At 48.1% G+C, this 288,358-nt stretch overlaps 1 protein-coding gene across 3 annotated transcripts; it reads left to right on the plus strand.

Annotated features, from left to right (window-relative positions):
• Positions 1–14,434: 14,434 nt before the first annotated feature.
• LOC138564392 (zinc finger protein interacting with ribonucleoprotein K-like) lies at positions 14,435–210,168 on the plus strand. 3 transcript variants are annotated; one of them, XM_069642907.1, is made up of 8 exons: positions 14,435–14,630; positions 43,429–43,555; positions 45,011–45,121; positions 48,275–48,367; positions 54,825–54,938; positions 101,672–101,737; positions 143,935–144,000; positions 208,187–210,168. In XM_069642907.1, exons 1-8 carry the CDS (start codon positions 14,607–14,609, stop codon positions 208,828–208,830), a joined length of 1,245 nt encoding a protein of 414 aa, XP_069499008.1. In that variant the 5' UTR covers positions 14,435–14,606; the 3' UTR covers positions 208,831–210,168. The 3 variants fall into 3 exon arrangements, with proteins under 3 accessions (XP_069499008.1, XP_069499009.1, XP_069499007.1); XM_069642908.1 differs by having other exon boundaries at positions 14,464–14,630; positions 208,190–208,980; XM_069642906.1 differs by lacking the exons at positions 101,672–101,737; positions 143,935–144,000; positions 208,187–210,168 and adding an exon at positions 90,081–92,679 and having other exon boundaries at positions 14,464–14,630.
• The last annotated feature ends 78,190 nt before the right edge of the window (positions 210,169–288,358 follow it).

The following is a 288,358-nucleotide window of genomic DNA, read 5'->3' on the forward strand; positions in this document are numbered from 1 at the left end:
CATACATATAGAGAACAGTGTTAGTGGTTGAGGGTTAGTCAGGTGATATACTTGGGCTGTCCCTTCAATTTGATAGATGAAAATTGTTACATGAAGACCTCAGAGGATTGGTCAATGTTAATGGCGTCAGTGATAAGAGCCCCATGTTCTGATTGGTCCGCTCGCGAGCCTCCCAGTCTGGGACTATCGCTGTTCCCAGCTCGCGGTGCACCTGTCATTTGCAACAATGTTTTACTATGGGTAGGTGTAAACAATGTGAGGATTTATTCATATGATGGGAGGTCGACTACTCCCACTGCTGCAGATGTCCAATGAGTCTTTTAATTGTATCTGCCTGTGTCTTGAAACGTGGGATTCAGGCGTCTCCTTCCTCCTGGGCTTGGCATCTTGTCAGGTTTGGCTTTGTCACGTGAGGTGGGACCGTGTTTGAGGCAAAATTCAGCACAATTAATATTGTTTTTCCCACTGTGTGCCTGGTTTATCTTGCAGGTGCGACCTTGGCGTCGGCTTGCAGCGTGCGAGATTGCAACATCGTGCCCTTGGCTGTGTGCTTTCGCCGGGCTCATTCTGCAGGGTCAGCAACCGAGCTCTTGCTCATTCAATGTTCATGGAAGCTTTTGCTTGCGGCCTACTTGGGCCTGGTGCATAGGTGGAACCGTTTGATGCAGAGCGCTTTAGGTTACGGTATCATATTGCTCTATCCTCAGTATCGTGTCTCCGTTATATTCTTCATTATGGTACATGGTTCTTAGAAGAAGCGTGAGCAAGCCTTTTTAGATAAGTTCATTATGCGTCTTGCGTTTCTGCATTTTGAGAGCCTATGTGGAAAAATAATAAAGATGCACGTCCATGGGTATGTCTGTCGCCTACGTCATAGCACTGAGTATGTTCTTTGTGTGGATTTGTGTGGAAGTGTCCGGTGTGCATGTTTGCACAGGTGTGCTGACCGTTGGCTAGGTCGTCATGGCATCTCTAACGACGTGTAGGTTTAGTCGAGTTGATCCATGCCGCAGGTGTCGGCATGGGCAGGGCGGGCTGCTGGGCAGGTAGGTGGGCACATCCGTATGTTCCTGTACCAGGGTATTTGGTCGTCTAGTAGATAGGCAAACTCCTCTCGTGGCGGGTGTCTAGGCCGTGATCCTCTAGGCCAAGCGCGAGAGGGGAAGGGCGGGAGCCTGTTCTTCCATTCTCCCACTTCAACCCGCCTTTGTGACACTAATGGTTGAGAGCTATGCGATCAGGCTGCACATCGATGAGTCTGTGAGGACGACAGCCCTAAAACATAGGAGAATACCATTTCATCTAAGGGCACAAGTAGAGAAGGAACTTCAATCATTGATTGACATGGACATCATAGAAAGGGTAGAAGGCCCGACGCCATGGGTGTTCCCGATTGTAGTGGCGCCAAAGCCCAAGCCGCCCAGAGCAGTCTGCATCTGCGTCGACATGCGGCTACCAAACGCCGCCATCAAAAGGGAAAGACATCTCAAGCCCACATTGGATGACATTGTGGGTGAGTTGCAAGGGGCCAAAGTGTTTTCCAAGTTAGATTTAAGATCGGGATATCATCAGCTGGAACTTCACCCAGAATCCCGTTACATTACCACTTTCACCACCCACAAAGGATTATATCACTTCAAAAGACTGAGCTTTGGAGTCTTGTCAGCTGCAGAGGTGTTTCAAAATGTAATTCGTGGAGCCCTGGTGGGACTAAAAGGGGTAATCAAAATGAGCGATGATATCCTGGTTTTCATGCCCTCGGAGGCCGAACATTAGAAACGATTGGAACGCGCACTGGACAGACTAAAAGGTCTAGGTCTGACGCTTCACAGAAAGAAGTGGGAGTTCTTCAAAGACCGCATAGAGTTCTTCGGTTTTGTCTTTCACGCCGGAGGCATCTCTCTGGATCCTGAGAAGGTGCGAGACATTCGCGAAGCAGCCCCCCAGAGTCACCATCCGAGATTAGAAGCTTTTTGGGCACGGTGAACTACTGCGCGAAGGTTCATTCGTAATCTGGTGTCGCTATCAGAGCCCCTGCAGGCGCTGACGAAGAACGACGTAGTATGGACATGGACTGCCAAGGAACAAAAGGCATTTACAGACATTAAGAATGTGCTGTCTGGCCAAGAAACAATGGCCTATTTCAGCCCAGACAGAGTCGGAAATTGTTGTGGACACCAGCCCAGTGGGACTGGGCGCTGTACTGATGCAAGCAGACACACAAGGACATATGCGCCCTATAGCATACGCAAGCAAAGCTCTCACAGATCCATGGGTAGAAGCGAACATCCCTGGGGAACTGTACACGCAGACTTTGGGTCCACAGGAAGGGGGATGTACTTCCTGACCGTAATAGACCAGTGGTCTAGTTACCCAGAGGTTGAACTGGTAGAATCAACATTGTGTGATCACACAATTTTGGCTCTAGAGAAGATCTTTGCCACTCATGGTTTCCCGATAGAACTGTCCTCGGACAATGGCCCTCTGTTTCAGGGACAGTAGTTTGCCAACTACCTTGAAGAAAGAGGCATCAAACAGAGGAGAGTCACCCCGCTCTGGCCGAGAGCGAATGGAGAGGATTGAAAGGTTCATGCAAACTCTCAATAAAACCTTTAGGATTTTGATGAATGCGGGAGGAGAGCTACACCGGAGTCTTTTCGGGAATATCAGACGACCCCACACCAATTCACAGGGGTCCCACCGGCAGAAGCATTGTTCAACTGCTGCCCGAGAGGATTAATACCAGAGGTGGAAGGAAGAGCACCAGGGGTAATTGATGACGAACGAGTCAGACAGGAGCGACAGGCCAGGAATGAGAAGGAAAGTGAGCAGAGGAATCTCCAGGTAAAGCAGATTGGAGTAGGAGACACTGGCCCTCATTACAACTCAGGCGTTAAGGGTTAACGCCGCCGTTAACCCTTAACGCCTGATTCTGATTTTAACGTCTGCTTTTAGCAGCCGTTAAAATCCATGGCGCTAATCCGCCATGATGCTAATTACGCCACCGTAATTTACGGTGGCGTAATTAGCGCCTTCCCCACTCCCATTATGCCCTATGGGGCAAAAATGGGAATGGGGAAGGGAAAATGGGAAATGGGGATTTACCGCCCCACTCACCTTGGAATGGGGCGGTAAATCCGCCATCCACCATGGTGTAAACATAGTTTACACCATGGTGGTAAAGTTGGTGTACTTAGCACCAAGGTTGTAATGACCTCCACTGTGCTGGTGAGGAATAGACGCCCGGAAGGGAAACTGTCCCTCACGTACGAACCGCAACCTCTCGGGTTGACCCATATCAATGGGTCCATGGTAACTGCGGCCAACGAGCGAGGAAATGTAACGAGAAATGTGTCCTATTTCAAGAAAATAGACATCAACCAGCTGTAGGGGACTCCCAGGATGAAAGAAGAGACGGACCCTGAGGTCAGGTCCTGCCCCACAAGAAGAGCCTGTGCCGTCCCCAGACGGCAGTCGAAGGTACCCGAGCAGAGAAGGGCACCAACACCCCTCGAGGTTCTGAGACTACTTCATGTACCCTGTGTCCTAACAGGCTGAGGACAATTTGTTTCTCCAAACTGCATTGATAGCAGGGCCTCTGTGCCCAAATTGCATTGTGCGATCTCCAGGCTGCATTGATGGGCCTCTCTCCCACTATACAGGTGTCTCAAACTTAGCAGGGCCTCTGTGCCCAAATTGCATTGTCTGTTCTCCAAACTGCATTGATAGCAGGGCCTCTGTGCCCAAATTGCATTGTGCGATCTCCAGGCTGCATTGATGGGCCTCTCTCCCACTATACTGGTGTCTCAAACTTAGCAGGGCCTCTGTGCCCAAATTGCATTGTCTGTTCTCCAAACTGCATTGATAGCAGGGCCTCTGTGCCCAAATTGCATTGTGTGATCTCCAAACTGCATTGATAGGCCTCTCTCCCACTATACAGGTGTCTCAAACTTAGTAGGACCTATGTGCCCAAATTCCATTGTGTGATCTCAAAACTGCATTGATAGGCATCTCTCCCACTATACAGTTGTCTCAAACTTAGCAGGGCCTTTGTGACCAAATTGCATTGTCTGATCTCCAAACTGCATTGATAGGCCTCTCTCCCACTATACAGGTGTCTCAAACTTAGCAGGGCCTCTGTGCCCAAATTGCACTGGTGATCTCCAAACAACATCGATAGGACTCTATCCCACTATACAGGTGTCTCAAACTTAGCAGGGCCTCTGTGCCCAAATTGCACTGTCTGATCTACAAACCACATTGGTAGGCCTCTCTCCCACTGTACAGGTGTCTCAAATTGATAAGCCTCTCTCCCACTATACAGGTATCTCAAATTTAGTTCACTCTCAAATCTAGCTCACTTGCAAATTTAGCTAACTCTCAAGTGAGACAGAAGCCACCAATGAATTACGGTGGTGGGTCACTCTGACTAGGGCCTCTTGCATCACAAGGCGAAAGTCCAAGCAGCGTCCGTCCAAGCCACCCTCCAACCAGCAGATACCCTTCCCAACCCACAAAGCCTGCTCACCACAGTAAACCACGCTCAGGGAGACGGACAGTAAAGAGAGCGACCAATAACACAAAACTTAATAACCCTTACCACCCCCCTTCCCCTCCTAGGACAGCAACTGAATGAGTCGCCAACTTCAGCCGGAATACCACCTACAGACGGAGCCCAAACTAGTAGCTGACACCCCCTCACCCACCATTACACCACAAGACAACCAGACCAAAGCAGGACCAACTACACATCCCCAAACAAAGACTAAGCAACTCTCAATCTTACAATGCCGCGCAAATGACCCATTCCAAGGAAAAGACGAAGGGCCTCATTACGACCCTGGCAGAACGGGTTAAACGGCGCCGTAAAAGGCTGCGGCGCCGTTCAACCCGTTCCGCCACATTACAAGGTCCCCTCGCGGGACACATTAAGCACGCCTGGGAAAACCAGGCATGCATACCGGGTCCCGCGAGGGGAAGAGGGAGCAAACAACGGGCCATCTCGTAATGGCCCGTTGTTTACTCCCTCTCCTATTCCCATTCAGCTCTATGGGGGCTGAAATGGGAATGGGGATGAACCGTGTCCGTGTCCTCGAGTGAGGAATTACGGGGCCATCTGAACTCGGAATGGTGCGGTAAGTCCTCATTCCGAGGACACAGACACGGATGCGGATTTGCCACCAATAGCGGCACGGCTACCGGCATACCTCGTAATGAGGCCCGAAGAGATGAAAGAAGGTTGTAGGTCAATTGGTCGAATCTAAATGGTCGACAGGACAAATGGTCGACACCAAAAGGTAGACAGGTCAAATGATAGAATTTTTTTGTGTTGTTTTTTCACATTTTTTTTTTGGGGGGTTCCCCCCAGCTCCCTTTTTTTTGCTAAAAACCCCTTTTTTCCCTAAACGAAAACCTAAAAAAATGTATATAACTAATAATAAAATTCGATCGTTTGTCCTGTCGACCAAATTGTGTCGACCATTTGTCTGTTGACCATTTGACTAGACACCATGAAAGAACAAACACTCCAGAACAGCAACTTAGATCAACAACCATAGACTGGACCCCCACAGACAGGAACACAAACCGAAGCAACTCTCAGAGAATAGAAAAATCCCTCTACCTAACTCCATACCTCGCATACAACTGGCCACCACGGCAATCCAACCCAACATTAGAAGCAGCAACATCAAACAACCTAACACAAGCAAGTAGAAGCAAACAACAAACAGACGACCGACGCAATAACCCCCTACATCACCAAAGCAAGAGGAACTTCCAATCAACAACCACAACTCCTGGAAGACGAACCCGATGAAAACGCAAAAAACCCAAGACAAAACCTAGAAGAACTCTTCGAAGACGCTGACACCCCGAATCCCGCAGCCCAACAAGTGACCGACCAGGAAGGAAACCTCAACACCGAGCAGAAGACGACCTGTTCATCACAGAAACATGGCTGGACGACAACTACAATATCACACTCCAAAGCTGCCTTCCGACCGACTTCAAATGCCTACAAATAAACAGAAAAAACAAAAAAAAGGAGGAGGCATTGCTATAGCATTCAAAGAACACCTGAAAATAAAAACTGACGAACTACTCAACATCCTCAACTGCGAAACCATGGTAATACACCTAACAGCGAGCCCAATAACCAACATCACATTCATCCTGGTATCCAGACCGCCGACATAAAATGCAACATTCGTCGATAACCTCATAGAAGCCATCACCAACTTAGCCATCAACCACGAACATCTAATCATCCTGGGGGACTTCAACATCTGGTTTGAAGACAGGCCTGCCAACTCCCAAAACTCACTAATTGAACAACTCAGCACCATGAAACTACGACAACTAGTCAAAGGAGCAACGCACTCGGCAGGACACACCCTAGATGCAATTTTCGCCAAAGAAAAACTCATCACCACGGCACCTCCAATACAAATACTGTGGAGCGACCATCTCATCATCCCATTCGTGATCACTCTGCCTACCCAAGCCTACATCCAACATCTGAAACTCACAACCACCACCAAAAGAAACTGGAAACACGTCAAAGAAAGAAACCTTTTTGAACAATTAGAATTAAAGAAACCCTCAACTACAGAACTGGAGCTAGCTGACCTAGACGGGAAAGCAGAGATACTGCTGAAATGGATCGCAGATACAATAGACAAGATCGCCCCAGAAAAACCGTTCACCCCATCAAAAAAAAGAGCAATGGCAAAATGGTTCACCCCACTATTAAATGCCATGAAAAAGGAAAACAAAAAGATGGAACTGGAATGGAGGAAAGAATACAACCCAGGGAAAAAAACACTGTACCAGAAACAAATCCGTGCATACAAGAAGGAAATTCAAAAGGCAAAGAGAAGACATTACGATGACAGAATCAACAATGCCACCAACACATAAAAAGAAATGTTTAGCATCATTGAAGAAATGAGAAACCCACCAGGCTGCGATAACACCCCAACCCCCTCAGAAAAACTATGCAACGACCTGGCAGACCACTTCATAAAAAAAATCAATGACATCCGACAAACCATACAAAGCGACCAACCAACCACTACATACAACCCAACGAACCTAACGCGGAACCGCAGCACAAACTCCAAAGCTTTCCTGAAACATCAGCAGAGGCATTCGCAATGCTGGTAAAACGAAGCAAGAAAGCGGGATCACCCATGGACCTCTGCCCCCTAGACATCTACAAATCAATCCTCGCGCAAGGATCGCCAGCAGAACACTACAGAAACCTTCTAAATCTATCACTATCAACAGGGACTGTACCGGAGATCTTCAAATCAGCATACATCAAGCCACTCTTGAAAAAACACAAGTGGTGACGTAGATGACCTTTCCAACTACAGGCCGATCTCTAACATCCCCTACCCAGCAAAACTTCTAGAAACCTATGTATATAAACTAACCCAAGAACACGTAGAAAAACACCACCTGCTGGACCAAGATCAAATCGGGTTCAGACCAGCGAAAGGAACGGAAACAGCACTACTATCCATCTCGGACAACCTAAAAACTAACGCAGACTCAAACACTACCTCAGCCCTTATTATGCTCAACCTCTCCGCAGCCTTTGACACAGTTAGCCACGACACCCTGACCGAAAGACTAGAAGACATAGGCATAACAGACACAGCACTACGCTGGACCAAATCATTTCTAGCAGACAGAACAGAAACTGTACAGATCAAACCTTTTAAATCCATTCCACGAGTTAACGACAGTGGAGTGCCACAAGGATCCTCACTATCTCCACTATATTTCAACATCTACCAGACTCCGGTCATCAGAATCTTAAAAAAATACATTACATGTTACAACTACGCAGATGACACTGTCATGAGCACTGTTTCCAAGGAGTCAGGACAAGCCCAACATCCCCGGAAGCAGGCTCACAACCCCCGCCCCTGGTCCCAACCGACCCCTATCGGGGCCCTCTGGACCATGTCCTGGCGCCGTTGGCGCCAGGCTCATAAGAATCACCAGTCCCGGCGCCAGAGGTGCCGGGCTCATATTTTGGATAAAGGTGCTTGGGTGGACTTACCTGTAGCAGACCATGCTGCATACTCACCTTCACAAGTCCTGGCAAAATGAAGCCCCAGCCTTCTGCTGGGTGGGACTATTTTTCCGAATCTGGAACTACTTTCTTACCTGGGTGGGGCTGGCATCACTCCTTGACTCTGGAACACAGGAACTCTTTTTCTCTTGGGCGAGGCTGAGGAGGAAGACACCTAATCACCTCAACACTATTTAAACCACACCCGATTGGAAGAATGTGCTTCGCGTTATTCTGCATCTGCAGCAGGACGCTCACCGAGTCAGCTCCAGTCTTCTAGTGATATCTTCTGCTCCAGCCTGTGAAAACAAGTCAGATCTTCACTTACCATCCAGGGATCCAGTCTCCGGCTGCACCTGCCAGCAAAGGAACATCAGGTTAGCAAAAGGCAACGCTTTAGCAGCCGCGCTTACTTACCTGAAACCACGGCATTTTCAGTATCCCGCGGCCTTTACCTGCAAGACAAAGAACTCCGGTCAACGTTTTAGCAGCCGTGCTTACTTACCTGAACCCACGGCATCTTCCGAATCCCGCGGCCTCTACCTGCAAGACAAAGAACTCCGGTTAGTGCAAAAAAGGGGGAAATTGGACGCAATTATATTTTCACTTACCGGAGCTGTGCGCTCCTCGCCATCTCCTCTTCTGCTGCATCTCCGCACCTGCAAATCAAGAAAAAGACATTAAGAGGTGCGAATAAACCTGTCAGCAAGCGGTGTGCAGTCATAATGTCGACATCAATAATGTCAACAGTCAAAATGTCGACAAATTAATGTCGAAAACCAATAATGTCGACATACAAAAATGTCGACATTTTACATTAATGTCGACATTTTTTCGAAATGTTGTATAAATAAATAAATATATATTTATTGTTGTGTTGTATGTGTTGAGTATGAGGGGTGGGGGGTGGCAGGGGGTATTGGGTGAGAGGGGTTGGGGGGGACATCCCCATAGTAAATGATATTCTTTTTATTTATTTGTTTATTTATTTATTGAATAATAAATAAATAAATAAATATATAATTACTATGTGTTGGGAATGAGGGTGAGAGGGTGGTTGGGGGGGGGGTGGGGGGCTGTCAGGGGGGTGTTGGGTGAGGGGGGTTGGGGGGGGACCCCCCCATAGTAAATTAGACTCTTTTTGGTTTTTTATTTATTGAAAAAATAAATAAATAAATAGATAAAAAATTAGATTGTCTTGAGTATGAGGGGTGAGAGGGTGGTTAGGGGGTGTGGTGGGGTGGCAGGGGGGTGTTGGGTGAGGGGGCGTTGGGGGGGGACCCCCCCATAGTAAATGATACTTTTTGTTGGTTATTTATTTATTGAAAAAATAAATAAATAAATATATAAATAATTAGAATGTGTTGCATATGAGGGGTGGGAGGGTGGTGGTGTGGGGTGTGGGGGGGTTGCAGGAGGGTGTTGGGTGAGGTGTTGATAGTGTTAAGGGTTTATAGTCATATTGTCGAAAAAAAAATGTCGACATTTTTTTTTCGACATTATGACTTTTTACATTAAAAGTATAGAATGTCGACATTATTATTTTCGACATTATTTTTTCGACATTTTTGTCTGTCGACATTTTTTTATCGACATTATGACTATAAACCTCAGCAAGCATATTACTTACGTGCTCCTCCACGTGCTCGGACCTTCATACTTACGTGCATCCGTATGCTCAGCATATAGCATTTCGGCACCTAAGAAACAAAGACAAAGGGCCTCATTACGACCGTGGCGGTCCGGAAATAGCGGTGGCGGTAAACCCGCCGCCACCGTTGTTTCCGGACCGCCTGATCACGACCCCTGCAGGCGGGAGGTGATGTTCCCGCCAGGTCTGAGCTGGCGGGTTTAACACCGCCCGCCTGCAGGCGGACGAGGAAACACCGGCAGCATTACAAGATGCTGCCGGTGTTTCCATGATCCCGATTCCCATTGAGTCCCATAGGACTCAATGGGAATGGGGATTTACACCATTCCGCCTCCGTGATTCCCGGAAAGCCGGGGTTGTGATGCCCCGGTAATTCCGGGAATCACGGAGGCGGAATGGTAATACGAGTCCGGCGTTAACCAGGCGGTTTTACCGCCTCGGTTAACGCCGGACTCGTAATGAGGCCCAAAGACTTCATTAAAAGGTGCTCTCGAACTTTACAAACCGACCAGCATCCGCTCGTGCAGAAAACGACGGCATTGCTTCTTCAGCAGCTTTAAACCCTCTGAGGCTACAAGAGACTTAAAGCAATCCCAGTGAAGTAACTGGAACCCAGCGCCCCTGCATCAGTCGCAGGATGGAGAGCCCAGCATTTACATATCTAAGGTGAGAGCTCATTCAGACTTTGGGCGGCCTCAGGGAAGAAACGAATAAGGAGGAGAAGCCCAACCAACAACCAGCCATTAATCCCTTGTTCTTCCGCCTGCAGACACCTTACTCTACAAGTCAGACATTCCATAAGAGGAGGTCCGGTCCAGAGAACCATCCGAGTCCTGCGCTTCTCAATTGAAGACACGGTAACTGTCCAGCCAGGATCTGCGCCTCCGTGGGAACCAGGTGAGCGTTACAGACACTCAGATCATCCACAAAATCAAAGACACTGATGCCGACCTTTCAACCCTAATCGACTGTCTAAAAGAAGTCTTCACTGGATGGATGCCAACAACCTGAAATCAACCCAGGAAAGACAGAAATCATGATTGTATCCAAAGACAAAGAGAACGAAACTACCATCCCATGGCCTACGGAAATGGGAAACGCACCAACACCATCAAAGGTAGTAAAAAATCTGGGAGTCCTAATGGACAACACCCTAAACCTGGAACCACAAATAAATGCAACAGTGAAGAAATGCTTTTTCCTCCTCCACATGGCAAGAAGAATTCTACCTTTCCTCTCCTTCACGCACAAAACACTCACTATCGTCGCCCTAATCATGTCACAAATCGACTATGCAAACAGCCTCTACCTCGGAATACCAGAATACCTCATGAAGAAACGGCAAAGGATCCAAAATGCAGCAGCAAGACTACTCCTCAAACTATCCAGAAGAGACCACATCACTCCAGCCCTAAAAACACTACACTGGCTCCCAGTAAAACATTGCATCACCTTCAAAACAATGTGCATAACGCACAGGGCAATCAGCGGACAAGGAGCAGAATTCCTACAAAAGAAAATAACAAACCAATGAGACCCCTCTGATCAAGCAACGAAATCCACCTGGAACTCAAACCATACCTCAAGAAAAAACTTGGAGGCACCTCCTTCTACCACTTAGCCGCAAAAACCTGCAACAACATCCCAAAAGAAATAGGAAACACTGAAGATCACCTAAAATTCAGGAAATCACTAAAAACCTGGCTCTTCAACACCACAGACTAAGGCCCTCATTACGACCCTGGCGTTGGACCATGGTGCTATTAGCACCATGGTCCATGCCTGTAACTTACCGACTCCGTCATGGCGGAATGGGGAATTACCGCCCCATTCCGAGGTTGGCGGGGCGGTAATTCCCCATGCCGCCATGGCCCTTCCCCATTCCCATTTTTGCCCCATAGGGCTCAATGGGAAAGGGGAAATCAGTAAGTACGGTGCCGCAAATTGCGGCACCGTACTTAGCACCAAGGTCCCTTTGCGAGTTGGTTTTTAACGCCTGCAAAAAGCAGGCATTTAAATCGCCAACCCGCAAAGGGACCTCGTAATCAGGCGTTATGGGGTTAACAGCGCCGCCACCTTTTACGGCGCCGTTAACCCCTTAACGCCAGGGTTGTAATGAGGGCCTAAATCTGGAAACCAAAACCGGAAAAAGGATGACTAAACCGGAAAGGACACGGACATCCCCGACCCGAGAGGGTATCTCCCACGGCACCTGGACGGGTGACACCGGATAGACTGGAACACAGGCGGCACGCACGGAGACTGAGTCAACTACCCCAGACAATCTCACCAACACTTTCGCCCGCTCCTTAGTTACCGCCAGGTACCACAGTGGTGTGGAATTGTCGAGATATTGGCAATCACCCCACTACCAGATAGGTTGACATTGGCAGGTGCACTGGCCATAGGAGTATGAAGGGAGGTTAAGGGGAGCTATGAGAGAGCATGTTAGAGGTGGGGGCCAGAGGAGTAAGGAACCTTGTATGCCAGTCGGACCCAGATCAGGACAGAGCCGCATCAGGGGAGACTAGGCGAGCCGAGCACCTCAATTCAGGAGAGAAAAGCAAACTAACCAACCCTACTAACAATTTCCCTTTCTCCATACACCTCTCAAACTCCAAACCAAACACGACCAAAACCTACAGCACAACAAACCACACAAACTTCACTACACTGCAACAACAAAACAAAAACACACATAGGGCCTCATTACACGGTAGGCGGTAAGGGTTTACCGGTACCGGTAAATCCTTACCGCCTTACTACGAGGTCCCTTTGCGGGTTGGAGAATTTAACGCCTGCTTTTTGCAGGCGTTAAAAACCAACCCGCAAAGGGACCAGGGAGCTAATTAAGGTACCGCAATTTGCGGTGCCGTAATTAGCACCTTCCTCATTCTCGTTATGCCCTATGGGGCAAAAATTGGAATGGGGAAGGGCAATGGGGGAAGGGAGAATTACCACCCCACCAACCTTGGAATAGGTCGGTAATTCCCCTTTCCACCAAGGCGGTGCCAGTATTTTACCGGCATGGACCAAGGTGCTAATAGCACCTTGGTCCACCGCCGTCCGTGTAATGAGGCCCATAGTCTTGGACAACAGTCCACAATGACTACCGGCTGCAAACACCCCAAGCCCAGCCAACGGACCCACCGAGCTAAGGCTGCCAACAGCACATCACTGCTCTCTTGCACTTTTCCTGCTTCCTCCCACTACCTCAACCTCCCCTCCTCTTTCAGAGCCGCCAGAGCGCCAGGGGACCACTCCGGTGGTGACAGTGCGCGGTACAAATGTCCTTTAACATTAACATTAACTCATGGTGGGTTGTTGCAACAGTTATATTTAATTGTTTTCTTGTTTAAAGAAAAGAAGGGATGTTGCATAGTACGCATATTGGACCTCATTACGACCCTGGCGCTAAGGGATTACCGCTACCGGTAAGGGTACCCGTACCGGTAATCCCTTAGCGCCTGATTACAAGGTCCCTTTGCGGGTTGGAGACTTTAACGCCTGCTTTTTGCGGCACCGTACTTAGCGCCTTCCCCATTTCCATTGAGCCCTATGGGGCAAAAATGGGAATGGGGAAGGGCCATGGCGGCATGGGGAATTACCGCCCCGGCAACCTCGGAATGGGGCGGTAATTCCCTATTCCGCCATGGCAGAGTCGGTAAGTTACCGGCATGGACCATGGTGCTATTAGCACCATGGTCCAACGCCAGGGTCTTAATGAGGGCCATTGTCTGCGCCCCTCTGGTCCTCCCACCCACCTCGGGGCGCTAGCACGGATCTATGGGCCTCATTACACGGTAGGCGGTAAGGGTTTACCGGTACCGGTATTTTACCGGTACTGGCAAATCCTTACCGCCTTACTACGAGGTCCCTTTGCGGGTTGGGGGATTTAACGCTTGCTTTTTGCAGGCGTTAAAAACCAACCCGCAAAGGGACCCAGGGAGCTAATTACGGTACCACAATTTGCGGTGCCGTAATTTGCACCTTCCCCATTCCCATAGAGCCCTATGGGGCAAAAATGTGAATGGGGAAGGGCAATGGGGGAAGGGGGAATTACCGCCCCACCAACCTTGGAATAGGGCGTTAATTCCCCTTTCCACCAAGGCAGTGCCGGTATTTTACCGGCATGGACCAAGGTAGCACCTTGGTCCACCGCCATCCGTGTAATGAGGCTCTAATCTGCTTCCAGAGGAGCTCATACTCAGGCCCTCAGGGTCCTAACGCGCGTGCGCACCTGGACAGTGTTTCGTGTCTGCGCATGCGACTCTTTCGCGCCTCCCGAGCACATGTGACGGCCCTTATCTTTTCTCTGCGCATGTTTCGTGCGAACTCACCCTGTCCGCATGCGCAGCGAGTAGTAACAAGTATACGGTGTCTGGTCTGTACGCATGCTCAGTAGCAGATGACCCCACCTTGGTATAGTTATCTTTTTCGGCGCATGCTCAGTACTGGCTCAGCACTGTCTGCATGCGCAGCGGGCATTAGTCGGCAAATCGTGTTTGTTCTGTGCGCATGCTCAGTAGCAGTTGACCCCACCTTGGTACCCGTATCTTTTTCGGCGCATGCTCAGTACTGGCTCAGAACTGTCTGCATGCGCAGCGAGTTTTAGTCGGCATATCATGTCTGTTCTGTGCGCATGCTCAGTAGCAGTTAACCCCGCCACAGCACACGTGTCTCTTTGGCGCATGCTCAGTGCCCCCTCGCCGTCGCTTCTTCCGGGTTCCAGGTCAGGGCCCTCCCCTCTTTGTCTGCGAGCTGTTTCTTCTTGGTCCCGCACGGGAGTGAAGCCGGTGAGAGGACTCCCTACCTCGGGGGTTGCAGCTCAGACACCCGCCTGCACATAGCACCGGAAACAGGGAGGCCATGCCCCGCCAGCGGCCCGGAGAGGTGAGCAGCGCCGTGTGCGTGAATGCGGGGTCTCCGGGCCCTGGGGCCACAGGCTGTGCCCCTTCCCATGAGCTGGGCGCTCCCAGGGGCCACTGGCTGTGTCCCAGGAGCTGGGCGCTCCCAGGGGCCACAGGCTGTGCCCCTTCACATGAGCTGGGCGCTCCCAGGGGCCACAGGCTGTGCCCCTTCCTATGAGCTGGGCGCTCCCAGGGACCACAGGCTGTGTCACATGAGCTGGGCGCTCCCAGAAGTCCTGGGGCCACAGGCTGTGCCCCTTCCCATGAGGTTCCTAGGGGCCACAGGCTGTGTCCCATGAGCTGGGCGCTCCCAGGGACCACAGGCTGTGCCCCTTCCCATGAGCTGGGCGCTGTCAGGGACCACAGGCTGTGCCCCTTCCCATGAGCTGGGCACTCCCAGGGACCACAGGCTGTGCCCCTTCCCATGAGCTGGGCACTCCCAGGGACCACAGGCTGTGCCCCTTCCCATGAGCTGGGCACTCCCAGGGACCACAGGCTGTGCCCCTTCCCATGAGCGCTCCCAGGGACCACAGGCTGTGCCCCTTCCCGTGAGCTGGGCACTCCCAGGGACCACAGGCTGTGCCCCTTCCCATGAGCTGGGCGCTCCCAGGGACCACAGGCTGCGCCCCTTCCCATGAGCTGGGCACTCCCAGGGACCACAGGCTGTGCCCCTTCCCATGAGCTGGGCGGTCCCAGGGACCACAGGCTATGTCCCCTGAGCTGGGCGCTCCCAGTGCCACAGGCTGTGCCCTTTCCCATGAGCGCTCCCAGGGACCACAGGCTGTGCCCCTTCCCGTGAGCTGGGCACTCCCAGGGACCACAGGCTGTGCCCCTTCCTATGAGCTGGGCGCTCCCAGGGACCACAGGCTGTGCCCCTTCCCATGATCTGGGCGCTCCCAGGGACCACAGGCTGCGCCCCTTCCCATGAGCTGGGCACTCCCAGGGACCACAGGCTGTGCCCCTTCCCATGAGCTGGGCGCTCCCAGGGACCACAGGCTATGTCCCCTGAGCTGGGCGCTCCCAGGGACCACAGGCTGTGCCCCTTCCTATGAGCTGGGCGCTCCCAGGGACCACAGGCTGTGTCACATGAGCTGGGCGCTCCCAGAAGTCCTGGGGCCACAGGCTGTGCCCCTTCCCATGAGGTTCCTAGGGGCCACAGGCTGTGTCCCATGAGCTGGGCGCTCCCAGGGACCACAGGCTGTGCCCCTTCCCACAAGCTGGGCGCTGTCAGGGACCACAGGCTGTGCCCCTTCCCATGAGCTGGGCGCTCCCAGGGACCACAGGCTGTGCCCCTTCCCATGAGCTGGGCACTCCCAGGGACCACAGGCTGTGCCCCTTCCCATGAGCGCTCCCAGGGACCACAGGCTGTGCCCCTTCCCGTGAGCTGGGCACTCCCAGGGACCACAGGCTGTGCCCCTTCCCATGAGCTGGGCGCTCCCAGGGACCACAGGCTGCGCCCCTTCCCATGAGCTGGACACTCCCAGGGACCACAGGCTGTGCCCCTTCCCATGAGCTGGGCGCTCCCAGGGACCACAGGCTATGTCCCCTGAGCTGGGCGCTCCCAGTGCCACAGGCTGTGCCCTTTCCCATGAGCGCTCCCAGGGACCACAGGCTGTGCCCCTTCCCGTGAGCTGGGCACTCCCAGGGACCACAGGCTGTGCCCCTTCCTATGAGCTGGGCGCTCCCAGGGACCACAGGCTGTGCCCCTTCCCATGAGCTGGGCGCTCCCAGGGACCACAGGCTGCGCCCCTTCCCATGAGCTGGGCACTCTCAGGGACCACAGGCTGTGCCCCATCCCATGAGCTGGGCGCTCCTAGGGACCACAGGCTATGTCCCCTGAGCTGGGCGCTCCCAGTGCCACAGGCTGTGTCCCTTCCCATGTGCTCGGCGCTCCCATGGGCCACAGGCTGTGCCCCTTCCCATGTGCTCGGCGCTCCCATGGGCCACAGGCTGTGCCCCTTCCCAGGAGCTGGGCGCTCCCATGGGCCACAGGCTGTGCCCCTTCCCAGGAGCTGGGCGCTCCCATGGGCTACAGGCTGTGCCCCTTCCCAGGAGCTGGGCGCTCCCATGGGCCACAAGCTGTGCCCATTCCCAAGAGCTGGGCTCTCCCAGAGGCCGAAGGACATCCATTGTCTCCATTAGGAGCACCCTGCAGGAAATGGACTCGGGTCATCCTAGAGCATCACCCGACCCTCCTCATCCCCACCTGTCCCTCTCACCTGCATGAACAGGTTACATGGGAAGGTTCTTTGCATCACACGCATCCAGAGAGGAAGATGGACGTCTTCCTTGCTGATCAGGCGTGCAACTAAACGAACAGTTTGGAGGAGGCTAACCCTTCACATGTTGGAAGAGGGGCTACCTGCAGAGAACGTGGGGGGAGGGGCACACTTGTGTGAGGGCAACTAACTTCTTTACACATTCTGAGGCCTTTCTAGTGCAGCCACAGTGTTACAAGCAATGCTTCAGGTCTGAAACTACACACTTAAGAACTGGGGTGAGAATGAGCGGGCTCCTGTCCCCCTCAAATCCTTCCAATCACATCCCTGATATGCAGGTACTACCCCCCCACCCTCCCATCACGATTTAAATTGCCTAAAAGTGTACGCATACCAATGTAGGTGCTAACCATGAAATGCTTTACAGTTATTGCTGGGCCTTTGTAAACTGTTCAGCCGCAGGCACCATTTATTATACCTGTCCGCCAAACTATTGCCCGATCTCTATCACTCCTTTCCTGGGCAAACTACTGGGAAAGATGGCCATCTCCCAGCGTACTCTCCACACTGAATATGTTGGTTGTCTCAATGTCCACCAGTCTGGCTTCAGAGCAGCCAGAGGCACAAAACTGCTCTCCTGGAAACCGTGAACATCTTCTCTCTAATCGTGACTCCAGCCTTCCTTCTGCCCTCATCCTCCTTGACCTTTCCTCTGCTTTTGATTCAGTCAATCACACCATCCTGATCAATTGACTCAGTGAGAACCTGGCCTTCACTGATCAGGCCCTGAAGTGGTTGATCTCCTTCCCCCTGGACAGACCTTCTCTGGTCCAACTTGGGTTCTTTCATCCACCACCTCTCTCTCCACATACGGTGTTCCCCAGGGCTCTGTCCTTTCACCCTTTCAAGAGGAGGCTCTTCAATATCTCCTTGGCCCCTTGACCCAACTAACCTCTATCTCCTCTAACTTGCACTACTATGTGGATAACACTCAGCTCTCTTTCAGGCTCTTTCTGGCTACCCTCAGCATCTTCTCCTCTCTCACTCGTGTGTGACTGACTGTCTATCCACGATTCAGCATTTGTGCGCCTCCAACGATCTCTGCCTTAATGCCAGTAAGATGGAGATCCTTCTCATTGGGACTCCTTCTCCCACTTTTCCTCTCACTCTGGCCACCCTCTTTGCTTCCTGTGAGACAAAAAACCTTGGTGTCATCTTCAACTCCACTCTCTCCTTCTCTCCTCACTTCACAGACCTTGCCAAGAAGGCCCACCTCGAGCTGCACCTCAGAGGTATTCTTCCTTTTCTCACTTTCCCCAGAAGCTCATTGTGTTTCTAGAGCCCTGGTTCTCTCTAGGCTGGACTACTGCAACTGCCTGCATCTCAATCTGCCTTCCTCCATTCTCCGCCCTATACAACTAATCCAGAACAGGACGGCAAGACTTATCCTTGGCCTCAAGCCCAGGGACCGTATCACTCCAGCCCTGACATCTCTCCACTGGCTCCCGGTGGCTGCGAGGATCAAGTTCAAGACCCTCTGCGTCGTCCACAAGGCTATCTGGGGCCTTAACCCGCACTACATCCAACTCTCTCTTCCAGAATACCTTCCTTCTTGAGCACATAGCTCAGCCACCTCCAACCCTCTGAGGGTCAGACGCTTCTCTAGGCAGAGATTGGGAGGTAGATCTCTCTCCTCTGCAGGTGCCTCCCTCTGGTATGGTTTCCCTGCCCCTCTCAAACTTTAGCCGGACCATATGATGTTCCGGAAACAGATTTTCTCCTCTGCTTTCTTTCTCTCTTTCCCTCCCCTGTTGACCTACCTGTCTGCTGTGCCGACTGGTTACTTGGCTCTCACCGGGTACCAGGCTTCTCCATGGTCAGTCCCCCCTGCACTGCCTCCAGGCCTACTGCGCACTTAGGGGATTTTCTGTAACGCCTACAGTCCCCTTCCTCATTGCATTTACCCGGAGCCGCGCTGCCCTGGCTGTACTGAATCGGTACATTATGCCCCGATTGCAATTTCCCCATCCCACTCCCTCGCACTCCCCCCTCTCACTTCCCCTTGCACTGAATGACACAAGGCCTAGTAAGATCATTTGTCTTGTCCTCCCTCTGTCTTCCCTCTCCTATCTTGTCGCGCCTCAAAGCACTTGTGTACAGGTGCGTTATAAATTACATATCATATTGTAGGTCAGCCAGGTCAAGTCAACATAACCCTACATTTCGGGGGAGGAGAGACTAAACCCGCAGGGGGACTCCACTGCTCCTAAGTAAGCGTAATGTATTGCCGGTGTAGAGTGCAGCTATAGTTGCCCTTTCCAAAATCTCATAGACCTAACTGTTTACACATAAACCCATACCAGGACGTTTCCGGAGGACATATCTCAAGTACCTTACTAGAAAGGCACAACTACAGGGACACCTCCATGGCCACACTGGGTGCCCATCCACCGACCTCTCAGCACTAACACTCCCAACATCTACCCTGACACACTGTATAGACATACCAACTATTCCGCTCTCAAACTGTAGTTCAGTAACCCCCATCCCTCCCACATACGCATATGCATAATAACACCCCCCCCCCACACACCAACATCCAACAATAGAATGCTACGCCCAGGGCCAGCCCTAGGATTTGTGGGGCCAAGTGCGGCAAAATAAGTGTGGGCCCCTTAATTTGCATATGGTGACATCACAGGAAGATAAAGTTACTTACCTCTACCTGCTTACTTACTGGGATTTAAGCAATTCAGTGAGTACATAAATGACCCTGGCACTATTATGTACTAGCTGTTCTTAACTGCTCATTTAAGATTTCATCTACTCTCTAGGCTCCCTGTTCTGTCATAATCTGCAGCCATTATTATAAATGTTTTTTTATAACACACCTAATACTGACACGGTTTCAAAGGGCAAGGTTTCTAAGCGCGGACCCGCGGTTCGAGGCTGTGTTGCTGTGCTGCGTCGTCTTGCTTCCAAGAGGAGTGCGTTGACACTGAGCTATACTACCCGTCTTAACCCCCGACTTCCATTTCTTTTGGAATTTGGCACAGTATGAAGCAGCAAGGAAGGGCAGCTAGAGTGCACAAATCATCGCCCTGTACTATAAGGTGTCATCTGCAAACAAAGCCATTTAGTAGGTCTTACCCTGGACGCTCTGGTCTATCCTCACACAATAGGCCCACAGTTCCATCACTAGTTCCTATAGCAAGGGGGACAAAGGACAGCCTTTTCTAGTACCTCTACACAAGGGGATGGATTGCGATACCTTTGTATTAACCTGCACTTTCACAGAGGGCACCAAATAAGGCGTCAGTGTCAACCCATCGACACCTGGCCCATACCTACTTTCCTCTAGCTAACCTGATCAGAGGCCTTCTTGGCATTAGGGAGTGTACCTCTGGGTAGGCAAGAAGGTCCATCATTTTCCTGAGATTGTCTGCCCCTTTCCTATTCCTCACAAAACCAGATGGACCAACTTCGGGAGCACCATCTTCAACCTGGACTCCGGGATCTGTGTTAACATTTTGGCATGTATTTGCAGGAGGGATATTGGCCTATAGGCCGAGCAGTGGATCAGGTCCTTTCTCTCCTTCGGGATAACCATTGCCAGGGCACTGAGGAAGGAGGCAGGTCATTCTTCATCTAATTTAATACTAATGAATACCTTGACCAGTGTAGGAGCTAGGAGGTCCAAAAACATTTTATATAAAATGGAAGTGAAACCATCTTCACCCAGAGCCTTAGCAGACTTGATATGCAGAACTGCCCTCTTAACCTCACCCAGGGTGATCTCAGCCTCCAGGGCCTCCCTATCTTCAGACGACAAAAACTAAACGCCGGGTCTGTGGCTCAGTGGACTATGCATCCACAACAGGGACCTGTGTTTGACCTCATGGTCACAGATTTGAATCACTCAGCCCTTCATTCTTCCGAGGTCGATAAAATCAGTACCATTAAGTTGGGTAACAATAAACATCTGTTATTAGCGACAAGATGCCCCTTCGGGGGTGAACGTGCGCTTTACAAATACACCTGTTATGTTAAAGATGGAAGAAGGATAGCCCTCAAATAACTCTCGACTTCAGGTTCCGACACTGCTTCTTCACTACCATACAGGGCCTCGTAAAATTATTCTGCAAATCTCTGGAGAATCCTCTCAGGTTCTCGTAAAACAGTTCTCACCCCATCTCTTATCTGCTCCACTGGTCTCGTGTCTCTAGCAGCTCGCAGCCTGTGGGCCAAAATAGTCCCCTCTCTATCACCCTTCTCATAATATCTCTTCTTTGTAAATGCCGTCATCCTATGGACCTCTCCCAAAAGTAAGGAATGCAATTCCTGCCTTTTTTCCCTGATTGACTGATAGACTGCAGGGTTGCTTCCACTGCTCTGGGGCCTCTTTGAGGCCGGTCCGACCCCTTTCCTTTTTCTTCCTAGCCCCTCCTCCTCTGGAGATGGCCATCGCTGCCTCCCAAACATGTTGCTGTCCCCTATATCATTTGTCTAAACAAAAAAGTCATTTCCCCATCCACAAATTCCTGAAACTCTGGGCCTCATTACGAGGTTGGCGGTAACCCATTTCTGCTGCCTGATATCCTGGTGCCACCGCCTGATATCCCGGTGCCACCGGGATATAGCGTGTTTGGAATCCAGCTCAATGTACGCTGCGTAGTGTTGAACCACTGGAGCCCAGGGACGATGAGGAGCTGCACGCGGCTGTTCAGAAAAGTGTCTCCGGCAAACAGGAGGAATGACTATGGATCTGAAGATGAAGGAAAGATCCGTGCAGACAGGCAGGAGTCTGATATACTGGCTAACAGCTTACTGACATAAAACTTAAGGCAAACAAAGTCCATGTCAACAGGCAGAGATACGGTACACAGGCTGGCAATATCAAGGACAAAAACGAATAGCAGGCAGAATTCCGTGTAAACAGCCTAGAGTCTCGGTACACAAAAAGGCAGTAATAAAGAAGGCGTAACTTCAGGGAAATGGTACGCAACTTCAAACAGAAGTGACGTGCTTAAACGCCTGTCTGCATTTATTAAAGAGCAGCGGAAACTAATGCAGCCCGGAAGGGGGGGTAGAGCAGCGTGATTGGTGGAGTGAGTTAGTCCCGAACCGAGAGCCGCATGGGAAATGTAGTCCCTAGCACCTTGTTCTGTACTGCAGCTTCCACCGGGCATAGAACGGTGCAGTAAAGCGTCATATGCAGGGCAACAGGTCTGTGTCTGTTCCTCCAAGGCGGGTTCTGCGTGTCCCGTTGGGTGGAAGAACCCTGTGACACAGGACAAGAGCTGCAATGCGTAACAGTATGTCCCACTTGCAGTTTTCAAGTTCTTTCCATTTTGTCTCCAAATTTACCTACAAAACCTCTGTTGACAACTGGTTGTTTTCCAGGGCCACCCATATACAGGGAGCCTATTATATGTAGGATACTGTAACTCTGCCACCGGAGGGATATACTATAACACACATAGGTGACCTAGGTTTATACAAATATTTAGTGACTTGATCAAATTTAAAATGTACGCCATCGCTAGGTGAAAACTACTGCCCCCAGGAAGAGGTGTTGCGCCACCTACTTGGTCTGCAGATTTGCTTACCACACCTCCAACAGACGCAGCAGAACTGCCCAGGCCAATTGCCTCTCCATACCTCGCTTTAAGTTACAAAGAGCAGGTGGGGGCAGCTTCCCAGCCTTGGCTGCAAAACTTTGGAACTCACTTCCAAACCCTCTCAGAACCTAACCTTCCTTCCCTGCATTCAAGAGCAAGGCCAAAGCATGGCTGTCTGCCCAAGACCTGTCCCGGCACTAACATGCCCTCCAGCCACTACCTGCGTTCTCAGACGTTCTATGTAAAGTTGCTTATGTATATACGTTGTATTTTACTGTCTATTTAATTTACTTGTACATAATTTATGCTTGATGATGGGCCTTGTTTATCACCGCCTTTTTGCTCATTGGACCATAGAATTTCACATGACTGTAATATATGATTCTTCTTTACTGTACATTACCCTGTATGCTATGCTTTCAATATGTCGTGTAACCTAAGTGAGGCGCACGGATGCCCCAGGGCCAGGTGAGCTATATAAATAAATAAATACAAATAAATACCTAACAGGGATGGTATAGGAGGAACTAGTCCCTCCACTAAACTACCACGAATAACTCACAAAGAAGCAACGTCACTGTTTATGCTTCAAGTGAAAAAGTGCTTACCAAGCAGTTATGAAGTCAGAAGGAAATCACTTATAAGTTCCACATTCACTAAAAATCCCAAATCAGTGTCGCCGAATGAATCCCATCAGCATTTGCGGAACGTATTTTGATCTTTAATCCACCCCACCACAATGTGCCTGAAATGTGATTTCAACCAAGTCCCACTTGTTAATACCTACGAAAAAAGTGACAGGTCTGAACTCGAAAATAGCATATCTTCTCTCCTATTATGGTGCTAAGCTGGGTATCAGTTCCCCACCGCCACAGGCACAATTAAGCTCCCCACCCTCATCATCACACTTCTGCCAACAGATCTCTCCTCCACCTGCAATGGAGAGTTGTGGCTGCCCAAGCTGCATTCTGGATTCGTTGTCGTTTTTCGTGAGGTGGCCCGGCATTCCGAGATAGATGATGTCTGCGTAGTCTATTCTTGACATGATTAGCGAGATGACTGTTCTATGTTGGAAGGTGAGGAAGGGTAATATCCATTAACGCAAGGTCCTAGTGAGGCAGTTGGTCAATTGATGATGATTAGAGGAATTACACACCCCAACTAAGTTTAGGCTAACAAGGATAAGAATAAAACACCCACTAGTTGGGATTGGCTAGAAGGGAACAAAGGAGGTTAAGATTGGCCTGATGGGTGGGCCGTCCCTTTAGAACCAGCTGTTCAAGACGGCAGGGACACACACAGACCAGAGACAGCCCGAGTCCATGTTCCTGACGAAGGTGCACGGCTGGAGTAGCAGCGGATTCACAAGCTGGACTTCCTCTGTAAGAGAAAGCATGCAGCTAATTCAATGGACCGGTCATGACAGTAGTTTTGTCTATGGCCTAGAACTGGGACTTTGTCAATTTTTTTTCTAATTTAAAATATTCATGCATTCCTTAAATCATTTGCATGCAACACTATACTGTAAGGCTAAATGGCTTTAATAAGAACAAGCAAATAGCTTTTAGATGTTTTCACCACGAGGCAGTTCAGGGCTGAAATATGTCACTTTTACCCATTTTGTCAACATATTTTTATTTTTCATGGTTATGTCATGATGTATTTGTCAGGTAGTCTATCAGCCAATCCTTTGCTGGTGATGCACAGCGTTTTGGCAAAGAGCATAACATCAGCCTGCTCTGCCTCTTGTGTTTCTTTGACCAGGATAAGTAGATTCATAAAAGCACAAATGATGGAAGAGAGGAATTTTTTGCGGGGGGGGGGGTAAACAATTCTTTGCCATGACCTTAGATTACATTTAGGGTGTTATAATGTAACTGCTCATATAGGAGCCATGGATGTTTCACAGAGGGTTCTGGTAAATATTTCCATGCATTGGTTTTTACAGGGGTGGGATTTATAGTCTCCCTTGTCCCCTGGCTTGCCGATATTAATGCTCCTAGATCAGTGCGACAGGAGAATAAATCTACACAAATGCTTAATAAGAGAGTGAGAGTCTCCTTATAATGAGTTACATTTTATTAGCATACATGACTATATAAATATAAATACTTGTTGATTTAGTGATGAGAATGTGTAGGGAAGTTATTGATGACATCAAATGTTTATCATATACACACAGATAATATGCATCAGTTCCTAGATACTATAGAGGCTGCCCCACCTCAATATTGCTGTCCAATAGTAAGCTTGTCAGGTGGTCAGGGGTAATGATACTAAGGGCAGAGATCTCAAGCCCACCTCCCCAGAGTCATGCTTCAGGTACAGCACTAATCTCTGGTGCATCGCCTTTGGGGTGGCATGCGGGTATGATGAAAATCATGACAGGGAGTTGATTGTTACTCTCAGGATTATTGCTTTATTCACAATATTGATGGATGTGATAATATTAATAGTGACCTGTGTGTGTGGATCGCTGCAGCATGTGCTTGGAGATGGCCAGTAGGAGGTACTGTGAGACCCACTGGTCCCCGGAGATCTGTCATCCAGGTGGCCAGGACACAGCCATCGCTTTTGGATCCAGTTCCTGTGGGTAGACCAGTGCGGGAGGATCACCTGGGTGAGGGGTTTTTGGGGAGTGGGAGTGTGACGCCGGATGGTGAGATACGGTATCCCCTTCCCTGTAACGCCTTTACCCCATCCTACCAGGTAGGACATTTAGGAACTCTTACCCCCCCCCCCCCCTTTACAACACAAACACTTTCACACGGACAGCCCGCTATGGGAGAAAACAGACTAACACCCGAGCCGTATACCTGACGTGTCCCAATACAATGGTCGGGCAATTACTAAAGCTAAAGCTTTTATCTGGCTAAGGCACAATGAGAAACCAAAAGGAATCAAACATACACAACCAAAAACAATGGGCCTCGTTACGAGGTTGGAGGTAGCCATGGCGCTATTGGCTCCATGGCTGCCTCCAAAACCCTTCCGACTCTGGCCTGGTGAATGTGAATGGAGTAATTACTGGTCCATTCCGAAGTCGGAGGGACCGGTAATTCCCCATTCACCAGGGCCATTCCCATTTTAGCCCCCATAGGGCTCAATGGGAAGGGGGAAGGCGGCAATAACGGTACCGCAAATTGTGGTACCGGTATTGACCCCAGTGTCCCTTTGCGGGTCCCGTCCTCAATGCCTGCAAAAACCAGGCATTAAGGAAGGACCCGCAAAGGGAACTCGTAGTAGGGTGGTAAGGGATTACCGGCACTGATGCCCTTACCGGTGCCGGTAACCCCTTACCGCCCACCTCGTAATGAGGCACAATGTGCCCTATTGCAATTGTAGTCAAGTTCAGACTCAAAATATATCATATACTTTTATGATAAATTCAATTATTATTGTCAAATACAATTTATTTTAAAATACATATGCACTTTAGCACATTATTACATGCAGCCCGTTGATAAGCATACATACCTTATACATACCTAATACATACCTAATACATACCTTATATGTGGGAACTATGTACCTCTCTGTTTGAGCAGTACGCACTGTTTGGGTAGAGTAGATTAAAACATTCACCCTGACATATTGCCATTGTATCATGGATGTATCTGGCCACTAAAAAACATGTTGGGCATAATATAATGTTCGAACCACCCAAGAAATACTGGTGTATGCATTGAGTGCACGACCAGGGTGAGTGGATATGTTAAGTAGACCATTTGCTATGTTTATGTTAATTGCCTATACTGGAAGTGGTCAGTAGAGGATGAGCTGCGGCCTCCTCTGCACTATTGGGTTCAGCCGACCACGAGTGACTGGACGGCTAGTATGTTGATATTAATTTTATGGTTTGATGTCACATTACTAGAAACTGACAGTTATTGATATCTCTTAAGGGCGAGACGTAAGGTTATGAGAAGCGATGGGAAACCCATAATTAGTGCAGAGAAGGTTCTGCGGCACCTCTCCATTTCACTACCAATACGGATTTGGTTGTTATCCACTTAGATTACAACCAAATGGCAAAATGCACCGCACTAAGCAAAATCCACTAAGTACTGCCCGTACATGAAACTAGGCAAAGATGGCTGATGTGATACACATCACATGTTGCCAGTAAAGCAACTTAGTCCTCTTTCTACCTCTAACCTCTTTTCTGTTTTAAATGATTGTGTCAGAGTAGGCACTTTGTTGTGAACAAGCGGCAAGTCAGCCGCAAAGCGTGTAAATGCCTGGGCAAAATTACTTGCCACATTTTGGGAGGACCGTAATTTGATGTTTTTTTGTGTGCCATGATTTTTCCCCGACTTTTGATGTAATAAAGGAAGAAATGGTCACATGAAGTACTGTGAATCTGGATTGGTGATTTTATCCTGTGGAGCGTGCTGTTAACTTTTTGTTCGAACGAAGGAGTCAACAGCAACATATATATATATATATATATATATATATATATTTATATATATATATATATATATCCCAGCTCAACATCTAATCATCACAGGTTAATATAAAACAACAAATATATTCTTCACACAGGAGAACTATAATTGCTCCCACACCCTCTTTTCTTTCCTTCCTCTGCAAAGCTCATCTCATATATACCACACACATACCATACTTTCAAACACAATAAGAAAAACTAAACAAAACCACCGAACATCTTTCTAATAAAGCTTGGAAAGAGTAGGACACAGCAAAGTTGTCTGCAATTCATAAAGTTCATAAATTGGTTAGAACCATAATTCAACTAGTTCCTAATCCTAATAACTAGTGTTTTTGATTGTAATATTCCAGTGTCCTCTTTCATCGTTGACTCGAGTTTCGGCTATGAAAAAAGACGGTCCTGGATGTTTAACTCAGGACCATCCTCATCAGGACGAAGTGGTTAAGGAAGGAAGGCAAGGACGGATATGAGCTGTGGGGAACACAAACAATGTATTTGTCCAGTTATCCTGCCACTGTTATTAATATTCAAAGCAACCTGTGAGTGATGGGGGCGACCCCCTGATTATGGGGTCTGTGGTCTAATGACTGAATCAAGAGACAGACAGTAGCCAACGCAGTTCCCCGTAGTGGTGCACCCATGTTAGAGGTGTTCCAAAGGGGGGCCTTATAGAGCTAGTAAAAAGCCCATGAAGAATATAAGCCAGTGAAAAGCACATGAAGAATATAAACCAGTGAAAAGCACATGAAGAATGTAAGCCAGTGAAAAGCCCATGAAGAATGTAATCCAGTGAAAAGCCCATGAAGAATGTAAGCCAGTGAAAAGCCCATGAAGAATGTAAGCCAGTGAAAAGCCCATGAAGAATATAAGCCAGTGAAAAGCCCATGAAGAATATAAGCCAGTGAAAAGCCCATGAAGAATATAAGCCAGTGAAAAGGCCATGAAGAATGTAAACCAGTGAAAAGCCCATGAAGAATGTAAGCCAGTGAAAAGCCCATGAAGAATGTAAGCCAGTGAAAAGCCCATGAAGAATGTAAGCCAGTGAAAAGCCCATGAAGAATGTAAGCCAGTGAAAAGCCCATGAAGAATGTAAGCCAGTGAAAAGCCCATGAAGAATATAAGCCAGTGAAAAGGCCATGAAGAATATAAGCCAGTGAAAAGGCCATGAAGAATGTAAGCCAGTTAAAAGCCCATGAAGAATGTAAGCCAGTGAAAAGCCCATGAAGAATGTAAGCCAGTGAAAAGGCCATGAAGAATATAAGCCAGTGAAAAGGCCATGAAGAATATTAGCCAGTGAAAAGCCCATGAAGAATATAAGCCAGTGAAAAGCCCATGAAGAATATAAGCCAGTGAAAAGCCCATGACGAATATAAGCCAGTGAAAAGCCCATGAAGAATGTAGGCCAGTGAAAAGCCCATGAAGAATGTAGGCCAGTGAAAGTCCCATGAAGAATGTAAGCCAGTGAAAAGCCCATGAAGAATATAAGCCAGTGAAAAGTCCATGAAGAATATAAGCCAGTGAATGCCATGAATTGCCAATATGTGACTAAGTCACCAATTTACAATGGAATGGAAATTACTCCTGTGGTTCACCGTGAAGGCCGACCGGTGGGGTCTACCCAAAAGTTGGAAGGTGTATTTAGATGTAGTACTAAAGGTGGCTCGAATTCTGCGTGATATGGAAAGACAAATGTCGAATACCCATGCAATGCCGGAGTCTACACACGCTAATCAACACAGTTGTAGAGAACCTGAAGACTCTGGGATGGCATGCAAGCACCTGATTTGTGGCAAGGTAGATGAATTACCTCTGCCCCGAGGTACTACTGTAATGGGGCGGTGCAGCGAAGGCTGTCAGAAAGCTACGTCAACTGTAAGAGTGAGAAGGAATCGAAACAACCGCTCAACCATAGAACCAATAGAAAAAGCCATGCAGTTCCTTATTCATTGGTGAAACAGCAAAAAGAAGGAAAAGGAGCGTCTGCACTCACTTCAAAACTGCTTGTGTGTAGTCTGCTAGAGATTGGTAAATACTGCTGGAATCAACCTTTGGGTGCTCCGTGGTACATTGGCAGTGCGCTCAGAGTGAGCAGTCCTGCTGCTGAATGTAAAAATAATCTCGTGTCAGTTTCTGTGCTTCTGTGCGTATAGATAAACAGATTTTAAATGGGATTACTGACCATCACACACACACCCGACTTCCATTAAACATCCCCACACGGATAAGAGGCATAGCACACTGAGGCAATGCACACGAGGAAACAGCAGTTCTGAGACAGCAGCTGAACGAGAGAAGAAAGATGGCAAAACAGAAGGGGATCGCAAGGAGGGAAGTTCCTGTGACCTTTTCGACAAGGAACAGTTACTTTCCAGAAACCGCAAATAGAAAGCGTAAGACCAGGAAACCAGGCTGAAGAATCCTGCATTGTGTGTCGGAGATACCCGGGCCCCTCCTGCATCAATAGTCAAGGTGGGGAGAAACACGAGACGCCATGGTACCGACCTTGGCTCCAAGAACAAAGCAGCTTCAGTGAAATCAACACAGCTAGTGAGTTGGGGAGACCGATACAAGACCGGTCTGTGTTGAAGCAAAGGTTGCAAGCAGTCACGTTGTATAGCGAGCACTGGAACGAACATTGTTAAAACGCGGGTGACAAAAGATGCAAGTATAGTTGAACTGTTGATCAGTGATTGAATTCTTAAAGCAAGATACAATACCTTTGAGAGAGTGGTACAGCACCGCGTGGGTGCTCAATCAAAGGTCTCTGTAAGGTATCCATCTGAGAAGTGGTGAAAGTGAGAAATAGGTTATATCAAGAAGAGAGTGTGTAATTGTGAATCAAAGTGTGAAAGTCTGTAATCTGAGTAACTGCAAAGTAATGAAGATACACAAGTCACGAAGCAAGAATATCAAACGTTTATTTCACAATTAAGCAGTACCCAGGTTCATCTAGAACTGTACATAATCATGGACAAATTGAGCCCACATATGAGGGGCGGCCAGCCTTAAGTAGACTTATTTTCAGCCCCGGCTGCACAACAAAAATACTTAGCAATGGCCCATGTAATGCAGACATTTGCCATGACAACGTGCAGTGCATTCCGCAATGTCCGCCTTCAGAAGGCCATAGAGGAGCAGTTTGTTTGTTCTCTGCACAAGGTAAAATTCCTCGCGCTTCATTATCTATGTTTTGATATTGTCTAAAAGGTCACTCTGTATCTCAGTCCGGAAGTAGAGGCTTTCAGAATAATACATTGCACGAATTGTGCTTCACTTAATCTCTAATAGAAGAATTAGCCTTGCAAAGTGAGGAGCCAGGAACACTCATAACAACCCTTTATCTGTGTTCATGTCTGTGTTCAAGGCTTGAAGCTAAACTGGTAAATTCCATTAGCTACGCATATATTACAGAATGCATTCACTGGCCTTTCGGGCTATGCTGTGAACAGTATTTGGCAGACCATATGAAAACCTAAAAAGAGAGCAAACTGACAGAGATGGTGTCTGGGGATCATAGTTCAATGTGTGCAGCTAGGTTAATTCTAATGACACAAGATGAAATGCATTTTCACAAACCCTACTTTTATCCTAGCTAACATATTGAAGTCACTCATTATCATGATCACATGTATCAATAGCCATGAATTCTCTAATCGCTACATCTTGCATGAGCAAGGCATCTGATTTGTTAATGGAGGAGTAAGGTACATGTTTCCATCCAAGCTCCCAGAACGAGAGACCTTAAGATGGTGATATACAGGGGCAACGTGGAAGTCTTTCTATTTGTCTTGAACAATGGACAGTGACATTCAAAGTTACGGTGGATACGGGGCTGGGGGGCGGAGGGGGGGAGGACTGTTGTTGGGGCTTGCATTAGGCAACTCCCTGTTGGAGCACTGCCTATTTGATACTGCAAAAAGTTAAAAATAAAGTGTTTAAAAAAAAAAAAAGGTACATGTTTCCATTTACTCTCTGCTGTAGAGCAGCAGTTACCTAATAAAGAACCTAAAGTAGGTCACTGTATACAGAAGCAGAAAAACAAGATCACCCCAATAAAAATAGCAAGGGCAGAAAATATCTTCCAAGCCCACGTTTTAATGCTCCAATTACCTTCATTGACATGAATTTCAGTACTTAACGTATTCAGTCTTTTGATAGCCTGAAACACAGTAGGGGCGGAGTCGGGTATGGAAATGCAACATGCTGACCCGACCAATTTGCATACACCTCCACGCTCAGCTAAAAGGACATCTAAGGCCGTTCTATTCTAAAGAGCAACTAACCTAATGGCTCTTTGTTCCAGAGTCATATTACAGAATATGTCAGTGGTTTCATTGATAGTTGTTTCTAATATTCTGGCCAATTTTTCTAATATCACAAGAGTTAATTATCTGTCCCCAAAATGGAATCGTAGATTTTGCTACATCCCCTACTATCTGGAGAGGTGTGTCATCATCAATTCCCCCTCCTAGTGCGATGTTTCAATATGTCTGCAGTGGAAGTTATGCAAACCCCAGGCAACAGTATTCCCAAGTAATATGTTCCTTGCCAATCTTTGGGTAACCATGAGTACGCTTGTTTCCTACAGACAAAGTAAATGGACCCTCCAATGTATAAGGGCCTTGTCTCATTCACCAACATTGCAGTGAGCATACATTTGTCATAGGTACCCATATAAGGAGAACCTTTTTTCTTTAGACAGAAGGTTACTGTGTCAGGACCATGATTGATAGTGTAGGATAGTGGAGTAGCTTCCCCATTACCTACTGGTGACATTTTAAACCATATCATGGATTGGTAGGGTCGAGATCTCTTATCTGTATGTTTGGTAGAGGCAACATTGGTTGTGCTTTTATTAGCAAAGACAGAGCATCCTAGAGGCAGCAATACTTGTCGATCAAATTCATTGATGTTGGTCCCATCAAAGTTACCAGTGGTACTATCATTCCATTTACTAAAGAATGGCGCTCTAAAAGTAGGATAACAAGCTGTTGACAATGGGAGTGAATAGATGCACCAACCTAAACCTTTCTTACTGTGTTGTGGTAGGTGAGAACATACCTAGCAATTTGTTCTGTTTAGGATTGCATGTGTATCATTCATGATACGTTTGAGGGTGTTATTTAGATACCCTCCTCAGTGTTCATGATCAAGAGGACGAAAGGTTTGGGATTGCACATAAAGAGGAGACAAGGTAGTGGAGCTGTCCGTAGGCAATAATCACAGAGGAGAACACAAACGGCAAGACATGGGAAGAGATGAGAGCAGCATCTGTTAACGAGGGAGAGCCCCGGACAAACAAAGGTGAAACCGAAATCAAGGACCCTGAATGGAGTAAGACAGAGGAGAATAGCCATAGACAAATAGAAGCTGTAACATACGCGACAAAAGAAGGATTGGCTAACACAGTGCTGGTCGAACAGTAGGCAGGAAGAGCCCAGAAGTCTTGAGCCCAACACAGCAGTGAGAATCGGATTAATACACCAATAAAGCAGTGGAAGAATGGGGAGGAATGTCCCAGATGGCATTCGGGAACTAGCTATCCAGGTGGATATAGCAAAGTATCCTGGAGTTGAAGGTGATACACTAAGAAGATAGACAAAGTAACCTCTAACAGGATCAAGCTATCCGTTTGATGGTTGGACCTCAGTGAATGGCAAATGGAACCTCATTTATAGTGGATCCATAGAAAGAACTCTAAAAAAGAAGGCAAACAAAATTGCACATCTGAATGAAATGTGGTAGAAAGAAGTTTTTACCCCTGAAGAATTTCCTTGTTAGTGGTATGAAAGAGTGTAAGGAATGAAACATGTCGGGTATGGTTTGAATGCAGTATGAAAGTAAGCATGGGTGATAGCGATACAGAGTAAAGTTGTTTTGGGACTGGGAGGCACCTCTCTATGACAGAGGGGAGCAAACAACAGATCCTTATGATATTTTTATCTTGAAAAAATTGTCAAAAAATGCATTACTACAAATCTTTGGATGTGCATAATGTCATTGAAAAGTATTGACATATAGGTTTGTTTGTCAACCAATTCTATTGATTTCTCTCACAATTGAACAAAAAGGAAAAAAGAAGAGTGTTGAAAAGTGTTTTACATGATGTGTTTTAAGAAAAATAAATAAATTGCTATTTTTGATAAAAAGCTGGTGTGATATATGACAATATAATGATCATAAAACATATAACAGAGGAATAACCAAGTAGGGATAGTGGGGAAGCAAGTGACCCTTTAAACATGATGTATTGTTTGAATCAAAGTCTATTGGAGGGCTGTTTATAACTGGTCGGTAAAAAAGTACCTCCAGTCTCTCTGAGTTATAGTGTGACATTCTAAACCATATCATGGATTGGTAGGGTCGAGATCTCTTATCTGTATGTCTGGTAGAGGCAACATTGGTTGTGCTTTTATTAGCAAAGACAGAACATCCTAGAGGCAGCAATACTTGTCGATCAAATTCATTGATGTTGGTCCCATCAAAGTTACCAGTGGTACTATCATTCCATTTACTAAAGAATGGAGCTCTAAAAGTAGGATAACAAGCTGTTGACAATGGGAGTGAATAGATGCACCAATCTAAACCTTTCTCACCGTGTTGTGGTAAGTGAGAACATACCTAGCAATTTTTTCTGCTTAGGATTGCATGTGTATCATTCATGATACGTATGAGGGTGTTGTTTAGATACCCTCCTCGGTGTTCATTATCAAGAGGACAAAAGGTTTGGGAGTGCACATAAAGAGGAGACAAGGTAGTGGAGCTGTCGTAGGCAATAATATGCTAAGGGGGTGAGAGCTTTCTAAGAACCATAGCACAGGTATCGGTACGAGTATTATATATGCTACAATAATGATGATGATTATGTATTTGTCTCTAGTGGACCATAGACCTATAGATTTGTACTTTCCAGTGACAATATTTTCCATATCCTCATTTATACGTTCCCCAAACAGAGGCATAGTTTTCAGTGCCAGTTAAGAAGCCTCACTGAAATAGGCGCTCTATAAGTTAATCCGTGGGTGGCACCTGACCACGTGGCCAATCTTGCTTGTAGTTTGATAAATGTTTCAGTCTTCTCTTCTCAGCCCTCCTGGTGCTCCGAAAACAAAACGTTCCTGCATCTTTGGGGTGGAATAGAGGGAACAATCGTTGGTTTCTTGTGGGTGCAGTATTCTTACCACACTTTCCTAACTATAAAATGTCATCCTCTAGCTAATTCCGTGGGCGAAGGTTGTACCTGGTCACTCCAGGCACAGAGTGATCCGCGAATAAAGGATCAGTATCCTAAGAAAGTGATGAACGTGTTGGACGATCAGATTGCTTGGTCTCAGGATCAGGACAAGTATTAGTACATGTGCTGTCACTGAAAGGCACACCTTTGGTTTCCAGATCCTTGGCCTCCTCCTTCTCCCATTTGTCATAGGGCAAAGGCACTCGTTTCAAGTGTGCTGCATGGATCCAGTGTTTTTTTCCCTTCAACTCGAACAGCCCTCTGAGTAGCCAGTAGCACCAGATGGGGACCTTTCCAGCGAGCAGCAAAGCAGGATTTCTGTTCAAAGTCCTTAATAAGGACGAAGTCCCCAGGTCGGATGCAGTGACCAGGTCCCTCATATTTCACGGGTAATGCTGCACAAACCTGTTGGTGAATCTAACACAGGTTTTGAGTCAATTGATCTCAATAATCAGATAGTAGTGGATATTTAATGTCCGATGCATTCCATACATTAGCAGGTCTCCCCATAACAATCTCATAGGGGGAACGTCCTGTTTTTGCTTGTGCTATGGTTCTCAGGGGCAATTGAGATAGGGGTAGAGCATCGGGCCGTTTCAGTTTGTTGTGTGCACATACCCTCCCTAGCTTGTTCCTAAGGGTGCATTTATGGCATTCAATCAACCCGGCACTCTGAGGATGCCTGGCGTAATGAAATCGTTTATCAGTAGCGCCTCGCATACCTGTAGCATGACTGCCACTATAAAGTGAGGTCCATTTTTGGACCAGATTACTCGGAGTAATCCAAATCTAGGGAAATACTCTTTCAGCATGACTTTTGTAGTGGATATGGCAGTATTGTCCTTCAGAGGGAAAGCCTCAACCCATTTACTAAATGTGCACTTTAGTAAATCACTACTAAAAATACTTGTAAATTTGGCATCACTCCATCTATATGAAGTCAACATTAATCACTTCAAATGGCATGGAAGGAGGTCCAAAACTACCCTTAGGTGCTGGTGTTCCCTTTCCAATGTTGTGTTGTAGACAAATCATACAGTTCTGAATTAGTAGTTCTGCAATTTTGGGAATATTGTAATTACTGGGTCTAGATGTTTACAAATGACTTTGGCATGGATGTGAGCTGGCCCATGTGCCATCGTAACTACAGCTGTTACATAAGCGTTGGGCAGCATCCATCTCTGTTTTTCGTGATCAACCCAACAACCCTCATAATCCTACCCTGCTGGACCAGAACCCCATCGTTCAATTTCTTCTGCTGTGGCTTCGGCCTGAATTTCCTTCATGCTACTAATCCCTTCTTCCATCATCCCAGTCTCAGTAACCCATCTAGCAGAGTCTAACGCATACATTCTGGACTGTGTGTCTGTGGCACTTTGTTTGGCTATCTTGTCTGCAAATGCATTCCCTCTTCCAATCTCGTCAGTCACTCTCTGGTGTGCTGTGCATTTCATTATGGTTAGTTGTTTAGGCAGAGCCAGTGCTGATAACAATTGCACCATCAAAGCAAGTTTTCGTACCATGAGAAGTTAACAATCCCCTCTGCCCATAGCCTCCCAAAGTTGTGAGCTACTCCAAAGGCGTACGGACTGTCAGTATAAATATTTACTCCAATCCCCTGGGATATCTCACAAGCTCTAGTCAAAGCTACTATTTCTGCAGCTTGAGCAGAGTTGTGAGGAATCCCCTACTTTCAATAACTGTGTCTAAGGTGGTAATTGCATAAGCAGCGGTAGAAGTGCCATCTGGCAGTTTGAAACCATCACAAAATAGTTCCCCATCCAGGGATGGCAAGGGTGTGTCACTTAAATCAATTCTGCCTTTAGTGTCTTGTTCAGTAACATAAAGAGAATCGTGGGTCGTGTTTATGTCATTAGTACTGTCCTCGTTTAGAGGAGGTAAAAGTTCGGCCGGATTTAAAGAACAGCAACTCTTAATTTTGATGTGGGGTGCAAATAAAATGAGCTCAAATCTCGTGAGCCGGGCAGATGTGAGATGCTGTCTTTGCATTCTATTCAGTAGTATATCTACTGAGTGAGGCACCATCACGGTTAAGGAATGACCCAAAACCATACCTTCACATTGGGCCTCATTACGACTCAGGCGGTAAGGGGTTTACGGCGGCGTAAACAGCGCCAACCCTTACCGCCTGAGTACGAGGTCCCTTAGCGCCATGGAGATTTTAACACCTGCTTTTAGCAGGTGTTAAAATCCATGGCGCTAAGGGACCATGGAGTTAATTACGCCACCGTAATTTACGGTGGCGTAATTAACGCCTTCCCCACTCCCATTATGCCCTATGGGGCAAAATGGGAATGGGGAAGGGTAAATGGGAAAATGGGGATTTACCGCCCCGCCAAGGTTGGAATGGGGCGGTAAATCCGCCAACCACCATGGCGTAAACGTAGTTTACGCCATGGTGGTAAAGTCACGGCCCAGGCGGTAACTTACCGTCTGGGTCGTAATGAGGCCCATTGTTTTACTGAGGCGACGGCAGCCGCAGCTTTGAGACATTTCGGCGAAGCATATGCAACGGGGTCTAACGTGGAGGAAAAATAGCTGCATTGCCAATTCCTTCCTCCATGTTCCTGTGATAAAACAGCCAAAGCGCATCTGTCACTCTCATGCACAAACATTCCTTGTTATACTTTGGTGTGCCCAATATTGGTGCAGAGCATAGAGCTGTTTTGAGAAGCTCAAAAGCGTCCTGACAATCTGTATCCCAAGGTAGACGTAACGGTACGTCTTTCCTTGTCAATGTCAACAAAGGTTTAATCAAAAGTGAAAAATATGGAATCCATTTCCTGCAATCGGAAGCCATTCTGATAAATGCCCTAACTTCCTTCTGGGTATTTGGTTTCGCCGTATCGGAGATGCTTTCTATTCTTTCAGGTGGAATGCGCCTACCCTCCTTCGTCAGGAGATGGCCTAAATAGGTGACTTCCTGTTGACAATATTGGAATTTCTTTAAAGAAGCCTTATGACCATCATCAGATAAATATTCAGTAACAAAATAGTACTTCCTGAATCTGCAGCAACAAGTAAGTCATCTATGTATTGCACAAGTGTGCAAGTGGAAGGTAATTCCAGCATGTCTAGTTGTTCCTTGATGGCTCTAGTGTAAATACTAGTACTCTCAGTGTACCCTTGCAGTATTCTGGTGAAAGAGAAAGATCGACCCCTGAGAGAAAAAGCAAACAAATATCTGCCATCTGAATGAATGGAGATGCTAAATTCAATTTTCAGATCAAGTACTGCAAAATGCATAGCCGTTGCTGGAATCGTAGTGAGAATGCTAGTGATGTCAGGAACAATGGGAAACTGAGGTGCTACTACCTCGTTAATCGCGCGCAGATCAATAACAAGCAGTAGGGTAAAGCATTGTTACCTTTCTTATAAACAGGCAAAACAGGGCTATTGCATGTGCTACCAGAGATCTCCTCAATCACACCTTGATGCATTAAATCGGAGACAATACTTTTAAAGGCCTGTTCGGCATAAACTGAAACTTTATACTGTGGAATACAAGGCATTGTAATACCAGTTTTTAAAACAATACGCACAGGTTCAAAGTCCAGAATTCCTACATCGTTATCATTTATTGCCCATAAATGTGTCGGTACTTGGTGCAACTCACTGGGTAAAGGTAAAGCCATGAACTGTGAGGTGGAATTCTGCTGGGGGGAAATGGTCAAGTACACTCCATCTGGAGAGCAGTAAATCACTGCGTGCAATATTTTTCAACAAATTCAATCCCTGCAGATTTTCACCGCAGTTGGTTGTCAATAAGAATGGACACAAGTCAGTGAAAGATCCCAAAGAAATTGGCACTGGTTTAGAGACCGGACTTACTACTGGAGTACCAGAGAACCCTACTGATACATTTTGTTGCCCTGACAGGGGAATATCTGGAACCTTTGCGTGGTCAATAGAGCATTTCTGCGCTCCTGTGTCCACCAACAATGTGTGCGCCCTATCCCCAACTTTCATATCTACGTAGGGTCCCTTCTTGTCTATGGGGATAGGAATAGGTTACAGACCCTGCTTCGAGCTGTCCTAGTGGGACAAAATGTCATTGGATGTGAAATCTTCAGTAAAATATGTGTGTGTAGCATTGTCAAACACATCTGTGCTTCTAGTATTTTGCTGCCCATCTTGGTTCCCTGTATTGCCATCTCCTTGTTGGTTCTGGGGAAACAGATTTCTATTTGGCCCTTGCATGCCATTGCTACGTGCTCTTGACCTTCTACCTGGCATTCCATTCTCTCTCTGCTGGAGGATCGGACATTGTGCCCTCCAGTTTACAATATGCACATTTATTTATATTTATTGTCCCTGTTTGCGGGCTAAACTGTCCTCTCTGAGTATTACCTCCACGTGGTCCTCTTGCAATTTGTTGCAAGAGCACCCTTGTTTTTAAGTCAACCTTTTTCTTTTCAGTCTTTTCCTTCTCAGTGTTCATTCTGTTCACATAATACTGAGCCATATGCAGGATTTCAGATTGCGAGTTAGTCTGCCATGCACTTTCAGAGGCTGTGATTTGTGACTGAATGTCGGGCAATAACCAACGTACAAATTTGTCAACAAATAATCTTTTTCCTGGTTCAGAACTCAAATCCTGGCCACTGAAATCTGAAAATACTTGCTCAAACCTGTTAAAATACTCTGTAGCCCCCTCTATTTTCCCTTGCACGCGTGCAGTTAATTTATCCCAAATTATTCTTTCCTCAGGCACAAGAGTCTTAAGTTTGGCTACAATGTGATTTGGTAACATTAATACGTTCTTTGGGTTTCACGCCAGCTTTTCTTGACCTATCAGAAAGTTCTAATGCAGCCCATGTATCTCCCATAACAGTTGCATCGTCTACGGACCTAATCTGTTTCCATCAATCTGCCGGCAAGATAACAGGAAATGACTAGTCTATGGGCCTCATTACGAGTCCGGCGGTAGTCGTGCCAGAAAAACCGGCAGGCTGCCGCCAGAACGGTTATTCCATTCTGCCTCTGTGATTGCCGGAATCACCGGGGCATTTCAACCCCCGTGACCCAGTAATTCTGGAGGCGGAATTCTGTTAAGCCCCATTCAGATTGGAGTCCTAAAGGACTCCATGGGGATGGGGACCATGAAAACACCGGTTCCGTCTATGACAGAGCTGGTGTTTCCATATCTGCCTGCAGGCGGGTGCTGTTACTCCCACCAAGTCAGATCTGGCGGGAGTGACACCTCTTGCCTGCAGGACTCTGAATCAGCCGGTCCGGAAACAACAGTGGCGTCGGATTGACCGCCACCGTTGTTTCTGGACCGGCTGACTTGTAATGAGGCCCTATGTCTCCTAAAGTGAACACTGACAGGTTCAAAACAGACTCTATTTCTTTATAGAACCGTGTGGGATTCTTTCTAATGTCAGGGATAGACTGTTTAGGGGTGTTAACTTCCTGCTGCGAGAATGGAACATGATCAAACTGTGAAATGTAGTGTGCAGGAATAGTTGTGGCAGCTGCTCCGTCGATGGCAGGTATTTCTACTTTAGGCACACGAGTGGGAGGAGCCTCCCTCATGGGTAGCTGTGCAGTGGGAAACTCTGACCGTTTATTAAGGAGCAAAGCTAGGTCGAGAGACAATAAAGTAAGCGGAGTGTCATTAGAAACAATGTGTTTGTATATTATCATAATATCTGCAGGACAGCATACATTTTTATTGAGACATTAGTCTTGTAAATATTCAACCATAACTTCTAATACCTTTCTTTGCATGGAGGGAGAATATTGACTAAAGGTGTCATGAATATCGATAGCTGAGATAGAGGCATCTGTGATCCATCTAAGTGTGTCTCTTGTACAAATACGCATCTCTTCACTCGCAGTTTTTAGTGCAGTTAAAAATCTTTTCTGGACATAGGATGTTTGTGGCACCTCTCTATCTAATTTTAATTGGTCTAGTTCTCATTTAAAGGTAAATAATTTCCACAAATGCTCATGTAATATCAAAGGTGTGTCTCTAGTGCATGACATAAAATTCAAATCCTGCAGCTCCCTTGGAGCAGCGGTATCAGTAAGATCACCCCAAATCTGAGCCAAATATTGCCCCATTAGCTCTATCAATACCTTTATGTTCAGGGATACCTCCATGAGCTGGCAGGGAACCTAAAGCGGCGGTTTTGTTGCCTTCCTGTATATATAATTCTGCCCATTGCTGTAATGCCTTTCTTCATCCAGGGGGTACTGTACTACGAGTCACTGTTCACAGGGGGTAGTGGGCAACTGTCAGAGTGTGTGACGTCGGATGCTAGTAATGGTGGCTGTGCTGGCATGGCAGGTGGCGAAACATAGGGAGGAGGTGCGGTAGGAGATAGTCTCCTTTCATTCAACAATTTCTTTATTAATTCATCAGATGCATGCAATTATTTTGATGGGTATATTTTCTGTACCTCCTAATTCGAACTTTCTATCCATTTCCCTTAATGCCTGTCCTTGTTTCTGTTGATCATGTGCTAATGCCTTCGCAGCCTGGGTAATATGTTTCCGTGCACATTTTTCCCTACTTTTGAGATGTTGGGTTGCTTCCTTATGCCAGTCCCTAACGGCATCAAAAGCCAGAGGTCTTTGTTTCTTACTCAATAGTACTGATTCAAGGTACTGAATTCTAGACAATTCATAATTCCCTAGCAACGGCCGCTGAAGTTCCGCTTCATGTCTGGTCTGGTGATGCCAAATATCATTAAACACTATAGCTCCTAGTCCAAACTTCACGTACATATCATACGCAGGTGCACCTTCCGGTGGCGCCGGGTGGCTATGCACTGTCATTCTGCAACAACAAAGCGTGGCCCAACAAGTCAACAGTTTAGTGAAACCAGGCATAATTCAAAAATACTGACTTTTACCTGGCAAATATATTACTTAATATGCTCTGTTAATCAAATATCTAGACAGTTTCAGTTTGAAAAAACTCACCTGATCAAACAAATCAATCCCCCCATCAAATCGAATTTGTGCCTGGTGTTCTCCCAAAATACGCAACACAGTCTCTGGTCTGGTCAGGGAATCTCGCTGTAACAACCTCTGGGCGTAGCGGGGCAAACAAGGATCACTAGTAGCAATCTGCGAGGATAGCTTCTCTTACTTGTACGGTCCCCCAATACTCTGGTCCCAGTCCGCCCGCTCTGTCCTCTCAAAGCGATGGGTTATTACCAGGAAATTGCCCAACGTTGGGCACCATTTCTTAGTCTGTAATCTGAGTAACTGCAAAGGAATGAAGACACACCAGTCACAAAGCAAGAATATCGCAACGTTTATTTCACGCTTAAGCACGGGACCCAGGTTCATCTAGAACTGTACATAATCATAGAGAAATTTAGCCCACATATGAGGGACGGCCAGCCTTAAGTAGACTTATTTTCTGCCCCGGCTGCACAACAAAAATACATAGCTATGACCCGTGCAATGCAGACATTTGCCATGACAAGGCGCAGTGCATTCCGCAACGTCATCCTTCAGACAATTTACGGTCTCAGGGCAGAGTTGAGGAATTTGTTCTGTCCTCTGCACAAGGTAACGTTCCTTGTGCTTCATTATTTTTGTTTTGATATTGTCTGAAAGGTCATTCTGCATCTCAGTCCGGGAGTAGAGGCTTTCAGAAATAAATATGGCATCTATTGTGCTGCACTTAATCTCTAATGGAAGAATTAGCCTTGCAGAATGAGGAGCCAGGAACACTCATAACAACCCTTTATCTGTGTTCATGTCTGTGTGTTCAAGGCTTGAAGCTAAACTGGTAAATTCCATTAGCTACGCATATTTTACAGAATGCATTCCCTGGCCTTTCGGGCTGTGCTGTGAGCAGCATTTCGCAGACCATATGAAAACCTAAAAAGGGAACAAACTGACAGAGATGGAGTCTGAGGATCATAGTTCAATGTGTGCAGCTAGGCTAATTCTAATGACACGGAATGACATTTTCACAAGTGTTCCTGTGACGGATGTAGCAAAATCCCGTGCACAGTAGAAAGTTTTCGATTTTTGAAGTAAAAAAAACTTGGAAAAGTAGATAAAGTTGGTCTGAGCCCGGCGGAGGGAGATGAATTGAAAGCTTTGTGTTAAAGTGGGCCTGAGCACGGCAGAGGATTACCGGGGGTGAACCGAAAATCACCCGAGTTGTACATGTGAAATCCTAAGCAGAAAGGAACTTTAATGTTTGTCATCTTGCATCAGGCCCTCTGAAATAAGAGACTTTGGGCCTCATTACACGGATGGCGGTGGACCAAGGTGCTATTAGCACCCCGGTAAAATACCGGCACCGCCTTGGTGGAAAGGGGAATTACCGCCCTATTCCAAGGTTGGTGGGGCGGTAATTCCCCCTTCCCCCATTGCCCTTCCCCATTCCCATCTTTGCCCCATAGGGCTCTATGGGAATGGGGAAGGCGCTAATTACGGTACCGCAAATTGCGGTACCGTAATTAGCTCCCTGGTCCCTTTGTGGGTTGGTTTTTAACGCCTGCAAAAAGCAGGCGTTAAATTCCCCAACCCGCAAAGGGACCTCGTAGTAAGGCGGTAGGGTTTACTGGTACCGGTAAAATACTGGTACCGGTAAACCCTTACCGCCTACCGTGTAATGAGGCCCTTTGAATGGCAAAGAGACTTTAACAGAGAAGGTCCTGATAATGAGGTTTTGAACTGCATCCTTGTGCTAGAGAAGCCAGAGACAGTGCTAAACTCAAGTGTGCCGACTTGTCCAGTGCTGAAAACGTGGGAAAGGGAAGCCAACGGTTTGAATATCCTGACATATCATTTGTTGAACATCTTTCTTTTGCATAACACTGTTTCCCACACTATTTGTATTTAGAATTAAGGATTGGCAATAGGTTTATTAGTATAGGCCCTTTTATTTTAACAGACTCGACTAGGTTATAATTATTATTTGATGGTCGTAGCTTGCTCCCATCTTTAGCTTTAGGATTAGATGGGCGTTTTTCAAACCCAATTGAAGTTCAATAAACACCCTTGAACTGTGATCACTTGTGTCTGTTTTTACTGTTGGATACCATGCCTTCCTTACAGAACACTTACTGGTATCCTGGTGTTTATGGCCGTTCAGGCCTTGTTGTTAGGGGATAACATTAGTTGTTGATGTGATGTGTATATCACCTCAACAATTACTGCTATAAATGTTGTTAAAGATGTGCTTTATATGAAGCCTAATAAGAAATGTCTAAATCTACAGAACCTCATTCTTGTTTGACTCAATATTCCAGGTCCCCATCACGTTCCAGGACGTCGCTGCCTGCTTCTCTAAAGAAGAGTGGAAGCTTTTGCATGAATGGCAGGAAGAACTGTACAGTAATGTGATGAAAGAAATCCAGCAGACTTTGCTCTCACTGGGTAACTTTGCTCTGACCTTTTTCCCAAGGTTGCGTGATGTTTACAATGCTCTCTCCCGTCACAGTTCTGGGCTTCTGGTTTCATTCTATGTTTTACAATGAACAATGGTTTAGAGCGACCTCACTGCTTTTTACTGATATGCCGTTCCTTTTGTAGACAATGGGCCTCATTACGACCCATGCGGAGGACCTTGGTGCTATTAGCACCATTGTCCATGCCGGAGTCCGCCATGGCGGAATGGGGAATTACCACCCCATAACGAGGTTGGTGGGGCGGTAATTCCCCATGCCGCCATGGCCCTTCCCCATTCCCATTTTTGCCCCATAGGGCTCAATGGGAATGGGGAAGGCGCTAATAACGGTACCGCAAATTGCAGTACCGTTATTAGCACCAAAGTCCCTTTGCGGGTCCTTACTTTAACAGCTGGAAAAACCAGCCGTTAAGGTCGGCTCCCGCAAAGGCACCTCATAATCAGGCATTAAGGGTTTAACGGCGCCGACCCCTTTTACGGCGCTGTTAAGCCCTTAACGCCAGGTTCGTAATGAGGCCCCATGCATTGGTTGAAATACAGTACAGTCAACAGGGTAGGAACCCAAAAACAAAAAGAAATGGCTTCAAAAAGTAGTGTATGCAGTGGCAGCCACTTGGCATATAATTCATAACTGTATTGGTTTATGAGATCTTTTCATCAAAGGATCCAACTCAGCAGGAAATGAGATGTGCTTGATGCAGTGGAAAGGTCTAGTTAATGACCATCAATGGCTTCGTTGGCAGCGGATTACAGCATCCTGGAGAAGAAGTCCATAGAAATGTACCTATATACCGAGGATAAAGGAAAAGGCATCCTGGTTGGGCATTGTTGGATACATAAAATGAGTTTCTCTCTATAATGGACGACTTGTTATTTATTTTTGTATATTTATTATAATTGTGTATATTGCCTATATGTTGCAAATACATGCCTTCTGTAGCTTAATCAAGTGGCTGCAAGAGGCAGAGGGGAAATGGAGCACATGGAATTTGACTCGGTCGACATTCGTTTCTGTCGGATTCTTGCAAGGGCAGACTGAGCTCTGAAATGGTAGGATGGTGTCATGGTCTCTGTTCCATGAACAGATGAAACATTCCCCATAGAATAGAACGATCCTAAGTAGATTGGAAGAGCCAGATGCAAGGCCCAGGAAAAGTGAGGGAAGTCCACATGATGTCCTCACATGACCTTAAAATAGATAGGGTACTTTCTCAGCCCAGGGAACAGAACAGGGAATCGTGCCAGTCTCGGAAGCTACTGAAAGAGCATGGCAAAAAATGTGTTTGCCACATGCGGAAATGAGTGGCAGATTTCCTTCCAAGCTGTGGGAAGAGCTGGAAATCCTATTTGTGCAGAATAGTTTGGTAGTCGCTGGGACACTGTAGGGGTACATCACTCACGCCTTCTTTCTGCTTTTCAAACAGGGCCCGTGATTGCAACCTCTGTCTTTTCTCTAAAGGCCAAAGGAAGGGACAGTGTGGACTCTGTGGATGAACAGGACTTGGAGAGAAGACACAGCAATGGTCGTTCTGCAAGTGAGTGTGAGAGGGGAGTGTTGCATCAGTACCCTAACGGAAACGGGACTGCTTATCTTCGCCACAGAGACAAAGATCTGCGTTAGGTTTGCCTCACAGATGTGCACATACACATGTATAGACATGCACAAGGGCAGTAATGAACATGAGCACTGACTTTCAACACGTGCACGAGAACCTTTCTTTAGAACGCATCTACGTGGAGGCTGCAGTTGGGTTTATATCCCTCCTTCCCGATGATCCAAAGATGTCAGTTCCCCAACCCACTCCAGTTGGTGCATAACATGGTTCACACCCATCTCTGCTTCCAGTAGCTGTTGCTGGGGGGTGCATATTCCAGTCTGATAGCCCACCTTTGCGCTGTGGAGCCTTGAGGACTATTCACTGATCTCCTATCTTTCCAGTTTAAAGATTGGTGCCCGTGTTTGCATTTTCTTTAACCACCTCCTCTCGTATCACATAATGTTTGGTGTGCGATTGTGAAATATAAAATCATTGATGACTTTTTGGGACCTGGTGATGGTTTTATCCAAAGAAAAGTATTAATTTGCCAACAGAAAGGCGTTATTACATCACACTTTTGTGAACAAATCTAAGTCAGGTCCCACATGGATTTGAGGTACAATTTCAAATGGTTTGCTTGGAAAACATGGCAGTGTGCCCCAGGGATGTGTTACCTCATGTGCTTGACCAAAAAGCTTTCTGCCCTAGGTCCTTACACCTCTCACAAATGTACAAGTTGTGATTCGGACCATTCAATGCTTTTCTATTTGCTGCCCTCACAAGCTTGTACTCAGTGTAACGTGTTTACATCTATAGAATTCCGATATGCAGCTCTGAGATCTGTTAATTCTGCACAGGGAACACAAAACGTACATTTTGTGCTTGGCATTTGGCATTTACATTGTATCTTTGTGACTGGGAAACTTGTATGTTGGCTGTATAATGTTTCTGATGGACTGTTTAATGGCTTCAAAGCAAAGACCCTGGCTCCAATAATGGACGTTTTGTAAGAACTCTGTAGAGGGAGTGGCGTGTCTTGGATATGATTGAGAAGGAGGCGTGAGCTCGGAGCTCCTTTCACGCTATCCTACTTGGAACGTTTGCACCAGGCAACCACACCTCCAGGGTCCTGGAGATCAGTGATGTTAGTGATTCTGAGATGCAACATTTTCTTTGTGTATTAACTTTGCACAGGTGTCAGGATTGTAACAAATGCATGGAACCAAAGTAAATGTGCTTCCCGAATTTCCTCCCAACGGCTGAAAATGTTTGGAGAACCACTTTTGGGAGACCAGAGGGTATGTTGAGTGTGAGTGTTCCCCAAGAGCAAGGTATCTGCACTCCTTTGCTCTTGTGCCCCCAATGTGACCCCCATTAATAAAAGCAAACTGATGACCACACGCTGAACTGCGAAGTAAAAAAATGCAGCCATTTTGGGTGGTGACAGGAAGCCTCTGGAATGGTTTTACACCCCAAGGACGTAAAGTGATACAACAAGAATACAAAACATCTGACATAAATAGCACAGAACTGCTACCATCAAGGTGATCGACAATTCCCTTAAAATCCTCAATGATGACCATCCTTGCATCCTGGGTATCCTGGACTTCTTCGCAGCATTTGACACAGTAGACCACCAGACACTCCCAGACAATGTACATTGTCGCATGGGGATCAACGGCGTCGTCCTCGGCTGCTTCAAATATGACATTGCTAATTGGGTAGGATCTGTGTGATTTTACCGAACCCAAAGGTTCGACTCCCAAACAGTTGTTTTTTAAAAACAATCTGCAAATATATATATATATGTGGGGGGAGACACCCACAGCCCCCTCACCTTACCCCTATACATTTTTTATACACTTTACCCCCCCCCTACCTATATATATGCAGAAAATTGGGGTTGAGACTTTTACCAATTGGGAATAGTTTGTACAAATGGATTCCTCCAATTCATCAACACTACCCTACTGTGGAGTACCTCAAGGATCCACCCTGTACACCTCGCCCCCACGTGATCTTCAATCGTTGCATGGAACCACTCAGAAACCTCCTTGCTCCACACAACATCCTGCAATACGCAGATGACACGCAGATCTACCTCAAGATATCCTCCATCAAAGACATCCACAGGCTCGATGCCTGCGACACGTTGATCCAGTCCTGCTTACCTTAAGCTCAACCACTCCTAGACTGAATTCCTACTGCTGACGAACACCCCGACCTCTAGACCTGACTCTCTGCTATAAACGTCTATGGCTTTGCATCCCAGATGGCCGCCTGCCCCAGGTCCCTTGGGTTTGGCATCGGCAGGCACCTCGCCTTCATATGGCACATTGCAAGGAAGACACAAACGGCTTGGTCCCAACTTTCTCTTCTGCAGAAAATCAAGCCCTTTATCCCAGAAAACAACTTCAGATCCGCTGTGCAAGTCTTGATCCTCTTCCACCTGGATGGTGGTAACGTGTTTTTTGATGGCCCCCCTGGGATGTGTCCTAAATGCAGCAGCACAACTCAGCACATTTGACCACATCCATCTTCAAATCCTGTTGCTTCATCTATAAGGCTGTCACTCTGAAGTCCCCAGGCTACTTGGGAGTATAGCTCAGGGGCAACGCGCTCGCCTAGGAAGCAAGACAACGCAGGGCAACACAGGTTCAATCCCCGGGTCCACGCTTAGAAACCTCTGGGTATTAAGTGTGTTATAAATAACCAATTACTTCACTGAGAAACTCTGCATCTCCAGATGCCTACGATCCACCAGTAGTAAGGACATGTGGTTACTTCAGCTCGCAGGAAGGAAAGAACCCGAAGACCGCCCGTCTCGGTATACGCCACCAGAGTCTCGATTCTCTTCCACATCAACAGGAGACGCACCCCTTCATTTCAGCTTTTCAGGAAGGAGCTCCAGACACTCCTCTTCAGGGAATGGCTCCTCCCTAAAGCCTAGGTCCACCCACCCTCCACTAACCACCTAACCTGAAACTGGGCGATTTGCCCAATTGCCTGCCTTCCCCTCTCACTTTGTTAGGTCCCTGCACTGTTGTATCTCAAATACCATCCTAAAAATAAGAAGAAACTTAATATCAACATTGCTTGTGTCCTTGCCATGCAGACTGCAGTAACATTCCGATTATTCTCTTACTACAGGACATGAGCGGACAGCCAGAATTAAAGAAGAAGACCACTCCTGGGACGTGGCTTATCAGGACCCCAAGCAGGAAAACCCTTATTGTTGCACAGGTGAGCGCAATGTGGCCATTTGCTTAGAATTGCAGGAATAAGATGCCTGATTGGCCCAGAATCTCTGTCCTCCGCCTGTTCCTGAGAAAATATCTATAATCTCGGAACACCTCCAGCATTCTTAGACTCTGGCCTTCTCTAAACCCTGGCCATCCAATTAACCCAATTTCACCCCTTGAGCTCTGCACAACGGGAACTGTCTCTAATCTAGGAGTCTGCAACCCTTGGCTCTCCCTTTGTTTTAGGCTACAACTCTCTTCAGTCTTAGCCAGCATAGTCTATGGCGAGGGATCATGGGAGTTGTAGTTCAAAACTGGCGATTTTTGAGTTGCAGACCCCTGTTCTAATCTCTGGTAGTTTTCAGCAGCCTGATTATCTGTTTCTAGACTGGGATAAGACCCTGCTTTGTAGTCGTCCATGTAACTTCTTGTAAAAGTGGTGTCTTGTTTCTCTGGTCACCTGGTTAACTCTGTCTATCTGCTAACCCAGCATTCACTGCCCCTAATTGCTGAACCTTCCTGCATCTACTTAACCACACCTATCGTTCGGCCGGAATTGTACGATCAGACCGAAAAAAAGGTCTGACTGTACAAAAAGTCCTTCAATGCATGCTACCACCAAAGGTTTGGACACCAAAAGTTTGAACCTTTGGTGGTAGCCTGCGTTGAAGGTAAGTTAAAAAAAAAAGACTGCAGGGATGTCCCCCCTCAACACCCCACTCACTATACTGTGTGGTATAGTGAGCGGGGTGTTGCGGGGGGCACCCCCGCAGTACACCCGAGGGGAAAAAAAAAAATGTAAAAACAAAACGGGGGATGCAGTGGTAGCCCCCGCTCACCCCGCTCACTATACTTTAAAGTATAGTGAGCGGGTTTGCGGGGGAAAACCCTGCAGCGCTGGTTCCCGATCACGGAAGTGAAAGGGAACTGGCGCCGCAGGGAGACAGCCTGAAGAAAAGGTAAGTAGGGTATGTTTATGTTGGGGGTGTGGATGTGTTGTGGGATGTGGGTGGGGGGGTGTTGTGGGTGGGGGTGTGTTGTGGGTGGGGGTAATGTAGTGATTTGCAATGTTTGTTTGCATGGGAAATGTACGCACCTTTGGTGGTGCGTACATTTCCCATGCAAACTTTTCCATCACAGACTTTTCTGTGACTGAAGGATCACGCAGATCCGTTTAGCCCAGCTCTTGCTGTCTCTAACCTCATTATGCCTTGTATATTCTTAAATCCATCTAAACTCTAGCCCGGCACTCGCTGTCTCCAATCTGTAATAGTCTCCTGCCTCGACTTAACCCCATAGATGCCTGGCTCTCGCTGTCGCTAGTCTTTGGATTATCTCCTCCATGAATCCACGCCACCTTACCCAGAACCCTGCTCTCACTGTCCATATTCTCTAAACCCACTCTCCTTGCATCTGCCATGTGTGTCAGAGCAGAGTTGGTGATGCCACTCACGCTAAACAATGAAGCAATTCATTCTGTTGCGGACCAGGTTGACCCTTCAGTAAAGCTCTTTTAAGAATAATTGATACACAGAGGGCCACATTACACGGTAGGCGGTGAGCCATGGTGCTATTAGCGCCATGGCTCATGCCGGTAAAATACCGGCACCGCCTTGGCGGAAAGGGGATTTACCGCCCCATTCCAAGGTTGGAGGGGCGGTAAATCCCCCTTCCGCCATTTCCCTTCCCCATTCCCATTTCTGCCCCATAGGGCTCTATGGGAATGGGGAAGGCGCTAATTACGGCACCGCAATTCTGCGGTGCCGTAATTAGCTCTGAGGTCCCTTAGCGGGTTGGATTTTAACGCCTGCTATAAAATGATTTAGGTGATGTCTGGAGAAAGATGGGGTGGAGGGTGGAAGTCCAGGAGCAGACGGTAGCATTGGCCAAGTTCAAATGGATTGAGATCTTGCAGTAAGACAAACTCCCAGTGCGTCCTCCAAGGGCATAATTACAGTAAATGTTCTTGTATAGCACTTTTCTGCCATTCTAATGGTCTGATTGATTGTGGCTCTGCAAAAAGGGGGGAGGGAGGTTGTTAGTGTGATAGCAGGAGATGCAGGTGCAAACCCTCTGGTGTTGAGGAATCCGGAGTGCGGCGCTGGTTATGGGGATTGGTCATGGAGCACCGGTCTGTACTTATTCAGAGGGGAGAACCCAATATATGATTAATAACAGCACTCTGAGTCTGGGATAGCTGCTGAGGCGGGATGGCAGCCCAATATCTGTTCAATGACAGCACTCTGGGTCTGGGATAGCTGCTGAGGCGGGATGGCAGCCCAATATCTGTTCAATGACAGCACTCTGGGTCTGGGATAGCTGCTGAGGCGGGATGGCAGCCCAATATCTGTTCAATGACAGCACTCTGGGTCTGGGATAGCTGCTGAGGCGGGATGGCAGCCCAATATTTGATTAATAACAGCCCTCTGGGTCTAGGATAGCTGCTGAGGCGGGATGGCAGCCCAATATTTGATTAATAACAGCCCTCTAGGTCTAGGATAGCTGCTGAGGCGGGATGGCAGCCCAATATTTGATTAATAACAGCCCTCTAGGTCTAGGATAGCTGCTGAGGCGGGATGGCAGCCCAATATTTGATTAATAACAGCCCTCTAGGTCTGGGATAGCTGCTGAGGCGGGATGGCAGCCCAATATCTGTTCAATGACAGCACTCTGGGTCTGGGATAGCTGCTGAGGCGGGATGGCAGCCCAATATCTGTTCAATGACAGCACTCTGGGTCTGGGATAGCTGCTGAGGCGGGATGGCAGCCCAATATTTGATTAATAACAGCCCTCTGGGTCTAGGATAGCTGCTGAGGCGGGATGGCAGCCCAATATTTGATTAATAACAGCCCTCTAGGTCTAGGATAGCTGCTGAGGCGGGATGGCAGCCCAATATTTGATTAATAACAGCCCTCTAGGTCTAGGATAGCTGCTGAGGCGGAATGGCAGCCCAATATTTGATTAATAACAGCCCTCTAGGTCTGGGATAGCTGCTGAGGCGGGATATGGCAGCCCGATATCTGTTCAATGACAGCACTCTGGGTCTGGGATAGCTGCTGAGGCGGGATGGCAGCCCAATATCTGTTCAATGACAGCACTCTGGGTCTGGGATAGCTGCTGAGGCGGGATGGCAGCCCAATATTTGATTAATAACAGCCCTCTGGGTCTAGGATAGCTGCTGAGGCGGGATGGCAGCCCAATATTTGATTAATAACAGCCCTCTGGGTCTAGGATAGCTGCTGAGGCGGGATGGCAGCCCAATATTTGATTAATAACAGCCCTCTAGGTCTAGGATAGCTGCTGAGGCGGGATGGCAGCCCAATATTTGATTAATAACAGCCCTCTAGGTCTAGGATAGCTGCTGAGGCGGGATGGCAGCCCAATATTTGATTAATGACGGCCCTCTGGGTCTGGGATAGCTGCTGAGGCGGGATGGCAGCCCAATATCTGGATCTGGGATCGCTGCTGATGTAGATGGCAGTTGTGACGAATTGAGGGAATTGTCCTTTCTCCCCAAGGGGGAGCTGTGCCTGTGAGGCTAGGAGGATAGCCTGCTCCGCAATACCCTCCCTAGGGGTAGAAGCAAGTCGGACCTCACCGGGAGAGACTCCCCCTTTGGTGACAAGGACTCAGGAACTCCTTAGAGAAAGCCACCTTATCACTTACATGAGGTGTTCCGCCACCATAGAGACTCCTAACAACTGGGACGAAGAAACGCTGGATAGATGCAAGAATCTTACAGACAAGAAGCGGTGTCCAGTCATTTGGTCGAATTAAAACTGGTCGAATGACATTTGGTCGAAAACCAAATGGTCTATTTTTTTTTTTTAATTATATATTTATTTTTCGGGTTTTCGTTTTTTTAAAAAAAAGGGTTTTTTAGAAAAAAAAGGGGGTTGGGGGGGGGACCCCCCAAAAAAAGGAGTGAAAATAATAATAAAAAAAAAAATTCGACCATTTGGTTTTCGACCAAATTGGTTCGACCATTTGTCTGGTCGACCAATTTTTTTCGACCAAATGTCTGGTAACCACAAGAAGCATGTCCCATTAAATCTTAATGTCCATACACTGGTATTAGTAGTTTAAATAATGGACGTCCGACATCCAGAGCTGTCGGGGGCAGCACAAGCCGACAAGCCTACGAGTTTGAAATTCGCTTGAAATGGGAGCACGAGAGACCAAGAGAGACGGACCAAAGAGAGAGGCTGGAATGCCAGATCCCAGGTGCCAGCTGAGCACAAGAAACCCTGAGACGGGGGGGGGAGGGGGAGGGGGAGGGGGAGGGGGAGGGGGAGAGGAGAGGAGAGGAGAGGAGAGGAGAGAGAGAGAGAGAGACACACACTTGGATGCTAAAGCCAGGGTGCAAACAGAGCAAGAGAAAGCAGGGGGGCATGAGCCCAACATAGGTGGTGTTTGAGACCATGGGAAACCGGTGATGGACTGTTGGTCCCCACAACGTTACCAATACCGCCGAGCATCAACAGACACAGGGTGTCCGATGCCTTGTCAACGAACAAGGATATCACCAACAGGAGACGAAACCAAAGATGCTGAACCACAGGCCACAACGAACAGAGACGCGAGAAGAGGTCACATAGCAACACAGCTCTTCCACAAAATAGAAGGGAATGGGGATAACGAATGCAACAGGTTGCCAAGAAATTAGCAGTATGTTATGCAAATAACTTGTCTCAGTAGAAATCCTGGCATTAAAGTCCCCTTTAAGGAAATTACTTTAAACTATGGGGAGAAAAGAGGAAATAATAATATAAGAGAAAAGAACAACACCCAGAGAAGCCAACTGTGGATAACCATCCCCTGGGAAACGGGGGGAGATCTAAACTAAGATATACAAGAAGAGGGAACCAATGGGAATCATTCTGGTGAACCTGAATTCGGAGAAATCGGACACGTGAAGTTCAAGAAGAGGTCAATATACCAAAGTAATACACACTTTAAGTGGCCAAGAGAAAAGGTCTGTTCTAAGATAAGAATGGGAGCTTTCTCGTAGCTCCATCAAAGTTGATGTAGTAATTGATGGGCATGAGGTAGCTTTGTGTGTGGGAGATATTTTGGAGACGAGGGGGCCAACAAGGGGGAGGAAGAATATGTTGGATCAATCGGAGTCCTAGATCATTAATTGGGCACCATACAGGGGACCTGGTTAGGATGGTCTGCAGTAGTATTGGTCCGATTCCATTTAGTTTCCATGGAGATCAAACAGAATGATTCTACTCTTGAACAATCCTTTCCAGATGAGTTGCATGTGGGTTTGTGGTATGCTCGGATAACCTGATAGGTCGGTTCCATGAAGGTTGTGGAGGGCCTGAAGTGTATGAGGTCAGTTTTGGGGAAATGAATGAGACTCCACTGAACTGTATGGAGTTTGTGATGGGTAGAGCCAGTTTACAGTTGGTCACCTAGATAAAAGCCTTTTTCTCTCCAAAGGTCTAACCCGACCCACCCTTTAAATTTGGAGTTAGGGGTGGATGGCATTGCATATGATGCTAAACTACGCCCCTTGTTATATTTGTATAAAGTGTGTACAGCGTCGTTCCTTGTCCTTGGTCAGGACGGTGCAAGGGCACTTCCATGGTTCAGTTACGTAACTGATCTCAGTGCAAAACTGGGCCGTCCCTCTGTTTCTGCTATGCTTCATCAGGAACCTTTGATTACGAAAGAGTACATCAAGCAGAAGTACAGGGATTGGTACTATAAATTAAGGTTCTCGGAGATAGACTGAGTGTATAAAGGCGGTGTATCTCGAGCTTACAAATATTTGACTCTCATTGAAGATAAGGAGGCACAAACTTTGTTTTTGAAAGCAAGATTGGGGATTCTGCCACTTGGAGTGGCAGAGGTGATGGGTCTGTGTGTAAAATGTGTGGGAATGGGGCTGAGTATATTAAGCACTTTCTCTGTCCTCTGTTTAGAGTTTAGGCTTAAATCACTAGTCCCTCTTTATGGGAAGTATGGTTTAAACAGGTGTGCAGGAGCCCTAAATTGCTTTTTATGCAACCAAAACAAAGCAGAGCTTTGGGTCCAATTACAATATTTCAAAAGGGCCTGGCACTTGAGAGTGAAATATTGACTATTAAGCTTGTTGCTGACTGGTGTTAGCCATACTGTTTTAACTTCATTTGTCAATGTTATTTATCATCAACAATTGGGAATGCTTAAGATTTGGGTCTGATAGTTTTGTCTGATTTCTATGATCTATCGGGGTTTAAGGCTGTTCTAGGTCATTTGTGTTCTTCCTCTTCTAAGTATGTAATGTTTGTCTTTTATTGTGTTGCTTCTATAGCTATGTGCCGAAATAAAGGTTTTTACTAGTAGTACATTATAAAAGACCATTTCAGTGACTTGGTTGGCAGAACACTCTTTATATGGAAATCATCCAGCCACGTGTTTCCCAGCTGTTCCCATATTTCGACTGTGATGCATGTTTTTCTTCGTAGAGGACCTGCCAGATCCCACAGAGGTGATCTCCTTCAGTATTGAAGAGGAGGAAGCGGCCTGCTCTGTGAACCTTCAGCGCACTGAGAGGAAAGCAAGAACCAAGGCCCCTTCAGGTGAGGGGCTGTGCCACCTGATGACGCATTAGCCCTCTGTAATCCATGGCTAGATCATCATTTCTTAATCTTGTATGCTCGTTCATTTGGTTACCCTCCTGTATATTTGTGCTGCCTTTGGATATTTCTCATGGGCACCTCTGATTGCAACGTGGCGGGTTACGTGTCCATTAGTAGCGCCTATCAGTGTCCTGCACACTGCATTGGTCACTGAGGTTTATAAAGTCCTACACGTAGTGCAGCACAAGTATTCTCTGACACGCTTTGGAGTAAGAAGGCTTCACGCCCCATGGGATTTGGGTAAGTTTAAGGTCCATGGGGCCAAGACATACATTCCTTCAAACTCAGCCACTAGGACGGGTGCCAGCTGATGAGCTTTTCTATGCGGGCACTTGAACAAGAGGTCAAAAGGCCAAAGCTATGGGGCATTTTCTCGCGCCCCAGTTCCTATCAGGCTGTTGTATTGATGGTATTTCTACGTTAATGCCTCACATTTTAGTTGACTGTCTACATGTGTTGACTGGGTATGCGGAGTAAAATTTCAAATCCAATACTACAATGCCTTTCACATTAGTCCTCCTTTACATACATAGAGAGTTCATATTTCTGCATTACAAACAAGTCCCATTGAATTGCAGACACTCTGGGCCTCATCACGAGTTGGGCGGTAACGCCGGCGCTATTACCGCTGGTGCTATTAGCCCTACCGACAAACACCCAGCGCTATTAGCGCCGGATCACGGTTTTGGCGGAACAGTTAGTGCCCATTCCCCATTGGGCCCATTCAGGAATTCCTCATTCCACCATTGGCCCTATGGGGAAAATTTGCGCTATTACCACCGGCGGATTTCCCGCCAGCGGTAACAGCCCCGAAAATTGGCAAATTTGCTGCAGATTTCGGCCCAGGTGAGAGCTGGGTGGAAATCCGCCAAGGCCATGATCTGGTGGACCCTTAAATGCGGTGGTAATAGGGCTACCGCCGCATTTAAGGGTTACCGCCAAACTCATGATGAGGCCCTGTGTTTTCCCGCTGCAAGACTCCTCGCACTGCCCACTCCTGGGCCCTGGGACTGTTTTAGAAGAGCAGAGTATCCAGTCAAGGTCTGACACACCCCTCTAAAGGTGTATATGACTTTGATAATATGACTATAAGAATGTGTGTATTTATGTGTATGCACTTTTTTTTCTAAAGCCTAATTTGGAGAGACTGGAAAAGGAACAGAGCTTTTATAATTGTTCTTTTTTAATACGCTTAATACCACGGACCAGTTTCTAAGCGCGAGCCCGGGATGCAAACCTGTGTTCTATGCGTATTCTTGCTTTGCCCCTGAACTATCCTCCCAGCCTTTGGTGAGATGGGCTCTGTGGCTGGCGATAGGAGGTACTCTGGCTGATGCTCCGGTGTTTAAGGGACTAGCAGAGGGACTGTTTACTCAGTAATGTCTTCAGCAGTTCACTGAACTGTAGGAGCATGTGCGCCATGCAGTGGCTGGTGTAATGTTGATCCACAGTGGCAGCACGTAACTGCCATTGCACAGACCTCAAGAGATGGCAGTCTTGTCAGCTACCTAAGCTGTCGCCCAAGTCAACACTGCCTTGAAGGTAATGCAGATCTTTTTAAGATGATGCAGCTGGTATTGGCAGCAAAGGCAGCCCGCTGAGAATCTGGGTGGAATGATCAAAATATTTTAATGCCAGTGATTAGTGAAGCTGTGGCACATTCTACCATTTTGAATGGTGCAAGTGGCACGAAGATGTTATGCAGTGAATCTTGAGGCATTTGTTCCCCATCCATCTAGGTGTGTCACGATTCCTGCCCCCGGCATATCAGGCTGGAGCCAGGTCACGGCCACCTAGTCGGCCCCTAAGGGCCTCTCGATCCCCCCAGACACCTACTTGGACTCAGACTTGGCGCCTTTGGCAGCAAGCGCTCACACAGTCCTGAGATCCACTTAGTATTGGACTTGCAATGTATTATGGGGCAATGGATGCCCCCATGTAATTCATTTCTTTGAACTGGATGAGCGGTCTAGTCTTTCGGGTATGGCTCAGCCCACGGATACCTGGGATACCGACAGACTATTTAAACCACACCCGGCCTGAGAAACATGCTTTGCGTTTCTCTGCACCTGCAGCGTGACACTCACCATGCTCGGATCTCCTGAAGAGACCCACTTCTTTCTTCAGCGCCAGTGCACCTGCAAGAATAAGAACTTCGTTGTCAATACTCACCTTGAAGAGCATCCAACTTCTGTCCAGCTCTTCCCAGTCTTGCGGATTCCTACGGCAGATTCATCTCCATCTCGGCACGCCGTGCCTTACCAAAGGGGAGAAGAATAGAAGAAAAGACGTTAGTAAGCATTCTGTAATACTTAGCTCTCTCGAATTTGCAAATAGAGTATAATCCTTACCTGAACTCCCGTCGATCGGACAACCTCTGCTCCGGAGAATCCCGCCGATCTGAAAAATGGGAAAAGGCACATCAGGTTAGCGCAAAACATTTAAGAGGCGCCGCACATCGCGCTTTCTCACCACAGCTCATCTCCTCAGCTCGCTTCCATGCTGGGTTACTGCGGCACCTAAAAGGACACGGAAAAGACGAACATTGGTTAGTGCTAAGGAAGCCAATAAGTATCACGCTCCGCATTCCTACTTACTTCAGCAGCGCATCCCCATCCTCAAGACCTTCATCACCTAAGGAAAGAAAGACACAGTATTAAAGGGACTAGAGCCATCAGAGCTTTTGGAAGACTCATTCCAATTACTGGTCGGGCTGAAGCCTCAGCAAGCCCCGTCCGCCGGGCCCGTGCCAGTGAAGCAACTAGGCACCATCCAGCCCGCATCACCCAACATACCCCTGCATCGCAGGCAGGACGGAGAGCGCCCCACATCAAAAAACAAGGTGAGGAGAGGTCCGGGGGAAGGTTGGGACCCAGGGAAGAAAAGGGGGGCCAGACAAGCAAGACCAATAAGGAATTGACCTCTGATAATACTGTGTTTCAGGCCCAGTGCTTGGTTGAGCAAGTCCAGGGAAGGGTTCGAAGTGGTCGGAAGGCTGGACCGGCTGAGTGGCGTCCCCGTGGATATCAGGTGAGCGTTACAGAACGCAAAGCCTCACACCAAAAATCCACCTGGGTGTCATGGAAATGTCAGAAACCGACCAGTTAGCCCAAATGTTTAGTTTAGTTTATTCATTTGTATTGCGCGCCGGACCCGAGGGTAAGAGGGCGCAAGAGCGCACAAGATTATTCTCAGCTTAGTTACAGTGCTGTACAGTGGTTACAGTGAGTACATTGGTTAGAACATTTACAATAGAGGCAGAGATATACAATTTAGATATATACATATCTACAAGGTTGGCAGTGGATGGTAGGTTAGGCAGTCAATTAGCAGTCATTGGGCCTCATTACACGGATGGCGGTGAACCATGGCGCTATTATCGCCATGGTTCATGCCGGTAAAATACCGGCACCGCCTTGGCGGAAAGGGGAATTACCGCCCCATTCCAAGGTTGGCGGGCGGTAATTCCCCCTTCCACCATTGCCCTTCCCTATTCCCATTTTTGCCCCATAGGGCTCAATGGGAATGGGGAAGGCGCTAATTACGGTACCGCAAATTGCGGTACCGTAATTAGCTCCCTGGATCCCTTTGCGGGTTGGTTTTTAACGCCTGCAAAAAGCAGGCGTTAAATCCCCCAACCCGCAAAGGGACCTCGTAGTAAGGCGGTAAGGATTTACCGGTACCGGTATTTTACCGGTACCAGTAAATCCTTACCGCCATCCGTGTAATGAGGCCCATTACGTTTTATCCACTGGATGTAGTTATGTCTACAGTGGGTGTAGGATTGAGGAGTCCTTAGGGAGGGCGGTAGGGAGTTCCAATGGTGGGCTGCTTTCACCTGAAAGCTGTTGCCGCCCGTTTTGGTTCGTTTGAACCTGGGAACTGTGAGCAGATTAGCATTTGAGGTCCTGGTAGGTCTGTTAGGGGTATATCTGTTTATTCTATCGACTAGGTATTATTGAGGCATTTATGGGTTAAGGAGGCTACCTTTAACTTGATTTTGTCTGAGCTGGTAAGCCAGTTATAATCTCTCCTGATATTGGAGATGTGTTCTCTCTTAGGGATGCTGAGCGCTGCTCTGAGAGCATTATTTAGCAGTGACTGGATTTTGTTGGTAACCTGTTTGTTGGCTCCCACGTAAAGGGCGTTGCAGTAGTCTAATTTTGATAATACAATGGCTCTGGCTAGAGTGATGCAGCTATGTGAGGATAGGTAGGGTTTGGCTGCTCTTATAAGCTTACATGTGTATCCTGTGGATGATGCCATGGAGCTGACCTGTTTGTGGAAGGAGAGGGAGGAGTCAATGTATATTCCCAATGTTTTCACTTCTTTGGCTACCTTGATCGGGTTCCCGTCAATGATGAAACTGGTGTATTTGTGATCCAGTTTGGTGACGTTGGGGGTGGAACTGAGGATGATGAGTTCGGTCTTGTCATCATTCAGGCATAGACTATGAGCCACCATCCATGCCTGGATGATGAGGTACACCCTGTTCACCGAAGCCAAATCATGGTTGTAATCTCCTGTCAACGGGATGAGGATCTGGGTATCATCGGCATAGTTGGTGTAGGTGATACCCAGGCTGTCAAGATCGGCAAACAGGGGCTTTGTGAACACGTTGTACAGTGTGGGGGGGGGAGACACCAGATCCCTGAGGGACACCGCAGGTGATTGGGATGGGGTCGGCAGCAGCTGAGGTGGAGAAGACGGCCATAGATCTGTTACTTAGGAATGACTCAATCCAACCGATGGCCTCTTGGGAGAAGTGGGCAGCTGAGTCCAAGTGGTTGCATAGAATTTTGTGATCTACTAGATCAAATGCTGCCGAGAGGAGCAGTAGAGCAGTCTTCCCATTATCTCTCAGGGTGTCAATTTGCGCCTTTAGATCGATAAGGGCCGTTTCTGTCCCGTGTTGGGGTCTAAAGCCTGATTGCCGAATACCCAAGAGATGGTTTTGTTCAAGGTATTTCTGTATTTGTTGATATGCTGTCTTGTCTAATATTTTGAGCAGGAAAGGCACAGTGGTAATAGGCCTGTAGTTGGTGGGTATTGAAGGGTCAAGAGAGGGTTTTTTGAGAAGAGGGAGGACCCATGACTCTTTCAGGTTGCTGGGGATGGTGCCTGAGGAAAAGGAGGCGTTAATGAGTTTGGTAATGAATGGTGAGAGGTCTCTTGCCGCATCTTTAATGATTTGTGAAGGGCAGGGATCACCCTTGCAGTTTGATGGTTTGAGGCTGAGAATGATTTTTTCCACTTCTAGGGTGGAGACTTTGGAAAAGCTGAAGCGGGTAGGTGGGTTGGGCATAGGGTGTTGGTGTGTGGGCAACTGGGCAGCATTCGAGGAGTTCGTCAATTTAGTTATGGATTCCTTCTTTTTGTTAATTTTGATTTGGAGGCCTGCTACTTTGTTAGACAAGGCATTTTGGACACTGGTGCACCATTGTTTGTCTTTTATGCATGCATCTGGGATTAAAACAGGTTTTTCCAATTCTTTAATGATAGTGAATAATTCTTTGGTACTTGAATTAACTTGTGCTATTCTCTAGTTGTAGGATTCTTGTTTGGCGGCTATAATTTCTTTTTTGTAAGTGGATGTTGTTTTATTGAGGATTAGCTTGTTGTTGGGAATGTTGGGACAGTTACGCTCTGAAGTACACACAGCCCGGCAGGAGACCAACACCCTCAGGAGGGAGTTGATTGTTGCTAAGGAACGAACAGATGACCTAACCCGACAACTTCTCCAGTCGCAAGCGGGGCATGCACCATTGCCGGGAAACGTGCCTACAATGCCAGTACCATCAGCCAGCGCTGTTCAGATAACCCTTCCTGGGGCAGATCCCTTGGCGCCACCGGAGCGATTCACTGGGGATTCTAAGAAATATGCCACTTTTATGAACCAGTGCCGTCTGCACTTCCTTTGCAGGCCCGGGGCCTTACCAAATGCCCCATCACGGGTCGCATTTGTGCTATCTTATTTGAGCCGAAGTGCTGCAGACTGGTCAGTACCATTTGTGACTCAAGACGATCCTGTTACGCGATTTCAGGGATTTTCAACAGGAAATGGAAAAACTTTTCCCCCGTCGTACTCATGGACAGGCTCTAGACGACGAACTTCTATCCCTTCGTCAAGGGAACCAAGACCTATTGACATCCATCGCCACATTCAATAGACTTGTGGTTGAAGCTGAATGGCCTGCAGAGAAGAGAACCACGTTATTTCATAGGGGTCTTCAGGGAGAGCTAAAGGATGTCCCCGCAAAAGTAGTGAACCCCCCCTCCGACTGTGCAGAATTTATTAACCTGGTGGTTCAGCTAGATCAAAGATTGCAAGATCGAAGAGCAGATCGGATCAGACCCGACTTGCGCCCTATTTATGTGCGTTAAAGGGGCAATGTTTCTCGATCAACAGAAGGCTCAGGGGAACCAATGCAGATTGGAGGCGTCAGGTCACCCTTGACTAAGGCGGAAAGAGATAGGAGGAGGCAACAGCAATTATGTTTGTACTGTGGAAAATCGGGTCACTTTCTAAAAGAGTGCCCAGCGAAGCCACCGAGAAGGATAGTAGGAGCTACGGACAAGGAAGACCCCACCAAAGAGTCGGAAAACTGCCCAGCCCGGCAAGTGTAGGGGTCCACTTGTCGAGCAAAGAAAGTGAACTACAGATCTCCCATTTTGCACTACCTGTGATCGTGATCGATCACCAACAACCATCGCGGATGCACGCAGCAAGAGCGTACATAGACAGTGGAGCTGTTGGGAATTACATAGACCAAGATCTCACAGCAAAGATGGGACTTCCTTTATGTCCAAAGTTAACCAAAGACACTGTAACCACAGTCGATGGCACAGAAATAGCCTCCGGTCCAGTATCCCAATGCACTGCAACATTAACCCTTCTGTGCCAGGATGGGCATCAAGAATCTATCGCTTTCGACCTCATCAAGGCACCTCAGTTTCGACTGATCTTAGGGATGCCCTGGTTGGTATCTCATAATCCTCGAATAGATTGGCGAGCAAAGGAGCTGGCCTTCTCCGAGACCTGTGCTCAAACGTGTTATCGTCAAGAGAAACAATCAATCGATGCCAGCACCTCTACGCTGGGAACAGTGGCGGCCGGGACCCTACCAAGAGAGTACCAGGATTTTCAAGACGTGTTTCAGAAGGAACAAGCTAATACCCTACCTCCACACAGACCATATGATTGCCAGAATGACCGGATACCCGGCGCCCAGATCCCTTGTGGACGAATCTACGCACTCACAAAACCAGAAAACCAGCACCTGAAGTCCTATCTCGACCAATACCTGGCAAATGGGTTCATCCGTCCCTCGAAGTCCCCGGCGGCCAGTCCTCTGTTCTTCGTACCGAAAAAGGAAGGGGACCTAAGAACGTGCATCGACTATCGTGCATTGAACCAGATTACCGTCAAAAAAGTTACCCCCTGCCATTGATTCCTGAACTGCTTGACCAAGTCAAAGATGCCCAAATCTACACAAAACTAGATCTAAGAGGAGCATATCACCTTGCCCGAGTTAAAAAGGGCGACGAATGGAAAACCGTCTTTCGTACCGTATGGCCTGTTACGAATATCAAGTAATGCCCTTTGGCCTTTGCAACACGCCAGCTGCATTTCAATATTTCATGAACAATGTTTTAAGGGAATTAATTGATGTCTGTGCTTTAGTATACATTGACGACATCCTAGTGTACTCCGCATCAAAACAAGACCACGTCAAACACGTTCGATCCGTACTGGCAAAACTGCGCCAGCATCAGCTCTATGCCAAGCTTGAAAAGTGTTCATTCCATGTTTCCGAGGTGGAGTTCCTTGGTTTCATTCTTAGTCCAAAGGGTATCCGTATAGATGTACACAAGGTAGATGCGATCCTAAACTGGCCATCACCAAACTCGTTCAAGGGAGTATAGAGCATGTTAGGTTTCGCAAACTTCTACCGCCGGTTCATCCCGGAATTCTCACAGATAGTACATCCCATCACATCCTTACTAAAAAAGAGCAATAAAAAATGTCAATGGACAGAGGAAGCAGAAAGAGCTTTCCAGGGACTTAAGGCTCGATTCACTTCGGCCCCAATTCTATGCCATCCTCGCCAAGAACTCCCATACGTGGTGGAAACGGACGCATCAAACATGGCAATGGGAGCCGTCCTCTCGCAAAAGGATCCTGAAACGGGTCAGTTATACCCGGTTGCCTTCTGGTCACGTAAATTTACACCTCCCAAGCTCAATTACGCCATCACAGATAAAGAGCTCCTAGCCATCAAGTCTGCCTTTAAGGCCTGGCACCATTACCTTCTGGGTGCAAGACACACCATCACTGTCATAACAGATCACCAAAATCTCCAGTATCTAAAAACTGCTAAAGCGCAATCTTCACAACAGTTACGTTGGGCCCTATTCTTCACGGAATATGACTACGTGATTACATTTCGACCTGGAGTCAAAAACGGGAAGGCCGATGCCCTTTCCCGGATGGGTATTGAAGAACAGGACTACAAACCACAGGACCCGATACCTATTATCCCATGTGATAAACTCCTGGGAATTACAGCAACCATCACTCAGAAAGAACTGCACAAAAAAATCCAAAACTTGATGAGTCCTAAGCAATCACAAGAGTGGTGCACACAAGGGGAACATTACACGATAAGGGACCTGTTGCCCTACTTCAGAAACTGCTTGTTCTTACCAAATCAGGAACTACGAGAACAAGTCATGTCCAGCTATCATGATTCCTTAATCGAAGGCAACCCGGGGATCGCAAAACTTTAGCCAAAGTAAAACGGAATTATTGGTGGCCCATGTGGCGTAAAGACATTGTTCCATTTATCCGATCTTGTGGAGTATGCGCTCAAAACAAATCATCCAAACAGAAGCCGGCAGGACTCTTGCAACCGTTGGATATCCCACCAGCACCCTGGCACACGTTATCCCTCGACTTTATTACTGACCTACCATCCAGTCAGGGATTCAACACCATTCTAGTAGTTGTGGACCTGTTTTCAAAAATGGCACACTTCATCCCTCTAAAGGGGCTCCCAAACGCTTCCATTCTAGTAAAAGTATTTCTGGAATGCATCGGACGGCTCCATGGTTTCCCCTCGGTACTGGTTTTGGATTGTGGTACTCAGTTTGTGTCCAATTTCTAGAGGAAGTGCTGCTCTTTGGCTCACATTGACATCCGACTATCCACCAGTCACCATCCCCAAACGGATGGTCAAACTGAGCGAACGAATCAGACGCTCGAACAGTATCTATGCTGTATGCTCCATCAAGCTGAGGAGAGCTGGTCAGATATATTATGGATTGCTGAATATGCCTATAACAACTCCCTACACGCCAGTACTGGGCAAACACCCTTCTATACCATCTATGGTCGACACCCACGCACTTCCGAGTTGGACACCCCTACGACCTTAGAAATGCCAGCAATTAAAACCTTACATACAACCATTTCACAAACCTTCAAAAGGGCAGCAGAACACCTACTCCGAGCTAAGGATCGTCAGAAGAAATTTTCAGACCAGCACCGAATCAAAGCCCCTAACTACCAAGTGGTAGACAGTCTGGCTGGCATCCAAGCATGCACCCATTAAAGGGACCTGAACCTTCCGTCCAAGATACCTAGGCCCATACACTATCACCTCTGTGATAAATCCAGGAGCTGTCATACTAGCCTTACCAGCTAACATGCTAATTCATCCTGTGTTCCACGTGTCTCTCTTAAAGCCTGTTCAACCTGGGACCCGTGTGACACCAGCACCGAAGCCAATAGAGATCACAGGAGAGCCAGAATTCGAGGTCAAGGACATCCTGGATTCGAAGTATGTCAGATCCAAACTATACTATCTATTGGACTGGAAAGGGTACGGTCCCCAGGACAGAACATGGGAACCCTGTGAATACATCCACGCACCTCATCTGCTTAGGAGGTTCCACCAAAACCACCCAAACAAGCCGGGACCTGAGGGGAAAGTCACCTTGAGAGGGGCCTTGGGTGGGGGGGGTAGTGCTGTCACGATTCCTGCCCCCATCCCCCCGGCATATCAGGCTGGAGCCAGGTCACGGCCACCTAGTCGGCCCCTAAGGGCCTCTCCATCCCCCCAGACACCTACTTGGACTCAGACTTGGCGCCTTTGGCACCAAGCTCACACACAGTCCTGAGATCCACTTAGTATTGGACTTGCAATGTATTATGGGGCAATGGATGCCCCCATGTAATTCAGTTCCTTGAACTGGATGAGCGGTCTAGACTTTCGGGTGTGGCTCAGCCCATGGATACCTGGGATACCTACAGACTATTTAAACCACACCTGGCCTGAGAAACATGCTTTGCGTTTCTCTGCACCTGCAGCGTGACACTCACCGTGCTTGGATCTCCTGAAGAGGCCCACTTCTTTCTTCAGCGCCAGCGCACCTGCAAGAATAAAAACTTTGTTGCCAATACTCACCTCGAAGAGCATCCAACTTCTGTCCAGCTCTTCCCAGTCTTGCGGATTCCTACGGCAGATTCATCTCCATCTCGGCACGCCGCGCCTTACCAAAGGGGAGAAGAATAGAAGAAAAGACGTTAGTAAGTATTCTGCAATACGTAGCTCTCTCGAATTTGCAAATAGAGTTTAATCCTTACCTGAACTCCCGTCGATCGGACAACTTCTGCTCCGGAGGATCCCGCCGATCTGAAAAAGGGGAAAAGACACATCAGGTTAGCGCAAAACATTTAAGAGGCGCCGCAAATCGCGCTTTCTCACCACAGCTCATCTCCGCAGCTCACTTCCATGCTGGGTTACTGCAGCACCTAAAAGGACACAGAAAAAACGAACATTGGTTAGTGCTAAGGAAGCCAATAAGCATCACACTCCGCATTCCTACTTACTTCAGCAGCGCATCCCCATCCTCAAGACCTTCATCACCTAAGGAAAGAAAGACACAGTATTAAAGGGACTAGAGCCATCAGAACTTTTGCAAGACTCATTCCAATTACTGGTCGGGCTGAAGACGCAGCAAGCCCCGCCCACCGGGCCCGTGCCTGTGAAGCAACTAGGCACCCTCCAGCCCGCATCACCCAATGCACCCCTGCATCGAAGGCAGGACGGAGAGCACCCCACATCAAAAAACAAGGTGAGGAGACGTCCGGAGGAAGGTTGGGTACCAGGGAAGAAAAGTGGGGGCCAGACAAGCAAGACCAATAGGGAATTGACCTCTGATAATACTGTGTTCCAGGCCCAGTGTTTGGTTGAACAAGTCCAGGGAAGGGTTTGAAGTGGTCGGAAGTCTGGACCGGCTGAGTGGCGTCCCTGTGGATATTAGGTGAGCGTTACTGGTGTGACGGTACTGGGAATTAGGTAGTGGTCCTAAAGTCCAGGGTGGTGGGAATAGTTTTATTTTGCTCAAGAGGGATGGTCCATAGCAAACCAGGTTGGTCTTTTTCGTGATCAGGTTGCAGTTGATGTTAAACACCATTGATGTGGTGTTCAGTAATAGTTTTGTCTTGCACAGATATATATACTTTTTAGATGTAGCCCAGTTTAGGGCATGATTGAGCGAAATCTCAAGCCGTGTAGCTTTTAGGGTGAACACATGGTGAAATGCATTGAAATATATTCAGGCGATGTGCATACAGTAACAATTCCTTGTTCAGTTTGAATGTCTGGGCTGTGCGGCAGACTCATCGATTGTTTTGAAACACACAGGCAAATTATAGTAAATATACTTCTGGACAGCACTCCACCAGTCTCGGAAGTGTCCCGATTGCCCCGCTTGTTTTGATAAATAAGACTGAATGTTCCCGTAAACAATAACGATCCATTTGGCCTCATTACACGGTAGGCAGAGGACTAAGGTGCTATTAGCACCTTGGTCCATGCCGGTAAAATACCGGCACCGCCTTGGAGGAAAGGGGAATTACCGCCCTATTCCAAGGTTGGCGGGGCGGTAATTCCCCCTTCCCCCTTCCCCCATTGCCCTTCCCCATTCCCATTTTTGCCCATAGGGCTCTATGGGAATGGGGAAGGCGCCAATTACGGTGCCGCAAATTGCGGTACCATAATTAGCACCCTGGTCCCTTTGCGGGTTGGTTTTTAACACCTGCTAAACAGCAGGCGTTAAAGTACCAACCCGCAAAGGGACCTCGTAGTAAGGCGGTAAGGGTTTACCGGTACCGGTGCCCTTACCAGTACAGGTAAACCCTTACCACACTACGTATAATGATGCCCAATATTTTAAGACTATGATGCTTCAGAGCAAGGCCAGATATGAGGGAACGGGGAGAATGTTGACTAAAGTTTTAGGCAAGTCGCCATTGACCTTGCTTTAGGGATAAACCAGCATCTTGCTATGAGCTGCACTTGCTAAGCTGATGAGTCAGCATCTCGCGACGGAACTCTAATACTATAAAAAGACTAGCTTCTTGGAGTGCTCTCAGAAAGAGATGAGCTGTTCGCAGAGCAGATGAGGGAGATGAGGATGGTAGGACCACCCAGAAGCAGACTGGATCCACTGTCCCAATGCAGAAGGGAGGGGAGAATGTTCCTCCTTTTTCCTAGCTGGATTAAGAGACCATGGTGATTTTGATAGATGGTATTTCCAATTGGATTTGATGTTTTTGATAATTTAGGATTGTGCGGTCCACCAAGTATCGAGCATATACAGCTCTCATCACCCTACCCTGTGAGGACCGTAGTGAGTACGAAGGCCTGTTTTACCCATTCTTGATCTCGCATTGGGAAAGGAGTGAGGTTTTGGAAGGGCAGTTCATTTTATGAGGTTGTCTATTGAGAAGGAGGTAGTTGCTATTGAAGTGGATTTCATGCTTCTTCTTGAATAAGACATAGAGGCAATGACACTGATAGCTGCATATTCATTAATAGCATTTTGCATATTACGTGTGTTGTGTAGTTACTATAGTAACAGCAATGTTTCGTTAATATTTATTTCTCATAACACAACGTATTACACTTTACCGGAGAGTGTAAGATCATTCCTTGAGAGTTCATTTTTGAGAATCAAGCCAGAAGCAATAGAATGCATATATTGAAGTGTGGGGGCATCTATTAAAAGGACAAAAAAAGGCCAAAGGGGTACCTGTGTTAGCTGTAGGCAGCGTATGCCCTGGCATTAGTGTTTTACCATGAAAGAAGGGCAAAAACACTTAGTAGACATACAGAGCAACACACTCGGCATTCAAACAGGATCAGAGAAGAAGTGAATGGTATTCCTACTGGGTGTGCCGCTCTCTTGAAGTGGAGACAGAATCAGGGAGACAGGACAGACTGATTCTCTAACCATCCCTGCCTGATGGACATCCCACAATTTTGTGTATTAAACATTTGTGTTTTGGAATATAAGGTCTCACAGAATATTGGCTAATAAAATAGTTTTTTGCTGTAAATAGCCCTGTGGGCCTTGCTTAACCTTTTATGTACAATTGATGAATACAAGTCTGAGGCATGTGAGCATAAAGTGACTCATGTGTAATGAGTTTTGAAAACACTATTTTCTGTTCCACTTGAGAATATTAAGAACCCATTTATTCTGGGGGCGCTGTTGCGCACTGTAAAGATGGCTGCCTAATCTGTGAGCTCCCGCACCGTCTCAAAATCCTGTACATATTAATCCTCTTTGGAGCCGCCACAAGACGCAAGAATCGGGGTGCAGATGCTTGGAAGACCTGTCCCTGGTTCCTGAAAATCCTGGAGTGCTGCGACGTGAGACGCCGGAGTTCGGGGAACTGGGAGCTCCGCCGGCCCCTGATACGGGCGCGATTCGCTTAAGGGCTCCGTGAGGAAATAACTAGAGGCCGCGGCTGTGGTCCAACGCTGGGCCAGGAGAGGGTGGGGCCTGTGGATGTGACCTGCGCCCTGTGGCCGTATACAGAGCTCCGTGAGGCCCCCGGCTGTAAGGAAGAACGGCGGCTACACCATAACGGCAGTGCTGGGTCGGAGCCTCAGAGACTCTACAAGCCCGGCGACACTCCGTCTGGAAGCGACGGAACAACGATCCTGCTGCAGGCACCGAGACCGGGCGGTTTGGTGGACGCAGCCCACTGCTCGCCTGAGGGAGGAGGACTGCGAGTGCAGCCGCGGGTAAGGAGACCCGGCGGTTCACCGCTCGTCAATACGCATCGCCCGAACTGCTGCGGGATAACGCTGCTGTGATCCTAGAGGGGGGTGCGGCCCTCGTCCGCCCTGTGACACCAGAGCTTCGGTCCTGCCGACGCCCTTGACTTCCAGGGCTGTTGAGGAGGCGATACACGCTGGGACGGACATCCACAACCACACAAGATACCACTGACATTCCTGTGGCCCGGAATATTAAACTTATGTGCACACTCCAGCGAAGATTGTGTTGGTGCTGTGGCAACATATAAAACTTGGCCTTCGACCCGCACCCGACCTCGCACGTCAGGAGAAAGAGGTACATGCTGTGGATAGTGGGAAAGAAAGGGGTTGTTGCCCCCACTAAATCAGGTTGCTGCCCACTAACTGGACTGCATATGGGGTGCTGGCTGTACCGGACTGCCCTGAGGTACACACCCGACCCTGATCCTCTATTGACTAATCAGGAGGTGTTCACTGTTTAGGACACAGCATTTAAGACAAGGGTAAGGCGGACTGCAACAACCCCCTCCCGGCGATTTAGCTTACCCGAGCGCTGGAAATCCTGAGACGCTCCCCAGATCCATACTATTGATCGTTTACGTAGTGCTTTGTGGTTGGGCACAGTCCACCAGAGTTGATACACCAGGAGACGGGGGACACAGTGGAACGTTGTACTAAACTCAGAAGAGGCAAACACGGGCTACAGCCAGGGGAAAGATATCACAGCACAGCATACTGCGGCTGGAGACATGGGCGAACCCCAAAAAGTAGGCAGGACCCCCAGCAACAAGAAGAAAGGCCCTATGGATGTATACACTGCCAGTCAAACACAGTCTACCACTGCAGATATGTCCATCAACAGCAATGAAACCCTGAACCCATAGAATGGTGATAAAGAGGATAGATTAACAACAATCGTCCAAGATGGCTTCCGGGCAGTCAACACGAAGTTGGATGACATAGTCTCCACCATTGGCTCCCTAAGGGCCAGGGTTGACAAAGAGAGTGTGCATGTAACCGAAGCAGAACAGAGAATAAGCACCAACGAAGATGCAATCTCACACCATAGTCATTATATCACTCAACTCAAGGAGGCGATGTCGAAAATGCAAAATAAATGTGAAGTCCTCGAATCCAGATCGAGATGCAACAACATCTGAGTGGTGGACATAGAGGAAACATTCGTAAAGCGCCAAATGGAAAAACAACTTGAACTGCTCCTTAAAACAAATTTCGGCCAGGAAGCATTTTCTGAGCATTTCTTGATTGAGAGGGCACATCGCACGCTGGCCCCGGTTCCCAAACCAGGGGCACCGCCACGTACAATAATTGCAAGGCTTCTTAATTATAGAGACAGAGACTTAATTCTGCGTATGGCTAGAGAGGCTGGAACACTACACCATGAAGGAAACTGGATACACATATACCCTGACTTTTTGGCCGGGGTTCAAGCTAGTAGAAGATCCTACAAACCGGTCAGAAGACTCCTAAGAGAATGACAAATACCATACGCTCTAATGTTCCCCGCCAAGATGAGGATTCAGCATGCAGGTAGGGCACACTTTTTCGAGTCCCCAGCTGGGGCCACGCAATACATATAAGCTTCTATACCCCTCCCACCCAGGGGAGGTAGACCGGCTCAAAACAACAGACCCAGACCAGAAGATTAAGGTACATTCTTTGAGTCGAAACGCTGTCTACATTGCTACACCTTCGTGGCCATAGTCCTAGCTGTTCCTTGATCATGGCGGCTTAACTCCATAAGGTTGACGGTGTTGTGGAATCGATTGGGCGGTCATGTGATGCAACAAGGCTACCCCTGGAATGATCCAAGAGTTTGTTCGGGTACATCGTCGAGTTGGGGTTGATGATGATGATGATGATGATGATGATGATGAGGGTGGGTGGGCAAGGGGAGGTAGGGGGAGTTGGTTGATCTTTGTTGGAAGAAATCTCGCCGATGTGAGAAGTTCTGGTCACCTGGAGAAGAGTGACCCAGGGTACAGTTTTTCCATGGTTGACAGTTTGGTTTATGTTCAAAAAGTGGCTTCACTGGGAATGGCGCTGGCCGACTGGCACATACGATGCAATTCCCATGGTCATGGATTCGGAATGATTTGTTGTTTCATGATACTGGTGATGGGATGAGAATAAAACTTCTTACTTGGAATGTAAGGGGACTGAATAACCAGGTGAAAGTCAAGAACATTTCTAACTATGTTACCAGACATGGCCCATCGATACTAATGCTGCAAGAGACACACACAATGGGAAGCAGTAACCTGCACATAATGCCCAAATGGGGATTCCAGCCATTCTACACAGACTATTCTACGCAGGCCAGAGGGGTGATTTACTCTTCTTCATCCAAGCTTGGGGTTCGGATTGGAGGGCCATAAGGCAGACCAACAGGGAAGATATGTGGTCGTGAGGGGCAGACTCGCTGGACAACAAATGCTTCTGGTTAATACATATGGGCCCAATATAGACGACCCTTCGTTCTATATGAATATATATCAGTTGATCACTGCCTATGATTTCTCTAATGTGATATGGGGTTGGGACTTCAACGTGGCGCTTGAATCTGTATTGGATAGGTCCTCCAAGATTATCAGAGCCCCTAGTAAAACTGCCTCCACCCTGGGTAGCATTCTTGCGCAGTTGTCAATGGTAGACGCCTGGCGTGTGATGCACCCAGGAGACAGGAAATATACGTATTACTCCTCGGTTCATGACTCGGAGTCCAGGATTGATTACTGGTTTGTCGCATCAGCCGTGTCCTCTGCGCTGCAGAATTGTGAGATTTTGCCCTGTACGTTCTCTGACCACTCCCCAGTGATGATGGAGTTGAGGATGCAGGACAACCTGCATCCTAAGGTTGAAGATGGAGAATGCAGAGTGGAATGTTGGGTGACCCTTGGGTGGTGGAAACACTACATGTCGAGAATTCTTCACTAACAATGTGGGAACGGTACATGAATACTCCACTGTGTGGGAATCATTTAAAGTTTGGGTCAGGGGGATACTGCTGTCCAAGTCGGTTGGCATGTTGAAGAGCGTTCACGCTGAACTGACGGACATTGAAAGTAAACTGGAGGTATTAGAGGAAAAATACTCTCGAACACGGAATAAGGAACTACTAGTGGATATACATACATCTACAAGAATTCGATAAATTGGCTGCTAGAGAAGTTCGTTACATGGCAACCCCCTTTTGAGCATGTAGGTATGGAGAAGGTAACAAGGCCGGCAGGACACTCTCTAATCTTCTGAAATGTGATTAAAAAATCACACCACATAACTAGTATACAAACAACACAAGGGGAGGTGCTAGTAAGGGAGGAGGAGATAAACAAGGAATTTGTTAACTTTTATACCAAGCTATACTCGAACCAAGATAAAAAAATCACATTTAGACATTAGAAATTATCTTGCAGCCCTTAACCTTCCCCAACTGTCAGAGGCTGATCGCCTAGCGCTGGATCAGCCGATATCGGCAGAAGAGGTCACAGAAGCTATTAAAACATTATCTTCGGGTAAGGCACCAGGGTCTGATGGGATAGGGGCAGAATTCTACAAAGAGTTCTGTGAAGAACTGGTCCCGATACTCCTCAAGGTGTGGGAGGAATCCCTTGAATGTAATATGCTACCTCCAACTATGAGGGAGGCGGTGATCACAGTGCTTCCCAAGCCGAGACGACCGCCACAAGATGTGTCTTCTTACAGGCCCCTATCACTCGTAAACACGGATGCTAAAATATTCGCAAAAGTGATGGCCAATAGACTTTTACCGGCGGTCCCCGGGCTGGTCCACCCCGATCAAAATGGATTTATTCCCACCAGGTCCACAGCACTGAATCTCTGCAGGCTCTTCGGGCTAATGGCGCAGATTGACCCCAAGAGACGCGCAGCCGCCATATCCTTAGATGCTGAGAAAGCTTTTGATTTGGTTTCCTGGGGTCCTAGAGGCATTTGGGATGGGGCCGGGCTTTATTAGATATGTTAAGCTACTATATACTGAGCTGGGGGCTCGAGTTCTGACCAATGGGTCCATCTCTGAACTCTTCTTATTGGGTAGAGGCACCAGGCAGGGCTGTCCGTTTTCGCCCCTGTTGTTTGAATTAACTATAGAGCCTATGGCGGCTACGGTGAGACTGAGGCACGCTGATAAAGGCATAAACATAAAGGGTCCGTCCAATTGATCCCTCTATATGCCGATGACACCTTACTATATATTCGGGAGCCTAAGACAAATATAGCTCCCATTATGGCGGAAATACAAGATTCTGCTGCCTACTCGGGGTACACGGTTAACGGAGCCAATGGTCGGATCAACATATCAGGTATCTGGGGATCCTGGTGTCTAGGGATAGGAACACACTATGGCCCTCATTACAAGTCAGGCGGTGGACCATGGTGCTATTAGCACCATGGTCCATGCCGGATTCCGCCATGGTGGATTGCGGAATCGCCGCCCCATTCCAAGGTGAGTGGGGCGGTAATTCCCCATTCACCATTTGCCCTTCCCCATTCCCATTTTTGCCCCATAGGGCATAATGGGGATGGGGAAGGCGCTAATTACGGCACCGTAAATTACGGTGCCGTAATTAGCACCAAGGTCGCTTAGCGCCTTGGACTTTAACGCCTGCAAAAAGCAGGCGTTAAAGTGTGAATCAGGCGTTAAGGGTTAACGGCGCCGACGGCGCCGTTAAACCCTTAATGCCTGACTTGTAATGAGGGCCTATGCCTTGATAATCATGAGGCTACGCTGCAGACCGTCACCACGAAGCTTCAGTTATGGGGGCGCTTGCCGATACCTCTACACGGCAGAGTAGCGGTCCTTAAAATGATAATCCTGCCCAAGCTGCTCTATCTGTTTGTCAATATTCCCATATGGCCGGGTAGAACCTTCTTCGCCAAGCTCCGTTCCATGGTAGTGACGTTCCTTTGGAATGGGAAACCTGCTAGGATTAGTTGGGAAAAGATGACTGAGGCATATTCCACGGGCGGTATAGCGGCCCCTGACTTTGAGCTATATTACCATGTGGCTCAAGCACAATATGCAAAGCATTGGTATGATACCGCGCAGGAGAAAACCCACGCACTAATAGAGGAATATACCACACATCCCACGAATATTCAATCAGTTATATTTGATACACAATACAAGGACACGTGCAAATATAACCCAGTCAGCTGTACGGTTAAAGCATGGGAAGCCATATATGAAAGATTGCAGATAGACACACCATATAATCCAGAGATACCTCTTTGGACCTACCCAGGCATACCCCCCACGCATGATAGCGCAATACAAGAATCCTGGGACCCCAATATGGAAATGAAGATTGGAGATATGTTCATAAACGGCAAATTTGCGACCCCGGGAGAAATATTAAGAGCATTTGGAGGTGGGCCATTCAGAACACTTCAATATTACTGCATGCGGTCTGCATTTTTAAAAAAATGGCCGCTATTTCCTGACGAACCCCAGCCACACCCATGTATACAGATGGTGACCACTGCGGGAGGCCTGGGAATATCTGGACTCTATGCGGAGGTACAAGCCCAAACCCCCACCGTAAAACAGGTGAAAGAAAAATAGGAAAGGGACTTACAGATACCCATTGAGGACGAGAAATGGCATAGATACTGTTCATTGACTAAGAAGGTCTCCCTAAATGCTGGCCTGCGGTTAATCCAATTCAAGATACTGAACAGGCTACACTACACCCCTATTAAAATAGCGAAATTTACCCCCAATGCGTCGGATGCATGCCCCAAATGCAATATGCCACAGGCAGGAGACTTTCATATGTATTGGGAGTGTCGGGTGGTGCTGAACTTTTGGGAAAAAGTTGCTGAAATGCTTGAAGAAATCACTCGGATCCCCCCAGACCTGAAGCCCCAAAAATATTTATTTGGGGACATAGGCAAATGCTCCGAGAAAATCAGACGATTGTTCAATGTTGCATGCGCAATTGCTAAAAAGTGTATCCTGTAGAAGTGGAAAAATACGAGTCCACCAGATATGACTCAATTTCTTCGTGAACTGACGTATGTAAATGAATCAGAAGAACAATATGTAATGACCCGACCCACAGCCTGCAGACCTAAAGACATATGGGGCCCTTTCAGAACCTATTCATGTAACCAGTCCTCTGATGGTGACGAATCTATGTAATGCTATGTAACTGTCATGACCATGATGCCTATAACTTGTTTTGGAAATGTGTGGTGTAGGCGGTGGAGTGCTATGTATCCTATGTTGCCACTAATAAAGAGTTAAAAAAAAAAAGAACCCATTTATTCTTATGCTATCACTTTTAGGGTGAGTCTACCGTCAGGCAGGGATAGTTGGACAATTATTCGGTCCTGCCTCCTTGATTCTGTTCCTACTTGAGGATAGCGGCACAACCAGTAGGAATACTATTCACTTCTGAGATCCTGTTTGAATGCTGAGTGTGTTGCATCGTTCTTCGGTAGGAAGTACTCTTTATTGACATATTGTATATGGTGCATGTTATAATATGAACAGGGTTGGGCAGTGGGCCATCAATAAAATATGGCATTAGTAAATCTGCCCAGTGTGTACGAGTAAGGGTAGCCGCCCACTGCAGGGGGTTGTTGCCTACTCTCTTCTGATGCAGTGACAGATATATGCTTTTCTCTACTGGGGGTGGGGGATCCTAGGACACTCCCCTGGGGGTGGAGGAAAGTATCTGCGAGGTAGAGGGGATAGTTCACGTGATCACCTCTACCTCCACGTAATCACGTGAAGTTGCCATCCCTGGGTGGGCCCCACAGCTCAAACAATCATACACCCTAAACTATTCTCCCTACGTAGCTATTGAAGAGGAGCAAAGGGGGTTACTACAGGCCTGGTGACACAAGGAATAAACATAAAACACACTATCCTGAGTTAGCTTTGCAGCAAGTAGACCACCAGAACAGGTGTCAAGGGGGGTTGACATATCCCACTACCATGGCTAGACATGGCCCCTTTGCTAGGAAACGGTTAACTTTAGAACACATCCTTATGTTCCACCCACATAGGGAGTCCAATGACCCCTATACTGAACACTATGAACTCCCGAGGAGAAGCTTTGACACTGTCTGGGCTCAAGCTGTAGAGTACAGAGTTCTGGGAGCTGCTCCAGCAGCACCCATATCAGTAATAGCAGTGGAGGAAGGAACACCTCCATTCCAGACCCCCAGACCCTCAAAGCCTTATTGGGCACCTGCCCCACAAGGCAGGAGGGCATCCCTCGATGGTATTCCAGTAGATCGAGCCAGCTCGCGGCAGCTTACCCTCAGGTCATTCCTCAACAGAGGCAGAGGGTGTTAGCATTCATAATGCCAACAGGTTGTAATCCACCTATGGAACACTGGGATAGTTGGGCGTCAGTGTGTAGTTGGTTATACCTGCCTTTTAATAGGGACGCATTCAATTACAACATTACCCTCCATTCTGGGTGAAATATTGAACTCCCAGAGAGCGGACGCAGTGATGAGTCTAGGGCTGGCAATAGCTGGGGCCAACTGTCCCAAGGTAGAGTGAGTACTCTTATAAATGCCACATCAGATCATACTCGTACCCCTCATTAAGGAGGAATCAGTGAGACGAGAAGCCTTCAAGCGCCTTGCAATGTTGCCCAGTGAACAGGTAAAAGAAACTCCAGTTTGGTCAAATTGTGACAGCTACTTACAGGTCCCTAGGTATAGATGCCCCCGGGGGGTGACCAAAAAGAATGAAGTGAGAGTAAGCACACTAAAAGGAACCCGCCTACTGGCACTACTGATACTAGACTGGACCTGGCAGAGGCAGAAAGGGAAGGACATGTGATTCCAGTATGTCCCCTGTCAAAGTGGAAAGGGAGAAGTATCAGTAGAGAGAGACAGGACAGGCCCCAGGCAGGAAGCTGGTTGAGGGAGAAGATCTTACAAGGGCAGACGTGGTGTGAAAAGGACCTATCGGTTGGGATACAGCTTAAGCCACCACAAAGATACACAGATGAAGACTATCCTTCTTCCCCTTTACAGAATAAGGAGAAAGGAAGCAAACTGCAGCTTTAAGAGTGGACAATGGCAAAAGCTCTGAACTAGACTCGCAGGGTAATACCAGTGACTAAACGACCACATGATTGGTTAGTATAGTTGGATTCTGGCAGACCAGTCTCCATATTTAAAGAAAGAGACAAGAAGCTGTTACATCACATTCCTACTGATCAAAAAGTAGAAGTTATTTCTCCCACTGGAGAAGTGGTTGTGGACAATGAGGTGTACATGGTTACAATACAACTTGAAGGGGAACATTCATAGGAAATAGAAGCACTATTGTGGTCCAAATTGCACATAACACAAGATGGCCTTTTAGCAGAGCACGACTGGTCCAGGCTATATGTTAGGCAAAGCTCTAGGGGAGGGAATAGGAGATTAAACCAGCTTTTTCAGAAGTTGAACATGTTGTGAACACTTATGCAGCCTCATAGACTACCGTAGGTGCAGCACAATTACTCAAGAATCATGTAGGACATGGCATAGATTGCACCCCACATAGAAGGCCTGTGTTTGCAACACCAAAGCCTCGACAATACCACGTGTGACGGTAATAGTGGATCAGTCACTAGACCAAGGGGTCCTGATACAACAGGCAAGACCACACAACACAACGCAGCACTACTTCCAGTGTCCAAACCAGTTGGTACATACCAACTTGTAATAGATGTTGGGGTTCTAAATGCCAATACACGCACAGAGGCTCTGCAGACCATGCATAGTTTAGGCCTTCTGAGGAACATAAGTGTTGGGGAGAATTCTCAAAATGTGCTAATTCCTCTCTACCTTAGAGACCCCCAGCTCTTTTGCTGAACTTTGGAACTCTGTACTTTTTTAATCTGTTTTCTTTGTTTAATTCTTTTGGTGATGGAGTTTTAGACAACTCCATAGGCATCCTCTTTTTATGTGTGTCACACAGCACCCTCCGTGCAGTGGCACAGGGAAGCCTTTTAGGCTGTCCCAAGGTTTAAATACCTTATCTGGGATAAACTAATGTTTCCCAGAGAATGTAAAGTTACATTGACTAGTCTTTTTAAATTCCTAGACCCAGCACACACTATCTTACAATAGAGTGCTGGAAGGGTTACCTAGTATCCCCTATGTATAGAAACTCATGTAGCAGTCAAATGCTACCCTTTCCTATCGAAATGGCTGTTGGCAGTGGTTTTACAACAAACTACCATGATTTTTCCAGACCGCGAACACCGGTAGCTAAAAATCACAGGGGCCATGTTTTTCAAGATGGCGTATGAGCCCCCTTTGTTTAAACAGGTCCCGGTCTTCTTTTTCTGCCATTCTGTTTTGATAAAGGTCCTTCTAGTGTTTGACTCTGCGCGCAAAGTTAGGTTTGGTCCCTTTGTTCCTACGCCTTTGGCGGGCTTCAGGACTGAAGACCGCCTCTGGCGCCCGAGTATCTGGGGTGGGCAGGAAGTGAGGGAGGTGCCCGAAACGCCCTGTGCTTAGTCTCCTAGGAGACCCAAATGCACTGTGGCGTGATTGGCTGGGTGACTGTCTGGCAAGGACTGCCACCATGCCTGGTGAGTGGCAGCTAGGCTGGAATGAATGGGAGAAAACTGTTTAAAAGGCGAGTCTCTTGGACTGGAAAGGAGAGTCGGCCACTGGAATGAAAGAACCGAAGACGAGCTGGAAGAGGACGGCTGCTGCAACTCCTGGACCGTTGGTTTGCCCAATGGAGCCCTGCTGCAGGTCCGAATCGCCAAGTTCACCTCGACAGAGAAGCCCTCCAAGGACGACTTCTTTCAGTTGGTCGGACCAATCAACTCGTAAGCCACCTGGATACCATTCTCGGAGCTGGTTAGGATTAACCAGGGGGAAGGACACCAGCTTGTGTGCCTGAAGAACAGCAACCGGAATCGAAGATTTGCCAATTTGCCAGCTTTGCGACCAGTCACCATGCAGTCGTCCTCCCTCTTGTCCCCACGCCTGAGGCTCAGGAACAGCGAGATCTGCAGGAACTGCCAGGAATGGAAGTCTTCAGCTGCATCTTTTTCTTCAATATAATGGACTGTTACAGTCCGACCGAGAGAACTTACCTCTCACTGCGAAAGTGCGTACAACTTTGGCAACTTGCAGGCCTGGCTTGTGACCCGACAAACAAACCTTTCTTCCTTGAACTACTTCTAAGAACTGGGGCAAAGACTTTTCCGTTTTAAATATCAGAACGGTTTTTACTTATACGAGATACTAGCCCATTGACTTTGGCCTACCTATTGCATTGAATCAACTCCTCTGGTGAACTCAAACTATTTGCACTGCTTTAGAGTAACTGTAATATTCGTTTTATTAACTTATGTCTTTTTGCTCTTGCTTCCATGCTATTTTGCTCATACTTCAAGGGACCTCAACTGCTTAGTAATCAGTACTGTAGTATAATTCTTGTGTGATATTGGTTGCCTCATTTAGTGAATGCTTTATAAATGATTGGTGAATACATTAATAAGTGTTTTACCAAGCCTTGAGTATAAGTGTCTATCTGAATACTTGTCATTGTAGACCTTTGTGTAACAACCTTACAAGCTCACATTCCCTCTTGAGATATGCCTGGCTGCTCAGCTCGCTACCAAAAACTGTGTGGTACAGACTTATTCCAAAGGTTGGTTTTGCTTACACGTGTAGTCCTAGTTGTGTGTAGTGGTCCCTGAGGGTACTGCATACAAACCTTGCCTAACAATAAGACTGTGTTGGATTTGGGAAATTGATTTTCTTGCAGAACTGTTGGATCCAGATCGCTATAAGTTCACAGCTATAACATTCAGAGGGAAACGGGTTTGCCTCACGAGACTCCCACAGGGGTGCACAAATAGTCCAGGGATTTTCTCAAGTAGAACTCAATCCCTCTTAGAAGGCATTCAGACGTGCTGGACATATGTCGATGACATACACTGTACAGACGATGACTTGAATGAACACCTAGAGAAGGTGGCTTTGACCATAAGGAGACTAGCAGCAAAAGGCTACATATTCAATGTCAAGAAGTGGAAGTTGGCCCATAGAGAAATCATTTTTCAAGGATTTTCATTATCTTCTGAGGGGAGGGGATTTGCACCTCCAGTCCTAGTGAAATGTGCACACTTGCAGAGCCCACGTTCACTTAAGCAGTGTAGGGGAGGAATGGCCACGAGGCCCTCCTCACCTACAGCTCCCTCCCCAGGTGAGGACCATGGCTCGGTGGGAGCACCCTCATGCCACCCGGGCCCAGGTGGAGGGGGGTTCACCCGCCGACGACATTGCCCACACGCACCCTGTCTTTGCATTTACCGAAACTTGAGTTAGGCCTAGACGCCATCGTGCACAGCAAACATGGTGTGAGTTCAGCACACTGTAACGAGGCCCCCACCTTTGGAGGGCCTTTCATGCATCTCTGCCGCCTCAGCAGCCCTGGCAGATCCGCTGCGAGCGCGTTCCCATGAGAAAGTCGGAGATGAGCTAAACCCGAGATGCCAACACGGCAACATTATATTAGTAACAATGTGATATTGCACCCCGTATGACCCGGACCGCAAGGCCGGGGCAACGGGGAAAAAAGCTGAAGCATCACTATCTGAAGAAGGTAGAAAATAGTTCAAGTATTGGTATTAATGAACTACCTCTGTTTAAAATGTGAACGAACCATAAAAGTGTAACGTTATATGATATCCCTCCAGGTCTGGACTAATGCTGCTATAACCACGGAGAAAGATGTTGACCAAACGTGTAACCTCTATTTGTAAAAGTGTTTTTCAATAGTATGTAGAAACTTGAACTCATATATGTTTTGAATCACCCAAAGCGGCGAGCATCAATCTCTGTAGGCCATAACCTAGATATCCCTCGTATAACGTCTAATGTACATACAATACGCACACAATGTAGTGAACATAATGTTAGGTAATGAAAAGGTACTGGAACCGACTGTATTAAAGAAATGTGTAACGAAAATGAAATATATATATATATATATGTGTGTCTGAATAACGTTAAAATAAGGCAGAACAGTATAAAACTTCTGCATTCACTGATCAGCAACGCACGAGGAAAATACCTTTGTGAGTATATGCAAGGTCATTCCCTCTCCCACCCCACCAAGCCTGCCAGATAAAAAAGCTAAGACTTGTGCTGCGCTCCCTCACCTCCCCCAACCAAGCTGGCGTTACTTCAGAGAAGTCAGAGGCCCCGGCGCCGCAACCAAGGCCACAGCCCGCCACCTGTGTTATTTACAGCACGGTAATAAACCCACGGATGAACCCACTGATCTACCAGCACCCTCTCATAAATCCCCACGAACCCCCCCTAAGAATCCTGACCCCGTGTAAGGACGACCCCCATCATTGGGACAAGACACAGAGACCCATCTATATAATAACTTCTAACGCAGCAGACAGACATGTATCACTCGGCCCAGGTCCCAGAGCCCCGTCCCGTGACCTAAAATACCGGTCAATAAGACACAGGTAAATCTCACCCCAACCAACAACCACCAGACCTCTCACGAGGTGCATTCCTCATGTGTTGTGTTTATTTTATAAGATAAGCTAGTGAAGCGATTTATTAATGAACGTAAATGTCATTTTCTGAATAACTGTAGTGTGCATGGCCTAGGGCAAATGAGACAGGAAAGGTATTCGTTATTGTCACAGGCTGCCCCAGCACATCAACACCGCATGGATGACCTCAAGCCGGCCTGCCAGGCCCAACCCAACCCACGAGGCTGACCAGTGACGTCGTCCCGCCAAGACCAACCCCGCGCCAGCAACACCTATAGTTAGTCGACACCACCCAATCCCAATTGACTTGTGCCCCCTATAGTGTTTAGGTGTTGATGACGTTTTTTGTATTAGAAATACGCCTGTCTTTGCTATTGTCAGGCAGAGCGCTCTCGTAGGTTGCAGAGTTCTTTGCATGCCTTATCCTTGGATAAACTCCCACTTACGCTCACCCGCACTCTGTCTTGGTCTTATTCCCACTACGGGAGAGTCCCTTATTGTCTCTCATTGCGGGGAGGATCGTGCTGAATTGGGGGCGCTTCCTTTCAGTGGTGACCCCGATAGCGTGATATCTCCAAACTATTTTTCCTAACTCCTTCTTAAACGACCCCCTTGTGGCACGAGAATCTCCGGTCGAGAAGGGATACGCACGGTGAGCCGTCTCCGGGAGGCCGCCCGCCAACGGCGACCGGCACAATAAGAAGTGCGCACTCAATGAGAAAGGGTACGGGATCCCGATTGGAAAAAAATCCCCTTTGAGTGCCGCTCGCCGGAGCCAGGGGCTGACCGTTGAGTTACCGGTGACGCCGCCTGGACGGACCCAGTTTCGGAGAGTATCGGTTCAAGACGGGCACGTGAGTACCGAGTGCGAGTGATCGTCAAGGGGAAAAGAAAGGGAATTGGGAATAACAGAACGGGGACAGGTAGAGGAGAAGAATATCGGGGGTCTACTACAGACGGGTCTTGAAATTTTCTTTATTCTTTCTTTTGCATATGGCCATTAGGAGTAAGAAATAAGTGACGTGGTAGAAGTGACGGAAACCTAGCTCCGAGAGGGGGTGGAAGGCGGCGCCGCATAGTGCTATCTAGACTAGTACTGGGAATATATGAAGAAGTGAGAAATAAGTTATTGGTGTCTAGCAAAAGGAGACACCGGGAATATTTTTTAGTGATTGTGCTCTCTCTCTCTATTTCTTCTTTTTCCATTTCCACGGGATAGGGGGCGAAAATGAGAAGGGTATAAAGAAGTTAGAACATCTTAAAAAGCGGGGACTCAGTAGTGGCACGTACAGACGTGAACACAGTAACCTTAGCAGGAAAACAGGGACAGCTGGTTAGGGAGGAAAGGGAGGAGAAAGACAAAGAGTGTGAGTGGAAAGCATTGTGAAGGGTGCGCGCACCGTACGAGTGTGAGAGACGAACGGGTGGCCGCGAGGTGGTGTCAGAGAGTGTGGCCATAACCAGTACTTGATCAATTACAAGTGAGATCACATAAGAGTGCCTGGGAATGGGAAGGAGATGAGATATGGTGAGTGAGAAGAGATTTGTGCAGTGAATAACGGTGGGTGATAATTTTAAGAGGTCCGCTCTTGTCTGTGCCATAAAGGAATACATACGCATATTTACAGCTAATAAAAGGTAACAAAAGCGAACGAGGTAGCGCTAGCGATTTAAAGGATGGGGGCTGAAACTCCCTTGTCACACATTTGCAAGAGCTTGCCGGGATATGCTGAACGCATAAATAAATATCATGATCAATGGTTAACAGAATTGAAAGGGGAGGGGTTGCCCCAGATTTGGCCAGAAGGAGGGTCTTTTGACAAAAGCGTTCTTGATATGGTATGTACATGTATTCGCCTTAAGTATAAGGGAAAAAAATGGCAGAACAGGAAGGAGATATTAGATCTTTGGAGATTGTTTGAGGAAGTACCCCCACCCAAAGCTCCAGCTCCAAATATTGATTTACCCTCCACCACAGACAATCCACTAATGATCCCGCGAGAGGAAAAGGAACAGTTAAGTACAGAACAGCCTGCGGAAGTGGTTATGTTGTACCCAATATTACCTAAACCAGCCCCTGCAGCAGGATATAGCGACCCGATTTATGTGCCTCCCCCTTCAACCAGCACGCCACAAAGACCAACTGCACCCCCACCATACGAAAACACCAGAGAGCGCACCCAGGGAGGCACACAGAGAGTGGACATAGAGAAGTTAACGAGTGACTTAGAGTCGAGGCTTACAGTGGCACGAGATGAGCTCTCAAGAATAAAAGACATATGTGAACGCACAGCGTGCGCCCCCACACAATCTGGACGCACGTCTAGAGCGTCGAGCGAAAGTAGACAAATTGAGGAAGGATGGAAAAAGGGGGAAATACTGTTCAGAATTGAGGAAGAACCGACCAGGATAATAGAAGTAGGGACAGCAGAAGGAAGCATTGGTGATGTCTCGAGAGAGAGAGGGATCAGAGAGGATTTGTTATGTGATGTCAGAGGAGGGGGGGATGAGAGTGATAGATTGAGCATGGCAGTAGGAGGAGAAGGCGAGGAGCTAGATGGGGCATGTTCACTGGGGACTATAGAGGATGAATGGATAGGACGACTAAGAAATAGGGTGGGGAAGATGGCGTCATTAGAGTCAGCAGTGACTAAGGAAAAGGAAGCTGCAACGGCAAAAGGGAAATTACAACTACCATTACTCCACAGGGGAGGTGGGAGGCCGAACTATATACCGTGGGCTCAGATGGACAAGGCTAACTTAATGAAATTACTACCACAGCTGTCAGGAGGGGCAAGCAAGTGGATATATGCATTTGAAAAACATACCGCGGGTATACCGCTGGCAGTAGGCGATGTGAAAAGCCTACTAGTGTCCGCAGTAGGGGATCAGGCAGACAGAGTGTGGGCTAAAGCGGGTTTTCCAGCTGTAACTTTGGAGTGTGATCGCCATGATGGGGCTTCTTTTAACACCGTGCGAGCAAGGGTGTGGGACGCACTGCGGGAAACCTTCCCAGATACCCCTGATCTGCAGTCAGTAATGCAATGTACCATGAATGATGGGGAGGACGCTATGGATTACATTCTCCGGGTGCAGGAGATGTGGAGAGCGGAAACGGGTACGCCCTGGCACCAATCCACGTCTCTATTTTACTTCATCATTAAAAGAGGGCTCCCAAAGGAAGTGCAAAAGGCACTAGATAAAATAGCAGGTGTTGAGGCAAAAGGCTGGCCGGAGATCCAAAGCATAATAGTACACCATTGTAAACGGATCAAAGAAAGAGAGAGGGAAGTAGCACAGAAAAGGTTGGCGGACGAGGCGAAGTTGGTGCAATCAAAATTGGTGAAGGTCGCAGCAGCGGTAGCGGGACTCCCACTCATACGGGAGGGAGAGGAAGGAGAGGAGGGGCAAATAGCAATACAAGGAAGAATAGCAGCGAATTGGGCTGGACAAGGGCAACGACAGTGGACAGAGCAGGAGCAGAACGGAGGTCCAACGTGGCAAGAGTGGGCCCCAAGAGGAGGAAGAGGTGGGTACAGGGGGCGAAGAGGAGGACAAGGGTATGGAGGAATGGGAGGAAATGGGTGGCAGGGTCCCAGAGGTCCACAGGGGAGCTGTTGGAATTGTGGGAGATGGGGGCATTACTCAAGGGAATGTAGGAGCAGACAAAACAACGGTTTCCAAGAGATAGAACAGTACGGACACCCCCATCCAGGAAGCCCCTACGGCCTCCCCATGGGACAATACCAGCAACCAGACAATGTAGTACAAAGGAGTAACGCACAACTACACGGACATCAATACCGAACACAAACCAGCCCACAGAATAATGACAATGTGCACTACACGCCTGGTAATACTTTCGCCACAGGAGCTAATGGGGCACCAGCCCCCGCACCTTACAGTGGAGTGTCAGTAGTTTCGGGGAATATTTTCGATCAAGGGGGGGCAATGAGACACCCCGCATAGGACAGCCCACAGAGAGCACTTGCGTGTCCAGTACTGTCTACGACCCACAATGCATCAGAGGAACCATTGATAGGAGCGCAGATAGGAGACAAGCAATTCATATTCATGGTGGATTCGGGAGCGGAGAAATCATGCATTAGAGAGGGCCGGTTCCCGTTATCTAATAGAACGTTAGAGACGCAGGGGTTCTCTGGGGCTGTAATTGAAGTTCCTTACACAGAGGTATTGGATGTGACAGTGGGGGGTAAAACAGTGAAAGCACCCTTACTGTACTATGAAAACTCTCCCATCAACTTACTGGGGAGAGATCTCTTGAGCAAACTAAACATGACCATATCATTCACAGGGAGCGGCATCGTATGTTCAACGCCAGGCATATGCCCCCTCCGTATATTAGCAGTAATACACGGCCACACAATAATAAAAGAGATCAGAGGGGTACCAAGAAATGAGGAGATGTTTGTTGAAGGCATGAGAACATTGGCTCTCATAGTACCAGAACTAAAAAGGGTGGAGTGGAGAATACCAGCAGAATTCCTTTTTCGTCCCATAGCAAGCCCTGACACTGCTCTTGGGGAAGTACTATCATTGGATTTGCATGCAATACATGTATCAGCAAACAGAATATGCGTGATTGGTATTGACATGGAAGGGTGTGAGAGGCGGACAGTATTGTGTACAAATGCAAATATCCCCCTGAGAGAGCTCTCGGACGAGGAGCTATTTTCTGACACTGAGGGAGATGGTGAAGTAGTGATGGAACTGGCAATGCCCTGCGACATCGTAGTTACAGCCAGACAAACTAAAGTTGAACTAATGGCGGTAGTAGGAGCACCGCATACATTTTTTGATGAAGACATGAGTTCAGTACCCGCTAACTTATGGACTAATGGCCCCCACGATGTAGGGTTGCTACATGAAGTTCAGCCTGTGGTGATAAAAGTAAAACAAGGAGCAATACTACCCCGGGTGAAACAATATCCACTGTCGCGAGAAGCAGAAGAAGGGATCAGAGAGACAATAGAAGCACTGCTAGCACAGGGTATAATAGTGCCCTCAAACTCCCCATGCAACACATGCATTTACCCAATCAAAAAAGCGAAGGGGGGTTCATGGAGGATGATACAAGATTTACGCCCATTGAACGATGTGGTAATGAAGGAGTTCCCTTTAGTCCCGAACCCGGCGACAATACTGTGCAACATTCCAAAAATAGCATCACACTTCACAGTAATTGACTTAAAAAATGCATTCTTTTCGATTCCCTTGGCAGAAGAGAGCAGGTACTTGACAGCATTTACATTGGGAGGAAGGAGGTTCGAACACTGCAGACTACCACAAGGATATTGCGAGAGCCCAAGCATATTTAACAGGGTACTACATGAAGATCTGGGGAATTTGTCTGTAGAAAGCACAGTGATTCAGTACGTTGATGATTTATTGGTTTGTGCACAGGCTGAGGAAGAATGCAGACAGGACTCGATAACACTCTTGACATTATTGGCAAATAAGGGATACAAGGTGGACAAGGGGAAGTTACAATACTGTCTGACGGAGGTCCTATACTTGGGTCAGTTGATATCAAAGGATGGCAAGCGAATTATACCAGACAGGGCACAGGCGATTAGAACAATTGGGGAGCCCAAAACAGTAAAAGAGATGCAGAAATTTCTGGGTATGTGTAACTATTGCCGAGCATGGATATTGGACTATGCGGCGTACACAAGGCCCCTGCTACAGGCACTGAAAGAAGCACAACAAGAACACAAACACATAGAATGGACAGAGGTGATGAACACAGCATTTAACTCACTAAAAGAGCTGATATCAAGCGCTCCAGTACTAGCAAACCCAGATTATGGGCGCGAATTCTTCTTATTTTCACACTGCAAAGGAACATTGATGACAGCAGTACTGACACAGAAAACATCCTTAGGGCACAAACCACTAGCTTACTACAGCGGCACCCTAGACGCAGTAATGCAAGGTCATTTCGCCTGCGAGCAATCCCTAGCTGCAGCCGCGTTCGCAATTGAAAAAAGTGCCACGATAGTAATGGGCTGCCCGGTGACACTGTTCGTGGAACACTCACTTTTTGCAATATTAGAGCGAACAAAGAGCACATTGACAACACAACGCGCCACAGCATATGAGATAATACTGTCCAGCGCTAACATCCATATAGTAAGATGTAAAACAGTGAACCCAGCCACATTCATCACAGAGGCATGCACCATAGAGGACATGCAAAACCACAACTGCGCCACGTACACAGGTGACGAAAGTAAGGATCAAGTGATTTTTGAAAATGCCCTGACCGAGGGTGAGGTGTATTTTGTGGACGGGTCAGCATCAATCGACATGGAGACAGGAGAAAAGCATGTGGGTATGGCAGTGGTACGATTAGAGGAAGATGAATATGAGATACTAGTACAACACCGCCTCCCATCGCACTATTCAGCGCAAGCAGCAGAACTAATAGCGCTAATAGAAGCATTGCATGCCGCCAAGGGGTGCGCAGTGACCATATATACAGACTCAGCATACATGACAACAACAGTTCACGGCGGGTTGGCCCGGTGGGGGCGGAGAGGGTTTCGGCGAGCAGACGGAACGCCAGTCCAGCATGCAGAATTATTGAAAGAACTGATTGAGGCCCTGCAAGACCCCACGGCAGTGGCCATCGTAAAATGTCAAGCTCATACCGCAAATACAGATTTTATATCTTTGGGGAACGCGGCAGCAGACGCCGCTGCCAAAGCAGCTTCATATCTACAAAAAGGTGAAATAGGAGAGTACATGTTGCACCACACAGCAAGCCAAGAAGTCCCCACAGGATACAACATGATGTCCACACAGGAGATAATAGAGCTGCAAGAGGGAGCTAGTGCAGAGGAAAAATTGCTGTGGACTAAGAGAGGATGCAGCAAATCACCGACTGATTTATTGTGGCGACAAGAGAGTTCAGGAAAAGTGGTAATGCCAATCACGCTGTTAGAAATAGCATTTCAACAACTACACTTTCCTGCACACAACACAAAGAAACACATAATGGCAGAGATACAAGAAGATTGGTTTACACCTTGCCTCCAGGAACACGTCACAAGGTTAGCTCTAGAATGCACGACATGTCAAATTTACAACTCAGGTATGACATTGCGTACACTAAGGGGTACGATACCAAAACCAAGTGGCCCATTCAGAGAGCTCCACATTGATTATGTAGACATGGGAGAAAGGTGTAACGGGGCTCGATACATGATTGTGGTTGTATGTCCATTTTCGAGGTGGGTGGAGGCAGGCCCTTGTGCCCGCCCTGACGCGAAGGGCGCCGCGAAGTTCCTAGTGCGGGAAGTGTTTCCGCGCTGGGGAATTTGCGACGTTATTCGCTCAGATAACGGGACGCATTTTGTTAATGAACTCTTTAAAGAAGTGACTACATTATTGGGAATAAAGCACAAATTATGTTCGATTTATCATCCTCAAAGTAATGGCGTCGTAGAAAAGATAAACGGCCTGTTAAAAAGCAGATTATCAAAACTTTGTTTTTCCCTTAAAAAGACTTGGATGTACTGCCTGCCTTTGGCCTTGTTCGAGCTACGAAACCAGCCAAGTAAGGATCACCATTTGTCCCCGCACGAGATCGTCACGGGAAGAAGAATGCACACAGCGCATTCGCCTCTCCGTGAGCGTTCTGATGCACACAGAAGCGCAGCTATATTGGGGGAGGAGTTCACAGAATACCTGCGAAAATTGACACGGGCAGCGCGCGTAATTTCAAAGCAACTAGCCCCCCCCTCGACAAGAGAGGAGGGGAACGCGACTGAACCAAACGGTTTGCCTGAAAAACCACTACAGCTAATGCCTGGTGACCTTATATATGTTAGAAGTTTTGTGCGGAGGTGGAACGCACCACGCTTCCATGGCCCCTATGAGGTAGTGTTTTGCACGCCTACAGCAGTAAAGGTTAAGGGCCTGCGATATTGGGTGCATTTGACAGATGTACGTAAAGCTTACAGCGCTGCGGAGAGTGAGGTGCAGGATGAGGCACAGGCAACAGCGGACGATGAAGTTGTGCGGAATGAATGATTGGAATTTTGTGTGCTTCATGAGATGAACAGTGAACACAATTAGCGCGCAACAAATGTCCTGGACTAAAACATGTACACATGTATATGTAAATTTTCTTTTTACAATTTTTGAAAGTTTTGCGTGGGGTTCTTTTTTCCCTTCCTGTACTCTTTAAGATGTTTTTTATTATTGTTGTTTTTAAAAATGTCATGTTTTTTATTATTTATATATATATATAGTAAGGTACGAATAATATTGACTGAAAGCTACCTTGTCTGTCAACAAACCCCCTTCCTCACCCAACCCTATATTTTATCACCGAAACGTTACAATGTGGAAATGTTTACATGTTTGTATTTAATGAACTTTTGTGTCTCAAACAGGATTTATCATGGCATCGAATGGGCAGCCTGCAACTAATAGATATGTTAGATTTAGAGAAATGTTAGTGGCTAGATTAACATATTCATTTGAATGTGGTTTATCAATGTGTGCTATCGTGTTCTTCATCTCAATGTTTTGTCTGGTGTTACACTGGATTATAGCGTTCATCTCTACCGAGATGAACGAGGGGGGAGGGGGGAACAACACCACCCTTGCTCCTGGAACGAAAACAATTCCGACTGTAGGTATCAAAGAAGGTGATTTCTTGGTCTGGGATGGATCACACTTTGTGTGGGGATACTATACTACACCACCCACTGCTGTCCTCTCACAATGGAGAACCAAAAATGTAGATAATGACACAATGTCCCAACCTGGAACATACAACAACCACACGATCCCTCCCGCCCCAATTTCAAACAACGATCTCTTGTTTATTAATGAGGATGGAAAAGTGATTATGATGACAGAACACAAGTCCCTATATGAAGAATTAGAAAAGGGGGGTGGGAGGGAGGACGGGGGGCCTGGTTCTTCACCTCCTATAACGAGAAGGTACAGAAGAAGGGAGAAAAGTAGGCGGAGAAGAGAGACTGGTGGAAAAGGGTATGATGAGTATTATGGGCTAGGGTTAGACAAAATGGAAGACCCACGACACCCTCACCAAGCAAATAAATGGTATGCAGATATGAGCACAACAGCTAAACAAACAACCAATGAGAGTTGTTATGTCTGCTCACTTATCCCCCATGCATCAGGCACACCTAAAGTATTGTTGCCACGAGAATTGCCCATTGTGGATGCCCAATGTCTCCTTCATCTCACGCTGTGTAGAATAAAGAACACTTTCCAAGCACACGATGTCTCTTTCAGAATGGTACAGAACAACAAAACGTGCTATTCGCAAGCGTCTGGAGTGATCTGCCTTAAAGAACCTTTCTTTGCAATACAAGGGACACTGTTTTCCGAAAGCAAATGGAAAGACGAAGAAGTGCTGTGCAAGGCAGAAGCACTGAAGGGTGTTCAACCGGAAAAGTTGCGGTGGATGGAAAGAACGTGCTTGCCAATATGGAAAGAACACATCCCTAAATTAACATGGGTAACAGCGATGGAAAAACCCTTTAAGCTACAAAGTGAAATACAAAACAAACTATGTTTCAAGGGAGAAGGAAAAATGGCAATAGGAACGAACAAGAACTGTAATAAAACTCTCACCATCCCAGATATGAAAAAAGGAACAGCAGCACTAATGGACACCTACTGGGTATGCGGGAACAAGGCGTACCTGCACCTTCCCCAATCATGGAGTGGTAGCTGCTCAATGGCCACTTTGCATTCAACACTAATGGTGATTCCCGAAAGCCATATTGACAGAAGTAACACGATGAACGAAGGCTTGAACCAGAATGCAGCGTCTCCAACTACACAAGCGCACCTTTATGTCCTGTCCTCCGGAGGGAAAGGAGAAGAGCTCTCAAGGAACAAGCGAGCCTCGAACTACATATCACAAGCATCATCTGATTTATTGGCACAGATCCCAGACAAGTATCGCCTGTTCAGCTCCGTGGAAACATTCTTTGCTTCACTAGTATCAAGTGTCCAAGCAAGAGCAAATGCAAAATGGCTCCAGATCACACGGTGGGAACTGATCCAGTTGGCCAATGACACTGAAGAAGGGTTTAACATAATAAAGGTGGAACTACGAGCTCTGCGATTAATGACCATGCAAAACAGGTATGTCCTAGACCTGTTAACAGCAATCGATGGAGGTGTTTGCCGAAAAATAGGAAGTGCATGCTGCACGTTCGTACCTTCCGAAGACGCAGAAAATGGGTCCCTGTCCCACGTTATTGAAGCAGTACATAACCTGGGCGAGAAGATGAAAATGGAAGGTGGAGCTGAGGATAGCTCGTGGTTCGACAATATCTTCTCTTGGGTTCCCTCATGGCTTGGAGTGACAATGAAGTTCCTGATACCAATAGTGGTGATCATCCTTGTGATGTTCTGCCTGTGCCAGGTGGGCCTCCGATGTTGTGCTAATGCAGTCCCTAACGGTGCAATGATGATGGTGACAATGGGCAACTCCGGTGGTACAATTAAAGCAACACAAGAAGTACATGTGCAGACAGGAACAGACAACACCCCCAGGTACCAGTTAGTGCCTATGTGCCGTGACAAGTACATAGTAGATAAGCTATGGCACACCACGATTAAAGAACCACGAGACGTAGAACTGGAATGGTATGAGGAGGTCTGGGTAGATCTGGAAGAGACCGGCGACTGTATATATTTGACATGTACACCAGACGAGTATGCTAGGAGAGGTGAGAGCTTAAGGGGGGTGTGCAGAGCATGGATGCCTATAAAAGGAACCCCTGCATGGGATGGTGCAGTGTTAGAAGAACAAGAATGTAGAAGATTAGAAGAGCTAAAGAAATTCGTTACTTTAAGTAACGAAAGGGGGGAAATGTAGGGGAGGAATGGCCACGAGGCCCTCCTCACCTACAGCTCCCTCCCCAGGTGAGGACCATGGCTCGGTGGGAGCACCCTCATGCCACCCGGGCCCAGGTGGAGGGGGGTTCACCCGCCGACGACATTGCCCACACGCACCCTGTCTTTGCATTTACCGAAACTTGAGTTAGGCCTAGACGCCATCGTGCACAGCAAACATGGTGTGAGTTCAGCACACTGTAACGAGGCCCCCACCTTTGGAGGGCCTTTCATGCATCTCTGCCGCCTCAGCAGCCCTGGCAGATCCGCTGCGAGCGCGTTCCCATGAGAAAGTCGGAGATGAGCTAAACCCGAGATGCCAACACGGCAACATTATATTAGTAACAATGTGATATTGCACCCCGTATGACCCGGACCGCAAGGCCGGGGCAACGGGGAAAAAAGCTGAAGCATCACTATCTGAAGAAGGTAGAAAATAGTTCAAGTATTGGTATTAATGAACTACCTCTGTTTAAAATGTGAACGAACCATAAAAGTGTAACGTTATATGATATCCCTCCAGGTCTGGACTAATGCTGCTATAACCACGGAGAAAGATGTTGACCAAACGTGTAACCTCTATTTGTAAAAGTGTTTTTCAATAGTATGTAGAAACTTGAACTCATATATGTTTTGAATCACCCAAAGCGGCGAGCATCAATCTCTGTAGGCCATAACCTAGATATCCCTCGTATAACGTCTAATGTACATACAATACGCACACAATGTAGTGAACATAATGTTAGGTAATGAAAAGGTACTGGAACCGACTGTATTAAAGAAATGTGTAACGAAAATGAAATATATATATATATATATGTGTGTCTGAATAACGTTAAAATAAGGCAGAACAGTATAAAACTTCTGCATTCACTGATCAGCAACGCACGAGGAAAATACCTTTGTGAGTATATGCAAGGTCATTCCCTCTCCCACCCCACCAAGCCTGCCAGATAAAAAAGCTAAGACTTGTGCTGCGCTCCCTCACCTCCCCCAACCAAGCTGGCGTTACTTCAGAGAAGTCAGAGGCCCCGGCGCCGCAACCAAGGCCACAGCCCGCCACCTGTGTTATTTACAGCACGGTAATAAACCCACGGATGAACCCACTGATCTACCAGCACCCTCTCATAAATCCCCACGAACCCCCCCTAAGAATCCTGACCCCGTGTAAGGACGACCCCCATCATTGGGACAAGACACAGAGACCCATCTATATAATAACTTCTAACGCAGCAGACAGACATGTATCACTCGGCCCAGGTCCCAGAGCCCCGTCCCGTGACCTAAAATACCGGTCAATAAGACACAGGTAAATCTCACCCCAACCAACAACCACCAGACCTCTCACGAGGTGCATTCCTCATGTGTTGTGTTTATTTTATAAGATAAGCTAGTGAAGCGATTTATTAATGAACGTAAATGTCATTTTCTGAATAACTGTAGTGTGCATGGCCTAGGGCAAATGAGACAGGAAAGGTATTCGTTATTGTCACAGGCTGCCCCAGCACATCAACACCGCATGGATGACCTCAAGCCGGCCTGCCAGGCCCAACCCAACCCACGAGGCTGACCAGTGACGTCGTCCCGCCAAGACCAACCCCGCGCCAGCAACACCTATAGTTAGTCGACACCACCCAATCCCAATTGACTTGTGCCCCCTATAGTGTTTAGGTGTTGATGACGTTTTTTGTATTAGAAATACGCCTGTCTTTGCTATTGTCAGGCAGAGCGCTCTCGTAGGTTGCAGAGTTCTTTGCATGCCTTATCCTTGGATAAACTCCCACTTACGCTCACCCGCACTCTGTCTTGGTCTTATTCCCACTACGGGAGAGTCCCTTATTGTCTCTCATTGCGGGGAGGATCGTGCTGAATTGGGGGCGCTTCCTTTCAGCAGTTACAGGCCATACTTGGCCTTTTGAATTGTGGATATTCATACGTCGCAGACTATGCAGAATTAGTGAAACCACTATATGACCTGTTGAAGCCCAACTTCCCTCCATCCATCAGGCTGGAAAGGGGAACACATGTATTTTGTAGCACATATACCAGCAGATGACTGAAAGTAGTCCTCTTCAGGACAGAAATACAGGTACGGACTTAAAAGTGATATTGTTTCTTGGTGGAAATGCTTTTGCATATGTAGTATGTAACCAAGGAGAGGCAAACCCCATAGCACACCATTCACATATCTCTAGAATTCCAGAGCAGAGGTTTGCCCCAGAAGAGAAGATTCTGGCTGCAGTTCAGATAATAGTGCAGAAGGAACACGCATGAACTGGGAACAAATCCATGCACATAAACACGCCATTAGTGTAAATAGAAGCCGATGCATGCTCCAGTATTGTAAATGCGATGGCACTGCAATCCAGATGGGCCTCATAGCAGATCCCACCAGATATAAAATATCTTTACAAACCAGAACTATTTAAGCAATAATAACATGTTCTGCAGGCTTTCCCCGGCTGGCCATGGCCCAGAGCTCAAGTTCCAGGGCTCAGGTCTTAACACTGGGTTAGTGAAGCCCGCAGAACACGTTATTGCGATTAACACCCCGAAGCAAACCCTTGAGGTGCTAATAGCAATTGGAAAGAAAAAAAAAACGGTTGTGCTGCTTCGTTCACAGCAGTGCCAGGGAGAATCAGGATTGGGGGCACCGCTCTGAGCTGCTCTTCCATTTCCATGGCTTCAACAGGAAGCCAAGCGGACAGTGCGGCCCTGGAGGAGGAGCCCTTTTCAGGTAAGGAGAGGGAGTGTGGGGGTGTTCCGGAGCTGGATTTGGGGGCAGGATGCAGGAGAGAAAGGAAAACCGCAGCAAGGGGTGGGGGGTGGGCGCGTAGAGCACTCTGGTTGCTCCAAACCTGGGCTTCCATCGGTAGATTCAGCTTGGGTTTGGAGCAACCCGACTGTCTGCCGCACCCGCCAAGGGTGCTAATGCAAAGGTATGATCTGCAATGGTCTTTAAAACCAGAAGCAGATGCAGCAGCACCAGACATTCCACTTGGCATGTTTGTAAATGTAATGTACTGTGATGGAAGTGCTGTTCCAGCAGTTGGAACACACTCCAAATATTCTGCTGCCTGTGCCGTGGTAAAAGGGTGTTTCAACCATAAAAATGAGTTAGAACACCAGGGTACCCAAACAAAACATTTAGGGGATACATCAGCTCAGGTCGGTGAGTTACAAGGCCTCCTCCTTGCACTGGGGCAGGTCAGCCCACATACGTCCACCTTAATTGTGTCTGATTCAGAGTATGTAGTAAAAGGTTATCATGTTGTCCTCCACTGGTGGCAGCCACCTCGTTCAGAGATTCTAAAGGCAAACCAATATTGTCAAAGCAACTTTGGCAACATGCATGGGACCTAAAAAAGGCTAGACCTCTCATCTGGGTTATGCATACAAAAGCACACAGAAAAGTATTCTGTGCACGGTGCAGGCAATGCGCTTGCCAAGCAGTCTGTAAAACAGCAGACTGTACAAATGGTAGTGACAGCATTAACACACCCTGCTACATATAGTGAGGAGGACATAAAAGCATGTTTGGGTGCTAATAGTTGTAACCCACAAGGTTTCCCCACTATTTATACCTACACTGTAAAAGAGAACACCATGCTGGTCACTAACCCTAGGTCAAAGGGAAGCCCTGTTGATGGGGTACTACCAAATCAGCAGGATAGATTGAAACTAACCTTTGTAGCACATGCAAGCATATCCATCATCGACTTTGGGGTGTCTGTTACTACACAGCTCTTACGAGACAGGTATTGGGTGCCAGGGCTGAGGGTTATGGAGAATTCTCATAAATGTGCCAATTCCTCCCACCTTGTATCTGTAAAAACAGTTCTGGTAGTTAAACAGAAAAGTCTTTGCCACGGTCCTCAGAAGAAAGATTTATATGTCGGGTCACAAGCTGACTAGGCCTGCAACTTGCCAAAGTTTCACGCACTTTCGCAGTGAGAGGTAAGTTCTCTCAGTCGGGTTTTCACAGTACCTTATATTGAAGAAAAAGATGCAGCTGAAGACTTCTGTTCCTGGCAGTTCCTGCAGATCTCACTGTTCCTGAGCCTCAGTCGTGGGGACAAGAGGGAGGACGTCGGGGGACTCCTGCACTGCACGGGTACTGGTCACAAAGCTGGCAAACGGGCAAATCTTCGATTCCGGTAACTGGTGTCCTTCTCCCTGGCTATTCGATTTCCTGCAGCACTCTGTGGAAAATACAACCAGCTCCGAGAATGGTATCCAGGTGGCTTACCAGTTGATTGTTCCAACCAACTCAAAGGGATAAGTCGTTCTTGAAGGGCTTCTCTGTAAAGATGAACTTGGCGATTTGGACCTGCATCAGGGCAAACCAATGGTCCAGGAGTTGCAGCAGCCGTCCTCTTCAAGCTCAACTTCGGTTCTTTCGTTCCAGTGGTCGACTCTGCCTGCCAAACCAAGAGACTTGCCTTTTATTCAGTTCTCTCCCATTCATTCAAGCCTAGCTGTCACTCACCCAGCAGGGTGGCTGTCCTTGCCAGACAGTCAGCTAGCCAATCACCACAGAGTGCATTTGGATCTCCTAGGCGACTAAGCACAGGGAGTTTCGGGCAACTCCCTCATGTCCTGCCCACCCCAGACACTTGGGTGCCGGAGGCGGTCTTCACTCCTGAAGCCGGCCACAGGCAAATGAACAAAGGAACCAAACCTGGTTTGGCGTGCAGAGCAAAACTCTAGAAGGACCTTTCCAGAAAGAAACGGCGAAAAAAGACCACCGGGACCTGTTTTTACAGACTGGGCTCAGACGCCATCTTGAAAAACATAGCTCCCGTGATTTAAGGCTACCGGTGTTCGTGGTCTGGAAAAATCATGGTAGTTCGTTGTAAAACCACTGCCACCAGCCATTTCGAGTGGAAAGGGTAGCATTTGGCTGCTACATGAGTATCTAGACATAGGGGATACTAAGTAACCCCTCCAGCACTCTATAGGAAGATAGTGTGTGCTGGGTCTAGGAAATTAAAAAGACTAGTAAAGTCAATTTAACTTTACATTCTCTGGGAAACAGGAGTTTATCCCAGAGAAGGTATTTAAACCTTTGGAAAGCCTGAAAGGCTTCCCTGTGTCACTGCACTGAGGGGGCTGTGTGACACACATGAAAAGATGATGCCTATGGAGTTGTCTAAAACGCCATAACCAAAGTAAACACAAGAGTAAAACACATTTAAAAACCTATGAGAGAGTGGGAAAAAGGTTCACACTCTCTCCAGGTAAAAAATCAAGTCCTCAAAATCCAGCAAAGTTGCTGGGGGTCTCTAAGGTGAAGGGAATTAGCACATTTTTGAGAATTCTCCCTAACAGGGGTCCAACAAAGAGCCTTTCGCCCCTCCTCTGCCTAAGCCTGCTTCCGGCTCTCATCCGCTCTCACAAAATCGCCTGCTACAATTACGCAGGCGCCACCCAGATCATTTGTAAAAAATCCTAAAACTCCAGCCTCCCCTCTTTCCGACCTTGCCTCTTGCCTCTGAGTTATCGACCTATGGATGACGACCAACCACCTTATCCTCAGGAATTAGGCAGGAGATGTGAGTTGACATGGCAGCGTGAACCGACCAGTCCAACTCGAAGAGGGCGAGACATTCCATATATGGGCAGGAGAATATGATTGGGTCAAGTGTGCTGTGCTTGATGTGGGCGGGGTCTGAGACCTGATGTTTAATGTCCAGTCTGTCAGTGGAGTCCACACAGGACATTTTATGGTCATTGCTCCCCTCGTGGTGGTGCCTGGGGAACAGTAGAAGCGTTTGGTGACGTGCACCCTGGACGGGAGATCAATTGTTTCCTGTATAGTGCAGGTCCATGCCGCCTTTGTTTGTTTGTTTGTTTGTTTGTTTGTTTGTTTAGTAATGCACACCAAACCCGTGGGTAGCAGGGTGCATCAAGAAAGAATACTTTAAGCTTGGTTACAACATGGAGTAGGTATAATAAAGGACATAATTACAATAATAAGTAAGGCGAGGGTAAGGGTATGGGTACAGGTACAGGTGCTGGTATAACAGAGAACCGTATACTGACATTGGTTTCCTGAGTATGGATGAGGTAGGTAGGTAGGCCGGAGGACGTTATCTGTCAATAGATCTCAGCCAGATTAGTGACTTGCTTCTAAAGCTGGTGTAGGATTGGTTGTTCTGAGGTTCAAGGGGAGGGCATTCCAGTATTGAGCAGCTTTGACTGGAAAACTACTTCCACCAGCTTTAGTAAGCTTGAACCTTGGTATCTCTAGACAGTGGGAGTTCATAGCTCTAGACGGTCGCGTGGATGTTTTTCTATTTATTCTATTCACTTGTGAATGACTTCAGGGCAATCAGTGGCTCTACCTACGCTGTCTGCATGGTGGAGGCTGTAGCCATTGCTGGATAAAGTCAAGTACATGGAAGGATGTGGGGCTGAACCAGCTGAAATGGCACCTGAGATGAGTGTGGGGGTGACCTCTGAAATTTCACAAGCATGTAGAGCCATCAAGTGAGCATTTACAAGTATCATGTTGCATGTCTGGGCGTGAGGACATTCAGTGGCTACTGGTTGTAATTGTAATTGGTTATTTATAACACGGTTAATACCCTGAGGTTTCTAAGCGCGGACCCAGGGATCGAACCTGTGTTGCGCCGCATCTCGTCTTGCTTCCTAATGGGATCTCTATGAGGTTATGAGGCCCTTGGGCATGCTAAGCTTGGCATTGGCTGGACAGTCTGTGGCAGGGCCCTGGGCATGCTAAGCCTGGCAGTGGTGGAGAGTCTGTAGCAGGGCCCTGGGCATGCTAAGCCTGGCAGTGGCTGGACAGTCTGTGGCAGGGCCCTGGGCATGCTAAGCCTGGCAGTGGCTGGGGAGTCTGTGGCAGGGCCTTGGGCATGCTAAGCCTGGCAGTGGCTGGGGAGTCTGTGGCAGGGCCTTGGGCATGCTATGCCAGGCAGGGGCTGGAGAGTCTGTGGCAAGGCCTTGGGCATGCTAAACCTGGCAGTGGCTGGACAGTCTGTGGCAGGGCCTTAGGCATGCTAAGCCTGGCAGTGGCTGGACAGTCTGTGGCAGGGCCCTGGGCATGCTATGCCTGGCAGTGGCTGGGCAGTCTGTGGCAGGGCCTTAGGCATGCTAAGCCTGGCAGTGGCTGGACAGTCTGTGGCAGGGCTCTGGGCATGCTAAGCCTGGCAGTGGCTGGACAGTCTGTGGCAGGGCCTTAGGCATGCTAAGCCTGGCAGTGGCTGGACAGTCTGTGGCAGGGCTCTGGGCATGCTAAGCCTGGCAGTGGCTGGACAGTCTGTGGCAGGGCCTTAGGCATGCTAAGCCTGGCAGTGGCTGGACAGTCTGTGGCAAAGCCTTGGGCATGCTAAGCCTGGCAGTGGCTGGACAGTCTGTGGCAGGGCCCTGGGCATGCTAAGCCTGGCAGTGGCTGGGGAGTCTGTGGCAGGGCCTTGGGCATGCTAAGCCTGGCAGTGGCTGGGGAGTCTGTGGCAGGGCCTTGGGCATGCTATGCCAGGCAGGGGCTGGAGAGTCTGTGGCAAGGCCTTGGGCATGCTAAACCTGGCAGTGGCTGGACAGTCTGTGGCAGGGCCTTAGGCATGCTAAGCCTGGCAGTGGCTGGACAGTCTGTGGCAGGGCCCTGGGCATGCTATGCCTGGCAGTGGCTGGGGAGTCTGTGGCAGGGCCTTAGGCATGCTAAGCCTGGCAGTGGCTGGACAGTCTGTGGCAGGGCCTTAGGCATGCTAAGCCTGGCAGTGGCTGGACAGTCTGTGGCAGGGCCTTAGGCATGCTAAGCCTGGCAGTGGCTGGACAGTCTGTGGCAGGGCTCTGGGCATGCTAAGCCTGGCAGTGGCTGGACAGTCTGTGGCAGGGCTCTGGGCATGCTAAGCCTGGCAGTGGCTGGACAGTCTGTGGCAGGGCCTTAGGCATGCTAAGCCTGGCAGTGGCTGGGGAGTCTGTGGCAGGGCCTTGGGCATGCTATGCCAGGCAGGGGCTGGAGAGTCTGTGGCAAGGCCTTGGGCATGCTAAGCCTGGCAGTGGCTGGACAGTCTGTGGCAAAGCCTTGGGCATGCTAAGCCTGGCAGTGGCTGGACAGTCTGTGGCAGGGCCCTGGGCATGCTAAGCCTGGCAGTGGCTGGACAGTCTGTGGCAGGGCCTTAGGCATGCTAAGCCTGGCAGTGGCTGGAGTCTGTGGCAGGGCCTTGCTCATGCTAAGCCTGGCAGTGGCTGGACAATCTGTGGCAGGGCCTTAGGCATGCAAAGCCTGGCAGTGGCTGGACAGTCTCTGGCAGGGCCTTAGGTATGCTAAGCCTGGCAGTGGCTGGACAGTCTGTGGCAAAGCCCTGGGCATGCTAAACCTGGCAGTGGCTGGACAGTCTGTGGCAGGGGCTTGGGCATGCTAAGCCTGGCAGTGGCTGGACAGTCTGTGGCAGGGGCTTGGGCATGCTAAGCCTGGCAGTGGCTGGAGTCTGTGGCAGGGCCTTGCTCATGCTAAGCATGGCAGTGGCTGGAGAGTCTGTGGCAGGACCTTGCTCATGCAAAGCCTGGCAGTGGCTGGACAGTCTGTGGCAGGGCCTTGCTCATGCTAAGCCTGGCAGTGGCTGGACAGTCTGTGGCAGTGGTGGGTTTAGTCCTGCGATTCCTAGTCCGTCACCATTGACTACACTGCTTAGGGCTGATGTGGGAGTCAAAACATTTGAGGGATGCAGGTTGCCCATCACTAGTTTCTTTCTGCTGGATGTGGGGTCCTTCCATACCACCAAGGCCTCCACCCTGCCGCCTTCCACTGCCAAGCTAGGGGCCTTTTCACTGGGTGCATCTGATATCTGATGAGAATGACTTGAGTGAACCGCAGCCAGTTATTAAATGGCATTACAGACAAAAGGCAACACGCAATGCGTCCAAACTTTAATTTCTTGTCTGAATTGCTCGTGGGTTTGGAATTATAAAACATAAACAGAACATGAGGTGATTCATCTGAAACGGCTTCATGCAGAGTCCGCTAGTTTGCCGGCAGATGCTGCTGAACCTTTCAATTAAGCTCCTATTTCTGCACATTTTCCGAAGGTTCTTTTCTGTCCCAATAGAATCATTCTTGATGTGTTCCTTCTTCCAGGACGTTCTGTTACCGAGCAACCAAGACATCAACAGGAGGAAAAGGAGGATATGGCAGAAGACTCAGGTTAGTAGCTGCCAGAAATGATTGGAAGGCTTGATTGGCAAGCGATCCAACTTTCATCTAGTAAGACACTTGCTCTCATATGATAGTTGCCCCAATCGGCAGCTTGCGTTCTTAATTGTATTACGCTTGACAGATTTCCTGTGCATACCTCTGCTAGACCTTCTGTGATGGCCATGGAAGAAGCACCGGCAGTTTAAAGCATTTTGCCCACCTCCCTTGTCCCTCAAAGACATGTGCCACGTTGGGTTTATAATCACCTTCCAGCTGCCCACCCATTCAATGCACCAGCTCCAACACTATGCTGCGTCAGGGCTCTCCTTGCCCCACCTGCTAAATGGGCAGCCACTGACAATATAACAAGGACACCATGGGCCTCATTACGACCCTGGTGGAATGGGTTTAACGGCGCCAGTACATATGCCGGTGCCGTTAATCCCATTCCGCCCTATTACGAGGTCCCCTTGCGGGACCCGCTCTGGACGTCTGGTCAGACCAGTCATTAACGGGCCCGTTGTTAGCATGCTCCCCATTCCCATTGAGTCCTATGGGGGCTCAAATGGGGATGGTCCGGTTCCGAGTTCCCTGAATGGGGAAATACCGGGCCCTCCAAAGTCGGAATGGCCCGGTATTTCCCCATTCAGGGACCACGGACCCGGACCCGAGTTTGGAGGCAGCCATGCCCTTTCTAAGGGCATGACTGCCTCCAAACTCGTAATGAGGCCCCATGTGCCTATTTCAAGTGTCTACAGCGGCTCCAATGTTGTCCCCACTAGTTTCGCCGATAGTTATATTGTCGTGTTCCTCATGGAATCCAGCACCATTCTAAAAACAAAACAGAGCAACTGCTTAAAACTTAACAAATCCCCACACAAAAGCACCTCACCCACCTAGAAGTGTATCTGATTGAATGTATCTGTTGCCACACAGGTTGAGATCTGCACAGGAATAAATCGCTGCCATCTCCAAATGTTCAACATTCATAATGAATCTGAAATGCAGAACAAGGAACTAAGGGAACCGTTAGTTTCCCATAAAAATAGTTTTGCTAATTTAAAACATTATGCTGGGGCACCACAGCTCTCGCCGCTCTCCATTTTTACCTGAAATGAGTTCCACGCTTTCCAACAAAGTGCAATTTTCGCAATTCCTTCAAAAAGTTCCCAATAATAACGTATACGGTTCTTCTTTCTGCAAAACATACATAAGCACCAGGTGGGCGACCCCATTCAGGAATAAGCAACCGTCCATACTCGCAACAAACTGTAATAAAAATAAATATGCACACCATGGACTCGGCCACGGGCAAAGTAAGAAATGGTATCACATGCGGCTGCTTCCTGCTTAAACCAAAAGCACACCCATGCGTAATATCCATCTCCTTCCTGCAAACCACATATCAGCACCACGTTAAAAAGCTCTGTTCTAAATAGTGCAGCATTCATAAGCACATTCTGCTTGTCGAAGGCAAGATATGCCTGAGCTTATCCATAGCCAAAAAAAACACACGTTCCGTTCCCAAACCCAAGTAAAAGTACTAGACGTGCAATCACTCCACGTTCAAACCATATTGCCTGCAAGTTGCAAGCCGATGTTTATTAGCTCAGATAAACGCAGACTGAAGCTGGGTATCCAACCGATGTGCCAGCAACCATAGAAAACGGACTGTGATCCCAATTGCTAACTCATATCATACAAACTCGATTCTACTTACAATAGGAAGAGTAACCTAATTTGAATGCTTATCACAAAAAAGCAGGCGCAATTATCCATTGAATTAGCGGTGAAATGAACTATATTCTCATACTCCCAGTGTCAGTACAATGCTGACAAATCTCAACTACTAAGATGGCCGCCATATTACAATAGCCAACCTTGTACCTTTACCTTTGCTCACATACACAGATAAGGGGTATACACATCAATGGAACGAAAAATACTCCTAAGCGTTACCAAAACCTATAACCCAGTTACATCAATGCAGACCAGTCCAACTGCTCATTTAATCCTCCACCATGTGTCTGCAATAAATATATCCAATTCTGCTTGAACCTTGAAAACGTAGTGCCTCTTTCGGGGACACAACTGCCAATGGCTTTATCATTTGCAAATCATTTAAAATCATCCACACAATGGTTCATGTGACAAATGTGGAATGCCATTGGAGCCGTTGTTACTTTATTCTGTATTCTTAACTTGTGCTCATTAATGCACAAATGTACTCGGCGCTTCGTTTTACCCACATAGTATTTGGTACAATTGCAAATGATGACCTAAATCACATGGGTTGATCTGCAATTAGTAAAATGGTTGAGTGTCCCGGTACGGTCATCGCTCAGAGGAGGAAAGTTATAGCGCACAGTCACATGCAAGACAATTACCGCATTTAAACTGACCTTTGATGGAAGACAACCCAAGTAAGCCCTGTGTGTCAGTCTCAGTATTGCTTTTCTTATTAACCGCATGTACCAAATGGAGTTTTTTCGAGATCACGGTCACTTACGTATTGGATGTGCCAATTCCTATTTATCAAATGTTGTATGCAGTTTCTCAGGTGACAGAAGGTAGTGGCCCATACTAGACTAGTGTTCAGTCTTTTCTTTAGGCTCCAAAAGAGAGTACCTGTTGATAAAGCATGCCCGCTTAATGGAATGTTTCAGTAGCTTTTAACGTAAACCCGAGCCTCAAGACGAGATCTCCTAATATTGGCTTAAATATTGTGAGAAACCTGGGGGCATTCTCACATTTACTCCCCTTGAGTCCTGTTCTCAGGTGGCCAGGGAAAGCCCATTGCTTTTGGATCCTGACCCTGGGGGTGTAGAAGCGAGGGAGGATTATCTGGGTGCGGTGAACTTGGAGTTTGGGGAGAGGACTTCCCCAAGGGAGACACGGTACTCTCCCTTCTCATTCCATAATGAACCAGTAATCCCAGAAGCATTTATGGGATATTGTTACCCCTTTTTCTCTGGTCAGGGTAACATCAGGTGGTATTATAAATCCAGCAGCCACAGGAGGAGGGTAAAAGAGAAGAGGCTTACTAAGGAGACATGGTATCCCCCTTTTCCTTATGAAGACCAACCCAGTGCTCCCCCGGCCATTATGGACTATTGTAACGCATCTACTCTCCATTTCCATCATTCAACCCACTATGGTACTGAGACGAGGAAGAGGCAACTAAGAGTAGTGAACACTAGTAAGTTGTTTCGCGCCTTGAAACACTTGTGTATAGGCACATTACAAATGCCATATCATATAATTTCACCACTCTAGTACTGGGATGAGGAAGAGGCGACTAGGAGTAGTGAACACTAGCAAGTCATTTCACCACTCTAGTACTGAGATGAGGAAGAGGCGACTAGGAGTAGTGAACCCTAGCAAGTCATTTCACCACTCTAGTACTGAGACGAGGAAGAGGCGACTAGGAGTAGTGAACACTAGCAAGTCATTTCACCACTCTAGTACTGAGACGAGGAAGAGGCGACTAGGAGTAGTGAACACTAGCAAGTCATTTCACCACTCTAGTACAGAGATGAGGAAGAGGCGACTAGGAGTAGGGAACACTAGTAAGTCATTTCACCACTCTAGTACTGAGACGAGGAAGAGGCCTGCAGAGTATTGCAAAGGTCAGAAATGTCCCAACTGCTTTACTAATTACCACCAGGCAATTCCAATTTGAGATTTACACCTGCAACCTGTCAAGTGGTTGCAGGTATATATGAATGGTGGCCACCAACAGCAAAGAGACGAGAAGAGAATCCTGAATGAGTGGAGGTAGTCGTGGTGGGTCCTGCAGGAAAGCCAGGATGCCAGCAGACGACCCCAGGGAACTCTAAAGTCCAGGGCCAGGATGGCCGCGAGAAGTATACAAGAGGGGGAGCCTCGATGGTCCAAGCTACGCAGCAGGAGCTCTAGACACAGCAGCAAGAATGCAAAATACCCGCCAGCATCCAAGAAGAGGAAGCAGAGCTGGTGGTGGCTGGAGTTGCACAGCAGAAGCAGCAGAGAAAAGCCAAACGCCCGACATCCGCGAGAGGCATTGGAGCTGCTGGCGGGTTACCAAGCGAGATCGAAGTGCAAGTGGCACTCGCTGTTGCAGAAATACATGCAGGCGGAGCTGAGACATGAAGCTCAGCTGCCTGGAGGAGACACCAAGTACCGGTGAGTGAGAAGGGAGAATCACTCGAGCCGGGGCGTTCCTGGGGGCTGTGGTAAACGAAGTGAATGCCAAGTGAACAGAAAAGCATGTACATAATGAACTAAGCCGAAGCCATGGGTTGGGAGGAAATTAAGGACAATAAAATGTGTAAGCCGCAACTTAAAAGATGACCTATATTGAATACTGAGTCAAATGAAAGCTTTTAGCAGAGCCATGATCTAATGACGAGAATATGTGGACGTCAGACACTGCCTATTGTGAATGCAAAGGAAGAGTCCTATGAAATACAGAACCAGTAGGTATAGAGAAGTGGGAAAGAACCTGAAAGCAAATTGGTGGGGAAACAAAGCCACTGTGAAGTCAATTATAGACATAAGTGCAGCGTGGCAATGCCAAAGACTGGCAACAGAGAGGTGACACATTGTGGCAAAACCAAAAGGTGACCAAGGAGACACCAAGTGAATATGAACCTTCACACAGGTACAGATACGGAGGAACCTGTGTGGGCTAAAGAGCCTAGGGTTTCTGGTTGCGCAACCTATAGTGGGCGGACCCTATGGTCTGACAGCTGCGCCTAGACCAGGGAGCCCTAATTGTGAAAGCTAAAGAAGTTGCTGAAGCAAAGTAAGTCATTAAGAAACCGAAGAAGAATAAAGTTGATCTGGACCTGTTGTGAATAAGAACCGGCAGACTTTCTTGAACTTGGGGACAGCAACCCCAACATTTTGGGAAGGGAACCCTGAGGTTGTATGGAACTTTCTTGAACTTGGGGAAGGAGAGCTGAAAAGTAAGCCAAGAGCTGGAAGAAGCTCAGGACTTTGTTTGAACACTATTACTTTTATTGCCGACACCCCTACACATTGTTTAGCTTTAGTTGTGAGGGCAAGGAGAGGCTTTGGACACAGACCTTTAAGTTGAACTCCTTGAGTCAGACTTTCCTTGGTTTCTTTAGGTAGGGAAATCCTACCTTAGTTTAGGGCAAGTTAGACCGTCATCCACCCTGACATTTAAGTTTAATAAAACACTTGTGTTTGAACTTTGAATCCGTTGTCTGTTTCTTGCTTCATGATTCCTTCACAGTATAGAATTCATTCAATGAGGTACAGTTCTGCGAATACCTAGACACTGGCTGAATGGAATGTTACTCTTAAGGCTGGTTGGATGTAGTGCTGCTATAATGTAAAATTGTGTCCTGGTCTGTTAACATTCTAAAAAGAGTTGCCACCAAACGATCGCCAATAACCTGTATTAATAATTCCAAAAACCAATTTCCTTCTGACTCTGTAACCGTGGATTCTACCCATTCAGCCATTCAGTAAAGGACAAGAGGATCATGGAATCACTTTGCCTTATTAGGAAGATACCATCGACAGATCTGTGGTAAGTTCTAATATACCTCTTAAAGGGGTTCCCAGCTGATAAAACATTAGTCTACAAAATGTTGTACATACAGCTTAGCCAATGCCGGAGCACAAGGTGCACCCATAGAGGTACCATGGATTTCTTTTAAAAATATGGCCCATCGTACAAAAAGATTTTCTTCCAAGGCCAAAGTAGCTACAGATGCAATATATTCTGTCTTCCTGCAGATGGAATTATGCATTTTTACCTGGTGAAGAGTATGTAGTACATATCCACACAGGCAGCAGCACGTGGGAAGAAGATGAGGTCACCATTTCCTGGGCCAGCAAGACCATGGCAGCTATCACCATGGGTCAGGCCTTTTATAAGAGAGTTACTGGAATAATGGACCTCCCGAGCAGAAGCGAATAATTCAGGACTTGCACATTTTCGATGCTGCTGCAAAGGACGCAAACGCACTGGACTTATAAATAGGCTGTTCTCAGGTGAGAGCACCCTCTGCCCATGCGTGATGCTAAACAGAGAGGAAAGTGAGTAACAAGCAGCATGAATCACACAGCATATGTCTCAGCAGTGCTCCAGATAAGAATTTGAAGTCGGAGTATTTTACAGTTGTGAGTAAAAAGATTTTGTAGGGAGTAAAAAAGTAAGTCCCATTCCCAGTTGGAACACTTATTTATTAAGCAAGTGAAAATGCTTCAACTATAAAACAGAAATGTTTTGTGTTCATGCACATGCAAGTATGCATGTATACCTCTTCTGAGCATGTAGTAACAGTAGTACAGTTTCTTCTTGTGTCCCTACGTGTACTTCTGGTCCCAACATAGCCGTGGAGCAGTGTGGGTGGAAGCAGCCGGATAGACTCCCCATGTGTCGATTTTCTACTTGTATTTGGAGTATTTTTACTCCCCATTTCTATTTGGGGAGAATATTTGCCTATTTTTAGGGAGTACAAATGGCTGACACACCCCAATGGCTGATACACCCCTTTTCTGTAGGGCTGCGTCTCCGTAATGTGAATGCATGGATAATGTGGAACTTCAGTGAAGTGCACGTGCAGGAAATGTGTATATGGGCGTCTCATGCTACTTACTAGAAATACAAGGTATAAAATAAGCAGTGTCACATAGCAACGTGCTATGCAAATCTGCAGGTCTACTAATTAAATTGAGACTTGTGTAGCAGAGCTGTCTACTTACCCTGTTTAATGAAAGCACAGCTCACCCTGCGAGCCTCTCATGCTGCACCCCGTTTTCTCTGTCACTGCAAGTTGTGGCGGGCTGGGTGAATGAGTTGGACAAAGGGATGACATTTTCACTATAATCTTAATTTAAATAAGAATGAAAAAGGCCCATCTTTCCCTATCCATAAAGGGTTTTCCATACCTAACTAAAGAATAACTCATCTTCAGGGTGGTAGTTAAACTCAAAGTGATCATCCTCTGTCCAAAGTAGCCTACTCTAGCCCTACCACGGGTAAAAAACATTAACATAAAGAGTTCCCGGAGAATAACTCCCTTCTGCCAGTCCAATGGAATCAGCCGTATGGGCGTATTTCCATTAGTCTCTGATAATAGTTCAAGTTCTGCACTGGTAGAGAATACCAGGAGAATGACTCCCAGTTAGGCAAAGTGTGTATGCAGTACCCTCTGGGAACACTACAAACAACTATGACTACAGGTATAGGCACCCCAACCTTTGGTATAAGCTTGTACTACACAGTTTTGGTAGCGTGTTGAGCAGCTAGGCTTATCTCAAGAGGGGAAATGTGAGCTGTAGTGGAGTTACACAAAGATTCACAGTTACAGGTATTCAAATAATCTTACACTCAAGGTTTCTTGCATAAACAATTAATAATTTATTTATCAGTCAGTTATAAAGCCTTCTTCAGAAAGGAGCAATCAAACAGTAACACACAAATACACTTCAATGCTGTACACTGAGTTTCTGGATCAGACAAGGCCCTTTTGGGATGGCCCACAGACCCAACCTACACCCACAGGTTACTCCAGTAACAAGGGTGTTGGGGACATTAATATCTTACTGTTGGCATTCAGAATACTCTTTAACAAGTAAGTAAAAGGCAAAGATTATTAGAACACAAGAATTTACAAATATTCATAAGCAGGGCAAATACTTTCAGATGGCACTTAGAAGAGTCATTCAATTCAATAGGCTAAGCCAAAGTCAGTTGGCCAAAGTCTTTGTATAGGATGCAGCACTTCAGGTAAGTAAGTGGAACAGTCTTTGCACAAGTTCTTAGGAGTCTTTGGTAAAAAGAAGAATCAAATGTCGGGCCTCAAGCTGATTAGACTTGAGTTGCAGAAGTTACAAGCACTGCCACAGTAAGAGGTACGTTCTCTTAGGCTAGTTTTACAGTAACTTAGTAAAGAAGAAAAAGATGCAGCTGACGACTTCTGTTCCTGGCAGTTCCTGCAGATCTCGCTGTTCCTGGGCCACAGTCGTGGGGACAAGACGGAGGACGTCGGGGGACTCTTGCACTGTACTGGCACGGTCAAAGCTGGCAAACGGCAATCTTTATTTTCAGTGGCTGTTTGCGTTTCAGCTCCTTACGGTACAACAAATAGCAATAAGCGCGGTTCCTGGCTGTCAAGGTGGACTTTCCTCACATCTGAGGTTCCGCACTCGACTGAGGGGGGTCTGGCTTGGTCAGTCCTGCTTCATGGGAGTCTGGATGATCTTCCAAAAGCTTTAGGCCAGCTTACAAGCAACGCACACAATCTGGTGTCCCTCTCCCTGGCTCTACGGTTTCCTGCAGCAACTCAGAGGAAATTCAACCACTCACAGGTGGGTGTCCAGGTGGCTTACTTGGGAGTTGATTGGTCTCACCAACTCAAAGGGAGAAGTCGTCCTTGCAGGGCTTCTCTGTCGATGCGAACTTGGCAATTCGGACCTGCAGCAGGGCTTCACCAGGCAAACCAGCGGTCCGGGAGTTCAAGCAGCCGTCCTCTTCAAGCTCTTCTTCGGTTCCTTCGTCCAGTGGTCGACTCTGCCTTCCAAACCAAAAGACATGCCTTTTATTCAGTTCTCTCCCATTCATTCCAGCCTAGCTGCCACTCACCCAGCCGGGTGGCTGTCCATGCCGGCCAGCCACCCGGCCAATCACCTTTGGGTGCATTCCTGTAACCAAGTGGATTAAGCACAGGGAGTTTCGGCACCTCCCTCACTTCCTGCCCCTGCCAGACATACTGGAGCCAGAGGCAGGCTTCACTCATGAATCCCACCAAAGACAAAACAAACAAAGGGACCAAACCTGGTATGGCGTGCAGAGTAAATCTCAAGAAGGACCTTTCCAACAAGAAATGGCAAAAAAAGACCAGGCCAATTTTGACAAAATGGCCTTACCATGGCTGCGAACGCAGCCCGCAGTAAAAACACACAATGGTAGTCCTAAGTAAACCACTGCCACCAGCCATTAATCGCAGAATGGGTAACATAAAAATGTTACATGAGAAGCTAGACAAAGGGGATACTAGGTAACCCCTCAAGCATCCTATTGTAAGATAGTGTGTGCTGGGTCTAGAAAGTTATAATTGTAAGTCAAGTCAATTTCACTTTACATTCTCTGGGAAACAGTAGATTATCCCAGAGAAGTTATTTAAACCTTTGGGAAATCTGAAATACTTCCCTGTGCCACTGCACTGAAGGTGCTGTGTTTCATAATGTAAAAGATGATGACTATGGAGACAAAGTGCTGGGGGTCTCTAAGGCAACGAGGAATTAGCAAATTTCTGAGAATTCCCCCTAACAATAACCTTCTCCAGAAGGGCAGCCTTTTTGCCACCTTTCTTTCCTCTCTGCACCAACAACCAAATAGGGATCAAAAGATAATACACTTTCCTTCTATCTTGGCTTTGGCAATGTAGGTTTCTATCACCTGATGATCTGCGTTTCATAGCACATAAGCAGTAAGTCTTACAAGCATGAAGCCTCCCAATCTTGCCCTCTTGCCTGGAGCACTGCTTGTTATGTTGGTATTGCTGGTTGTTAATACCCTACTGGCTTGGTATTGCTTGTTAGGACAGTTTTTCTAAAGTCCAGCTAAGGGCTTCATAAAACCATACATCTGAGACAGTACATAAGCTCCACTCTTAGTAAAAGCCTGTGCCACCTGAGAATGTTTGTAGCATGGACAGAGCATCCAGGCTTATCTTAGGAGGGAAAGTGGGCTGTAGCTTGGTACAAAGAAATTATAGCATATATATGGTCCAAAGAAACACTATGGGCCTCATCACGAGTTGGGCAGTATCCCGACTGGGATACCGCCCAACCGTATTTGCATTACCACCGCTATTAGTCCCGAAATAAGGGTTGGGCGGTAATGGATATTCCCCATTCCCCAAATAGGGAATTTTCGGCACAATTACCGCCGGCGGTATTAAATCAGCATTCTTCAGGCACATTTTCCCCCTAGCTTAGAGCTGGGGTAAATGCTGCCAACTCATGTTTGGGCGGACCATTAAATGTTGCGGAAATAGCATTACCGCCGCTTTTAAGGGCTTCCCCCCAACTGGTGATGAGGTACAATGTATTGTCAAAATAAATTGTTTATTTAAATACAAGTAGGCCAAGATGAATCTTGGGTAAATAAATACTATCACATTGCATATAAACACAACTTGTGGTCTACCCACTTGTCATCCAGGTGGCCAGGACACTGCCATTGCTTTTGGATCCAGTTCTTGGGGGTGGACCAGTGCGTGAGGATACCTGGGTGAGGGTCCTCGACGAGTGGGATACCGGATGGTGAGATGCGGTATCCCTCTCTTCCCTGTAACCCCTTTACGCCATCTTACCTTATGGGATATTTAGAAACTCAATCCCTCCAACCCCCTCCCTTTTTCTGTACAAACACTTTCTCATGAACAGCCCACTCTGGGAGAAAACCGACTCACACTTGAGCCGTGTACATGACCTGCCCCAACACTAGGGTCAGGCGAGGTCAGGCAATTATTAACAATCGCTCACACCTGACTTCCATTACACTTCCCCACACGGAGAAAAGGCGGAGCACGAAAGCAAACTCTGAGTGAGGAAAAACACATAAAAGTACAGCAGTTTCGAGTAGGCAGTTGAACAAGGGGAGAGAGGTTTGTAAGAGGGGCAACACCTCATTGACAGGAAGCTGTTACTCTCAAGAAATCTTGAAGGCAGAAAACCTAAGACTAGGAAACAAGAATTCTGCATTGGTGTCAGAGATATTGAGGGTCCTCCTGTGTAACTGATCAAGGCGGGGACGAGTAGCAGACGCCATGGTATCGTCCTTGGCTCCAAGAACAAAGAAGCGACAGAGAAAAACACAACTGGTGAGTTGGGGAGACCGGTCTGATTTGAAGTCAAGGGGACATTGTAAAGTGAGCGCTGGAAAGAATTGTTAAACGCATGTGATGAAAGACGCGAGTGAAGCTAAATTGTTGGTTAACATTTGAACATTAGAAGAAAAGATACAATATTGTTGACCGAGTGGTCCGGCACTGTGAATGTTCTCAATCGAAGGTCTCTGTACGGTATCCTGACGAAAGGAAACAAAAGCAGAAAAGCAATGTGAAGTGTAAATTGTGTGAAGTGAATCTAAGTGGTTGTGCGACAGTTTAAGCAAAACCCATCGCACAATCGAAAGTCTTCGATTCTGATATTTAAAGGGGATCTGAGCCCGGACGAGGGGATCCATGGTCTGATCCCGAACAAGGGAGACCAAATTGTGAACATTGTATAAAAAGGGGTCTGAGCCCGGACGAGGGGGACCTGTGGCCTGAGCCGAAAGGAGGGAGACCAGTCTTGAACTTGTGAAAGTGAAACCTTGACAAAGGAAAGGAACTTTTGTATTTTGTTTGCTGCATCAGGCCCACTGCATTGAGAGGCTGTCATTGTGAGAGACTTTGGCATAAGGCCCTGATGCCTATTTGTTGAATTGTTACCTCGTGGCCAAGAAGCTAGAGGGTTGGCGAAGCCCGCACGTGCCGCCTTGTCCTGTGCTGAAAACATGGGCAAGGGAAGCCAACTGCTCAACTATCCCGAGATATTATTTCTTGAACACTTTTCCTTTTTTGTATACACCATTGTCCTGCACAATTTGTATTTAGAAGTAAGGATTGGCAATAGGTTTATTAGTATAGGCCCTTTTATTTTGACAGAGACTCCACTAGTGCGGCGTTATTATTATTTGCTGGTCGTAGCTTGCTCCCATCTTTAGATTTAGGTTTAGATTAGGCATTTATCTCACCCATTCAACTTCAGTAAACACCCTTGAACTGTGATCCCTTGTGTCTGTCTTCACTGTTTGATACTGTAACGCTCACCTGATTCCCGTAGAGGCGCCGGTCTTGACTGGGCGTATACCGTATCTGCAAAGGTGATGTGTAACACACGGCTGGCTCTTTGGGCTGGACCTCTGTGCACTGTATGTCTGACTCGAAGGGTAAGATGTCTGCAGATAGAAAATATGGGATTAAGGAACTGGGTTGTTGAATGTCTCTCTCTTCTTCCCTTTCTCTTCTCCTGTAGAACCCCAAAGGTTAACGCTCTCACCTTAGGTAAGTGAACGCCGTGCTCTCCATCTGCCTCGGGCAGGGTGCTGTAACCAGTTTCTTCACTGGATAAGGGGAGCAGGCCTCTTGACTTCAGAGGACTGCTGTCCGTCGTTTACTGCACGAACGGTAAGTTTCGAGTAATTCTAATGTCTTTAAAGTCTTTAGTAATGATGTTTCTTGTTTTGCAGGGTTCCGGCGATGGCGGATGACGGGCTGAAGTGAGTTGAAGATGGAGCCCGTGTGATGAATAGAAGCGCCTGGAAGCACGTAAGTAAGCGCTTGTTGCCTGCTTCACGATGCGCTCTAACTGTCTTTTTTATTTTGCAGGTACAAGTTCGGAGCGGCTGCAGGGTGCCGGAATACCCACTGGGTTAGATGTGGAAAGGAGTAATGGCACGTGAGTATTAAAGTTCCCCAATGTCTTTAAACGCACCTTGTTTTGTCTTTCAGATGCGGGATGCAGCGCCGAAGGCCTCCGGAGCGTGCGAAGAGTTGGTAAGCTTTTGTCTTTCAGATGCCGGAATGCAGTGTGAAGACCTCCGGAGCGCACGAAGAGTAGGTAAGCCTTTGTCTTTCAGATGCCGGAATGCAGCGCGAGGCGTTGGTGACAGCCGATGGACCAGGTAAGTGAAGAGCTGTCACTGAAGACCGTAATGCTAACCTGTTCTTTCTTGTCTTTATAGGTGTTGCTGAAGACTGGATTCAGGATGGTAAGCCTTTTTCCTTAGGCCCAGGATCAGATGCAGAAGACACGATGAGCGTTCTGCTGCAGAGGATGCAGAATAACGCAAAGCAAGATTCATCCATCGGGTGTGGTTTAAATAGCCTCCTGTAGTGCTTAGGTGTCTCCTTCCACAGCCACGCCTAGGTAAGAAAAGGGTTCCTGCTTTCCAGAAGAGTTCCAGTGATCTGAATCTAGGGAGTGGCTCCTGCCCCACCCAACAGGAAAAGTAGTTCCAAACAGAAGAGGATCAGAGGCTCAACTGGCAGGCAAGTAAGCAGCATGGTCTGCTGCAGGTAAGTCCACCCAAGCATTATGAGCCCGGCGCTTCCAGCGCTGGGACTGGGCATATTTATGAGCCTGGTGCCACTGGCGCCAGGACTGGGTCCAAAAGGTCCCAATTGGGACTGGTTGGCACTCGGAACCTGGGTTATGGATCTGCTTCCAAGGGAGTTGGGAAAACCCTGACCTTTTGGAAGCAGAGATCATGACAGTACCCCCCGCCCCCTCAAGGCCCCTCCCAAACCGGGCTTCTCCGGGGGTTTTGGCTTGTCAGGAAATGTTCAGTGAAATCTTTTGATTAGGCGAGGAGCGTGGACATATTCAGCAGGTTCCCAGGATCTCTCTTGGGGGCCGTAGCCTTTCCAGTCAATTAGGTAAAATAGTTTAGATTTGGAGATCTTGGAGTCCAGAATGCTTTTGATTTCAAACTCGAGTTCTCCATCAACTAGGATAGGTTTTGGAGATTTAGTTAGTCGGGTTTGAGGTTGCACGGGTTTTAATAGAGAGACGTGGAAGACCGGATGTATCTTCATGTGCGGGGGCAAGTCCAACTTGCCCGCTACTGGGTTTACTATGGTAGTGATGGAATAGGGACCAAGGTATCTTGGGTTGAATGTGCGTGGCCCTTTTAGAGGTAGATATTTGGTGGATAACCAGACTTGATCCCCTACTTGATATTGAGGGGCTTCCTTCCGATGTTGATCTGCTCCTTTCTTGTATTGTTCTTTAGCCCTTTGAAGGTGAGAAACAGCTTCCTTAAAGGCTTGGGTGATTGTAGAATGCAGGTAGTCTACTGCTGGTGTTTCAAGATCTTGGAGGGGATCCAACTCCGAGGTTCGAGGGTGACTGCCGTACAAAAGAAAAAACGGGGTTTTCCCAGTTCCCGAATGGACAGAGTTATTGTAGGCATATTTGGCTATCCAAAGGATGTCTTTCCAAGTTTTTTCAGTTTGTTGCAGCATGCAGCGTAAATACTGTTCCAGAGTTTGATTGGTCCTCTCGGTTTGTCCGTCGGTCTGAGGGTGGTGATTGGTCGATAGTCTCACATCAATTTGAGCCGACCGACAGCAACTTCGCCAAAAATGAGAAATAAATTGACTACCTCGATCCGAAATTAGAACCGAAGGAAAACCGTGCAGTCGGACGATGTTTTCGAGAAATTCTCGGGCCAGAGTTGCTGCTGTTGGCAAGCCTTTGAGTGGAATGAAATGCGCCATCTTGGAGAATAAGTCCACGATTACTAGAATCGTATTGTATCCAGAGCATGGAGGTAGATCGGTGATGAAGTCCATAGAAAGCGTATGCCAAGGGCGAGGTGGAATGTCAATAGGGCGTAAGAGGCCTGCTGGTCTTTCCTTTTGACTCTTGTTTTGGGCGCATACTCCACAGGACATTATAAAGTCTCTGATATCTTTTTTCCAAGACGGCCACCAGAAGTAGCGCTTGATCTTTTCTGAGGTCTTGGCCATACCGGGATGTCCTTCCATTAAAGAATCGTGATAACAAGAGATTACTTTTTTCTGTAAATCTGTGCTGGGTAGGTATAATCGTTCTTGGAAATACAATAAGTTGTCCTTTACTGCAAAGTCCTTTCCCTGCAGATGCCAATTCTGTATGTCTGCTGGAGTTACAAGTTGCCTGGCTTTATCCTTAACTTCCTCTATGGATTCTGTGGCGATTACAACCAGAATTCTTTGTTCGGGAATGATTGGCACAGGTTTAGGGTTGATCAAGTGTTCTTCCACTCCCATCCGAGAAAGGGCATCAGCTTTACCGTTCTTTGTACCAGGTTGATAGGTAATTATGAAGTCAAACTCGGCAAAGAATAATGCCCAACGGAGTTGTCTAGAGGATTGGGCTTTTGCGGTTTTCAAATATTGCAGGTTTCGGTGATCCGTAATCACAGTACCGGTGTGTCGGGCCCCCAGCAGATAATGCCGCCAAGCCTTAAAGGCAGACTTGATAGCCAGAAGTTCCTTGTCAGTAATCGTGTAATTGATTTCAGGAGGCGAGAATTTGCGGGACCAAAATGCCACGGGATGCAACTGATTGGTTACCGGGTCCTTTTGTGATAGAACTGCCCCCATGGCAAGGCTTGAAGCATCAGTTTCCACGATGTAGGGGAGTTCGGGGCGAGGGTGTTTTAAGATTGGTGCAGAGATAAATTTAGTCTTCAAATCCTGGAAAGCTTGTTCCGCCTCGGTAGACCATTCAAAACGTTTGTTTTTCTTTAACAAGGCAGTGATGGGCTGGACTATTCGAGAGAATTCGGGGATAAACCTGCGGTAAAAGTTAGCGAAGCCTAACATGCTTTGCACACCTTTTACGGAGGATGGTGATGGCCATTTGAGAACTGCATCGACCTTCTTTGAATCCATACGCACTCCGCCAGGTGATAATATGAATCCCAAGAATTCAACTTCAGTCACGTTGAAAACACATTTTTCCAACTTAGCGAAAAGTTTGTGTTGACGCAATCTTTCGAGGACCATTTTCACGTGTTTCCGATGTTCAGATTCCGATGAAGAATAAACGAGGATGTCGTCAATGTAAACAACAACACACACATCTATGAGCTCTCTGAGGACATCGTTCATAAAATATTGAAAGGCGGCCGGGGCATTGCAAAGTCCGAAGGGCATGACCTGATATTCAAATAGCCCATACTTGGTGCGGAAGGCCGTCTTCCATTCATCGCCCTCTTTTACTCGTACCAAGTGGTAAGCTCCTCTAAGTTCCAGCTTTGTATATATGCATGCTTTTCTGACTTGGTCCAGGAGTTCAGGGATCAAAGGTAACGGATATCTATTCTTAACGGTGATCTGGTTCAGGGAGCGATAATCTATACAAGTTCTAAGGTCTCCTTCCTTTTTTGGAACGAAGAACAAAGCTGAAGAAGCAGGGGACTTGGAAGGACGAATAAACCCATTTGCCAGGTATTGATCCAGGTATTGTCGAAGGTGAAGGTTCTCAGGCTCGGTGAGGGCATAAATTCTACTACAAGGAGGAGTAGATCCAGGTATCAGGTCTATCTGGCAGTCATAAGATCTATGAGGAGGTAGAGAGTTAGCCTGATCCTTCCGGAAAACATCTTGGTATTCTAGGTATTCGGGAGGTAACTGGGGAGTCTCTGAAGAAATTGCTGCCAGTGCAACACCAGGTTGAGGGTGACAAGTAGAGACACATTCTGGAAACTGGACCGTTCTTGCTCGCCAATCGATCAGAGGATTGTGTTTCTCTACCCAAGGTATTCCTAGAATAATCTGAAACTGAGGGGCCTTGATCACATCGAACACGATCTTCTCATGGTGTCCATCTGAACTTACTAGCGTCACCTCTTGAGTGGTATGCGTTACTGGCCCGGAGGCTATCTCCGTACCATCCACCGTAGTAATGACGTCCTTTACAGCCTTGGGACAAAGAGTTAGATTCATCCTCAAAACCATTTCATGATCCACATAATTGCCGATGGCACCGCTGTCGACGTAAGCTTCAATTGCATGTAATCGATCCGGATTATCAGGGCTAATGAGGACCATAGGTATCACGAAATGCGAGGTCACAGAACTGGTTTTCACGCTCGGCAAGAGGACCTCTATTCTTGTCGGGCGAGGTCGTTTCCCTGCTCAGAGTTTGTAACTTTGGTAACTGCAGCTCCTACTGCCTTCTTGGCAGGTTTCACCGGACAGTCTCGAAGAAAGTGCCCTGAGTTTCCGCAATATAGGCATAATTGCAACTGTTTCCTCCTTTCCCGCTCCCTTTGTGTTAGAGGACCTTTCAGACCCCCTATTTGCATGGGTTCCCCGGAGTCTACTCCTTTGGAAGGAGTTGGCGGTTTGGAAAATACTCGAGCATCAAACTTGGAACGATCGGCCTTCCTGTTCTGCAGTCTGTGATCTATTTGAACGACTAAGTCTATATAGTCCGAACAATCTTGTGGGGGATTCACTACTTGGGCTAACACATCTTTGAGCTCTCCACGTAGACCTCTATAAAACAGCGTAATCCTTTTGTCCTCAGGCCATTGAGTTTCCACTATCAGTCTGTTGAAAGACGCAATATAAGCCAAAAGGTCTTGATTACCTTGTCGCAACGAAAGAAGCTCATTGTCCAAGGCCTGCCCCTGTGAATGTCTTGCGAACAGTTTTTCCATTCTGAGCTGAAAAGCTTGAAAATCATGGAGGACCGGATCATCTTGATTTACTAGAGGGATCGACCAGTCTGCCGCATTGCCACTAAGGTACGAAAGCACGAAAGCTACTTTAGCTTGATCAGTTGGAAAGGCTGCTGGCCGGCATAAGAAATGCAACCGGCACTGATTGATAAATACTGCAAACCTCTTTGGGTCACCAGAAAATCGTTCGGGCGGAGCCAGAGGTACATTCCCAGGTAGGTTGATCTGCACTGGATTCATAGAGGATGTAGAAGGAAGATTTCCCCCAGATGCGGGTAACGGGGTCTGTCCGGCTTGTGACTGTAGCAATTGTCTAGCGAGATCATCTGTTCGCTCCTTGGAAATAATCAGTTCCCTTCTTAGAGCGTTCGTTTCCTGACGGGCTGCATGCACTTCTGCCCTTAGTTCCCCAAGTAACTGGGCTAGCTGGTCGGTATCCGAGGTTTCCATAGCGCCTGGACGGGAGTTTTGTGGTAGGCTTTGCGTTCTGTAACGCTCACCTGATTCCCGTAGAGGCGCCGGTCTTGACTGGGCGTATACCGTATCTTCAAAGGTGATGTGTAACACACGGCTGGCTCTTTGGGCTGGACCTCTGTGCACTGTATGTCTGACTCGAAGGGGAAGATGTCTGCAGATAGAAAATATGGGATTAAGGAACTGGGTTATTGAATGTCTCTCTCTTCTTCCCTTTCTCTTCTCCTGTAGAACCCCAAAGGTTAACGCTCTCACCTTAGGTAAGTGAACGCCGTGCTCTCCATCTGCCTCGAGGCAGGGTGCTGTAACCAGTTTCTTCACTGGATAAGGGGAGCAGGCCTCTTGACTTCAGAGGACTGCTGTCCGTCGTTTACTGCACGAACGGTAAGTTTCGAGTAATTCTAATGTCTTTGAAGTCTTTAGTAATGATGTTTCTTGTTTTGCAGGGTTCCGGCGATGGCGGATGACGGGCTGAAGTGAGTTGAAGATGGAGCCCGTGTGATGAATAGAAGCGCCTGGAAGCACGTAAGTAAGCGCTTGTTGCCTGCTTCACGATGCGCTCTAACTGTCTTTTTATTTTGCAGGTACACGTTCGGAGCGGCGGCAGGGTGCCGGAATACCCACTGGGTTTGATGTGGAAAGGAGTAATGGCACGTGAGTATTAAAGTTCCCCAATGTCTTTAAACGCACCTTGTTTTGTCTTTCAGATGTGGGATGCAGCGCCGAAGGCCTCCGGAGCGTGCGAAGAGTTGGTAAGCTTTTGTCTTTCAGATGCCGGAATGCAGTGTGAAGACCTCCGGAGCGCACGAAGAGTAGGTAAGCCTTTGTCTTTCAGATGCCGGAATGCAGCACGAGGCGTTGGTGGCAGCCGATGGACCAGGTAAGTGAAGAGCTGTCACTGAAGACCGTAATGCTAACCTGTTCTTTCTTGTCTTTATAGGTGTTGCTGAAGACTGGATTCAGGATGGTAAGCCTTTTTACTTAGGCCCAGGATCAGATGCAGAAGACACGATGAGCGTTCTGCTGCTGAGGATGCAGAATAACGCAAAGCAAGATTCATCCATCGGGTGTGGTTTAAATAGCCTCCTGTAGTGCTTAGGTGTCTCCTTCCACAGCCACGCCTAGGTAAGAAAAGAGTTCCTGCTTTCCAGAAGAGTTCCAGTGTTCTGAATCTAGGGAGTGGCTCCTGCCCCACCCAACAGGAAAAGTAGTTCCAAACAGAAGAGGATCAGAGGCTCAACTGGCAGGCAAGTAAGCAGCATGGTCTGCTGCAGGTAAGTCCACCCAAGCATTATGAGCCCGGCGCTTCCAGCGCTGGGACTGGGCATATTTATGAGCCTGGTGCCACTGGCGCCAGGACTGGGTCCAAAAGGTCCCAATTGGGACTGGTTGGCACTCGGAACCTGGGTTATGGATCTGCTTCCAAGGGAGTTGGGAAAACCCTGACCTTTTGGAAGCAGAGATCATGACAGATACCATGCCTTCCTTACAGTGTGAAGGTAAGCTCAATGCGTAGATTCAAAGATTTGGTTAGAAAATCTATATTGAAGAGCGTGTTCATATGATTAAGTGCAAAGTTTATTATTCATAAATAAAAAGGCTCAGGGTTCAAAAATGTGCATGTGGGAGGTTGCAAAGGGTAGCAGGGGAGACAAATGCAAACCTCGAGTCCGCTCGGACAGGAATGTTAACAAAGGCCAATGCCAGGAAACAACTGACCAGGTAAATCCTCTGAATCTAGTTGTTAATTTATCCAATCATAGTCTGACCAATGATCAAATTAGGGTTCTCAACAAAGGACTCTCCTTTGCTCCTTCTAATCGCACAGACTATGTTCAATTTCAAATGGACCTTTTTAAATTCACTAGGAAATTGAAATTAAAAAAATGTTTTGCTACTCTGGTGAAAATGCATGTTTCCAAACCACCAATGCCTGCTCTTAGTCAACATACCATGTGAGATTTTGGTCATATTGAGACACTGTTCTCTTACAACAGATGGGGAGCAAGTAATGTCAGGACTTAATGTCCAAACTAGACATTTAGCCATTTAGACATTACTTAACTTAAACTCAAATCTAAATTTACACCCATTTTCGGTACCGACAGTATCATTGACACTTTTCACATGGCAATGATCAAAGATGTTCACAGTTTGTTGGATAGACCATCCAAAACATTACACCATAGTAACTTGGATGTGCATGAATTACAAGCTCCAAAACAATTAGAGGAAGATCCTACCATCACGATTAAGGAAGCCGACAAAGGCGGAAATATTGTCATACTTAATACAGATGATTACATCCAAATGGGATTGAAACACTTAGAAACACTAGATTGCTATATCAAACTTAGCAGCAATCCGACAAAACAAATTGTGTTGGATTTACAATCTCTTATTGAACAATGGCATTCTTCTGGATTTCTAACTGATAATGAAAAACAATTTTTAACTATCACTGACCCTACAATGCCCACTCTGTATTTTTTGCCAAAAATACATAAACATTTCAATGAACTGCCGCAAGTCAGGCCCATAATGAGTGTAATCCGATGGGTCACTGAAGCTATTTCACAATATCTGGATGAGGTGTAATCAAAATGAGCACCTATCTCGGGGACAGCACACAAGTTCTACAATATCTGCAAACTATAGTATGGCAACCTACCTTTTGTTTGGCTACTCTAGATGTCACAGCTCTTTATTCTAATATCAACCATGACCTAGCCATTCAAGCAATTGACTACATCTTTCGAAATACATCAGTGTCTTACCATTGCCATATCCAAATGGTCAAATCATTTCTTAAATTTGCATTTACTAATAATGTATGCCATTTCAATAATGGTTACTATTTACAGTCCAATGGTGTTGCCGTGGGCGCTAAGTTTGCACCATCTTTGGCAAACCTTTTTATGTCACATTTTGAGGAAACTCATATTTTGAACAAGCCTGAATATCATAATCAACTGGTGTCTTGGAAAAGATATATAGACGACATTCTAATCATCTGGCAAGGTACTAGTATCTCATTTGATGCATGTGTAACCTATACTAATAACAACAACTTTGGAATCACTTTGTCTGGTCACTCTAGTCCTACTATGATCACATTTCTTGACATGGACATTTTTGTTGAAAACAATGTTCTTCAAACTAGAACTTTCCGCAAACCTACAGCTGCTAATGCCATATTGCATGCCAAAAGTTGGCATCAAAAAGTCATCATACTCAATATACCAAGTGGTGAATTTTATAGAGCAAGGAGAAATTATTCTAAAGACACAGATTTCAGAGCGGAATGTACACAGCTTACTAACTGCTTCAGACAACGAGGCTATCCAGCTTCCACACTGTTCAAAGCATCTGGTAAATACCTATCTACAAACCAAGCTGACTTACTGGGCCCCAAACCTACTGTTGATATTCAAAACCGGCCCATTTCTATAATTACACATTTCTCAAGAGATTCCTCAACCTTGTTCAAATTGGCTTCCTGTCACACTCACCTGACTCCCACGGAGGCGCTGTCCTGGTTCGCGCTGCTGTGACCTCTTCTAAGGTGATGCGCAGGGTTCGGAGGACGGACTGGACCGGGCCCCCAAATCTGGCTTGTCTGGCTCGCAGAAGTATCCTTCTGTAGGCGAAAATAGGGGATTAACTGTCTGCGGGGTAATGCAATCAGTCTCCCACTTTCCCCTCTCACCCTCCTCGAAACCCTTCTGTGATTCCCCGTAGCGTCTCACTTTAGGGTCTGGAAGGACGAGCTCTCCATCCTGCTTCTGATGCAGGGGCGCGTTGGTATCCAGTTACTTCACTGGATTTCCGGATTGGTGAGAACCAAACTTGCTTGGCTTCCAGGTAAGTTTTTTGATAAGAGGTTCCCCTTGTGTCCATGCATTAATGTACTAATGCTAGTGTCTTTTTCCCCATAGGGGCCGGGGTACGGAATGCCGGGGAACAGGCACCGACCCGAGATGAGAGGTGAAATCCTTGTAGAAATCAGGTAAGTCTTTAATGAGCGTTTTTTGGTAATGTCTTTTCATTCACTCATTAATGCTGATGTCTCTTTTTCCCCTTAGGGGCCGGGGTCCGGAAATGCCAGGATACGGCGCAGACCCGAAATGAAGAGGGAATGAATCAACAGGTAAGTCTTAACATGGAGATTTAGCTTTCCTTATTCCCTTCTCTCTCTCACCTTTTGTTCTGGTCTTTTTCTCCCTAGGCGCTGGGGCGTGACTGCGAATCCGGATGATCGCTGCTGAACATGGAGGCACCCAGTAAAGGTGAGTGGAATGCGGCGCTGCAGCGATCGACGCGATGAGCTTTTAAATAAAGTCTTCCTTTTCAGGATTGTCGGCGAGATGTCTCCGGGATGCGGTTTTAGCAGGTAAGGACTTTTCCTTCTTCTGTTCTCTTCTTCTCTTCCTTTGCAGGTGATCCAGGATGCTGGCAGGCGTGGCAGAAGTCAGGATGCAGGAGCAGACACGGTGAGCGTCCAGCTGCTAGATGCAGAACAACGCGAAGCACGTGTGGCTGTTCGGGTGGGGTTTAAATAGCCTTGGAAGAAGTTCCAGGTATGTATCCTTCCTCCAATCAGGTATGTATCCTTCCCCGACCTCGCCCGGATGGTAAATTAGTCCCACAGGTAAAGTAGTTCCTTTCAGGCCTCAAGGAGGCCGGGATCCTGCATCATGGTCTGCATCAGGTAAGTGCACCCAAGCACCTCCATAATGAGCCTGGCGCCTATGGCGCCAGGACTGATGTCTTTTATGAGCCTGGCGCCATAGGCGCAAGGACACTGCCCAAAGGGCCCCTATATGGGGTTGCTGGGTCCTTCCTTGGGGACTGGATGTCCGCTTTCGGGGACGCAGGGCTTGAACCGGCTCCCCGGGAGCGGGCATCATGACACTTCCAAGCATTGGCATCTCTTGCATTTGGATCCAGATTTAACACCTTACATTTCCGAGAGGGCTAATTTTATTTTCACCAAATCCAATACTCTTCGCAAGAGACTCAGTCCTTCGATTTTTGATCCCTCTAATGCTGTGAGTCATTCAACATGGTTGCAACAACCAATGGGCTTTTTCAAATGTGGCAACTGTAACCAGTGCCAACACGCTTATCCCAACTGTCAAAATTTTGTTGATCACAATGGGACCAAAATTGCAATTAAAGATTTCATTAACTGCAAAACACAATTTGTGGTTTATGCAATCATTTGTGTTTGTAATAAACTATACATAGGAAGCACGATCAGGCAGCTGAGAATCCGCATTAGAGAGCATCTCTCGAGCCTTAACAAACCTGGTGTTAATTTGCCATTGGCTTTTCATTGGCAAACACAACACCAACTGGTAAAAAGATCGGACATAAGATCTATAGGTTTGGCAAGAGCCTCAACAAATAAACGTGGTGGCAATCTATGCATTAAACTGAGGCAGCTAGAATCTAAGCTCATCTGCCATTTTAGATGCACCACCATTGGTCTCAATTCGGACCATGAAATGCATGTTTTTTTGTAAGCAACTTAATTATTCTAATGATTCATTGTATCAACAATTTTTTGATTGTCCATGCTTTGTCATTGAATATGGCTGACTAATTATAGTACCTTACATTTCTCTTACCTTGTTAAGCTTCAACTAATTGCTATTTCTTGTACCTGTTGCCATCATCTGTTTACAAGCAACAGTTTTGTTCAAATTTGTATATCAGCTTTCTGTGTACAGTATGGTAATTAATAGTACCTTATATTTCTTTTACCTTGCCAAGCTTCAACCAATTGCTATTCCTTGTACTTGTTGCCATCATCGGTTTACATGCAACAGTTCTTTTCAAATGTGTATACTAGCTTTCTGTATATAATATGGTAATTACATCGGGTCATTTATGTACGACACTGTTACTTCACTCAATTAATTGCTATTCTATTTATTTGTCGCCAACATTTGCTAACATACAACAGTTGTTTTCAAATATGTAAATTAGCTCTCTGTGTACAATATGGTACGACCTTGTTACCACCTACTTTTTTACATTTGCATGTATTAAATTTGACTTATGTAATTCATGTGGATTGTAGCCGATGTTCGCCTCCAATCTTACCTTATCTTTGCCTAATGGCATTGTGCCTGTGGACTTTGTTATTATATATCTGAATTGAGTATTAAAGGATAGTTCCGGGACTTTTTTTTTATTGTTCCTACGGTTCGGCCATGTGTTTTTAAGCATAAATCGGTAGATCGTAGAAAACTTTCCTATGGACCTTACCCGACTTTTCGTCCATTAACGCACTCGAAATCAGCCGCCATTTTGTGATAATCCTATCATTTCCCCTCATCGACCTGGCTCACCTGCGTTTGCGGCACTAAATCAAATCCCCCGCCCCTGAGCCTGACATCAGCAGACGCGTACCGCCCATTTCCCAACGCCAAAGCACGTTTCGTGTCAACAATCGCTGCGCCTCAGCTAATGAAGTGTCGCCATGGAAATGGCAGGACGCCTCTTTCCTCAATAAGTATAAACACACCGTTTCACAACACACAGCAGCAGATTTTCGATTCCATTACTCTCTCTGTTACTTTGAGTATTCTGTGACTCGTTTCTGTGCTCTGGTCAGCTACCTTCGCCGCTTCTAGGCCTTGTGAACACCTGTACCATCTCTGTAAATTATTTTACTTTCTTTACCACACAATGGCTACAATAATGCCGTATATGTACGAGCCCGAGTACACCGAGGAGGAACTACTGGAAAGGCAAGCACGCGAAAACGATGGGGATTCGGACAGCAGTTGGGAGGACCAGTCAACGGATGAAGAGCCTGGACCATGTCGCATGGACGGCGTCTCCACCTGGTGCACGTGCAATCGGTGCGAGCTAATGCCAACTGAGGAGGAGAACTGCTGCTGCCGTGAAAATTCCGGGTGCTTGGCCTACATTTCGGAAGGCGAGCCAAGTCCGCAATGCATCACCTAGCTGCCAGAGTTCAGGGAAGCCTGCCTCTCACGGACCGTGTTGAGGATGATGATGGTGCTTATGCACGAACTTCGCGGCACTGTTCGTTTGCGTAATCCGAGTAACAAGTAAGTATACTCTGGTTGTGATGTCAGTGATGCCACTACTATTTCATGGTCGTCTCCCACATATAAAATTACATCTACATATCTTTCGAACGCATGTAAATTGGTTCCATATTGTGCATTTTCTAGATAGAATTTTTTTCAAAGCAGAATGACATTTTTTACCTGAATCGACATTGATAAGAAAGTTTTGTCATTTTAATACAGTTTGCATCTTTCTTTTTCACAGGTGGTACAGGCTGGTGGCTTATCGTTGCTTAACTTGGTGGCTTCACGGGAGGCTCGGACACCGCGTTCGGAGAGTAATACCTGCCTGTGCGGTACTTGCCATTAGACAACATTTCCCCAGCGACAGTGGACAATACCGCAGATTTTCCCTGGATGTGCTGCAACCGGAACTTTACAATGTGTAATGTTTATTATTTATGTTCAATTGAAATTAAGATCTAAAATAAAACCCAACATATATTTTAACAATGGTTGTTTTGATTTTTTAAATGAATCTAGTGTGTCTCCATTGAATAGTCTTCCTGTGCCTTGTCTTGTCACACCACATGTCTCCGGCCAGCATCCTCCCTCACGCTGGCCGCCCACCTTCAATCCACATAACCGTTGAACCCATATGCAGCAGACATACATATGTTATTTTGCGGGTTGGCATCAAGCCTCCCGGCCTTGCCTCCTCCCCCAAAAATACTTACCACACCACTTTGTTCAAGCGTTGGCAATAAAAGGAAGGCCGTTGGATTTTATTGATACAAAACATGGTTATAGGTAAATAATCAATATGGTTGATCATAATAAATCATCCTTTTGGGCACCGGGTACAGAGATGACCCCCTCTGGCCCGTGCCGCCTTGCCACCACAGGCCAGCCTGCTGCTGACTAACTGCCTAGGCAGCCAGGGTCTCCAGGGTGAACTGCACCCATATATTCTCCTGGGAGGGTGAGGTATTTATAAACTCACCCCCCTGCCTTCCATGTACTAGATCCTGCAGCCTGCCTCTTACATGCAGTTAGATGGCCTCTCCTTGGTGAGGCCCTGCGGCAAACGAGTCTTGTCTGCACGACCACCGCCCCAATCCACCCCCCGCCCTATCAAAGGCAGTTCGCACCGGGGTACTTGCGCTGGCAAGTGGAGCTGTCAGGGAGCGATAAAGGCCAAGAGGTGCCAAAGACCATGTACACTTCAAAGTGGTCTATAGAGCATGGGTTGTTGTTCCCATGTCTACCTCCAGACCCCGTGTCTCCTGCCAAGCATCCCCCCTCACGCTGGACGCCCCCCTGCAAACCGCATAATGCCACGACATATTCACGTCATTCATTCACAAACACACCCCTGTTTCGAATTCTTTATAACCCACTTCATATTTCTAATGAGAACTTCTTTGCGCTTTGCTAGTCAACCCGTGAAGGTGCTGGTTATCTGCTCTTCGTCTCTGTGAACTTCCGTGACCACTTCGAGCAAACTCGTCAGTTTGCAACCTGTGAACTGCTCCCTGTTCTACGACAAGAAACTACATGTACCATAATCATTTTGCGTCCAATTTTTTAATTTATATCTATTTGCTAGTAGTCATCAAATTGCATCCATGTTTTCTTTTCGTTCAAGACAGTACATGCAAGGAACTAGTCACATGTTCTGAGTTTAGTCAAATTATTTTTCTATTTTTTTAAAGTTATTCAAATACTTATCCGCATGTGAATAACGTGTATAGTTCCAAGAACCAAAACGAACCTTGCATTGAACCTTTTATGTGTCATTTAATTTTTTAACACATTGGTATTCATAGAGAATTGTTGATCTTTACTTTTCAGATCTTTCCACAATGCCTGCCTGTTCCATTGGCGGTTGCCCTTCGAAGACCCATAAAAAATCTGAAGGTACTATAATGCATGTTTTCCCTAAGACAATAGATCAGATAAGAGAATGTGTCCGATATTGCGGATATCCACCGTCTGAGCTTGAAAGTAGAGTCCTAGAAGTCTTTGCGGACAAGAGGGGTGATCGATACCGCATCTGCAGCAGGCACTTTAGCTCAGACATGTACTCCACATCATTGCTAATAAAGAAGAACACACCGCGAGCGAAGCGAAAATTGCTCTCAACCGCTATTCCCACTCTATTCATCCACATCCCTCCACTGGTGAGTCAAGTTTACGGATTTAGCTCTCGGCCTTGCGGTAGTGTGTAGCATTAGCTAACAATAATTTCCCCATTTATGTATCCACTCAATATGAAGGCGGAAGATTCTCCATCCGTGTCGTTATTGCAGTCATCAGCCACTTCAAGCGCCTATCGGGTAATCTTACTTAGCTATTCTGCCACTGACTTGTTTTAGGCATGTAAATCAATAGTTTTAATTTATCGTGTAATTATTTTACCTAATGGTACACCCTAGTACTCGTCCTCTAGTCTTTCTTTTCAGTTATAATTATTGTTATCCAAAATAATGCAAGTACTGTCTTTCAGGGAGATGCTGAGGAGTCCAACGCATTGACGACAACCGTTGATGTCACTCAGATGCTCGAGGTACGTTTCCGGACAGTTCCATCGATGGAGATCATCAGATCTTGCATTCTTGTAGCGTGATTGTTACACACAATGTTTCTTTCGTTTTTAGCCATTGATATGTCCTTCTGTCGTTGCCCTCCTATGTGTCTTCTTTTTTCAATATTGTGTTCATTACTAATGAAAGTCCTATGTTTCAGGGATTCGATGGAGCATTAGTCCAAGAAGAAGGGGGAGCATGCAGTTACGGGTCGGCGCAATGTTCTACAAGAACATCACCCCTAGTAGTTGATGCAGATCTCTGGGTGGTGACACTTCCAACGATCGAGCAAATCGAATCATATTTAGATATCCATTACTTATTTTAGACAACTGATCATTTGTGCAGGTCTATTTAGATGAGCCGTTGACGCCTGCACAAAGTTTATGTTCTTTTTAACAAAATAGAAAACCATACTAATGCAATTACTGTGTTTCAGGGAGCTGCTGAAGCGTCATCTTCAATAATATCATCAATGGAAGTCTATGCGGAGCCCGAGGTATGGATCTTGACAGTTCCATCTAACTAGATCAACAATGCGTGAATAATTGTCGTTTGAATGTTCTACACAATGCGTTCATTCGTGTTTTGCTATTGAGATGTACGTGGGTATTGGTCCCCAAGTACATTTTGTGTTTTCAATATTATTATACATACTAATGAAAGTTCTATGTTTCAGGGAGTCGATGGAGCGTCAGTGCGTGATGGATGTGCTTATCATGAAAATATAGTCGTTGCAGCGCAAGAGGAAGTGGAGACATGCACACACGAGTCGGAGCAACAGCGTCCTGATGTTGAAGTTCGAGGCAAGAAAGTTTCAAAGAAAAGAAAGCAAAAGAAGGTTAGTGTCCTGGTCACTATATTATGTTGTTTTTCACTGTTAATAGTTCAATACTGTAAGTTGTGTTTAAACTGAACATCCCTTTTCCAATCTGTCCTCTGGTTGCGAGTGGGTGTACGAACTAGATCTACACAGACAGTGAAGCGAAGAGATGTTGCTTGTCAAACCTTTTCGCAGGGACTTGAGACTGGAGATGCATCGTGCCAATGGCAAGAATATGAAGTGATTGACAACGGAGCTATACCACCACCAGCCATTGATAGTGAATGTCCTCCTGGTAGTTCGGATGCAGTCGGAGATCAATTCACAGAATCCACACCCGCAAAAACTAAGACCGCGAGAAAGTTGAAGAAATTGTTTTATTCACCCATCGCCGGAGAAGGAACAGATGTTGCAATGGAAGAGAATGAAGTGGACGACAATGAAACACCATCAATATCACTGAACATAGTGGAAGACGATATCAGAGATTCTACCTTTCATGTGAGTGACATGTCCTCAACGTTACAGGCCGAACCAGCTGGGATGCAGAGTGACAGTATAAGGAAAGAGGCCAAATTCATTGTATTCGATAGTTGTTTGATTGATATTATTATTAGGATGAAATGTGGGCATTCGGTTGGTGGGGAAGTATGTGGGGAGCCATTGATTAATGTGACTCGTGCAATTCGAGGCACTAACCTTAAAATACATGCCACCTGTACACAATATCATCCGTTCTCATGGTCTGCACAACCCATGCTGGGGCAACTGCCAGCTGGCAATCTACTTTGTGCAGCGGCCGCACTTTTTAGTGGTTCAAGTTTTAAAAAGTTATAGTATTTCTTTCAGTTTGTGGGAATCCATTTCATTGCGAAAACTCAGTTCTACAAATACCAAATCGATTATCTATTTCCAGCCATTAGCGAAGCTTGGAGAATGGAAAAAATGTCTATTGATAGTACATTCGCGGGCAAACGGTTCAGGCTAGCCGGTGATGGACAGTGCGACAGCCCAGGATTTTCAGCCAAGTACTGCACTTACCATTTTCAGGACATGGAAAGTAAGAAAATTGTGAGTTCGGTGGTCGTGCAGGTGTCACAAAGTACATCCTCAGTGGCCATGGAGAAAGTTGGCTTTGTAGCATCATTGCAAGAACTACAATCGCGGGGAATGGTGATCGACCTGATAGCCACGGACAGACACGTTTCAATTGCCAAGACAATGAGAGAAGAGTACAAAAATATAAATCACCAATTTGACGTATGGCATCTTGCAAAAACAATCAATAAAAAAATGTCGGCTGCAGGTAAAAAAAAAGATATGCAAGGTATTTCACAGTGGTCCAAGTCAATCAGCAACCATCTTTGGTGGAGCTCAAAAACATGTGGAGGGTCGTTGGAAATTCTACTGGAAAAATGGCGGTCAGTAATGCTACACTGTAGCAACGTTCACCGCTGGACCACAAACCAACATTTCCACAATTGTGAACATGGACATTTGTCCACAGAGGAGGCACGGAAGAAGAAGTGGTTGATTCCTTCATCACCCACTCACAAAGCCATTGAAAAGATTGTATTTGATAAAACTATAACAAGAGATTTGAGGGGACTCACGGAATTCTGCCACACAGGAGATTTGGAGGTGTTCCACAATATGTGCCTAAAGTACAGGCCAAAACGATTGCATTTTGGCATGGAGGGCATGATAAATCGGACTCTTCTAGCGGTCTTGGCACATAACCATAATGTTGGCCGTCAACAAAGTAGGACGACCGGAACTTTAGGGACGCTTCGCTACAATAAGGCCTTCACATAAAGAAGTAAACAATGGGTTATCAAACCAGTGTTTGAGGATATGCAATATGACTTTATTGAGAGACTTATTGTTGACGTCCTAGATAGGCACATAAATGGAGTTGTGAACGAACCTGTGCAGGGGACAACTGCATTGCCACCCAACATTGCCTCTGTTCCATGTCCACCTAAAGAAGAGCTCATTGAGAAATACACATCACGGTTTAAATGATTGTAATTTGATTGTCTGTTCTCTCGAGTCTCCTCATGTTGCAGGCCCATTGAATATGTGTATCTATGTAATGTGTAAATAAAAGTGATTGCTCAGTGTACATGCAATGTGTCTCTCCACCGTTGCCCCTCCCTTCACCGTGCAGTTGTGCGAACCACCCGGGTGTCACCTGTGACTTTGCTCTGGAGTCTCCTCATGTCGCAGGCCCATTGAAGATGTGTAGCTATGTATTGTGTAAATAAAAGTGATTGCTCAGTGTACATGCAATGTGTCTATCCAACCTTGTTCATTTGCGCATTAAATTAAACCAAACAGTAATATAAATAATTTTTCAAAAAATATAGAATGTCTCCGTATTTATGGTTCTCTGGGGCTGCAAATGCACGCCGACAAAATGCAAAGATGGAGTGTAAATTTCAAGTCCTGTGAGATGGCCTTACACTGAATGTAGCTAACTAGGAATGTGTGCTCGTTCAAAGTGAAGGTCAGCTGCTTTGATTTTTTTGCTCAGGTGCCGGAATGGCCCACGACTCAGTATAAGGTTCTATTGTTATTTGACCTTGACAGGCCGGGACCATCCCGAAAGACTTCTTTTTGGGGGTGTGGTGCAATAACGTAAACGATAATGAATATAATTTCAGAAACGAAAGCCATTTAATGTTCGTTCATTAGAAGAAATAACGTCGGCATAGAAGGATTGGTATTTCGGGGCTGCCCTACGCACAGACACAATGGAAAAGGCAAATATAATGTAAGTAACTCTTTAGATGAGTTTATACCGCAATTTAATTACTATACAGTTGCTTTAAAGACGGGTTAAGTTGTACTTGTTCGTTCTATGTGGCATATTGTTTTGTACCGCGCACTATCTTGAGGAGAACCATCTCCTTTTACGGAAGCACCTCAAAACCTTCCTCTTTGCTTCTGCTTTCTCTCTCCCTCTCCCCTGCTACAACTGGTCCACTGTGTGCGACCTCGGTCCTGGGCCCTTCCACTCTCCACCTGCACTGCCTCCCTGTCAACCACTGCACTGGGGGACTGTCTCAGTATCCTACAGCCCCCCCTTCCCAGCACTTGTTCTGCACTTACCTTGCACTCGCCACCAGCTGACCCTATGTATTTATTATTTTATGCTACTTACCTTGTACTCCACTTCCCCCCTCCCCTTCCCCTTGCACTTTTACCTTCCCCCTACCCCTGCACTTGCGCAATCTGAATGACACCTGGCCTAGTAGGATCGTTGTCTGTCTTCTCCTTGTTCCCCCCCCCCCCTCCCTGCCTCGCCTTGAAACACTTGTGTATAGGCGCGTTGCAAATGCCATATTATATCATATCAGTGACGAAGTGGTCCACTGGCGCTCAGGCGGCTCAGAAAAAGGTGGAGGAGAGGGGGTGGGTTACTGGAAATGACGTATAATACCCAGTTGCACTGTCCTAGCTATGAAATAATTTCCCAACCTAATATATAAAATTAATAATTTTAATAAAGATCTGATGGTGAGACTAATTTCATTTTTTATGTTTTTAAAACAGGTACATCCTTCATTATTGTATGTGTCACGAGTACCAGACACCGGCGGATGGCTTTTACAACCGCCAGTTGCTTCTCCGCGTGAACAACGTTACCACCCTGACCATTTTATGGGACGATCGCCAAGTACAAGTATGCCCTTACGCGGTACTAATGGCTAGATGCAACATATATACCGTTGTGGTGGCCTAGTGCCTCGTTGTTGGAACAGCCATGCGATTATCAGTGCGACCCAAGAGCTTATTTTATCGTAAACCAACACCCTGTGTACTGCACACGAACATCACTTGCCTCAAGACGAACTATTTTGGATCGAGATAAAAGAAAAATGCAAATCGCTGAATATTCTCTAAACATTTGATGTCAAATAAATGTACTTTACCAAATTTACAATCTTGCGGTTTGATTTAAAAGTACAGTTTCATATTCCGAATTGTGGCGCGCTGTGTTGTGAGCTGATCTGTGTTGGTTTCCGGGTTCTGTGTGGAGTCGCGTAGAAGACGCCTGGGCGCGTTTGCCTACGCAGCACAGTCACGTCACGGATAGAGGCGGGGAATATGAATGTTTTGATAAAGTCTGTTTCAGGGGTGGGGGATATGATTTAGTGCCGCAAACGCAGGTCAGCCAGGTCGATGGGGGGAAATGATAGGATTATCACAAAATGGCGGCTGATTTCGAGTGCGTTAATGGACGAAAAGTCGGGTAAGGTCCATAGGAAAGTTTTCTACGATCTACCGATTTATGCTTAAAAACACATGGCCGAACCGTAGGGACAATAAAAAAAAAAAGTCCCGGAACTTGCCTTTAACCCTCTCTGCCACTCCCATTCCGGTCTTTGAGATGTTATCTCATACATTAGATCAGGCTTCTCAATGTGCTGTGGGAATTTGCCCTTCAAGTAACACATACGCTATATAGCCTCTGTAATTTCTTTAGCCATTTCAGCTATAAGGTTTGGACGTGCGTGCAATTTACCAGCTACTTGCGACCACGTTGTTTGTTTAGTTTACACACGGGACGTACTGAATGACACGTGTGACGTCATCCGTTGCTGCGTGCGCATGTGACGTCACCCGCAAAAAGTGCAGGTGACGTCACGCGCATGACAAAACAGCGTTGTATAATGCGGCCATTCACTTCTTGGGCTCTAGCATCACGCACCGCACACGGACTGAGCGCACCATACTATTTGTATATGGGGATTGTGCCCCTTTATACATGAGGGCACCTTGCTTTACAGGTACATTTCCTTTTACCATTTTGTATCATATATTGCAAACAATATGCTCATCTATATACCAAGCAGGCCACAGCCTTTATACTTGCTATAAACTTCCTTTTCTTTAGAAACCAACTTTGACTTAATCTAGCACGACTTCTACCGGATGGCAAGTCTGTTTATTGTTACTACTTACTAATCACACAATTAGACAACAACAGTATTGCTATACTCGGGGCTTTCTTCGGGCCTCATTATGACCCAGGCGCTAAGTGTTTAACGGCACCGTAAAAGGCTGCAGAGCCGTTAAACACTTAGTGCCTAATTACGAGGTCCCTTTGCGGGACCCGACCTTAACGGCTGGTTTTACCAGCCGTTAAAGTAGGGACCTGCAAAGGGACCTTGGTTTGCGGTACCGTAATTAGCGCCTTCCTCATTCCCATTGAGGCCTATGGGGCAAAAATGAGAATGGGGAAGGGCCATGGCGGCATGGGGAATTACCGCCCCACCAACTTCGGAATGGGGTGGTAATTCCCCATTCCGCCATGGCGGGCGCCGGAGTCCTAATGAGGCCCGAAGCCACCCCGATTCACCATCCACCTATTAATTCTTCAAACTATTTCTTTTTTGCCTGGACACGCGGTATGTTGCAACTTCCCACATGCACATTTTTGAACCCTGAGCCTTTTATTTCCTTAGCCATGATGATCAATCAGATCTCACTAACTGTGTTTATTTTTAAGTTTTTTTTTTTGCTCGGGCCACTTTTGCTTTCCCTCTCTTGCTACAGTCAACCACTGATGGTATGATATTTCTTTTGCTCTTTTATTTTGGATGTTATGCCATTTGCTTATTTTTTGTGTATGCATTACCTCACTACTATGTTATGGTATCATTTCTTCAATTGTACAGCCTTGATAACGACCGGATAGGCCGAAACACGTGTCGGCAGTTCTATGAATAATAAACTTTGCACTTAATCATATGAACACGCTCTTCAATATAGACTTTCTAACCAAATCTTTGGATCTGCGCATTGAGCTTACCTTCATTTTGTAGTTTTTCAATTTATCTGTCCTGGTGCTGTCTAGAGGGCACTAGTGGAAGGGTGCCAACGCAGCAGACCCGCACGCGACCAGCAATTTGTGGTATCAATCAGCGCACTACCTACTTACAAACCCAAGACTCTCTTACTGCTTCCTTACAGTAGGTAAAACCCAAGGCAGACTTATTCTAGACCGGCTATAAAGCAAGTCAGAGGAAGCAAAACGCAGTTGGTGAACTTAACACTTATTCTCTGAAAGAACTAACCCAGTGAAGCCAACACTATTACTTTTGAGAGCAGAGGAGGATCCAATTCACAGGTGAGTAAAGTAACCCTATATACTTTAGGAATGGCATGACACATTCTAAGGGAAGTAAGAACCTTGTAACTGCTCACATTTCATAGGGACAGTTAGCAAACCAACTCCTACACTAGTAAAGACTTTAAACATTTGATATAGTTCAAGGCAAAGGCCTGACCATGTAAGTCCTTCCCTAATCCTAAAGCATGTGTCTTCTCAGTGGTAGAAGAGGGACCCTAGTGGTCTAGATGCCAGCTTCAGAGTTGTAGCAAAGGTTCAGGAACATCAGAGAAGACACCCTAGAGGGATTCCAGTATTGGCCTGGGCGAACTGGATGAGGGAACTCTCAATCACACAAATTACCCCAAAGCTTCACAAGGATCACACAAGGCTTAAGGTAAGTAATACTCAAGCCCACACAGTTCCTCCGCAGAGAAGAAGAGTTGGCTTCTGGGTGTCTTCAGGATCTGCAGCCCAAAACCCGGTCCTTGAATTCCTTGTCGTGGTGAGTGACTGAAGATGGGACACTGGAAGGGAATTTGCAGCAGGGATCAACTGGGAAGACTCCAGGCAAGGGTTTCAAGGCTGGTTGCAGCTCTGTGGTTGTGGCGCCCTTTTAGGAGCCAAGAGAAGACTGAGGGCCTCATTACACGGATGGCGGTAAGGATTTACCGGTACCGGTAAAATACCGGTACCAGTAAATCCTTACCGTCTTACTATGAGGTCCCTTTGCGGGTTGGGGGATTTAACGCCTGCTTTTTGAAGGCGTTAAAAACCAACCCGCAAAGGGACCCAGGGAGCTAATTACGGCACCGCAATTTGCGGTACCGTAATTAGCGCCTTCCCCATTCCCATTGAGCCCTATGGGCCAAAAATGGGAATGGGGAAGGGCAATGGTGGAAGGGGGAATTACCGCCCCGCCAACCTTGGAATGCGGCGCTAATTCCCCTTTCCGCCAAAGCGGTGCCGGAATTTTACCGGCATGAACCATGGCGCTAATAGCGCCATGGTTCTCTGCCATCCGTGTAATGAGGCCCTGAATATCGCTGATCGGATTCTCACCAGTTATCGGGTCCAGCACGCTGGTGAGGGGACTTCAAGGATACAAATCAAGTCTCTGGAGGTCCAGCAGGATGCCACCAAAGTTTCAGCTAGATTCGGAATTCGGAAAACCGTGCACTTTGCAATGGTTTGAGGTTGCAGGGTATTGGGGTATTTTAGCCCAGCAAGGTCGCAGCACGCCATGGAATGACTCAAAATGCAGGTCTGCGTGAGGCTAGTTGATCTCACCAGCCTCTGGGTAGGAGTCGTCTCGTTCAGGGCCCCCAGGTCGATTGGAAGGAAGGGTTAAAGCAGGCTCTGGTACACACAGCAGGCCCTCTGGTCGCTGGACAGCACTACAATCATCTTTTCTTAATCTTCCACATCGGTTTCAGATCAGTTGTCAACTTGTCGGCAGCTTCCAGGTTTGGAGTATTTAACAGAAACTACAGCACAACATCTGTGATCTCCCCCTATATTTTACACAAAGAGGTAGCCTGGCTTTCCAATCCGGACAGCCAGTCCCCCGCTGGGGCTTGGTTCCTTTCAGGCAGGGTGAAAGACAGAGGGCAGTGGAGTTTTGAACTCCTCTGTCGCTTCCTTCCTTCTCAGAAACTCTGGAGCCTGGGTAGGGAATCCATAGGATTCCCACCGAAGACAAAACTTCCACTGAGGTCGTTCCCATCTAGAATGGCAGGGGAAGACCCCAGAAACTGCATGCACACTATAAAATGTCGAAAAAGGAAGGAGCACCCCATAGTAGAAACATTTGAGGCCCTTCTGTGCATTACCGAGGCTGAATGAACAGCCTGCGAGTAATAGTGGCTAAAAGTAGTTACACTGCCACAATCTATTCATGTAAACTTGCAATTGTAACAAAATGTTACCAGGTAAGTAAGAAAGGGGATACATTGGACCTCATTAGGACTCCGGCTCTAAACCATGGTGCTATTAGCACCATGGTCCATGCCGGAGTCCGCCATGGCGGAATGGGGAATTACCACCCCATTCCGAGGTTGGTGGGGCGGTAATTTCCCATGCCGCAATGGCTCTCCCCATTCCCATTTTTGCCCCATAGGGCTCAATGGGAATGGGGAAGGCGCTAATTACGGTACCGCAAATTGCGCTACCGAAATTAGCACCAAGGTCTCTTTGCGGATCGCTACTTTAACAGCTGGTAAAACCAGCCGTTAAGGTCGGGTCCCGCGAAGGGACCTCGTAATTAGGCGCTAGGTGTTTAACGCGCCGTTAAACACTTAGCGCCCGGGTCATAATGAGGCCGACTGTATCCTCCAGCACGCCGCATAAGACGGGGTGTGCTGGCTCACTTATACAAAATGCAAAGCGGAGGATAATCCCTCTTTACTGCTTGGGAACTGTAGTTCACCCAAGTACATGAAAGAGAAATTAACTGGGGAGCCCAAAGGGAAAACTCAGTCTAAGCACTAAAGTTGTTGGAAACTACAACCTCAACCATACACCAAGGAGAGATCTAAAACGGTCACCCATAAAAGGGGTAAAAGACTAGGTGAGAGGGGGAAAAGATTCCCACTCACCTAAGGACAGGGTAAAATAGTTACCAAGTCCAAGCAAAAAGTCCTGTGGTTAACACATGTCAGAAAGATTTATCATAAATATGAATCTTTTGCTTGTAAGCTTTTAGACCTTCTACAGCTTTCCCATGGAGTTTTTGACTTTCCACACTCTCATACGCTTTTTTGCACAGTCCCTTTCTTTCAATGGGTCTAACCTTTGCTGGTTTTGTATAGTTTGGTATACAAAATTACAGTTACTGCTGCCTTCACTCATACGCAAATGAATCTGTCTGCTATGTACAGGCTAATGAGCGCTCCATGGTCACTTGCAAGCTGTGAACTCGCTGGGTTAGTAGCTCGATTACGCTCTGCTGGGTGTTCCCAGGTCTACAGTGCGTGTGGCTCCTCGCAGTCGGACAGGCGGCCTCTTCTGGTCCTTCTCCGCTCCCACCGCCGAGGAATGGAGCTTCTTTATTTTTATTTATTGAGCATTTGTTAGGCACCTAGACAACAGAATGGTGTTTCCAGGCGCCACAAGACAAATGTGGAGTGGGAAGAAGGGGAGTAAACAAGTGCCAAAACAGTAAATATACAATTGTGGTCCTACTAGGCCTTGTACTATTCGGACGTGCAAGTGCGGTGAAGAGAAGTGTAGGAAATAGGGAAAGGGTTGGGGGGGGGAGCAAGTTATGTACAGACGCTGGTGGGAGCCTTGGAGGGAAGTTCCAAGGGGAGCCAAAGGAGGAGGCCACTGGCTAAATGATAGGGCGGAGGAATCCCAATGGCGGGGTTGCACATCCGCAAGCAGGAGGCCCGCAGGGGCAGTCTTGAGGGCGTGTGGGAGATGCTGGTGTCAACTGGTTAGAGGGCCTGGTAACCTGTGAGATTCATGAAGGACCAGGCCTCCAAACTCAGAAGCATTCTTCTGCTCCGGAGAGGGCCGGGTGCAACCCAGCCACCTGGAACCGCTGGAGAGGGCACACTTCCCTCGCTACTGCCTTTTTCTGCTGCCCGAACTCTGCATGTTAGGGAGAATTCTCAGAACTCAGAAATGTGCTAATTCCTCCCTTTCTTAGAGACCCCCAGCACCTTTGCTGGATTTTAGGACTTTACATTTTTAACCTGGAGAGAGTGAGACCCCATTTTCCCTCTCTCTCATGTATTTTTATGTGATTTCTGAGCTTTGTGTTTCTTTTGGTTGTGGAGTCTGACAGACTCCATAGGCATCATCTTTACATTGTGTCACATAGCACCTTCAGTGCAGTGGCACAGGGACGTCTCTTGGATTTCCCAAAGGTTTAAATACCTTCTCTGGGATAAACTACTGTTTCCAAGAGCAGTGAAGTGAAATTGACTTTACTTACATGGGTAACTTTCTAGACCCAGTACACACGATCTTACAATAGGATGCTGGAGGGGTTACTTAGTATTGCCTTTGTCTAGTTTCTCATGTAATAATTTTATGTTGACCTTTCTACAATTAATGGCTGGTGGCAGTGGTTTACTTTTAACTATCATTGGAAGTTTTTACCACAGGCTGCGTTTGCCCTTTTTGTCAAAATGGCAGTGGTCGTCTTTTTTTTTTTTCATTTTTCATTTCTTGCTGAAAAGGTCCTTCTTGAGATTACCTCTGTGCGCCAAACCAGGTTTCGTCCCTTTGTTTGTTTTGTGTTTGGCGGGATTCACGAATGAAGCCCACCTCTGGCTCCAGTATGTCTGGCAGGGGCAGGAAGTGAGGGAGGTGCCCGAAACTCCCTATTCTTAATCCCCCCTTGTTACAGGAATGCACCCAAAGGTGACTGGCCAACTGGCTGCCCCGCAAGAACCGCCACCCTGCTGTGTGATTGACATTTAGGCTGGAATGAATGGGAGAAACCTGCAGAAAAGATGAGGCTTTTTTGGCTTGGAAGGCAGAGTCGACCACTGGACAAAGGTATCGGAAGAAGAACTTGGAAGAGACGTCTGCTGCAACTCCTGGACCGTTGGTTTGCCCGGTGAGCCCCTGCTGCTGTGCTGAAGCTCCGAATTCACCTCGACTAGAGAAGCCCTGCAAGGACGACTTCTCCCCTTGAGTTGGTGAGAGCAATCAACTCCAAAGTGAACTCGTCTGGACATCCTCTCGAAGCTGGCTGTACTTCCAATGCTGTTGCAGGAACCGAAGTGCGAGGGAGAGGAATACCAGATAGGAGTGCATCACTTTTAAGTTGGACCTGAGCTGCTGGAAGATCCTCCAGACTCCCAGTAAGCAGGACTGACCAAGCCTGAGCCACCGCAACAGAGTGTTGGACCGCAGATGCGAGGAAAGTCCAAAGTGGTATCCGAGAGTCTGCGGTGGTGCTATTTGCTGAGACGCAAGGAGCTGAAACACGAAGTGCCGCTGAATAGAAGTTTGTCCTTTTCTGTCGCTGACCGTCCTGTTGTGTTGCAGGAGTTCCAGAAGTCCTCCCTCTTGTCCCCACGACTGAGGCCCAGGAACAACAGGATCTGCAGAGCCTCACAGGAACAGAAGTCAGCTGGACTCATTTCTTCTGAGCAAAGGTACTGTACAGTCTAAGAGAACTTACCTCTTATGTAACCTCACTTGATCTCAGTTGAGTCTTGTCTTGGTTGCTTCTGTAGAGTTGCTACAGCTTCTTTACCTCACAAGCCTAACCAGCTTCTGGCTCTACATTGAGTCTACTTTTTCTACAAAGACTTCTAAAACATTGTGCAAGACATTTATTAACCTACAAGAAGTGCTTCAGCTCGCCTAGGCCGTTACCCAACTTACTTTGGCCTGGCCTGGCCTGGCTCCCTGAATGACTCTTCTCTCCTCTGAGTGTGTTTTTATCTTCCTTCCAGGAAAGGGTTCATTTGCTCTGCTTTGGGGGTTCACCTGCTTCTGAATATTTGTGAGATCTCTTGTTTTATTCTAAGAACCGGTTTCTTTGGCATGCTCCTACGTGTTGCTCTGAATGTACCACAGCGTCCTAGTGTCATTGAGCCCTCAATGAAGATCAATTTCTGAAAACTAATTTATGCCTTGAAATACTGTCCGCCTTTAGCAGTGTGTGCCATTTTGACAGTGAATAAATCACATTTTTTAAAATCTATTTAACAAAAGGGGAGAGAGAGAGAGAGAGAGAGAGAGAGAGATATGTGGTGGGGAATTGAGTGAGTATGCTTGAGGTGAGAGGGGGCAGTGAGGGGGAGCAAGAAGGAAAGGTGAAACACTCTGAATACATGTTATTTCAGATTTTTGATGGCTGCACAAAAGCGACCTAAATCAATCGTCTGTTTTTATGTGCAGCCTTCAAAAAGCGGACATTTCACATTGAACCCTTTTGACAGGATAAAATATAATTAGTCTGCCCTCAGAAAAGGCTCATCTCAAATTAGTGTGTGCACAAGCTTGTAGAGTAGGTACGGGCTGGCCATCCCTATAAGTGAGTGCACGTGTTGCCCTCAAAGATATTAGTGAGTCACCACAATGGGTCACTTATAGTTTACTATTTGAAAGTGAGTGTCTGATATGAATAAACGGAGCAGGTATTGGAGGAGGCGTGAGAGGTGAAAGGCCCCCGCCTATGTGACTCTCTTCCATTATGTTAAGAAATTCTATACACCCTTTAAACTGAAGAATGAGCGACCTTGTTTAAAATGTCCGGTAATTGGGGCCCGCAGCACTGGTTCATTAAACGTCTTCGAGTGGTATGGGAGAGATCCCATTGGAGGCTCCAGCTGAATTGCCGCCTATGAGTCATTTTTTTCTTGCCTTTTCTTTGCAATGTAAGAGAATACCGATAAATATCGCAGAGGGTAAAATCGCACTGGTTTATGAATACAAATATTTTGGGATTTGTTTGGTCAGGGGAGAAAGTATGCCGTAGTAATCGCGCAGAAACGTCGTAAAGCCTCCTTGCTTACAGCCTTGATAAAGGTTTGCACATGGAGTGGCTGGGTACAGCCTGGGTGTCATTCTATTGTACAGGGAGAGCTTTTGTCCAGCTACGTACTCTACAGCTTGGACACATATCCCTTAGAGGACTATCAATGGTTGAAAGCTTTGGTAGGCACATTCTGGCGGTTTATTTTAAACCTTTGGCAAACTGTGCCTATGGAAATTCTGAGATTGGAATTGGGTTTGAAATCGCTCGTATTGTTGGCAAAAAGAAAGTTGGGTGCTTTGTACATTAAAGCCCCTTAAGGATCCTAAATGTCCCCTGTTGGGGAGGCTGATGGTGAACGAATTTGACAAGTAGCATTATTGCCGAGCTGTTTAAATCAATGGAGTGGCCCCGGTTGGAACTGGGATTTCTATAGGCTCAAGGCCAATGTTTGAGTGAAAATCTGATCTCTGGGATTGGGGGGAGAACTTTGAACATTTACCTATTTGGGACCACAAAGGTATTTGGTAATATGTCCATCCCGGGTGGTCCGACGATTCATTTGGTTAGTGCATACAAACCGATTACGCGCGTTAACTACCGTCTGCCCTCAAATGCATATCCCTCGGGAGTTAAGAACCTGCTGAATATGTAGCCTGGCCCTATACAGGAATCTATTCGACATGTGTTAGCTGAATGTACGGAAACTGGCCCTGTATATAGGAGTAATAATGGAAAATGTGGTAACCACTACGACTCCATCAGCGGTACAGAATGCGGGCAGTATGGGTAAACTCTGGGGATAGCTTCATAGAACACTTGGAAGATAATCAAACCAAAATGAGAAGCAGGTAATGGCCAGAGTCATTCTAATTCATCTTGATACCAGGATGGTACGTCACTGGTGGAGAGGTGCAAGTAGAGCGTGCAGCGCTTGTGCAGCGCTTGTGCAGCGCTTGTGCAGAATCGCTCATTCTCTTTGTTGACATTGATACGGTATTTGTAAGACTAAGGAATTCTGCTGCAAATAATGTGGTGATAGTTTTATTGAGAATTTCAGGGTCTTTGTTGAGATTGTTTTTATAAGGATCTTATGTGATATTTAAATGAGATTTGAATGTATTAGTATTATGTATGTTTGCATATGTAATTAAACCCTTAAGTGCCAGGCTATTATTGAAGTCTATGTAAAAAGGACGAGTATATGTGTGAAAAGTTCCATTAGAAACTAGACCACATTATATAAAAATAAACCTTTCCTTTAAACGTTTACAATGAGAAGTGTTTCAGATTAGACCATCTGCACTTTTTATTAGAATCAGTATCTCGCTGATTTTCAAACAATCCGTTCCTCCTGTTTCGTGAACTGTTTTCTGTAAGTCTGGCAAAAAAACGTATTTAAATAAGCGAGTCTCGAGATTTTCTAGTCTGTGCTCATGCACGATTGGTGTTTTGCAGGACCTGGGAGCATCATTACTGTGATAGCGGGCAGCATTAAAGAAGAGGGCGGGGCCTGTCTCATGGGTGAGTAATCTTGTTCTAGGTTGTACATTGTTCACTGTGCACTAGTGCCTTGCACGCTGGTGTACGGTCTCCAGTAGTGCCTAACTTTATGTGAGAACTTCCTATCTGTGCCTTTTGTATTATTCTCAACTCTTCCCCCCTCCACCTCCCAACTTGCAGGCCGATTCATGGAATAAATGTGCGCCGAAAATCCCGGCGCAGAGGGGCCAATACGTGCGCTGCGCCGAAAATCAGCGCAAAGCGCAGGGAAACCAGCGCACGTCGATTCATGGAAGTCCCTGCGCGAGAAAAGCAGAGGACGTGCGCGGAAAAAACGCGCGGCGCAGGCCGGCGCACAGGTCAACCAACGTCGTGCGCCACGGCCACTGCGCCATCACTCCGAGCGCAGCGCACAGCTCTAAAGTAGGCGGGACACAGGGCGGGACACTCGGAATGGGGAATAAAATGGGGCACAACACTCGGAATGGGGAAGAATGTGGGCGGCACGGGGAAAGTTTAGGAGGCAAGTGCGCGGAACGCCCACACGCTCGCATACAACACGTATTCATGGAATAGAATAGGGCAAAGCAGCGCACGCTCAAAGCAGCGCACAGGCACAAACAGGCACAAACACGACCGCCACAAGAAAGCAGGCGGTAGCGTCTCTGCGCCTGCAAGAAATGTGCGCTAAAAGGTGCGCCAACAAATAGCACCTATATACAGACATGATCAATGTCCAATACTGTGGCCCTCCAGGACAAATGACGTACAAAGGGGTACCCACAAACACAGACACGCGCAGAGAGAAAAAATAAACGTGTGCGTGCATACCGGGGTGCGCGGTAAGTTGCACACGCGATATGGCCGGGTACGTGGATTTCAGGGGTGCGCGGGAAGTTCCACACGCGATATGGCAGGGTACGTGGATTACAGGGGTGCGCGGGAAGTTCCACACGCGAAATGGCCGGCTACGTGGATTGCAGGGGTGCGCGGGAAGTTCCACACGCGATATGGCAGGGTACGTGGATTTCAGGGGTGCGCGGGAAGTTCCACACGCGAAATGGCCGGCTACGTGGATTTCAGGGGTGCGCGGGAAGTTCCACACGCGATATGGCCGGCTACGTGGATTGCAGGGGTGCGCGGGAAGTTCCACACGCAATATGGCAGGGTACGTGGATTTCAGGGGTGCGCGGGAAGTTGCACACGCGAAATGGCCGGGTACGTGGATTTCAGGGGTGCGCGGGAAGTTCCACACGCGATATGGCCGGCTACGTGGATTTCAGGGGTGCGCGGGAAGTTCCACACGCGAAATGGCCGGCTACGTGGATTTCAGGGGTGCGCGGGAAGTTCCACACGCGATATGGCCGGCTACGTGGATTTCAGGGGTGCGCGGGAAGTTCCACACGCGATATGGCAGGGAACGTGGATTTCAGGGGTGCGCGGGAAGTTCCACACGCGATATGGCCGGCTACGTGGATTCCAGGGGTGCGCGGGAAGTTGCACACGCGATATGGCCGGGTACGTGGATTTCAGGGGTGCGCGGGAAGTTCCACACGCGATATGGCCGGCTACGTGGATTGCAGGGGTGCGCGGGAAGTTCCACACGCGATATGGCAGGGTACGTGGATTGCAGGGGGGCGCGGGAAGTTGCACACGCGAAATGGCCGGGTATGTGGATTTCAGGGGTGCGCGGGAAGTTCCACACGCGATATGGCCGGCTACGTGGATTCCAGGGGTGCGCGGGAAGTTGCACACGCGATATGGCAGGGTACGTGGATTCCAGGGGTGCGCGGGAAGTTCCACACGCGATATGGCCGGCTACGTGGATTCCAGGGGTGCGCGGGAAGTTCCACACGCGATATGGCCGGGTACGTGGATTGCAGGAGTGCGCGGGAAGTTCCACACGCGAATTGGCTGTGTGCTCCCAGGCATTACCTGTACACCCTCCACGGCCCCTGCAGGCAGCACACACCACAGGGAACTACCCTGCACACCTGCTCATGTCTCCCACCACCCCCACCCCCCATCCACCAGGGACACCCTCCACCAGGCCCCCACCCATGTCTCCCACCACCCCCCACCCCCCATCCACCAGGGACACCCTCCACCAGGCCCCCACCCATGTCTCCCACCACCCCCAACCCCCCCATCCACCAGGGACACCCTCCACCAGGCCCCCACCCATGTCTCCCACCACCCCCACCCCCAGCACTGTGGGGAACCTGCCAGCAGGCCCCCACCCATGTCCAACCCATGTCTCCCACCACCCCCAACCCCCCATCCACCAGGGGCACCCTCCACCAGGCCCCCACCCATGTCTCCCACCACCCCCACCCCCAGCACTGTGGGGAACCTGCCAGCAGGCCCCCACCCATGTCCAACCCATGTCTCCCACCACCCCCAACCCCCATCCACCAGGGACACCCTCCACCAGGCCCCCACCCATGTCTCCCACCACCCCCCACCCCCCATCCACCAGGGACACCCTCCACCAGGCCCCCACCCATGTCTCCCACCACCCCCAACCCCCCATCCACCAGGGACACCCTCCACCAGGCCCCCACCCATGTCTCCCACCACCCCCACCCCCAGCACTGTGGGGAACCTGCCAGCAGGCCCCCACCCATGTCCAACCCATGTCTCCCACCACCCCCAACCCCCCATCCACCAGGGGCACCCTCCACCAGGCCCCCACCCATGTCTCCCACCACCCCCACCCCCAGCACTGTGGGGAACCTGCCAGCAGGCCCCCACCCATGTCCAACCCATGTCTCCCACCACCCCCAACCCCCCATCCGCCAGGGACACCCTCCACCAGGCCCCCACCCATGTCTCCCACCACCCCCACCCCCAGCACTGTGGGGAACCTGCCAGCAGGCCCCCACCCATGTCCAACCCATGTCTCCCACCACCCCCAACCCCCATCCACCAGGGACACCCTCCACCAGGCCCCCACCCATGTCTCCCACCACCCCCCACCCCCCATCCACCAGGGACACCCTCCACCAGGCCCCCACCCATGTCTCCCACCACCCCCAACCCCCCATCCACCAGGGACACCCTCCACCAGGCCCCCACCCATGTCCCCCTGGCCCCTGGTCCTGACGATACACAATAATGCCAGTAATGGCCAGCATACCCAGCACAAACACCCAGGCAAGGATTGCATGCACCCACATAGTGAATGCAATCACATGACACAACCCCAAAGGCAAGTATGCAAAAGAACACATGTCCGCCACACACACATACACAATGGGTGCAAGTGAATGTCAAAACCCATATCATGACATGTAAGAAACCAAAGAAAAAATGACACAAGTGTAAGATAATATAAAAATGTATTAAAAAAAAATAAGTAAACTAATACAACTATCTGGCAAAGCAAATAAAAGGTCCATGTCCGGGAACAAAAATGAGAAACCAAAAAACAAAGGATAGAAAAATCAATAGATTTTGTCCAAAGCAAACACATGTAGTATGAAATGAAAGAAAAACCATTACGACATGGTGTAAACAATATGAAATTAAAAAAATTTATCTCCAAACAAATAACAATATATACAGGATTGTTCAAGGGTCCATGAGCCCAACACCACTAATGAAACCTAATACTAACTAATTAAGAAATTATGTACAAAAAAGTGGCCATTGTCCAAGCGGTCCAAAATAATAAAAAGAAATAAAGGAAACCTAGCACTAACTAACTAAAAAACTATATACAAAGGCAGCGGGCTAGTCCTGCGGCTCACTTGGTGATGCTGGCCAGGGCATCCTCGAACTCCATGTCAATGTCCTGGAGGCGGGACTCAGTCCTGGCCCCGAGGTCTCGCAGGGACAACCCCATGTGCTCACCAAATTCCCTGCGAGCCTCCTCGAGGCACTCAGCCCGCCTCAATGCCTGATGCATGAAGATCTCCGCCCTGGCCATGGCGAGCCGCTCCTCTTCCGCCCGCTGCCGCTCCGCACCTATCCGCCGGCCAAACTCCTCCCACACGGAACACACCGCCATGCCAGGGTTGCCCTGCCCTCCGGCCGATGCCTGCCCCTCCGATCTTGATGGCCCTGAGCCATGATGCCTCCCACGTCGAGCCCGCTGCTGCCTCCGACGCCACTGCCTCTGCCAGCACGACGGCATCCAGGCTGATGGTAACCACCGACGCCGTCGTGCACGTGCCCTGCCCGATGATGCCGGCACATCTTCCATCTGCTGGGGTCCACTTGCTGTGTCGTCCACCCCTGCTGGACCTCCGACTCCCAACTGCGGCAGGGATGGGATCCCCACCGAGCTGGCTGCATTGGTCGGGGCAGGTCCACAGGGGGCCATGGTGGCATCTGGGCCGGAAGACGGCAAGGAGAACGACCGGTGGATAGCCTGCACAGAGGAGGAGAGGGCCGTCAGATTGGCCAACACATGCAGGAACCCCCCGAACATGGCCGATCCCAATTGGGCCACGTCGGCACGGTGCACTTCGTGATGACGTGCGTGCTCCTCCCGGGAAGCACGCACGGCATCACGAATCACAGCCGTGCGCATCGCGACCCCAATCAGGACCTGCTCCACGCGGCCAGGGGTTCCCACGGCCGCAGGTGGAGGGGAGTCAGTTGACATGGACATCCCCTCTACCTGCGGACAGGCCTGGGACGGGGCATCCCTGCTGGTGCATGGTGGTGCACTCACAGGGTCAGGGACAGCGACATGCACAGGCACCTCCACGGTGACCTGTGCTGCCTCCTGCCCCTGGCCCTGGACTGCACCACTTGCACCAGCAGGGATGCTCCCACCAGGCCCCATGTGTGCACCAGTGTCGGCCTCCTCCTCCTCTGTGCAAACCACCAACCTGGATGGCTCCTCACCGTCTCCCGCCGTAGCAGGCCCCTGTGGGGGCTCACCCACCCCTTCCGCTGCAGCCGTGGGGGCATCCCCGCCGCCTTGCTCCACAGCGCCGTCTCCGCCCTCTTCTTCACTAGCCGCTGCGTAGAGGGAGACAAAGGACACAAGCATCAGGCTACTGTACAATGGTCCCCTAGACAGGAAGCAATAGCAGATGAGCACCCCTGTCAAAGTACACTTCCATCATGTCCCTCCACAACACATGGGTCAGTCCAGGCAAAACACACACAGTAACAGGCATGGTGCATGCCATGCACATTTCCATGCATGTCCAATTGACTCTTGAAACATTCAATGATATGTAACTCACATGCATCATGGCTCATGCATATCACATGCACACACTTCATCTCAGTCACATCCATCTGGCCCCAATCACACCGAACACAGGCAAAACAAGGGTAAGTTGGGTGCGTCACTGAATCTGTGCATTGTCACACACATGTGTCATGCATCCATGGCATGCACAAGTCACAGACATGCAGGTCAGGCACACAGACATGGCTACCATATATGTACCTGGCATCAGCACCCATCCTTCACCCCCATCCATGTCCAGGTACAGAGACTGGCATGCTCTCATGTCCCAAATCTGCATAGTGCACCCCATGCCGCATTTCAACACATGCAACAACCATGTGGGTCACACATCACTGGTCGCACATGCATTACCATGATGTCCCTGCACACATACATGCATACATGGCCCATGGCACACATACAGGCAAGTATCATAGAACCAGCACACCGCAACATGCCCTGTCTCACACAGTGATGCTTGGACACTTACCGCTCAACTCCAGACGGGTCTCCCTCTCAAGGATCTGGGCGTGGAGCGCTGGGCGTACGCGTTCCAGGACCCTCTTCTGGATGGAACTCATGTGGCCCCGGCCCCCCTCCACGAGGCGCCGGGCCTTCACAAGGGTCCTGGACCTCAAGTCCTCCCAGCGCTTCTTGATCTTCAAGACGTTGCGGGTTGCCACCCTCTCCGCGTTGATGGCAACCACACAGTCGGCCCAGATCCTCTCCCGTCCTTCCTTGCTGGCGCGGGACGATCCAAAGAGGGCATCATACTGCCCCAGGACATGCTCCACCAGGACACCAACTTCGGTGGCAGTGAAGCTGGTGCCCCTCTGCCCCTCTGGCCTGGGGTTGCCACTGGTGCCAGATGTAGAAGTGCCCGACATGGCAACCCCAGAGGCAGGTGTGGGTGGGCAACTGGGTCCTGGGGCTGGGCTGTGGAGCGATGTAATCCCAGTTGGGAGTCTTCAGTTCCAGCAGGGGTGGACACAGCAAGTGGACCCCTGCAGATGGCTGATGTGCAGGCACCAAATGGCAGGGCACGGTGGCAGCAGGCAGGCAGGCAGGCAGGCAGCAGCAGATAGCACGTGGGAGGCTGCTCAGGGCACTGGGGGGGCAGTAACTCGGCCTTCGGGGCAGGAGCGTGGTGTTCCGTGTGTTTTCGGGTGGCCAGCTTGATACGGAGTGATTTGGCACGTGAAATTCCTGCACGTCAGCGTGAAATCCGAGGAAAAACCCTTAGCGCGTAAGTGCGTCAGCACGCATACGCGATTCTATTGGACCAGAGTCCCTCATCGCGTAAGCGCGTCTGACGTGATCCGCACGGGCGTTCCCCACTCAGCACGTGAAGACGGAGCACACGTGGAAATACTGCACGTCAGAGTGTCATCGCGTGTAATTGGCCAAAAGTGCGCGTACACGCCATTGGCCTATGTACGTGTATTTCATCGCGTGTAATTGGCCAAAAGTGCGCGTACACGCCATTGGCCTATGTACGTGTATTTCATCGCGTGTAATTGGCCAAAAGTGCGCGTACACGCCATTGGCCTATGTACGTGTATTTCATCGCGTGTAATTGGCCAAAAGTGCGCGTACACGCCATTGGCCTAGGTACGTGTATTTCAGGGGTGCGCGGCCACTTACACAAGCAAGTACGTCAGCGCACCTGTATGCCTGCTGCGTGGGAATTTCCACACGCGATTGGAGTGGAAACTCGATTCCAGGGGTGCGAGGCTCACACGCTCGCCTACAACACGCGCAAGGCATTAATTTGCGTACTTTTCTATAACCAAGCCAGATGCCAGGATGAACATACCGTTCCTAGCAGCAGTGGCAGTGGGCTACCAAAGGAGGAGGAGGAGGAGAGTCAGGGCCAGAATATTCACACCCAGAACCAGCCTATTCGGGATGCCTGATGACCAGGTGTATGGGAGGTACAGGTTTCCAGCACACATCATACTGGACCTGGTCAGTGAGTGGGAGGATGACCTCACATCACCCACCCTGTGCTCCCAAGCACTCAGCCCCCTGCAGAAGGTCCTGAATGTACTGCACTTCTTGGCCACTGGATCCTTTCAGCGGACAAGTGCCATAGTGGGTGGTGTGTCACAGGCCACGCAGTCACGCTGCCTACACCAGGTCTTGAACATCATCACTGCACGGCCATCAGTCCGCAGGCACATATATCTCCCCAGGACTCATGCAGAAAGGCGGACGTGCATCCAGGAATTCTATGGTGTGGCTCAATTCCCCAAAGTGCTTGGTGCAATTGACTGCACACATGTGGCTCTACGTCCACCCAGGGCAACAGGGCACATCTATAGAAACCGCAAGCACTGGCATTCCATCAACGTGCAAGTTGTATGCAATGCCAAGGGAATAATCACATCAGTATATGCCAACTATCCAGGGTCCACCCACGACAGCTTCATCTACAGAATGTCTACCCTATGCCGGGGACCTAGAGGCTGGCCAGCATGGAGATACATGGCTGCTTGGTGAGCATGAATGCCACTGCACATGCATGCATGTCAGATACTGGGTCATGACACAACACCACTAATGATACCCATCACCACCTCCGCAGGGGACAGTGCCTACCCTATCAGCCCCCACATGATGACCCCAATCCGGAACCCCACCACGCCACCCCAGGTAAGGTACAACACAGCCCACATTGCAACACGGGGCATAGTGGAGCGCACATTCGGAGTGCTCAAGTCACGCTTTCGCTCCCTTGACCGTTCTGGCGGGCAGCTGTTATATGCTCCCCGAATAGTGTGCAGGATCATAGTGGCAGCATGTGTCCTGCACAACGTTGCAACACGCCGGGGCCTGCCCGTGGACATGGTGGTGCCCCCACATCCACAACCACATGCACGCCCGCTGCGCATGGGAGGGGAAAGGGCACGGGGGGAGGCAGCCCGTACGCAACTGGTGGCCAACTTCTTCACCTAGGAATCACAGTGCTGGCTAGTGCACACTGCTCTGGCACATACCATCTGACAATCAATGATGACACTACCTGACAATGTCTGAAAATTACTTGACAATAAACTGTCAGATACACATCAGCCTGAGATTGTTAACATGGAAGTGTCAATATGTGTGCACCCCTACCTACACATACACCAGCAATGCATCACAACGAAAAGACACAACTCCATCAATCAAATATGCATTGCCACAGGCGATTCACTACATGACAACATTGCCATGTCACCCATTCCCTTCACAGTCCCGCCACTGAGGACACCATGTCATGGTATGTGACAGCAAACAAACTGGCCATCACAACATGACACCAGTGTCACAAATATCAGTGCCCCAAATGGAACATAGCCGCACTTGAACAGCTAACCGCGCTGGAGCCACTACTACACACCTGTGTAAGAGTAATTTCAATCAAATTACACACCAACCCACCCTGAAGCCCACCCAAACAAGACACAATGCATGTAATCAATGGTAGTCTCATTACCTGATTCTGCTGGTATGTCCTCACCGTCCAGATGTACAGTGATGGCGCCATGCAAAAGTGTCAGTGCACATCTACCGACATGTAGTCTGACTCCAGAGAGTATGCCCTTGTGAAGATCTGTGTGAAATACCTGCAAAACATGAGCAACATATGTAAGTAGAGGCACATATCAAACCATCATGCATAGTTAGGTGCAACAACAATGAACACTATGAATGTCTACACAGTATTGACTATGGACTGGCCAACAGCTCATGGGAGTCCAATGTCACCGTGTAATTTGCTGTCACTTGGGCACACCCTTTGCAAGCCCATGGAAACGGAAGCAGGAGGGGTGTGGATGTCTGCTACCCAAGCATCGAAACCAAACTCAGGACAAGCCTGCATGTGCCCAGCCACAATACAGTGTATGCCCAGGTACCCACACAAGGCAACACTCTTGCAAAATAAAAATAAAAATGAGAAAAAATGGCCATGAAAGGGCCGGCGGGGGGGGGGGGGGCACCTATGAGGTCCGAGGACAGGATGCACGCCACAATCCACCTGTGTGGATCATGGTAAACGAAAACACCCCATAGGCTCGTGGCCCACACGGCTACTCTGTTGTGGGAGATGAGTCGCTATGGCTCTGGCCAGACCCTGCAGCTGACTCTGGAGGTGGGGGAGCTGCCTCAGAAGATGGTGTGACAATGGGAGGCAGCCCACGCAAAGCACGAGTTTGCTCCTCCATGGCTGCAAGCAGGCGGGTCTGGTAGTTCTGGTTCTGGGTTATAATAATGCGGAGGTCCCCATGCAGTAACTCCCGGGATGACCTGACCTCCGCACGAGTTGCCTGCATCTCGGCCGAGAGCGTCCGTGTCAGACGCTCCAGCTGCTCCTCTGTCCTTCTATGGGATGAAGCCTCAAGCTCTAATAGGGTCGACCTGAGGTGACGGAGTTCTTCCCTCAGGCCTTCCCTGTGGCGCTGGGACTCCATGGAAAGTGATTCCCGCAGAGTCGCCAGTGCCGCCCGCCTGTCCATGTTGGACGCCAACATATCCTCCCTGTGTGCCTGGCAGATGGACTCTGTAGCCTGCTCCAGTCGCTCCATCAGCCTTTCTGGGGGGACAATGGAAGTGGCCACCCTATCCATGGCCTGTGCAATCATCTCGGATGATGCTGCCTGTTGGGTGGCCATACCGTAGATGGATTGCTCCCAAACGGTATTGCCAGGTGGCATACGGCCACCACGTTGACGGGCACCACACCTGCCTGGGGCAAGGCGGACTGCGCCTTGCTGTGCCGGCAAGGCCTCAGGCTGCAGGACTGCATTCCCTCTCTGATCTGCAGCCCCAGGAACAGGATCAGAGATTGGGTGGTGTGGCCCTGCATCCGTAACCACCGGAGGCTGATCTGCCGACACTGACATCCCCATTGAGGGCAATGGCCCGGCTGCAGGTGGGTCGGACAGAGGAGATTCTCTCCCAAGAACACTCACCTGCGACTGCACATAGGTGTCATCCTCCGAGTCTACACCTGAATACTGCTCGGGGGAGGAACCCCCAGAGACACCCCTCGACAGCACGACCTGCAGCACTTGTGGGTTTTCACCCACAAACACACCACGTCCCTCACTTGTGGTAGGTCGGCCCGGGTTGCCCTCCTGGGACGGCTCAACCACCACATCCCCAGCATCAACAAGTGCTTCGTCCCCTGCAAAGACATGAAAGAGAAAAATGGAAACAGGCATTAGCACCATGGCATGCAACAAGGGCTGATGAACAACAGAGGCAGTAGTTCTACGACACATGTCCAACATGACTGGGAGACCTCCTATGCATTCACCATCACTGGGTCTGTAGGGGAGGCTCAGGGCATACAATGTACAGATTGGAGAGCAACGCCTGCTCACCTTGCTGCCTAGCACTGCCATCACACACATGGCATGTGACATAGCCACCAAGTGAAGAGGGAGAGGAGGGCTACTTTTTTGGATTTCAACCACTCTGGTCCTGACATTGCATCGTCACATCAATAAGTATACATGTTGTACATGGATCTGCTAGTCCAAATTGGCCACGATGCACAGTGCCTTGTCTACATCAACAAAATGCAGTAAACAATGTGATTCCACCTCCCCATCACCTGTAAAGGATTCATATTGCATTCGTGAAGCACCGGTCCAGAAATGTATGAAGGTACAGCGGAGCACTGAGGGGTGGTGGGGCAGAAGGGGATGCCAGTCAACAATCCTACTGGTGCTGGTGTCATTCATGTCACGCAAGTGCAGGGGTGGGTGGCACAATGAAGTGCAAGGGGAAGTGGCGGCTGGAAGTGCTGTACAAGGTAAGTAGGACTTGACGTCAAGGGCAGATGGTGTTAGGCGCAGACAAGTGCTGGGGGGGTGGCCTATAGGGGTACAGAGACATTCATGCAGTGCTGTGGGCTCGGAGGGGACAGGGGAGGTACACACTGCATCTGGCTCGGCAAGGTCCTTGCAGATTTCTATGTGTCCTGCAGAGTTGTCACATGCCGCAGATATGTGCCCTTGGATTGGGGATCTCATCTTGGTGAAAAGGGTGAGGCGCTATTGCCTTTGGAGCATGTGGCAGGCCAGTTTGCCAGAGGATGGCCATGATGCAGGACATTCCCTCTCTGCCACCCGGCACCTGTGGTTTGGGTTCACAAGATCCGAGTCATGCCAGGACTCTGCATTGGCATGGGGCTTCAGACAGGTGGTCATGACCGTGGCAAAGACATCCAGTGTACCTGACATGGAGTGGAGCATGGAGTGGGCCCTGTCAGGATGGGAGTGAGCCTAAGGGGGAGCTGGATGGGGGGGAGATTTTGGCAGCATGAGCCTCGACTGACACACACTTCATGGGTCGGAATACCAAGAAGGTGTGTGACAGTGGTGAGGGTGGCTTTGCCTGTGGGGTGGTGAGGGTGAGCTGGGAGGAGAGGAGAATGTGATCACTCCAGGAGAGAGGAGTGCAGAGATGGACGGAGAGGGGAAAGTCAGATGAGATCAGAGCATCAAGAGTGTGCCCTGCAGAATGAGTAGGGACAGACGGGAGTCTAGAGGGTGAGAGGGAGTTGCTGAGGTCACAGAAAGGTCACGTGGGGGCGTCAACAAGCATGCAGGTGGATGCGTACAGCACCAAGGATGAGGATTTCTGTGTCTGGGGACATGAGTGAGGAGGAGAGGTGAGGACACTCAGAAAGGAAGTAGTACATTTGACCAGTTTTCCCAGACACAGTACGCACTGTTTGAGAATGTCAAGGTGTGGTGGAGAGAGACGTCACACAAGCCATTCCAGAGTGGAGTAGGTCTAAGTAGGAGTGACAGTGGCAGGAATACCCTCAGGGAAGCCAAGGGCACACCCCCCCTGCACAGTAGTGGCGGGCCAAGGAGAGGGTCTCCTGAACATCAGGTAGGAGTGTGTGAAGGATGCAGACAGAGCTGGCCGTCAGACATGTTTCCATGAGACCAAGGATGTCAAGGTGCATAACCTCATGTAAGTGACAGATATCGGAGGAATGCCTGATGCAGCCGCAGTGAAAGGAGTGTAATTGTGGAGGAGGTTGACAGCCTTGTAGGACTTACGGGGAGTGCTAGAGATCAGAGGTGCAGCATGTGTAGGAGTTGGAGTGGGAGGCGGAGAAGGTTCATGGGAGGGTGCAGGGAGGCAGTGCAGGATTGATGAGGAGAGAGGAGGGGGGACAGCAGGAGAGGTAAGGAAGTTGATGAGATGTGGGTAGCATTTCTCAAGGAGATTGAGGTTGGCCTAAGGGCCTTGGACTGAGACGCTCCCATTACCATGCACATCAATAGTGGCCTCTGAGGATTGGAAGGAGGCCAGGAGTACACCCCAACGGGTCCCACCATTGATGGTGGAAGAGGAGCAAGGAGAGAGGACAGGGACCATGTGAAGGGTCTATGGGACAGGCAAAGGCATGTATGAGCAGATGTCAGTGAGAGTTAGCTCTGAGTAGGCTCAGATGCACTGGTCAGCAATAGGGTGGGTCGCATTGGAGGGCAGGGTGCCCTCATTTGACTTTTGGCAAGCAGGTGTCGTGAGTAGGGCACGATGGTCTGAACTGTAGAAGTCATGGAAGATAGACCATGAAGAGCAGCATGGAGTGTGAGGGAATGGGGCTCGAAACCAGACGGTACCAAAGCCCACAGGTAGGAGGTGGATGTCAAGGCAACATCCACAGTATGACAGCATGTTGGTTGGCATTTATATACAGAGGACGCATTAGCATGTGGTATCATTGCATGTCAGGCATGTGAAGATGAAACTTGAATGGCTGGGGGAAAGTATAGGAATGGTATGTAAGACATCAGATGAATAGACAGGGGAGTATGAGCAACAATGTAGTGACAAAATGACAATTCAAGGGCAACTTCCATGGTGTCGGGCCATATGTGCACTGTTGCCAGTAGGGATAGTGCTGTGGGCAGATGGTGTTGCACTGAACATACTGGATGAGGCACATGGGTGCCACTATCAACTCTGCCACACACCCCCTTGACAGGCACCCAACATGATTGCTTCACACACACACACCATGCACATGGATAATACACACATGCATGTGCACTCACCGGATGATGCCTCGTAATCAGGGAGGTCTCCCACACCTTGGAGTTGTCCCTCGGTGACGTAGGATCCAGCTACGGACTCGTGTGGTGTGAGTTCTATTTCCTGTGCTGGGGACCCACCTCCAGTCACCAAGGTTGCGGCATGACTTGAGGCCAGCTTATCCTTTGCCCTGCGCTTAAGGTCATTCCAGCGCTTCTGGCAATCACTAGCTGTGCGCCTCACTACTCCAAGGGCACTTATTCTGTCAGCAATGGTCTGCCAGTGTGCCTGGCGTCTGGCATGTGTGGTCTTGGACCCTGCAACGATGACCATTTCCCTATCATGATCTGACACATACTGAACAAGTGCATTCAGTTCGGCGTCTGTGAAGCTTGGCTTCCTTGATGGGCCGGACTGTGCAGCCGTACCTGGGGCATCAGCCTGTGCCGGACGTGCACTCTTCCTCTTGCGCTTGGAAGGGGGTGGGGATCCAGAGTGTCCTACGCCGCTGTGGACACTAGGGGCAGGAGTCGTGGTGGACTCAGTACTGGGTGTGTGGGATTGCCCACTCAGCATGGGAGTAGGTGCAGGCATTGGGGGTAGTGGGATGGGGTCAGACCTGATCTGAGGTGCATGAACTAGGACCGACACAGTCTTGGCAGGGTGTATGAGAGGTGGGGTGGATGGAGCCACACCCTGGCTACGGGGGCCAGCAGATGACCTATCTGGCATAGATGCGCGTGCCCTGATGACACCAATGTGCACCGGTGCACGTGCAGTGGACCTGCTGACCTGGATGTCAGCGATGGGATCACCCTCGGACAGGTCTGGTGCCACAATGGCCTGGTCCGACAAGGGCTGATCAGGGTTGGTATCAGCCACATGACTCTCAACTGGGGGGGGGGGCATGGGTGTCCCTGACTGTTCCTCCAGACTGGGGGGGACAGGGGCACCCTGCAAGTCACAACCACGTCCCCTAGTGGATCCTCCACGGCCACCACGTGTGGCTCGGCCACCTTTGCCACCCTTACGGCTTGCACGCCTCCCAACCATGGCACTGATTGTATTGTGCGTATGGGAGTCGGTGTGCACAATTGTCCTGGGCAATTGGGTGTCAAAGGGGTTGGGTACCAGATGGTATTCGTACCCTAGTGCAGTGGCAAGGCTATATGACACCCCTGGGGAAAGATGACGGGTCACGCAACGCACAGGCACCCCAAAAAAGTTAAGGAACGTGCACAATACCCCTCCTAGACCACGTGTGCTGATGGAAAACCCTGCACTACGCTGTGGCATCCAGTAACACAATGAACGTATGCGTGTCACACGCAGCCTAGAATGACCTCTGAAGGGGTAGGCTACACACGGGGCAAGCACAGAAGTTAGATACGTGCGTGACTCACCGTCTGCCAGGTAAAAGAGCGTGAAAAATGAGCGCTTTTGGTTGGCAACACCCCCGCCAAAAGAAGATGTGTACGCTGTCTGAGGAGACAGGACAACAGTAGAAGGGGACACTGTTTGAGGGAACAGGCCCAGGTAAACCAGTACAAGAGGAAAAAGAGAAAAAGCTGTCAGAGGTAACAGGGAGTACGAACTGGAAACGCCGTGAAGTAAATCGCGTGTGAAACGACAAGAAGTACAGAATTCACCCACTCGCTCTCCACGAAAAGCACGTACAAGGAAATGGTGTTCAACACTACCTTTTATACAGGCCCACACGTACAGCGTCACTTACGGCGTGTACGTGCTTGGCCCATGTTCACCAATCACACGCTTTGACACTCCTGCGTGTAGCTCACTTTTCACCAATCACACGCTTTGTCACTCCTGCGTGTGGATCCTTTTTCACCAATCACACGCTTTGACACTCCTGCGTGTAGCTCACTTTTCACCAATCACACGCTTTGTCACTCCTGCGTGTAGATCCATTTTCACCAATCACACGCTTTGACACTGCACGTGCAGGTAACTATTGACGCACATATGCTGGTGACGGGTTTTCGCGCGATTCGCTGAGTGTGGGGTTTTCACGTGCAAAATCACTCCCTATCAGGCTGTCCACGCGTTCAAACACGAAAGACCACGCTCCTGGCCAGGAGGCCAAATTAAAGTCCCCCAGAGCCCTGAGCACGCTCCCACCTGCCATCGGCTGCTGCCTGACTGCCTGCTGGCCACGTGCCCCACAGTGCTGGTGGGTGGGGGTGGTGGGAGACATGGGTGGGGGCCTGGTGGAGGGTGCCCCTGGTGGATGGGGGATGGGGGTGGTGGGAGACATGGGTGGGGGCCTGATGGCAGGTGCCCCTGCACTGCTGGGGGGTGGGGGTGGTGGGAGACATGGGTGGGGGCCTGGTGGAGGGTGCCCCTGGTGGATGGGGGTGCAGGGGGACATGATCAGGTGTGCAGGGTAGTCCACTGTTTTGTGGGCTGCCTGCAGGGGCCGTGGAGGGTGTACAGGGTACACCTGTGAGGGCCCACCCAGCCTATTCGCATGTGATAATTCCCACGCACCCCTGTGATACACGTACCCTGGCCAATCGCGTGTTGAACTTCCCGCTACCCCTGTAATACACGCACCCTGGCTGTTCGCGTGTGATAATTCCCGCGTACCCCTGTAATACACGTTCCCTGGCCTATCGCGTGTTCTACTTCACGCGTACCCCTGTAATACACGTACCCTGGCCAATCGCGTGTTGAACTTCCCGCTACCCCTGTGATACACGCACCCTGGCTGTTCGCGTGTGATAATTCCCGCGTACCCCTGTAATACACGTTCCCTGGCCTATCGCGTGTTCTACTTCACGCGTACCCCTGTAATACACGTACCCTGGCCAATCGCGTGTTGAACTTCCCGCTACCCCTGTAATACACGCACCCTGGCTGTTCGCGTGTGATGATTCCCGCGTACCCCTGTAATACACGTTCCCTGGCCTATCGCGTGTTCTACTTCACGCGTACCCCTGTAATACACGTACCCTGGCCAATCGCGTGTTGAACTTCCCGCTACCCCTGTAATACACGCACCCTGGCTGTTCGCGTGTGATGATTCCGCGTACCCCTGTGTTAGGACAGTTTTTCTGAAGTCCAGTTAAGGGCCTAGTAAAACCATTCAACTGAGGCAGTACAAGACTCCACTCTTAGTATAAGACTGTACCACCTGAGTACATGGTAGCGTAGGCAGAGCAGCCAGGCTTATCTTAGGAGGGAGAGAGGGCAGTATATACAGTACAAGTGAAAATTGTAATACAAATGATCCAAAGAAACACTGAAACACTATGTATTATAAAAATAAAGGATTTATTTAAATACAAGTAGGCCCAGATAAATCTAGGGGTTAAGTAAATACTGAAACATTATATGAAATCACAATATAAAACACAACACTATACTTGAAAGTACACAGACCCAAGTATAGACCTTATTTGGAACACCTAACAGTAGTTCTAGGGAAGTCAAAACCTTGTTATACACATTTAGTATAGGCCAAGCCTATTCTTTGGGAGTAAAAGACCAATGGTTACTTTTTAGATTACTTGTGGTAATACAAGGACAGTAGGCCCTTCCAGTTGTACAGTGACTCTTGGAACAAATCACATAAACAGTCAACTGGACAATATACTTTTGGTGAATAGTGAAACACTTATTCTAGGTGCAGTAAAAACCTATCACTACTTTTGTCATAACACACAGTTATACCAGGTGAGCAAAACCTAATGGATGTAATATACAATTACAGATGCTTTGGAAATCAGGGAACACCAGATGGAGATAAGCAATAACTCTTGTAACTTGTTTTGGATGGCACACAGCTAACACAAGGTAAGTAAAACCCACTTACTTTAACTTCACAATGAAGGGGAAAGTAAAACCCAATGTCACACTTTACAGAATAGATATTCTAGGTAGGCAACAACCTATTGTAGACTTATTAAAGACAGGCTAGCAGCAAGTCAGGGGAAGCAAGACCCAGTTGGGGGACACTCATACAGTTATCCTAGCAGGACTAACCTGGTGATACCAACACATTACTTTTGTAAAGAGGCACAACCTAATCACAGGAGAGTAAAATACCTTTACATCTACTTTCTTTTAGACTGGCAAAACAGTGGCTAAGGAAGAAAAGATGTTAACCATACTTTTAAGAACAGTGCATCACACATTCAAGATCAGTAAGAACTTTTGTAACTGTTCACTCTTAGAATTACAGTTACCAACCAACCAACTCTTTACAAGTAAGTAAAACACTTGATTTCTTTTCTAGGCAGAAGTCCCAATCCCTTCAAAGTCTTTTCCCTTAGAGCATGAGTGTTCTCAGTGGCAGAAGGGGGGTCACTAGGACTAGTGACCAACAGGCAGTGTTAGAATAAGTTCTTTAGTAGCAAAAGCCAGAGTTTCCTTAGGAAAACTGGGCAAACAAGTGAGTACTTTACTTCTAGGGTTAGAAGAGGGTCCAGGGGCTTCGCAGAAGACACCCCAGCAGGATTCTAGCAGTGGGACTGGGTGTACTGGACGAGGGACCTCCCAATCACAGAAAACACCCCAGGACTACACAGAAATCCCAACAGGCTTAAGGTAAGTATATACCCAAGCCAACACAGTACCTCAGCAATGAAGAAGAGATTGCAGCAGGAGAACTTCAGGGACTGCAGCCAAATACCCGGTCACTGGATTCCTTGTCCTGGAGACTGAACACAAGACCTCAGAAGGGACTTTGCAGCAGGGATCAATGAAGAAGGCTCTAGGCAAGATTTCTCTCGCGGCTGAATGCGGTTCTGCGGGTTTGGCGCCTTTTCAAGGAGCACAGATGAAGACAGAAAATCGCGGTTGAATTCTCGTCGTTTAAAAGGTCCAGCACTCTTGTGAGGGGACTTTTTGGACTCGATTCGTGTCTCTGGAGATAGACCAAGATGCCCACGAAGTTTCAGCGAGATTCGGAATTCAGAAGACCATGCACCGCACAGTGGCAGGAGGTCCCAGGGTATTGGGGTATTGCAAGAACGCAAGGTCGCAGGAACCCGTGGGATGGCTCAAAATGCAGGTCGTCTTGAGTCTAGTGGGTCTCACCAGGCTCTGGGTTCGGGTCGTCGTTTTCGGAGACCCCAGGTCGATCGGAAGGAAGGGCTGCAGCAGGCTCCGGTTACAAAGCAGGCTCTCCGGCCGCTGGAAATCATTCCCGCCGCTTTTCCTTCGTCATCCTCTTCGGTTTTCAGTTCCAGTGGTCGACATGACTTCAGCTTCCAGGTTTCCAGTATTTATCAGGAACTGCAACACAACCTCTGCATTCTCTCCCCGCATTTTACAAGAAAGGGGCGTTTGGCTGTCCAATCAGGACAGCCAACCCCCCACTGGGATTTGGCCCAGTTGAAGGAAGACCTAAGACAAAGGAGGGGGAAGTTTGGGACCCCTCCCCCACTTCCTGTGCTTACAGACTGACTGGAGCCTGGGCGGGGTGTCCAGGGGACTCCCACCGAAGACAAAACTCAAACAAAGGATTTTCCCACCCTGGATGTCAGGGGAAGGAACAAGAAACGACAAGAAACACTAAAATGGCAGAAAAAGAAGACAGGGGCCATTTTGGTAAAAATGAGCACCCTTAGGTGCCTTTACTGCAGCTGTGATTACAGCACGCGGTAAAGGTGCACCAAATTAGTAAAAGGTATCACTGCCACCAGCCATTAAAGGTAAGCTTGTCACTGTAACAGAATTGTTACAGTTTAAATGTGAAAGGGGATACATTGTATCTCCCCAGCACTCCACATAAGGTGGGGTGTGCTGGTTTCACAGAAGTAAATGTAAAAGGGATCCAAAGATCCTTTCTACCCTTGGGAACTGTAGCTCACTCAAGGTTAGCACAAGAAAGTTAAAGGGGGAGCCCCTGGGGCAACCCAGCAACAAAAGGCACTTATTGCCAATAAGTTGTTAGACATGATAACTTTAAAAAGACACTATGGAGAGTCTTAAAAATGACACCCATAAAAAGAGTTAAAGACAGGTGAGTGTGGAAAAAGGTTCCCACTCACTGAGGTATTAATGGAAAATATCTCACTAGAAAAGCAAAAAGTTCTGGAGTTGAACCAGGCAAGGAAGATTTACCAGCCCTGTGGAAATCTTACCTAACACTCGTCCCCCCCAGACTAAGGAACAGGGGAAGCTAATCCTCACCTGGATAGATCTCTTGTTTCTAGTCGGTTAAACTGTTTGCTGAGTCAACTAGCAATCTTTTTGTAACCCTTGCTGTGATACTTTTTCTTATATTAGTTATCATTTGCAAACTATATGACCTACAAGTAGTGTTGGGCACTTTACTCTTGTCTAAGGTATAGGGGATCTGTTTAAACAGTCCTTCAGAAGTTGTGACAACCTCTGAACCTACAATAGGCTTTTTAAAGGGGTTCTTATAAAGAATTCCCTTAGACCTAGAGGGGTCTCCATGATTCCTCACCACCTCTCTCACATGAGCAGGTTGGGTCTCAGGTATCCTAGTTGGAGGGGTTGTGGCAAAGCATTGTACATCCTTCCACTTCCTCTTAGATCTGTTTTTACCTTGGTTAGGGTTTTCCCTTCTAACTCTAGGATTTACAAGGGGGTCTTCAGCAGAAGAGCCCACAATGTCAAGGGGTTTAGCCTTAGACATATCTTTTCTGGATTTCCACCAGCTTTGAGGTTTACCAGTCCTCAAAGGCCTAGTTAGGTTTCCATCTTGTCTATCCACCCCTTCCTCAGAAGTAGTGTGGGTCAAAGACTTTAGAATTGGAACCGAAATGGTAGAACATGGTTTGTGCTCCCATTTCCCTAATAGTCTAGATTTTGATTTGCCTTTGTTAGAGGTTGCCCTGCTAACATTAGGACTTACAGTAGGATTCGCTATAGAGGATCCTACTGGTTTAGAGTGGTCTCTTGAAACAGAGACCCTAGCCTTGTCAGAACACCTATCCATCTCTCCTGTAGGAGTAGTTGGAGTCACAGGCTTTTTATTAGAAGGCCTAGTAAGAAAGCTACTCTTAGGTTTCTTATAACTCTTTTTGGTGTTCAGTTTTTCAGGCCTAGAAGTTACATTCTGGGCACTCTGAACTAAAGGAGAAAACTCAATTCCTACCTTGGGGTCAAGGAAACTCCTTGCCCTCTTAGGGTTGTTAAAAACACCTAAGCTTTGTACATCCATCTGGATCACCTCCACTGTAAGTGGGTTTTCAGGCGTATCCATGTTTAGAGTTTTAGGAAGCATTTCCACTGTAAGTGGGTTTTCAAATCTTTCAGCCACTACAGGTTTAACTGAAGGGGTCTTTATTCTAAAGGACATACACCACACAGGGTGTGTGACATGAACACTAAGGTTCTTGTCAGGTTCAACAAAGTTTTTACACAGTGTTATAGATTGGACAGGAATACATAAGTTTCTATCCACAGGTTGAACCACTTCCACTCTAGGTGGGTTTTCAAGAGGTTCTATAAACTCAGTGTTAACTGAAGGTGGGGTCACAGCAGTGACCTGGTTAATGGTATTACACCATATGGGTACTAGGACAGAAGTTTTTAAGTTTCTGGGAACTAGTTGAACCACTTCCACTACATGTGGTTTTTGAAGAGGCTCTATCACCTTAGCAGCAGCTAAAGGTGGGGTCACAGGAGTGACCTCTAGCTTTGTGGGCCTAGGGGCTTTGTCCCTATTTGAAGTTATGGGTGCTACACCCAAGTGCCCTTCAGAGTGGCAGTTAATGCCTTTTATCTCCAAAGAGGGGTCTCCTAAGGGGACCTCTCTTACTTCAAGTTTAAGAGCCTCAGCCTTGTTACAAGGGGGCTCAGCTGAGTCTAAGACCACAGCTTTTCTGCTATACTCAGTATTGACAGATTTCTTAATGGATGAGGAGACAGCACATTTTGACCTACATCTATGCTCAGAGTCCCTTAAGGAGTATAGATATGTAGAAGCTTTTTTCTTATATCTATCTATGAGAGCTGTTTTTACCCTATCCCAGTTACCTATTTCTACTTCAGGTAAATCCAAGAGCACATGGTAGTCCCTCTTGGGAAGTCTAAAAAGAACCCAGGGTATTCTATCACTCTCACACAGACCAAACCTTTTACAAGTGAGGTCAAAAGTTTTCAGCCATACAACAATGTCACACTTCAGATCATACTGACTCACCAATTCTGGAAACCTGGAAGCTGCAGACATAGAAGAACTGGAAAAAGAAGAAGGGTGCAGAAAATGGTCTTCTACAGACCTGTTATACTTTTTCTCATATTCCCACATCTTCATATTGTGTTCCCACAGGAATTGTCTTATATTCAGTGCCTCAGATATCTCAGAGCACATGGTAGGCAGTAAGGTAGAGGCAGGAGAAGGAGAGGGGGGTGAACTAACATCCTCCTCATCAGAACCCTCATATTCCTCCTCTGAGGAGTTTGGACAGCTGTCTGAACCCTCATCATCCTCACTCCCAGCAATATTGTAAGAAGTGGACACAGGTTCACTGGAACCATGCATATGGTCCCATAACCTTTGTAATAATTCAAGCTTACTTCCTTCACAATTGAGGCCCTTCTCTATACAAATTGTGACCACAGTTTCCATTGCAACATAAGAGAAGTCCTCAGGCCTAAAGCAGGCCATGGTGTTGGTTCTTGTGTTAAATACAATAAGTACACTTTACCTTGGCTAAACCAAACCTACTGGATGGTTTCCTTTGGACACAAAGTATATCAATAATCAATGTAATGTAATCTACCTTGATCCCAGCGCATGCCAACAGTGTTAGGACAGTTTTTCTGAAGTCCAGTTAAGGGCCTAGTAAAACCATTCAACTGAGGCAGTACAAGACTCCACTCTTAGTATAAGACTGTACCACCTGAGTACATGGTAGCGTAGGCAGAGCAGCCAGGCTTATCTTAGGAGGGAGAGAGGGCAGTATATACAGTACAAGTGAAAATTGTAATACAAATGATCCAAAGAAACACTGAAACACTATGTATTATAAAAATAAAGGATTTATTTAAATACAAGTAGGCCCAGATAAATCTAGGGGTTAAGTAAATACTGAAACATTATATGAAATCACAATATAAAACACAACACTATACTTGAAAGTACACAGACCCAAGTATAGACCTTATTTGGAACACCTAACAGTAGTTCTAGGGAAGTCAAAACCTTGTTATACACATTTAGTATAGGCCAAGCCTATTCTTTGGGAGTAAAAGACCAATGGTTACTTTTTAGATTACTTGTGGTAATACAAGGACAGTAGGCCCTTCCAGTTGTACAGTGACTCTTGGAACAAATCACATAAACAGTCAACTGGACAATATACTTTTGGTGAATAGTGAAACACTTATTCTAGGTGCAGTAAAAACCTATCACTACTTTTGTCATAACACACAGTTATACCAGGTGAGCAAAACCTAATGGATGTAATATACAATTACAGATGCTTTGGAAATCAGGGAACACCAGATGGAGATAAGCAATAACTCTTGTAACTTGTTTTGGATGGCACACAGCTAACACAAGGTAAGTAAAACCCACTTACTTTAACTTCACAATGAAGGGGAAAGTAAAACCCAATGTCACACTTTACAGAATAGATATTCTAGGTAGGCAACAACCTATTGTAGACTTATTAAAGACAGGCTAGCAGCAAGTCAGGGGAAGCAAGACCCAGTTGGGGGACACTCATACAGTTATCCTAGCAGGACTAACCTGGTGATACCAACACATTACTTTTGTAAAGAGGCACAACCTAATCACAGGAGAGTAAAATACCTTTACATCTACTTTCTTTTAGACTGGCAAAACAGTGGCTAAGGAAGAAAAGATGTTAACCATACTTTTAAGAACAGTGCATCACACATTCAAGATCAGTAAGAACTTTTGTAACTGTTCACTCTTAGAATTACAGTTACCAACCAACCAACTCTTTACAAGTAAGTAAAACACTTGATTTCTTTTCTAGGCAGAAGTCCCAATCCCTTCAAAGTCTTTTCCCTTAGAGCATGAGTGTTCTCAGTGGCAGAAGGGGGGTCACTAGGACTAGTGACCAACAGGCAGTGTTAGAATAAGTTCTTTAGTAGCAAAAGCCAGAGTTTCCTTAGGAAAACTGGGCAAACAAGTGAGTACTTTACTTCTAGGGTTAGAAGAGGGTCCAGGGGCTTCGCAGAAGACACCCCAGCAGGATTCTAGCAGTGGGACTGGGTGTACTGGACGAGGGACCTCCCAATCACAGAAAACACCCCAGGACTACACAGAAATCCCAACAGGCTTAAGGTAAGTATATACCCAAGCCAACACAGTACCTCAGCAATGAAGAAGAGATTGCAGCAGGAGAACTTCAGGGACTGCAGCCAAATACCCGGTCACTGGATTCCTTGTCCTGGAGACTGAACACAAGACCTCAGAAGGGACTTTGCAGCAGGGATCAATGAAGAAGGCTCTAGGCAAGATTTCTCTCGCGGCTGAATGCGGTTCTGCGGGTTTGGCGCCTTTTCAAGGAGCACAGATGAAGACAGAAAATCGCGGTTGAATTCTCGTCGTTTAAAAGGTCCAGCACTCTTGTGAGGGGACTTTTTGGACTCGATTCGTGTCTCTGGAGATAGACCAAGATGCCCACGAAGTTTCAGCGAGATTCGGAATTCAGAAGACCATGCACCGCACAGTGGCAGGAGGTCCCAGGGTATTGGGGTATTGCAAGAACGCAAGGTCGCAGGAACCCGTGGGATGGCTCAAAATGCAGGTCGTCTTGAGTCTAGTGGGTCTCACCAGGCTCTGGGTTCGGGTCGTCGTTTTCGGAGACCCCAGGTCGATCGGAAGGAAGGGCTGCAGCAGGCTCCGGTTACAAAGCAGGCTCTCCGGCCGCTGGAAATCATTCCCGCCGCTTTTCCTTCGTCATCCTCTTCGGTTTTCAGTTCCAGTGGTCGACATGACTTCAGCTTCCAGGTTTCCAGTATTTATCAGGAACTGCAACACAACCTCTGCATTCTCTCCCCGCATTTTACAAGAAAGGGGCGTTTGGCTGTCCAATCAGGACAGCCAACCCCCCACTGGGATTTGGCCCAGTTGAAGGAAGACCTAAGACAAAGGAGGGGGAAGTTTGGGACCCCTCCCCCACTTCCTGTGCTTACAGACTGACTGGAGCCTGGGCGGGGTGTCCAGGGGACTCCCACCGAAGACAAAACTCAAACAAAGGATTTTCCCACCCTGGATGTCAGGGGAAGGAACAAGAAACGACAAGAAACACTAAAATGGCAGAAAAAGAAGACAGGGGCCATTTTGGTAAAAATGAGCACCCTTAGGTGCCTTTACTGCAGCTGTGATTACAGCACGCGGTAAAGGTGCACCAAATTAGTAAAAGGTATCACTGCCACCAGCCATTAAAGGTAAGCTTGTCACTGTAACAGAATTGTTACAGTTTAAATGTGAAAGGGGATACATTGTATCTCCCCAGCACTCCACATAAGGTGGGGTGTGCTGGTTTCACAGAAGTAAATGTAAAAGGGATCCAAAGATCCTTTCTACCCTTGGGAACTGTAGCTCACTCAAGGTTAGCACAAGAAAGTTAAAGGGGGAGCCCCTGGGGCAACCCAGCAACAAAAGGCACTTATTGCCAATAAGTTGTTAGACATGATAACTTTAAAAAGACACTATGGAGAGTCTTAAAAATGACACCCATAAAAAGAGTTAAAGACAGGTGAGTGTGGAAAAAGGTTCCCACTCACTGAGGTATTAATGGAAAATATCTCACTAGAAAAGCAAAAAGTTCTGGAGTTGAACCAGGCAAGGAAGATTTACCAGCCCTGTGGAAATCTTACCTAACACCCTGTAATTCACGTTCCCTGCCTAGTCGCGTGTAGTACTTCCCGCGTACTCCTGATTTGAAGATTGCCCGCTTTGCTTTCCTTGTTTGCCTGCCCTGTGAAGTGGTCCAGGGTTAGCGCAGCCCTTAGCGATGATTTAGCGATTTTGATGGCTTTTCCTTGCGCGAGGGCGTTCTTGGGGGCGTTACTGGCGCTGCTGCAGGCTCGCTGCGATTCTCTGCGCCACGGCTGGTTTGGGAGCTTGAAATCCATGAATACGCTGTGCGCGGAAATCTGTTTTAGCGCACGTGCCTGGCGCAGACTATCGCAGGCGCACGCTGTGCGCCAGCCGCGTGCGCTACTTGTGCGCTGGATTCTATGAATTAGCCTGTTGGTGTCTTCAGAATCACACGTCTGTTCTGTGTAGGTGTGGCCTGATCAGAAGACCCTGCCTCCGTGTTCTCGGTTTCCCCACCACCATGGAAGGGGGCGGTAAGAGCCTCCACACTATTGCTGGGTCTTGTGCTACATCATTGAGTAAAGCCTCTGGTGCTGGCCTCATGCAAGTCACACAGTCCTTCTTCCTTCACTCCTCTGCTTCAAGCATTATAGCACCATGTCATGTCGCCCCAATTGCAGTATTACAGAAGGCACCTCTGTACCGCTGGCAGTAGGAGGCACCTCTGTACCGCTGGCAGTAGGAGGCACCTCTGTACCGCTGGCAGTAGGAGGCCCACCTCTACCGCTGGCAGTAGATAGCACATCTGTACCGCTGGCAGTAGGAGGCCCACGTGTACCGCTGGCAGTAGGAGGCGCTGGCAGTAGGAGGCCCACCTGTACCGCTGGCAGTAGGAGGCCCACCTGTACCGCTGGCAGTAGGAGGCCCACCTGTACCGCTGGCAGTAGGAGGCCCACGTGTACCGCTGGCAGTAGGAGGCCCACCTGTACCGCTGGCAGTAGGAGGCCCACCTGTACCGCTGGCAGTAGGAGGCCCACCTCCGCTGGCAGTAGGAGGCCCACCTGTACCGCTGGCAGTAGGAGGCCCACCTGTACCGCTGGCAGTAGGAGGCCCACCTGTACCGCTGGCAGTAGGAGGCCCACCTGTACCGCTGGCAGTAGGAGGCACACCTGTACCGCTGGCAGTTTGTCCTCATGGCACCTGTAGTAAACTCTTCATTATCCCTTTTGCATAAAAACAAACACATATAACGTTCTCAATCTGCACAATGTAAGTACCTACAAACCCTCCCCTCCCACCTGGTCCCCCATCACCCGTTCACACTCTCAGGTCCATGCCTGCCCTCTCCCCTTACGCATCTGCATCTTCCCACTTCCCTCAGATTTTTCGATATTTCCCCAACATCCCTCTTGTCCGATATACAATCTTTTCCATAGTGTGACAGTGCTCCATGCCCACCTCCAACTGGCCATTATAGGCACGTCCTTGGAACCCCACTTGACTGCCAGATCAATTGGTATCAGTTTGTTGCCCCTTCTTGACCCTTCCATTTCCCCATTCTTCTGTAGTAATAGTATCTTGGGGTTGTTGGAGATCGATATATCCAGGATCCCATTCATCCTTCTCAAGATTCGGTCCCACAACACCTAGACCCGCCGACATTCCCAAAACAGGTGACTAAAAGTGCCCACTGGCCCGCCAAATTTGAGACGTATGTCGTCTTAGGCTCTGCCCATCTTATGCAGAATTTTATATTCGATCAATCTCATCCGTGAGGATATGCATACCTACCTTGCTGCCAACATGGCTTCAATCCATTCTTCGTTTTCGAAATTCCCATGGTCTTCCTCCCATTTCTCCCTTATGTGCGTGAGTGGCGATGGGGGTGGGGGGAGGGGACTGAGATGTTGTTTATTGCCTGGTACAGAGTTGATAGTCCTTTCTTTTGGATGGGTTCAGAGAACAAATTAATTTCTAAGGGACTATGTTCCGTGAGGTCTAGGCCCCCCCCCCCAAACTGTGCCATTACTGCATGTCGCAAGTGCAGGTACGCATATTCCTCTCCAAGGCTCATGCCACAGCTCTCTCTCAGATCTTGGAAGGACAATAAGGCTTTGTTCCCAATCACATCTCCAACCTTGGTGATCCCCCGCTCGTATCCACCTAGTCTGGTTCCCCAGTTTTTGGATTTCCCTCAGTTGCGGGTTGGACCATAATGGCTGTGCCTTCGTGGTATTCCCCTCCCATTGCCCTGTTGACCTCCCTTCTTATCTGTACTAGTTGCCGCCCGCCGGGGAAGTAGCTCCCACCCGTCGCTCCTGTAGTGGATCCACCCCCTGCACTATATCTAATTCCAACCTCGTGTGGGAGAGTCTTCCAGCCAAATATCCATTTATTTGCCAGTATTAGGTGAGCGTCCCAGTAATACTTTTTAATGTCCGGGAGACCCAACCACCCCCCCCCCAACACGGGTCTATTCAGGACGGTCAATGCTATGCGGGAGGTTCCCCCAGGCCCCCATACCACTTTCCGTATTAGTGAATTAATCACATGAAACTGCTCATTACTGATTCTGTAGTATGTACAGCGACTGGGGGAGTGCCAACATTTTGAGTAGATTCACCCTCCCCAGCACCGTCACTGGTAGGAGAACCCAATGCCTTGCAACTTCCCGCAATTTGCTAATGATCTGGTCCAGGTTTTCTCTTAGGAATGACCCGTGGTCTCGCTGCACCTTGATACCTAGGTATTGGGGCTGCTTTCTTGATGTGTGCCCAGAATTAAAGGATATTTGGATCCCTTTTACATTTTACTAGGTGAGACCAGCACCCCCACCTCATGTGGAGTGCTGGGGAGATACTGGGTATCCCCTTTCTCATTCTAAATTTAACATATATGTTACAAGGACAAACTTACCCTTAATGACTGGTGGTAGTGAACCTTTTTCCTAATTCGGTGCACCTTTACCGCAGGCTGCTCATTTTACCAACAATGACGCCTGTCTTCTTTTTTTGCCATTTTAGTGTTCCGTGTCCTTTCTTGTTCCTTCCTCTGGCATCCAGGGTGGGAAAATCCTTTCTGTCAATTTTGTCTTAGGCGGGAGATCTCGGTAAAGCCCGCCCAGGCTCCAGAGTGTCTGAAGGCAGGAAGCGAGGGAGGAGTCCAAAACTATGCAGCCCTTTGTCTTCGAGCCTGACTGCGAGAATCCAGTTCAAACTGGGAGGGTGGCTGTCCTGAAAGGACTGCCAACCCTCAAGTCTAAATGTTGCATGGCTGTTTGATTGCATGGGTTCCTGCATAAAAGTCTGATCCTGGAAGCTGAAGAAGTAGGTGACCACTGGAACGGAAACCTAAGAGGATGATGAAGAAAACGTGGCTGAGACTATTTCCAGCAACCGGAGAGCCTGCTGTGCAACCAGAGCCTGTTGTTACCCTTCTTTCAAATCAGACTGGGGACTCTGAAAACAACGACCCCCAACTCAGAACCTGGTGAGACCCACTAGACTCAAGAAGACCTGCATTTTGAGCCATCCTACGTCGTGCTGCAACCTTGCAGGATTGCAATACCCTGGGACCGCAAGCCATTGTGCGGTGCATGGTCTTCCAAATTTCGAATCTTGCTGAAACTTTGTGGGTATCCTGCTGGACCTCCAGAGGCATGAATCGAGTCAGAAAAGTCCTCTCACCGGAATGCTGGACCTTGGAAACTTTGAGAATCTGACCGGCGACATTCAGTTGTCTTCTGGCTCCTGAGAGTGTGCCACAACCGCATCCAGCCGTGAAGAAACTCTTGCCTGCAGCTTTCCCCGTTGATCCCTGCTGAACATGCCCATCCACGGGGTGCCACAACCGCATCCAGCCGTGAAGAACTCTTGCCTGCAGCCTTCCCTGTTGATCCCTGCTGTACATGCCCATCCACGGGGTGCCACAACCGCATCAAGCCGTGAAGAAACTCTTGCCTGCAGCCTTCCCCGTTGATCCCTGCTGAACATGTCCATCCACGGGGTGCCACAACCGCATCCAGCTGTGAAGAAACTCTTGCCTGCAGCCTTCCCCGTTGATCCCTGCTGAACATGCCCATCCACGGGGTGCCACAACCGCATCCAGCCGTGAAGAAACTCTTGCCTGCAGCCTTCCCCGTTGATCCCTGCTGAACATGCCCATCCACGGGGTGCCACAACCGCATCCAGCCGTGAAGAACTCTTGCCTGCAGCCTTCCCCGTTGATCCCTGCTGAACATGCCCATCCACGGGGTGCCACAACCGCATCCAGCCGTGAAGAACTCTTGCCTGCAGCCTTCCCCGTTGATCCCTGCTGAACATGCCCATCCACGGGGTGCCACAACCGCATCCAGCCGTGAAGAACTCTTGCCTGCAGCCTTCCCCGTTGATCCCTGCTGAACATGCCCATCCACGGGGTGCCACAACCGCATCCAGCCGTGAAGAAACTCTTGCCTGCAGCCTTCCCTGTTGATCCCTGCTGAACATGCCCATCCACGGGGTGCCACAACCGCATCAAGCCGTGAAGAAACTCTTGCCTGCAGCCTTCCCCGTTGATCCCTGCTGAACATGCCCATCCACGGGGTGCCACAACCGCATCCAGCCGTGAAGAAACTCTTGCCTGCAGCCTTCCCCGTTGATCCCTGCTGAACATGCCCATCCACGGGGTGCCACAACCGCATCCAGCCGTGAAGAAACTCTTGCCTGCAGCCTTCCCCGTTGATCCCTGCTGAACATGCCCATCCACGGGGTGCCACAACCGCATCCAGCCGTGAAGAACTCTTGCCTGCAGCCTTCCCCGTTGATCCCTGCTGAACATGCCCATCCACGGGGTGCCACAACCGCATCCAGCCGTGAAGAAACTCTTGCCTGCAGCCTTCCCCATTGATCCCTGCTGAACATGCCCATCCACGGGGTGCCACAACCGCATCCAGCTGTGAAGAACTCTTGCCTGCAGCCTTCCCCGTTGATCCCTGCTGAACATGCCCATCCACGGGGTGCCACAACCGCATCCAGCCGTGAAGAACTCTTGCCTGCAGCCTTCCCCGTTGATCCCTGCTGAACATGCCCATCTACGGGGTGCCACAACCGCATCCATCCGTGAAGAAACTCTTGCCTGCAGCCTTCCCCGTTGATCCCTGCTGAACATGCCCATCCACGGGGTGCCACAACCGCATCCAGCCGTGAAGAACTCTTGCCTGCAGCCTTCCTCGTTGATCCCTGCTGAACATGCCCATCCACGGTCCTGTCTTCACAATAAGGAGTTCAGCGCCTGAGTTTGTGGTTGCAGACCCTGAAGTCGTCTTGCTGCAACTCTTTGTTAGGCAGAATTGCAAGCAGTACCCTATGGGACCACTACACACAATTAGGACTACGGGTGTTAGCCAAACCAACCTTTGCTAAAAGTCTGTACCACACAGTTTTTGGTAGCGAGCTGAGCAGCCAGGCTTATCTCAAGAGTGAATGTGAGCAGTACAAGTAGTTACACAGAGGACTTTCAATCACAGTGGTTCAAGGTTTCCTGGTAAAAACACGTATTAATTTATTACACAATCATTTAGAAAACATTTCACTAGAAGGCAACTTAATATTATAAACCAATACACTTCAATACAACATTCTAATGTTTGAGACAATTTGAGCTCCCCTGAAATAGGAGCCAAATAGCAGTTCAGTACTTAGAAAGGAGCAAAAGGCTTTTAGACAGTGCAAATAGTTTCAGTTCACGAGAGGAGTTCAATTCAAGTCAATAGGCCAGGCCAAAGTCAATGGGCTAGTGTTCTGGATAGGAAAGAGCAGTTCTGGTATCAAACGGTAAAGTCTTTGCGAATGTTCTTGGAAGTAGTTTAGGCGAAAAAGAATCATATGTTGGTCCACAAGCTGATTAGGCATGCAAGTTGGGAAAGTTTCACGAACTTTCACCGCAAGAGTGGCGTTCTCTCAATCGGGATGGCACAGTACCTTTTGTATGAAGAAACAAATGTTGCTGAAGTCGTGGTTCCTGGTAGGTCCTGCAGATCTCGCTGTTCCTGAGCCTCAGTCGTGGGGAAAAGAGGGAGGACGTCCGACTCCTGCACTGCACGGCATCATCGAAGAAAGCAAACAAAGAGTCACTTCAGTTCCAGTAGCTGTAGCTTCAAGAACACAAGCTGGTGTCCCTCTGCCTGGTTAATCCTAACCAGCCTTGAGAATGGTATCCAGGTGTCTTACGAGTTGATTGGTCCCACCAACTCAAAGGAAGAAGCCGTCCTTGAAGGGGCTTCTCTTTCGAATGGAGTTTGGCAATTTGGACCTGCAGCAGGGCTCACCGTGCAAACCAATGGTCCAGGAGTTGCAGCAACTGTCCTCTTCCAGCTCGTCTTCGGTTCTTTCATTCCAGTGGTCGACTCTGCCTTCCAGTCCTGGAGACTCGCTTTTTAAACAGTTTTCTCCCATTCATTCCAGCCTTGCTGTCACTCACCCAGCAGGGTGGCTGTCCATGCCGGACAGTCAGCCAGCCAATCACGCCAGAGTGCATTAGGGTCTCCTATGAGACTAAGCACAGGTAGTTTCGGGCACCTCCCTCACTTCCTGCCCACCCCAGCCACTCAGACGCCAGAGGCTGTGTTCAGTCCTGAAGCCCGTCAAAGGCACATGAACAAAGGGACCAAACCTGGTTTGGCGTGCAGAGACAAACACTAGAAGGACCTTTCCAAAAAGAAATGGTGACAAAAGAAGACCAGGACCTGTTTGAACAAAAGGGCTTAAGGCTCCATCTTGAAAAACATGGCTCCCGTGATTTTTAGCTACAGCTGTTTGCGGTCGCGAAAAATCATGGTAGTTTGTTGTAAAACCATTGCCACCAGTCTTTTCAATAGGAAAGGGTAGCATTTGACTGCTACATGAGTATTTAGACACAGGGGATACTATGTAAGCCCTCCAGCACTCCATTGTAGGATGGTGTGTGCTGAGTCTATAAATTTGGAACGACTAGTGAAGTCAATGTAACCTTACATTCTCTGAGAAACAGTAGTTTAAATGTAGGCTTTCAATGTTAAAGTTGTTATTGTATTGCGTGAGCTATGGCATACCATGGTTGGGGGAGTCTAAAAAGACAACCCTCTGTCACTGCACTGAGGGAGCTGTGTAACACACATGAAAAGATGCCTTATGGAGCTATCTTAAAACTCTGAAGTCAAAGAACACAAATGTAAAACACACATCAAAATACATGAGAGTGGGAAAAAGGCTCACACTTTCCAGGTAAAAAATCAAGTCCTCAAAAATCCAGCAAAGTTGTTGGGGGTCTCTAAGGTGAAGGGAATTAGCACATTTCTGAGAATTCTCCCTAACACTCATCCCCCCCAGACTAAGGGACGGGAGGATTGAATCCACCCCTGGATGAATCTCCTTACTCCAGTCAGTCAAACATTCTGGAGAGTCCTCATCCCATTCCGAACCTGATGAACCATCCTTTGGAATGTTGCAGGTGCATTCTTTAGTCCAAAAGGCATTGCCTTAAACTGGTAGAGGCCTGCTGGGGTTCTATCACTACCTATTCCTTAACTCGTTGAAATATCATCTGACCCAGCAGGGTAGATCTTGGTCTCCCTTTGTCAGGCTTTCATTTGTTTACTATTGTACTGTTTTTTATATTGTTGCTATGTTAAGTGCTTTGTATTAAGGCGCTATATAAGTCCCAAATACATTTTTTTAAAAGCAAATACAGCAGCTCCAGCTCTTTCCCTGAATATACAATAACCTTTTCTGTCTGCTTGCTCCAGGAAGTTGTACTAGTCAATCTCATGCCTAGATAATCAAAATAATGTACCTGTTTGATTTTGGAGGCTTTCAATGTTAAAGTTGTTATTGTATTGCGTGAGCTATGGCATACCATGGTTACTGTTTTTGTTAAGTTTACTTCCATGGCATAACTATCACAAAGGACCTCTAAATGGTGTAATTGTTTCCGAATTCCAGATGGTGTTTGGGATAAGAGGACTATTCCAAAAGGTGGGTTGGTCGTTCTGACATGCTGCTTCCTTAAGGGAGTTCCACAGTTTCTCCGTCGCTCGTCCGGATCGGATCCTAGGGATCGCACCATTGCTACCTTTATAGCTGACTATTACATTCTTTGTCCAACAAGGAATTGGGGTCATATTCTGGCCAACTTTGATGTTTGTTACAGATGGAGTAATAGCCTTGATGAGGCTCTTGTACACCACATCAACAATGACCTCACTAGTAAGGTGTTCTACAGAACGGGTATCCAGAACCGAGATCATTTCTCTGCCAGATAGGCTTTGGACAGGTTCAAGTTTTTATTTATTGGGTATTTACAAAGCGACTAGACACAATTTGTTTCGAGGCACAACAAGGCAAGAGGGTGGGTGAACACTGAGGTCAAAACAAAACAATCCTACTGGGCCTTGTGATATTTGTATCATGCAAGTGCAGTAACAAGAAGTGCGGGGGAGAGGGGAGGAAGTGCCAGTCAGGGCAGAAGGGCTTGTGAGAAAAGAGTGCCAGGGGAGGCCAGGTGGACAGAGTCAGGGGAAAGTAGAAAGTGCAGGGGAAGGAAGGCCCACAGTCTAAGTGTGAGGTAAGGCGGGCGTGGCTACGAGGGCTATGTAGGAGGACGTGATCTGGAGGAGCTCCCGAGATCCTGAAATGATCCGGGCATAAAAGTGCGCAACGGTGGACCGACGACTGCTGAAAATACACATGTCGGTGTGTGAATGATTGGGCCACGCTTGGTGAACTTTTGGAAGGTGTAGCGAGAACGGCGGCAGAGATCTGTGCGGAAAGGATAAGGAGCGCCAGAGACAAAAAAAGGCACAAAATGGCCGACCAATGTCCGGAACAAAGGAAGGAGCAGGCCGCATGGTGATCGAGCGAAAGAGGCGCACTGGGTGCGCAGTTGTCATTTGTGCAGAACACAGGTCCTCTGGGTCATGTCGAATAGAACGGTGAGGCCGAAGGCGAAACAGCCCACCCTGGACGACTTTGCTAAGACGTCCCCTGGTCAAGACAATACCAAGAGCAAGGATAAGCCGCCTGCAGGCAGCATGACGACAACGGGCGCTAACCAAGAAGTCCTAGCTGTGATTGCAGACCTAAAGGCGGCCTGGGAATCTAAACTCGAATTAGCCGTCACTGAACTGAAAACGGCACTGGACCTTAAGGTCGGAGAGGTGCAGAAGGATGTTAATCTACTCCGACAGGATGTCAGTGCCTTGGCGGAGCGCACGGAGTCCCTTGAGAAGGAAGTTAGCCCGAATACCGCGGATTGTGCCTCCCATAAGGCCGAATTGCATGCCCTGATACAGAGAGTGGGCAACTTGGAGAGCAGAGCGGAGGAGGCGGAAGGACGCACTCGACGAAACAACATCCGCATCGTGGGCCTGCCGGAGGGATTGGAGGGCCACAATCCCAACGGAGTTTATTGAGTCCATGCTACTGCAAGAGATACCCCGAGGAGCCCTATCTCAAGGATTTGCGGTAGAAAGGGCACATAGAGCTCTAACAAGGAGGCCGCCGCCAGAAAACCCGCCTAGGCCGGTGATAGCCAAAATTCTTAATTACCGGGACCGGGAGAGGATATTGGAACACTTCCGCAAGGGAGGAACGATTATACGAGGAGCGGCAAAAATCACGGCCTACCCGGACTATACCCTGTCTGTGCAGCGTAGCCGCATGAGCGTAAGGCGGAGACTGAGAGAGGCAGGCCACAAATACATGTTACTGTATCCGGCAAATTTGAAAGTTATACATAAACACAAAACTTCGTTTTTTCAGACCCCGGAGGATGCCATGGGATGGCTCGATGGGCAGGGATGTCCCCAGGAGTCAGAAGTTCGGACGGAGAGAGAGCACGGAAGAGATAAGTAATGCACGAGGAAGGTGCCACAAGATGGCGCGGCACGGACCCGTGGGACTTGAATATAGTAATTTGCACAGCCTTCAGTAGAGAAGGTCAGACTATTGCACTAGATGTTATGAGCACTGTAATTATTATTGAAGTAACGGGAGCCTTACAGAGCGGATCGCTTTACCCCACAATAATCTTAGTTAAGTGGCCATTAGGGCGACTTCACCCTACTGAGCTCTGTGCATTGTTTGGTGCTTGCAGGGCTAGATGTGGGGGTGCCTGAGTTCCGAGAACGGAGCTGGGCAGCAGTTGGGGTGTGTGGTGTTGGGGAAGGGACGGGTGGAGGGAGGGGAGGGAAGTTGGGAATTTGTTGTGTACATAGTTATGGATAGTTTGAGCTGGTACAAGAAGCTACAAGTAAGGATGGAGAGCTGTATCTGTATCACGTGGGCAAGGGGGATTCGCTACACGGAAGGCAAGAAGACACTCATGAGCCATGGGGGACCTTAAGATCGTAACATGGAATGTCAGAGGACTCAACAGTTGCTTAAAGAGAAACAAAGTCATGATGTACTTGAAAAGACAGAAGATTGATATTGCGTTGTTGCAGGAAACACATTTGACCCGGCAGAAACTGGAACTGGTGGGGAAGAAGTGGAGAGGTACTGTAGTAGGCTCTCCGTATTCTGCCTACGCTAGGGGAGTGCTGGTCTGGGTGGTACCGCACGTTCCGCTCCAACTTAGACAAGAAGTGGTGGACACTGAGGGGAGGTTGGTCATATTAAAGGCTTTGGTGGAGAATAGAGAGGTGTGCATTATAAATACGTATGCCCCTAACCAAAATACTGTGGCATATTTTAGAACCCTGTGTACCCATCTGGGCGCGTGTATGGGAGGAGCGGTTATCTGGGGAGGGGATTTCAACTGCGTGCTCAACCCAAAGGCAGACAGATCTGATGATAAGATTGTTAGGCCCACCCCAGCAGCCAGGGTATTGCAGACATTACTAGACAACTTATATGTTGGCAGATGTTTGGAGGCTGAAACACCCTAATGAAACACAGTACTCGCATTACTCAGCTCCGCAGCAACTGCATACGGGACTTGATTACTTTTTTGCCACGCCAGATGTGGTGATAGAGACCACCCAAATAGACTATAGAGCGAGGGTCCTGTCGGACCACTCGCCTCTGGTTCTGAGTTGGCAGTACTGCCGCCCCAGGGCGCGGATACCGACACGGCGCCTCCGGGCGGAGGCGCCCCGGGACCCGGTCTTCAGGGAAGATATCAGGGATGTGATCACACAGTACTTTGAGGTAAACACAGGCAGCGTGGACTCAGCGTGCACGCTCTGGGAAGCCTTTAAGGTGGTATTGCGGGGTGCTGCTATTGCTAAATCAAAAGGCCTACAGGGTGGGGTCCTAACGAAGCCAGAGGAAGCGGAAGAGAAACTGGAACGGGAAAGCAACAGGGCGGGAGGGGAAGGCTCTGCAACCTTAACTATAAGAGGTATGTTGAGAGGCAACATGCAGGTGGGGATAAAACTGGCCGCTTGTTGGCGTGGTTATATAAGAGCGAAACCCCCAGTCCCCCGATTAGGACAATAACTAGAGAAGACGGGGAGGTGGTTGACACCCAAGAGGGAGTCAACGAGGCATTCTTAGACTATTATAGGACATTATATGAGGACAGAAGAGGGGACAATCGAGAGAAGATTAGAGAAACTCTAAAAGACATGGAATTACCTAAGATTAGTGCTGAAGAAAGGGAGGAGCTGGACGCACCGATTACCTTAGAGGAATTGGGGAGGTGGTGAAGCAGCTACCCACCTGTAAGACCCCGGGCGCGGACGGATTCCCTGGGGAGTTTTAGAAAACATATAGAGAGGAAGTACTCCCCCCCTATGCTAGAGATGCTCAATGAGTCTTTTGAGATGGGCCGGCAGCCGGAATCGCTTAGAGAAGCATTAATTGTGCCGCTTCCTAAGCCCAACAAGCCAGGGCATAGCTGCGGCTCCTATAGGCCTTTGTCAATGTTGAACCAGGATAGCAAGATATTGACGGCGGTCCTGGCCAATAGGTTGCGTAGAGTTATTAGCAAACTGATACACCCGGACCAGACAGGTTATGTCCCCAGCAGAAATATAACCCACAACCATAGGCGACTCCACCGGGTGATTGATGAGGGAAACAGGAGCGAGGGGGAAATGGCGGTGGTGCCCCTAGATGCAGTCAAAGCTTTTGACTCAGTCAGGTGACCGTGGTTGCTGGTGGCCCTGAAAGAATACGGGATGTGGCCGGGTTATGTTAGGTGGGCAAAATTACTATACAGTGAACCACTGGCCAGGGTACACACAGGATCGGTGATATCTGAGAGATGGCAACTCAGAAGGGGGACCAGACAAGGGTGCCCTTGGTCCCCGATGTTATACATTCTAGCCCTGGAGCCCCTGGCAGTGCACCTCAGACAACAATATGACATGGTTGGTATTGAGGTAAGGGGAGAGAAACATCTAATATCCTTGTATGCTGACGATTTATTACTATACTTGAAATATCCGGAGGAAAATCTTCAATATATTCTAGATGTTATGGAAAGGTATGAAGAACTGTCCGGCATAGCGGTGAACCCCCAAAAATCGAGCATGTTCCCATTGGAGAGCTACAGAGGAGCCCCTCTGGAGCAGTTGCCAATGTTGTCCGTACCATGGGCGGTTGATTCCTTCCGCTACCTCGGAAAAGGTGTGTACCATACGGTGGAGGAGGAACACTTGCATAATACTGAGGTGACTGTGGGAAAAATCCAAACAAGTATGAGGTTTTGGGAGAAGTTGCCGCTGGCGATGATGGGACGGGGTGCGATGCTCAAAATGGTGGTCCTGCCCAGGCTGTTACATTTCTTCAGTAATATACCATACTTGATACCCAAAAAGTTTTTTGTCAAACTGAATAGCATGTGCAAAGACTTCCTATGGCATGGCACTTGCAATAGAGTGGCGCTATGGAAGCTGCAGAACTTCCATGATAGAGGGGGCATTAAGCTGCCAAATTTTGAGGCCTATTATGTAGCTGGTCAGTTGCAATATGTAACCAAATGGCTTTCTGATGAGGTAACTCCTGAATTTAGGCTGTTTGAACAGGACTGCACTCCGTTTTACCTAAAGGAGATTATCTGGGTGCCTAGACTTGAAGTGAAAGAACGCCCGGGTATGATGTTGCTTGGGTGGAAGATGTGGCGCAGAGTATGCCGACTGATGGAGAACCCGTACCTGTGTTCCCCACAAGTGCCGCTAGTCGCCTTGGCTGGGGGGGACAACCAACTAAGAATGATAATCAGGACCTATTGGGAATCGGTCGGGCTGGTCACATGAGGAGATGTATGGCAAGAGGGGATCATTAAGGATTTCGAAGAACTGAGAGAAGAGGCAGGCTTGCACAGAGGCCAATATGTCACGTATCTTAGGCTAGTGCAGATTATTCGTAAAACCTGGCCAGAGACTGTACTGGCGGAGGAGCCACACGTCATAATGGGAACAATATATGACATATCAGAAGGAGGGCACGAGATCTCTAGATTGTATGAGATGGTGATGACCCGGGTGGGGAAGGATTTGACTCATTTGAGGCTGTACTGGGAAGCGGAGGTGGGGGCACAGATGACCGATGGGATGTGGGAGCGTGCTATGGGATACCACAAGAAGGTGTCCAGAAACGCCAGATTGCAGCAGATACAGTTATACATAACGCATAGAGCCTATATGACCCCGAAGAGAATATCTAAGTTTGTAAACGCAGGAAGACAAGCATGCCCAAAGGTTTTTGTGGGGAGGTGGCACAAAAACTAGCAGATAAAGGGGTCGCGCTCAACATAGATACGGCCTGGGCCTGCCTGTTGGGAGGGTTTCCCAGACCACGGAATACTAAACATGTTGGGAAACTGAGGGACCTGGCATATGTGCTTGCAAAAAGAAGGATTGCCATGGGCTGGAAGCAGTGCCACAAGCCACGGGTTGAGGTATGGTGGCGGGATTTGCAAAAATGGGCGGAGGCTGAAACGGTAGTATGGCAGGAGGCATGTAGCAAGTGCGGGGAAGAAGAAGTGGGTAACCTGATGGCATGGAGAGTGTTAATAACAGGACTGTTTGGCACAATAATGGATTCTGCAGCTTCGGAAGGAAGCGATACCCGGCCACACGCAGCAGATACAGAATGAGAAATGCAAACAAGCTCTTGAGGGGGTAGGGATTTGGGGAGCAGTAATGTGCATTAATTGATGTTCACGAGTCTGTTGTAAATAATGCTGCAAGTTCGGTTTGTATTGTTTATTTGTTTTCAAAACAATAAAAACTTTTTAAAAAAAATGTAAAAAAAGTGTGAGGTAAGGGGCTGGAGGTAAGAGGCTGGAAGGGCTGCAAGGGAGCACTCCTAGCCAGGGTAGTGCAGGGGGGAAGCACCCAAAAGGGCAAGTGCAGGTTGAGGGGAGTCAGGGGAGACCAAGTGCAGGGGTAGACTGGACTGGGGGGGAGGGTGATGCTGGAAATGCATCGAAGGGACAGGGCCTCTCTATCCTTGTCCTTTACTGCTTTTTATTGTGTTCTGTCGTGTTTTCCGTGCAGGAGTTCATGTGGGACTCCTGGCGGTGCAGCTCTCTTTCTTTTGGTTTGGTGAACGGACCCGTGGGATACCCTTATGGCACCCATGGGTGGGGGTACAACCCTGTGCCCCTAGTGTATGTTTTTGGGCACCTGTGGGTGGCCCGCAAAGCAGGGTATGGGCTGGTGGCAGCTCCATGCTGAAGTTGACAGGTGCACGGAGTATCCTCCATTTTGGGATACCCAGGCCCTGCCATTGGGATCAGTTGATCCCTGATAGGAGACAAGATGGCCCCTGTGGCCTCTTGCTTTCTACTACCCATTACCTTGTTTTCCCAAAGTCCTGGGAAGCCCTGACTCTGTCCCTTCCCCCTGACTGGCTGTTGGGTGGAAATGCCATATATGGCGGTGTTGTGAAGGCCCGGCCAGACTAGCTGGAGCCTTCCCAGTGATGTATGTTGTGGATACCTCCTGTGGGTGGGACCTGGGTGAATAGAGTGTGTGACGAATATGGGTTCTGTGTTGTGGATGTCTAGTATCTGGTGGTTGACACAATGGGCCTCATTACGACCCTGGCGTTAACCATGGTGCTATTAGCGCCATGGTTGACGCCGGTAAATTACCAACTCCGCTATGGTGAATGGCGGAATTACCGCCCCATTCCAAGGTTGGCGGGGGGGGGGGTAATTCCCCATTCACCATTGGCCCTTCCCCATTCCCATTTTTGCCCCCATAGGGCTCAATGGGAATGGGGAAGGCGCTAATTACGGCACCGCAAATTGCGGTGCCGTAATTAGCTCCTAGGTCTCTTTGCGGGTTGGTTTTATTACGCCTGCTAAAAGCCACACCACACAGAACTGTGTCTAGGTAATGGGGCCAGCATTCTGCCTATTGTTTCAACCATTTTACGTTCCTGCCTATCTCTATTGCTGGTTTCCTCGTTATTAATCTGTGTGACATTTTAAGCATACAGTTGATGCACTTTAATGAGGTGGGAGATCTACCCCTACAGCGTCTGATCTGCAGAGAGTTGGAGTTGGAGCTGGAAGAGGCTGTTGCAGTAGTCCAGCCAGATAAGATATGACATTTATAACGCACCTGTACATAAGTGTTTCTGGAGAGGACCAGAGCTCTGGAAACATTGAGTTTCTGGGGGAGGTTGAGGACAGGGAGAATGCCTCTGAGGAGTTGCCATTGAAAATGGGCCTTCTTGGCCAGGTCTGTGATGTGAGGAGTGAAGGAGAGAGGGGAGTCGAAGATGGAGGGGGCCCATGGAGGGCGGCCAGAGTGTGGGAGGGAAAGAGGGAACAGGGGTCCCAGTGACAATGATCTCTGTCTTAATGGCATTAAGGCCGAGATCGTTAGCAGTGCACCATGCCTGAATAGCAGACAGGCAGTCAGGAATGAGAGAGGAAGAGGAGGAGGGAATCTGGAAGGATTCATCCGTATAACAAAAAGTTGGGAGAGAAGGTGGAGATCAAATGTGCCAGAGGGGCCAGTTAGATGTTGACAAGCCAGGGTGAGAGGATAGAGCCCTGAGGGACACTGCAGGTGGATGGTGGAAAGAAAAGGGCCCAGTTGAACCTGGGAAGGTTGGTCCTAGAGGAAGGTCAACCAGTGCAGGGCCAGGTCGGCGATGCCAAGGGTATCACTGAGCCGATTGATCAGGGTGGCATGGTTAACTGTATCAAAGGCAGAGGAGAGGTCAAGAAGGATGAGAACGAAAGGAGAGCTGGAGTCGAGTTTAGAGAGCAAGTCTTCACAGGTGTTTAGGAGAGCAGTTTCTGTGATCCAGCAGCTTTAAAGCCAGATTGGTGGTTGTTGAAACAACCAACAGATTCAGTTTGATGGATAAACTGGGAGATGGCCAGCTTCTCTAAGCGTTTTCCCAGGAAGGGGGTAATGGACATAGGGCAATAGTTTGCCAGACAGGAAGGGTCGGCAGAAAGCTTTTTGAGGAGAGGGTGCACAAGGGAGTGCTTGAGGAGTGAGGGTAAGGATCCAGAGGCAAAGAAGTGATTGCAGAATTCAGCCAAGGCTGGAGCAGGGGAGGCAATGTTGTCCTTGATAGTTCTGGAGGAGCATGGAAGCACCTGTTTGGATGAGACTTTCATGGTTATAGGCCATGAAAGGGTCGAAGACAAATGATCGAGTCAATTTGACTGAAAAAAAAGGGTTGCATTTTTTTTGTTTTTTTTGGGGGGGGGTCCTGCCACCAAACCCCTGTTTTTGGTGTAAAAACATCTTTTTTTAATTATACTAAAGCAAGAAAAAAAAATATACACTTAAAAAAAATTCAATCCTCTTGTTTTCGGTCGAATTGACTTGACCCTTTTGAGTCGAAACTTTGACCGCACACCAACTTTCATAGTACGGACTTGTCTAGAAATCACATCAGGTGTTGTGGGAGAAAAAGAGGACAGTAGGAGGGGACGAGAGGGAGGGGGGGTCAAGGGAGGAGTGAGGCCTGGGAGCTGGTGTGGGAGAAGGGTATGGAGTAGAGGAGAGTGAGGACAAGATGTCCTGAGTTTTTTAAATGAAGTGCGAGGCCAGAGAAGTGCAGAGTGCAAGGGAAGGCAGAGGAGAACCGGAGACTGCAGTAGGGTTGGTGAGCTCCTTGCACATTTTGGAAAGTTCACTGGTGTTGTTAGTGACTGCAGAGATGCGGGCTTGGCTATAGGCCCTCTTCTTCGAGCGGATGGAGAGTCTGTATTGCCTTTGGAGGAGGCGGCAGGCCAGTTTGTCAGAGGATGTGCTCAAAGCCTGCCACTTCCGCTCAGCCACTCTGCACTTGTGTTTCAGAAAGGCTAGGTAGGATTCATACCAGGAGTTGCACTTGGAGGCAGGTTTCGTGCGGACAGGGGCAAGGACTTCCGGAGTGTTGGAGATGGACAGTTGGAGGGTAATAAGGGCAGTGTAAGAGTGAGAGTCAGTGGCAGTGGCAGGAGTAGGAGGGGGAGTGATTGTCGAATGACTGAGCAGGAGGATAGGAGTGTGGGTGGGGCCTTAGCCGGGGGGACAGGTGAGAGGGCAGGAGAGCATGATCAGACCAGGACAGAGGAGTAATGAGAGGTTTGGAGATGGGGATGGCTAAAGACATGAGAGCATCCAAGGTTTGTCCGGAAGAATGGTGAAGGAAAGAGAGTCACAGAGGTTGCAGAAGAGCCCAAAGGCTGCATCAGAGGAGTAAAGGTAAATATTTAAGTCTCCGAAGAGGAGCATGGAGGAGGAGGCCAGGAGAGCAGAGGTGAGGTCAGACCATTCTGAGAGGAAGTGGGAGACCTGGCCAGGGGCCTGTAGATGGTGGCCAGAGTCGGAGAGGGGCCAGGAGAGACACCAAGCCTGCCGACGATGCATTCGAGAGAGGAGTCGCTTGAGTTGGTATGACATTGACCACATTGACTACCTGGCTCCTGCTTTGGCTGACTTCTGCAACCACTCTTTCGCCACTCGAGTCTTCCCTTCCCCCATGAAGCACTCATTTGTGCACCCTCTTGTTAAACCCTCTGCCAACCCTTCCTGCCCTGCAAACTACTGCCTAATTTCCATCACTCCTTTCCTGGGCAAACTCCTGGAAAAGTTCACACTGAATTGGTTAGTTGTCTCCATAATCATCAGTCTGGCTTCAGAGCTTCCAGAAGCACGGAAACTGCTCTCCTGAACATCTGTGAAGACCTGCTCACCAACCTTGACTCCAATACCCCAATACCCCCTGGCCCTCTCATGCTGCGGAGGAAGATGGTCCATGGCAGGGGCATCGAGGGCTTCGGGGATATGCGGGTGGGCCTCCATTTCATGAGTTACTGACCAAATAACCTGTTAAGCTGCATCACAAAAACGCAATATTTTAGAGTATGAAAGCTAAGGGGATCTCTGAAACGATCCTCCTTTCCTTGTAAACAAATTATATCATTACATTTCTAATTTGCAAATGAGTCTATCCAGTAATTTCTTTGTATGCATATTTGTTGCTTCACTGCCAGCATAGTTGCTACTTTCCCCAAGAATAACTGACATTTCCAACACACTGAGAGTGAGCATTGAAGGTTCCATTTTATGTAAATTGTAATTGATAACTTCATGAAGCATCACCTTAATATCGCACAAATCCCAGCTCACTCCCCGTTGACCACTGATAATCATCATAGTTTTGGTACAAGGGTACATATCTTAAATGTAGCCCCATGTGTTGCAGAGACTTGGCTGTCACTGCAGCTGCCAAATGGCCACCTGTGACCTCTGAGCCTGCTCTGTGCCACTGGAGAGCAGGCAGTGCAGATCAGGATACTGATGTAATAGGACACAGGTAGACACCATAGCTATCAACCTTTTCTATCCCGAGAGTGGGTAAACGCACCCAATTTTGTATATGGTGGTTAAAAGTCCATTAGAGTCAATGGCCAAGTAGGGCAAGTAGGGTATTGGCAGGTGAGTGAACTGTTTTCAGGGCAGTTGACAACTACCAAAAGCATGTGACCTGAGACATATGTACACACTATGCTTTTAGCATGAAGATAATGACATTGATCTGCAAATTACCCTTTCAGTAATGGAATACCAGCATCATTTTCTTAGTTAAAAATAGAAAGAAACAGCATCCTAGACAGTTCAGAACCTGGGGAATCTTGAGTGCTCTGGCTTACATTTCCACCTGCATGTGCCTTTAATGTTTACATTCTCTTCGCCTTGTCCGGAGCATATGCTATGTTATGCTACTTGGTATTTGTATAGCACCTTCCTGACTTTGGTATGGCTTTGAAGTGCTGTGTGGGGTGAATGCCCCTTCAGCAGACTGTACTCTGAATGGACATGATGAATGCTGAGCTGCAGCAACATATAGAGGGAGTAACCCTGGCTGACCAGTGACGCACACCGACTAGATTGGGAATGCTCTCTGGGCCAGATCTGAAGGGACACACAAACAACTGCCTGCCCCACATACAAACAGGTGCCACATAGGCGGCCAGTGCCCAACTTGGGCAAGGTCGTGAATGTGAGTGGATGCCAGATGGGAAAAGGACTGCGAGCGTCAAATAACACCAGATCTGGACGGAGACGCAGAGATGCTCACGCAACGCCACCTGAAGAGAACACAGAAGTTTAGAGCCTTGCTTCCAGACATCAAGGCCAATTAACCAATTAACCAACCCACTAACAAATGCCCCCCTCTGCATACACCCCTCACACTCTAAACAAACACAACCACAAGCCTACAACACAACAATCCGCACAAACTTCACTACACTGCAACAACAAAACAAACCACACATAGACCCACACAACAGCACACGATGGCTACAGACCGTAAAACACCCCAATCTCAGCCAACAGTCTTCCGGGCCTAGGCCGCAAACAGCACATCAATGTTCCCTTGCACTTTTCCTGCCTGTTCCCACTAACTCACCTCCCACCACTCACTTTTTCGAGAGCCGCCAGAGCGCCAGGCGACCACTCCGGTGGTGATAGTGCGCGGCCCAAATGTCCTTTAACATTAACATATATGTCAAAGATACATTAAATGCATGAGTGCGCACCGAGAGCCACCATAATAGCAAACCAGGGCGCTAAATAAAACCACTTTACATTACAGTCTGCAATACAATTCTGCGTAAATCAATAGACTGGGCTGACCCCAGGATGCACCATCATCCCATTAAGCCTACATAGGCTCACCTGTTACTATGCACCCCGCCAGGCTCAGACTAGGACATTAAACAGTCTCAGGCACCAATGAAAAAGTGGCCCACAGTTGCAAATGGCTCTTCATTCCTGTTGTGGCACTGTTTGAATAGTAACGAAGGGGGAGTTTTTTTAATCAAATGTGATGCCCCACCAGCATTATGTGTTTTTGGTTCGAACTTTGGCCTGTTGACCTATAGGCCAGTCCGAGCCTGCATCCCGCCCCCACACGCTGACAACCAAGTTATTTGTTCCAGCCCTGGGATGTCAGATCCATGGTGGTGACTTACATGGACACACACGTTCCTGTTCAATAACAGTGATGTGAATGCAGGGCTGCAAGCAGAGCCGGTTGCTCCATGACCTCCTCCTCTCTAAACTTGCAGTGCAGGCCAAGCAACATGGGACAATGCTGTTCAGATGAGGGCAGAAGGCATGCCACCTTTGACTAGTGCTCGATCTGTTCAGAACACTGAGCGCTCCACCACCTAACCAGCAATGACCAGGCGGCATGGAGATGGTTCACAACTCAACTTTTAAATTTGGCAAAAGTGGAGCACATACCACTGATCCTGCCGTTATTCAGTGCCAAAGTGTTATGGCTTCTTTCTTCTAAAATCCCCATTACCTCCTATGAGGGCAGCACAGTGTGGGTGGCTTTCCATGTTAACGAAACCTATCTGTTGATTTGGGTAGGCCATCTACTGACTCTGTGACCCTGGTTTATTGAAGTCTTTATTGTGTATGTATGTCCATTCCTGTGATGCCATCTGGGTCTATGGTCATATGACAACAGTTCCTAAAATGCCCTCAGGGGGTCAATGTGCATGCAGTGTCACACCTGCCCTAGATGTCATTTTGGTGAATGTACACTCTTGCACTCTTGCCCCCGCCCACCCGCGGCGCCAACAATACATTTGTGAAGTTGCCATCCATGGTCATCATAAGGCATCCACAGAAGGCACTGGATAGGGCAAAACATAATTATAATGTGACATTTTCACTCCAACAGTACCAGGGCCTCTTCTCCTGCAGACAGTTTTCTTTTATTTAACATTTTAGGTTTTGTGTTTTTCGCATTATTTAATGCATGTCACAACTACATTGGGCCCGAATCACAGAGCGTTTTCCTATGGGATTGTTCCATTATAAAACGCTTCTGTGAATCTGTCTCTCAACACAGAATAATCTAATGCCTTTTGGGGCTTGTTCGGCACATTTTATGCATGCAAAAATAGAAAATAAAAATGAATAGAACACGGCGTCAAGCTTTAAGACATAGACGTTCACGTCACTTAATAGACTTGCTGACGGTGGTGAAGAATGAACATATTTGGTGCTAAAATGTATTAGTGCTACTTGATAGAAAACCTGATAGATCCGTCACTGTGTGCCCTAGGCTGTGTTCCTAGGCCGTGTACCACCTGCCTGCATCATTGTATGTATTGTATCTAAATATGTGCTCTGTAAAGCGCTATAAAGCGCTTTGGATTAAGGCGCTATATAAATAACACATCATTATCATTGCAGTCGCAGCACACATTGCATTGAGAATGCGTTCACTGAATGTTTGGGTTGCAGGATGCGCAACAGGCAAGCGCTTACTTTGGCACATATTCTGCTCGTTATAGTGCTTGTTTATCAAGAGTTTTCCTCTAGAGTGAATGCCTCACTCCAGGGGAGATATGCCAAAGTACACTGAGTATTTCTATAATTGGATTAATATGGGTCCTCATAAATGTGATGAGATGTGGGGAAATGATTCACTGGGCAAATGATGATGAGTTTTTTACAGGATCATTGTAATCACAATTTCAGCCAGTGTGTGAACTGTCCGAGGCTGCAGGGTCATGGTTGTGAAAGCCTTCGCTGGCTGGGCTTATCGAATAACATATCATTTGATTGGAAAGCATTACATTTTTGGGATGTTTTTCCAGGCACGCTGGAGCGAAATGAAGTCTAAATAAATGGGAAAATAAGCCTACTGCATACTCAATATTCAGAACGACGTGTCTGCACTCAAAGCATTATCTTAAGTAAAAGGTCACATACAGAGGCATTTTCTCACCTATTCTGCATTTCTGGTTTTAGTACAATATAAAACAAAGACAACTAGGCTTGAAAACCACGACCGCTCATTTTAAAAATGTGTTCTACTGATCCAAGCATGCATAAGGCCATCGGCATTCATACCCGGCTGCACACTGTATTCGCTAGGGCGAGTTGAGGGGCACACCTGGCACGGAGGGTCAGGTTTCAGCAGCATTCCACCTTTGCAGGTGCCATCTCGCACTCGTCATCTGCTATGATGACTCATCACAAAAGGGGCATGTGTTTTAAAAGGAGCCTTTACGTGAAACAAACATCACAAGTTGTAACTGAAAAACATGCGTTTCCAGGGTTAACTTCCATGTCCTTGGCACTGCTGCCCTAAGGGGTCCCACTCATAAGCGTAGCCGTCTGTATATTGCTGCGTGCAGAAAAAAGGGAAATAAAACTGCTAGAAGGAATCAGACCAGGCGCGCTAAATGAACTCCACTACCGGCTCTCGTGCCACTGCACCCACTCAATAGTGTTAACAAATTTCATTGGCTGATAAACAGCCAATGAAATTAAATAGGCTTTCTTTACTCTACAGATCCAGGCCTGGCCTGTCTGCTTTGAGATTGTGGTTGTCGGTGCCAATTTCAACAGATGCAGGATGGTACAGTGCTGAAGGCCCCAGTCTGCTAACCTGACGAGTGTGGTTCAAGTCCCGGCAATGGAAGATAAAAAGAAAAAGAATGGATATTGTTTTAAATCCATTCATGGCCTCTTAAAAAATACCCAGGGGGGGGACGCCGTCCACCCTCTGAAAATAGTGGGTGGACGCCGTCCACCCGCGTGGACCCTCGACTTGAGCCCTGGTGCCGCCAACGATCTCTGCCTTAATGCCAGTAATAGAGAGATTCTCCTCATCGGCACACCTGCTCCTTCCTTTCGTGTCACTCTCCAGCCTGCCTCTCTTGTCCCTCTTCCTTCTCCCACCTGTGAGGCTCAAAAGTTCGGGGTCGTCTTCGACTCCACTCTCTCCTCACATCTCTGACATCTCTAAGAAGTCACACTACCAGCTCACCTCCTCAGAGGTATTCTTCCTTTCCTCTCCTTCCCCCAGAAGCTCACTGTCTCCAGAGCTCTGGTTCACTCTAGGCTGGACTTATGCAACAGCCTCTTTCCAAATCTGCCTGCTTCTACTCTCCGCCCTCTGCAACTCATCCAGAACAGGACTGCAAGACTTGTCCTTGGCCTTAAACCCAGGGATCGTATTTCTCCAGGACTGAAATCTCTGCACTGGTTCCCAGTGGCTGTGAGGATTAAGTTCAAAACCCTCTGCATTGTCCACAAGGTCTTCTGGGGCCTCAATACCTTCAACTCTATCTTCCTAAATATCTTCCTTCTCAATCTCTTCGCTCATCCACCTCCAACTGCCTCAGGGTCAGTTGCTTCTCCAAACAACGAGTTGGTGATAGATATCTCTCTTTGGCTGGGGCCTCCCTATGGAACAGCCTCCCTGAAACTTGAGGAGAACCATCTCCAGTTCCGGAAGCACCTCAAGACCTTCCTCTTTGCTTCTGTTTTCTCTCCTCCTCTCCCCTGCTGAACTCCTGACTGAATCTGCACTGGTCACCTGGCTACCCTCTGATCTCGGGACCCGGTCCCCTCCTCTACCAGCTGCACACCTGCACTGCCTCGCTGTTTCTGTACCCCTACAGCCCCCACCAACTCTTGACACTTGTTGTCTGCACTTACCCTTGCACTTACCCTTGCACTTGCCATTAGCTGGCCACACTATTACCTATTGTTTTATTTATTCTTTACTGTTGATCCTATGTATTGCATTGCCTCTTTCCCCTTCCCCATGCACTTATGATATGGCATTTATAACATGCGTATACACAAGTGTTTAAAGGCGCGAGGCACTTACCCTCTTCCCTCCCCTGCACTTGCGCAATCTCAATGTCACCTGGCATAGTAAGATTGTTGTCTTCCCTCTGTTCCCCCTCCCTTGCCTCGGCACACCTTGAAACACTTGTGTATAGGCGCGTTATAAATGCCATATCATATCTTATGATAGTAGAAGGGACCCACTCAGGGAAGATCAGGGCAACTCTGCCCCCGGGCTGGCTAGGCCTGGGCTTAGAGAGGATCTTGTACCCCTCAGGAAGGAGAGTGTCAAAACCTGTGACAGAGATGGTAGTGAACCACGTCTCGATAAGTGCAAGGACTTCAAGAACTGTACTGACATCGGAAGATGCAGCCGGATGCAGATCCTATGCACCAACGAGATTTCTAAGGGAATGTTGGAAAGGACGAATGCAAAAAAAAACAAGAAAGATGTCTCCAGTTCTAGTAGCTCGTCATTATGGCTAAATCCAGACATTAAACTAGGAGGGAAAACGTTACTATGGCCAAACTAGCTCTTGAGTGGAATCCAATGGTTGGGAGACCTCTTTGAAGATGAAAAATTGATTTGTTTAAAAAAATTAACCAGGTAAAAGTACCTTAAAGACTGCACTTTAGGGGAATACGGGAGACTGAAAAGAGCAGTGAAGGATAGGATTCTAGAGAAAGGCAAAGACTGGCCTGAGTGATTGCGTGATTATAAATTGTATGGTCACGTAGCCTCAAAGGTATACAAAAATGTAGCACAATACAATGTTACTAATAAAGAACTACTGGACAAATGGTCAGAAGTGATAGGATCTGGGATGAGTGGAAGCAGGTGGATCAGTTTATGCAAGAATGTAACATTGACATCATTGAATCTAGAGGAAGAGCCAGACAGTGTGTTCTGGATTCCTCAGGAACTGTATGCAAGAGGATTGTTGCAATCCGAGGCCTGTTGGAGATGTGAACATAGTGTGGGTACATTTGAGCACATGATATGGGAATGCAGCAGTTTAAGAAACTTTTGGAAAGAGGTTACAGAAACAATGAACAAGGTACTGATACCGGATATAGATTAGGATTACACAAGTATTATTCTTGGGAAAGAGGATCTGGTAGAGGATCTGTCTTTCCCACAGCGTTGCTGATTTTTAGGGCTTTGAGTTCTGCAAAAAAATTATTCTATGGAAATTTTGTAAAGTGTGCAAATGCCAGCAGTGGCAGATTAGCTGTTAGACTTGCAATAAATGTTGAGAATGGAGAGACTGATTCTATACAGAGATGAGAAAAGAAGCTTGTATGAACACATTTGGGAAAGGTTTTTAGAGCTGTGATTCATTACTTTAAATGAATTACTGGTGTATGAAATAATTTGACAATTTGGCACTGTTATATGACTTGGCTGGGAAGAAGGGAGCTTTATTTTACCTGTACGATTTTAATTGTTACTTTTTTTGTTTAAAAATGCAATAAATATGTAAATACAAAAAAAAAAGAACATGGTCTTCAAGGAGGTGGTAGATGTCCGAGGAGTGTTTCAAGCAGAACAAGAGTTGAGGGGAGCTAAGTTTCCACTTTTGAAGGTCTTCCGAGGAGGGGTACAGGAGTGTGGTACGCCCATCAGAGGTGGCAGAGAGGCGGCAGAAAATGAAGTGGCAGGAGAGGGAAGGAAGTTGATGAGAGACAGAAGACTTCTATCGTAAAGGACGAGGTTGGGTTGAGAGACCTGGACCATGACAGTGCCATTTAGGTCGACATTAATAATGACCCTAGAGGATAGGAAGGGTGCCAAGAGTATCTCCCAACAGGGGAGGGGAGGAGAGGAGAGGGGAAGATAGGAGAGGAGGGGAGGGGAGACTCAGCAAGCACGCTATGGGAAGCCTTTAAGGTGATGTTGCGGGGCATAGCCATAGCAAAATCTAAAGGCCTACAAGGGGGAATCCTGGCTGATCTACAGGAGGCAGAAAGGGAAAAGGAAAAGGCGCTGAAAGGAGGAGATGACACTGGAGTAGACATGGAGCTGATACTTAAATGGCAACAGACATGCGCAGAACTATGGGATAGATTGTCTAACCTTAACTATAGGAAATATATAGAAAGACAGCATGCGGGAGGAGATAAAAAAGGAAGGCTTCTGGCATGGTTGTACAAGAGCGAGATCCCCAGACCCACCATCAGAACAATAACAAGAGAAGATGGCAGTGTAGCTGACACCCAAGAGGAAGTTAATCAGGAGTTTGCAAGTTACTACAGGGATCTATATGGGGATACGGGGAGAAGCAGTTGTGAAGAAATAAGAGAGACACTAGACGATATAGGTCTGCCCACAATAAGTGCCGAAGAAAGAGAGGAGTTAGATGCACCGATCACCATAGAGGAGTTAGAAGAAGTGGTGAGGCAGCTACCTACTAGTAAGACCCCAGGGGCGGATGGGTTTCCAAGTGAGTTTTATAAGGTGTATAAGGCAGAACTGCTCCCCCGATGTTAGATATGCTAAATGAAGCGTTTGAGATAGGACGGCTGCCGGAATCACTTAGAGAAGCGATTATAATACCGCTTCCCAAACCTAATAAGCCTGAATACAGCTGTGGCTCTTAGAGACCGCTCTCAATGCTGAACCAGGACAGCAAGATATTGACAGCTGTCCGGGCAAGCAGACTGCAAAGAGTCATTGGTAAACTAATACACCCGACCAGACAGGCTATGTCCCAAATAGGAACATAACTCATAATCACAGGCGACTTCATCGAGTTGTTGAATGGGGGTCAATAAATGATGGTGAAATGGCAATAGTGTCTTTGGACGCTGTGAAGGCCTTTGACTCAGTCAAGTGGCCATGGCTGCTGGCAGCCTTGGCGGGCTATGGTATGGGGCCTGGATACATAAGATGGGCAAGGATGCTATATAGTGAGCCGTTGGCCAGAGTCAAAACAGGAGCAGTGATTTCCGAGAGATGGCAACTAGGCAGAGGCACCAGACAAGGGTGCCCATGGTACCCTATGCTGTACATATTAGCTTTAGAGCCTTTGGCGATATACCTTAGACAACAGTATGATACCATAGGCATCGAAGTGGGAGGGGAGCGACATTTGATCTCCTTGTATGCGGATGATTTGCTGTTGTACCTGAAACACCCGGAGGAGAATCTCCAGTACATCTTGGAAGTTATGGACAGGTATGCGGGGCTGTCTGGCATAGCGGTGAACCCTCAGAAATCTATCATTTTCCCGTTAGGAAGTTATAAGGGGATCCCCGCTGGGCGGTTGCCGGTGCTGAGTACTTTTCGGTACCTTGGGATAGATGTGTATCACACAGTGGAAGAAGAGCATATGCACAATACCGAGGAAGCCATGAGTAAAATCGAAAAGAGTAAAAAGTTTTGGGCAATGTAACCTCTAGCAATGATGGGGTGAAGTGCAATGCTTAAAATGGTGGTCTTGCCCAGGCTCCTGCATTATTTTGGAAACATCCCGTATTTTATACCCAAGAAGTTCTTCACCAGACTACATGGCATATGCAGGGATTTTCTGTGGCAGGGTACCAGGAATAGGGTGGCACTATGGAAGCTGCAGAACTTTTATGAGAAAGGGGGAATAAAACTGCCTAACTATGAGGCCTATTATGTAGCGAGCCAACTGCAATACGTTGCCAAATGGCTCTCAGACGAAGCGACCCCTGAATCTAGGTTGTTTAGTACAGATAGTGCCCCATTTGACTTAAAAGAAATAATTTGGTTACCTGAGACAGAGATGAAAGCGCGTCCTAAGATGATGATGTTTGGGTGGAGGATCTGGCGCCGAGCATGCCGGATGATGGAAAACCCAGCCCCATGCTCCCCACAGATACCGCTGGTTGCGTTGGCTAGGGGAGATGAACAGCTACGAAGGACAATTAGAAACCACTGGGAATCGGTGGGGTTGGTAACTATGGGTGATGTCTGGCGGGAGGGGACTATTATGAACTTTGAAGAGTTAAGGGAGGGAGTGGGATTACATGTGGGCCAATATATTGAATATTATAAAATGGTGCAGGAAATTAAAAAAACTTGGCCAGAAACAATACTCGAAGAAGAGCCTGATGGTACCATAGACATGATATATGATATAACGGAAGGAGGGCACGAGATTTCTAGATTGTACGAAATGTTGATGTCCAGGGTTGGGAAAGAACTGAGATCAGACTGGGAGGCGGAGGTGGGAGCCCCGATGGAGGATGGGATGTGGGAAAGTGCCCTGGGGTACCACAAGAGGGTGTCAAGGAATGCCAGATTAAAACAGATACAACTATATATCACGCACAGGGCATACATGAAACCCCTGAGGATATCGAGGTTTCAAAATGCCGGTAGACAGGCATGCCCCAAATGCGACAAAGAAAAAGCTGATATGGTACATATGTTCTGGTCCTGCCCAGTGATTGAGCGCTTCTGGAGTGAAGTAGCGGGGAAACTAGCAGTAAAAGGGGTCACTATTGTAGACGCAGCCTGAGCTTGCTTACTGGGGGGCTTCCCCAGATCGCAGAAACTTAAGCATGTCAATAAATTGAAAGATTTAGCATATGTGCTCGCAAAGAGGGGTATTGCCATGGGATGGAAGGCTTGTCATAGGCCACGGGTGGAGATGTGGTGGAAAGAGTTGCAGAAGTGAGCTGAGGCAGAGACCATGGTATGGCAGGAAGCAAGTAATATAGGGGGAGAAGAAGAGATGGGAACCCTGATGGCATGGAAATCGCTGGTAGCGGAACTGTTTGGAACAATACAAAATCTGACGGAATCCACTGGAAACGAGACCCCACCACGCGGTGCGGATACAGATTGAGTGGAACAATACGCTCGTAGGGGAGGGTGGGATAAGGGGAGCAGTGACTAATATTGTGTAATGAACAATGTGAAATGGTATTGCTATTTGCACTGCGTGTTTGTTGGTATTTGTTTTGTTTAATTGAATAAAAATTGTTTTAAAAAAAAAATTAAAAAAAACAATCACCACTTAATAAAGACGCCCGCCACTCGTCTGGTGCTAAACTATCACCACTTAATAAAGATGCCCACCACTCGTCTGGTGCTAAACTATCACCACTTAATAAAGGCGCCCACCACTCGTCTGGTGCTAAACTATCACCTCTTAATAAAGACGCCCACCACTCGTCTGGTGCTAAACTATCACCACTTAATAAAGACGCCCACCACTCGTCTGGTGCTAAACTATAACCATTTAATAAAGACGCCCACCACTCGTCTGGTGCTAAACTATCACCACTTAATAAAGGCGCCCACCACTCGTCTGGTGCTAAACTATCACCACTTAATGAAGACGCCCACCACTCGTCTGGTGCTAAACTATCACCACTTAATAAAGACGCCCACCACTCGTCTGGTGCTAAACTATCACCACTTAATAAAGGCGCCCACCACTCGTCTGGTGCTAAACTATCACCACTTAATAAAGGCGCCCACCACTCGTCCGGTGCTAAACTATCACCACTTAATAAAGACGCCCACCACTCGTCCGGTGCTAAACTATCACCACTTAATAAAGACGCCCACCACTCGTCTGGTGCTAAACTATCACCATTTAATAAAGACGCCCACCACTCGTCTGGTGCTAAACTATCACCACTTAATAAAGGCGTCCACCACTCGTCTGGTGCTAAACTATCACCACTTAATGAAGACGCCCACCACTCGTCTGGTGCTAAACTATCACCACTTAATAAAGACGCCCGCCACTCGTCTGGTGCTAAACTATCACCACTTAATAAAGACGCCCGCCACTCGTCTGGTGCTAAACTATCACCACTTAATAAAGACGCCCACCACTCGTCTGGTGCTAAACTATCACCACTTAATAAAGACGCCCGCCACTCGTCTGGTGCTAAACTATCACCACTTGATAAAGGTGCCCACCACTCGTCTGGTGCTAAACTATCACCACTTGATAAAGGCGCCCACCACTCGTCTGGTGCTAAACTATCACCACCTCTTAATAAAGACGCCCACCACTCGTCTGGTGCTAAACTATCACCACTTAATAAAGGCGCCCACCACTCGTATGGTGCAAAACTATCACCATTTAATAAAGACGCCCACCACTCGTCTGGTGCTAAACTATCACCACTTAATAAAGGCGCCCACCACTCGTCTGGTGCTAAACTATCACCATTTAATAAAGACGCCCGCCACTCGTCTGGTGCTAAACGATCACCACTTAATAAAGGCGCCCACCACTCGTCTGGTGCTAAACTATCACAATTTAATAAAGACGCCCGCCACTCGTCTGGTGCTAAACGATCACCACTTAATAAAGACACCCGCCACTCGTCTGGTGCTAAACTATCACCACTTGATAAAGGTGCCCACCACTCGTCTGGTGCTAAACTATCACCACTTGATAAAGGCGCCCACCACTCGTCTGGTGCTAAACTATCACCACCTCTTAATAAAGACGCCCACCACTCGTCTGGTGCTAAACTATCACCACTTAATAAAGGCGCCCACCACTCGTATGGTGCAAAACTATCACCATTTAATAAAGACGCCCACCACTCGTCTGGTGCTAAACTATCACCACTTAATAAAGGCACCCACCACTCGTCTGGTGCTAAACTATCACCACTTAATGAAGACGCCCACCACTCGTCTGGTGCTAAACTATCACCACTTAATAAAGACGCCCGCCACTCGTCTGGTGCTAAACTATCACCACTTAATAAAGACGCCCGCCACTCGTCTGGTGCTAAACTATCACCACTTAATAAAGACGCCCACCACTCGTCTGGTGCTAAACTATCACCATTTAATAAAGACGCCCGCCACTCGTCTGGTGCTAAACGATCACCACTTAATAAAGACGCCGGCCACTCGTCTGGTGCTAAACTATCACCACTTGATAAAGGTGCCCACCACTCGTCTGGTGCTAAACTATCACCACTTGATAAAGGCGCCCACCACTCGTCTGGTGCTAAACTATCACCACCTCTTAATAAAGACGCCCACCACTCGTCTGGTGCTAAACTATCACCACTTAATAAAGGTGCCCACCACTCGTATGGTGCAAAACTATCACCACTTAATAAAGACGCCCACCACTCGTCTGGTGCTAAACTATCACCACTTAATAAAGGCGCCCACCACTCCTCTGGTGCTAAACTATCACCACTTAATAAAGACGCCCACCACTCGTCTGGTGCTAAACTATCACCACATAATAAAGACGCCCACCTCTCGTCTGGTGCTAAACTATCACCACATAATAAAGACGCCCACCACTCGTCTGGTGCTAAACTATCACCACTTAATAAAGACGCCCGCCACTCGTCTGGTGCTAAACTATCACCACTTGATAAAGACGCCCGCCACTCGTCTGGTGCTAAACTATCACCACTTGATAAAGGTGCCCACCACTCGTCTGGTGCTAAACTATCACCACTTGATAAAGGCGCCCACCACTCGTCTGGTGCTAAACTATCACACCTCTTAATAAAGACGCCCACCACTCGTCTGGTGCTAAACTATCACCACTTAATAAAGGCGCCCACCACTCGTCTGGTGCAAAACTATCACCACTTAATAAAGACGCCCACCACTCGTCTGGTGCTAAACTATCACCACTTAATAAAGGCGCCCACCACTCCTCTGGTGCTAAACTATCACCACTTAATAAAGACGCCGACCACTCGTCTGGTGCTAAACTATCACCACATAATAAAGACGCCCACCTCTCGTCTGGTGCTAAACTATCACCACATAATAAAGACGCCCACCACTCGTCTGGTGCTAAACTATCACCACTTAATAAAGACGCCCACCACTCGTCTGGTGCTAAACTATCACCACTTAATAAAGACGCCCGCCACTCGTCTGGTGCTAAACGATCACCACTTAATAAAGACGCCCGCCACTCGTCTGGTGCTAAACTATCACCACTTAATAAAGACGCCCGCCACTCGTCTGCTGCTAAACTATCACCACTTAATAAAGACGCCCGCCACTCGTCTGGTGCTAAACTATCACCACTTAATAAAGACGCCCGCCACTCGTCTGGTGCTAAACTATCACCACTTGATAAAGAAGCCCACCACTCGTCTGGTGCTAAACTATCACCACTTGATAAAGGTGCCCACCACTCGTCTGGTGCTAAACTATCACCACTTGATAAAGGCGCCCACCACTCGCCTGGTGCTAAACTATCACCACCTCTTAATAAAGACGCCCACCACTCGTCTGGTGCTAAACTATCACCACTTAATAAAGGCGCCCACCACTCGTCTGGTGCAAAACTATCACCACTTAATAAAGACGCCCACCACTCGTCTGGTGCTAAACTATCACCACTTAATAAAGGCACCCACCACTCGTCTGGTGCTAAACTATCACCACTTAATAAAGACGCCGACCACTCGTCTGGTGCTAAACTATCACCACATAATAAAGACGCCCACCTCTCGTCTGGTGCTAAACTATCACCACATAATAAAGACGCCCACCACTCGTCTGGTGCTAAACTATCACCACTTGATAAAGGTGCCCACCACTCGTCTGGTGCTAAACTATCACCACTTGATAAAGGCGCCCACCACTCGTCTGGTGCTAAACTATCACCACCTCTTAATAAAGACGCCCACCACTCGTCTGGTGCTAAACTATCACCACTTAATAAAGGCGCCCACCACTCGTCTGGTGCAAAACTATCACCACTTAATAAAGACGCCCACCACTCGTCTGGTGCTAAACTATCACCACTTAATAAAGGCGCCCACCACTCGTCTGGTGCTAAACTATCACCACTTAATAAAGGCGCCCACCACTCGTCTGGTGCAAAACTATCACCACCTCTTAATAAAGACGCCCACCACTCGTCTGGTGCTAAACTATCACCACTTAATAAAGGCGCCCACCACTCGTCTGGTGCAAAACTATCACCACTTAATAAAGACGCCCACCACTCATCTGGTGCTAAACTATCACCACATAATAAAGACGCCCACCACTCGTCTGGTGCTAAACTATCACCACATAATAAAGACGCCCACCACTCGTCTGGTGCTAAACTATCACCACTTAATAAAGACGCCCGCCACTCGTCTGGTGCTAAACTATCACCACTTAATAAAGACGCCCACCACTCGTCTGGTGCTAAACTATCACCACTTGATAAAGGTGCCCACCACTCGTCTGGTGCTAAACTATCACCACTTGATAAAGGCGCCCACCACTCGTCTGGTGCTAAACTATCACCACCTCTTAATAAAGACGCCCACCACTCGTCTGGTGCTAAACTATCACCACTTAATAAAGGCGCCCACCACTCGTCTGGTGCAAAACTATCACCACTTAATAAAGACGCCCACCACTCGTCTGGTGCTAAACTATCACCACTTAATAAAGGCGCCCACCACTCGTCTTTTGCTAAACTATCACCACTTAATAAAGGCGCCCACCACTCGTCTGGTGCAAAACTATCACCACCTCTTAATAAAGGCGCCCACCACTCGTCTGGTGCAAAACTATCACCACTTAATAAAGACGCCCACCACTCGTCTGGTGCTAAACTATCACCACATAATAAAGACGCCCACCACTCGTCTGGTGCTAAACTATCACCACATAATAAAGACGCCCACCACTCGTCTGGTGCTAAACGATCACCACTTAATAAAGACGCCCACCTTTTCTTTCCTCGGTTAACAACGGCATCACAGATCTCTCACTCCACCTCGATTGCTTAAAACCATTGTCCCCTTTGATGGCAGCAAGTTTAAACGTATCCTCATAAATTGCCCCCTATGCTACCTCCCAAGGTATTCATCCAGCCCCATTCCCATTGTTTTTTTAAAATGCCGTTGTATTGTTTTTCAGGTCCATATCCAAGATGCTCACATTTTCAAGCGTCTCTCTGCACCAAGGAACCCAGGCCTTTGGAGTCTTACTACTATTTTTACCCATCTCAGTTTTCAGGATATGAAAGATTACTGCTGAACCTTCCAGAAAACATTTCCGGTGCAGTGCACACCCTTTCAAGGAAATGAACCCCAGTTCTTGCCTTAGGACCTGAATTCAGTAGAACGCTACACCCTCAAAGCCTGCTTCCAAAAAATTCCCCCTAGGACTGACCATAGATGATCCGGGATAAACAGCATGGCCTCGGCCCCATAAGTCAAGATCCCCACCACCTTCAGTTTCTAAAATTCCAGGACTGGTAAAAGTGAAAATCGCCCACATTTTCTGTCTATAATAATAGCGCGATTCGCAAGCATTTGGGTCCTGCTACGCAGGAGTTCCACTGTTAGAGTTTCTATCCTGCTGCAATTAATTAACACTCCCAGATATTTGTAGGAGTTTACTACTTCCACAAAAGCCTAATTTTAAACACAGCAGCAAATGAAAAACATCCAGATTCGGAAGCAAACGGAGGACACACAACGTTCAACTTAGCTGGAAGGAGGTTGGGGGGGGGGGGAAGCTCCCCAGGCTACTTATGGCAATTCACCAATGCCAGATATGGATTATATACAACTGTTATACAAAAGTGCAGCAGAATGCAGAATTAGAGAATAGAAATAATAAGAAAGGAGGGGCAGTTTAATGAGGAGAAGTAATGCCCCTCCCACCCTCCCCACCTTTCTTACCTTGTCAGTCGCTGCTGGTAGATGGCTGCGCTGCATGCTCCCATGACGAACACCACCAAATACCCCCTGAAGCTGCTACTGAGGGAGATGGATTGAATTTAACATTTGTTACAGGCAAATCCTTACGGAACCAAGCGGGTATCCTGCATCTAGGCACAGATCTTATAATGCTTGCTCAGTTTAAGTATAATCACCGAATTCCTCACTCAAGTGAACAGGAACGTTTTCAGCTTTGAGCGGAAAACAACAATGGAAGGGGCATTCCGCAACTCAACTGGGAATGAGTTCCAGAGGCGTGGGCCTTTGATAGAGAAACAACGATCCCCCCCATTTAGCATGATAAGAGGGGGAGAAGGACCAAGAGCCTTTGGTCGAATGAGTGCAACGCTCAGGAGGGCTGATAAAGCTGAATTTCAGATATCAAGTATCTGGGTGCCGTTCCTTGGATACATTTGCAAATCAAACACAATGTTCTAACTCAATGCTTTTTCTAACAGGCATCCAGTGCAGTTTCCTCTGATGTATGGAGATGGAATCACATTTTGGGAGTTTATAAATCAATCTGACACAATGTTCTGGTCTACCTGCAGATGATGTAATTGGCTCACTGGGGCACCCAAAAGAAGGGTGCCACAGAAGTCGAGACTAGAATTAACCATGGTCCCCACAACCACCGCTCTATCCATTTCTGGGATGAATAGGTTTCAATAATGTAAGTTGATTAAAAAAAATAAAAAAGCTTTCACTATCTCTGAGACCTGTGCTTTATAGTTCAACGATGCCTGCCAAAGGCAACCAAGATTTCTTACTTTACTGGAGAAGGAAGTATTTGCATCAAAGATAGCAGGACAGGGTTAGGTGGCATGGTATGCTTTACAAAGATTTTTTGGGCAAATCACTATTACCTGTGTTTTGTTAGGATTAAGCTGGAGTTTGCTTTCCGTCATCCAATTTTTTATGGCATTAGCAGAAGCTAAAACACAATGGGCCTCATTACGAGGAGGGCGGTAAGGGGTTAACGGCGCCGGTAAAGGTGCCGGAGCCGTTAACCCCTTACTGCCCCATTACGAGGTCCACTCGTGGGACCCGCTCAGGACGCCTGGTTTTACCAGACATCCTTAGCGGGTCCGGCGAGCGGCCCAGCATGCTAACAACGGGCCCGTCATTATGGCGGCTCAAATGGGAATGGGGATGGACCGGGTTCGGGTTCCCTGAATGGGGAAATACCGGGCACTCCAAGGTCGGAATGGCACAGTATTTCCCCATTCAGGGAACCCAGACCCAGGTTTGGGGGTAGCCAAGACTTACCTGCAAACTCGTAATGAGGCCCAGTCTGTTGCTTTCGAGACAGATTTTAATCTCACATAAATGTGTTTATCATCCGCATAGGAATGGTACTCCAGATTGAATCTTGAAAAGATTTCCATCGGAGGGTGAAGATAGATATTAAATGATATAGGGGACAGTGATGACCCCTGAGGAACTCCACAGAGGACTGGCATAGAATAAAAGGGTCCGAGTTTAACTGCTTGGGTCCTATGTTCCAAAGAATCATTGAGAGTCTCTTCAGCAGCTGACCGAAGTCTACCATGTCAAAAGCCGCTGACAGATCAGCATGCTCAGATCACCTTCGTCAGTGGCCCTTATAATATCATCCCATACAGCCACCAGGGCGGTCTCAGTCCTGTGGCCGGGTCTGAAACCAGGCTGGAAGATATCTGAGATAGAATTGTCCTCCAGGTAAGTCTGCAGCTGTGTGGTGACTATTTGCTGTCCAAGGCAGGCCTGCAATAGGCCGGTAGTTTCCTAACACCTGATGATCCATAGTGGGTTTTTTCAGCAAGGGCCTAAGGACCGATTTCTTTAGTTTTTGTGGCACCATCCCCTGGGTTAGGGAAACGATCACAAAATTATTCAAAAAAGGTTTGAGAGATGACCCATGTTGCACTGCCAGGTAAACTGGGATAGTGGTCATAATCATGATTAGTAGGTTTCAAATTGAGAATCAAGGCCTCAATTTCCTCTGTGTCTACCGGTGAGAATGAGAAGGTAGACGGGGCAGAAGTAGGCTGCCCTTTGCCTCTGGGGCTTAGCAGCAGAGGGCTGCAAGGTCAGTGGGGATGCCCTGGGCGCAGAATTTAAGAGGGGCAGAGGCCCAATCACAATGGAGGAGGGAGAGCACAGGGGAGGAGGAAGCTGGAAGGCCCAGAGCAGCCTGAATGGAGAAAGATGTGCTGAACGGCGCAGGGTACGAGAAACCCCAAAACAGATTAAATTTAAAACAAAATAACAATTTGATGCTCCTGTAGCACTTACCCCACAAAGATGTTAGGCAGCAGTGGCTGCAATGCAGTAGTGGCGGGGGTAAGACCCTGGGAGTAGAAAACAAGCGGGCAGAGGCCCAATCACAGTGGAGGAGGGAAGGACACAGGGGAGGAGGGAAGCTGGAAGGCTCAGAGGGGCCTGAATGAAGAAGAATGTGCAGAGGTGGAACTGTGCAAAGGGTATTTTTGCAGTGCATAGTCATTTTTGCAGTACATGAATCAGGGTTTGTGTCGGCAGTGCAAAGTGTAACGGTAGGCCAATTTACAGGGGTATCCCTAATTATAAGGGTGCCCCTAATCACGCTCACACCAGAGTAAAGTACACCCCTCTAGGGAAGTAAGGCCAAGAGTCTATCTTGCAAGGATAACAAATGTATTCTTTACAGAAATGAGGATGCGGCAAAGAACTCTGCTCCCTGAATGGCCTTCTGTCCCTCTTCCGTGCCTTTCTCCTGCAAACTGGTGCCAGGCAGGAGCTTTTAAACTTATGACTTGCTGTAGTGGCATCGCTGGATATTGGCATGACTTTATCCCAGCTCGTCCTGCTTCCATAAAAGGGATGCTGCAAAGTCTTCCTTTCTTCATTTTCACCGATTACTGTCAGGACATGCTACTTTACATATTGCTACCGTACATAGACACACACTCGAGCCCTGCAGACTTTTACAAACCTTGAGGCCTAGCCCCAGGAAAAACTAAACATTTCTATAACTAATTTTCATTCATACTCCACTCATTCTACTGTTATTTGGTATGTGGTCATGTAGTTTCTTTTAAACCTGGTTTTCATAATTCTGCATGCTGTGCATTGAGCAGGTTAAAATCCCCTTTTAGCATACATGGGGCCTCATTACAAGTTTGCCGGTCCGGGAACTACGGTACCGGTAAGCTTGCCGGTACCGTAGTTCCCAGACCGGCAAACTACGAGTTGTGCTCGCAGGTGCCTCGGACATGGCGGGCAGAAAGGCACCCGCGAGCACAGCATGTCGGATGCACCGGCACCGTTCTAAACAGTGCCAGTGCATCCAACCTCCCCATTCCCATTGAGCCAAATGCGGCTCAAATGGGAATGGGGAGTAATGGATTGCAGTCCCGGGCAATGGGGACATACAGGTTCTGCCAAGGTCGGAATGGCCCTGTACGTCCCCATTGCCAGGGGCCGGAAGAAATGCCACTCCGGCGGCAGCTGTGCCTGTGTGACAGGCACGGCTACAGCCAGGGTTGTAATGAGGCCCATGGCCTTGTGACAGAGAGCAGGCAGCTACTGAGTTACTTCGTGCTGCTCTGCCAGCCTTAGTGAAGCAACAGTGCATGAGCCCTGCGATCCATTTTTAGCACAGGCTGCATTCTTCCCGGCAGAGAGCCTGCTTCTATCGTGTGCTTTGAGATTAAATGTATTCAGCTAATAGTTACTTGCACCTTATATTTAAATAATAACTACCTTCATTTAGTGCCCGCCCATGTCTGTCTATATGGTTATATTTGCATGAGAGAGCTTTCTCAGTGTCCCCCTTTCCCGTGGGGCCTTGTAGTTGCTAGATGGAGTAAAAATAAGTCTTGTCTAATTCTAAAGCACTTGGGAGTGCAGGAAGGAACTTGCTCCTTCCCAACAAAAGTCACTTTGAACTGTGCAAAGAATTCCATGAATTGGGCCCTTGGTGTATTGCATGTGAAATCGGGCACATTTGGACACTTTGGGTTTTGATTTCAGAATGTTTTTTGCTTTTTAAAACAAAATAAGCAAATAAACCTGCTGCTGGGAGCACATCGTATTTGCTTAAACTGCTTGATCCTTTCCAAACACTAAAATACTTGACACTTGCAAATGTCAAGACCGCCCTTCTTGTGTATCACATATCATGGCCTAACCTGAGACTATTAATGCACACCAAATCGCATGACTTGGCTGCCTTACACTCGCATATCACCGGTCTGGGTGGTTTCTGCCAGTAGCCACACTGACTGGCACTTCCATTGACTGCCACTAAACTTCCCACATTGACTGGCACTTCCCTTGACTGCCACTAAACTTCCCACATTGACTGGCACTTCTCTTGACTGCCACTAAACCTCTGACCAAAAAGATCCTGCAATATTTATCAAACTGTTCGAGACATTTGCAACATGACACGATTGAATGCTTGCCTGGACAACAGACATGTTTCTGCGCACTGCTTATTGGAATACATGTACTAATCTGTGTTTTCATATTTATTCTCCAGCAGATGAACTGGAGGCAGGAAGCTTGAATGAGAAAGAGTACCGTGCACCTGAGTTTGAGAAGAGCTTCCCTTTTGAGCAAGGATGCCTTTATCACCAGAAACTCCACACAGGTGTCCGGCCCTTTGCATGTACCTTGTGTGAGAAGAGCTTTTTTCAGAAAGCGTATCTTGTACAGCACCTGAAATTCCACACAGGAATCCGTCCCTTCCGCTGTAACGAATGTCCAAAAAGCTTTAAATTGAAGAGTGATCTTCATCGTCACCAGCGGATCCACACAGGAGTGAGGCCCTTTGTGTGCACTGTGTGTCAGAAGAGCTTCACTCGAAAGGCAAACCTTCTACAGCATGAGAGAATACACACTGGAGTAAGGCCATTCCCATGCACTGAATGTGACAAGAGCTTCACTGCTAAGACTGATCTTCGCTGCCATCAAACAGTCCATTCAGGAGTGAGACCCTTTGCCTGCCCCGAGTGTGACAAGAGCTTTGCTCGGAAAATCAACCTTCTACAGCATCAGCGGCTCCACACAGGAGTCAGGCCCTTCTCATGCCCAGAATGTGAGAAAAGGTTTACTTCCAAGGCAAATCTTATGCGACACCAGCGTAGACACAGACGCACTTCAACGCCATCAGCAAATCCATAAGAGTCGCGCCCTTCCCATGCACATGATTCGGGAGAATGTTGGTGGTACTTTCATTTTTATAGAATCTGAGAGGTACATTTTCTGCAAGATGAAAGAATCCATAGATTCCATCGGAAGACCTGGCAAAATGCAACACATCCATACAAAGGAAGTTACACACTAATTCTGATTCTTTGCCCTCCTTCGAATAGAGCGGACGAGCAGGTTACTAGAACCCGACAAAGCTCAGTGGACAAATAGACTCCCTACAAATATCTGTGCAACTCCTTCACAGGTCTGGATGGACCGTTGCATCCTCCCGCCGTGGATAGAGTGTGTTAATACCTGTTTAAACCGTGCTTTATGTCTTATGTAATACAGTGCTATGTATGCCCTCTTACCATTACCAGTAACACTATGGACCCAAGAGAAAAAATAGACCTCAAAGCAAAGATCACTTTACGTTGAGTAAAACACGTAGGAGAACTTCAAGTGAGTTCTGAAATCTCAGCATCGCAGTGGATTAAGCAGAGACTAATATTTGATTCTGTGAAGCGCTTCCATGTCATCTTGCCGCCACTGCAGAGCTCTGCTTGATATTGACTGGATGTCGCTCTGTGTTGGAGTGGGAGTTGCTGCTCCCTGATCCCTCGAACCAAAGTGGTGCATGGAAATGTAACCGGGAAATATGGAGCCTGTGGGGATATATTGTCATTTTCGTTAGGAATGGCAGGGATTATGGCATGCTTGAATCATTTAGGTTTGGGGTCTTTGTGAAGAGATGCAAGAGGCAAATCTGTGATGATGGGTGAACGAATTGTGATGTACTTTTCAAGCTTTCGTTGAACAGGGGACAAGGTTTGGGAAATCGCTCCATCAACCAAGAGTTTGTTGTTTAGAACAAGGTAAGTGATCCAACAGGGATCTTTCAGAGAGGATCCCTTTACTAGGCTAACTTCATATGTGTGTCGTGACTAAGGAAGAGACACATAAATGTGCTTTTGAAATGAAAGCTATCGGACACCATGATGGAGTTAGCCTAATGAGGGTATCCTCTCTGCAAGATCATGGGCTATTTAGCCTTCTTCTAAAACAGAATCTGCACTTTCCACTTGGTGCACACAGTATTCTGACATCTCTTTCAATTAATAGGAACATCCCCTGAGGGGTTTAAGCATGTGGACACGAGTGGAGGTGTAAAGGAGAGGTAAGGAAATAAACAAAAGACCTTCCTCTTTATATCCGACAGGATTTTTTTGAGATTCTCCTTATTAATCTCAGTTAAATGAATTGGCCCTTACTTTATATCTGCAAATACTTGCCTGCTCCTATAAATTAAAAATATGAGTTTGTATTGACCATTGTGTTATGTTGTGTTCTCCCTGTTTTGCGTGTGTGTAAGGAAAGGAGGTGTATTATGCCGAGTCTTCCTGCTGGCTTGGACTCAGTGATGTCATGGTGAGAATGTTCCGTGAGTGCCTGGAATGTTGAGGTGTTGCTGTATGAGTGTGTGTCTGTGTTGCAGCCCAGGCAGTTGGAGTCCTGTAGCCTGGGTGGGTGATGGGAGCCATGTAGCCTGGGCTGTGGGAGCCATGTAGCCTGGGCTGTGGGAGCCATGTAGCCTGGGCTGTGGGAGCCATGTAGCCTGGGCTGTGGGAGCCATGTTGCCTGGGCTGTGGGAGCCATGTTGCCTGGGCTGTGGGAGCCATGTTGCCTGGGCTGTGGGAGCCATGTTGCCTGGGCAGCGGGAGCCATGTAGCCTGGGCTGTGGGAGCCATGTAGCCTGGGCTGTGGGAGCCATGTAGCCTGGGCTGTGGGAGCCATGTAGCCTGGGCGGCGGGAGCCATGTAGCCTGGGCGGCTGATGGGAGCCATGTAGCCTGGGCGGGTGATGGGAGCCATGTAGCCTGGGCTGTGGGAGCCATGTAGCCTGGGCTGTGGGAGCCATGTAGCCTGGGCTGTGGGAGCCATGTAGCCTGGGCAGTGGGAGCCATGTAGCCTGGGCGGCGGGAGCCATGTAGCCTGGGCGGCGGGAGCCATTTAGCCTGGGCGGCGGGAGCCATGTAGCCTGGGCGGCGGGAGCCATGTAGCCTGGGCGGCGGGAGCCATGTAGCCTGGGCGGCGGGAGCCATGGAGCCTGGGCGGCGGGAGCCATTTAGCCTGGGCGGCGGGAGCCATGTAGCCTGGGCGGCGGGAGCCATGGAGCCTGGGCGGCGGGAGCCATGGAGCCTGGGCGGCGGGAGCCATGGAGCCTGGGCGGCGGGAGCCATGGAGCCTGGGCGGCGGGAGCCATGGAGCCTGGGCTGCGGGAGCCATGGAGCCTGGGCTGCGGGAGCCATGGAGCCTGGGCGGCGGGAGCCATGGAGCCTGGGCGGCGGGAGCCATGGAGCCTGGGCGGCGGGAGCCATGGAGGCTGGGCGGCGGGAGCCATGGAGCCTGGGCGGCGGGAGCCATGGAGCCTGGGCGGCGGGAGCCATGGAGCCTGGTGTGTAATGAGTTCTGGCCTGGCCAATCAGGCTCTGGGGGTGGGGTGGGAGGCTAGAGGAGAGAGGCAGGGAGGGAGAGGGAGAGAAGGAGTCGGGGACTGAGAACAGTGCAGGCTGCGGTGGGGATCAAACAATAGCCCAGAAGTTAGCAAGGAGGCCCGGGAGGATCAACTGGCCAAGGCAACTAACCTGCAGATGCACCAGATCGTAATGGTAATTCTGTTGAAATCCCTGTGCTGTCCTATGAACTCCAGTAGTGGGGACTTCTACCACCCAACCACCACTTGCAATCCTGTAGTATGATGTGACGGTAATGGTAACTCTGCCAAAATACCTGTGCCATCCTATGAACTCCAGGAGTGGAGGCTTATACCACCCAGCCACCACTTGCAATCCTGTAGTACTAAGTGACGGTAATGTTAATTCTGCCGAAATCCTCATGCCCTCCTATGGACTCCAGACATGGGGACTTATACCACCCAACCACCACTTGCAATCCTGTAGTACTAAGTGACGGTAATGGTCTTTGTGAGGAAATCTCTGGCCGTCCTATGAACTCCAGGAGTGGGGATTTCTACCACCCAATCACCACTTGCAATCCTGTAGTACTGACGGTAATGGTCATTCTTCCAAAATCCCAGTGCCTTCATATGAACTCCAGGAATGGGGATATATACCACCCAACCACCACTTGCAATCCCGTAGTACTAAGTGACGTTAATGGTAATTCTGTTTGGTGGTATTACAGTACAGTTTTACATTCCCTGTCACAGGGATTGTAAGATTAGTCTAGGGCACATCCTAGATCACTGTGACAAGAGCTACTTGTTTTTCTATGGGAAAACAGCCTTTGAGGATAAAACCTGTTTGCTGATGTCTGGGAGTGGGATTTCGTCCTCATCAATCCTGTCTGGAACCTCAACACCTGGTGAGGTTTATGACCACACCCTGGCTCAGCCATCGTGACAGCTGCGCTGGAAACTGTGAATACAACCACAGAGTATCAGAAAATCTCACCACAACTTCCAGAACACTTTACCCACTACACCCGAGCCCACCAATGACCAGAAGGCCATCACCAAGGTCTTGTGTGTCTGGTTAAAAGCTGGTTAAAAAATGATGACCCTTTTGGGGTAAGTAGGGGCCCACATATCCCCATACAACCCGAAAGGAGACACTCAGGCAGAGTGATTCAACTGCACGTGCCTCCAAATGGTGATTGCCCTGACAACAAGAGATACAATAAAATGGAGATGATCCATTCCCACTTATATCACGTGTGCAACTGCAACCGGAGTGACAGCACTGGGAATTTGCTGAATTCTTCAATCTCGGGGAAAAAGCCAGGCTGCCTATTGATCTGTGCTTCCGCCTCTCCCCGAAAGGTCATGAGGCAGAATATGTTGGCGACCTACAAGAACTAAAAGATTAAGCACCCTAATTGGCCCGACCTGACGCTGTGAGAACATGTGGTGAATAATGAGAGGTGGTACAATGCTGCCTATAGTCTGGGGACAGCCTCCTGGTAAGAGGTCTTCGCAAAAGAGGAAAATACGAATTGGGTGACTTCTGTGGGTCCCAGCCATACATCATTGATGCCGGGTCCCTGCTTTGCCAATTTTCAGATTGAAGGAAGAAGACAAACCGGCTCATCAAGACCCTACATTTCAACTACCTTCTACGCCAAGGAGATGAAGTGGCGATGGGACCTGAAGGACCAGACCAGCTTCCAGCTCCCAAAAGGATGACCACCTACAGACAACCTGGCTGAAGAAACCAACAAAAGCACAAAATCAAGATAATACAACAGACTCTGGAAAACCGAAGGAAGATGTCGACCCATCCAAAGAGACACACCTCAGAGGCTGCAAACGAAGAGGAGAGTGAAGAGAAAGCCAAAGAGTACTAGCTAATTAGTTTTCCATAGTCCATCCTTCTTATTGCTGCCATGACGCCCCAAAAGATCCGATGAGGAAGTCTTCTCAGTCTCCCGTCCTCCGCCAGAACCTGCCCTGCCAGGTACCGGCACTGTTGCAGCAGACCAGCCTCTAGATCATCTGGTGACTATTGCAAGTGGTGCAGCCCAGAGGAGCACTTAAATACATTTCTCCACCTAAACCTTTTGATAAAATAAACGCACTTTTGTGGGGGTAGGGCCATTGTGCCATAGCTGTCCTGTTAGCTCTCAAAGACCTGTCAATCTGCTGGTGTTATTCCCCCCCCTTACAGTTCGAATTATAATTTTAGTTGTAGATACAACGCTTATCGACGCTGGCAAACGTCATCATCTGCCCTGGATAAAGAGTCTGACTCTCAGCTGCTAGGCAGGATAAGAATACTGTCACACTGGCCAAGAAGGAGCATTTGAATATTCCTATTAGTCAGACTGTATCGAATTGTAAAGAAGTCAGACTGTATTGAATTGTAAAGAATTATTCTTGATTTAGAGAGATCTCGTGAAACCTTATGTTGAATGATCAGAATTTGTAATTAAGGATCGGAATTGATGCTCCAGCGTCCAGGAGGCCCTTTTTGAAAATGCCGCTTTTCTTAAAGCAGTTTTTTTTCAGAAGCAGACATGTTTGCCTTTACCCTCTGTCACCTTGTCATCTACTAGCTTATCCCTCACTTTTAGGGAGCGGACTGTGCCTGAGGTAGGAACAGTGATTACAGTCTCTAAAACCTACACATTTTCCTGGGGATTCATGTCGTTCCAGACCTATTACAAGTGTCCCATTTCTGCTAAAGATACTGGATCGCCATGAATATCTATAGATCCAAGCTGACCTGGGACAGCATGATCTGCTAGGATCTAGACCATCTGGATTCAGAGCCTGTCACGGGACTGAATACTCACTTCTGGATTTGACTGCCTCTATGTCCCAAATCATGGACAATGGACAGATTTCTCTTCTTGTACTTTCAGGTTTATCGGCTGCACTCGATCTTGTGGATTTTAATATTTCATATAAGAGTTCAGTCCAGTGCCTCCTTATCAGAAAAGGCGGCCGATTGGGTTTCATCATTTTTAGCGGGAAAATCAATGAGTTTTTCACAAAGCATGTATGGCGCCCCCTGTTGATCTCCTCTGCGGTGTTGACCACTCTTTTTAATCTTTTCATGAAACCTATATTTGATATTTCAGAAGATATGGATATTTGAGATACAAATGATGCTAATGACACTCAAATTCTAATTCAGCTGGCAGGTGACTACTCTGCCGATTCTTCCAGAGTAAATGACATTTTCAATTTGTTTTCGAAGCTGGGTGGCTTGTCACTGTCTAGCCCTAAATGATGCTAAAACTGAGCTGTGTCTGGTGGGCGCCCAGCAAATAATATCAATATACAACTGCAAGAGGCGTGAGGGAAAAAGGGCCTACAAGCAACCCCTCTAGCAGGGTTATGAACCTTCACTAATAAACAACGAAATGCTTGTAGGTGAAACACCATTTCTGGGGGGTGTGGTCGCAAATCCATCAAGCAAAAAGGTCAGTCTGATTGCGTTTATCAACAAAAATATATATTTTATTCTTATATCATAAGGTTAAAAACGTGTTTAATTCCTTTGCTACATAGGACAGTACATAAAGACAGTTGTGTTTCCTTTTTACTAATACAATTAAAGTGTCCAGTGCTGTGCAAACAGAATTAACTATGTAAAACTCACATCAAGCACACCATTCACACTAATACTCTTCCAATCATTCAAATTTATAAAACATCAAACATCCCAATATGTTTCATTCCTTTATAGACTGTTCGGATTAGTATCAGGAAATTCATCAGGGGCTAAATGTCTCAACAATGTACAATAATGCAGTGATATACAGCAAGGCAAATACCAGTTCACAATTCACTTTTTTACTAAAGTTAGTGATTTTGCATTCTTGGATATTGGTCCAACAGTGTAGTCTTCACTTGTGCAGGATATAGAACCTTCCCCTAAAACAGAATGACCATTGGTGTAAGAATACCATATGTCAGGGAGTTTCAATCTCTCAGCACAAACCAGCTATTTAGAGAGTGCTCATGTATACTAATTACACCACTTAGATTTAAAAAAGAATCAGGATTCTTAGGCTAAATTAGTCTCAAACACCTATACAGAAACTAAACAGTTATTCTCTCTGTATGAGTTGACAATTATTCATACATCTAACAATTCAATGTTGTGTGGATGGCAGTGCCCTTACTTTCCATGGCTAAAACAAGCTAAGGCGTTATCTTGGGGAACTCTGGACTCACCAATCAGAGCGTGAATACATACAACGATTGAAAACAACTACAACAATTCTGTTTAAGCGGGGATGCCGGCCCTCAAAATGCTGAAAGTCACTGTGTCTTCTTCAGATGTTAAGCATATGCTATTCTAAAGGAATCAAAAACGTAGTTCCATCTTCGTCATACCTCATTATCTTGATGGTTTTTACAGACAAATACAACCATTATTTCATTTTCATTATGAGGGCGAACTTACCAGACAAAATCAGGTTCATGTGTACTCTCCTACATTGAGGTATATGCCAATTACTCAAGAAAAATTAATTAAAACCGAGCACACCGAGCGGCGGATTCAAGCTGTCACGTTAATCCTGTCCTCTTCGAGAGAAGTGAGTTTCTACAATGTAAAGTTTACACAAACTGAACATTCGTTAAGAAAGGCTGCGTCCTAGACGTGATCTTTTGCTAGTTAAGTAATGTTTCAGTTGGGCTCTGAACGGAACGAGAGATAGAGGCAAATTACCTGCGTGTTAGGTTCTTAAAGGCACTACTTAGCAGTGGGAAGGGAACGCGCTTCCTCAGGGAAATTTCATTGGCACACACACACACACACACAGATCAACACGTTTCTGCTATTACTGCATCTCGGGTTTGCAGGGTTTGGCTGCTTCCGCGAGTCTATCTCAGCACCCTTTCAGCAAGAAATAAAAAGAGAAGTGCTGCATGAACTAAACATCCTGATAGACGTCAGCCCTCAATATCCTACATTGAGAGTCTGCTTACCGATTAGCCATTTTATTCTGCATGCTATTCGTCACGTCCCGTATCACCAGCAGTGCAGGGGTTCCTCTTGTGGTCTCACGTTCACTGTTATGTACGCTAGTGGGATTTTGGGTCCTTTTTCGACAGGTTAGCGGATTACGCATATCCTGTATTGACTTTTGATCCTTTCAGTCCTCTTTTACTTGTTATGCACTTAGCCTCTCACTCTTGGGTGCTTGTTGCCTTGTATACCGCATCACATCCACCAAACAGAACCCCACGTGTGTAAAGCACCGGCAGTATTAGTCTGAGCTGTGAATGTTTAAACAGGTAAGGAGTGCGGTATAACTCTGTTTGGCTGCCTGGATTGCTGTCACAAAGACATTGCTTTGTGAAAAACAGGTTCTTGCTCCGCCAATCTGTCAACAGTTTGCCTTCTGTTGATACCATGTGTAAAGATCAATATGTGCTCATGTAAAAGACTCAATTATCATACCAACCAGTCTATTATTTCATTAAGACCTTTTTCAACACTTTTGGTTAGGAAGATCAAATGCTGCTCTTCCTTAAGTAGCAGAAACGTGTTGCGTTTACTGTCCATGCCTGGTCTTAATTTGTGCAAGATGGACAATTTGGGTTCCTCTGGTTGATGTATCGCTTTAATCCAAAGGTCCACCATTAGTGCATTGGGTGTGTGATTTTTGAGGCAGCTTATATGTTTGCCGATGCTTAATTTGATTTTCCTTTAAGTCTTGCCAATGTAGATTTTACTACAAGGACACCAGATGATGTAAATTACCATAGATGAGTTACAATTGGTGAATTGTGTTTGCTTCCATGGTGATGGCAGTCCAATGTTGGTTTCTGTACTTTTGGTGGTAAATCGACAACACGTACAGTTACCAGAAGGATGGTGGCCAGTGATCTCTAACATGCCCCATTGTTCAGGCAGGGTCTTTTGTTTCATAGGTCTCAGGCTAAAGTCATTTTGTTTCAGGGGGTCTTTAAGATTTTTACTTCTTTTGAAGGCTATTGTTGGTCTTAGAACAGGCTGTGTGTTTTTTTCTAAGATGTTCCAATTTTTTTCGAGATTATCTTTTTGATCGCATTTGAAAGATGACTGTATATTGACAAAAACTAGTTTATCCTTTTTGTCCTTGTTTGCTGGTCGATCCTTATATCCTAGAGTGCGTCTCTATTGTTGTTGTTAGCTCTTTTCAGTGCTTTTGACGTGATCTCGGGAGGGTAGCCATGTTGTTGCAGACGTTCCTTCATTTTGTTGGCCTCTTTTTTAAAATCATCCTTGTTGGTACTGTTTCTCTTAAGGCAGAGAAGATGTCCTAAAGGGAGGTTATCCCTTACATGGCATGGATGGAAGCTGTTGTAGCGTAGGACCGAATTTCTATCAGATGATTTGTGAAACTGTTTGACAAACAAGATTTTCTTAGTTTGTTCAACTGCGATGGTAATGTGCAGGAAGTTCAGTTCTTCTGTATTATAATTCAATGTGAATTTGAGGACTCTATCCTGTGTGTTAATCCATTGGCAAAAGCTCTGTAACTCCCCTGTGCTACCGTTCCAGATGACGAAAATATCATCGATGTAGCGCCTCCAAGCTCGTATGGTTTTGGCATAAGGATTGTGAGTACTCAAGATTTAATTAAGTTCGAATGCCTCCATATATAGGTTAGCCATACTTGGTGCCATGCGTCTGCCTGAAGAATTCCCCATAGAAGTGGAAATAGCTTTCGGTGAGGGTAATTTCTGCACACCAGAGTTTGAAAGATATAGGTGTAGTTGTAACTGTATGGTCCTGGAGCAGCTTCTCTTCAAGCATCTCAATTGATGCTCTTAGTGGGATGCTGTGTAGAGGGCAACTACATCAAGCCCAAGTAGTATACCTACAGCTGGATCAAAACCTACTCCTTCAGTTTCTTTGATTTGAGTAGTATTTTGTATGTAGGAGGCCATGTTAAGTACCATTAGTTTTGTAGAAAGGCATCTGCAAAACGTGACATATACTGAATTGACCCCTGAGACAATGGGCCTCATTACGACCCCGGCGCTAAGGGATTACCGGTACCGGTAAGGATACCCGTACTGGTAATACCTTAGCGCCTGATTACGAGGTCCCTTTGTGGGTTCCCACCTTAACGGCTGGTTTTACCAGCTGTTAAGGAATGGACCCGCAAAGGGACCTTGGTGCTAATTACGGTACCGCAATTTGCGTTACCGTAATTACTGCCTTCCCCATTCCCATTATGCCCTATGGAGCAAAAATGGGAATGGCGAAGGGCCATGGAGGAAGGGGGAATTACCGCCCCGCCAACCTTGTACTGGGGTGGTAATTCCCCCTTTCTCAATGGTGGAGTCGGTAAGTTACCAGCATGCACCATGGTGCTATTAGCACCATGGTTTTCCGCCTGGGTCGTAATGAGGCCCAATACGTCTGTCCAGTGGATCTTGCATCGATTTATGAATCTTTGGTAGCGTATAAAATTGGGGTACTTGTGTTTATCCTTAATGAGAAAATCTGCCTCTTTTAGAGAGCCCCAACCCCTATGTTTCGCTTTGGCGACCTTCACAGAGATCACTTCTTGGAGTTTCCTAATGGGGTCATCTGCAAGGGGTTCATAGCAGTTCCGGTCTAGAAGCTGTCTATTACAATCTCTTATATGAAATTCTCTGTCTTGTAGTACAATTACTCCTCCCTTATCGGCTTTCCGAATAACAATTCGTCTGTTCGAGAGTAGATTTTTCATCGCTATGTTTTCTTTCTTGCTGGTGTTGTTAAACATACTCTTCCCCTTAGATTGTTTCTCAAGGCGATCCAAGTCGTGTAAGACCCTACTTTGGAACACTTGGGCTTTTGCACTTTGTGCTTGTACAAGTATGCAGAACAACAATTTGTTGTGGAGGCCTATATCTGAACCATGTGTTTCGAATTCCTTGTCTTGAAAGAACTGATGTAGATGTATTTTCCTCAAGAATTTGAAGAACTCTTGACGGAAGAGGAAGGGGTCGTCCGAGTTCGTCGGTACAAAACCCATAGCTCTTTCCAACATCCTTGTTTCCTCTTCTGTAGGAAAATAGGTGGACAAGTTTACCACAATGGGCCTCTCTCTAAAAAATATTGGTTGCCATTGCCTCTTTTCCCTTGGTTACCATGATTGCTATCCCTTCCCCCACGATATTTGTTTCTTCTTCCTTGTTGGCGATAATTGTCTCTACCACAATTCGATCCTGCGTCTCCATTATTACTACCATCACTGGAGCTCAGGGAGGGGGTTCTAAATTGGACTCTTTTCTTCTCCACATTGCCAGAGCTATAAGATGCTTTGTCTTGCTGTTCATTTAGATGGTAGTTATCCTGCATGTAGCGAAAAGCTTTTTCATGGGTGAAGTTCACAAGGTCCTTATTCATGTGTCTGGCTCTGTCCCATAGGGTTTCTTCTTTAAAGTTGTTCATCTCCATCAGTAGTGCGTCTGCTCTTTTTGTTGTAGAGATCTAACGGAACAACCTTCTTAATCTCTTCCTCTAACGTCTAAGATCTATCGGCATCTTTTCGGTTATTTCGGTGGCAGTGTCTATGATTAAGATGATCCAATCACGACCACATTTGTTTGCCGCATAGCTCCATTGTAAGATGAAGTTCTTGTTGTCAAGGGAGAGTCTAGGTTAATTGCGCACTACAAGTCCTTGTGGGATTTTGCCTTTGCGTAGATATTCAAGATATTCGAGCATGATGGAACCATGTAGTTCTGTTCTTATTAACTTCTTCTTGAGTTGTGCCAGTTCATCTCAGTTGGTTATATTAGTCGTCACTTCTGCCGACCCTCCCAAAATGGAAGCTTTTTCAAGTAAGTCAGTGACGTATTTCTCGTCATAGCTTTTGCATCTTTCCAATGCTATGTTTAATAGCTAGGTCAGATATGGGGATTCATGTCCTTCCAGACCTATTACAAGTGTCCCATTTCTGCTGAAGATACTGGATCGCCATGAATAGCTATAGATCCAAGCTGACCTGGGACAGCATGATCTGCTAGGATCAAAACCATCTGGATTCGGAGCCTGTCACTGGACTGAATACTCACTTCTGGATTTGAAAGCGTCTATGTCCCAAATCACGGTAAATTGACAGATTTCTCTTCTTGTACTTTCGGGTTTATCGGCTGCATTCGATCTTGTGGATTTTAATATTTTATATAAGCATTCAGTCCACTGCCTCCTTATTAGAAAAAGCGGCCGATTGGGTTTCATCATTTTTAGTGGGAAGATCAGGAAGAGTTTATCACAAAACATGTACGGTGCCCCCTGTTGAGCTCCACTGCGTTATCGCCCACTCTTTTTAATATTTGAATGCAATCTTCATTTGATATTGATAGTAGAACTGTGCTATTCTTGTCAGATCCATAATTGCAGCTAAAATTGATTACTACTGCAGCCTTCTTGTTGGTACTACTTAGACAAATATTGCTAAGCTTTAAGTGCTACAGAATAGTGCAGTAAGAATAGCTTCCAACCTTAACAGAAGAGCACTCATTGCAGCTGCTGGAAAGGCATTACATTGGTTGCATGTGAAGGAACGCCTGCATTTTAGAATCCTTTCCATTACACGCACATACATTTTGGCAAAAGCCCAGCCTATCTTAAAAGGAGGATTCAGGAGAAGCAATCTACACGATTCAGAGTAATCTGCCGATGGTGGCCTGGGTGAAGCTGGAAAGGGCAGGGGAAGGCACTTAGCTTTATAGACCCATTCTTGTGGAAAACATTGCCTTGCAGGCTGAGATCGGTCCCTTCATTTTCTTCCTTTAAGGAAGCTCGAAAAACCTTCTTTTTCTCTTGAATCCATTGGCTTGGTCCGGCCGTTGTCCTTTTATTCTGCTGATTTCATGGCAGTAGTACAAGATAATACCTTTCATCAGCAATTTCAGCTTGACAGGGGGGAACGCCCCATTACCCCCTGACAGTGCCGCCCTAGTGGAAATCCCGGTCCGGAAGTGACATCATGCGGTTGACTCTGAAGTCCCGCCCTCGCAGAAAGCCTATCCTGGAAGTGATGTAGTGGTGGTTATCCGGAACTTTGGCCGTAGAGACAGTGTTATCCTGGATGGGACATCATAGGAACTAACTGGGAGGCCCCCACAAAGTCTGTAGTCCCCCGGAAGTCCAAACATGATGGGTGACCTATTCCGGAAGTGGGCTAGGGTGCTTCACCTGAAAGACTCGCCTCTTTTAGGTTATGGATATATGATTTGGCCATTCTCCCCCAGATGTCCCCCCAAAGATCCAGAAGTGTGTCACAGGTTTGATGATGTCTGCACAGGTTCATCTGTAGGGGTGTGGCGTGAAGGGTGTATGTATACAGTGGGTGTTTCGGAGGGAGGTACACGCCGCTCCTGAAGACCTGGGAAATCCGGCTTGCGCAGCCCCTATGATATCCAGAATCGTGAAGCGCTATAGCTACTGCTCTAAGAATTATCCTGGGGACGATGATTTGAGCACCATTCAAGAGTACTACAGCCCTAAAAATCCGCCAGCAACAACTACAACCGCTGATGGGAGCCTAATTACGCCACTGCTATGGATAAGCTTTGTGAACGCCTTGATGTGATCACTTAGACTACGTAGATATGGATGAGTCTATTAAGTCTCTTAAAGAGCCCCTATATGAGGACCTGGGTGTTTTAGATCAGCTGTTTCCAGATGTGGCCATGACGCCGCAGTTAGAACCATCTTCTAATGAAGACAAGTTGTTTATGGACGTCGCTAGCACCTGTGAAATGGAGGTTGCTTGTTCTGAAATGTATGGTATGTAATAAAGTATGCCTGTGTGTGCGTGTGTGTGCGTTTGTGCGCTCAAGCACGCGCTGGGTGTTTGTGTGAAAAAACCTGTAAAAACACATGTTCAAGAGTTAAACTTCTTTCTTTTTTTAATTGCAGAAAATGCCAGATAAACTTGACGGCGCTGAGAGTCTGAGCTCTTCATTCAATACCGTCAACTTTTACTGTGTGTGCTGTTAAAAAATGATTGAAAGTACAGCAACCCAAGGTTGTAATACGTGTAAGAAATGTAACGGTTTAAAACGCTTTGAAAGTTCTGATGAAGAAGAAGAAGAAGAAGATTTAACTATGACCTATTTGCAGCGTGTGTAGTGAAAATATGCTTAAAGCGTGACTATTACCGGTGGTGCTATGGGCATAAATGTGAAGACCCGCAGCAGGATCCTCATGATTGTTTACTCCCACATTATCACGCTAGAGCAATACATCGGATATGTTTTATGTTGAATTCATATAAAGTCTTTCAGATGCTTTAAGGAGTTTATAAAGCCATGGGGATGCGTGTACATGCTAGTGTGGAGGGCCTACTATCAAAAACATGCCTAGAAATATACACATGTTGCAGTCCGGAGACAAATATTAGATCTTTACAGTTGGGCGGGTCCGTAGTTTTCAGAAACAGAGTAGCCCGTTTAATGCAAAAAGACTTTTCTAACCTATGCAGTTTTGGGATGATCCATAAGGAGTGTCTGGTTATACCGAAAGCTTTTTTAAAGATAAAAATACAATAAGCCTGCTCCTTGTATGTGTACCTTTGATTCTAGGGTAGTGTTGCTGGAGGACAAGCCATGCGTGTGGAGCGTGACCTGAAGCCTGGACGTATGTATGTGGAAAAACTGTTATACGCTATGCTAAAAGAGAGAGTATCTGTAAATGCCACACACACACGTTGAAATGTCTTCTGGTACCTACACTCTGACACGAGAGGATTTGTAAAAGTGTGATCTGTGTAGGTGACATCTGTACCACCATCAAGATGCCAGCTGTGCATGAACATGGTTATGTATTCTAATACGGTGGGGGATCTTTATAACTATGTCCTAGAACTGTATTGCAGCAGCGCGTGGATGAGTGGTATGCAGCCTACTTCCGCATTAAATGTTATGTTTTACAGGCCTCGGAAACTATCTGAACTTTTAAATGCTATGAGTATTTGGTGTTGACAGAGTTATAGACATGGCCACCCAGGAGGTGGTGTATAGTGTGATTTATAAGGCTGCAGAGAAAATATCACAGCTGGTGACACTTAGTCATGCCCTGCATGTATAATATCTATTATAAAAATAAAGGGGGTAATTCATAGAATTCAGCGCACAACAGGCGCACGCGGCTGGCGCACAGTGTGCGCGTGCGACAGTCTATGCCAGCCGTGTGCGCTGAAATCAATTTCCGCGCACAGCGTATTCATGGATTTTAACATCCAAAACCAGCTGTGGCGTAGCGACCCTGCAGCACCACCAGTTACACCCCCCAACCCTCCCCATGCGCCATGCACAGTGCACAAATCCCGTACATGGCGCACAGGCCCCTAACCACGAAAACGCCTGTAAAACTCCCCACGCACCCCTCTGAATACATGTACACCCCGGCGCGGGGAGTTTCACACGCGTATGGCCCTGTGCGAGCGGGGTACGTGTATAACTGGGGTTCGCAGGAAGTTTCACATGCGATTGGCCCTGTGCGAGCGGGGTACGTGTATTACTGGGGTTCGCGGGGAGTTTCATACGCGATTGGCCCTGTGCGAGTGGGGTACGTGTATTACTGGGTTTCGTGGGAAGTTTCACACGCGATTGGCCCTCTGCGAGCGGGTTACGGGTATTACTGGGGTTCGCGGGAAGTGTCACACGCGATTGGCCCTGTGTGAGCGGGGTACGTGTATAACTGGGGTTCGCGGGGAGTTTCACACGCGGTTGACCCTGTGCGAGCGGGGTATGTGTATTACTGAGGTTTGCGGGAAGTTTCACACGCGATTGGCCCTGTGCGAGCGGGGTACGTGTATTATTTGGGGGTGCGTGTGATGTTTCACATGCGATTTCGCTGACAGAGCGGGGTACGTGTATCCAGAGGGGTGCGCGGGGAATCCCACACGTGAATTGGCAGTGTGGGTCCTCCCAGGTGACCCTCTACCCCCTCCACGGCCCCAGCAGGCAGCCCACACCACAGGGGACAACCCTGCACCCCTGGTCATGTCCCGCAAGCAGCCCATCCACCATGGGCATGCCCCCCACCCAAGCCACATGTCACGTTGCAATATGATCACCAACTCATGTCCCCCTGCACCCCCACCCCCCAGCAGTGAGGGGCACCTGCGAGCAGGCCCCCACTCATGTCCCCCTGCACCCCCATCCGCCAGCAGTGAGGGGCACCTGCCAGCAGGCCCCCATTCATGTCCCCCTGAACCCCCAGCAGTGAGGGCCACCTGCCAGCAGGCCCCCACTCATGTCCCCCTGCACCCCCACCCCTCAGCAGTGAGGGGCACCTGCCAGCAGGCCCCCACTCATGTCACCCAGCACCCCCATCCCCCAGCAGTGAGGGGCACCTCTCAGCAGGCCCCCACTCCTGTCCCCCAGCAATGAGGGGCACCTGCCAGCAGGCCCCCACTCATGTCCCCCTGAGCCCCCACCCCCCAGCAGTGTGGGTCACCTGCCAGCAGGCACCCACTCATGTCCCCCTCCACCCCCACCCCCGCAGCAGTGAGGGTCACCTGCCAGCAGGCCCCCACTCATGTCCCCCTGCACCCCCACCCCCCAGCAGTGAGGGGCACCTGCCAGTAGGCCCCCACTCATGTCCCCCAGCACCCCATCCCCCAGCAGTGAGGGGCACCTGCCAGCAGGCCCCCACTTATGTCCCACTCATGTCCCCCAGCACCCCCATCCCCCAGCAGTGAGGGGCACCTGCCAGCAGGCCCCCACCCATGTCCCCCTGCACCCCACCCCCCAGCAGTGTGGGTCACCTGCCAGCAGGCCCCCACTCATGTCCCCCTGCACCCCCACCCCCTAGCAGTGAGGGACACCTGCCAGCAGGCCCCCACTCATGTCCCTCTGCACCCCCACCCCCAGCAGTGAGGGGCACCTGCCAGCAGGCCCCCACTCATGTCCCCCTGCACCCCCATCCCCCAGCAGTGAGGGGCACCTGCCAGCAGGCCCCCACTCATGTCCCCCTGCACCCCATCCCCCAGCAGTGAGGGACACCTGCCAGCAGGCCCCCACTTATGCCCCCCCCCTACATGAAATAAAGATGCACAATCATGGCCCACTTCCACACCAAAATACCACAGCACGCCACCCCATTCTTGAGACGCAATAATTTCCCAATCCACCCCACACTGACATGCCCATCTGAAGACACAAACCAAAAGTCAACTATGTACATCAACACATGTCCGTCACACACATACACTGGTTGGCATTGATTGTGCAAACCCACATTTTCACATGCATTAACCCAATGAGCGAATCCCACACATGGAACGAAAATATCAAAATGTATTATGTACAAAAATAAAGCAATGAAATGAAAGCATAACAAAATAGCAAACATGAAATAAAAAGCATGTGCAAAAGATGAGTAAATGAAAAGTATAACCAATCCAAAGAAATCCGAAAGAAAAATAGTCCAAACTCTCCCTCCACCAACGCAAATCCAAAGGAAACGTAAAAAGAAAAATCCATGAATCCATGGTGAAATCAAAAGAAAAAGTTCAAAATAATCCATTGTCCAACTATGTACAATCCATAGTCCAAAAGAAAAATCCCATTAGTCCATGTTCAAAATCAAATAAAAAGTTCAAATAAATCCATTGTCCAACTATGTAAAATCCATTGTAAAGGGTCCATGAGCCCAACGAAAGAAATTAAACCTACCTAAGAAACTACCTAATAAAAAAACTATATACAAATGTGTGTGGCATAGTCCATTCACCACAAATCAAAGGAAAAGGAAAAGGAAACCTAACTCTAAAAACTATTTACAATGGCAGTGGGCTAGACCGACAGCTCACTTCCCGATTATCTGGGCCAGGGCATCATCGAACTCCTGCTCGATGTCCCGGAGGCGGTCCTCTTCCATGGCCCTGAGGGTTCGCTGGGACGATGACATGTGGACCTCCAACTCCCTGCGAATTCCCTTGAGGCACTCGGCCCGCCTCAGAGCCCTCCGCATGGAGTTCTCTGCCCTGACCATTGTGAGCCGTGCCTCTTCCGCCCGCTGCCGCTCCGCATCTATGGCCTGGCCCAACCTCTGCCACACGGAAGACACTTCCAATCCTGGGTCCTTCTGCCCTCTGGCCGATGCCTGCCCCTCCGATGTTGAAGGCCCGGAGCCATCATGGCTCCCTCCTTGTTGCTGCCGCTGCTGTACATGTGCCTGTGCTCTTGCTGCCTGCACGTCCTCCTCCGGCTGGGGTGCAGGTGTTGAGGTGGCCACCCCTGCTGGACGTCCTGCTCCCGACTGTGGCAGGGATGTGTCCTCCACCAGCCTGGCCGCAAGGTCAGAGGCAGCTCCACAGGGTACCCAGGTGATACATGGGTGGGAAGATGGCATGGAGGACGACTGCCGCATAGGGGGTTCAGGTGAGGAGGGGGTCGGAACAAGGTCCAGCAAAAGGAGGAATCCGGCCCTGGTGACCCATCCCAATAGGTCAACACGGTCAACGAGGCATTCGAGATGACGTGCAGTGTCCTCACGAAAACACTGCAGGTCACCTCGCATGCCCCGTTGACGCAACGCCATCCCACTCAGGACAGGCTCAACCCGGTCACGGATAGCCACGTCCGCAGGGAGAGGAAGGCCAATTGTTGTAAGCGGATCCCCTCCCTGAAAACGGGTTTGGACGTAGGCATCCCTGCTGGTGCAGGATGATGCAGTCACAGGATCGGGAACAGGATTACACACAGGCACCTCCACGGCGGCTTGTGCTGTCTCCTGTCCCTGCCCCTGCACTGCACCACTAGCACCAGTGGAATCCCCACCTCCAGACCCTGTGTCTGTCCCTTCCAAGGCCTCCTCCTCCACCAAATCCCCCACCAACCTGGTTGACTCCGTGCCATGTTCCTCCGTCGGACCCTGTGGGGTCTCAGCTGCCCCTTCTGCTGCCATAGTCCAACTCCGACCTCCGCCTCTTGGACCTACCCTCGGCAGCTGCGGCCTGGGATGCGGCACTGGACTCCTCACTCCCTGACGAGATGACAACCTGGGAGGGGAGCCGGGCCTTGCGTCTCCGGCTGGCGGTGCGATCCCTGCCGCCTTACTCCACAGCACCCTCTCCGCCCTCTTCATCATTTGACGCTGCAGACAGCGAGAGATAGGACACAGGCATCAGGGCACTGTACAATGGACTGATACACACATGACAGTTGCACATGAGTGGCAGTGTCAAACTTCAGACATGGCATCACAATCCCCAACACACATGTCATTTCAACTCACACACATGGGCAATTCCACAGCAATATTGCACCAGGCAGCACCATCCATACACATGCAACAGCATGAGCAGCCAAAGGTGAGCCTGACATCACATGAAACACGGGGAGTGCACAATACATGCATACACGCCACCATACTTACATGCATGTGTACATCTCCACCAAATGTCGCAGTGATGAGATCGCCATCCATGTCACATCTGGCATTCAGCCTTCTACATATCAGTGTCACATGCATCGTTGTTGCATCACAGTTGCACACTTGTCAAATACACACACATGCACACAATGCAGATACATGCAGCTGGAACCAACATCCATGTGTGACACCACAACCATGCCAAAGTACATACACAGTAATTCATACATGTGTGCTCCAACATCTGCATTTGGCCTGCATGCTTATCCACACATACACCATCCATGTGTCTCACACATGAGAGGACTCGCATGTATCAGCCTCACGGCCCTGTACATACACATCCATACATGGCCCTACAAAAACGCATGTGCAACCTGCACACTACTGGCACACCACGGCACGCACAGCGTCCAATCAGTATGCATGTACACTTACTGCTCGACTCCAGACGGGTCTGCCTCTCAAGGACCTGGACGTGGAGTGCTGGGCATACGCATTCCAGGACCCTCATTTGGTGGTCGGACAGGTGGCCCTGGCGCCCCTTGGCATCCGATGCCTTCAAGAGGCGCCGGGCCTTGTCGAGGGTCCCGGACCTGAAGTCCTCCCAGTGCTTCTTGACATGTTTGAAGTCGCGGACTGCCACCCCCTCCTCGTTGATCACAGTCACGATGTCTATCCAGATCCTGTTCCGTCCTTCATAGTCGGCGTGAGAACTTCCAAAGAGGGCATCATAATGCCCCAGGACACCAACTTCCCTGGCACTGAAGCTGGTGGCCCTCTGCCTCTCTGGCGGGGGGTTGCCAGTGGTGCCAGATGGTGGTGTGCCTGACATGGCAACCACAGAGGCAGGTGTGGGTGGGCAACTGGGTCCTGGGGCTGGGCTGTGGAGCTATGGTATCCTAGTCGGGAATTTTCAGTTCCAGCAGGGGTGGTCACAACAACTGCACCCCTGCGGATGGCTGATGTGCAGGCAGCAAATAGCAGTGCACGTGGGCAGCAGGCAGGCAGCAGCAGATGGCAGGTGGGAGCGTGCTCGGGGCTCTGGGGGGCAGTAAATCAGCCTTCTGGGCAGGAGCGTGGTCTTCCGTGTTTTGTTGCGTGGCCAGCTTGATACAGAGTGATTTGGCACATGAAAAAATTGCACGTCTGCGTGTAATTCGAGGAAAGGCCCTTAGCGTGTAAGTGCGGCTGTGATGTTATGCGCGTGGGCGTTTCCCTCGTGACATGGGCATAGTGGTTCAGGGCACGTGAAAAAACTGCACGTCTGCGTGTGAATGTGTGTAATTCGAGGAAAGGCCCTTAGCGTGTAAGTGCGGCTGTGATGTTATGCGCGTGGGCGTTTCCCTCGTGACATGGGCATAGTGGTTCAGGGCACGTGAAAAAACTGCACGTCTGCGTGTGAATGTGTGTAATCCGAGGAAAGGGCCTACGCGTCTGTGACGTGACGCGCAAGGCCGTTTCCCTCAACACGGGTGCATGTTCATCGTACACGTGCAAAAACTGCACATCCGAGTGTCAGCTCGTGTAATTGGAGGAAAGGGCCTTAGTGCGTGCATGTGTAAGTGACGTTGTACGTGTGGGCCGGTTTAAAAGGTATGTGTAGGACGCCATTTCCTTGTACGTGCTTTTCGTGGAGAACGAGTGGGTGAATTATGTACTTCTTATCGGTTCACACGCGATTACTTCACAGCGTTTCAAGTTCGTACTCCCTGTTACCTCTGACAGCGTTCAATTTTTTTGTTGGGACTGTTTCCTCAAACAGCCTTCATTTCTTCTTTTGTCCTGTCTCCTCAGACAGCGTACAATTCTTATTTTGGCAGGGGTGTTGCCCACGCGCACACGTGCGTCTTTTTCACATTCTTTTTCCAGGCAGACGGTGAGTCGCGCACGTATTTACCAACTGTGCTTGCCCTGTGTGTCACGTACCCCTTCAGAGGTCATTGTAGGCTGCGTGTATTACGCGTACGCTTAATCTTGTGTTTCTGGGTGCCACAGCTTAGTGCGGGTTCATTTTTCCACGCACGTGGTCTACGAGGGGTCGCGTGCACGTTATTTTTTGTTTTCGGGGTGCCTGTGCGCTGCGTGACCCGTCATCTTCCCCCATGGGTCACGGATAGCCTTGCTAGAGCACTAGGGTACGAATTCCATCTAGTACCCTACCCCTTTCACCCCCAATTGCCCAGGACAATCGTTTATTGCTACTCCCATACACACAAGAACATCAGTGCCATGGTTGGGAGGCGACCAAGCAGTAAGGGAGGCAAAGATGGGCGACCTCCAAAAGTGGGCGTGGTGGGCACGGTAGGGGGCATGGCCAGGATTTGCAGGGTGCCCCTAGACCCCCATGGGTGGAGGAGCAATCAGGGACACTCATGCCCCCCCCATGATTGTGGGAAACGTAGCTGACACCATCCCAGCTCAGCCCTTGTTGGACTTGCCCATTGTGGCACCTGAACCGGCACAGGATGACTCCCAGGCTGACTTCCTGGTCAGCAAGTCTAAGCCATGTGTGGCGGTGCAAGTTGGTGTCACCAGGCTACGTGGATCTGGGGCAGCTATGTCATCTGCTGCCCCAAGTAGGCAGGGTGGGGAGGCTGCAGGGGCAGCTGCAGCTGGATCCACACGAGCTCTGAGTCTCCCAGCCGGGACAGTGTCGGTCCCGGTCCATCATACCGACGTTGCCCCTGCCAAGATCACCCTGCAGCCAATGCCTGCTCCAAGACCTATGGTCATTGTGCATTCGCACACTCCTAGTACCCAGTCCACCGGCGCTTCTGCCCCTACTGACCAGAGCGGCGTAAGCCACTCAGGATCCGCACCACCTTTGAAAAAGAGGAAAAAGGGTGCTCTGGCACTACAGGCTGAGACCCCAGACACGGCTACACACTCCGGCACGTCAAGGAAGCCTATCTTTAATGACACTGAATTTGATGGACTTCTGGCCTATCTGTCGGCACATAGCCGTGAAATGGTGGTGACTGCAGGGTGCAAGACCACACCTGGTCAACGTAAGGCACACTGGCAGACCATCGCGGACATCATTAGTGCCCTTGGATTTGTGAGGCACACAGCTGATGATTGCTACAAGCGGTGGAATGACCTGAAATGCAGAGCAAAGAACAAGCTGGCCTCAAATCATGCTTCTACTCTGGTGACTGGTGGTGGGTCTCCACAAGAGGACAACCAACTCACTGAACATGAGTCTGTTGCTGGAACCTTCGTCACAGAGGAACAGATCCAAGGCGTGGGAGACCTACCAGAATACGACGCATTGTCCGGTGAGTGCCCATGCATGTGTGTGCAATCCATGTGTATGTTGTGTGGGTGACGGGTTCTGATTGAGTGCCAGGTGAGGGTGTGTACACCTGAGTGGTATGGGTCACCCATGTGCTTCCTCCAAAACATTTACTGGCCTTGGATTTGGGTATGACAGTATCCCTTCTGCCCACAGTAGCCATTTAGCGCCACATTACTGCAGTTGCCCTAGAACTGTCATCTTGAAACAACATTGTTCAGAATTTTTCAGTGTTCATTCAGGCTGATTGTTTCAATTCTCCCACTTTTGCAACACATTTTTCAGCCCTATTGTCACATATGTGACATGCTTCTGTCATTGATTACACCCCACATTGGCCCACATTTGTTAGCTTGTTATGTGAATGATTAGACCATTCAGGCTGATTGAGTATTGGCCTGCTCACATTGATTTTTGGTGCCTGTTTGTATGTGGTACATGATAGTTGTTTCCTGTCAAGTTTAAGTGACCAAACATCGATGTGTGCATCTGCCTGCAATCACTGTATTCTTGTACACTGGATGTGTTGCAGTGAGTGGCACATGCGTATTTTGTCACACTATGTAGCATTTTTCATCTCATCATGTCCATCTCACATGGATGGCTGACAGTACTCATTCACTGACATATGGCTGTACTTGTGGAATGTACCATGGCTATGCTACATGCCATATGTGTGACGGCATGTGTCATGTATGTGTATTGGACATGCCACCCACAGGCTAATGTGTGATGCCAGTGCTACCCAGCATGCAGCAAATGTCTTGCTTTTCCATCTTTGTGTCATCAGTGTGTGCTTTTTGCCTCCCCTTCCAACTCATTGACAGTGCATGCATGCCAGGGTTATAGGCATGTGGGACATGTGTAATTCATGTACTGGATCTCTGCCTTGTCAGGCCTATGTGTGTGCTATGGTGCTCATGCCTGTTTCCATTTGTTGTCTTTCATGTTTTTGCAGGTTATGACGCACTTGATGCTGTTGAGGTGGAGGAGATGGTGCAGACCCAGGAGGAATCTCAGGCACGACCGGGCACCAGTGGAGGATGTGGTGTGGTGGTGGGTGAAAACCCTTTCTTATTGCAGACCATACTGTCCAGGGGTGTCTCTGGGTGCACCTCCCCAGACCTCTATTCAGGTGCTGAATCGGATGATGAGACTTATGTGCCGTCGCAGGTGAGTGTTTCTGGCAGGGATTCTGTTCTGTCCAACCCACCTGCACCAGGGGTAGAACCCTCTATGGGGATGTCAGTGTTGGTTACTCCGCCTTTGGCGGTTACGGATGCAGGGTCACATTCCACAACATCTGATCCTGTTCCTGGGCCAGCAGATCAGAGGGGGAATGCAGTCCTGCAGCCTCAGCACAGCAAGGTGCAGATCGCCTTGCCCCAAACAGGTGTGGTGCCCGCCGACGTGGTGGCCGTACGCCACCAGGCAATACTGTATGGGAGAACTCCATGTACGGTATGGCAACCCAACAGGCAGCATCAGTTGAAATGTTGGCTCAGGCAAATGAGAGGGTGGCCACTTCCATTATCCCCCCTGAAAGGTAGATGGAGCAACAACAGCAGGCAACAGACTCCATTTGCCAATCACACAGGGAAGACATGTTGGCGTCCAACAGGGACCGACGGGCGTCACTGGAGACTCTGCGCAAGCCATTTCTATAGAGTCACAGGGCCACAGAGAAGCCCTGAGGGTAGAACTCCATAACCTCAGGGAGACTCTTGTTGAACTTGAGGTTTCCACAAATTTGAGGACAGAACAGCAGCTGGAGCGGCTCACACGTTCACTCTCAGCTGAGCTGCAGGCAACTCGGGAGGAGATCCGGGCATCACGGGAGGCCATGCATGCAGAAATGCAGGCAACCCGTCAGGTGCTGCATGGGGATCTCCGTATTATCACCCTCCAGAATGAAACCTTCCACACCCGCATGCTTGCTGCCATGGAGGACCATACCAGGGCTTTGCGTGGGCTGCCTCCCATAGCACCACCACCTCCTGATGCAGCAGCAGAGGGTGATGAGAGCGACAGCAGCACTTCTCCCACAGTAGGGTGTTTTTTTTCTTGCAACATCCACACAGGTGGGTGTTGGTGTGCACCCTGTCCTCGGACCTCCTGGGTGCCCCCCTCCTGGCCCCCACATGGCCATTTTTGTTTTTATTTTTTTTTTTACAGTGTGTTGCCTTGTGTGGCTCCGTGGGCATCCACTGTGTATTCCGGCTGGGCACATGCAGGCTTGTCCTGTGTTTGGGTTAGATGCTTGGGTTCCTGACACACACACCCCTCCTGCTTCCCGTTTCCATGGGCCCGCAAAGGGTGTGACCAAGTGACAGTGACTTACACAGTGACATTGGGCTCCCATGAGCTGTGTGGGCAGTCTGTAGTCATAACTGTGTGGACATCCCTAGTGGGGTTTGTTTTTGTATTGAACACTGCATGGTGTATTGATATGTGCTTGTGCATCCATGTCTTCCTCCTTATTCGCAGGTACCTTCTTCATGTCTTCACAAGGCCGCCTCCTTTGCAGATGCAGTTCATATTGTATGCAGTACACTGACACATTTGCCTGACAGCAACACTCTGAAGTTGGAAGGGATCGATGTGCTGGCTTATTGAGGTTGTATGACTTACATTACTTTGAGTTTGTACTGTCATATTTTGGCAATGATTCATGCGGTGTTGCTGTATTGTGTTGCTGGTAAGTATTTTGGTCATGTGTGCTGTTTGTTATTGATTACTGGGAACATATTGTCTGTGGCCTGTTTCCATTTGGGACAGTGCACTTTGTGACACTTGTATCATGTGTTGTGCATTCCTTTGTTTGCTTTCACATTGCAGGACATGCCATGGTGTGTTGGGTGGCGGAGATGGGGAGGGGTTGGGTGACATGGTGCTATTTTCATGTTGTATTTTACACGGGGGTAGTCATTCATGCAGCATAAATGTGTGTACTTTTTGTGACACAGCATTGGTTGTCTTTGGGTAGGTAGGGATGCACACAATGTAACACTTCCAGGTGAACAATCTCAGGCTGGTATGGTTATGACAGTTGACTGTCCCTTATGTCATCATCATTGATTGTCACCTGGTATGTGCCAGGCTGTGTGCACTCCACAGGGGTGTGATTTTAGGTGAAGTAATTAGCCACTAGCTGCGTACGGGCTGCCTCACAATGTGCCCTTTCCCCCCCATACGCAGCGGCCGTGCTTGTGGTTGGGGATGTGGGGGCACCACCATGTCCACCGGCAGGCCCCGGCGTGTTGCAACGTTGTGCAGGACACATGCTACCACTATGATCCTGCACACTACTTGGGGCGCGTATAGCAGCTGCCCACCAGAGCGGTCAAGGGAGCGAAAGTGTGACTTGGGCACTCCGAATGTGCGCTCCACTATGCCCCAGGTTGCAATATGGGCTGTGTTTTATCTTACCTCGGGTGGCGTGGTGGGGTTCCGAATTGGCGTCATCATGTGGGTGCTCAGAGGGTAGGCACTGTCCCCTGGGGAGGTGGTGATGGGTATCATTAGTGGGGTTGTGACATTACTCAATATCTGACATGCATGCATGTGCAGGGGCATTTATACTCACCAAGCAGCCATGTATCGCCATGCCGCCCAGCTTCTAAGTCCCGGTTTAGGGTTGACATTCTGTGAATTAAACTGTCATGGGTGGTCCCTGGATAGTTGGCATATACTGAGGTGATGATTCCCTTGGCATCAAATACTTCCTGCATGTTGATGGAATGCCAGTGCTTGCGGTTTCTATAGATGTGCTCAGTGGCCCTGGGAGGACGTAGAGGAACATAGGTGCAGTCAATGGCACCTAGCACTTTGGGGAAGTGTGCCACCCCGTAAAAATCCTAGATGACAGCCTGCCTTTCTGCTGGTGTTCCGGGCAGGTATATGTGCCTGCGGACTGATGGGCGTGCAGTCATGATGGCCAACACCTGGTGCAGGCAGCGTGACTGCGTGGCCTGTGACACTCACCCCTCCCACTATGGCACTTGTCCGCTGAAATGAACCAGTGGCCAAGAAGTGCAGTACATTGAGCACCTTTTCCAAGGGGCTCAGTGCTTGGGAGCACAGGGTGGGTGATGTGAGTTCATCCTCCCACTCACTCATCAGGTCGAGTATTGTGTGAGGTGGAAACCTGTACCTCCCATACACCTGGTCATCAGGCATCCCAAAAAGGCTGGTTCTGGGTGTAAAAATTCTGGCCTTGACTATCCTCCTCCTCCTCCTGCGGTATCCCACGACCACTGCTGCAAGGAACGGTATATTCATCCTAGCGTCTGAGCTTGTTTGTTGTTTGTGCGCACTTTTATGCTGCGTGGGTCCATGTATGCCTGCTTCCTGCTGGCGTACGTGTTTCCGGATTAGCGCGTCTTTTTTGGCACACACGTTGGCCCCGTTCGATTCCATGAATACGTGTTGTAGGTGCACGTGTGAGCGTTCCGTGCATTTGCTTCCTGTACTTCCCCTGTGACGCCCACATTTTCACGCGTTGTTCCCCATTCTGCGTGTTACGCCCGGTGTTACGCCTACTTGTGTTGTGTGCGCTGCGCTATGTGCGCTTTCGCTGTGCGCGTAGCGCATGCTGTTTGAAGACTTGTGCGCCAGTGTGCGCCACACAGGATTTTAGCGCACATCCATGGATTTACACACGCACGGACTTCCATGAATCACTGTGCGTGGGATTCGCTGTGATTTTCGCACTTGCGCTGCGATTCGCACGCTTTTGCATGCTTGCGCGGAAATTTTCAGCGCACATTAATTCCATGAATTGGCCTGAAAATGTCTTCCAGCAGTCTGGTCTCTGTTTATTTTTTTGTAGTGATTAAATGGATAACAACACGTGTTCAAGAATGCATAAAAGCTATTATGATAAAATCGGCATTCAGAGTTATGGGGGTGTTGATGCTCTTTATCGAAAATTACAAAGTGATAAACACCCCGTCACATGAGGAGCTTTTATGTCCTGGCTATCTGGTCAAGAAACGTATACCCTTCAGAAAAACACTAGAAAATGCTTTAAAAGAAGAATGACCGTGGTATCTGACAGAGACCAGCAATGGCAGGCTGCTTTAGTGGATATAGGTCCTTTTGAAAAGTAGGACAATGATACATGATACATCTAGACGATGATGGAGTATAGGGATTAGACTGGTTCAAGAGTGACAGCTGCTTTCGAACGAATCTTAAGCAAGGGACGAGTACCTGTAAAATTACAAACTGATTATGGTAAGGAGTTTTTAAATAGACCCCTGCAAAACCATCATTTTATAACATACAACAAGGTTAAATCCACTGTTTTTGAACATTCTAATAGAACCTTTAAATCTAAACTTTGGAGAAATTTCACAGCATATAATACACAACTCTATCTGGACATATTACAGTCTTTTATAGATGTGTATAATGCCAGCTATCACTTGTCTATTAAAATGGCTCCAAAGTCGGGAACATCTGAAAACTCATTAGCAGCGTGGAGAAATTGTATGCTGAAAGGTTATCGGTGAAGATCAAGAAAACACCCTTATGTGTAGGGGTCCATGTCAGAGTATTCAAGTTAAAAGGTGTCTTTACAAAAGGGTACCATCAATCCTTTACCGATGAAATGTTCATAGTGGCAAAAGCCTCTGTGAAAGAGGAGGTATACATATACCAGTTGACTGATTATGCTGGGGGAGTTTTAAGCAGTAATTTCTGTAATGAGGAGCTACAAAAGGTGGTTCATGATCCCCAATGTCTTTATAGGGTTGAGAAAATTATTCAGAGTAAACGTAAGGGGCCTAAGTAACAGCACCTGGTCAAATGGATGGGATGGCCTGAGAAGTTTAACAGTTGGGTAAACGCCCCATCTCTAGAGGATCTAAAAAGCAGAGGAGCTCCCTGAGAAGATTGAAAACAGGATTTTATATCACTTTGCTCAGTAACGCCTCTTTAGATACATTCCCCAACAATTAAATATCAAATTATTCTGTTAAATTGGCTAATCCGGTTAATTTACAAGGATTGTGGGAAGGGAGTCTGATGGAGATTGAGTATCCCCATGCGTGAGACACAGTGGACAAAAGAGAGGCATGGTATAATATCAAGCGTGGAGAGCCTGATGAACTGATACACGTGGGGTTTCCTCATGGCTTTTACCTCACCATACAAACGCTGCTAGATATTATGAAAGGATTGCTCGCAAGCATCGAGCACTATTCAGATAAACAGCTGTTAGTATTTCTAAGATCAGCGAATCTTACAACAGAGTTTATGTGTAGCGGGAAACTTTTCAGGGTGCTGGGAAGCGTTTAACATGTAAAAAGTAATACAACTCTAGACAGAACATGGGCTGATATTGATGGTGGATTTTACAGTCTCATGATCTACAGCAATATAGTAGAATACCAAAGGGTTGGTGACGCACATGCCCTCCTAATGAGACTTGCACAAGTCAAAGGTGAAAATAACAGCATTGTCAATATACAATACATTAAACCTGATTATATGCCTGTTTCTATGTGCTATTTTGAGCATCAACATACAGATAAGGGACGATCAGGGGAACTGGTCTCATTTAAAGGACCTAGTGAAACTACACGTGCACCCTAGACGGGAGAACGACAGCTAGAACATGGTAATCATGAAGAATTACGGGGAGACGCACGTGTATAGGGATTATTACCTCAGGCAGGCCGGTTATGGCGATCAACCGTACTTCCAAGGAGTACCTGTTATGCATGAAGAGGGTCTAGAAGGTATTTTCAGAAGTCTTTTTCGGAGGGCCATGCCTTTCCTGCGCAGAGGGTTTGAATTAGCCAAGCCGCATATGAAAACCGCTGCTACAAATATTGCTAAGGATGTGGTGTCTACTGCAACAATGTCCATCGCAAATCGTTTCAACCTACCAACACAAGAGGGTTCTGGATTGGTTTACATGGGTAAAAGCCCAGCAAAAAGAAAAAGGAGAGTTTCGAACAGAAGGGGGCCATCCAAAGCCGCATAAAAAATGAAGATCAACAACAAGAGCCGCTCAGAAGTGAAAACGTACGCTCAAGAACAGATGGAGCAAGAGAAATAAAAACCGACCCAACATCCATATTTTCTAAAAGACGGCCTTTATCCACTGTGCCTTGGGGGAATGTGTGAATTCGGAACTAGACCTGTTTGTCGTACCCCAACACAAACGAGCATTGAAAACAGTTTTTTCATAGAAGTTGCGCCCCTAGCTGTACTATCTCCTAGAGTTTTACATATGGGGCTCAACTGAGACGTACCTGGATCTGAATGACATTTTACCAATCCTGTAAAATAACAAAAGCCGATGGGACCGCTATCACAGCTGCAGCTAAGGTCCCCACGGTTGCCTATCCCATGGCCACCCTTTTCAACTAGGTGGAAATTACTCTAAGCAACCGTCTGATTACGCAGAGTGACATGTACGCCTATAGAGCATTCATAGAAAGTATTCTGAACTACAGCAATGACGCTCTGCACACTCAACTCACTGCAGAGATTTTTTTATAAGGACACAGCAGGAGGATTATGCTTTAGATGGCGCCAACACAGGCTTTATAAAGAGATCATTGTATGCGACTGGTAGCAGAAACTTTGATTTACTAGAGTGTGTACACACAGATCTATTTTTCCAGGAGAAACTTTCGGTGAATGGCATTGATCTGAAAATTACTCTCTCGAAATAAAGATTCCCTCTGCCTTAACAGCGATGATACAGAAACCTATAAGCTGGTAATAGTACCAGCGAGGTTATTTATTAAAAGGGTCAATGTATCACCTACGATTCTAAGTGATCCGACTGCGGCTGATTTTGCCGGGCCAGAATGTTCGCATGAGAAAGGTGCGAACTGCAAAAAGTTTGCACCTTTCTCATGCAAACACACTTACATACTACGGGGGCTGCAGGGGTTTCCCCCGCAACCTCCGCTCACTATACTGCAAAGTATAGTGAGCGGGGTGTTGCAGGGGAAACCCCTGCAGCCCCTGTTATTTTTTTTTTGCGTGGGTGACCCCCTCTACACCTTGCTCACTATGCCACACAGTATAGTATATGATAGTTTTACTTACCTGCAATGCTACCACCAAAGGTTCGAACTTTTGGTGTTCAAACCTTTGGTGGTAGCATTTTTCGATCGTTTTGTACAGTCAGTCCTTTTTTTTCAGTCCTATCGTACAAAACCATCACCTACAGTCAGACTACCTCAGGGTGACGCTCTACAAGTATCTGACTTAAAATACCCCATGGAGAGAACATCCTTGAAAATCTTCAGTGTACCAGTGGGCCGTTGTGTCAGTCAGGATAACTTATTCTTGGGACAACTACCTAAAATAATCATTATTGGTTTTGTGGATAACACCGCTTTTTCAGGGGATTACGCCAGCAATCCTTTTAATTTTAAACGTTACAACATTAACTTTGTTGCTCTTTGTAAGGACGGGGTCATCATACCAGCCGAAGCCTACAGTCCCAGTTTTCAACACAAAAATACGATTAGGGAGTATCTGGGGCTAGTCTCCATCAGCGGCATGCACATGTGTAATGAAGGCTTTGTGATTCCTCGTGACGACTATGCCAGATGTAACACCTTGTTGGCTTTTGTTTTGAGACCCGATAATGCATCATCCGGCAATTATAATCTGATTAGGAATGGTAGTTTACGCATCGAGGTATGGTTTGCTGCAAATTTCCAAAACACTGTGAATCTTATCATTATGGCTCTATTTGACTCAGTCATAGAACTCAACAGCCAGCATCTGGTGTTGTACGATATGTAATGGATACCTATCAGATCATGCGCTACCTGCGTAAAGACAAACATGCTATGAAAACATTCTGTGGCGTGTATTCGTGTGATAACATTCCAAGGAATATACCTGGTGAGCGACCCGTCAGTGGTGAACACTGACCCCCAGGATCGAGAAGGCACACACTGGATAGCTATGTTTATAGACAATGATTCAATAACTGTCTTTGATAGTCTGGGGTACTTCCCAAGCCACCCTATATACGGCGGCGATCTATTGGACTATGGTAGGTAGCAGCACCAGGGAACCCGCACTCCTGCAGTTCTTGGGCTTCTTTCCCATATATACTATTCCTCAGGTCTTGATATCTTATATTTTATTGGCATCTGAAATATCCCGCTGAACCCTACTGAAAGGCTTAATCTTCGAATCAATACCCATTAGGTATCTGTCTAGGAGACACATGTTTGCATTCCTGGATTTATACAAATACTGTTCTGTTGAGGGACATATCCCTTTTATCTCTTGCCTTGAGGACGACCCCTTGGGTCGAAAGACGTGTCGGCTGCGAACACAATTAAAATCTCAATTCACAAATCTGGATGACTGTGTTTTCAAATACTGAATGACTTGGCGACTTGATACTTTGAACTTTATGGCCTTTGCGCAGTAGTACTACACACCATTTCTGTGTTTGTAAACTTTGGAGACTGTTAGGGTTACCTCCTGTGTAGTATATGCAGCAGTGGACTACTCACATTATGAGCGAGTTGGAGCGCACCTCAGTCTTGTCATTTCCCCTTTCACATTTCTCTTCTCCTCTCTATTGGACTATGTTAAACATATAGCACCCGTATTATATTTTAATAGAGCCCAGGTGCAGCATTCTGAAGCTGTGACATGTGGGCAGCACACTTGCTACTTTGTATCTACAATGACTGAGAAACATTCATTGCAGGCAGTTATGCAAACATATTCTATTGATCGCAGACAAAATGATCAAATGGTGGTGGCTTTTGTGAACAAGAGCATATCGCAGACCACCCGTAAATGTGTTTAGCTTTTGTCAGAAATGCATTCTTGTTACTAACCCTAGAGATGTGTACATGTCTAAATAAAAAACATCTTGTGATTTTAAACAAAAGCATATTTTTCTTACTTATGTCATTTTTATTTAATATAAAAACCAAATGCAATGCTAGACATGATTGATAGGATTAGAGGCAAAACGTTTGGTATGCATGAATAATCAGTGTATTTTATTACAAACAGAGCCTTTGCTTATACAGGCTGGAGTGTTATACTTACAAAAACCATTAAACATATATAAACATATGTGTGTGTGTATATATATATATTCATATATTACAATTGTTAAACATTCTTCTTAAAACTAAAAAAACACACACAGTTACACACTAAACCAGATTGGTGGATTTCTTTTTCTTTTTCCAAAGGCCTGAGGATTGGTAATGCTGCGAACTAAATCATGGATGTTTGGACCTTTGACAACCACTCCTTTATATACAAATTCCCCCTTCTCGTTCCAGGATGCCACCCCCTCGCCACTCGGCATCTTGTTCAACAATAGTTCAGCATTTTTACGATAGCAGGGATTAATGGTGTTCAGAACTTCCACCACCAAGGGATCTGAAACAGAGGACCGGTGGGGGTGGGGGGCAGGGGTGTTGTCGAGACTTGTGGGATATTCACGGGGCATGATATGATATGATTTGATAGTTTATTTATAACATGCTTAATACCCATAGGTTTCTAAGCGTGGACTCAGGGATCGAACCTGTGCTGCTCTGTGTCGTCTTGCTTCCAAGGCATGCACATTGCCACTGAGCTATCCTCCCGAGACTAATGTACAATGTACAATGTTGGTTTATTCTTCTCATTTTCGGCTTGTCTAAAGTATGTTAAGTATTTTTGAAGAATAGCTGAATAGAGGGTAACCTTGTTGTAAATTATGATGTTTCAGGACCTCTTGCATTTTTAGAAACAAACTGCAGGGTGGCTGATTTTCGAATGTCAGGTTCTTCATGGTTCTGGGTGCTCAGGACATCCATATGACATTTGTCAACCAGATACATCTTCTGACTGTACTAAGCCTGGTGATCAGAGGCAATGCAAAACCTAGTAGCGATCCTATGAAACCACCAGATTGTTTTAAAAGTTTTCTTTTAGCTTTTAGGTAGGCCTTATGGTTACCTAACTTTTTCTTTTTTAAGGCTCCTAACTGGCGGCTGGATAGTGGAACGTTCCCCTTTATAGTGTTGAAGGCAATCTCAGCTATAGCCGATACGATAATCATCAGAAGCTGAGCACAGAATGGCCTTGCATTGTTGTGGTGGTGCTGTTACAAGTATTTTAAGGAGAGCATAGTCCCTATGTAAATGCACCGTCATGATGGACTGTCGAGGGTACTAATGAGGAAAGTTTTTCTCTTCATCAGGGTTTTCTAGAGGCCTTTTGTATGTTAACAGCCAGTAAATCAGGAAAGAAAAGACCTGTGTGCAGTCTGTAGTCCTCTATGGTGTTTGTTTTTAAATCCACCAATAAGTAACAATAAGGTTTCAGGGTAGCGTCTTCAAAGGCCTCCATGAAAAAACATTTGTTACCCAGATACATTTGTCGCGCTAGAACAGAGAGCTGCTGTTTATCTCTGGGGTTCTTAAACAGAACAATATAGCTGGCGATTAATGTTATTGGACGGTTGCCCTTGTAGAATACATTATGAACAGTGTAGCAGCTACTAAGGTAAAACTGAGTGAATGTATTTTCCAGTTCAGAGCTATGCCCACCCTCCATCATCAGATCATCTACGATGATCATGTTGACAAGGGTTGGCGGTAGCAGGCGATCGTCATTCAGAGAATCTGGTAAACTCTCCACAAATTTCAGATGAGGTATTTTAGCAGTCAGCTCATTATACAAGGGTTGCCAGCAAGAGTTAAACCAGATAATATTATCTGGTATGGTTTTCATAACTGTGGGGGCATTTTCTAGAAGTTGTTTAATAAAATAGCTTTTACCGCAGCCGGAAGGGCCCGCTAACCTGCATGAAAAAGGCTGTTGAAAGTGTGTATCCATCATATGCGATGCGTCCTTTTCAATAGCCATTGGGTAATGTGTTGTAGTCTTTTGTGAGCACACGTTTCTCAAATACTACCCTCAAAGCTTTCTGCAGCGTCTGGGTACTAATCTCCCAACTCTTTTTCTCACGTACTATGGATGGTTGCTGCAAAACAATAATCTTGGTAGTGCTTTTTCAAGAATACTCTCGCACTAACTCCTTCAGGCTGTCAAAATTGATTTTCATGCTGTTGCTGACGTTCAAAGAGATACCTTTTACTTTCATACAGACCGCCCTGTGGATGGCTGATACAAATAGGCTTTGGGCCCTGCAGAAACAAATTCTATAATGTGCTCACCTGGAGCTAATTCCCTTATTAAATTTACCAGATAATCACCCAGTGTGGGGTTCTCCTGCCCGGGTGCAGTAACAAAAATGACCGAATCAGTGTCGTGGTACAAAGACCTCTCTTGGAGAGCGTCCATTACTGTATAAAGTTCCAAATGGGCATGAGCGGTTGTGAAACAAGCAATACCTTTGTTTATGTTATTGGAACACATTGGGTACTCTTCAGCGTACTTCCAGCAGAGTCACTCCATTTCCTCATCTATAAACTGCAGGCTTGAAATGTCATAACTGGCATCAAAAAGATAGGCTGTCAGCTCGTCACGGTTGGTTATAATGGCAGTGTGCAGTAAATTGCTTCTCTGAGCAAACTTACCCCATAAGGAATTTAAACATAGCTTCGCTGGAGGGGTTATTCTCAATGAAGGCTGGTCTTAAACGGATACCCTGATGTTTGTAATACTCATCTGTGTACTTTTGACGGGAGGCAGGGTCCTCGCAACACTCAGCGTATCCTGATGCTTCCTGTTTATCACGTAGGAACAGACAAATGTAGTCACAGAAGAGCTCATCCATAATGTTATCAAAGTGCCATACCTCATGAATCTTTCCCAGATGATACCCTTTCTTCAATGCCGCTTCTTACTCGACGGTATACTAGGTAGCCTTAATCAAGCGTTTCTCATCACTATGGGCCTCATCACGACTTGGGCGGTAACGCTATCAGCGCGGGCGGTATTAGCCCTACCGCCGAACTCCCCGGCGCTAATAGCGTCGGATCATGAGTTTGGCGGTAATGTAAGTCCCCATTCCCCACTGAGCCCATTCGGGAATGCCCCATTCTCAATGGGGAATCTTCGCGCTAATACTGCCGGCGGATTTCCCGCCGGCGGTAATAGCGCAAATTTTCGGCGGATTTCCCCCCATCATATCCCCGGCTGTTGTGAGCCAAAAAGCTATAGCCCCAGAATTACTGAGCCACAAAAGTTGTAATAAAAAGACTGATGCATTCATGGCCTGCAAATTCCCAACTCTTACCCCTCTTCAGATGTCTAGCACAAATATAGTTGGGAATGTGTATACCTGTCTAATGCATACACTCCATGTCAAAGATGATGTATTTCTCGGTCTTGGGGACATCTTTTAGGTGTGTCATATAACACATGTGTTTATCCATCGAGACAACTTCCACATCACATCGGAGACAGATCCTACCCTTACAATTATGGTTGACCTTCATAAAGTGGCCGCAGGATCCACAGTCTGTTTTAAGATGGCATTCTGCTAAACCTTGAGATGCTTTCTCAATATGTTTTTGAAGACATTCTTCAGACCTCGCAAATGTTTTGCATTTGGGACATTTAAAGCCAGTTTCACTGATCACCACGCATCCATCTCTATGGCACATGTTGCAGTGGAATTGGCACCTGTGAGCCACCTTATTGCTGTATATGTGACAACAATGAGGGCATACATTTCGGGCCCCTAGGAAGCCCTGAAGGTTTAAGATCCCATAATAGTGTTGATCGTGATGTAAAATAAATACAGTATTCTTATTAGCGGTGTCACCTGCTGCGAAGAATTTCCAGAGCCAGTCCTCATTATACAGAAATTTGATTGGTACTCCGAAGTAGTCTTCAAATAAACACAGCTTGTTAAACCCAACCATGATGTCAGGGGGTATACCCAGAACTTCGTGAACCTCCAAAGCCTTTGTCTGTGTGTAGCCATTGGTAACAGTTCTAGCCTTCAGCAGGCCTATAATGCTCACAACTATACGTATGTTCAAGGAACCATAGATAAAATCCAAGAGCCAACGTTTCTTCTTGGCCACAACCATACTGTAAAGTGTTTTTTTTTTAGGGGTCTGTACACACCGCCCTCTCTAAATCTGACAACCACAGACACTAGTCTCAACGGTTCTGTTATGGCTAGCTCTGCCTTACTTTGTGTGCTTACTTAATGTGAAAGGGGATACATTGTATCTCCTCAGCACTCCACATAAGGTGGGGTGTGCTGGCTTCACAGAATAAAATGTAAAAGGGATCCAAAGATCCTTTCTACCCTTGGGAACTGTAGTTCACTCAAGGTTAGCAAAACAAAGTTAAAAGGGGAGCTCCTAGGGTAACCCAGCAACAACAGGCACTTATTGCCAGTAAGTTGTTAAAGAGGATAACTTTAAAAAGACACTATGGAGTCTTAAAAATGACACCCATAAAAAAAGAGTTAAAGATTATTTGACTGTAGAAAAAGGTTCCCACTCACTGAGGTATTAAGGAAAAATATCCCACTAATAAAGCAAAAAGTTCTGGGGTGGACCCAGGTCAGGAAGATTTCCCAGTTCTGTGAAAATCTTACCGAACACCTCCCCTCTTCAATTACTTCCCAACCACCGCCGAAGACAGCGGAAGAACACACTTTGACGGCTGGTGCTTCAGTCGACGCTGTCGGCTGCATGTCCAGGCCTTCTGGCCAGCCTATACAGTAGAGAGAGTGAGGTCTGGGGGTCTCTTTCTTTTTCAAGAATGTCTTTCCTTCTCCCCTCTCTTTACCCCTTTGGTTTTGCCGTCGCTTTAATACACCTGAGCTATGGACAAGACACCATTTTTAAATGTTGCCCTTTCTTTAAAGCAAGTACCCCTGGAAGGACAGGCAATCGTGCTCCAAACTGTCCATCCCCACCAGGTGGGATGATAGTTCTGCTATGGGGAATGTACACCCCGGCGACAGGGATGCACCCGATACTCATAGATGCAAGCTCAGAATCCCCAGTACTGCCTCAACGGATCCGTCAAAATGGTCCACAGCGCCAACGGGTATGTGTCATGATCTCTGCTTCCAAAAGATCAGGACTTGCCCGACTCCCTTGGAAGCAGACCCATAACCCCGGTTCCGAGTGCCAGCCAGTCCCAATTGGAACCTTTTGGACCCTGTCCTGGCGCCACTGGCACCAGGCTCATAAAGATGCCCAGTCCCAGCGCTGGAAGCACCGGGCTCATAATGCTTGGGTGGACTTACCTGCAGCAGACCATGCTGCTTACTTACCTGCCAGTTGAACCCCTGATCCTCTTCTGTTTGGGACTACTTTTCCTGTTGGGTGGGGCAGGAGCCACTCCCTAGGTTCAGAACACTGGAACTCTTCTGGAAAGCAGGAACTCTTTTCTTACCTAGGCGTGGCTGTGTAAGGAGACACTTAAGCACTACAGGAGGCTATTTAAACCACACCCGATGGATGAATCTTGCTTTGCGTTATTCTGCATTCTCTGCAGCAGAACGCTCATCGTGTCTTCTGCTTCTGATCCTGGGCCTAAGGGAACAAAGGCTTACCATCCTGGAATCCAGTCTTCAGCAGCACCTGTAAAGACAAAGAAAGAACAGGTTAGCACTACGGTCTTCAGTGGCAGCGCATCTCTTACCTGGTCCATCGGCTGTCACCAACGCCTCGCGCTGCATTCCGGCATCTGAAAGACAAAAGCTTACCAGCTCTTCGCACGCTCCGGAGGCCTTCGGCGCTGCATCCCGCATCTGAAAGACAAAAGAAGGTGCGTTTAAAGACATTGGGCAACTTTATTACTCACGTGCCATTACTCCTTCCCACGCCGAATCCAGTGGGTATTCCAGCACCCTTCAGCTTCTCTAAAGCTCCGAACTTGTACCAGCAAGATAAAAGGGACAGTTAGTGCGCATCGTGAAGCAGGCTACAAGTGCTTACTTACGTGCTTCCAGGCGCTTCTATTCCTCACGCGGGTTCGATCCTCAACTCTCATCAGCCCGCCATCCTCCATTGCCGGAACCCTGCAAAACAAGAGATATCATTACAAAAGACTTTTAAGACATTTGAAGTGCCCAGAACTTACCGTTCGTGCAGTTAACGACGGACAGCAGTCCTCTGAGGTCAAGAGGCCTGCACCCTTATCCAGTGAAGAAACTGGTTACGGCACCCTGCCCCGAGGCAGATGGAGAGCTCGGCGTTCACTTACCTAAGGTGAGGGCATTAACCTTTGGGGTTCTACAGGAGAAGAGAAAGGGAAGAGGAGAGAGGCACCCAATAACCCCAGTTCATTAATCCCATATTTTCTATCTGCAGACATCTTACTCTTCGAGTCAGACATACAGTGCACAGAGGTCCAGCCCAAAGAGCCAACCGTGTGTTACACATCACCTTTGAAGATACGGCATTCACCCAGTCAAGACCGGCGCCTCTGTGGGAATCAGGTGAGCGTTACAGTATGCCAAGCTCCTCGACGACATCAGCCGATCCAGTGCCCCACCCCCACAACCGTGTTTGCAGCATGAGTCCGGGCACTCCACAGACGAGGGAGCCAGCACCAAAAGTCACAAGGCCGTCAAGACCCCTCATAAGTGCGCGCTGACGCATAACGTTCCGGCAACGTCAATCTTCGGCAAAGCTACTTGAACAGTCTAAACCCCTCCCGGGACGCCAAACATTCACAGAGTCTTGCAAAGATTGTTTCGGCAGCCAATAAGCCCAAAGACAGGTCGAAAGACACGTCCACACACCGGGAAAGGCAGGAAGACTATTCTGAGAGTCCCCAGCCCTTATCCAAAAGGCTCTCAGATAAATCTTGGCATTCGAGGAAGGTAGATCCCCAGGAGGAGCCCTTTCCCCCTCTGGACCCCTCTGGCTCCTCTTTATGGACTAGGGAAAAGTTTGAAGGGTGTATGAATAGGCTTGCAAGGTTTGTGGACTTCTCAGAAAAGTTCACCCCGCCCAAATGGCCTAGTGAAGAAGACCTTTACCCCAAAGTGGCCAAATTCCAGCGAACCGCTTGCCCACTTTATGAGGAGGTCTTTGACCTGACAGATCAAGAGGAAGTTCCTCATGACCCCTATTTACAAGAGCATGATCCCTTTGAGGATACCACTGACCAGGCCCCTGATTGGAGGGGGTGGGGGAGGGGTGGTGAGCCACTGGTGGACAACCCACCATGGTTGTCACCTACCCATACCTGGATCCTGGCACCATATGCATGGATCCTCCCGCCTCCCCACCTCTGCGTCGGGCATCTCCTATAGATGACCAGATGGCATTTAAGCCATTTCTAAAAAAGCAGCCGAACATTTCCAGATAGCCACGCAAGAGGCGGTGCAAGACTCAGATTTTGTGGAGGATATTCTGAAGGAAAAGCCTCCTGCTAGCCAGGCTATCCCTTTACTTTACTCCATTAAAAGGTGTATCGCCCCTTCTTTACTGACCCCTTCACAAACAGGGCATTTTCTCTCCCCGCCCCCTACTGACCCTCTTTATATTCGGGGACATACCACCCCAGATTCGCTTGTGGTCACTACATTAAGAAAGAGGGCAGCTGTGCCCTTGTCCACAGTTCAGGCACCACCGGACAATGTATGCAAAAAACTGTATGCCCTGGGAAAGCGGGTCGCTACTGCAGCAGCATATTCCACCAGGATTGCCAACAATACCACACTGTTGGCCAGCTATTGTGATGTTCAATGGGACCTGCTACAGGAGGGCCTGCAAGAGGTCCCCGAACCTGCTCACCTGCTCACGATTGTGTCAGAGGGTAAACAATTAAACCATAGCATCCTTAAAAACACCTTAGATGCTGTGGAGACAGCAAGGAGGACCCTGGCCCAAGGTACCCTTTTGAAACGACAAGCCTGGTTAAAGAACTGAGGGTTCAAACAGGAAACACAAGTGTCTCATCAACAAACCGCTGGAGGAGTCCAACCTGTTTGGCAAGGCTGTAGATGAGACGCTAGAAACTGCCAAAAAGGAACACAAGACTTTGAAAGCTTTGATCCAGATCACTCAAAGGCCCTTTCAACAGAGAGGTGGAAGTTCTCGCCCCTCCTTTTGCGGACAGTCCTATTCTCGTTCCCCACATAAAAAATATGGAACGGGTAACACATGGTCCTTAGGACAAGGGTCAGCTGCCTCAAATCAGTATCCACCTAGAGGACAACGCTGCGGGAAAGGAATGGGTCACAATGCCACCCCTAGAGCCTCCCCGGCCTCCAGTCCGAAATGACTCTCAGGTCCGGGTCCCCTCCCATGCCTCCTCGGTCGGTGGAGGTATAACATTCATACACGCATGGGAGGGGCTTACCACAGACCAGCGGGTGCTCAAGACTGTCCCCCATGGTTATTGCATCAAGTTCAGCCGACCACCTCGATTCAGACCACCGAAGTACAGACGGCTAACACCGGAACACCTCGGAATCCTGCTGCAAGAGGTTGAGATCCTGCAGGATAAGGGCTCAATCGAAGTAATCCCCGTTCTACAGGTAAACAAGGGTATTTATTCAGTGTACTTCCTTGTACACAAAAAGGATCTCACCATGTGCCATGTGCTAGACTTGCGCCCAGCAAACACATTTTTCAAACCACAAAAGTTTTGAATGCTAACGCTGCAAGAAGTAATCCCTCTGCTAACACAAGGGGATTCCATGGCACCATTGGACATGAAAGATGCATACTTTCATACTTCAATGTTGCCGGCACACAGGAAATACCCAAGGTTCATGATAGAAGACAAACACTAACAATTCAAGGTTCTTCCCTTCAGCATCGCCTCAACACCAAGAGTGTTTACAAAGCTGCTGGCAGTGGCAGCAGCTCACCGGCACAGGCAATCCATTCCAGTATATCCTTACCTCGACGACTGGCTAATAACAGGGGATTCCTACGGAACATGCCTGTCAAACACCCAAAAGACTATAGACCTATTCTTCAGTCTGGGATTCTACATAAACGAGAAGTCCAGCCAAGACCCCAGCCAAGTCACTTCCTCCGCCAAACTTAGAGAGGGCAGGAGCCCTTTCCTATCCTCCATCTAGACCCTTGTCACAGATCTTTGGGTGGGACGAACCACGAGACAGGCTTGGTTTACTTCAACTGGGTTTATTCAGCATTAACATTAAGATTAAAACAGGAAAATAATCAGACCATAGGTCAAACGAAATTTCTGTTCTGGGAATTATTCTGCTTCTCTTTGTCTTTTAGGTGTTATGTCTTCAGTGTTTAACAGTCCTTTTAGTCTGCACTCTTGCCATCAATGCTGAATAAGGGTTTTCCTGGCTCCTCCCTTATTTTTTCTCTATAGAGTTCGCCAGGACTACTTTTAACGCCCTTTTACTTTTATCTGCACAACCCTCATTTGCTTACTTTCTGGTGCTAGTTCTTTGCTGCAGTCAGTTCTTTTGTGAGGTGTTCCCTTTTAAATTATGCAAACTCTCTTTAGTTAACTCTGAGGTCGGTTTCTAGCTTGGTAGGTGCTTAAACGGTGGTTTGGCTTGGTTTCAGGCACTTTTAGATCACACAGCATACAGGCACTACTATTCACTTGTGTATAATGTTCGTTCTACCTTCTTCACTGTAGACGAACGGTTCTTCTCTCTCTCTACCTCAATACTGGGCCTCATTACGAGTCAGGCGTTAAGGGGTTAACGGCGCCGTAAACAGCCCCGACCCTTAACGCCTGATTCCGAGGTCCCTTAGCACCATGGTGAGTTTAACGCCTGCTTTTTGCAGGCGTTAAAATCCATGGCGCTAAGGGACCATGGTGCTAATTACGCCACCGTAATTTACGGTGGCGTAATTACCGCCTTCCCCACTCCCATTATGCCCTATGGGGCAAAAATGGGAATGGGGAAGGGTAAAATGGGAAATGGGGATTTACCGCCCCACTCACCTTGGAATGGGGCGGTAAATCCGCCAACCACCATGGCGTAAACGTAGTTTACGCCATGGCGGTAAAGGTACGACCCAGGCGGTAACTTACCGTCTGGGTCGTAATGAGGCCCAGTCTTCACAGGTTATTCGCCGTCTCATATTCACAAATAGATTACGAGGCGTGTCTCCGCCTCCGCTGTCATCTGCATCAGCGCCCGGCCCCCAACAGCTGTCTTCTTACGCGTACCATGCATTTGAAAGGCCCCTCTTCTGCCAGCAGCGGGATTCGTCCAGGAGGCAGCCAAACTCCTCCCCCAGGGCCGAGACCCCTCCTTCAAGACGGTGGGGGTCAGGAGAGAGAGCGGGACCACAGAGCCTACTCCTTCATCGCGAAGGTCCCCCATACGCCGGTTCACTGGTTTTCTTATCTCTGCGTACGGAGATGGCACTTAACAGTCTTCATTTCTCGAGGTCCACAATATGAACTCAGCCAACGGTCTTAAACAACTTGGAAAACACAACCGATGCAACTCGTTTTCTGCTCTTTTGCCAACATACGTTTAAATATGCCCATTCATAACTTTGCTCCTCTTCAGGTACAGGCGCTTCATATTCAAAGTCCAAAAACAAAACAAAAACAACAGAACCAGTACATTAGAAGAAAGTACCTAAAGTACCTAAAGTTGAATCTAATAAGTGTGCCCTAAGATCGTCACTGTGTTAATGTTGAATCTAGAGAGTGTGCCCTAATAGCGTCACTGTGTTAAAGTTGAATCTAGAAAGTGTGCCCTAATTAGCATCACTGTGGGCCTCATTACACGGATGGCGGAGAACCATGGCGCTATTAGCGCACCTATGAATGACTATATGCCTGTAACTAAGATTTTTGCAAGTAACAGCGCCTCAATGCCCGTGGGTTACTTGCGCGCTATATAAATATAAATAAATAAATAAATGGTTCATGCCGGTAAAATACCGGCACCGCCTTGGCAGAAAGGGGAATTACCGCCCCATTCCAAGGTTGGCGGGGCGGTAATTCCCCCTTCCACCATTGCCCTTCCCCATTCCCATTTTTGGCCCATAGGGCTCAATGGGAATGGGGAAGGCGCTAATTACGGTACTGCAAATTGCGGTACCGTAATTAGCTCCCTGGGTCCCTTTGCGGGTTGATTTTTAACGCCTGCAAAAAGCAGGCGTTAAATCCCCCAACCCGCAAAGGGACCTCGTAGTAAGGCGGTAAGGATTTACCGGTACCGATATTTTACTGGTACCGTTAAATCCTTACCACCATCCGTGTAATGCGGCCCTGTGTCAATGTTAAAGTTAAACTTAGAAATTGTGCCCTAATTGCATCACTGTGTTACAGTTAAACTTAGAAATGGTGCCCTAATTGCGTCACTGTGTTAAAGTTGAATCTATAAAGTGTGCCCTAGTGGCGTCACTGTGTTAAAGTTGAACTTAGAAAGTGTGCCCTAATAGCGTCACTGTGTTAATGTTGAATCTAGAAAGTGTGCCCTAATAGCGTCACTGTGTTAAAGTTGAACTTAGAAATTGTGCCCAAATAGCTTCACTGTGTTAATGGTGAACTTAGAAAGCGTTCCCTAATAGCGTCACTGTGTTAATGTTAAATCCAGAAGATATTCCCAACTTCATTGTATGTACCCTAATAGCGTCACTATGTTAGAGCTGAATCACGATGGCATTCCCAACATCATTGAGTGTGCCCAATAGAGTCACTGGGCCTCATTACATGGATGGCGGTAGGGGATTACCGGCACCGGTAAGGGCACCGGTGCCGGTAATCCCCTACCGCCATACTACGAGGTCCCTCAGCAGGTCCTGTCCTTAACGTGTTGTCAGACCACACGTTAAGGAAGAGACCCTCTGAGGTACTCCAGAGCAAATAACGGTACCGTTATTTGCTCCTTCCCCCTTCCCATTGAGCCCTATGGGGTCTCAAATGGGAATGGGGAAGTGCCACAGTGAATGGGGAATTACCGCTCCCTCCAACCTTGGAATGTGGTGGTAATTCTGCCATTCACCATGGCAGACTCGGTACGGTACCAGCGGCAACCATGGCGCTAGTAGTGCCATGGTTACCGCCTACCGTGTAATGAGGCCCACTGTGTTAAAGTTGAACCTAGCAGCATCCCTAATAGCGTCACTGTATTAGAGTTGAATTAAGATAGTATCACCAACATCAATGACTGTGCCCCAATAGCATCACTGTGTTAAAGGCTGAATTTAGAAGGTATTCCCAACATCATTGAGTGTGCCTGGTCGCATACACTTTACTGATTGCCACAAAATCACACTACTACGCTTACTCTCTCCTATACACCACCATTCAACTAGAACATAGCAGTTCTATGACACATTCGGTAAAGCTGTTCTCATACTAACATGACTTATCCAATTACCCATCATCCTAATAAAACACAGCTGGCTAGCACATACCGGCTAGCTTACGCGTCTCCTCAGGCCTAACGCAGCCAGAACTCAGTCTGGATGTCCACCCTCCAGACTGAACACATTCAATTGATCTCCTCAGCACCACACTTAACACTAAGAAGCAGCTATCATGCAACAACCACACCAGCTGCACACATACCTGATGTGCCCACACACTTTACGACTCTCTCAACTGACTTGAACTGCAGTTCTTGAGGGCGTTCAACCTACCAGCGCTTTGAGATCATACCAATGATACATAAGGCGCCATACAAATGCAAAATAACATAACATAACATAACTTTGTAACAGTTTTCCTATGTTTTCTAGAAACTCCAAAACATCAAAGGTCTGACGAAATGAGCCCCTGGTGAAAAGAGGATGATTTAAAGCCGTACTGTCTAAATGGATATGTTTAAAATCATTAGGTCCAACCGTTTCAAGGATTTGTGAGAGGAGCCTTTCAACTACCTCGGTTATCATTAATAAACCTTGTCCGGTTACTCTTACTTGATCTAAATTTACAAAGCGTAAAACTTCATAATATTCAACACCTTTGAATTTTGGTAGATCACGCTGATATGCACACATAGGGCCTCATTATACGGTAGGTGGTAACCATGGCGCTATTAGCGCTATGGTTGCCGCCGGTACCGTACCGAGTCCGCCATGGTGAATGGCGGAATTACCGCCACATTCCAAGGTGTGTGGGGGCGGTAATTCCCCATTCACCATGGCACTTCCCCATTCCCATTTGAGCCCCCATAGGGCTCAATGGGAACGGGGAAGGCTGCAATTACGGTACCGCAAATTGCGGTACCGTAATTGCCTCAAAGGTCCCTTTGCGGGCCCGTTCCTTAACGGCTGGTAAAACCAGCCGTTGAGGTCAGGTCCCGCAAAGGGACCTCGTAGTAAGGCGGTAAGGGTTTACCAGTACCGGTACCCTTACCTGTAAGGGTAAACCCTTACCGCATTCCGTGTAATGAGGCCCATGATCTATAAAAAAAAGTGTCTGTTTTGGATGTCAGGGGTGTGCTTTGGGGCCGTGACCCTAAATCTTTCTGCGCACTCTGACTGATGATAATTTTTGCTTTTCTCAAACGTTTCAAAAACATTTTCCTCTGCCTTCGGGTTTGAAGCCATTTTAAAAACCATGCTGGTAAACCTTTTACTGGTAAGTGCCACTATTTAACAGGGGTTCATGGTGTGATCATATCCTTCAACACTAGCATTGGGGTCTTATGCTGGGTGCTTAAGTCTGCATCATCAGTATACCGCCCGGGGTTGAACCCAGACTTTAAATTTGTTAAGGGGTCTGAAAAATCAGGCCTGGCCTGTGTAGGGTTTTTTTACAACTGTTTCTTTTTTTGGAGTGTGTTTTTAAGAGTCAGGGGTCTTTTAATTTGTATTCTTTTTTTAGGTAGGGTATACAACCTATTTTTAGATTCCTTGGTGAACCGGATGTGTTTGGCCTTAGTAACACGCTTACGCATAGCCGCTAAATATTTTTTAACAAGGTTGTGTCTCAAGCTACAGGTCTGGCGTCATAATCTAGCGTTGTTAGCGGCCCTAATAAAGGTTTTCCTTTTTGACTTTTTAAAGCTGGTGTCCCAAATAATTGTTTAACAACACTAAGGGCCTCATTACACGGATGGCGGAGAACCATGGCGCTATTAGCGCCATGGTTCATGCCGGTAAAATACCGGCACCGCCTTGGCGGAAAGGGGAATTACTGCCCCATTCCAAGGTTGGCGGGGCGGTAATTCCCCCTTCCACCATTGCCCTTCCCCATTCCCATTTTTGCCCCATAGGGCTCAATGGGAATGGGGAAGGCGCCAATTACGGTACCGCAAATTGCGGTACTGTAATTAGCTCCCTGGGTCCCTTTGCGGGTTGGTTTTTAACGCCTGCAAAAAGTAGGCATTAAATCCCCCAACCCGCAAAGGGACCTCGTAGTAAGGCGGTAAGGATTTACCGGTATTTTACCGGTACCGGTAAATCCTTACCGCCATCCGTGTAATGAGGCCCTAACCCTTTTAGAGTCTTGAGTATTTACACAGATGCGCCTTGTATTAAGATGTTTAGACTTAAAGCACTGTTTATTATGGTCTTGGACAATAAATGACAGGTGTACGGCGCTGCTTGTTTACACCATTGGGTCCTCTGTAAGAAAGATCAAGGGGTTTTGGGGCATAGCCTGATCCACAGATAACAGGCGTATACAAAATCTTGAGACTCTATTTTTAAGGGGGAGTCTGAAATAACTATGACCAGCTCTTTTAGGGGTGAATCAGTAATTATTATAACAGGCTTAGAATATACGGCTGCATTGGTACTCTGGTCCATACTCAGGCACTCTAGATCTTCAGAAATAGTAACATGCAGCTCCATGTTGGGTCTCGTTGTTGAGAACACATGTGGTGGGATGATCTCTCAACAACCGGGGGACAGCAGGCGGGGGCTTCCAGAGGCTCTGACTAAAAGGGTTCTGGAGCTCACAATTGGAAACACGGGATGCTGCATAATTCCACCCCTGATCCGAGCAGCCGGGTTAAGGCTAACATTTGCGGGTTCTAGAACATTAGTGCTATGCAACAGTATACAAGATTCAATAGGCTGTGTTATATGTGTGTTGTGCGCTTTGACACTTTGTTGATGTTGATGTTTGTTCCCCATCCTGCCAACCTTCACCGCCTCCAGTCCTGTGCAGTCCAGAATTCAGGTAGCACGTATTGTCCCCCATCCTGCCAACCTTCACCGCCTCCAGTCCTGTGCAGTCCAGCATTCAGGTGGCAGGCATTGTCCCCTGTCCTGCAAACCTTCCCCACCTCCAGTCCTGTGCAGTCCAGCATTTAGGTGACAGGCATTGTCCCTTGTCCTGCCAACCTTCACCACCTCCAGTCCTGTGCAGTCCAGCATTCAGGTGGTAGGTATTGTCCCAAGTCCTGCCAACCTTCACCGCCTCTAGTCCTGTGCAGTCCAGGGTTCAGGTGGCAGGTATTGTCCCCTGTCCTGTCAACCTTCACCGCCTCCAGTCCTGTGCAGTCCAGCATTCAGGTGGCAAGTATTGTCCCCTTTCCTCCAGTACTGTGCAGTCCAGCATTCAGGTGGCAGGTATTGTCCCCTGTACTGCCAATCTTCACCACCCCCAGTCCTGTGCATTCCAGCATTCAAGTGGCAGGTATTGTCCCCTGTACTGCCAATCTTCACTGCCTCTAGTCCTGTGCAGTCCAGCATTCAGGTGGCGGGTATTGTCCTCTGTCCTGCCAACCTTCTCCGCCTCCAGTCCTGTGCAGTCCAGCATTCAGATGACAGGTATTGTCCCCTGTCCTGCCAACCTTCACCACCTCCAGTCCTGTGCAGTCCAGCATTCAGGTGGCAGGTATTGTCCCCTGTCATGCCAACCATCACCGCCTCCAGTCCTGTGCAGTTCAGCATTCAGTTGTCAGGTATTGCCCCCAGTCCTGCCAACCTTTACTGCCTCCAGTCCTGTGCAGTCCAGCATTCAGGTGTCAGGTATTGCCCCCAGTCCTGCCAACCTTTACTGCCTCCAGTCCTGTGCAGTCCAGCATTCAGGTGGCAGGTATTGTGGGTGCACACAAGCCTGCTTCTTTTTCTTTGAGGGACGCCTCATGCTTTTTCTATTATTCATATGTTTAACCGACCGCACCTGCCACTTATTTAGAACAGTATTTTAGGAGTAAGGTTTTGTTGTTTGGGATCAAGAGTAAAGTTCATCTCAATTAAAGGACAGTTGCCTCTTTTAAATATATAATTCGTTAAAAAGTGGATTCACATTGCCGGGACAAAGGGACTGAAAGGAATATTTTGTTACACTTATATTTAATTCATGGCATGCTGACCGTTTGCTGCTTAGCCATATACGACTTACCCAGTAGTATTGAAAGGCTATTTCTTGCTTTCTGTCTTCCAGCCATGCCTAGTTATTGCCTATTAATGTTTTTTAAAGTGCTCCATTTAGGCCCAGGGGTTTCCTCGTTTTGTTGCGCAGTTCCCAGATAGGAAAGTGAGGAAGTATACCCTATGCACCTCCCTCTGGGTAATAATAACCAGAGAAGTATGGGTAGTGGGGCAGAGAGGGTTGAGTCACCAATGTCTTGTTTGTGTACCTCTGATCTACTGAATCAGCCATTGGGTTGTATGTTATTATTGTATGCAGTTTGCATACTGTTTATCGTTTGTGAAATGTGTTTTGTCCACACCGGGTTTGTATTGCCTTACAAGTACAGTACTCCCTGGGCCCCTTAACTGCCCAAAGGAACTCTAGAATACTCTGAACGCCATGGCCAATCTCCTATTTCTAGAGTATACACACTCTGCCATGTTTTACAGGCCTGGCAGGTGATGTGTGGGCCCCCATTTCAACATGATGGTTGAGGGTCCCCTTGCTTAGAGCAGAACACTGTCTAAGGCACCCATGGGATGCATACATTATAGCGGAGTCTAAGAAATAGAGCCAGGGCTTAATAGCAGCCGATTATCACGAGACGCCAGCTAGCAGGGAGCTGAAGCACTAAATGCCACTAAAAAGCTATAAATCCTTTGTTGTCGACAAGTGGCAGATGTGGAGGAACCGGTGTTAAAAGGCAACCAGGTGATAACACTTCTGAATACCACAAGGCAAGTAAAGTCCGCAGGGCTCCAGGCAGCAAATGCAGCTTGTAAGGTGAGCGCTGCAAAGCGCACATTTGAAGCCCTAGAACGAAAGTGATATAGAAAGGAAACTTTTTTTTTGTATTAAGTATTCATGGTTTGCAATAAACCTTTATACTATCATTCCATAATTCATAAAACACAATATTTAAAAATAAACATTTAAGGTTTTACCTATAAGGACATATACAGCCTGTATAAAAAAAATACTTATAGGATAATAGGTCCCCATTCAGTATACAAGACTGTACACCATCAGAAAATACGCAAGAATGATCACCAACAAACATCCCCGAGAGATTAATTACAGTCCATAGACAAGTGACGCCAAGTGTTGAGCACACCATTATCCGTACACAGCCGGCGTCTCCGTAGTCCACTAGGACTACCCCTACGGGCACCTGTGACTTCTAAGGTTCTATCAGCAAGTGCCTCCAGGTTTCTAACACACCATTATCCGTACACAGCCGGCGTCTCCGTAGTCCACTAGGACTACCCCTACAGGCACCTGTGACTTCTACGGTTCCATCAGCAAGTGTCTCCAGGTTTCTAACACACCATTATCCATGCACAGCTTGCGTCTCCGTAGTCCACTAGGAATACCCCTATGGGCACCTGTGACTTCTAAGGTTCCATCAGCAAGGTTTCTAACACACGCACCATTATCCGTGCACAGCCGGAGTCTCCGTAGTCCACTAGGACTACTCCTACAGGCACCTGTGACTTCTACGGTTCCATCAGCAAGTGTCTCCAGGTTTCTAACACACCATTATCCATGCACAGCCGGAGTCTCCGTAGTCCACTAGGAATACCCCTATGGGCACCTGTGATTCAGCAAGGTTTCTAACACACGCACCATTATCCGTGCACAGCCGGAGTCTCCGTAGTCCACTAGGAATACCCCTACGGGCACCTGTGACTTGCTAACACACCATTATCCGTGCACTGCAGCATCTCTGTAGTCCACTAGGAATACCCCTACGGGCACCTGTGACTTCTAAGGTTCTCTTAGCAAGAGTCTCCAGGTTTGTAACGCACCATTATCCAAGCACAGCTGGCATCTCCGTAGTCCACTAGAAATACCCCTATCGGCACCTTTGACTTCTAAGGTTGCATCAGCAAGTGTCTCCAGGTTTCTAACGCACCATTATCCATGCACAGCTGGCATCTCCGTAGTCCACTAGAAATACCCCTATCGGCACCTTTGACTTCTACGGTTCCATCAGCAAGTGTCTCCAGGTTTCTAATGCACCATTATCCATGAACAGCTGGCATCTCCGTAGTCCACTAGAAATACCCCTACGGGCACCTGTGACTTCTAAGTTTCTATCAGCAAGTGCCTCCAGGTTTCTAACACACCATTATCCGTACACAGCCGGCATCTCCGTAGTCCACTCGGACTACCCCTACAGGCAACTGTGACTTCTAAGGTTCTATCAGCAAGTGCCTCCAGGTTTCTAACACATCATTATTCGTGCACAGCCGGCGTCTCCGTAGTCCACTAGGACTACCCCTACAGGCACCTGTGACATCTACGGTTCCATCAGCAAGTGTCTCCAGGTTTCTAACGCACCATTATCCATGCACAGCTGGCATCTCCGTAGTCCACTAGAAATACCCCTACGGGCACCTGTGACTTCTAAGTTTCTATCAGCAAGTGCCTCCAGGTTTCTAACACACCATTATCCGTACACAGCCGGCATCTCCGTAGTCCACTCGGACTACCCCTACAGGCACCTGTGACTTCTAAGGTTCTATCAGCAAGTGCCTCCAGGTTTCTAACACATCATTATTCGTGCACAGCCGGCGTCTCCGTAGTCCACTAGGACTACCCCTACAGGCACCTGTGACATCTACGGTTCCATCAGCAAGTGTCTCCAGGTTTCTAACACACCATTATCCATGCACAGCTGGCATCTCCGTAGTCCACTAGTAATACCCCTATGGGCACCTGTGACTTCTAAGGTTCCATCAGCAAGTGCCTCCAGGTTTCTAACACACCATTATCCATGCACAGCTGGCATCTCTGTAGTCCACTAGAAATACCCCTATCGGCACCTTTGACTTCTAAGGTTCCATCAGCAAGTGCCTCCAGGTTTCTTACACACACACACCATTATCCGTGCACAGCCGGTAATAGTAATAACTAGTAATACCCCTATGGGCACCTTTATGTTCTAAGGTTCTACCAGCAAGTTCCACCAGGTTTTTAACACACCATTATCTGTGCACAGCCGGCATCGTCGTAGTCCACTAGGAATACCCCTACAGGCACCTGTGACTTCTAAGGTTCTATCAGCAAGTGCCTCCAGGTTTCTAACACATCATTATTCGTACACAGCTGGCGTCTCCGTAGTCCACTAGGAATACCCCTACGGGCACCTGTGACTTCTAAGGTTCCATCAGCAAGTACCTCCAGGTTTCTAACACAACATTATCCGTGCACAGCTGGCATCTCCGTAGTCCACTAGGAATACCCCTACGGGCACCTGTGACTTGCTAAAACACCATTATCCGTGCACTGCGGCATCTCCGTAGTCCACTAGGACTACCCCTATGGGCACCTGTGACTTCTACGGTTCCATCAGCAAGGTTTCTAACACACGCACCATTATCCGTGCACAGCTGGAGTCTCCCTAGTCCACTAGTAATACCCCTATGGGCACCTGTGACTTCAAAGGTATAAAGAATCTTCAACCTAAATCTCAAGAAGATTCTGCTATAGTTTTTATCAGGGAATTTCTTGGGGTAGTTGGAAACAGTGTTAAATCTTCTAATTATATTTTTACAATGCACACATTTCTTTTTGCTTACTAAATAATTTTGTTTTGCCCAATCATGTTATCTGAAGTGGCTAATTTAACCTTCACCTCTTTACTTGAAAGCCAATTCTCAGTTTATTTTAAAATGTTTTTATTGGCATTTGTGATTAATAGTACATTGAGCAATGCAATTTGTAGTATTATTCTGCACACCAATAAGAGAGTCAACATAAAAATATTATAACTACAACAACAACCAGTCTTCGCATCTTGATTCGCACCAAAGGTGGTCCGGTTGGACCTTAGTGGGAATTAATTTGTAGGGCGTTATAACCTTTGCTTGGGTACAAGTGGAGGCACATCCGATCTGTTACATTGTGGTGACCTATATTCCCAGACCGGGGGTTTGTTTGTTCATGGGGGTTTATCATTGGATGGGAAGAACATGCCCCAGGTCAGTGCTTTCCAAGCCTCGTATGCAGGACTCGCTTCACCCCCTGCTCTGGACACATCGCCCCAGACCCTGGACTCAGCTCCCGCCCAGTGCTCAAACTCTCTGTACCATCTGATGTACTGCGGTCCACCCGCAGTTTTCCATGCCATTGCAATGGATCTTTTGGCCAGTATGCATGCCATGGTCATGAATTTAACTATGTGTCTATAAGCGCTTTGGATTAAAGCGCTATATAAACAATAAAATACAAATACAATACTTGCCAATTCTCGGCTAGGCCCCCAGAAGGCATTCTTTTGGTGTCCATTCATATCCTACAACCCCCATCCGCTGGCAGGCCTGTTCTATCCTATCCCAGAAACATCTTATCTACGGGCAACCCCAAAACATGTGGAACATCCCAGCCTCATCCTACCCACACCATGGGAATAGTCGGCGTGTCTTGTTGCTGAACTTAGCGATTCTGTTCGGTGTCATGTATGTCCTGTATAGGACATTTAACTGAATTAATCTGAATCTGGCGTTTCTCAAGACCTCCCTGGGATACCCCAGAATCCTTTCCCATTCTTTTTCTGGTATGCTGATACCCAGGTCTGTCTCCCACCACTGTTGCAATGCTGCACTCTTAGGGTTGGGACCATCCGTTAGTTGGCTATAGAGCCTGGTTACAGGTCTCCACCCGTAGCCCAGGTTGTGGAGCAGCGTTACCACTGGGTCCGTTTCCAGTTCTTCAGGCCATTCTTTCAATTTCCCTTTCGCAGTACTCCTGACCCTTTGGTACCATAAGAACTGGCCGTTGAAAAGCCCTTCTTTCACACTGATAGACTCAAATTCCCTGAAGGCCCCCTCTTCATATACGTCATCCCGTGTGTAGGCGCCAAATCTTTCCCATAGTCTAATGTTTACCAGGTCTTCTTTACCCACACAAACATCAGCTGCAACAGGGGTCTCAGGTGAATACGGGTGGACTCTCTTCAGTAGTTTCAGGGTCCTGTCCCAAATCTTCCTCCCCATGTCATCAGCATTGCGGCTACACCCAGGCACCTCAGCAGAACCCAGACAATTTCCTTCAGTCGTGCAGGGGCTACTAATTGTTTTAACAGCCTTGTTTCCGAGGTGGTCTCGTCTGCGTGCCATTTGGCTACATGACTGAGCTGTAGTTGCTAGGTAGTATTTCTCTAAGTCAGGCAGTTGAACCCCTCCTGCTCTGTATGATAATTTCAGTGTGGTCAAGGACATCCTGTGTCTGGCAGAACCCCATAGGAGCTCCCTCAACAGTTTTTCCAACATGCGAAAGAAAGAGGCTGGGACATAGTAATGAACAGGGGCCATCCACCCAAGAACAAGTCAATGGGCTGTGTTCGTGCTGGTAGAGAGTTTCCCAGACCCCCCCCCCCCGTTTTGCATACCAAGTAACTTTGGGTCTCACCCTAAGTTACCAGGGGACTCCAGACGTGGACCCCTTGCTCACTGCTCTTAGAGAGACACAGCTTCACCTCACTGATGATGCCCAACTAGGCTGAAACACGTGTATGGGGTTGCTGTGGTACTCTTGTTCAGAGGAGAATTGCCTAGCATTTCGGTGCTGGACTGCCCCTGGGTAGGACAAAGACTGATATGTGGGGATATTTCTTCTCTGTGAAAAGAACAGTGAGCCAAAGACTTGGTTGAGACTCTCCCAGGGGCCATCCACCCAAGAACAAGTCAACGGGCTGTGTTCGTGCTGGTAGAGAGTTTCCCAGACCCCCCTGTTTTGCATAGTATTGAACATTATGAAAGAAATTTAAGAACCAAGGCAAGACTGTCATTTGAGTTATAGCAACCCTACCCATCACTGACAGCAGCGGTTTTGACCAGAACTTCATGGATTTTCAAAGTCCCCCAAAAGCCAGTTTGGTATTCCCTTCATGCATTAGTTCTGGCGTATGCCAGACATTCACTCCCAAGTATTTAAACAAGTGTAGCTGCCAGCTTAGCCCCACCTCCGGAAGGTCACCTTCTGGTTTTCCCACCAGCCCTGCTAGTGGGAATATGCAGGACTTCTTCTTGCTAAAAGATATCCCAGATACATGTGCAAAGTTCTCCAACACCTCCAGTACCACCGGCACATTCAGGTGTGGATCTCTCAAGTATAGCAGCACGTCATCGGCGTACAAGGACACAACATGATGCACTCCACCCAACTTGATCCCTGCATCGAAAAACTGCTTTCTCAGGTATATCGCTATCGGCTCCAGACCCAGTATATACAGCATGGGCAATAGCGCGCAGCCCTGCCTAGTCCCTCCATGAATATCCCAGGGGGCTGACACTATCCTACCTGTTTTCACCCTGGCTACCGGTGCTTCATAGAGAAGCCTGACCCATCTAATGCATCTAGTGCTCGCTTAGACCAAATTCCTTTAGTACAGCGATTAGCCACTCACAGTATATGGAGTCAAATGCTTTTATGGCATCCAGGGAGACTATCGCATAATGTTCCGGTAAGCCCATCGTTTGTGCCATGATGTGTTGTAGTCACCTTAGGTTTATTGCTGTGTTCTGCTGTGGAATGAACCCGTTTTGGTCCCCATGTATTATGCCCCCAATTACCCTGGAGAGGCGTTTGGCCAGTATAGTTGTCAGTATTTTTACATCATAGTTTAGCATCGTTAGGGGCCTATAGGAGTCACACTCGTCCATGGGTTTGCCAGGTTTAGGGATTGGGACCACTAATGTCTCTCTCCTGGTGCACACCATTCTCAAATGCCTCTTTAAATACCTCATGTAGGACAGGAATTCATTCTGAATTATGTTTTGTAGAATTCTGGAAGTAAACCGTCATTCCCAGGGGTCTTACTGGTAGTCAACGACTTGATTGTTTCACTGATAGCTTCAGTCGCCAGTTCCCCTTCTAGTATTTGGTGTTGTGTGCTGTCTATCTTGGGCATCCCAATCTCCTCCGGTGTGTCCATTATGTCGCTTTGGGGTACCAGCGTGTCGTGGCGGTACAATTGGGAATAACATTTATGAAAAGTATAATTTATAGCCAGCTGGGTTGTGTTTACTGCACCCGATTAATCTTTAAGTGTTGTAGTTAGGTGTCTCGGGGTTTCCCTTTTGCACAGCCACGAGAGCAGCCTGACCGGTTTATTGCCCTCAGAGTGTGCTCGGGTGGTCTTTGTGATGTAGTCAAACTTCGACAGCCTATCCCAGGCATCCTGACAACTATTCATGGCTGCCGCTAGTTCTGCTTCCCTTTCACTGGTCCTCTGGGTGCAGGCTTCCATTTGTTTTATCCTTTCCTCATTTGTCTCTAGCTCGCATTTCAGGGATCGCCTGATACCCCCCGCACTAGCAATGGCCTCCCCTCTCACCACAACCTTCAGGGTCTCCCAGATGGTGCTCCATTTGTCTACGCTCCCTACGTTAGTGTCTAGGAACTCCGACAACCTGTTCCGGAGTCCCTCCATTGAAGGCGCCATCCGTCAGAGCATCTGTCGTCATGCGTCACAGTGATATGGGTGGCCTGGGGCCTCTCATCGACCAGGTCATTCGCAGAGGCGAGTGATCCCATATTGACCTACCCAGGTAGTCTGCTGATTCTATCTGAGGGAGGTGTGTTCTGCCCACCAGTAGATAGTCTATTCTTGTGTACAGCTCATGAGGTGATGAAAAATAAGAACATTCTCTGAACCCCAGGTGTAGTTCCCTCCACACCTCTGCCAAATCCAAGTTCTCCATCACTGCCCTAAGCAGCAACGCTGTGTTACTCACACCTTTCTGCGGTGGGCTAGACCTGTCTAGAGCAACATTGTTAACACAGTTGAAGTCGCCCACCCCCCCAGATAAAAAAAAACAATCCCAGTAGGGGGCCAGTTTCATGCTTAACCCATTCAGTACACCAGGATCCCGCAATTAGGTAGGTAGGTATGACTATGCAAACCTCTATCTGTTCAATGCTTCCCCTGATGATTAGGTAGCTCTCCTCTGTGTCAACTTCTTTTGTCCATAGGCGGAAGGGTACAGATTCATCAATCCAGGTGTATACGCTGCACCAAAGCCCTGCCCCCCCCCCAGTGTCCCACTATTCTGGCATTGCAATCTGCCGTAAGGTGGGTCTCCTACAATAGCGCTATGGAGACATTTTTCCTTTTTAGGAAGGACTTGATTTGGTTCCTGCGCATATAGGTGCCCAGTTCCAGGACATTCCATGTTAGCACTCTTATGTCAGCCGCCATCATGTTTCATTTTCGCCCCCAGGTGCTCCCCCTTTGCAATGCATTCCCAATTGTCCCTTGCGTCTTTTTTGCTCACCACTCCACCCTTTTCTCCCGCTATGTCGTGTGCCCCCTTCAGTAATACAGCTGTTATAGCAAAGACCATGAAAGAATTTAAACAACAACAAACCAAACTAGTCCAACTGCACCCAGCAGCTGCACTAAACAGGCAAAACTCTGGTGCCCCCGCACCGTCTTGGCCCCTCTGGGACATCTTGTATGGGTAGTGGTGCACCAGCAACAGGCAAACGCTAGTCCTTTCGCAGGGAAGCACCTGCTGGCTCAAGCCTAGTGGCCCATCAGACCTCCCATCCCCTCAGCATACTGTGTCCAGGGCACGGCAAGTTCAAGTAATCATGGTAAAGTGTCTATACGGGTTGCAGTGCAAGCTTTCATGTTCGCTATGCCTTGAGCACTTCTTCCGGCTATCTAGGCTGTGACTCCTCTTGCTCCCCCGACGCCTTGTTGTTGTGTTCTAGCCACATGGTGGCCGTAGCCGGAGTTTCTAGAAACATAGCGCAACCTTTATGCAGCACTTTGAACCTGGACGGGTACATTAGCATGCACTTGAGATTCAGTTGTCACAGCCTGGCCTTGATTGGAACAAAGGAATTCCCCGCCTTCTGTACTGCAGGAGTGTAATCAGGATATATCACAATTTTGGCGTTGCTTCTTGTTATTTCTCCCCCTTCTCTTGAGAATCGCAGGATTATATCCCTATCTTGAAAGTTCAGAATCCTCGCTATTATCGGGCGAGGGTGTGACCCTGACGATGGCCTCTTCTGCAGGGTCCTGTGAGCTCTCTCCACAGCAAACTCCTATGAAAGTCGAATCGCTTTGTTGCATCTATTTTAGTGTCTACAAAGGAGCGCAGGCCGGCTATGGCTACCAAAACCTGTCTGGCGTGGGGTGATTGTGTACTTGGAGCATTCACTGTATGCCGTGCGAATCCACCAGTTGCATGTAGCGCAACACTTAGCAGCCCAAGTGTGTCTGCACGACCACATGAGTGATTTTATACCTCAGCTGTCTCCGTCTCCCAACCATCAGGGTGCACGCTGCCTGTTTTGACCTGTCCCCCGGTCCCCAGCACTCTTTGGTGCAGCTATCAGTTGGCCGCACTACAAGGAGTGTGGTCCGCCTCACATGCGCAGCTCTGTGTCACGCCTCACCTTCTTCTTTCCCAGCTGTTTGTCTCCTTTCGGGTGCACATCGCGGCAGGCATTGCTGAACTCTCTTCCTCGAAGGGTCACTCGCGCCAGTCTACTTCCCGCATCAGTGTGCCCTTCTCGCGGCTCCATCGAGGTTCGCTGTAGCTGGTGGGCTGTTTACTTAAGGCTGAGGGCAGTCTAGAATGCGTGGGCACAGTCAACTCTCGGTGTACACTCAGGGATTCAGTGCTTGTTTCTGCCCTTCCCCCTTCATCACAGCCGCTTCACGGGTTCGGCCGCCATCTTGCTGGTTTGGGGGGCTCGCGTTTAGCAGCCTCGTAAACCTGTTTTCTGATTCCGATTTCTCTGCGAGTCTTTCGGTCAGCAAGGGAATCGCTTCCTCAGTTTGTGGATGTAATTATGTGCATCTGTATCATCCGTTACTGCTGGTTATAGGATATTATGGAGGATTAGGATGGGAGCTCCAACTAGGCACGACTTCACTCCATGAGCCCAGGCCACGCCCCGCCAATCCTCAGTAGAGCCTATTTCCTCCAGAACCAACTTACAGTGGGCATAACATCTTACAAGAGGTTTGGAAGAGCCCTTTCTCAAGACGTTCTTTAGAACTTCAAACCATGAACCCTTAATATGATTTAAAATTTTATGTAGGAGCATTCATTTTTTGAGGGTCACCATCGAGTAGATGGATTGTAGAGCCAATTCTACCCGTAGTAAGATAAAAGGCACACACATTGGACAGTCTAAAGATGTTTCCAGTACCAGTCCTTCCCTCTGCTACATCCAGGCCATAAGTGATAGAATGAATTATTTTGGCCTTGTAAAAGTTAATAGGGGGAGTGGAGAGAACAAGCAATACGTAATTCTTATTTTCCTCAGTGGTGCTACCAATGATACCTGCTTATTTTGAAGGGTCATAAAAACAGACTTGAAGCCTAAATTACTGGACATAGGAAATCCTAGATAAGTAGAATTCCAGGCTACCCTCAGGCTTTGCAAAAAACATGGAGGGGGGGGGGGTCCTGGGAGTCTCTCTGCCAGACATTAGTCCTCGTTGCGAGAGCCTTACCCAGATTCTTTAGTTCACTATCTTTCAATGAAACAATCAATAAAATGAAACCATTAAAGGTACTTCACCACACACTTTCTGAAACCTGTCTGTAAGGGGAGAGTCTGTTACTTGATCTGCTCCATTTCTCTGAATCTGATACAAACCAACGCTGCAAAGATCTTGCTGGATGAGTCGAGAAGTGCAACTGGGCGATAACTGCCTGGCTCTGCATGCTCATCTCTCTTCTAGATTGGTACTACACAGCTATTGTGCCTTGATTTAGAGAATTGGCGTTCCTTTATCATTTCACTAAATAGCCGCTGATGCTGACTCGCCCATAAATGGGTTTCCTTTGTGGATCAAGTTGGAAAGCTCACCAGGCCCCACTGCGCTTGAGTTTCTAGATCTTCTTAGGACCTCTTTGATTTTAGTCATGTTAGGGGCTCTATTCTATGCATGGAGATGTTCCTAGGAGAACACCTCTGGAAGCCCCTCCAAAGGTCTCATGAAAGGGTTCACCCGTGTCCCGTCATCAATCGTGTTTACCTGCAGCGCAACCTGGGGCCGACTAATTTTATTTATATATTCCCAAAGGTTTGTTGAATTTGTTTGGCATACTTTCACTGTCAAATAAGTGCATGATCTTTCTGTGCTGGATTTGCCAATTTTTTTAAATGTGATTTACCAGGTCAATCTACTATGCTCTCTTTTTTCTGACATACCAGCATATGAAATGTATGGGTGTGGAGAAACGGTCTACCTTGTGGGCCCGAAGATCCAGACAGAGTGAATCCAAAATCATATTACAATTATCAATTGAAAGGATTCCCCATTTCAGCCATTTTATTATGTTGAAATGTTTCTCTTTGGGCGACCGACCATCTGAGTCTTGTACCCTTACTATTTACTGCTAAATCGAACAATTGGTGGGCGGGGCACAGTGCCTTCAATGTACATTGAAGTCTTAATGACAAATGTGCATGTTTGTGTAGTTGTTTCATGGATCATCATGGAAATAGTGCGGTTGAAGATAGCTTTCGTCCCCTAAATATAGTCTATTATGGTGGGACTGGATCCTCTTTTCCAAATTGGCATTCCGGGAATATCTCCGGGTAAATTGCCCTTCAATTTGGAAATAGCCAATTATCCATCGTCCCGGCCCACGCCGTGCCTCTGGGGCTATCCTGGATTGTCATCCCCATTAATCCTTCCTATTCTATGCTCCCAACAAGTCATAGCAACTATAGGGTCCTTAAGCCCTGCGATCACCAGGGAAAGGAATGCTGTGGATCAGGCAGCCGAGCGTGGCACAGCAACAAAAGGCGCAAAGACAGAGAGACATTAAACACGTCTTTATTGGTGTACAACATCGGGCAACTGCCCTGCCCTCATCAACGTCAGTTCCCGCGCCGCTCCTGACGTCTCACTCACCTCCTCAAACTACATTCCGCAACATGACCCGACCCCAAATTAAACATTAAAACAGCTCTACTACTCTATTTCTTCAATGAGTCTTCGAGTCCTTGTTCTCGCTCTTTTAGGTCGCTGGCATCCTCTTGCTGGAAGTTCAGGTTAAGCAATGACCATCAGGTCTCCTGGTTCGCCCCCTTACAAGTCCTCACCATCACCCTGATAGGATTCGTCAGAGGAGTAACTCCATACCTTTTCATGAGAGCTGCATCATCGGGGTTGATCGGCCACTATACACTTTTTGGAATGTGATGAGTTTCTCGTCACTTGCCTTTAATCCCCTTCCGCTGTGATCATGGACCCTTTCTTTCCTGTGATGACCATCGGGTCCTCGTGGTATGTGTTTCCAGGTGCTTGCTGGTTCTCGGTTGTTTGACCACTAGAACTTCCCCCAGTTCCAGTGAGGAATTTTTGGCCTGTCTCCTGGTGTCCGCGTATTGTTTAATCTTCTCTTTTGCACTCTCATCCCTATTTCTGAGCTCTTCATCCTCTGTGTATGGGTTCTCTTCCTTCTGGTGTTGTGGCAGCCTCATGCAAATATTTCTTCCAAACATAGACTTCCGCTGGGCACTTTCCCGTGGAGCTGTAAGGTGTGCTCCTATAGTCGCGCAAAAATTGGTTTAGCACTTGTTCGTAGGGCTGTCCAGTTAGGTGCAAGACCTGCAGTGTTTGTGTGAGATTTGCCATAAAGTGTGCAATCATGACATTGTCCTTTGGCCAGAGTGGGGTTATTTTCCAGTGTTAAAACCAGATGTACTCACCGAAGATCTTAAAGTCCTGGCTCGTGTATGGGGACCCGTTTTCTGTCTTGACCTGCCTCTGGGTGCCATAAGCCGTGAAGATTCGGTCCTGTACCGGGATGATGTGATGTGCTGCCGTGGATAACACTAGCTGTGCCTCCGGAAAGCACTCGGTGGAATAATATCTGCATTATCGGGGTTCCGGAGGAAGCATTAAAGGGATCAATGGAAAAGGCGGTGGAAGAACTCCTCCGAAACCTACTGGGGGACCCTGGATGGTCTCTGATGTTTCTCGTGGAAAGGGCACACAGGTCACTTGCTCCTAAACCGAAGCCTGGAGCATATCCCAGACCAATTATCGCACGTCTGATAAATTACAGAGACAGAGATCTGATACTGAGAACGGCCAGGGAAAAACAGGAATTGAGGTGGGAGGCTAGCACAATCCGCATCTTCCCGGACTTCACTTTGGCAGTACAGCAGGAAAGGAAACTGTTCACGGGGGTAAAGAAGCTATTACGTGAACGCCAGGTGAAATATGCCATGCTTTATCCGGCGAGACTCAAAATACAGCACCAAAACAAAACATACTTCTTCACGTTCCCTGAGGAGACGGCAAACTTCGTCGAGACACACATCCCTTCCCCCGCTGAGATGCCCGGTAACGAGGAAGACTCAAGAAACGTATAAGTGACAAAATACTACCACGGTACTGATTAAGAAGAGAATGAAGACAGCTAAGGCTCCCCCTCAGGTGGCCCACATGCTGGATAATTAAGACTACATTGATGAATCAGATAGGCTAGCCCACCCTTGCATGTATTAACATGTTAGAGTAACAACGGTGAACCAGCCACATTGGAAAGGATGATGTGTGGCAAAGGCAATGGTGGTCGCTACAGCCCCCCCTGTAGCAGGTGCACGTTAAATGTTGGGAGGAGAAGGGGTGGGATTGATAAGCATAGTTGAAGTTTGGGGAACTATGAGGAAGGGGGCAGGGGATGGACAGATGTTATGGGGCAAAAAAATAAAAAAACAAAAAAAAATGACATGCCATGCCAGCAGTGCGATGAAATGCACCTGATGAGGAAATGCATGCGGGGGTCCAGCCGCAGGACTGCCTGGTCACTCAGACATGCCACTGCCGCCCTCGTCTTCCTTACCCAAACGGTGAATGAGGGCAATGAGGTAACCACCGCCACAGCCGTGGCTATCAATCACAGCATCCGATTGACAGCACATGCAGGGCCAGGGATCTGACCCATCAACCTCTGTCACCACCACCAAGGGCCCCCAGCCTGGAACTCCACAGCACCACTCCCAGGAACTCCAACCATCAAAGGAGCAGTCAAAGAGCCCCATGTGACTGTAGAACACTGGGAGGGTGCCTCATTGGAAGTGTGAGGAGGACGGGAGGAGGGGTGTGCTGGGAGGCAAGGTGAAAGGATTTATGAGGAGGGCAGAGGGTAGTTCGTGCAGGGCAGGGGACGGGCCAGCACTGCATCATCATCCTCTGGGGGAGGCATGTCCAGATCTGAGGGCAAGGGTATGTTGCACCAGATGCAGATGTTATGCAGCATTGCACAGGCCAGGACTATCTGTCCAGCCTTGTCTGGCCTGCACATCAGTGCACCCCCAGACTGGTAAAGGCATCTGAATCGGGCCTTCAAGAGGCCGAAGGTTTGCTCAATGGCCACCCTGGTACTCACGTGGGTCCTGTTATATGCCCTTTTCTGTGGCCTCTGGGGATTCCTCAGAGGGGTCATCAGCTACGGAAGCAGCGGGTATCCAGAGTCACCGACAAGGAAGAAAGACACAGGTGTGACTCACGATGCCCAGCAGTGGTATTGCCTGTCACGCGGCATCTCAATGGTCAATCTGTACATGCATGTCCCATTTCGCATTGTTCCACACTGTTTCACGTTCCAGTAATTACATGCGTATTGCAATGCTAAGGGGGTTGTCCAGTCTGACGTGGAAATACACAGCGCACGGTCAACACACATTGCATTTTGGTATCTAACAATGAGGGCGCCATGTCATGGGGGGTAGTCTGGGCCTGTGGATTGCCATCATGAGTGGTACCGGGTGTCATTAGGTGGCGCAATTTACAGTGTTGTTTGTGGTCCCTGCGCCTCTTCTTGGTCTGCACCCCAGAGCTTAAGCCAAGTGTGTGTGTGGGCATGGGCAACCTGTTCCGGTCATGTGCATGTCATTGGATAGGCACAGGTAATTGTGCATCGCATCACTGTAATGTGCTGTTCCCTGTGACTGTACGTAGACCTTTGTCTTTGTTGTTGTTTTCAGTCATCTCCAGGCTTGACACCGGGCCCTTGTTGGTGCCCCTGGACGTACATTTGATTCCCCTAGGTGGTCAAGTCAACCTATTCACTGCCATTGCATGGGGGGGGGGGTTGCATTCTGATACCTGTAGTGTATTGCGTGTGGTTGTCCTGTTGGTGGTTGGATAGGCCCGTCAGTGACTGATGCATCCACAGTTATGTGCTACTCCTGTGTGTTGTGACCTGTCATTTGAGGGGTGTGCTGGTGGGTCCTGCATGTACAGGGACATTTCCGGAAATGCATTTGTGACATAGTTGCCCCCCCACTTTGCATGTCACTCATGTTGCAAGGTGGATTGTATGTGTACTCACCCAACATCCCGGTCCTTTATCCTCTGTGACACTCCATGTAGGTCGGCATCGTACTGCTCCGCAGGACCATTGCATCGTGTGTTGATCCTGGAAATCGAGCACAGCAGTGCGTGATGGTAAAATGGGCGTCACAAGTGACCTGGACATTTTGGGAATGGATCTGCTTCCGGTTCCTGTAGACCTTGTCTGAGACATGGGGGGGCACCAGCTCAACATGCCTGCAGTCCAATGCTGCCACCACATTGGCCATGCCCACAATTGCATAGAAGCAGGTCTTGGTGACTTTGAGCTGTGTCTGGTTGGTGGGGGAGGCGAAGTGCTGGCCCACATGGTGCAGCAGTCTGGAGAAGGCAGGCTGTGAAATGCCATGCAGCTGGCCCACCGAGTGCTGGAGCATGCCTCTGGCCAGGAAGTGCAGCACTGACAGCAGCTTTACCAGTGGTGGTGTGGCTGGCCTGATGCCAATCCAGCTCCCAATGTCCACCTGCATGTGGGTCAGCAGGTCAAGTATGGTCTCCCTGTTTCGGCGGTACACGGTTAGTATGCGCCTGTCAGTGATGGCCCAGGGTGTGGCCCTTGTGCAAGGGGTTCACCACACACCTCCACTTCGCCACCTGCATCCCCATCAACCTTCGCCTCCTTCTCTCGCTGGCCTCCTGTTGCCTTTCCTGCAGCTGTAGATTGGCAGGCAGCACAACCGGCTCCATGTTTGCAGCATTGACCGGCAGAACGGTTGTGTTGGGAAATGTTTCAGGGGACGGTTTGGCCCTTTTGTACCCTTCCAGTGTGCATTGCGTGCACCTGGCTGTATTGGGTGCACCTATGGGCGTATTCCCTTCTCCGTTGTCCATTTACTGGCTGCTCTAAGGAGTTGTTATCTCTGCCCTGGTTTTGCCGGTATTATCGGCAAATCCAATCTGGTAGTATGCCGGTGATGCCATTGTGCTGGTATTACCGGTGCAGGCTTCCGGCCCATCCAGTATTTTTGTTGCCGGTATTACCGGCACCGGTAATTCCAGCAACTGTTCCAGCAAACCTGCACTTGGCCAGACCGGTAAAAGTGCTGGTAAACGGTATTGCCGGCACTTTTACCGTATAACAGCAAACTCGTAATGAGTCCCAATTTCACTTAGCCAATTTGACTTTTCAGCGAAAACACCAACTTGGACATTGCAAAGTACCAGCCAAGCTCACCTATTTTTTACACATCAGTATTTTGAGCCATTTATAAGGCCAGTTGGCCCTTTATATGTGAATAGGCTTGCATGTAATTTATATCAGACAATGGCCCTCATTAGGACCTTGGCGGAGGACCATGGTGCAATTTGCACCATGGTCCATGGCGCAAAGCTGCCAACTCCGCCAAGGTGGTTGGCGGACTAACCGCCCCATGCCGACCTTGGCGGGGCGGTAAGTCCCCAATCCCCATTTTACCCTTCCCCATTCCCATTCTTGCCCCATAGGGTATAATGGGAGTGGGGAAGGCGTTAATTACGCCACCGTAAATTACGGTGGCGTAATTAACAACAAGTCCCGTAGCGCCATGGATTTTTCCGCCTGCAAAAAGCAGGCGTAAAAATCCTTACATGGCGCTACGGGAACTCGTAGTCTGGCGGAGAGGTACGCCATGCACTACGCCGGCGTAAAACCCTCTCCGCCAGGGTCCTAATGAGGGCCAATCTATTTAAAAAATACAATTTTTACTTTTCCTAAATTGATAAATACATATATTTGCAAAACTTGTTGTTATTTTTAAAACGCTTCTTGAATAGGACATAAAAAACATCCTCTATCACTTTACCCCTTGTTACTAGAATGGCGGTGTGGAAAAAAAGGAGCGGTAAAGTAGTGGTAATTCCATTACTGCCATTTTACCACCACATTAGCGCACCACCATACTATGATGTTTGGCAGCAAGGTAGACGATCTACCTCCAACAAAAAGCTGGGGCTAATCATATACTTTACCACCAAAAATCATTGGATTTACTGCACAAAATGACCACTCGGAATTACCGCTCACATTAAATCTGATGAAATCCCATGGAGTATTATGAACTTCAAAAATGGAGACTAACATTACTGTGTCAAAACGTGTAACCCCATGGTACGTCCACGTGGCTGAGGGGCCGTAACGTTAATTGATTTTGGTGGTAGTGCAGCCGATATATACCGCCAAACTCATGAGGCTCTTTGTGTCATCCCTGAAATCATCATGATGAGTTCCAATCATACAGCACATCAGTATTCAAGTTAATCGCCTCGTGATGCAGAGTCCTATTCCTGGCTTTGACTTATTTTATACAATATTGGTTCTGAAATTATATGATATGATATGGCATTTGTAACGCGCCTATACACAAGTGTTTCAAGGCGCGATGAGGCAGGGAGGGAGAACAAGGGGAGACAGACAACGATCCTACTGGGCCAGGTGTCATTCAGAACGCGCAAGTGCAAGGGTAGAGGGGAAAGGGAAAAGTGCAAGGGGGAAAGGGAGAGGGGAAAGTGCAGTACAGGGTTAATAGCATACAGGAAAATAACAAGGGCCAGCTAGTGGCAAGTGCGAGGTAAGTGCAGACAAGTGCTGGGAAGGAGGGGCTGTAGGGATACAGACACAGTCCCGCAGTGCATGGGGTGCCAGGGAGGCAGTGCAGGGGATAGTGGCTGGGCCATGGACCGAGAACGGTGAGTGGCCCAGTTGCAGATTCAGTGCAGTTTCAGTAACTTTAGCAGGGGAGAGGGGAAGAGAAAGCGGAGGCGAAGAGGAAGGTTTTGAGGTGCTTCCGAAACCGGAGTAGGTTCTCCTCAAGTTTCAGGGAGGCAGGAAATGTCCATAAATGGTACACACTATGGACAATTCTGCCCGTTTAGCAAATGTGATCAATGTAAATGTGTAATGGAAAATGCAGAGGCTAATGAAGGACGCATTATGGGTAAGGCAGTATACCACTTTATGAGTAAGGCATTGTTTACCTCAAGCAGTACTTTGTGCATACTGCATGCCTGCATGCAGTACATATTGCTCAATTATGGGTTGAAGTACCTCCTAAAAGCTTGAGAATGTATCACAGAAACTCTAAAAGTGGTGGTACATTTTATTTACCCACTGCGGCAGAAAGCATTTTGTTTTGTAAGTGGGGCGTACCCCGAAAATGGCTGGGAATGTGATAATATTTCACAGATGGGAAATATCTATTTGCATATCAGTCTTTGTCCCGCCCACATGGGCAGTCCAGCACCGAAATGCTATGGCAATTCCTCTCTGAACAAGAGTACCAACAGCAACCCCAGACACGTGTTTCAGCCTTGTTGGGCCTCATCAGTGAGGTGAGGCTGTGCCTTTCTGAGCACAGTGAGCAGGGAGTCCACGTCAGGATGACTCTAGGAAACTTAGGGTGACTAATCTATGTCCCTTAAACAATCAAAAAATAGTCCACAGGCGCCATTGACCTGTTCTATAGGAAGGTACCCACTCGAGAGTCCGCAGCCACACTTTAGCTCACTGTACCTTTCACAGATGGGAAATATCCATTTGCAAATCAGTCTTTGTCCCGCCCACATGGGTAGTCCAGCACTGAAATGCTATGGCAATTCCCTTCTGAAGAGGAGGACCAACAGCAACCGCAGAAACGTGTTTCAGCCTTGTTGGGCCTCATCAGTGAACTTTATGCCTAAATCAGATCACTGGTAATAACACTGCTGCATTGTCATTTGCATGGAGAAAAGACAGGTGGTCCTTTGCTGCAGGAAGGAGATGCGATTTGAGGCGGGACAAACAGCGTGTAGCTGTTTTTTGGTTATTTGTCTACACAAAATACAAGGTTCCACCACTGGAACGTCTTGTTATTCTTATTGATGATCAAATGTAGGCTCATTTTCCTGTTTGTGGGATGTTTTAGGGAACTCAGAATGAGCGATTCCATGCCCTGTGAACTCCACTGTGGTTTCTTTTGAAAATGATTGTTTTCTAGTATGTTAATCCAGTCGAAACAATAGACCACAATGGCCAGAATGCACTGATCAGTTAACAGAAAGCCCAGGACTACAAACCCGTGCTCAGGTAACATGGAGTCACTTAGCCCAACTATGCTGTTTCGTGGGAGGCAAAAAAAAGTTTGAGTAAGTAAGGGAAAAAGCAAGGTTTGTAGACATCGCTTATTGCTGCCCTTTAAGTTTTAGCAAAGGGGTCAGAACTTGGAAAAAGTGAAGGCTTAAAGGCTGAGGGGTCTGCACTTAAGGGGATTGCTCCCTTTGTTTAATCTAAAAGAATGCATGTGCCAAGTCGTTACTATAGCAACAATAAATGGCAAGGCCAGCAGTTGTGGCATGTGTGTAATGTGTAGGGATTGAGGTCACATGCTGACATATATATATTCACGATTTCCCAGTGTTACTATTGCATGTACAAATGATCATCGTTTCATAGGTTTTGTCAGGATATATTATTATAAATTATATATATATAAATTATATATATATATTATTATAAAACCTATTGCATGTACTGTCCAGATACAGTAAGGAACTCACCTCATTCCCGGTAATCACACACATGGGCAGCTTTTGCCAACTGGCAGCAGCAACTAGCACAATGCACTAGGCATGTAAATATGTTTGCATTGAACTTGCATCATATAATTATGATTTGGGGGTTTCGATAGCGCTTCATGGAGATGAACCACTTCTAAGCTCTGTATTAATGCTGTTATTATATCCCACTGATAGTACTCGATTCATCACCCTCAGAATGAAGAAGGGCCTAGTCGGGGTCCCAAGGGTTTCTACGCGATCGCATGCATTGCCCAGTCTGGAAGCAGCATGTTGAACATGAGCTAGCCATCCAGCATGCAACTATTTGCCAGAGGTTGGCATTATATGCCCAGCTACTTGCACCATTGGGCACCACTGTTCTTGACCTACCCTGGACTAAGTGAGGCATAGGAACTAGAGGACCACCTGCCTCTGCTTATACTGACGGTAGTAGTGGGGGGTTTCTTTACTATGTGACCCGGATCCAACCCAAAGAGAAAGAGAGACTCAAGAGCGAAAACAACACTTAAAGACAAGAATTGAATGGCACCTCATTCGAGGGTTTAAAGGGACCCACCTGGAGGGCCACTAGACCCTGTGGGAGATCCTATGAGGTAAGGCAGGCCCTCAGAAGCAGGGTAAATAGCAAGAAATTCCTCATGGGATGAGAAGAGTGCTGTCCCACCAGAGAAACACTCTAGGGTCAGTTCTGATCTCAGTGTTGACATTGAGAGATCCAAAAATAAACTGACCCTCAACAAATGTAGCTTTCAAAAAGGATCACAAATTAGAGGTAACATGTCACCCTTAGCACACCAAGCAAAGGAAGAGGACCAGTGTCTTTGTTAATCGTTCGGTGTGGGAGGCCACCGAGACTGCTGTATTGCTGAGGCCACCACAGGAGGAATGCCCTTACCTCAGAATCCTCACCTTTCAGCAACCGGACGGACAGGCTGAGGCGTCGAGGCATCGGTGGACGGACAGGCTGAGGTGTCGAGGCATCGGTGGACGGACAGGCTGAGGTGTCGAGGCGCCAGTTTCATTAGAATCACTCACCGCAGAAGGCTCGTGGACAGAGGAAGAACCCAAGACATGTGGACCCACAATCTGGAAAATATGGCAAAGCAAGGTCAGTCATTTACCACCCAAGTGTCTCAAGATCCTTCAAGGCGTCACAAGATTTTTCGAGGCGCATCTTGGCCAGAATGTAAGGATTGAGGGGAATAGGGTGATAAAGATGCTCCAGAGGCCATGACGTCGATAGATCTGGGGATCTCAGTGTCTGGAGCGGAACCTTTGCAAGTGGGAGTTGCATGCCATCGCTAACATGCCGGTGCTGGAATTCCGGTGACAAACAGATCTGGGAGGGGCGGGGGGATTGAAATCTTCAGGGAGAAGTTTTAGGGTGCTTGTAACACCCTGATCAGGTTCTTTGCCCTCACACTATTGTCCGGATGTAGGAACCTGCCAGGGAAGGACGCCCCGTGAGCCGAGACTGTCCTACTCTGCCACGTTACACAGCACGTCACTGCCAAGCTGTTTGCGCCGACGTGGCCTGTCTGGTGCTGCAGAAAGTGGACAAAACCGCGAAGGGCTAGAAAAACCGGGGGCAGTGTCTGCCAATTTAATGACGCACCAGAGGCACTAACCTGATACTAGCCAGGACTCTGGAAGGGACGACGAGCCCAGAGCGGACTGACTGCGGCCCCAAGCAGATTCCTGACTTATTGTATTTATTTATTTGTATAGCGCTTTACGCCAAAGCACTTAACAGAAATAAAAGAGAACACGGTACAGCATGTGCCTCACCCGGGGTTTCAAATGAAGACGCGCTCGAGCACTGGGGCTCATTCCGAGTTGGGCGGCAGCCATGGTTCTAGTAGCACCATGGCTGCCTCCCATACCGGGTCCGGGGTGGCTGAATGAGGACTTACCGGGTCATTCCGACCCTGGAGCACCCGGTAAATCCCCATTCAACCAACCATTCCCCATTCGAGTCCCCATAGGGTTTAATGGGAATGGGGAAGGCGTTAAAAACGGGCCCCCGAATAGCAGGCCCTCGCGCCCTGGTCCCTCAGCGGGACCTGTACAGAACTTGTGGTCAGACCACACGTCCTTTACGGTTCCCGCTAAGGGACCTCGGAATTGGGCGGCATGGGATTACCAATATGGGTCTCCTTACCGGTACCCGGTATCCCTTACCGCCCAACTCGAAATGACCCCCACAACAGTTTATTTCAGACTCTGGGGCGAAGAGAGTGTGTGAATTCACACACGTACTATCGTGGGATGGGCCTTGACACCCTTCCCAGAGGCGCTAGGACTTGGGTGAAAACTCAAGGAGCTGTGCTGAGACTACATGCAATAACTTGAAGCTGGCGGGGTTCGCCTGCCGCAGAGATCCTCAGGAAAGCTGGAGAGGTTTCAGAAGGAGGCGGAAATGTGTATCCTGTACATCCAGGGAACTGTAAACTCCCGCTCTGACACCAGCGCCAGGGTGGAATGAGCCGACTCCATCCTGAAGCGTGTTTGTTAAGCAGCTTCAAATCCAGCAGTCCTTGAAGTGGGATAAGAAAGAGGCGGGGCCCAACGACCTCTACTAGATGTGATTAATTAACTGCCGGGCTATTATGCAAGCCTGTGCTTACTCGTCCTTGGCACTTAAGGAGTTAAAAGTGTGACCAACAGGAGCAGTTCATATACAAATATACAATCCAAATTGAATCAAAGTAGCTTACGGTTCAAAACCCTCAGTTCTTTTGAAAGAAATCCATGAAACTTAAGCATTATTTTTTGTAAATCTTTCTGACAATAATTCAATATGATAAGATGCAAATAATCTAACTCCAAAAGTCTTCATCTAATCATGTGAGTCAAAATATAGTATAGCGCACATAGTCCGGAGGCATCCAGGCGCTTTAATATGGCCGCACATTCTTCAGGGGAAGAGCAGTATTGCCACTTACCATCTTTGACTTTGGCAAACAGATCGGGAAGCGAATTCGGCGAGCATCGGCCGAGCTCCAACTCAAGGGCCTTTTTTGGGCACTGTCAGGCCTGAGTAAGAACCCAAGGACTGCCCCACCGAGGGTCCACCGCCACTGCTCTCAGATCTTGAACCCCTTTAAATGTAGCCGGAGACGTTCTGTGGGTTATTTAAAAGTGGAGCCGCCTGGTGGGCTACTGCTGTGCATTCTGAGAGGACGCTGTGTGGTGTGGGTAGACATCGCGGCATTGCCAGCAGCAGAAAGCCTGAGACACACAACCAGTGTGCCGCGCGCCTCTGCCCTGCTTGGCATCAGAGAGGATTCCCAGCTCATCACTCGCTTCCCTGTCCAAGCGATACGGGATGTCTGTAGCTGATGTGGAGGGCAGAGATTCCAGCTGCAGGCGTTGACCGCTGCTCATAGCACCCCTCCTTTTCTGGTGGACCCTGCATGCCATCCACAATCTACTCTCCTTCCTTTGTGGTGGCGGGGGGGCGAGGGGAGGGTCTCTTCCTGCCATGTCACTCAGTGCAAGTCGACTCAGGACACATGGAGGCCCATTTCAAAATGGTGTTTGGGGTCCCCTTGGCTACAGTTGGAAAGACCCGTCTGAGATGGCTGTGTGGTGCATGGATTGTAAAGGAGGTGTGTTCGTGCCATGAATTCCCGCCCCGCCTCCCCCCTGCAGCAATGGAGGGATGGGGAGTAGCTGCAGAATGTGACGGGACAGGATGACTGGCCTCTGCCAGCAGGAGGCGGAAGAGCAGCACCTGGAGATGAAGGCTCACGTAAATAGCCTTGTTTCTTCCTCATTACATTACATTGCTGGCCCATCCTCGTCCATATATATATCTCCCACCTAAACCTAGTGGTCGAAGTGTACGAAAAGAAGTAGTGGAGCTATGTTCCATGCTGGCCTGCCCCCGCTCTCCACAAACCCCATCATCACGTCCCCTCCCACACACAATACAGACCACCAAACACTAGCTTCTTCCTACACTTGTATTTTAAAACGAAACCATTCCGGAACGGTTTCTTTTTAAAAAAAAGTAGAGGAGCACCGCTCCCGCTCACTTCGACTACTGCCTAAACCAATGCAGAAACCATGGCCAGGGCCATAATAGGCTCTAAACTGGACGACTGCTGTCCTCTCCTGATTAGCCTCCCAAAGGCGGGATGTAACCGCCTACAAGTCATTCAGAATAGTGCAGTTAGAGTGGTCACAGGCCTTGGCTGGAGAGATCATGTTTCTAAAGCCAGGCGCAGCCTGCACTGGCTCCCTGTGGAATCCAGAATGCACTACCCTCCACTTCTGATTACACACAAATGTCGCCTGGCAATAATGCCTTCTTATCTGCAGGTGAAATGCCTCAGATGGAATCATTCAAACCCACTGAAGCACCCCAGGTGTAACGCTTTTATTTTTTTATTTATTTATTTGCATTTCACACAACAGCCCGGGGCCATCGAGGCGCCGTTACAAGAATATATCTCTTAGTTGCTTATTTATAACGCGCTTAATTCCCAGAGGTTTCTAAGCACAGACCTGGGGATCGAACCTGTGTTGCTTCGTGTCGTCTTGTTTCCAAGGCGAGCACGTTGCCACTACTAAAGCTATGAAAGGGGCTTTTATTAATGCACCCCCAGGGCCTGGAATGTCATTCCATCAGACATGATTTTTAATCCGTATGCTTTTTTTAGGATCTGCTTTTTAATGCTCTGTATTATGTTTGTATTGTGTTTTTGTCTCTTATTTGTGCACCCTTATGCCCACGGGTCACTGGATGCGCGTTATAAATGAATTAAAGTAAAGAAGCACTTGCAAAAAGCTTCTTAGCATCTTGCTGACAGAGATTTTATGGAGTCGAAATTGGAGAAGAAAGGCAACAAAGTGTTGAGATCTCTGCACGATACTAGAAGACCAGAGGACTTGGAGGTTCTGAGGAAGCCAGCAAAGGCAGCCTGTAGTGTGCGCTGCAAGCCCACATTTACAGGCTAATTCATAGAATCCAGCGCACAAGTAGCGCACGCGGCTGGCGCACAGCGTGCGCCTGCGATAGTCTGCGCCAGGCACGTGCGCTAAAACAGATTTCCGCGCACAGCGTATTCATGGATTTCAAGCTCCCAAACCAGCCGTGGCGCAGAGAATAGCAGCGAGCCTGCAGCAGCGCCAGTAACGCCCCCAAGAACGCCCTCGCGCAAGGAAAAGCCATCAAAATCGCTAAATCATCGCTAAGGGCTGCGCTAACCCTGGACCACTTCACAGGGCAGGCAAACAAGGAAAGCAAAGCGGGCAATCTTCAAATCATGAGTACGCGGGAAGTACTACACGCGACTAGGCAGGGAACGTGAATTACAGGGGTACGCGGGAATCACCACACGCGAACAGCCAGGGTGCGTGTATTACAGGGGTACGCGTGAAGTAGAACACGCGATAGGCCAGGGAACGTGTATTACAGGGGTACGCGGGAATCACCACACGCGAACAGCCAGGGTACGTGTATTACAGGGGTACGCGTGAAGTAGAACACGCGATAGGCCAGGGAACGTGTATTACAGGGGTACGCGGGAATCATCACACGCGAACAGCCAGGGTGCGTGTATTACAGGGGTAGCGGGAAGTCCAACACGCGATTGGCCAGGGTACGTGTATTACAGGGGTACGCGTGAAGTAGAACACGCGATAGGCCAGGGAACGTGTATTACAGGGGTACGCGGGAATTATCACACGCGAACAGCCAGGGTGCATGTATTACAGGGGTAGCGGGAAGTTCAACACGCGATTGGCCAGGGTACGTGTATTACAGGGGTACGCGTGAAGTAGAACACGCGATAGGCCAGGGAACGTGTATGACAGGGGTACGCGGGAATTATCACACGCGAACAGCCAGGGTGCGTGTATTACAGGGGTAGCGGGAAGTTCAACACGCGATTGGCCAGGGAACGTGTATTACAGGGGGACGCATGAAGTAGAACACGCGATAGGCCAGGGAACGTGTATCACAGGGGTACGCGGGAATTATCACACGCGAATAGGCTGGGTGGGCCCTCACAGGTGTACCCTGTACACCCTCCACGGCCCCTGCAGGCAGCCCACAAAACAGTGGACTACCCTGCACACCTGATCATGTCCCCCTGCACCCCCATCCACCAGGGGCACCCTCCACCAGGCCCCCACCCATGTCTCCCACCACCCCCACCCCCCAGCAGTGCAGGGGCACCTGCCATCAGGCCCCCACCCATGTCTCCCACCACCCCCACCCCCCATCCACCAGGGGCACCCTCCACCAGGCCCCCACCCATGTCTCCCACCACCCCCACCCACCAGCACTGTGGGGCACGTGGCCAGCAGGCAGTCAGGCAGCAGCAGATGGCAGGTGGGAGCGTGCTCAGGGCTCTGGGGGACTTTAATTTGGCCTCCTGGCCAGGAGCGTGGTCTTTCGTGTTTGAACGCGTGGACAGCCTGATAGGGAGTGATTTTGCACGTGAAAACCCCACACTCAGCGAATCGCGCGAAAAGCCGTCCCCAGCATATGTGCGTCAATAGTTACCTGCACGTGCAGTGTCAAAGCGTGTGATTGGTGAAAAAGGATCTACACGCAGGAGTGACAAAGCGTGTGATTGGTGAAAAGTGAGCTACACGCAGGAGTGTCAAAGCGTGTGATTGGTGAAAAAGGATCCACACGCAGGAGTGACAAAGCGTGTGATTGTGAAAAGTGAGCTACACGCAGGAGTGTCAAAGCGTGTGATTGGTGAAAAAGGATCCACACGCAGAAGTGACAAAGCGTGTGATTGGTGAACATGGGCCAAGCACGTACACGCCGTAAGTGACGCTGTACGTGTGGGCCTGTATAAAAGGTAGTGTTGAACACCATTTCCTTGTACGTGCTTTTCGTGGAGAGCGAGTGGGTGAATTCTGTACTTCTTGTCGTTTCACACGCGATTGACTTCACGGCGTTTCCAGTTCGTACTCCCTGTTACCTCTGACAGCTTTTTCTCTTTTTCCTCTAGTACTGGTTTACCTGGGCCTGTTCCCTCAAACAGTGTCCCCTTCTACTGTTGTCCTGTCTCCTCAGACAGCGTACACATCTTCTTTTGGCGGGGGTGTTGCCAACCAAACGCGCTCATTTTTCACGCTCTTTTACCTGGCAGACGGTGAGTCACGCACGTATCTAACTTCTGTGCTTGCCCCGTGTGTAGCCTACCCCTTCAGAGGTCATTCTAGGCTGCGTGTGACACGCATACGTTCATTGTGTTACTGTATGCCACAGCGTAGTGCAGGGTTTTCCATCAGCACACGTGGTCTAGGAGGGGTATTGTGCACGTTCCTTAACTTTTTTGGGGTGCCTGTGCGTTGCGTGACCCGTCATCTTTCCCCAGGGGTGTCATATAGCCTTGCCACTGCACTAGGGTACGAATACCATCTGGTACCCAACCCCTTTGACACCCAATTGCCCAGGACAATTGTGCACACCGACTCCCATACGCACAATACCATCAGTGCCATGGTTGGGAGGCGTGCAAGCCGTAAGGGTGGCAAAGGTGGCCGAGCCACACGTGGTGGCCGTGGAGGATCCACTAGGGGACGTGGTTGTGACTTGCAGGGTGCCCCTGTCCCCCCCAGTCTGGAGGACCAGTCAGGGACACCCATGCCCCCCCCCCCCCAGTTGAGAGTCATGTGGCTGATACCAACCCTGATCAGCCCTTGTCGGACCAGGCCATTGTGGCACCAGACCTGTCCGAGGGTGATCCCATCGCTGACATCCAGGTCAGCAGGTCCACTGCACGTGCACCGGTGCACATTGGTGTCATCAGGGCACGCGCATCTATGCCAGATAGGTCATCTGCTGGCCCCCGTAGCCAGGGTGTGGCTCCATCCACCCCACCTCTCATACACCCTGCCAAGACTGTGTCGGTCCTAGTTCATGCACCTCAGATCAGGCCTGACCCCATCCCACTACCCCCAATGCCTGCACCTACTCCCATGCTGAGTGGGCAATCCCACACACCCAGTACTGAGTCCACCACGGCTCCTGCCCCTAGTGTCCACAGCGGCGTAGGACACTCTGGATCCCCACCCCCTTCCAAGCGCAAGAGGAAGAGTGCACGTCCGGCACAGGCTGATGCACCAGGCACGGCTGCACAGTCCGGCCCATCAAGGAAGCCAAGCTTCACAGACGCCGAACTGAATGCACTTGTTCAGTATGTGTCAGATCATGATAGGGAAATGGTCATCATTGCAGGGTCCAAGACCACACATGCCAGACGCCAGGCACACTGGCAGACCATTGCTGACAGAATAAGTGCCCTTGGAGTAGTGAGGCGCACAGCTAGTGATTGCCAGAAGCGCTGGAATGACCTTAAGCGCAGGGCAAAGGATAAGCTGGCCTCAAGTCATGCCGCAACCTTGGTGACTGGAGGTGGGTCCCCAGCACAGGAAATAGAACTCACACCACACGAGTCCGTAGCTGGATCCTACGTCACCGAGGGACAACTCCAAGGTGTGGGAGACCTCCCTGATTACGAGGCATCATCCGGTGAGTGCACATGCATGTGTGTATTATCCATGTGCATGGTGTGTGTGTGAAGCATTCATGTTGGGTGCCTGTCAAGGGGGTGTGTGGCAGAGTTGATAGTGGCACCCATGTGCCCCATCCAGTATGTTCAGTGCAACACCATCTGCCCACAGCACTATCCCTACTGGCAACAGTGCACATATGGCCCGACACCATGGAAGTTGCCCTTGAATTGTCATTTTGTCACTACATTGTTGCTCATACTCCCCTGTCTATTCATCTGATGTCTTACATACCATTCCTATACTTTCCCCCAGCCATTCAAGTTTCATCTTCACATGCCTGACATGCAATGATACCACATGCTAATGCGTCCTCTGTATATAAATGCCAACCAACATGCTGTCATACTGTGGATGTTGCCTTGACATCCACCTCCTACCTGTGGGCTTTGGTACCGTCTGGTTTCGAGCCCCATTCCCTCACACTCCATGCTGCTCTTCATGGTCTATCTTCCATGACTTCTACAGTTCAGACCATCGTGCCCTACTCACGACACCTGCTTGCCAAAAGTCAAATGAGGGCACCCTGCCCTCCAATGCGACCCACCCTATTGCTGACCAGTGCATCTGAGCCTACTCAAAGCTAACTCTCACTGACATCTGCTCATACATGCCTTTGCCTGTCCCATAGACCCTTCACATGGTCCCTGTCCTCTCTCCTTGCTCCTCTTCCACCATCAATGGTGGGACCCGTTGGGGTGTACTCCTGGCCTCCTTCCAATCCTCAGAGGCCACTATTGATGTGCATGGTAATGGGAGCGTCCCAGTCCAAGGCCCTTAGGCCAACCTCAATCTCCTTGAGAAATGCTACCCACATCTCATCAACTTCCTTACCTCTCCTGCTGTCCCCCCTCCTCTCTCCTCATCAATCCTGCACTGCCTCCCTGCACCCTCCCATGAACCTTCTCCGCCTCCCACTCCAACTCCTACACATGCTGCACCCCTGATCTCTAGCACTCCCCGTAAGTCCTACAAGGCTGTCAACCTCCTCCACAATTACACTCCTTTCACTGCGGCTGCATCAGGCATTCCTCCGATATCTGTCACTTACATGAGGTTATGCACCTTGACATCCTTGGTCTCATGGAAACATGTCTGACGGCCAGCTCTGTCTGCATCCTTCACACACTCCTACCTGATGTTCAGGAGACCCTCTCCTTGGCCCGCCACTACTGTGCAGGGGGGGTGTGCCCTTGGCTTCCCTGAGGGTATTCCTGCCACTGTCACTCCTACTTAGACCTACTCCACTCTGGAATGGCTTGTGTGACGTCTCTCTCCACCACACCTTGACATTCTCAAACAGTGCGTACTGTGTCTGGGAAAACTGGTCAAATGTACTACTTCCTTTCTGAGTGTCCTCACCTCTCCTCCTCACTCATGTCCCCAGACACAGAAATCCTCATCCTTGGTGCTGTACGCATCCACCTGCATGCTTGTTGACGCCCCCACGTGACCTTTCTGTGACCTCAGCAACTCCCTCTCACCCTCTAGACTCCCGTCTGTCCCTACTCATTCTGCAGGGCACACTCTTGATGCTCTGATCTCATCTGACTTTCCCCTCTCCGTCCATCTCTGCACTCCTCTCTCCTGGAGTGATCACATTCTCCTCTCCTCCCAGCTCACCCTCACCACCCCACAGGCAAAGCCACCCTCACCACTGTCACACACCTTCTTGGTATTCCGACCCATGAAGTGTGTGTCAGTCGAGGCTCATGCTGCCAAAATCTCCCCCCCATCCAGCTCCCCCTTAGGCTCACTCCCATCCTGACAGGGCCCACTCCATGCTCCACTCCATGTCAGGTACACTGGATGTCTTTGCCATGGTCATGACCACCTGTCTGAAGCCCCATGCCAATGCAGAGTCCTGGCATGACTCGGATCTTGTGAACCCAAACCACAGGTGCCGGGTGGCAGAGAGGGAATGTCCTGCATCATGGCCATCCTCTGGCAAACTGGCCTGCCACATGCTCCAAAGGCAATAGCGCCTCACCCTTTTCACCAAGATGAGATCCCCAATCCAAGGGCACATATCTGCGGCATGTGACAACTCTGCTGGACACATAGAAATCTGCAAGGACCTTGCCGAGCCAGATGCAGTGTGTACCTCCCCTGTCCCCTCCGAGCCCACAGCACTGCATGATTGACTCTGTACCCCTATAGGCCACCCCCCCAGCACTTGTCTGCGCCTAACACCATCTGCCCTTGACGTCAAGTCCTACTTACCTTGTACAGCACTTCCAGCCGCCACTTCCCCTTGCACTTCATTGTGCCACCCACCCCTGCACTTGCGTGACATGAATGACACCAGCACCAGTAGGATTGTTGACTGGCATCCCCTTCTGCCCCACCACCCCTCAGTGCTCCGCTGTACCTTCATACATTTCTGGACCGGTGCTTCACGAATGCAATATGAATCCTTTACAGGTGATGGGGAGGTGGAATCACATTGTTTACTGCATTTTGTTGATGTAGACAAGGCACTGTGCATCGTGGCCTATTTGGACTAGCAGATCCATGTACAACATGTATACTTATTGAAGTGACGATGCAATGTCAGGACCAGAGTGGTTGAAATCCAAAAAACTTGCCCTCCTCTCCCTCTTCACTTGGTGGCTATGTCACATGCCATGTGTGTGATGGCATGTGCCTTTGACATGGCAATCACCGGCCAATGTGTGATGGCAGTGCTAGGCAGCATGGTGAGCAGGCGTTGCTCTCCAATCTGTACATTGTATGCCCTGAGCCTCCCCTACAGACC

The sequence above is a fragment of the Ambystoma mexicanum genome, chromosome 1p (assembly GCF_040938575.1).
Source record: "Ambystoma mexicanum isolate Mex_15411 chromosome 1p, UKY_AmexF1_1, whole genome shotgun sequence".
In the NCBI taxonomy this organism is placed as follows: domain Eukaryota; kingdom Metazoa; phylum Chordata; class Amphibia; order Caudata; family Ambystomatidae; genus Ambystoma; species Ambystoma mexicanum.

What these genes read in the sequence shown, in the direction of transcription:
- LOC138564392 (XM_069642906.1), top strand. Translation starts at nt 14,607, where the DNA reads ATGCCCCGCCAGCGGCCCGGAGAG. An exon ending in CCCGCCAGCGGCCCGGAGAG is followed by an intron (nt 14,631 to 43,428) that starts GTGAGCAGCGCC and finishes TCAATATTCCAG; the next exon opens with GTCCCCATCACGTTCCAGGA. An exon ending in AAACCCTTATTGTTGCACAG is followed by an intron (nt 48,368 to 54,824) that starts GTGAGCGCAATG and finishes TTTTCTTCGTAG; the next exon opens with AGGACCTGCCAGATCCCACA.